At 40.4% G+C, this 234904-nt stretch overlaps 12 protein-coding genes and 2 long non-coding RNA genes across 29 annotated transcripts; 13 read left to right on the top strand and 1 right to left on the bottom strand.

Annotated features, from left to right (window-relative positions):
• The first annotated feature begins 2481 nt into the window (after positions 1 to 2481).
• On the top strand, positions 2482 to 14260 carry cbx6b (chromobox homolog 6b). The gene is made up of 7 exons (XM_031740166.2): positions 2482 to 2572; positions 3228 to 3301; positions 4438 to 5196; positions 9685 to 9967; positions 10399 to 10640; positions 11868 to 12047; positions 12556 to 14260. The coding sequence occupies exons 1-7, from the start codon at positions 2482 to 2484 to the stop codon at positions 12784 to 12786; spliced, it is 1860 nt and encodes a 619-aa protein (XP_031596026.1). The 3' UTR covers positions 12787 to 14260.
• Positions 14261 to 38046: 23786 nt separating this feature from the next.
• On the top strand, positions 38047 to 53675 carry LOC116320550 (extracellular serine/threonine protein kinase FAM20C-like). Of its 2 annotated transcripts, none has more exons than XM_031740171.2 (11): positions 38047 to 38141; positions 40779 to 41306; positions 42978 to 43156; positions 47158 to 47236; positions 47368 to 47460; positions 47994 to 48109; positions 48235 to 48415; positions 49726 to 49835; positions 50055 to 50136; positions 50268 to 50327; positions 51642 to 53675. In XM_031740171.2, exons 2-11 carry the CDS (start codon positions 40780 to 40782, stop codon positions 51883 to 51885), a joined length of 1671 nt encoding a protein of 556 aa, XP_031596031.1. In that variant the 5' UTR covers positions 38047 to 38141; position 40779; the 3' UTR covers positions 51886 to 53675. The 2 variants fall into 2 exon arrangements, with proteins under 2 accessions (XP_031596031.1, XP_039467059.1); XM_039611125.1 differs by lacking the exon at positions 38047 to 38141 and adding an exon at positions 40581 to 40646.
• A 238-nt stretch (positions 53676 to 53913) lies between these two features.
• On the top strand, positions 53914 to 68514 carry sp100.1 (SP110 nuclear antigen, tandem duplicate 1). Its single transcript, XM_031740177.2, has 15 exons — positions 53914 to 54364; positions 56461 to 56626; positions 57030 to 57248; positions 58266 to 58385; positions 58588 to 58721; positions 60462 to 60501; positions 61111 to 61173; positions 61267 to 61380; positions 61604 to 61740; positions 62365 to 62433; positions 63674 to 63810; positions 65545 to 65656; positions 65758 to 65832; positions 66939 to 67082; positions 67757 to 68514. The coding sequence occupies exons 1-15, from the start codon at positions 54221 to 54223 to the stop codon at positions 67844 to 67846; spliced, it is 1764 nt and encodes a 587-aa protein (XP_031596037.1). The 5' UTR covers positions 53914 to 54220; the 3' UTR covers positions 67847 to 68514.
• Positions 68515 to 68729: 215 nt separating this feature from the next.
• On the top strand, positions 68730 to 74178 carry LOC116320548. Of its 2 annotated transcripts, XM_039610584.1 has the most exons (5): positions 68730 to 69241; positions 69379 to 69447; positions 71763 to 72055; positions 73039 to 73348; positions 73427 to 74178. In XM_039610584.1, exons 1-5 carry the CDS (start codon positions 69019 to 69021, stop codon positions 73918 to 73920), a joined length of 1389 nt encoding a protein of 462 aa, XP_039466518.1. In that variant the 5' UTR covers positions 68730 to 69018; the 3' UTR covers positions 73921 to 74178. The 2 variants fall into 2 exon arrangements, with proteins under 2 accessions (XP_039466518.1, XP_039466517.1); XM_039610583.1 differs by having other exon boundaries at positions 68731 to 69241; positions 73039 to 74178.
• A 1379-nt stretch (positions 74179 to 75557) lies between these two features.
• LOC120439712 (GTPase IMAP family member 7-like) lies at positions 75558 to 80931 on the top strand. 2 transcript variants are annotated; one of them, XR_005612685.1, is made up of 3 exons: positions 75558 to 75788; positions 77411 to 78911; positions 80918 to 80931. XR_005612685.1 is itself a non-coding variant. In XM_039610585.1 (2 exons), exons 1-2 carry the CDS (start codon positions 75731 to 75733, stop codon positions 78364 to 78366), a joined length of 1014 nt encoding a protein of 337 aa, XP_039466519.1. In that variant the 5' UTR covers positions 75558 to 75730; the 3' UTR covers positions 78367 to 79113. The 2 variants fall into 2 exon arrangements, 1 of the variants encoding a protein (XP_039466519.1); XM_039610585.1 differs by lacking the exon at positions 80918 to 80931 and having other exon boundaries at positions 77411 to 79113.
• Positions 80932 to 81026: 95 nt separating this feature from the next.
• On the top strand, positions 81027 to 95062 carry LOC120440028 (A-agglutinin anchorage subunit-like). The gene is made up of 4 exons (XM_039611581.1): positions 81027 to 81179; positions 82422 to 82731; positions 82810 to 83359; positions 94534 to 95062. The coding sequence occupies exons 1-3, from the start codon at positions 81027 to 81029 to the stop codon at positions 83301 to 83303; spliced, it is 957 nt and encodes a 318-aa protein (XP_039467515.1). The 3' UTR covers positions 83304 to 83359; positions 94534 to 95062.
• On the top strand, positions 86000 to 94539 carry LOC120439928 (GTPase IMAP family member 7-like). Of its 3 annotated transcripts, none has more exons than XM_039611297.1 (4): positions 86000 to 86318; positions 88764 to 90305; positions 92311 to 92603; positions 93678 to 94539. In XM_039611297.1, exons 2-4 carry the CDS (start codon positions 90281 to 90283, stop codon positions 94284 to 94286), a joined length of 927 nt encoding a protein of 308 aa, XP_039467231.1. In that variant the 5' UTR covers positions 86000 to 86318; positions 88764 to 90280; the 3' UTR covers positions 94287 to 94539. The 3 variants fall into 3 exon arrangements, 2 of the variants coding, with proteins under 2 accessions (XP_039467231.1, XP_039467230.1); XR_005612841.1 differs by having other exon boundaries at positions 86016 to 86318; XM_039611296.1 differs by lacking the exons at positions 92311 to 92603; positions 93678 to 94539 and having other exon boundaries at positions 86016 to 86318; positions 88764 to 92294.
• A 2903-nt stretch (positions 95063 to 97965) lies between the features above and the next one.
• On the top strand, positions 97966 to 101862 carry LOC120439927 (GTPase IMAP family member 7-like). The gene is made up of 2 exons (XM_039611295.1): positions 97966 to 98353; positions 100800 to 101862. Exons 1-2 carry the CDS (start codon positions 98290 to 98292, stop codon positions 101771 to 101773), a joined length of 1038 nt encoding a protein of 345 aa, XP_039467229.1. The 5' UTR covers positions 97966 to 98289; the 3' UTR covers positions 101774 to 101862.
• A 7351-nt stretch (positions 101863 to 109213) lies between these two features.
• On the top strand, positions 109214 to 168897 carry LOC120439821 (glutamic acid-rich protein-like). Of its 4 annotated transcripts, XM_039611052.1 has the most exons (33): positions 109611 to 109626; positions 111772 to 111861; positions 111981 to 112143; positions 121506 to 121568; positions 121689 to 121822; positions 121904 to 121970; positions 122202 to 122393; positions 122481 to 122566; positions 122795 to 122912; positions 124043 to 124131; positions 124464 to 124581; positions 134070 to 134158; positions 134496 to 134613; positions 138856 to 138944; positions 139070 to 139096; positions 143578 to 143695; positions 144882 to 144970; positions 145301 to 145418; positions 145756 to 145947; positions 146035 to 146120; positions 146349 to 146466; positions 146804 to 146995; positions 147083 to 147168; positions 147394 to 147511; positions 148726 to 148814; positions 149145 to 149262; positions 149600 to 149791; positions 149879 to 149964; positions 150190 to 150307; positions 151388 to 151476; positions 151807 to 151924; positions 164180 to 164285; positions 164615 to 165528. In XM_039611052.1, the coding sequence occupies exons 3-33, from the start codon at positions 112023 to 112025 to the stop codon at positions 164775 to 164777; spliced, it is 3507 nt and encodes a 1168-aa protein (XP_039466986.1). In that variant the 5' UTR covers positions 109611 to 109626; positions 111772 to 111861; positions 111981 to 112022; the 3' UTR covers positions 164778 to 165528. The 4 variants fall into 4 exon arrangements, with proteins under 4 accessions (XP_039466989.1, XP_039466988.1, XP_039466986.1 ...); XM_039611055.1 differs by lacking the exons at positions 164180 to 164285; positions 164615 to 165528 and adding an exon at positions 167662 to 168897 and having other exon boundaries at positions 109214 to 109694; XM_039611054.1 differs by lacking the exon at positions 139070 to 139096 and having other exon boundaries at positions 109214 to 109694; positions 164615 to 165527.
• Positions 168898 to 172945: 4048 nt separating this feature from the next.
• On the top strand, positions 172946 to 193832 carry LOC116317935 (DNA ligase 1-like). Of its 8 annotated transcripts, none has more exons than XM_039611059.1 (22): positions 172946 to 173561; positions 174131 to 174262; positions 175236 to 175298; positions 175422 to 175555; positions 175643 to 175727; positions 177951 to 178226; positions 178374 to 178459; positions 178692 to 178809; positions 182610 to 182698; positions 183816 to 183933; positions 184278 to 184466; positions 184554 to 184639; positions 184873 to 184987; positions 185616 to 185704; positions 186042 to 186159; positions 186791 to 186879; positions 187929 to 188046; positions 188668 to 188756; positions 188884 to 188910; positions 189094 to 189184; positions 189875 to 189980; positions 193374 to 193832. In XM_039611059.1, exons 1-22 carry the CDS (start codon positions 173537 to 173539, stop codon positions 193534 to 193536), a joined length of 2406 nt encoding a protein of 801 aa, XP_039466993.1. In that variant the 5' UTR covers positions 172946 to 173536; the 3' UTR covers positions 193537 to 193832. The 8 variants fall into 8 exon arrangements, with proteins under 8 accessions (XP_039466993.1, XP_039466997.1, XP_039466994.1 ...); XM_039611056.1 differs by having other exon boundaries at positions 172951 to 173561; positions 177951 to 178286; XM_039611058.1 differs by having other exon boundaries at positions 172952 to 173561; positions 177951 to 178286; positions 184278 to 184406.
• A 10536-nt stretch (positions 193833 to 204368) lies between these two features.
• On the top strand, positions 204369 to 209651 carry LOC120440027 (nuclear body protein SP140-like protein). Its single transcript, XM_039611580.1, has 7 exons — positions 204369 to 204434; positions 207989 to 208163; positions 208313 to 208375; positions 208917 to 209050; positions 209131 to 209184; positions 209288 to 209336; positions 209590 to 209651. Exons 2-7 carry the CDS (start codon positions 208019 to 208021, stop codon positions 209649 to 209651), a joined length of 507 nt encoding a protein of 168 aa, XP_039467514.1. The 5' UTR covers positions 204369 to 204434; positions 207989 to 208018.
• A 2522-nt stretch (positions 209652 to 212173) lies between these two features.
• LOC120439732 lies at positions 212174 to 213448 on the top strand. Its single transcript, XR_005612705.1, has 3 exons — positions 212174 to 212438; positions 212531 to 212683; positions 213416 to 213448. It is a non-coding gene; the product is annotated as an uncharacterized LOC120439732 (long non-coding RNA).
• A 1935-nt stretch (positions 213449 to 215383) lies between these two features.
• Positions 215384 to 221415, bottom strand: LOC120440026 (coiled-coil domain-containing protein 97-like). The gene is made up of 7 exons (XM_039611579.1): positions 221300 to 221415; positions 220657 to 220774; positions 217306 to 217465; positions 216994 to 217111; positions 216749 to 216891; positions 216495 to 216618; positions 215384 to 215630 (listed from the first exon to the last, which is right to left on the bottom strand). Exons 1-7 carry the CDS (start codon positions 221413 to 221415, stop codon positions 215507 to 215509), a joined length of 903 nt encoding a protein of 300 aa, XP_039467513.1. The 3' UTR covers positions 215384 to 215506.
• Positions 221416 to 224895: 3480 nt separating this feature from the next.
• LOC120440090 lies at positions 224896 to 228707 on the top strand. Its single transcript, XR_005612956.1, has 3 exons — positions 224896 to 225021; positions 225176 to 225281; positions 228058 to 228707. It is a non-coding gene; the product is annotated as an uncharacterized LOC120440090 (long non-coding RNA).
• Positions 228708 to 234904: the final 6197 nt, after the last annotated feature.

Below are 234904 nucleotides of genomic sequence, written 5' to 3'. Positions count from 1 at the left end.
AAAATCAACCTGAGTTTTTTGCTCTTAGCTGGCAGTACTGGCACCTGATGTGATCTTCTGCTGATGCAGCCAATCTACTTTAAGGTTCAATGTGTGATACTCTTCTGCATCCCTCAGTCGTAACGAGTGGTTATTTGGCCGTTCTCCTCTGACTTCTGCCATTTTACCCAGATAACTGCTGCTCACTGGACATTTTCTGTTTTTCTGAACAGTCTCTGCAAATCCTAGAGATGATTGTGTAGGAAAATCCCAGCAGGTAAGATTAACCCATCTGGCACCAACAACCATGGTCAGTTTGAACTTCAGCAAGTCATCTTTACAATGACTACATGCCTAAACACAATGAGGTGCAGCCCTGTGATCAGCTGATTAGATATTTGCATTAATCAGCAGTTGATCAGGTATATCTAGTGAAACTGTATGGAAGAAATATATAAGTATAAAGTATATAAAACATAATGATTGCCTTTTCTTCCACAAATAGCCATAAGGAAGGAAAGAAACTTGAAAACCTTTTCACCTATTGTTCAGAAAGACAGGGGCAGAGTTGCCTTGCCATATTTGATCAACATCTCAAGTGTGTGGGAGGAAGGTTATCGACTCCTCTCTATACTTCAACTATCACATTTTGGTATGCGACCATCCTGCTGGCAAGCTGAAATACACACTGCATTCATCTCGCAGCTCAGATGGATGTATTATTGTCATCCTGTAGGTTGTTTTTTAAACATGTGAGTGTCAGTGAACTCCCCATGAACTCCCAGGAAAGAGGTGTGGGTGTTGCATGGACAATGATGTATCCTATTATTGAATTTTAGGGTATCGACTGTCTTCTATTTTTTATGCTGATGAAGAAGCCAGGCACAGAGACCAGAACCAGACCATCGTTCTAAAACCAGTGATTTTTTGGGGGGTATCACTGGTCTATCTATCTATCTATCTATCTATCTATCTATCTATCTATCTATCTATCTATCTATCTATCTATCTATACATATATATATATATATGTATGTATATATATATATATATATGTATGTATATATGTATATGTAGAGAGAGAGAGAGAGAGAGATAGCAAAGATCCTTGTATTAGAAGCAATACTTTTGGATATTTTACTGACGAAACTGAGAAGCTTTGAGGAAATCTCTTCGTAGATTTCAGATAAAAGTGCAAAAAGTGCAACAGCAAAATGAAACATTTCTATCACAGAAAAAAAACTTTAAAGCTCTAACAGCGCAGTAGCACACAACACAAAGGTCAAGGGTGACTGAGATAATAAACTGAGCTCAGACATGCTGGGCACAGAGTCTCACAAAAGCTTTTATAGACGTAATAGTTCAGCACTGCATTTCTATCATTAACTGGCCAGCAGCAGAGTCCAGCATGCTTTACCCAGACTGGCCTTCTTAATGCACTCACATCTTTTATAATACAGCTCAATGGACTAAAAACAGACCATGCTACAGGGCTGACCCTTTATTTTGTTTAAAAAAAAAAAAATAAACCAAAGAAAATATAATATCATATTCGTTTAAAACATTCACAGCCACAAGAATTACTGCAGGCAACATCATGCAGTTTTGTGTGCAATATATTGTGCATGCTTGTATGTTGAAGGCGCTGTTGTTAGTCTCACTTGCAAACTGCTCACGTACAAAGAAATGAAGAGTCTCTCATTTTTATGGCAGTTTAATTTAATGAAGAAAGACATATCAGCCAAAATTCTTGAAAAAACACACGTTACATAAAAGTTATAAATCGATTTACATGTCACTGAGTGAAATAACAGTTTGATCCACTACAAAACAGCCACAATTCTGGCTCCCACAGTTACTGATACTCCTGATCTCAACTCGATGTGTGTATAAAACGCATCCATCCATAGAATCACTTTCGTCCATTCCAACCTCCCCACCACCAAGGGCCGCACCAAAGAACTGTGAAAGGATGTGAGGGATGTGATTGCAGACCTGCATAAGGCTGGTATGGACTACAAGACCATCAACACGAAACTTGGTGAGAAGGTGAGATCTGCTGGTCTGATGATCCAGAAATGGAAGAAATATAAAACTAAAAAAAGTAAAAAAAAACACATGGGAGGAGCTTATTAATGAAATGAAGACAGTGGGACCCCAGTTATCAAGAACACCATTGGTAACCACATTGGTTTGAAAACTTACAGCACACACAAGTTCCCCCTGCTCAAGAAGGCCCATCTTAGGTTTTTCAGTGAACATCTGATTCGGAGAAGGTTTGGGATGAAGTGCTGTGGTCAGAAGAAACCAAAATCGAGCAGTTTGCCATGAACTCAACCCGCCATGGAGAAAGAGAAATGCTGAGCACCATCCCCACAGTCAAGCACGGAGGTGGAAACAGTATGCTTTGAAGCTATGTTTCTGGTTACAGGATATTCACCACGTTGACGGGACAATGAACATAAAATCTTAGATGATCTTTCCTGAACCAGAACACCGAAGATGGGTTGTGGATGGGTCTTCCAGCATGACAGTGACTCAAAGAAGTATCACATCAAGATCATGGAGGGGCCTAGCCAGTCTCCAGACCTCAGTACTATAGAATATCTCTGGAGGGAGCTAATGCTTCAAGTTGCTAAGCAACACCAAAGAAACCAAAAGGATTTAGTGAGTTTCTGTGAAGAGGAGTGGGCCAAAATCTCCCCTGAGATGTGTGCAAACCCAGTGACCAAGTAGAAGAAACATCTTACTGCTGTACTTGCCAAAAAGGGTTTGCTCCAAGTAATAAGTCATGTTTCCCTTCACGGTCAAATACTTATGTCACTAAATGTCATGCAAAAGAATTGATAGTTTTTATGTAATATTTATTCTTTTAATGATTTTTGATCGGTCCTGGGTTCAAATCTTTCATTTTTCGGCTTTTCTGTGTGGTGTTTCCATGTTGTCCTTGATTTTAAGTGTGAGTGGTTGTCTGTCTTTCTGTGTTGGCCATGCAACATTTTCTGCAGGGGATCAACTAATTATTCCCCCCACTGTATGTTGAAGTACTTGTACACTCACATGTTCTGGAAAGACAGCTACAGTAACACATGCTACTGCGGCAGTGCTCAGACACTTACTATGTGCTACTTAACGTGACTGCTTGCTATTTACATTTCTCAGTTACTTCTCTTCATATCTAAAGGACTCATTAATCTTTTTTTAATATTCTAGATCTAGTGATGCCCATGAGCTTGTTTCCACTGCAGACATGTTGGATGCCATCTCCCTCACCTATCTTAAGTTTGAGCCTTTAATACCTGTGACTTTGAGCAGTCTTAAGGTAAATCCCCTTGTTACAAGTGTGAGAATGCATGCTGCAACGCTCATTTTCATACCAGGAAGACAGACATCCCTCACAGAGAGATTGTTCCCACACCAGCCTATATGCTGGCTCCCATTTTCTATCTAAAGTGCATGCATAAATACATTTTTTTAATTAAGAGTGTGCATCACACGGTGTAATGAAACCTCTTATTAGTTCCGGGTCTTTGTCACACACACACACACACACACACACACACACACACACACACACACACACACACACACACACACACACACACACACTAGGGTCATCATTCTGTCATCTCTGCTGCTGTGGCGCTGTTCCACAGGGAGCCTCCGGGGTGAATTATGGCTCTGCACACATCACATTACAGTATAGCCGGTCTGTAATGTGTTGTTGAGCTGGAAAATATAGCTGTAGCCAAAGGGCCGAAAAACTAATTTTCTCATGTAATGGGAGTTTTTTTTATGTATGTATGCAGGACAAAGCTGGCTCAGAATTTGATGGAAGCTGAAGTGAAAACGGAAAGAACAAAAACCACCTCTCCTCCAAAATTTCTTTGCATGCAATCTGCAAAATAAAATTTATCTATGAAAACAGGGGAGAAAAGGGTCGCTAGTCCAAACCGCCATGCCCAAAGGTTAAAGTTGTGCTGTTAAACACAGTGCAGGTGGGGGACAGGTGTGTCCTGTATTTTTTTTTTTTTTTATACATTTAACTTCTCCTCTCTCTCCTCCATCTCTCTCCCCCGTCTCGGCATTAACAGGCTGGATTTTCTGCCAGAAAACCGAGGACATGCGCGCTGAACAGGAGGAGGAGGAGGTGAAACACACACGATCTGCTTCTGATATTTTCTGTTGACTCCGTGATCACTCAATTATGGTGCGGAACTCTCATTTTTCCATCGCCTGTGTTTTTTCCTCTTAAAGCGGGGAAGTGAGGAGTGATTTTTGTCCCGCTCTCTCTTTTATACAGACTATACTTCAGTCATTTCACACTTTATTTAGCTTTATTTGGGGGAAAGATTATTTTTTTTAAATTTCTTGCAGATAAGGAGTGTTATAATAATTATTATTATTATTATTATTAGATTTTTCTAATAATCGATCGCCCCCGCCGCCACCCTGAAGTTCATCGTTATTATCTTGGCCGCCGGGATGGTGGCCTTCATCGGAGCGGTTATCTGCATCATCGCGGCTGTCCACACCGGATCCTCCAAGGCTGCTGCGGCTCAACAGCAACCAGCAGTCGACAACCACTCGCTGTACCCGGACGCCGCGGCGCAGACACCCGCCGCTGCGGGCTCCGTGGCCCGGCCCGGCTCCTTGGGTGCTCTCCACGGTTCTGAAACGCCCGATTCAGAAGCGCCTACCTTCAACATCGGGCTCGGCGGGCTGGACGGGGTCACCGGACTCACCGGACATGACCCGACCGTCAGTCGGCTGATCTGCACTCCGATCCCAGCCGGGGAGTGCAACCCGAAAAACTTTCAGCAACAAGCGGACGACCCGTCGTTGTACGCAGGCGAAGACTGGGGCTACCTCCGCACCACCGCGGAGGAGCTCCGGCAGACCGTTCTGCAGCAGAAGGACCAAATCTTAACAGACCAGCGGACCATCAGGGAGCTGACGGGGAAGCTGTCCGAGTGTGAGAAGGGGCTGGACGGGAAAAGTGGTAGGAGTAGCGGAAGCAGCAGCGCGGGGAGACGTGGGAGCTCCGCGGCGCTGCGAGGAGGCAAAGGCGCGGCGCAAGAGGCGCACCTGGACCAGATCATGGTGCGGGACAGCCCGTCTGCGACCTCCGACGGTGTCCACCTGCTCACAGTGCGAGCTGTGGATGAACTGGAGCAGGCTATAACTCAGCTCAAAGACCGTATAGAGAAACTGGAGGTAGGTAGAGTGCCGAGAAAAGCACACAAACCACCCTCTGCATACAAATCAAGCAGCACTTGATCGAGATGTAATTAATCCCAGGGAGCAGTATTTAGTCACCACAGGGACCTGAGGGCACAAAGAAGAATCTCCACAGTGTAAGACTGATGGAGAGGGAGCTGTTTTAAATATTTATAACACACTCCTCCGTGCTGGCCACTGTGAAGACACCTAGCTGTTTATTTCTTCTTCACTCTAGAGCTCCCTTTAGGATTTATGGATATGACCCATGAAAGCAAGGGGTTTATTTTTTTTAGTGAACTATCTGCTGCAGTGTTTGTGTCAATTGTTAATAACACCTAATTTTCTCCATGTCATCACACCTGATAAATGTAATGAAGCCCACATGCACTGTTGCTAATTCCAGAACTGAAATGATAAAATAATGGAAAGACTGAAGAGTGAGGCGTGCAGGGAGAGCAGGAGGCAGTGAAGGAAAGAAGACAGTAGAGTGACATCAAACATGCTCTTACTTGACCAGATTCAGATGATGGATAACCTCATTTTGGGGCTAAAGAAATGACATGAATAATTCAGGAGGTTCCTGTTTGTTTGGTGCAAGCACAGGCTGATTGTGTTTCCCTGCAGTTCTGCTCCTCAGATGTAGTTTATGTAGGACATGCTTGTGTGGTGGGTCACTTCCTTTGTTCGGTCTGTTGTGTCTGCATTGCCACTGTCAGAGAAAACCTCTATAGGGTGCATGCATGTGATCTGTCACACATAACCTTATCACCCTACACTGCTGTCAGACGGCTTTCATCCCTGTTCTCACAGAACTTAAGTTGTGCCTGAGTTGAATTCCTGAGCTGTTGCTATTTTATCTCTAGTTTTTTCTTTCACCCACGTATCTCCCAAACTGTTTCTTCTATCATCCAAATCACGTTTCTACATACTGGAGCTACTTGCTTTGCTTCTGTGGCAGATTTGTTTTTGTTTTTTTCAGACCTTGTGAACTGGTGGAAAGCACTGTTCAGGTTAAATCCCCTGAACCTTCCTAGCTTTCTTCTTGCATGTGGTCTGCAGATGTTGTTTTGCATCATGTCTAGTCTGCTGCAGCTCCTAATACAGCCAGCTATGCCCAAATATTTGTACAACCAGAAAAAATAAACGAAAAAAGAAAAAAAAAACTGTCATGACGTCTCCTCACATATCAGGAGAGCAATTAATCTGAATTCAACATATCCCATTTGCATTAACACATTAGCTTCAATATATCACAGCAGAAGCACCACACTGTCCTTGTAAATTTAAATCAAAGAGCCCTGTCATTCTGGGTATTATTGTCTGTATTATACAGTAAGCATCAGTTTTTTTACTAATCATATAAAAGAAGACATTTCTTCTCTTAAACTAGTGTGCCAGGAGCATGAATAAAAATATTAATTACTGCAGAGGCTGACTTGACTTTTGCTCCAGTGCCACTGTGTGCGTTTTATTTTCTCAACCACTGCTGAATGTCCTGAAATTTGCAGGATGAGCTCTAATTTGGATGCACTGCTGATATTTCATCTGTGACCAACATTAGGTCAAAACCTCACATGTGAAACTCAGTCTGCATTTTGCTCAAAGCACTGTTGTGCTTTTAACTACAGACTCACACACCCACTCTCATGGAAATGCCAAGATAGCACACAAAGAAATATGGCAAACAATCTCAAACAAACTCTCCAAATCATCTCTGAGATCATGCCAACAACTCTGCTAGCAGTTACAGTTGGAGCTGCAGTACAGACTTATAAAGCAGAACTAATGTGAGCATCATTTTTTTAGGGTAGCTCAGGTGGTACAGCAGGTCTTCTACTAAAGGTGGTGGGAGGGGCAAATCACCAGGGAGGCAAGGGGAGCAACTGCCACCCTGACTAGATCTCTCGCTCCTTCTTTGGCCCCTCATGCAAAATCTTCTAGATCCATCAGTGGTTGGTAGTTTGATTTCTCGTTGTTCCAGCCTCTAGTCCGCAGGCCAAAGTATCCTTGGGCAAGATACTGAACCTGAAATTGTTCTCTAATATGTTCATTAGAATTATATCTAACATTCAGATTCTAATGAACATATTAGAATCTGAATGTTAGATATAAAACACTTAAGCATAGAGAAAAAAAAAGTGTTTTTGTAAGTGGGTGAATGTGACATGTTGAATACTGTTGGGTCCTTGAGTAAAGTAGAGCTGCACTATACAAGAACCAGACCAGTTACTATTTACCATCATATTAACAAATAAGTTTATTGGTTTATTTTGAACGTCTTTACACCTGCATGTGTACAAGCTTGCACTGGACTATTAAGGACGATGCCTTTAACAAAGATGAAGCATGACGACACATCTGTTTCAGAATCAGTGATTAAAGCTTTTTTTTTGTTTTAGCTTGACGATAATGGCATATTGCAACTTTCTGGAAAAAGCCTTGCTGACAGTTTAATTGCTGATTTTATCAGAAAATGCACCCAATCCTATAAAGTGGTGTTTGTATGGCTGGAGTGACTGCTAAAGTACATCTTAATATAATGCTGTGAGCATTTCATTGGAAATTCCATCTGTCATCTGTCTTTGCTCCATCAAAAACATAGAATATGCATTAAAGCTGCATATACATGTTCAGTGTGTCTCTCATGAGTATAGTATATTTCCCAGGCATCTCTGTATATTTAGACTGCATATACCATGTAATAATGTGCTCGGGGAACAGCCTGGACAAGCAGGTTTGAGGAAACTTGCTGAGTCTTTATTTACTTCACTGCTTCCTTTGTGGTTTGAGTGTTCAGTGAATCAAGTTAATATGCAATTGTGAGTTTCTGTTATTTGGTGTGCAATACCTAACTGAAAAGAAAAAATTCTCTTTAGACATGAGATGACTCACCTTATTTAGGAACTCGATAAACTTTTTTTTAGCCATTTTCTCTGGAGCAACAAGTGCTATTAAGTTTAGACTGCTTTATTCAAGCTTCAGTTTCTTTTTGTGGAAAGTGAAGACTTAAAACTGAGAATAGCAGCTGACAGGATAAATTATGGGCAATGAAGGAAAAACGTGTCAATGTTTAGCTGCGGTGAACTTAGAGATTCAATAAAGCTACTTTCAGATGCTCCCTTATTCGCAAGGTGTCACCACAGCAGGCAGGCTTTACTCTGGATGCCCTCTCTCACACAACCCCAGAGGGATTTGTGTCTCCTTCCGCATTTGAACTGAGGATCTTTTGCTTGCTAGGCAAATGTGTAAATTACTATACTGTGGTGCCTCTAAAACGCAGAGATCCAATATAAAAGAAACAGTTTAGAGGAATATTATATAGAAATAAATTTATTTAGAATTTTTGCCAAGAGCTGAGATAATAATTCCCTTATATCTGCCTGCTTTGTACTGACCTGGCTGTCTGGAGACTGAAAAATAGGGAGGCGTGCTCTGTTTGCAGGTAGACTGAACTGAAGCAGGTGTTTGGGGAACTGGAGACTAGCTCGCAGTTAGAGTTTAGTAGGGCGTGTGGCAGACAGAGAGTGGGCAGGGAGAGGTGATGAAAAAGTCGGGCAATCCAGGAAAAAAGCAGAATAAACTTTGATGCAAAATGAGTCTAGTCAGCTGGAGTAAACTTACAAAGAACTGAGACAATTTGCATGTTAATGATCAAGGAACTGACCTCACAGCCCATTGTTCATTCAAATGCACTGTTTATAAGGTTAGGGAAACCTGCAGTTATCTGAGACTAAAGAAGTCACTTGGATGAGTGACGAAATGTTTCTCCCACTGAAAACGCTACGTCAAGATGAACAGAATCAACCTTTTGGGAACTGAGAAAGTTGTACTTATCCAAAAAAAGGCATCTGGAAATACTGAAGCTGAGACACTGATGGCGAGGATAGTGACATATATATACATACACATATGAGTAAAGCAGGGACAGATGCAGAAGCCTTGATGGAAGCAGTGACATGGAGGATGTCCTCCCCCGTTAAGATTGATATACAGTATGTTACATATATGCAATAAAAAGCCAAAGTATAAAAATAAAACCTTTTCTTCTTATTGGAGTTTGTGCCAGACTATTTTCGCCTGCATGCTAACCAAGCAAACTGTGCAACAGGATAGAAATAGACTCACACACACTCATAAAACATGCTTCCCAAAATGCTGATGTGTCCTTTTAAGTAGAAAAAAGGTTAAACATATCCACAGCATATAAAGACTCCTTATTAAATCAGTCCTTTAAATTCTCCAGAAGTGTCTTTTTCCTTTTCCCCAAAACAAAGTTTTAGTGTTAGAGTTCAGAGCTAGGGTATACATGAAGTTTGGATGAAGAACTTGTTGCTGCTTCTTTTCTTTTCATACCCATACAGTATACCCATACTGCTAGAATTACTAAACAGCCCCTTCCATAGAGACTGTGCACTTTTATTTCATCCTTAGACTGTACAAACCACATTCTGACCAAGTTTTCTTCCACTGACTCCTCTGCAGTCAGATATTGGCCCATTTCCTCACAACCAGACAGACAGCAACACCTCCGGAGTGCCAGAGGAAGGTGGGATGTCTGGCGGCCCAGAAAGGTTGCCTGATCCTGGGCATAGAGCTGGTTCTGACAGCTCCTGGAGGATGGACGACTTAGAGGTCGAGCTGGAGAAGAAGGTGCAGCTTCTCGAGAAAGAGAGAAAAGCCTTGAGGCTGGAAACGGAGAAACACAATCAGGAAATCGAGCGGGGCATCAATAAACTACACCACCGAATCTCAGGGCTGGAGGAAGGTACGGCATCATTGCAAAGGGGGAAAAAAATGGAAGAAAAAAGCAGAACATTCGCGTTTGTGTGCAGGCACATTTTAATGTGCCTTAATGAAAAAGAATTTTAAAATGATGAGAGAAATGACGAGTGACTGATTAATCACTCACAAAATGAATTAAGTTACTAATGATGAGAAATAATCTGGCATAAAAAATAACCCTAGAGGTTCGACCTTCTTTTGCTTTTAATCAAATCAAGCCATGGGGTTTCATTATAATGAATAAATCATGTTCAACTTGTGTAAAAGAAAAAAAAGATGAGAAAGACTATAAAATTCATACCCAGCTTAAAAAACACATCAGATGCTGTGATGAAAATGCAGTTATATAATTAAAGCTGGGAAACTGTTTGATCTGCTTAACTGGTTTCTCTACACTCTCTGTCACTTCCCCAGGTTTCTCAGGGCATTCTTTCCCAGAGGGCTACAGACTGTCCTTCCCAACACGGACAAACTACATGTACGCTGTTGTGACGCACTCCATGCCAAAGCTGCGGGCCTTCACGATCTGCCTGTGGCTGCGCCCCGCAGAGAGAGGCATCGGGACCCCCGTGTCGTACGCTGTCCCCGAACAGCCGAATGAACTGGTGCTGCTGCAAGGCCTGCACGCTCCTGCTGAGCTGCTCATCAATGACAAGGTACTGAGAGTCTCTGACAGTGTGGGGAGAGAATATCTATTTCACAACTTCTCTGTAGTCCTCTGGATTTTCAAGGGAGCTTCTCAGCCATTTTTCAAATGATTTTTCAGTTCAATTCAGTTTTATTTATATAGTGTCAAATCAGACAACAGTCACCCAAATGCATTTATCTTGTAAAGACCCTACAGTAACAGAGAAAAAACCTCAACAATCAAACAACCACCTTTGAAAAGCAGTTGGTGATAGTGGGAAGGAAAAACTCCCTTTTAACAGGAAGAAAAGGGGAAGAGCAGCCATATTTTTTGACAGCTTGGGGTGATGGGAGGAAGACAAGATAAAAGACACACCGTGGAAGAGAGCCATGATCTATTTGATGATTAGAACCTTAAAGGCACTCAAAGCCAGCCCCTGCTTTCTGTACGGTCCATTCTCATGTACAGTTTTTGCCACGAGTGGGGTACATTAAAAATAAAAGCATGGTGGTTTGAATCCACTAGTCAGCTGGAGCCTTTCTGTGTGGAGTTTGCATGTTCTTCAGGGACTCTTCCAATCACCGTCCAAAGACATGTTTGTTAGGTTAACTGGTGGTTCAAAAACGGCTATAGGTGTGAATGGTTGCCTCTCTGTGTGTTAGCCCTGCTACAGACTAACGACCTGCCCAATGTGTACCCCACCTCTTGCCCTGTGACAGCTAGGAAGCTGTTAAGAATAGATGGATGGATAGATAAAAAATTATAGCCTAAATTTGAATTTCTACTGTCTGTTGAGGAAGAAAAACTGCTTTGAATTAGCATACAAATAAGCAGAACACATCAAACGAAACAGCCAATTTAGACAAGCTAAATAACCCCATTCATGTGTTTAAATGATAAACTGAGATACCACCTTGGGTGGCAGGGTAGTGTAGCGCAGTGCAGTGGCTTTAGGCACAATCCAATGAAGTCATTATGGTAATAGATGCCTGGAGAAAAAGTTGTGTGTCCTTGGAGGTAACAGAATGTCTTTGGTAGTAGTAAAAAGCTGTATAAGAGCCATCTTTAGAACTTTAGCATCAAAAGGTGTCTAAGGGCTGTCTTATAACTTTAGAGCTGCATTTCTTTCATGCAAATGCAATCTCAGCACAAGCTGTCTGATGACCCGTCTTACCTTCAAAACTGTGGCACTCACAAAACCTCTCACAATGACATCTGCTTCATCCAGACTGCCCTTTTGTTCCCCTCCTCTTAGGTGACTCAGTTGCCTCTGAACCTCTCCAGGGGCAGCTGGCAGCACATCTGTGTGAGCTGGACACAAAAGGGAGGAGTGTGGCAGGCCTACCAAGGGGGGAGGCTGAAGGGAGAAGGTCACGGACTAGCCGCTGGACATCACATTCGACCCGATGGAGTGCTCATTCTTGGGCAAGAGCAGGTGAACAAAATACATAATTAAGTAACTAAAGTTTTAGCTGGTTGAAAGCAGACAAGAAGCTTAGAGAAAAAAGTTCATTTGGTGAGTCCTCCTGAGTACAGCACTGCAGTCAAAGGTTTAGCCACTGCGGCTGTGGCTCTGCTCACCTATTGGCTTCTCTGTTAGCTGTAATTAAAACTAGAAAATGAAAGCATCAGTGACTTTGAGAAAGTAAGTAAATCCATGAATTATATTTTCTGCTTGCCTGCATTCAGATACTGCGCTAAGACGTGATGCTGTGAATGAGATGTGTATGCGTGATGGATACAGAGCTGGTAGTTAAAAGAGCCCGCCTCACATGTCTGCTTTTGTTTCTTGGCTTGTGTTCATACTGATCACCACACCTTTTTCATTTCCCAAATTCAAATCCACTCTCTTGCCAAAGGCAACAAAAACGCTAAAGCTGTGCTCATAGGCATCAGAAATAAAAGTGCCTTTATTTTAGGTATGTGTATTTTTTTTTCTCCAGGATTCCCTGGGTGGAGGTTTTGACTCATCCCAAGCCTTGGTTGGAGAGTTGTCCCAGGTGGGTCTTTGGGACCGGGTCCTGACGTCCAACCAGGTGGCCAGCTTAGCCCGCTGTGGCAAAATAACCCAGGGCAGTGTGGTACCCTGGGCTGAGAATGGAGTTGATGTGTATGGTGGAGCAACCAAAGACCCCGGGGAGCCTTGCAGTAAACACAGCAGGAGTTCTCAGTGAACTACAGAGGAAGGTTTTGAAGGGAAAGATTCCACATCTCCAGTATTACCACTAACAAGGGACGTTCTAAACAGTAAAAAACTTCTAAAACTGTGTGGCATTGGATAAAAGTTGTGTAACATGGAAAAAGAAACTAATGGCATACATTTATATGAAGTGAGAAGGGGCTTTACAGTTACTTCTGAAACACCTAACAGTCCAACAGATGCTCTTACCCTCTGGAGGGTTGTGCAATACAAGATAAATACAAATGTAGTATGCAAACAGATTGTATTTTTAAAGTACATATAGTCCATTTCTTAAATTAGAATATAAAATGTACATTACAGTGTAGATTTGCTCACTTAAAAACAGCAGCTAACAGTAACTAATAGCTACTGTTAGCAATAACAGTAGCTATTAGCTAATTAGAACTTGTAAAACTACTTAGCTAAAATGCTACACTGCCATCTTTAAATAAATAAATGACTCCTCATTTTACAAAACATACTTTCTTGTTGAGAGTTTTGAGTAGGGGTATTTGAATGTTGTAAAGCAGCCAGCTAACTTAGCTTACCAAACAATTTCTTTACTTAGATAAGCAGACATGAAAGTCCGCAATCACTTTGTTCAGTTCAGTTGAATTTCGTAGATCCTGAAGGCTGCAGAATTAAATGTATTACCACTGAAATACATTTTAGTGCCAATACATTCAATACTTACAGTTTTTAGTTTTACATATATTGTAGAAGTGCTAATAGCTGATGAGTATTATTTGAAACTGAGTTATCAGGTTCCAATAGCTTCTGTGGATTTCAGTGTTTTTATAAAATGCCTGTAGTGGCTTGTTGAGGTAGAGAAAGTTGTCCATCATTTGGAAGTTCAGGGTTGCAATCCAAGCTTCTTAAATTTTATTGGGAAAAATAATGAACTCCAAAATGTTCTGCTAGTATGTATATGGCATAGTAAAAGTGTTATAAGAACACAAAGAGTGAACGGGTGTATTGTAAAGTTTAATGAGAGTAGAATTGTGTTATATAAATGCAGACCATTTACCACATTAACAAGAAAAAAAGGAATTACAGCTGATGTGACGAGATTTGCAACAAACTCCTGATGATTATCCAGCATTGTGAAAGATCTTGGTTTCTCTGTAAGACAACTATTTGATGTGTAGTCACTCCCTAGATTTTGTACAAAATACAATACGAATGAGTTTAATGGCTCTGACAGGCAGATACTGTAACTTTTGAAGAGTGGCAGATGATGTATTTCGAACACTTTTGCTAAGTTAGCCAGCTGCTGCAGTAATGTTAATTATATACATTGTGTGAGACTGGCAATCGCCTTCTTACCAAAGTCTTAACAAGAAAGCAAATGAAGAAAATTCAAAACCATCAAACTTTTACTTAAATCAGCTAAAAATACAGGGAGTGCAGAATTATTAGGCAAGTTGTATTTTTGAGGAATAATTTTATTATTGAACAACAACCATGTTCTCAATGAACCCAAAAAACTCATTAATATCAAAGCTGAATATTTTTGGAAGTAGTTTTAGTTTGTTTTTAGTTTTAGCTATTTTAGGGGATATCTGTGTGTGCAGGTGACTATTACTGTGCATAATTATTAGGCAACTTAACAAAAACAAATATATACCCATTTCAATTATTTATTTTTACCAGTGAAACCAATATAACATCTCCACATTCACAAATATACATTTCTGACATTCAAAACAAAACAAAAACAAATCAGCGACCAATATAGCCACCTTTCTTTGCAAGGACACTCAAAAGCCTGCCATCCATGGATTCTGTCAGTGTTTTGATCTGTTCACCATCAACATTGCGTGCAGCAGCAACCACAGCCTCCCAGACACTGTTCAGAGAGGTGTACTGTTTTCCCTCCTTGTAAATCTCACATTTGATGATGGACCACAGGTTCTCAATGGGGTTCAGATCAGGTGAACAAGGAGGCCATGTCATTAGTTTTTCTTCTTTTATACCCTTTCTTGCCAGCCACGCTGTGGAGTACTTGGACGCGTGTGATGGAGCATTGTCCTGCATGAAAATCATGTTTTTTCTTGAAGGATGCAGACTTCTTCCTGTACCACTGCTTGAAGAAGGTGTCTTCCAGAAACTGGCAGTAGGACTGGGAGTTGAGCTTGACTCCATCCTCAACCCGAAAAAGGCCCCACAAGCTCATCTTTGATGATACCAGCCCAAACCAGTACTCCACCTCCACCTTGCTGGCGTCTGAGTCGGACTGGAGCTCTCTGCCCTTTACCAATCCAGCCACGGGCCCATCCATCTGGCCCATCAAGACTCACTCTCATTTCATCAGTCCATAAAACCTTAGAAAAATCAGTCTTGAGATATTTCTTGGCCCAGTCTTGACGTTTCAGCTTGTGTGTCTTGTTCAGTGGTGGTCGTCTTTCAGCCTTTCTTACCTTGGCCATGTCTCTGAGTATTGCACACCTTGTGCTTTTGGGCACTCCAGTGATGTTGCAGCTCTGAAATATGGCCAAACTGGTGGCAAGTGGCATCTTGGCAGCTGCACGCTTGACTTTTCTCAGTTCATGGGCAGTTATTTTGCACCTTGGTTTTCCACACGCTTCTTGCGACCCTGTTGACTATTTTGAATGAAACGCTTGATTGTTCGATGATCACGCTTCAGAAGCTTTGCAATTTTAAGACTGCTGCATCCCTCTGCAAGATATCTCACTATTTTTGACTTTTCTGAGCCTGTCAAGTCCTTCTTTTGACCTATTTTGCCAAAGGAAAGGAAGTTGCCTAATAATTATGCACACCTGATATAGGGTGTTGATGTCATTAGACCACACCCCTTCTCATTACAGAGATGCACATCACCTAATATGCTTAATTGGTAGTAGGCTTTCGAGCCTATACAGCTTGGAGTAAGACAACATGCATGAAGAGGATGATGTGGACAAAATACTTACTTGCCTAATAATTCTGCACTCCCTGTAGTGGTTATGATGTCATCTAGCAGTCAGAACTGTGCAAAAATTGAATTTTTCAATAGCACTTTATAATATGGCCTGTTACTAACAGTTTAATTCTCTACCATATGGTATTTTATCTAAAATTATAATGTAATTTTTTTAACCTATAAATACTTAGATTCACTAAAAAGGGTGGTTATAATCCAGTTCTTTTTTTTCTTTTTCTTGTTTAATAAGTAGGAATATGTACATCTATTATCAAAAATTCATCATGAGCACCAAAAAACTGACATGTATTTACAATTTAAGGTTGGAAGGTTAAACCACTCTATAATGTGGGCTGCATCCATAAACGTACTGCATACTCACAGAATAAACTAAAGAAATATCGTTTGTTTTGTACCGAAACACGTGGAAGTTTCCACCCACTAAAATGACTTACTTTATTCTTTACTTTATTACTTTATTCTTTTCTCTAAAAACTTTACCCCCTTACTGTCATTTGAAATGGAATACTGTTAGTCGTAGGCTGTATTATAAAGTGCTACTTTATAAGCAACTTTTCCATTTATTCATTTATTTTTAAGCTGCCACGTTGTATGAAAAATAATGAGTTGATCTCAGTCTCAGAGATCTGACCTCTACTATGAAAGCCAGAAGTTGTGTCAAGCCAGCAGAAACCCAGCAGGGTTGGGCAGGAGTTAATTAAGGGCTGTGACTGCTTTAGAGTTTAGAGTCAAGGTAAGGTGATGAAAAATGCTGGAGAAAGTGGTAGGAATATTAAGCTGTAGGTGGCAGCCAGGAGTAGATGATGAAAGAGAATGAAAAGAGAAGGTGGGGATTGAGATGGATCGGATACTTGTTATAAGTGATGCTACATTGTTTTCACCTCTGCATGATGTATTCATATGCTTTTATTGTCTTGCCACTGCAATGTGTTGCTCACAGATTTCACAGAAGAGGACAGAAGTGTTTGCATTCATGCAAAGGTGGCTGTCTTTGTGTCTGTCTTTAAAGGTCAGGGGGGTCTGTTTTAACCGTAATTACCTGAAATTACAGAAATATTTTTCCCTAAGGAAATCCTCAGCACAAACAGAATGTTTTTAATGTTTTTACTCATTTCTTGAAAAAAATTTTGCTCCATTTATTTAACCTGAGAAATTGAGAAATCAAGGTAAAAATACACCCAATCAATAAAATCTCAGATGATCAGATGATCATACTATACCTTATCTTCGTTAAATGGATAGGCACATAAAGCCCTGCACATCTACATTCTTAGATACTCTTTGATTTTAAACATGCAGCCACTCAGTAACACGGGTGATCTGATATCTCTGTGCTGGTGTTCTTCCTGCATCGTCATAATAACGTTGATCCAGTGATGCTGTCTGAGCATTCAGTTAGCAATTGAAATTTAAAGAAGTCAGGTTGCTTTCTTTCCAAGCTCTTTAACTAATGGCATACATTTATATGAAGTGAGAAGGGGCTTTACGGTTACTTCTGAAACTCTTAACGGTCCAGCAGATGCTCTTATCATCTAGAGAGTTGTGCAATATAAGATAAATATAAACGTAGTTTGCAAACAGATTGTGTTTTTAAGGTACATATAGTACATTTTTAAAATTAAAATATAAAATTAAAATTATTATACAGCTTATGTAACGTTAGCGGTTAGCTAACCAGAACTCTTATGATTAGCTAGCTTAAAGGCTATACTCTTACCTTTAAATGAAGGATTCTACATTAATACGGATGATGTCTCTGCCTTGGTGTTTTCCCTGCGTCGTCACAATAACATCAGTCCAGGATCAGCAGACCAGTGACGTTTTCTGAGGTCACTCTTAGCATTAGCCAAGAAGTTAGCTAATGCTTTTAAAAATTATCACAAAAAATCAACATGAGCAAGCTTTAGAAAATAGCAAACCTAACTTGATGATATATTTATTATACTTTATGACTTAATAAATAAAAAAACTTAAAATGAAAAGCCCCTCATTAAACAAAACTTTCTTTTCACCATATTGCAAAGCTATGACATCATAACATCCTGATGGGTCAGCTGCAGTGTTGATTCTGGACCAACATTATTATGAGGACGCAGCAAAGCTAACAACACGGGGATATGAGATACAGTCAGTAACTATTTCAGCTGAAATACATTCCATGCATGAGTAGTACTGTTGTTTGTAATATGCCTTAGTGAGTTTCAGAAAAATCCACCTCTAACCATTATTCTCAACTGGTGTATGAGACGTGCTGTTGGATGCAACATTCCTCTAACACTGGCTCTCCCTAGCATAAAAAAAAGATCCTTAGTGGAAAGTGCCTGCCAGGGTGTTTGTACCCATGTAAACAAATCATCAAATGAATTGTCCTGATGTAAAATTCTCATCGCAAGATATTTTGAACTAATTAAGCATCTGTGTTTCTGTGAATTCCCCGGGGCTTTTTTGAAGACGTAAGAGGTTTGAGTAAACATTCGAAAACGCCACCACTAATTGAAACGTCTGCACGGTGCCGCCAAACTGATGCTAAATCAGGTCAGAATCATCTTGCTGTGGCTAATAGTGTCTTTGATGATGCCTCTCAGTCTGCAGTGGCGATATTATATGTCATGCTTGGTGTCTGTTCATCTCCTACCTGAGCTTTGTTTGGGCTTTTTGATAGCAGTGTGGAATTATATTGTTTACAGCTACTGGAACTGATTCTTTTCCATTGTATGCATTGGTATCTGTCTGATTTAATGTTGTTGAAATACTGTATGTCCATGTCTTGTGTGGTGTTGTATTGTTCTGCACATGTGCCCTGTACAAAATTCAAATCTTTATTAAAGTAATAATTTTCAGATGCAGTTAATGTCATCATTTCATATCTAACACTTTCTACAAAAGTGTAGTAGTTAATGTCTATTGAAACTATGAGAAATATGAAGATTTTGTTCAAAGACACACACACAAGCCCACAAACACACCTGGACCTGAAAAGCAGCAGTAATACAACCTGCTGGGAGAGCAGACTATTCTATAGTAAGACAGGTTGGCAGAATGCAGAAGAAAAATGACTGTTTCTCCAGCCATAAAGAAGAAAAAAGAACCATCCTTCTTTGTTTGCGAGGTTAATTAATGCACAAAAAAGTCTTTTAAGCAAATTAAAGGAGAGAGTTCAAGGGAAAAAAAAACCCTGGAGTCTTTTGTCTCAAGTGTAGCAAGTGTATGTAGCTAGATGAGTAAACTGAGGAACTGCGAGACTCAGTGAGTCATTTGTTTTTGTAGTATTAAAATGAAAAGATTATATTTCTGTAGGAAAAAGACATAAAGGGTTTATGACCTCATTACAATGAAACACCAACAATAGCACTGCCTGAACATGAAAGTGTTTTGTATCTGTAAGAAGAAAAAAAACAAACATCTACCACTGACTTAGCACACTGGCTCCCGTGGTGCCGCTTCAACCAATGCTGTTAGAGGGCTCTCAGTGTTACATTGCGAAAATACCCCAGTGCTGCAATGTCACCATATATATTTACTAGGTACTATATTGACTTTTAATGTACTTATATTTTATGCTGGTTTCTAGTCTAGTGCTGACCAAAAGTAACAAATCTAACAAGAACAAGAGAACTCAAAGAGCACATCTCCCCCTGAAGGGCAACCTGCTGATGTCAGCCTGCTTTTCTTATAATACTACTAGGCTATTATGCTATTATGGCGTCATTGTGACGTCGCAGGTTGCCATATTGAAAAAATAAACTGTGTTGTACAGCTCTCTTCATGCCCTATCATATGATATATTACTCAATATGGTTTCTTGAAATTTTTTTTGAAGGTCAACTTTGACCTTGGGCACTAACAATGAAGGTCAAGGTCAAAGGCTCATTGTTGTGAAGTTTGAAAATGAAAGAATTGTGGGTAAGATGAAGTTTTACTGTCTTTGGTGTGACCTCGACCTGATTTTCACCAAAATTAAATCAGCTGGAGTTGTTTTTGGTATCTACTGTCACACAAAATGTAAAATATATCTTGAAAAATGTGGACGATCGACTGCTAACAAACAGGCAGAGAGAGAGATAAACAGACGGAACTGATTAAATCCTCTCTCACTTCAGGAGGAGAATAACAGCAGTCATTGTTCCCTCAGCTGTTAGACTGCAGAAGCTACTAGATAATCATTAAAATACAATCACTTTATTAAACTTTTAAAAACTGAGGCCAATGAGGCTTTGCCTTCAACCTCTGTTCTTTCTTCCTAACACTGAGCAACACATTGAACTGGAAAAATGTTTGATTTGAAGTGTGTGGTCTCAATAGCATAGAGGTAATTTTAATACAGAATAATGTTTATTTAGTAAATTGTGGTCTGAAAAAAAAATGCTACTTTGTTAAAATGCTGGGTTGTCGCATTTGTGAGATGAGGCTGTCACACTGAAGTAGTTGTTTTAACCAAGTAGTGACTAATACTAAACATACAGTTAGTTTTTTTTCAGTATCTCTAACAGAAAAAATGACTTTTGTGCTCATAAATAAACCTTGACTGTACATGTTTTATCATCTGAAAACGGGTCTCTTTGAAAGAAGCAAAAACATGAAGGAAATAAACTTTGCAAATGGCATCTAGATGAAACGTGCTCCTCTTCCTCCTCACCTCAAGCCTCATCTCCTGAACTGATGGGCTCTAAGACCAAATGAGTGTTCAAGAGGTGAATGAATGAATGCGATTCCAACCTGACGATCCAGAGAAGGCGGTGCGCAGGAGGACAGGCTGATTCCAGAGAGAAGAAAAGTGGAGTTGTTTGGAGATTCTTGCCAAGAGATCAGACCATAGATATTGACAGCAGCCGAGCAGCGATGGCACAGTGAGGAGAACTGTAGACACAGGAAAACGTGACAAGTACAACTGAAAGTAAAGACACAAGGAGCAAAGGGGCCTGGTTACCACCATAGGTAGCTGAAGGAGTGATGGCCCCGCTGGTCTTAAGTACAGCCGCTCACTCGGATCCTGACAGTAAGAGCAACTTCAATGACAGTCTCACTAACAGCAGCTAACAGCGGCGCTTATTGACAGAAAAGTTCAGGATATTCAAACAGCTCACCTCAGTGTCGCTGTCATCAGACAGAAGTGAGCATCACTGACTCACCAACCCATATCAGACTCCTTTCACAAAGTTCTACAGCCTCCTCCAGAGTAAATACACTTGGAAGCTTCACACCTGGCGTATTGACAGCTGAGGTAAACAGTGCACTGACAAGCCGACCCAGATAGCAAAAGACACCAAGTGGATCTGGTCTGTAGTCAGCGTGATCTCTGGGAACACTCACTGCAGATGAACAGTTTTTAAATGATTTGATTGACATAAATACATTTTGTGAGCTTTAATGAGACACAAACCCTTTAGACTTCAGTCTAAACTGATATGAAAGCAAATTATTCTCACGTAACTTTAAGCAAGAAAGCAGGTAAAATGTCAAGAAAATAAACACTGTAAACTTTCCCCAATAAAGTATTGATTCCACTGCAGCTCTCTTTTGCTGGATTGGATAAAACCCCACCCGTGTGCATCTTACTGTACGTGTGATGTAACTGTGCAATCCCAATGCCTATTTTTCTGTGTATTAGAATAGAATTTATATCTCACTCACTGTTCGCTCTTCCTCTGCTCTGCCATCCTCCACTCTCACCCTCCACTCATCTTCTCACTCCTCCTTCCCTCCTCTCACATTTCCTTTCTTTTACACTCCCTTCTTCTCCCCTTGTTTACTGTGACATGCTTTTTGCCCAAACCCCACATTCCCCGTGTCCCATTTGTCAGCCACTGCCTAAGCCAAGTCACCCTCAAGTTTACTGTAAAAAACACACCAAAAAAAAAACAGAGAGAGGGAGAGAGGAGCCTACACAGCATGAAGGCTCGAGTTTTCAAGATTGCTGTCAGAAAGCTGTCATTTTTACAGACTTGTTTGCAAACAATGAGGGAGGCATGTGTACAAGATTTGTAAAAACACAGCCATGAGAAGGGATTTAACAAAAAGTAACTCTATGTATGCTTCTTTGCCTCGAGGCATAAGTCATGGTATGACATTTCTGAGTCTTTCTCGGGCCTGCTTGTACCACCACTGTGACGGTTTGACAATCTGTCAAGAGACTACTAATAAAAACGCAACAATCATACCTGCAGGTGAAGGTAGCTTACGGCACTGAGAGGTACAGAGAAAAATCTGTAATCCCTAATTAGCACGACACAGCTGATCGCCGCTCTTTGACACAATCCTCCTTTTTCAGCGGTGGACTTACATCTAAAGGTTCTCCAGCTTGGGCCTGGCAGTCACAGTCAGCTGTCTGATGTCGCACAGTTAGATCTTAACTAAGTCAAAGCCCCTCTAACCTTGTTACTGTGTGGCTGCTGTGTGCAAGGAGCTGCTTATACTCAGTACTGGGTTGGAACATCATTTTAACACTGATGGTATCCATCAGTAGCCACTGCCACAGTCAGAATATTCCCAACACAAACCACTTTAATCCTGTCGCGTTTATATTCAATTAAATATTACTGAAAAAAGAAAGTAAAAACTCTTAGAGTACATCACTCTAAATATTCCTGCTGGGTCTGTAGCAGCTGAACAGGCTGTGCTGTGTTGCGTTACAGTGGTACAGCCAGTGACTAGACATAGCGAACCATATTATGCAATATGAAAATGTTCTCAGCTAATTTCTGTTGTTGCGACGTGTCTCACACCTGCTGTGGTGCTGTAGCTTTAACAGAATTGCCTGTCGCAGCCAGTTTCTAACTGCTTTTGGCAGGCTGCTTGGTGTTAATTTCTTTCTCTGCGCTCTCAACATTTCTCCGAGGCAGCAAACGGAAAAACACGTGGGCGGAGACACAATTTCAATGTGTGATTCTTTCACATTAATTCAAAATCTCTCTGTCACTTTTTTTCTGTTTTAGCACCTCAAACAAAGGCATCAATCTCGGAAAGTGGTGCTTTTGCACAGAGAGCACGGTGACGCCTGCAGCACGAGGCGGAGGTGAAAAGGCACTTTGACGGGAATGGATATTTTGGCTTTGGCGAGGACTTAACCCGTGACCTTGTGGTTGCTGTTAAACCTCTCACTCTGACCATCTTTAGAGTCCAACACATATTATCCACTGTCAGAAGTTATATTCCCCGGTGGATTACCCACCCCAACCCAATCCATAAAGTTCCACCTAGGATTGTAATCCAATCTAATCCATGGAATGGATGGAGAGTTGGTCTGGTACCAATTTTTGCCAGACATGCTACAAAGTGAACTAGCCCATTAGTTCACCCATTTAAGTTACTGCACAGGCTTTTCTAAGCTTGAGTTTCTAACCTCGAGACCAAACATGTTTCTTTTTCTTTTCAGCTGGGAGGACTGTGTCTCATTCACAGCTGTGTAAATGTGTTTCATTTACAGCCATGGAAAATCGTTATTGAGCTATTCCATTGAGAGGTAACTAACTTTGAATTTACATTAATTTGACAACCTATTTTGTAGTGGTGGGCGGATCGATCCAAATATCGATACCAAGTCGGCATCGGTATCGGATCGATACTAGCCTGGTGAGATCGAAGTTTAAGGTCCGTTCTTGTTTGCAGTGCTGTGGTTTCGGCAAAGACGAAACAGCCAGGGCGTCGGACTCGCCGCTCCGGTGTCAGCACAGAGAGGCACACTTTGCTCCCCCTCCCCCCTCTTGTGTTTAGATGTTGCGCTGTCACTGACTTAGACACTTTGGGGGTTGTTAAGTTATTTACATATTATTTATATTTTCATCAGTTGTTTTTGTTGTTGAGAATTTTATTGTAATGTTTTTATTATAGTTTCTCAACAGTACTCTTTTGTTTTGATTTGTTTACTGGTTTGTGTGCACTTTTTATGTAAGATTTTTCTAAAAAAACAAACAAAACTGTAACTGTAAACCACCACGGCAGACCCGATGGCATTTTCATGCTTTGCAGCATCATTTATTCTTACAATAATTACACGGTTGCTGTAACACATGGCTGCAGCTCTCCCGCTTCACATCATCACCAAAAACAACAACAACACAAGCTGCGCACATGCCGTGCAGGTGAGTCCATCTCACCTGCAGTGGCATTAGACCACACCCCGCCACAATAATAAAGCATTTTCTATTTAATTATAAACTTTGTCCTAATTATGTCCTGGGTTTTAACTATTTAATAATTAAAAAAAAGCAATTCAATGACGCATCCACCTTTTTTATTGAAAAGTATCGGTATCAGCGATACTGGCCAGTATTTACTTGGTATCGGATCGATACCAATATATGCAGTATCGCACACCACTACTTTTTTGCCATGCAGTGGACTAGTAACCTGTCCAGGATGTACACTGCCTATCACCCAATCACAGCTGTGGTCTGTCATTACAACAGAAAGCACCTTAAATGTGAAGACGAAATCCAAAAGTAAGTTTATAAAGTGCTGATCAAAATGAAGCTCAAACGATGGCGAATACTGTCAGCAGAACTGGGCAGTGATTCAAGCTATTGTTTACTCACTCCCCTGTGTTGGCAATGTGAGAGGAACCCACACATTGTCTCTGTAGACTCTACACAGAAAACACAAAGCTAAAGTTAGGCCTCTGTGTGCTGTTGAATACTTCACGGTAAAACACTCCCGAGATATAGCATGAAGGCAAACAGGAGCAAATAAACATACAAGACATCCATGGAATATTTTGTGTCTTTCTGCTAAGATACCCACAGAGACATAGAAACAACACAGTCTATAACAAAAACCAGGCAGCTGCCAAATCAGCATTTTAAATAAAGGGCCAAACTGGCGAGGTCACACTGGAAATACAAGCTGGATAAAGACTTGAAGGCTTACTCTTCAAGATCATTTGCTCGTCTACGTGCCTACATTATGTCCTGTCAGGAACATGAAAATGTGTCCATGAAAACCCATCATTTTGTTCACCTCAAATGACACTGAGTTTGCAGCTAACCTGAAGTGTAAATTGAAAATCGTCTTTCACAATCCTTTTGAATCACACTGAAGCCTCTTGAACACAGTGGAAATGATTAAATTAATGCAGGTCTTCCCGTGGCCATGGAAATAGGAGCTTTGACAGCAAGCACAGGAGGAAAGGCATATGTGACCAGATCAGGACACAGAGAAACCAGAATATCAAGAAATAAAAAATTATCAATGCACAATTTAACCCATTTCTTTTTTTATAAGAAGAGTGAAGGACCATTAAATTAAACTATCACCTCGCCTGTCATTCTTTTGGTAATATTGGTAAATTAGGACAAGGTTTTCCTCATGTGGAAATAGTCTGCATGAGGAGATGTTTTTATTCATTACATAATAAGCTGATATTTAGTTGAAGCAATAGACAGGCATATTCATTCAATTCAGATTCTTTATTTTTCTCAGTGTCCTTGAGGGTCTTTGGGGGAAAATAAAACCAAGTGGTAATTTCACATACAGAAAATTCAAGCTCTGTCCACAGTTTGTGTGCATCTGCAAGCCCCTTAGCAACCCATTTAATGATTCTGACTTAGTAAGCGTCATATTTGTCATACTGCCAAATATAACCTGATATAACCGGTGAAAATTGGGCTGGAACAATCTCGAACAACATAGGCAGCTTGATTTAAAAAAAATTTCTTTTTAATTCATTCACATCCATATTCATTTTGCTTTTGTTGCAGTTTGGTGTTTCTTCTAGCTGATGCCACAGATGCAGGTAAGTCATGAGCCACGAGTCCACCTGCACACACGATTTTGTCCATCTCATCCCTGCGACGTGTTCACGGTTCAGATGGGAGAAAGTTGTGTTCACTTCAGCGTCTAGCTGAAGAGGAGCATAAATAAAAGAGGAACTCTTTTGAAGTGGCAGGTAATTTCAAATTCAATGTTTCAAACAGCTCAACAAATATGACACACGAATAGCTTCTGTGCAGTTTGACACGCAATCTGTCTGCTAGCTAAAAGTACAGACAGATTGTGACTGTACTTTTTCAAGGGAAGAAAAAAAACGTTTATGTGTGATAATTTTACTCTCAGAGATGGAGAATGATTTAAGAAAGAACATGACAGAGTCTTCTCTAAGGTGTGGACTGCTCGGCAAGTGACATTTGATATATTATAAGTTTGAAGCTTATATGTAATGTCCTAATTGGCTTAAATTTGTCTTTAAGTGCTGAATGTGCTGCTTCAGTTATTTGGATATTTGGCAGTTAAGTTATTAAGTACATGTTGAAATGGATAATTTGCAGCATTATGATGTCGTTTAGTCTTGTAAAAAGAAAACGTCTAGGGGAAAAAGCCCTTAAAACATTACTTTTAGGCAATTTTTTCTTATCTGATTAAAATAATATTCTGTAAATTAAGTTTTTATGTCCCATTGGCCACTGAAATTAATTTAAAAAAATGCTGAAAGTGGTTAAATGTGTTTCAGTATGGCTGTTGAAGACAGTGATCAATCTGAATTTAAGCTTTTGAAGTAAGTATCAAATTCCACCAATTTACTGGAAAGACACCATACTGGCTCATTTAACATGGCCATTTATACTGTGGAATGTAGCTGGCTAAATTGACAAAGACCAGAACAAAGAAAGAAAATAAATTAAAATTTGTCTTTTTTTCTTCTTGCACACACACACACACACACACACACACACATACACAGACAAATATATATATATATATATAAATATTTCTTATTTTTTCTCTTCTACGAGAGGAAAAGCATGTAACTGTGATATGTAAACTGTGTCCATCATTATACTGCTAACACAACACTGAAACTTTACAAACACCTGCACAGGCTGCATGCTTATACAGAGCCCAGCACCTAGAGCCTGATCTTCAAAAGGTAACAAAGGCAGTGATGAGCAGTCAGGCTTGCAGCATTGTACCCTCAATACTGTGGCCATCGCTTTGGAGTCTCGCTGGTCAGGGGTGGATCTACTGTGGTGCATGGGGTGGCATGTGACACCCTAAAATAATCTCTTGCCAACGCTAGTTTGATTCGAACTAAAACATGTAATAGACATGCCGGTCCACCGTGTCCATTTCATGCTTTGCCTCTCCAAAATGTGAAATGTACACACATGCAGAAGTTGCAGTAATCTGCAGTAACAGCAGAGGAAGATATTTTATTTCAAGCATACATGAAAATAATCACGGGAAAGCATTTAAACAGACATTATTTACACATTTATAATTATATTTTAACCACCTAGCTTAATTTTTCTTTTCTGATAATTAAAGACCCTGTTATATACTTAATATGTTTTTTGCTTACTACCGACTTCGTGGCTTTAAATATATTATCTCCCCCTGCTGTTAATGCATTTTCTGGATGTCTGTACACTTCACGTTTTGGAGAGGCAAAGCGTGAAATGGACACGGTGGTATGTATTATTGTAGGGTCTACCTTGCAGTATAAATCACCTTGAGGTTGTTGTGATTTGACGCAGTATAAATAAAATTGAATTGACCGTGTCTATAACACATTTTGAAAATCTTCATTTCCTGTTGTCAGTAGCAACCAACACCTATGATTGCAACACAGTAAATTTTGAATCAACACCATGGGCATGTCAGATTCTAACACAGGTGGTTCATTGTTGCACTTTGTAAATGGAATGAAGGTGAGTTTTATTAACCCAGTAAATCATGAAGAGTTAGGTTTTAATCTTTGGTGAAAAATTTGTTCATATCAATGATTTCTGACAGATTTCTGACATTTTGTGTAAGTCTATGTAACAGTTAGATTATTTCTAATAAAAATAGTGTGAAACTTAAGGTAGACTTGTATTTCTCACTGATTCACCTCATGTTTTGTAGTTTTTCTGGATTTTGTAGGTATTGGGCTACACGCTTATTTATTATAAAGGCTATACAGTACCTAAAATCCAAATTCTAAATGTTTTGCATAACTAAAATGTTTAATTATTTTGACTAAAGCAGATAAAAAAGTTACAAACTATTTTTATATGAAACATGTGTATACTTACTGCATTTAATGTGTTTTAACCATATATAATACATATTACTGAAGGTAACACCTGGATATGTGTAAAGAGATGGTTTGGATTTTGCCACAAATTTCTGTATATCCGCCCCTGTCCCCTGTCTCGGGCTGGTCATCAACTTTGCTTTGTGGTTTAGACTTCGCATTTAAACGACAAAACTAAAAGTGTGTCCTCATCAGGATGGGGATCTGTGTCAGTGTGTGGGACTGTAGCCTCAGGCTTAGTTTGTTAACTAGTCATTTTTGACAACGTAATTTGAGACATGATAGTATTACTTTCTCTGGAGAATAATTATGCCTAGTAATCCATACTTTTAAAAAAAGTATTGAGTAATGTGTAATACATTACTTTTTTGAGTAATGATCCCAGCACTGGTTTTGTGAGATATAAAATAATAATCATATTTTTGATTAGAGGAAGCCCTCTGGTCACTTTAGTGGTCCTGAATGAATGAACACTTTTAGCAAAATATGACTTCATGAAAATTTTAAAGGTAATAATTGATAACTCGCTGATATTTAGAGTAAATGATATTTACTCACACTAAGCAGAAACATTTTTATACCCTATGTGCATTTCAATAATTACTTTCTATGGAAATCCTTATATCAGCGTACTCATCAGTTTCCCTTATTTAACTTAGTAGGTATTTCACCTACGCAGCCTCCACACACACACACACACACACACACACACACACACACACACACACACACACACACACACACACACACAGGCCAAACTCCCACAGAGGCTCCATCTGGACAGGAACAAGCATTTCCCCTCCTCCGTTTATGTCACCCATCTTCCTCCCTCGCCGATCCTTTACAGCTTTGTTAACGCAGCACTCTTTCACATACAGGCAACCGGCTTTGTATATAGCTGTAATACTGCCAAAGTTGTTGGTTTTGTTTCCTCTTTTAACGCACGTTAAAAATATATACAGGCATGACACCGTGTGGGAGGCACTTGGCACAAATCTACACACCAAATGGCTTATTTGATTCTAAATAGACGGCATTGGTTTGCTTTATGTTTCATTCATTTAGTTCAGGTTCTTGCTTTGAACACAGCATTAGGGCTGGATGTATTTGTTGGTTTCCCACCTGATTGTGTAACCCATGCTGTCTCAACCAATCAATATTTTTTAGCACTTTGGAAACAACTTACTTAACGGCTGCTTTCCCTTGTTTGAGAAAGTAGGAACAGGTTTCTCACAGTGGAACTTGAATTGGTCATTAAACCATGTACATATGGCATTCATTTAAAGAAGAAGAAGACAGAAGACCAGAGCTCCCTTTGGAGGCCACATTTTGGTGGAAGAGTGAGCAGATGGGTGATAGAAACCAAATATCCACAAGAAATACATTCTGTTTAGGTGCTGTGCCAGCTTTTGGTTCATGTGTCGACGATGAAAGATGCTTGTAATTGTAGCCTATTAGCGATCCCGACGCTCATAAACCATGCCTTTGTGTTTTCAAGCATCAGTGGAATAAATGCAGCGTGAATAAATCATGATAATCCCGTTTTCTGTTAATAAGTTGCACAAACAGCTCAAACCTTTAGATGGATCTCTCATGCTTTACGCAACCATAAATATTCAAAATAACTTGCTGAGAAATGTAGTAATTAAGACGGCATCCTTGAGCTGTACACATGTTGTAACTTATTTCTGTTATTATGCAAGCACAACAAAATTAGTGCAATACTTAATCATAGGATGAAAAAAACATAAATAACATAAATCTACAACCATATATATAAAATGTACTGATGTGTATTTTATATAGTAGTAATATAGATATGAGTTATATGATCTATGAGTGCAGTTGGGTTTTACGTCTTTATTAAGTAACTGCTCTGGATCTGAAGTGCTGTACAGATAAAAGTGTAAAATAACATAAAAAAAAGAAAAATTTAAAAAAGAAAACAAAACCAAAGAAAACAACATAAATAAAAAAAATGATCAGATGTCAGTCTGCTTTAAAAGTCAAAGAGTAAAAATAGGTTTTCAAAATGTCTAAGGTGAAGCAGCAGTTTGTGCCACAAATTAGGAGGAGCTACTGCAAAGTAAGAAACTCCTCTGTGTTTGAAACTGTACCTCAGTTAGGAGCATTTGCTCTGCAGACGTCAACGATCTAGCACGAGTGCAGGGTTAAAAGATCAGCGAGGAGATCAGAGAGTGTAAGAACGCCAATCAGGGTTTGCATGAGCCAGTTAAGAGCCGAGCCTTCTGGACCAGCAGTCGATCGAACAGTAACAGCGCAGCACCAGAATAAATAAATTGTAACTTTCAGAATCAAAACTGCTCCTCATGAGTCAGAATGTGTTTCCAGTACAGGTACAGTATGTCCACACTGATATAATCCCACTGTGATGTTTCCACTACATCTCTGCTTTTCTTTCTTCATCTTTTCGTCTTGTCGTTTTCTCTGTGATGCGGTGAGCAGACGCATCATAATTTTTTGAAGTAGGTAACTCGGGAGCCTTCATCTTTGTTGACAAGATTTGGTATGCACGAACGCACTTTCCTGTCTGTGACAATTCACTCTGTTCTATTTTTTTATTCATGAAATCCTAAATGATTTACTATCATTCCTTTCATTCATTCATTCCTTTTTAAATCTTCATTCGAAGTTGATCACGTGTGCCATACATCCACTTGTCTTTATTATCTGTGAAGAATCAGTTCCTTTGGTTCAAAATCTGTAACGCAAGTTCTCATAGCGTGCTGGTATACTTACTCATGGTCTACATGAAGCTTGGAGCGGATATGCTCTCATTAGTCTGTGCATAATCAACACCTGCATTTTTTATTAAATACAATTTTCTGGAAACTGCCTTGCACGCTCATTCCTAAAATGAGGTGTAAAGATAAATTACTATCAGAAGATGAGTGGAGAGCTGAGAAAATGAGTGGAATCTGAGTACAAGCACTGGTGAAGGGTGAGACATGCAAACTGGCAGGAGACACGTAATACTGAAGGGGGAGGGTTTGTACACTGTGGCACAAAACTAAACGCTAGAGTACCTCTTCCTCCAATGCCGTTCATTAGAATAATGATAATAAAAAAGGTGCATTTGTGTGTGTGTGTCTGAAGAGACCCATTTAAAAATGAATCCATCTCTGTGCTTTCTGCTTTGTCCTCTAAATATTTTCAGAGCGAGCATTCGTGTCCTCTGAGGGCTTTTCATGCCATCTGCTCCAAATCAATTATGTGCTGGGTAGAAGGATATACGCAATCATACAGTAGGTAGGCATGCACAAACACACAATTTGCAGCCTTGGCTTTTTCCTGACAAGAGTGCCCAGAGAAAATTAAAAATTACTCCCTCTTTTACCCTCTCTTTCTCTCCCTCTCTGTCTCTCCTTGTGAGTCCTCTCAGCTATCGTCTCCGTATTCAAAAATTCCAATCAAGGAAGTGGACACAAATAAGCCACTTCATTAGCAATGGATCCTCCAATAGCACTACACACTCACCTTCATGTAAACTCATTAATTAAGGATCACGAGCACGTATTGGTAGTATGGCACAGTTGGAGCATTCTGACTCATGAGCCATGTGGTCTGTTACGTGCTGTGCCCTGCAATTTTTTTTAACACTGTTTCTCCATCAGTAATGATTTTTATGTACAAGCTTCTGCCCACTTTGTTTCTGCATTGTAAGCTTAGCTTGCAGACCCCCAATGTTTGTATTTTAGTTTGGGAGGACAACATTTTTCTTGCATTACTTGAAGGCAGGATAGATGAGTTACAATGTGTTTTTTGGGGGGAAATTTATACACTGTAGAAAGAAACCATTGCCTCAGTGCAGTGAAGCCCACTCCAGGGTCACTGTCCTCATATTGAGTGTGCTACATTGCTGAAAGCCAGACACTTCAAAGACAGGCATATTGCTTTATCACGGACCACCTGAGGCTCTGTTTGCTCAGTGTGAAGATCTCAAACTTCTCTCATAGCTCTGTAGAAAGAATCCTGCCTTTAAATTTTTCTAGAGTTATGCGCTGGCTATCAAATCCTTGGGACAGGTAACAGTGTGAGCAGAGTGAAGGTAATGCAGCACTTTGAACAGCTGTAATCAGATTTTACTATTTATTATTTTGTTGAGCACGTCAAATTTAGCATGCTGTCTAGTTAGCTTAAACCCAAGGGTAGAGTGACAAGATTAAAAGAAACTAAACAAATAATACAGCAAATATGTGGAATAACTTTAAAAGATTTTAACTTAGCTTTGAATAAGTTGCCCAGTTTGGTTTAGTTTATGTTGTTTCTTTAATTATGGACAAATAGAAGAAGTTGTTGGCAGTTGTAGTGAACATAGTAAAAGAAAATCTCCCTTGGTATCACGTTAGCATGACCAGTTATGGAAGCCCCACGACAGACATGGTGGTGGTGGGGGTGTTATAACAGCTCCTAGTCCCACATCAGATATTCTTGCATTCTTCCCGGTGTAGATCATTAGAGCTTCTCAGTGTTCCAGTACCAGGATTAAATATTTAACTGTTAACAACTGCAGCTCTCAGGGGAGTCCCTGAATGTGTGCTTTTATTGTTTCAGGATTCATTGTTACAATGTTGTAATTATATTTTCCTCGGGAGAATATTTCTTTTCTTGTAAGCTGTTGTTGCACGCAAATATACAGTATCCCATGGCAACTCAAATAATGCACAGTACAAAACACAGAGTTTGGCAATTTAAAAATCAGATATATAATCAGAAATATCTGTTCTGTTTTTTCCAGACCCACAAAACATAAACAGATTTCCCTAAAATGTGTTTAGTGTAGTGTAGAAGAAAATATGACAATGCGGGCTAAAAAGATCTTGTTTAATTGTCATAAATCATGGATTTTTCTGCTCGGATCACCGGGTTATTGTGTTTATAGGATTCCAAATATGTGTTACCAAGAGCACAGTTGCAGAGTTTCTCTGGCAGACAAACTATACAACATCAACACATAACATGCTTGAAGGGGATTTTGTCCATCTTTTTATTTCTTTTCTCATTTATCAGCTGTTAAGAATGCAGATAAATCAGCAAATAGCTTATATCGGCTCAAAAAATAAGATGGTCACTGATGCCAGTGTTAGACTTAATTATTTTGTAAACATGTGATATGACTTGACACAAAGGGAGAAGAGTAACAAGGAACACAGATGATGATGAATTTTTACAAACAGCTCAGGTGTTTAAAGAAATGTAGAAAAGAAAATATTGAAACGCTATCTGTATCAGGAGATCACTACCCTAGAGCAATATTTTTACAGTTATAAATGAATCGTGTTGTTCAAATCATTAATTATTATTATTCTCTCACTCTCATCCACCGGATGTCTTTGTCCTGTCTTACTCTGGTTCTGCCAGAGGTTTCTTCCTGTTAAACGGGGTTTTTTCTTTCCCACTGTCGCCAAAGCACTCACTCATAAAGGGTCATATGATTATTAGGGTTTTCTCTGTTTTCTTTTTATTATATAAAGCACCTTGGGGGAACTGTTGCTGTGATTTGGCGCTACATAAATAAAATTGAATCAAACCCCTAAATTAAAAATCATGTTCCTGTGTAGTCAAATTCCCTTTGTCTTTTCCTTTTTTCTTCTTCTCACTTTCATCCACACTCAATAGCATGCACACAAATATTCAACACATATCTACATGCTTTGTTTGAGCCAGTGACAGATTGTCCCATGTGGAGAGATGCAAGATTAGATTATCCTACAAGCTGTCACCTTGAAATGGATGACGACAAGAGACGTGGAGCGAGAGAAAGAGAGACCGAAAGGAAGAAAGAGGAGTGAAGGAACGTAGACGAGGACAATGATGAGAGTTACTCGAGACAAATACAAAAATGACTCGATAGCAGAGGGACTCTGTGTTGTCTGTGTTTTTTCTGTGATATTGAACGTGTGCTTACAAAGGAACAAACAAACAGTGCGTATCAGTGCACCAAACACATTACTGCTCTAACACAAGTTGGTATTCCACATGTGTTTACTCCCCTCTCTCTCTGTTTTCAGCTTTTCATCTCGTCCACATTTGCATTTCTTCATCTTTGTAATCATTTGTACCTGCTGCACTCACCTGTCTTGCTCTATCACGTCTCCCCCCTCCCCCCTGCCCTTTCTCCTCCATCTTACACATCATTCACTCCTCGCCTCCGACCAACTCTGCCCCCCAACCACCTCTCACTCCCTTCTTTTACTCCAGAGATGAAATATTCATGCCCATCCATACTGGGAGTGTAGCAGCAGCAGCAGCAGCCAGAGCCACAGGAGTCAAAGCTTTCAAAGACTCCGGGCCTCTGAGCTTACGGGGGGGGGGGAGTGAGGTAGTGGGTGGAAGAGAGGGAAGCGGTGAAGGCAGAAAGAAAGCAGGTGGGAGAGAGAGCGGTGGAGAGATGAGCTGTGGCGGAGTGAGAAAGGAAGAGAGGGAGTAGAATGATGAGTGAAAGACTAAGGAGCTCCTACGCTACATCAAACACCGGGAAACACATGATGAAACGTACCATTCGCATTTGTCTCACACACACACACAGACACACACTCGTAAAACCAGATTGTGTAGGTTAAGCACAAAGACAAAGAAAACCACAGGGAGATATAGCGCCTCCAGCACTTCAGACATCGACCGACGTGATTAAACACATCACCCTCTTTGTATTCAGTACTCAAAAAAGCACAAACTCTTGCACCCTTGGGTGTTCATAAGGCCTGTCGAGCTGTTTTTGGAGCCAGTAGTGCCACAGAACACTAATTTACACACATGTGCTATCTCTAGTACACAAATAAGGACACAGGCAAATAAAATTGCAAGTACTCTTGTAAGTGCACGCAAGCATAGACAAAAAAACAGACCCATTAAATCTCTGAGGCCTTCAGCGGTCAACACTCCACATGATCCAACAGGCCCTCTGCTGCTTATTCTCCCTCCACTGTGCCAGATGTGATCTAGAATTCACTTTGTCTAATTATCCTGAGTTTGCACAACAGAGTCGCCAGCCGCCTGCCCGCTGAATGGAGCACACGCACGCTCCAATTAGGTGCCAAATTCTGGGTTGTTTCCAAGCAACCTACATTAAGCCGCAACTGCTGCGAGGGAAACGGGGCTTCAAAGCTTTGAAGGATGTTTTTCACTGTTTGAATGGGAGTGTTTGGGTGTGTTTTATGTGAGGGTGAGTGAGAGAAAAGCAATAAAAGAATGGTGGACGAGCTTTAAAGTAAGGGAACGCAACACAAATTTAAAATATGTTGTGTTAAAATGGATTTGCTGATGTCCTGTGATCAGAGCAGTGTTAGAACGAGTGTGCTGGATTTCATTGAATTGTGTCAGCTTTGAAAACATCAACAATCTTCCCTTAAAAGCAGCAGACCCTGCAACCTTTGATGGGGACGAGAGGGCACAGGGGCACAGGCATAATGTGCTGCACTCCACATATGTCTTTGGTGAAACAGCTCAACATCCAAACTTTAAAAGGTGCTCTTGCCGTTTGGAAAATCCTCTTCAGTGGTGGTTTGTAAGTTGTATGTTTTTCTTGTTTTGAAGTCTTAAAAGTCTTATAAAGCATCCTCTCCTCATTGTCTGCAGAGGAACAGGTGAGTCAGCAAGTTGCTACACAGGAGGCCCTTGTAAAAAGCTGGCATGACCAATAGAACCACACTAACTATATCAATGAGAAGTGCAGCATGATGAAATACACTGTAATTATCCTTTCAATACTTGCTAATGTATTAGCATCCATTCAGAAAATAATTTCAAACAAGTCATTTCAAACAAATGGTCTATTTAACATAATTTGGAGGATGACAACTAATGTCCAGTTACATGCTACTGCTAATACTGGGTTGGAAGTTTTCGACATAAGGTGCTGGAAGCAGTTCTTCACAGATTTTGCTCCATATTGACATGATAGCATCACACAGTTTCTGTAAAATCCAGCTGGGATGATTTGAGATTTGTGACATAGTGTGTTATCCTGCTGGAAGCAGATGAGTACACTGTGGTAATAAAGGAAGGGACTCGATCACCAAGAATACTCAGGTATACGGTGATACTTAAACAACGTTCAGTTGGTATTAAGGGGCCTAAAGTGTGCAAAGAAAGTATCCCCCACACCAGAGGTAGGGAACTCCAGGCCTCAAGAGAGGGCCAGTGTCCTGCAGGTTTTAGATCTCACCCTGGGTCAGCACACCTGAATCAAATGATTAGTTCATTACCAGGCCTCTGGAGAACTTCATGACATGTTGAGGAGATAATTTAGCCATTTGAAGCTGTATTGGATCAAGGATGCATCTAAAACCTGCAGGACACTGGCTCTCGAAGCCTGGAGTTCCCTTCCCGTACCCCACATCATTACAGCACCACCAGCAGCCTGAACCGTCGATACAAGGCTGGATGGTTTCAAGTTTTTATGTTGTTTCATGCTTTTATGGTTTCATGCTTTTATGTTGTTTCTTAAACCCACTATCTGATTGTTGCAGCAGAAAACAAGACTCATCACAGCAGGATTTTTCCAATCATCTAATGTCCAGATTTGGTGAAACCTATGTGAATGGTAGTCTCAGTCTCCTGTTCTTAGCGCACAGGAGTGGCAGGTGTGGTCTTCTGCTCCTGTAATCCATCTTCCTGGTTCTTCCGGAGCTTTCTTCCTGTTAAAAGGTGGTTTTTCCTTCCCACTGTTGCCAAGTGCTTGCTCACAGGGGGTCATTTGATTGTTGGAGTTTCCACTTTATTATTGTAGTGTCTTTACTTTACAATATAAAGCGTTCTGAGGTGACTGTTGTTGTGCTTTGGTGCTACATAAATAAAACTGACTTGAATTGAACTGAATGAGCAAACAAACCAGTTATCATGCAAGTTGCTGGTTTGTATTGTTGGGGTTATATATTGGCCTACAGGGCTATTTCATCTCAACAGTCATTGTACAGCACTACAAAAAAAGCTGTGAATTATAATAAGTAATGTTTCCCTCTGGATGAACTGGAAGAACTTTTAAGCTCAAAAAATAAAACAGATAGAGCATTTGCTTCCCTGCTAATCTGCAATACGTCATACAGTGTGCAGCACAAGCCTCCTCCAAACACTGAAAATGCATCCAAATAGATTCTGATGCACTCGTCACGCTTTTACTTTTATGCTTCATTGAAAATGCATTAAAACATCACAGCACTTTAGCACATCAGGCCATGAATCATTAAAGCTTTAATGGCTCCAGTCCACATTACATCCAAGTATTATTCCAGTTTATGACTGCAAAGACATTATCATCACGATGAGTAATTGGAATAAATTCGTCATGCATTTTAAAGTATGAGAACTGTAACTAGTCATCTGTTCTCTTTCTCTCCCTTCCTTCATGCTAGTGTTTATGTATGTGTGTTTTAACTGTAACCTGATTTGCGACATTTAAGAGTTGTTTGCAAGTAATGAAACAGCAGGAACCGTCTTATAATGCCACAGCATACTGCCGCAGGCTTGGAAAACATCAATCTGTTCTACTGGGACCTGCCTCAACATAAATAATACATTGTCTCTCAGAGCAAAGTGAGCTAATTAATAGGAACATTTCGTTAGCTAATTAGATTGCAGGAGAGAACAATTTTTCAATCCCCATAAGGGACCGAATATCGAAAGTCGGAGATTTTAAAGCCGTGGGATGAAATACAAGATGGATGGCTTATGATAAAGGACAGAGGCAGGTTGAAAGAAGACAAAAGAGACTGTGTTAAAGGGATGAATATTTGATTTAATCTGAGCTCCTTCAGAATACCAATTCATTATGTGGGTGTGTGCACCTGCGCTGCCAGAATCTAATCTAAAGTGGATCTAGCCTGCTGCATTTGACATCACTTGGAGTATATGTATATAAACACATATATATGTATCTCCTCAAACACAAACCACAAACTGCATCAAGTGTCCTCTTGAAAGTCAAATCCAGGGGCAAAAATGATTTTTTAATTTAAAGTCAGGGCCTATGAGAAGAGAAGAAAATATAAAGAGAAGCAAGGTGGGCTACAATGGAAGAACTAATGGATCCATAGTTTTGGAATACGTGGCGATACGTACCAATCACAAATAGTGACATCATGACTCAGAGCCACTTCTAACAGGACTTGTGTTTAGCATTGACTTAATTATGCAATCTACATTGATCCAAAGTAAAATATCGTAACTCTGGGTCACAGAGACACGGGTCACCTCAACACGCCAGTTTTCTGTTTGCGCTGCAGTGACCGCATGATAGCAAACAAACACACAAATCCAGTCTTACTGGGTAAGATCAGGACCAGAAAATTACTACTAAATTCTTTCTAGTCGACACATGCAGGGGAGTGGAACGGAGCGAGAGTGGGAAGAAAAAAGGTCTTGACAGGAAAGAGATGTAAGTCTTCAGTCTGCTGCTCCACATAAAGAATTTGGGAGCAGCAAATTGATCAATAATATATTGATTTTCTTAGTGAACTTTTCTTTCTTTGAGAATTTTATGCAAATGATTGCCTGGTAGTTTCATGCTTAACTACTGCAGTGTGAACGCATGCACGCATGTCTCTCTCAACCTGTTTTCCTTTCCAATCACACAATGCAGTACGTGCTCTGCATTAAGGACTGTTGGTGACAATAAGTAGGATGAATAGCTAGCCTCACAAAAGCTGTGTTTAGGGTTTGCTGGGATTTCTTTTTAAATTTACTGTGTGTAAAATGTGCTTCACACCTTTTTCCTTAAAATCACAATTATTTCAATTATGTTTAAACTTAGAAGACCCAAGCAGATGTTTAACAGCATCTTAAAAACGATGACTGTGCTCATGAATTTTTAAATGTTCAGTATTATTCTGGTAGTATCAACATGAAGAGAAAAAAAGAAGAAACTTAGTAAATACTTTTGGTTTCTCTTATATGACTTACAATCACTAACTGCTTTGTTAGGTACACCTGTTTCAGCTGCTTGGAAATGCAACCAATCACATGGCAGTACCTCAGCACATTTAGGCATGTAGACATGGTCAAGGCAACCTGCTGGAGTTCTGACTGAGCATCATAATGGGGGGGAAAGGTCATTTTTTAACTTTGAACATGGCATGTTTGTTGGTGTCAGACAAGAAGGTCTGAGTATTTCAGAAACTGCTGTGTACTGGGATTTTCCTACATGACCATCTGTCATGTAGGAAAAGTATGGTCCAAAAAACTGAAAATATTCATTGAATGGGAAAAAAGCTTTGTTTATGCCGAAGGGCAGAGGAGAATTACCAAATTGCTTTTAGGTGATAAGCAGCAGAAGACCACACGAGGGCCACCTGGGTGCTAAGAACAGGAAACCAAGGCTACAGTTCACACAGCGTCAACAAAATTGGACAATAAATATTGGACAGTGTTGCCTGGTCTGATGAGTCTCTATTTGTGCTGACGCATTTGGATGGTGGGGTCAGACTTTGGTATTAACAGCATGAAATCATGGATCCATCCTGCCTTCTACCAATGGTTCAGGGTGGTGGTGGCGTAATGGTTTTGGAAGACATTTTATTGGCGCACTTAGAGCTCCTTCACACCAGCTGAGCATAGTTTAAATCTCACAGCCTCCCTCAGTATTGTTGCTGACCATGTCCATCCTTTTATAACTACAGTTTACTCATCTTCTGATGGCTGCTTCCAGCAGAATAACACATCATATCTCATATCCTTTCAAACTGGTTTCTTGGCCATGGCACTGAGTTCACTGTACTCAAGTGGCCTCCACAGTCACCAGATCTCAATCTAACAGAGAACCTTTGGGATTCAGTGAAACTGGAGATTAATGTTTCCAGCATTTTGTTGAAATGAAGAGTTAAAGTAGTTCTGAGTGCAAAAGGGGACTCAACCCGTTACTAGAAAGGTGTACCTAATATAGTGTCCAGAGAGTGCATGTGTCTTAGTTGTGCTTTACTCTTATACTGCATAAATATATGAATCTACCATAAATGAAGGAAATATCATGTTTAATATTAATAAAGCTAATAAAGCGGGCAGCACGGTGGCACGGTGGTTAGCACTGTTGCCACACAGCAAGAAGGTCCTGAGTTCAATTCCACCATCAGGCCGGGGTCTTTCTGTGTGGAGTTTGCATGTTCTCCCCGTGTTTGCGTGGGTTCCCTCCGGGTACTCCGGCTTCCTCCCACCGTCCAAAGACATGCAGTTTGAGGGGATAGGTTAATTGGATAATCCAAATTGTCACTAGGTGTGAATGTGAGCGTGAATGGTTGTCTGTCCCTGTGTGTTGGCCCTGCGACAGACTGGCGACCTGTCCAGGGTGTACCCCGCCTCTCGCCCTATGACAGCTGGGATAGGCTCCAGCGCCCCCCGCGACCCTGGAAAGGATAAGCGGAAGCGAATGGATGGATGGATGGATATTAATAAAGCTAAAGCCATAAATAAATCATATTGTTACCTTTTACAATTACGAAATCCTTCTAACTCTTTTGTTTTCTTTTCATGTCCATGTGTATGGGATCATCATGATGTAAAAACATTTACTACACTTTGAATGGTGTCAGCTTGCCATATTTGGAAACAACCACGCAGACATTCATTGAGCTTAATGACTTTAACGCGGCTCTCATATTAAGCACTGACAACAGATGGTTAGAGGAACTATCATCACATTTTCCCAATTCCGCAGGGATTTCACCATCCTCGTGGCTCCAAAATGCCAGATTTTAATGAAGATGATGATCACCCAACTTTCCCTCTTGCGACACGGACCATGAGGCTGTCATTTTGTTTTGAGTTGTAAATCTCATACCTACCAAACAAAGCAGCACACTGATGTTGCAAGCACCAGCAGTTTGCCTAGTCCAGCTGCATTACAGCATGTTACCATGAAATCTGGTATATGGCAGGTCTGTTTTTACAAGTAAGCATAAAATACATGCTGCTGTTTATCTGGGTGTCTGTGTATTATGCAATATGTAGGAAATATTTTATCACGTGCAAGTCTGAAATGCTGACAGGCCTCCTTGGTCTGATTTATCTTTTTATCTTCCAGCATGGTTAGACGGAACCTGGGTCAGTCCACTCGCTCCATCTATCTGGGACTGGCTTGTCTGTCCCTCAGTCTCCATGTCCTTCTGGCATTTTTTTGCCTTTCAGTCCTCCAGACTGCCTGTGTTTTTCCCTCTTCTTCCTCCTCCATCCCCGGAACAGATACTCAGCATCACGAGTCTGTCTCCCAGTCTCCTGCTTCTGATGCTGCCTCCTCAAACAAACTGCAGAGGCGCCCCCACGATGAAGTGCGTCACAAACTGACTGCAAACATGTTACACCATAAAGTCCGAGGCTCATTAAATGAGGTCACTGAGAAGTCAAAGAAACTGATTGGAGTTGGAAAAATAATTCAGAAAGTCGATGGTCCTTCTAAGCTTGAGGCACTGTTCAAGCATCCGCTGTACAATCTGCCACAGCCAGAGCTGCAGCAAGATGATTGGCTGCTGAGGCTGAAAACAGAAGAAGATGCAAAGGATACGGAAAGTCAGGAAGAAGAGAAGGAAGACATCTTTCCTGATGATAGTGAGTGGTGAGTAAAAAAAGATGTCAAAAACACTTTAATAACTTCTGCATCATTGTGAAGCTCCCCTAGAATAATTAACACTGGTTTCTAAAAGATTAGCTCTTCTTGAAACTGCCCTAATTACAGCAGCCCGCTTTTCATTTGGTAACATTCAAAGGTTACTTTACTTTACTTTCTTTACTGATGTAGCTATGAAATATTGGTCCCATCCAGCAGACCTTTATGCTCATCAGCTAGTGACACCATGCATGTCTTTAGTGTAAAACCACGATTTGATTGTTATTAATTTTATAATAATAAATTAGATTTGTGTAGATCTGTAAATTTTGTAAACTAAATTAAAAACAATATTCTGTTTTTCTAGATAGATAGTCAGTACTAAACTGTTAATACAAACCGATTAGAAGTAAACATTTAATGTTTTAACCCTTAGAATTTTAAAATCATGTGAAATAGAAAGTACATTTTCTTTCAGTTCTAAAGTTTAACGCACAGGACACCATAAAAATAATCTGGTTCTCAGTGGGCTTAAAATGCAGTAAATACAACCCCAAACACCATGACACCATTATTTTTTTTATTTTTTTAATAAAAAAATTAATTTACACTTGCTGCTACTTTAAGAATTAAGAGGGCAAGTAGCAGCCCAGTGCTGCTAATCAAATGCATTTTATTAACTGGTCATCAGCAAGTTGAGGCGCCTCTATAAATACAGAGGTTTGCATGTCTGACCATCAATGTGGGAAGGGTTGTAATGCCAGTTCCAACCACTTTGCTGTCCATTCCTCTACAGTGAGAAAGATCATTCACAAGTGGAAAACATTCAAGACAATCTTGTTAAGTGACAAATGTCTCGACAACATAAGACTCTACAAGCATCAGTTAGCTATTAAATGTTAAAGGTCATGACGGTATGATGAGAAAAAGAGTGAACAAGAATATCTTCTTTGAAAGGATCACCATGCAGCACAGCTTAGGTTTGCAAAGTTATAGCTGAACTAACTGCAAGACTTCCTGAACAACATCCTTTGCACAGACCAAAGTGGAGATGTTTGGCCATAATGCACAACGCCATGTTTGGAGAAAACCAAACACAACATATCAGCATAAACTCTTCATACCAACTGTCAGGCACGGTGATGGCGATGGAGGGGTGATAATTCTGGGCTTGTTTTGCAGTCTGTTTTGATCGTGAACCCTTCTGTATACCAAAGTATTCTAGAGTCAAACATAAGGTTGTCTCTCCAACAGCTAAAGCTTGGCTAAAACTGGGTCAACAGGACAATGATCCCAAGCACAGCACAAATTACTTAAAGTTATTACAGCTGAAGGTGATTCTCGAGGTTACTGAATCATGGGATGTACTTGACTGTCTTTAAATTGGAATAAAGTATACAACAAATTACTTTTGAAACACACTTTCATAACTATTAAAGGAATGCAGCATCCCATTATTTCTTTGCCATGAGGCTTGTGTCACTTCATGCTGCCAAATGAATATTATGCAATGGAAGCTCTTTTTTTATATTACTGTGTTGCTCAACTTTCCACAGAGTTGGTTTAACTTATTTTCTTGATAAAATTTTACAACTGCAATTTGTTTCATATCTGAATTTCTGTTTGTGACTAAACAGTTCTGCCGGTGTTACAGTATTATGTGTATATACTATCCTGAAGGCAAAGCAACAGTCACGAGGAAGGCTATGACAAAGTCACATGGACAACTGATGTGGAGACCCACCCTCCCTGGCTGCGGTTCCACCTGGGCATCTCTCGCTGGGAGCTGTACAACAGGAAAGACCCCAACCTCGCTCAGCTGACTCACTATTTGGCAACACAGCGTATCCTTGGCGCAGGTGAGCACATAAGGGAGGTAGGCAGGTTAACAGGCCAAAGAGAGTGGAAGGAAAGGACAGGGCCTGGGAAATGTGCCAGACACAGAAAGATCAGAGGAAGGGGAACAGTTTTTTCTTAATGAACCTCCTTTTTTTCTTGCTACTCCCACAAACTACATCCTGAACTGAGACTTAGGTTGTTTTGCAATGCCATGATGAAGGGAGTCAATTAGGAAACCTGCTCAGGCCGTAGTCCTTCATGAATATTCTGCCAAAACATCAGTCTGTAATCTGTTCCTCTTTTAGGGTGAGCGAAAAGGGACTTCTGAGGACTGCATAGCTTGATACAGCAAGTTTTTTTACTTAAAAAATGACCTTGTCATTGCCTTGTGTGATAAAATTGTGGTAAATTCTTCTTTATGTACAGTTGGATTCCTCTTAGCAGTTACAAAGTCACAACCATGCTGCTTTCTCATTTTAACTGATCCGTTATTACAAACAAGCTAATCTGTAAGAGAGCCGTAGGCAAGACTGAGTATTCACTGAGTGAATATAATAAAGTGTGCCAAAGCTCATATTTACAGCAGTGAGCATTATCTTTGGGGAAACAAGACACATATATGGGATGATAAAGGCACAAACTGATGTATGCAAATAAAACAACAAAACACATTTACAGAGAATGAAAGAGCAAACCCAGGAGGATTAGGTATACTGTTATATAACTCACAATTCCTTGTGGACACAAAGTGAGAGGATGAGGAAGGTGGATGTGTGAAGGTATATAGATTTCTTAGAGGCCCAAGAAGAACTGCATACATGTGCTGGAACAAACAAAATATGGAATAACATGCAAGTAGAATTATAAACAGAAGGCCAGTGTATAGAAGTTATTCAGATATTCAGACATCTCAACCTGTCAGTTTAGTTTTCCTATACACCACAGATTATGGTCAAAAGTTTATACCCAATCAACATGACCCTAAACGTCATAGTAATTTGGGGGTTTTAATGACTTCTTTGAATTATTATTTTTCCAGGGTCTAATACTTGTACAGCATACTTCTTTAATAACTTTAAAAAACAAGAATTTGAATTTAATTAGGATTTTCTCGAATCCACACAAGGTCAAATATAAAATTATACATGCAGTACAGGCTCAGAGTTGTATATACACCCTCGCTGTTTGGTTAAATGTACTTACCGAGTTGCACCTCAACCAGAAGCTTTTGTCAGCGATCAACAAACTTCTGGCATAAATCTGGCTGGATATTTGAACACTTTTCTCAGCAGGAATGACAGAGGTGGCATTGTTTCGTTTAAATTGGTTGGTTTCCTGGCATGGACCAGGCTTTTAAGCATAGGCAAGGCAAGGCAAGGCAAGTTTATTTATATAGCACAATTCAACAACAAGGTGATTCAAAGTGCTTTACAGAGACATTAAAAACAAAAACAAATAAAAAGCATGATTTAAAATTGATTAAAACAAACAAACAAACAAACAAACAAACAAACAAACAGTATATAAAATCAAATATCATAGTCTACAAATTTTCAATAGAGTTGAGGTCAGGGCTTTAAGAAAGCCATTCCAGCCTTTTTCATTCCAAAACCAGTTTTCATGTGTGTTTGGGATCACTGTCATGTTGGAACACCCAACTGTGTCCAAGTTTCAACCATCAGATGTTGATTTAAGGTGAAGCTGAAGATTCTAGAGCAGGGGTGTCAAACTCAAATACACAGTGGGCCAAAATTCAAAACTGGAACAAAGTCGCGGGCCAACATTAATATTTATTGAAAAAAAATCTTCCTCCAGATATAAGAATGAATCTTTTCTTATGGACTCAAACAAGTTTTGCTGAAAAACTGAATATGGAACAAGCAAAGCTTAATACTAAACAATATATATATTAGCTGTATAATACCAGTAGGCCAGCATTAATAGTAATTTGGTATGGCTTCGCGGGCCAAATGTAATTAGGCTGCGGGCCAAATTTGGCCCGCGGGCCAGAGTTTGACACCTATGTTCTAGAGGTAGTCCTTCATGATTCTGTCCACTTTGTACCACTGGCAGCTAAAACGCCCCAAAGCTTGATGCTACCACCACCGTGCTTGATAATTGGTACAGTGGTCTTATGTTTGAAAGCCTCAAATTTACTCCTCCAAACACACCTCTTTTACAGCTAAGTAATCCACCATTTCTTCAGATGATAAAACTGGACAATTCCCACCAGCTTTGCCATTGTCTTAGTAAGGACTCATACATGACTACAAAAACAAATGTTAGGGAAATCTTTTTTCTGTTTTGTGTGTCTGAAAGAAAAATAAATCACTGAATATATCAGATTTTTAAACCACCACATACTGGTCTTAGTATCAGTCTTAAAAATCCTTTATCGATCTATCTGTGGTTCCCTGTTGATGCTTTCTGTATTTTCTTTTCAATTTCACTTGCTGTTGATTGGCTTTAGACATCAAACCCAAAACAGATAATGGATTAAAACTTTTTTCATATCATTAGCGGGGTATACACTGCATGCTGAAAAATGATGCTAAAAAGGGACTGGCATGTTCAAATATGAAACCAAGCATCAGATAACTTGGGAGTGACCAACCGGATCTTTTTGTGGTGTGGCTGTATGATGCACCGCCTCACATATAGCAAAATCCACTGTGGATTACTGTCTTAATTTTATTACAAACGAGAAGCAGAATTGAGATACAAAAGAGCCATTATGTAGATATTCAGACATTCATAAAAACAAAACAGCAAGCTGTGCAGCTCACACGTACATGAGAGACATAGACTGTTATATTCTCTTGCATGCTTCTCCATAAATGTAACTGCAGGCATTCAGACTTGTGCCACTTTAAAAGAGATGTTTTTAGATCCTACCTACTATTAATATCTGTTGAGAAACTCTTAGATAAATGGAAAGGGTGCATAAGTGAACAAGGCTATAAAATCACATGCAGCAGCCCCACCATTCTGCACAAGTGCCTACATACAGAGTGGATATACATGTACTATACATAAGCAAAAACTATAAGCATAAAATATTCATGCACCTTCCTTTGCATCAACGTATGCCTTTGTCTACATGTTCATTTTGTGCTTGGTTCTCTTAGACAGGCAAAGCCATCCTCAGCATGCTGCAGAGTGAATAATGCATTGAGATTTGTGTTATATGGTGCAGATTAAGCACTAATCTCGGCTACAGGCTAATTTTCTCACTGTGTCATCCCTTTTTCCCCACATTTAGCTCTCATTCCTTCATGTACCTATATCTTGTGTAAATTTGGGTACATATTCAGAATCAGAAACATGAATTATGGATCAAAATGTGGCACAGCTTGGTTTATATTAACAATTTCTTTCTATTCATTTATAGGATTTCCTCACAGAGCCGTGGTCTGCAGCAAATAAAAGCTGTTTTCTTTCTGAAACCTTGATTTGAACTAGTTCACTTGAAAGAGAATAAACACATGCTTCACATTGCCCAGTTGTCTGAACTGCGGATAAAGTGGGTCAGGTTTGATGGGATGAAAGAATGGGGGAGAAAAAAAATGGAAACCGTCCGATGCAGACCTCTGTGAAGGTAAAACGGGGTGACGTTACTGGCAAAGCATGTAAATGATACACTAATCTGCTTGTTTAGAAGCAGCAGGGAATGTTTTAAGGTATCATAAATATGCAAAGGCTTTACAAGAATAACATAAGCATTAGTATTGAAAATAATGATGCATAATATTGTGCCTCAGCACTAAGATAAATCGATTTTATACAGGTTTTGTTGGAGTAATGCTCAAAATGGAGGTGGCAGTTGGTGCTTTGACTATAAAACAGGCCACCATGTGGAGGAACTGATGTAATGCACTGCAGTGAATCTAAATTGTATGCATCTCTGTGACGCGTTTCTTATCAGTGGCTGATGAATATCATAAAGAGTGCTTGTGTAAGCAATGATCTGCCTTTGTATTATTGCTGTGCTCCCTATTTCCATCCTCTTTGTATCTTTTAGTTCAAAAGAAAGGAGGCACCCAACTGAAACTGCTCATATCGTTCCCAAATTATGGACAAGCTCTGCTCAAACCCATGAAGTAAGACACCGGTGCAATGCAACAGTCTGAGAAACATTCATCCTGATGCCGTGTTTTGTGATGCTGACTAGTAAATGACAACATGCGCTTATAGCAGCATGTTTATGTGCTCGCTTTTGTTTGTCGCACAGGCAATCCAGACATGCAGAGACTGATGTAAACCTCTTTTACTTCTCTGACTTTGAAAGACACAACGCAGAGATCGCTGCCTTTCACCTTGACAGGTACGCGTCGTTACACATCCGATCAGCAGGTAGCAGGCGTCCTTGAGGGTAGGCGCACAACAGGTGACACTTCAGGCACTTGAATATTTCGTTCACGAAGATGTCGCAGGGTGTAGAAGTGTAAAAAGGTTTTAATAGCACTCAGTGGTAGCTGAAAAATAAAACCTGACCAAGTGTTTCATTCTTGCACTTTCCTGGATAGTAAAGAGAAAAAGCAGCACTTGCTCTGTGCTTACTAACCCCACTGTCGTGCCCTTGAGCAAGGTCTTGATCCTGGTGTACGTGTGGAGTTGTAGAGTTTCCAGGAGGTCAGAGGGTCGTAGCGCTGGGCAGCTTTCTGGTGTGACAGTGTAATGCGTGAATGTGATGATGGTGTTCCAGTAAACAGGACGTTACTGCTCCACACAAATAAAGATTAAAAAAAGAAAAACACTTCCTGTGCTCTTGCTGACACTTTGTGTTCCCTTTTTAAATGTATTTTCTTTGTACTCGCTCCATCTCTTCATCTCGCTCTGTATCTTCCTCCTTCTCAGATTGCTGGGCTTTAACAGAATCCCTCCAGTGGTTGGACGGCTCATCAATGTTACCACAGAGATCAAAGAGATTACCACCGACCGCAGGCTGTCTAAGACCTTCTTCACTTCCCCTGGTATGTGTGCAGGTGGATGTGGGTAAGTGTTGGCTCAAGCCAGCACTCAGTTTATTTAACAAAAACTAACTATTGGACTGAATTCTGCTAAAATCTTTATTTTTAATATATGGCTGTCTCTCTAGCTGGGAACGTGTGTTTCTATGGGCAGTGTGAATACTACTGCTCAGTGGAGCACCCGGTGTGCGGTCAGCCACATATGCTGGAGGTTTCCCTGGCTACCATGCTGCCTGACCTCACCATTGCCCCTCGCAGGTCCTGGAGGTCCCCATGGAGGCGATCTTACAGCCGCACCAAGCTTGCACAGTGGGTTCACTGTTTATACCTCTGACTAACATACAGACTGTAGTTTAATACAACTGAACAGAGCACACGTTTAGAAACATCCTAACTGTGAGTGGGAAAATGCCTGAATGGAATTATATATTTAGTGATATTAGGTTAATTGGTGATTGTAAATTGTCCATAGCTGTGAATGTGAGAAAGGCTGTCTGTCTCTCTGTGGGTGTACACCACCTCTCACCTTATTGCAGCTGGGCTAGGATCCAGCCCCCCCACGACCCTGAATTGTGTAAGTGGGGATGGATGGTAGATGGATGACATTATATTGAGTGGCCTGTTTTGAAACAAGACTTTTAGGAGTCTAGGGGTTTCGTTGGATGTCGTCTGTTAATGGTTTTTCTTTTTAAAGGTAAAAATATTGGAATGATTTGTTAATGACTCACTTCTAATGATCACAGTGCCTTTCTTTTAAACAATCTGAACCCCTGCTCAATAGAAGGATGATTACTAACCTTGTAGTAATATTGCTTACAATCTAATACAGACAGTACAAGATAATAGAAACAGTTACTGCGTGTATTTTAGGTATTAGTAAAATACTGTATATACGTAGTTTGTTTTTTTTGTTTTTTTACAATGTAACCACATTAAAAAACATAAATAAATGTAAAAAATTGAAATTTCCTGTTAATTAACAAATCTGTCCACTTTATAATTACAGGGCAGTCTGGGCAATGAGTTACCAGAATGTTGTGGAATTTTACACATTTTTTTTTTTTTTTTTTTTTTTACAATTTATGCCCAAAGAGTTGTGCTGACTTGTTTCTTTCATTAACTGCAGCAACATTTCTTTATCACGTAGAAACACTGAGACATTGCACTTCTTTTTCTTATATTGAGATGTCTCAGGGATTAAATGCCCAGTTAAGCTACTTTGCACTGGGGAGTTTCACTGGTCCAGCTTACTTAAGATCAAAGTGGGCTGTATGTGGCCCATGATGTTAAACGAGTTTGACGTTCCTGGTCTGAAGCGTTTAGAGAATCGTGGGTGTTTGCTGCCCTCTAGTGGTATCTATGAAGACTTGCAAGATGTAAACAATCTTAAAATAAATAGGCACTATAGCCAGAACCTGCATTCTTTTTAATGATAAAGTTTTGAATTCAAACATCTGAGTTAACCTAAACTACAAAATGAGGTGACTGCAAAGGTGAACTGCACTAACTTGAACCCCCAAAGCAGAAAAATATAAAGGGAAACAATAAAAGCTGTTAACAGGAAGGCCATGATCTGTTTTCCTTTGTCTGTCTGAGTGTCTCTGTTCTTTTGTTCCCAGGTGGGAAAAAGACCCAGCCTACTGTGATACGGTGAAGCAGACACCTCCTTACAATCAAGGAACCAGACTGGTGGATCTCATAGATATGGCTGTCCTGGACTTCCTCATGAGTCAGTTTGCCCATTTGTTTGTTGGTTGATAGGAGTCACTCATCTGACGCCCCTTATTTTTTTTTTTCCTGAGGAATTTTAACAAACTATAAAATTAGTGAATCTGTAAAGTAGCAGTGTGATGTTCCCTACAGTTGCATTAAGAGCTTTTTAAAGAGTATTTATAACATTTCCAGTGTCACGAACCTTAAGTGATATTTGATTGTTTTCCATCTGAAGGCAACATGGACAGACATCACTATGAGACGTTTGAGCAATTTGGCAACAACACTTTTCTTCTGCACCTTGATAATGGACGGGCGTGAGTACCAAAACTTTGATCCTTCTTATCTGGTGTTACTCTTCATTTCCTCCTCAGGTGTCTGGTGTCTGGTTAGTTTTTCGTCATTAAATATTTTTGATCCTGGCTTTTTTTTTGTTTTTACTTTTTAGGTTTGGGCGTCACTCTCAAGATGAGCCGTCCATTCTAGCTCCATTGCAGCAGTGTTGCAGGTAAAACAAAACAAAAGATGTGTGCTTACTGATCTGTGCGCTGAAAAATGAAAGACAGGAGGACAGGTGTAAGAAAAGAGTCGGTGTCAAGTTTTCAAACGTGCATAAACCCACAAGGTGTTGTAGAAAATCTCAACTCTAGTGTAGAAGTGCATCAAATTAGTAACATTTCTGTAGTAAGACACCTAAAAACAACTAAGCTAATGCCACTTGTTGCCTGATGGACTTATATTATCCTCACATCACACCATTCTCATGATCTCGATACCTCAGAAACAGCTTGAGAGACTATTTTCAAATTTAAGATGACATGATTGGATTTTGGTCTCCAAAGGTTAAGTTACTATGGGTCAACCTCTCATATGTCAAATTCTCATCAATCTAATATCTCCTTTACGCCTCAGCTTAAGGAAATTTTTCAAGCCTGTAACCTCACAAAATGTGCCTCATGAATGTTTAATAGAAGAAGACGACAATGCAGAGGTCAAAGGTCACTGTGGCATGATGAGATTCTGCTAAAACGTATTTTCTGGCCATAACATATCACACAGTGGAAGAGTATTGTGTAATGAAACTATGGGCTGCTAATGTTGCATACCCACCTTGAAATGAAAGCAGGTGTACAGCACTCAGAGGCTGCTAGCTTAAAGCAGCTTCTGTATCTGAGGCTTTGTCTGCTGTTATGGCTGTGACTTTAGTTGCCAAACATACGTACACCCTATATTTGTATTAAATTCCTACAAAGCCTTTAAGATATGATATTCATGGTAAAATCTCATAGTTGTTTATGGCAATTCCCAAGCTGTTTTCTACAGAAATACTACAACAACATTCAAAAAACTCATAAAGGAATTTTTAATGTGATTGCTTCGGCCACAGTAATAATGTTAGCTGCTGTAGCTCTATGGGTATTCAAGTTATTAGCTGGTAAGTGGGCAATTAACATTACAATAGCTAGTGTTCATTTTATCTAGTTTGTTAGAATACATTTACATAATCTCAGTGTAACACGGCTAAAAGGTTAAAACAACATATTATTTGGGAACAGGGTTTGTACCTGAGTCAGCAGAGGTGTAGATAATATTACATGATCCCACAACATAGCATCAAACTACTTCTTTTATTAATAAATTATCAAAAGACAACCAAAGGTGGAAATGACATGGTGTAGGTTTGGGTGCAAACGGTTAAAAGATTTTAAAACTAGATGCTTTATAAAACTCCAGATGATGTGTTAGTTCAAATATCTTTCTTTCCCAGTTTCTTTTTTCCTTTTCCAAAATCTTCTCGATCTTGCACAACTTATCTCCACAGGATCCGTCGTTCCATCCTCCTGCGCTTGCGTCTGCTGTCTCTTCCTGATTTCCGACTGAGCGACATCATGCGGGAATCGCTGACTCAGGATCCTTTGTCACGAGTGGCCCCTCTCCTCTCAGAACCACATCTGTCCGCGTTGGACCGGCGCCTTGCAAAAGTTCTGCAAGTGGTGCAGGCGTGTCAGGAAAAGCATGATGATGTCATTTACAATGACATAGAGGGACATGATCAAGGACCATGATCAGCTGTTACTGCCTGACTGAATATAGAAAAACATTCAATTATACCTGACATATAGATTACATATTGCATTTGTCCCAGTGTTACCTTACCAATACTCTCTTTAATATTTTTGACAAACTCTAATAAAACATCAAACCAACAAACATATGCAAAAATACAAATACAGAAATCAAAATGTTCAAATTTACATGAAAAAAAACATGCAGCAAACTACACACTTAAAGTTTTTTTTTTTTATATATCTAGGTCTTTTACAAAATTTTAAATAAAGGAGTCCTCAAACCATCTCAGTGTAGACATTAATCATTCTTTTAGGTCTGACACCATTTTTCTTCTCCAGCGTACAACTTTCTATCCAATGGGGTGTTTTCCCCTCCCAAAACAATGATTAAATAATGAGGAATAAGAATGTTTGTTTATTTTTATTACAACAATTGCAATTAAGTTTTTCTGGATATAAGAACCAATAACTTTGGAGTTTTATGGAATTTCTTTTGAAATCATTTTCTAGCATTGCTGTGATCTCTTCCCAAAATCTTTTCATTGCTCTGTACTCTCAAACATGATGAAACTGCGCTCCTTTAGCCTCTGTGCATTTAGTGCATATTTCCTTTATATTTTTATTTTAACAGTTTGGTGTTAAAAGTGTTTGCATAACCAAATATTAATATTAGGCCTGTATTCTATGGTTGAGTGTACACTACAGCTGATCTCTAAATCTCTGTTTAGATGATTAATCTTATATTTTTCATCAAATTATTTATTTCAACTTTGTAGATGAGTTAGATCGAATATTACAGACACATTTGCAATGTCGCTCAAGAGGAACAGATGTATGTCTGCTTTGGGCGAACAAACAGACACAATAAGTGAGTCTGGGAAGGTACGTAGGATGTAGGACAGTCAGTTGGAGGGCAGTGGTTAACATTAGGTGTTTGTGAAAACAATGATAAAAGGTGACAACATGGAGAGGTGTGACAGAGAGTTTATCATGAGGCACAAGAGCAGATGGTCGACACTCTAGGGAACAAACACCAACCATCCCTAAAAAGCATCAGTATGAAAGAGGACGTGTATTCTTAATCAAAACGCCAACCACACCGTGAAAAAATAAAAACATTAATTCAATCAGTGCCTGCTATTCGTAAGCTGGCGTTTATCTTATTATGCAGAAATAATTACAAAAATAAAAGACTTGAATTACTTCATAAACAATTGGAGCTGAGTGCTGTGGTCATGCTGGTTAGGTTAGCTTTGTCCAAGCACTGTGAAAGCCTGTTCCTGTATCTCCAAAGGAATTCTCAACCAGCTTTTATTCGCTCTCTTGTGTTGAATCACTTGACTTTCTTTTAAGTTTGACAAAAAAACGAAACAAAAAAATGTTATTCTTTGCAGTGCTTGTGTATCAATAATCACAAAAACTACAGATATACATGCAGGATTTATTTTCATATACAAATACAAACCAACTTTGAAATTATTGATTTATTTTATGTTGTTGTTACTGGAAAAGAAAAAATCGGGGAAAAATGTGACATGTCCTCTTGCTGTTTTTGCACTAGATTAGTGAAGTATCTTCTGTGCAGATGACTTCACTGACCGGAGCCGTGCTAGTGAAATGCTGTCCTCTCTAAGAGGTTATGCTCATTTCTGTCTCCCTGCTGAAATAATGCCCCAAGCGGGAGCGCGCATAGCGCAGAAAGCACTGAAAATATTTGGGCCGAGCTGTTTACAACCACAACATGAATGCTCATTGTTTTATCAAAGAGGCTGTTGAATTTCGCATTGTTACTCACTGTGGGCGACCTTACTGAATCCCCCTTTTGTCTCTTCTTGCCAGACGCTCAGGAATGAGTTTGATTTGTTTCGCCCACTTTAAAAATAAGCATGGATATAATTTAAAGGGGGGATAATAAATCTCAGCAATGCGCGCGGTCTGCAGCGCATTGCTGAGAACAGAAGAGCTCTAGAAAAAGGTTTCACTTTCCAAACGTCACTGAGAGGAGGAACCGAGAAACCAGTAGTTGGCTTTCCCAGATCGGACGCTTTGACCCGTAGAGGGAAAACTTCCGCTTATGTCAACATCTACTCAATATTGTGATTTTTTTTTAACATAAACTTGGATTGAGTTTCCCTGTGTGCGCATGTAAACGGTGGAGCAGGGTGAGAAGACCTGTGAGGAGTTAATTGTTACCTGTTAAACGGCACAAGGTCTACGAATGCAGCGCTTTATTTCTGTGCTGCAGCTCTAATATCACATCTGGATGATAAGTGAGTGCGATCTCTTGGGAACTGGCACATTTTTGTAGAAAAGTGGGGAGAACTGACCATCGATGGATCCGCTGGATTTTCTGGAGTCCGAGGAATTACTGCGCTTTTTCCACTGCAATAAAACAGAAATTTCTTGCATGGAAAACCCGTTCATCTTCCTCTGCAAGCTCAAGGATTACAACCTGATCCCAGAAGACCGTTTCAAGGTGAGGAACTCAAGTGGACAGGTTACGCATTTGTTATCAACCTCGTTACAGTCATTTCAGGCAAGTGCTATTTGAATAGGACGTTAACGAGAGAGCGGGAAGTGAACAGCGGAAGTGATAAATGATTACATCAGAGTTGTTACACATAAAGCGTCGATTTCAAACAAGGGAAATACGGCGAACTGACCCCAAAAAGCTGATTCTGTTTATCTGGACGTAACAACTTCAGTCTCAGCTGACTGCGGGTTTCCTCAACCCTAGAAACATAGCCTACCCTTGCCTGACTGAAACTAGCACCGATGAATTAACAGAATCAATTTTTTTGGGATTTACTTACCGGATGATTGAGCATGCATCAAGACACTGCGAATGTCAATTCGCCTGTAACTCACACTGCTATTTACTAAAAAAATAAGACATTTTAACAACCAGAACCAATTATTGAAAACAGATTAAAATGAAATAAAATCTGTACTCTGGAAAAGTCTTAAGTCACGCGTCATTTTTCCAAATTTTGCTGGGAAAATGGGAAATAAGTTTGTAGATTTATTTGAATGTGCAAACATAAAAGGAAATACACTGAGTATAACTGTCAAGATGATCCCACACAGCTTCAATAATGTTGAGGTCCAGGGTCTGGGGAGGCCAATCCACGACTAATAGTGTTCCACTGTGTGTTTCTCTATCCAGGTACGCTTTTACTGCACTGACAGTGTGTTCGGGATCATTATCATCCTGAAAAATGACGCCACAGTAATTCCATCAATTTTGGCAAGATTGCAAACACCACTAACTGAAATGTTTTTTCCAAACTAGTTTTTCAGGCCTGTAATTCGGTCTACTTCAGTCTCTTTTCATTGTTTCCCTTCAACCCTAGAACACTATCGCCGGGTGATTTACACCCGGGAAAATACATTTACATGATTTCTCTCTCCTGCAGCTGTTTGCGTGTCGGGGAGCATGTGCCTTCACCAGGGAAGTCTCAAATTTCCCAGGAATGGGTGGACCAAAGACCAGCTTTCCAGAGTCATTATTTTGTTTTAGGAGGTTTTTTTTCATTTTGTTAGACATGGCACAGTTGAAAGTAAAAGAAGACCACTCTAATTTGTCATGTGTTGTCATATTTTGATATATTTGATTACTTTTTATTGGTTATATTATATCAGGTAAAAATCACCCGGCATTAGTGATTGTGTTACTATTTATAGCGATAGTGTTCTAGGGTTAAGAATGACTTTTTGATAGCCATCCTTGCAATGAGACCATTTATGATGAAGCTTCAGCTGAAAGGCCAGTTGCAGCTTTCAGGTTCTGTGTCAGGACTTTGCTGGATGTACTTGATTTTTTCCTATTTCTTCAGGACATGGCTTCTAGATACTGTTCATCAGGTTCATCTGCTGTAGATAGTTCTTTAGAGCTACCGCTTCCTTTATTTTCTTCCACTTGGTCAATCTTGTCAAATCTTTTAAGGACATATTGCACAGCACAATTTAAAATTAGTTCTTTGCTAAGTTTTCTGTTGTGTACAGAAATAGCACTGCTTCATCCCTTGAGTTAGGTGGATTTTTGTTATGCTTGAATGATTCATGGGTCAGTGTTAAGTGGCTTAACAAATAAAAAAAGCCTTCCTCTTAAAAAGGTCAGATGCAAGGACTAGAATGAAAATTAGCAAGAAAGCAGGCAATGTCCAAAGTAACAGTTTAGAATTTTTGAAACTATTGATCAAGGCCAGTTAAAAAACAAGAAAGGCCATCTCCTTGGAAATAAAATATAAAGTAATGACAGGTGAGTCACGATTTTTGCATAGTACTCCACCTTACGTAAATATAGTTCCCCAGTGTGACGCAAAAAAATACCAGCTTATTCAGAGAAGGAATCGCCCTCTCCTAAATAATCACATATAATCGATCCAATCACCATTATTGGAGTGGCAAACATAAACATCATACTTTTTTCATACCTTCTGTTTTAGAGGGGCAGTTTTTTCTAAATCTAATATTATAGACACTTTGTGAAAATGACAGTATGTTGGATTTTACTTACTGAATCGTAGGCCAAACAGCCCAGTAATAATTTTCTCAATATTGTGTGTGCAGAAGGTGACTCGTATGAAGAAAATGGAGAAGGGCCTTTATGATATCCTGGACTGGTTCGAGGATAAAAACTCAGAGCACATCAAACTGTTCTGGAAGTGTGCCTTCAAGGAAACTGTCCTGAACAACAACCCCACACTGCAAATGCTGCGCAAAAGCCTCATGGACGGTAAGATATTTCTATTTCATGAGGCTCTTAATGACTTTATAATAAATATGTTTGGGTCTCTGACAAGTTAATTGATAAAAAAAAAGAATTGGCAAAAGAAATCTGAACGGAATAATACCTCATCTACTTTAAGATGAGAGTTTTGTGGTGGCATTAATGCTTTTGCAGGACTCCATGTTCATCTTGACACTAAAAATAATTCGATAGGCTTGTAACCAGTCAAAGAGAACCTCTGTCTATGTGAAGACTCATCTTGTAACAGCTAATATGTTGTAATTTAGCCTATATAAAACCTTGTTAGCAAGTGGGCGTGCTGTGTACTGAGAATTTAAAATTGACTTGTAGAAGTTGTTTGGCCTCTATTAGATATTTATTATGTTCTTGGACTTCAATGTAATTTCAGGGTCTTACCATTTTGACACACAATTGCCTGAGAAAGTTGAAACGGAAGACAGCGATGAAAAGGAAAAAAATGAACATTCAGAAGAAGAAGCGAGGGACGAAAACTCAGTGAAAAAGAAGAGGAAATATAGCAAGAGCATATGTGATGAGGAGGATGAGCAGCCTGGTCCATCAGGCCTGTCTACCTCGGCTCAGAAGAAGTCCAAGAAAATATGTTTCAGTAAGTTACTCCTCACTTATGCTTTACCTTTCTCAGCGTGACTATATGCCAACAGGAGTTATACAGTTAAAAGGACATCTCTCATCCTATAACCTTTACCAGCTACCCTGGTTCTACCCCAGGCTAGACCCAACCAAAAACAAAGCCTGTTCTCTTGGAAAAGAGCATGACAGCATGACTTAGGTTTCTAAAGTTACAAATCACATGACTTATGGAACAATGTCATTTGGACAAATCAGACCAAATGGAAACGTTTGGCCATAATACACATTTAGGGAAAACCCAAACACAGCATATCAGCATAAAGACCACATACCAGCTGTCAATCACAGTTGGTATGTGGTGGAGGGATGATCATTCGGTGGACCTGGGCCTGGACTTTGCCATTATTGAGTCGACCATGAACTCCTCCGTATACTAACGTGTCCTAGAGTCAAATGTGAGACCATCTGTCTGACAGTTAAAGCTTGGCTGAAATTGGGTCATGCAAGTTATTCACAGGACTGCATAGAGTTGTGTGAAAACTTGCCGTATGTTCATTACTTTCTCTTTATGTTGGAAGTGGAATTGTCTCTTCTCTGATGTTTTGTACAAAGCTACACCATTACAGCTCCTCTACTCCATCTGAGTAAATAGTGTTATAGCAGGTGGAGAATGACACATTAGTCAAGCTCTACATTAACCTTCAGTGAACCAACTTTACCTGCAAAGAACTGAGGTCCCTTAAAAAGGCACTCTGCTTCTGCCAATCATTCTCCTGAATCAGTGGAAAGGTACCTCCCAAGTGGTCAGTATGAACCAGAACATGTTTGACTGCCTGCCAAGATGGATACAGGTCTCACTCAGTTCTATAAAACTCTGTGCATAGCCACAGCCCCTCTTGCTTCTACACCTGCAGCATTCACTGCAAGATGTCTGAGGGAATGTGGTCATAAGTCTTTTCCAAAGCCACAACATGTATATTGACTAGACTGCAGCATGTTTGAATTGGCATTTATAAAATTTTGTATTTCTCAGCTTCTCCCATGAAGAAGGGAGAGAAGGGTGAAATTTGGACCTGGCCTCTCTACAAGTCCCAGCTGCCTGTGACATGCGGACAGGTGACGGGAACGCTACAACGAGACAAACTGGCTAAAGGTCAGATAAGCAAAGTCTTTTCATTGTTGCATAGCAGTCTACTGTAGCTGCATGTTCTTTGTTCAACAGCTGTGAAATAATAGAAAAATGTACAAGCTACAAAAAGCGGCAGTTGGGAGATAACAAGAGATCATTTATGACTGAGATTTAAACTGTCTGTGTAAAACATTTCTTTGATTTCCTCCTCCTCTGCATCTCTTAGGAGAGAAGTGCATTCTGGCTAATAAGCAGTGGTTTGCTCCAGGTGAGTTTGAGAGGTTTGCAGGAAAGCAAAGCTACAAGAACTGGAAGCTGAGCATTCGATGTGGGGGGACGCCGCTGGGAAAACTTATAAAGGTTTGTCAAAAAGAAAATCTGAACTTATTTGATCAATGTCCCGGCAGTTTCCGGTGTGATTTTCACTTATTTTGTTTTTGTCATTTTTCACAGGAAGGTCACCTGAAAACAGTGGCCTACAAAGGGGGAAATAAAAAGTAAAACATATATATATATATATATATATATGTGTGTGTATATATATATATATATATATATATATATATATATATATACTACCACTCAAAAGTTTGAACACATGTTCTCATTTAATGTTTTTCTCTATTTTCATGACAATTTACATTGTAGATTTTCATTGAAGGCATCAAAACTATGAATGAACACATGAAATTATGTAGTAAACAAAAAAGTGTGAAATTACTCAAAGCATGTTTTATATTTTATTTTAATCTTTGATTACTGCTTTGCACACTCTTGGCATTCTCTCCATGAGCTTCATGAGGTCATCACCTGAAATGGTTTTCCAACAGTCTTGAAGGAGTTCCCAGAGATGCTGAGTGCTTGTTGACCCTTTTGATTTCACTCTGTGCTCCATCTCATTCCAAACCATCTGGATTGGGTTTAGGTCAGGTGACTGTGGAGACCAGGCCATCTGGTGCAGCACTCCATCACTCTCCTTCTTGGTCAAATGGCCCTTACACAGCCTGGAGGTGTGTTTGGGGTTAGGGTTGGACCATGAATTATGGTCCAACTAAACGCAAACCAGATGGGATGGCATGTCGCTGTATGATGCTGTGGTAGCCATGTTGGTTCAGTGAGCCTTCAATTCTGAGTAAATCCCCAACAATGTCACCAGCAAAGTCCCCCACACCATCACACCTCCTCCATGTTTCAAGGTGGGAAGCATGCATGTTGAGACCATCCATTCACCTTTTCTGCATCGCACAAAGACATGGCATGGTGGAATCAAAGATCTCAAATTTGGACTCATCTGACCAAAGCACAGATTTCCACTGGTCTAATGTCCACTCCTTGTGTTTCTTGGCCCAAACAATCTCTTCTGCTTGTTGATTTTCCTTAGTAGTGGTTTCTTAGCAGCTATTTGACCATAAAGGCCTGATTAATGCAGTCTCTGAACAGCTGATGTAGAGATGTCTCTGCTAGTGGCACTCTGTGTGGCATTTATCTGGGCTCTAATTTGTGATATTGGTGACTTGGATGAATTTATCCTCAGCAGCAGAGGTAACTTCTGGGCATCCTTTCCTGAAACAGTCCTCATGTGAGCAACTTTCATCATAGGACTTGATGGTTTTTGTGACTGCACTTGGGGACACTGCCATAATATCAATTCTAACAGTTGTCAAATAGGGCTGTCAGCTGTGTACCAACCTGACTTCTGCACAACACAACTGATCCACAAATGAACCCTGACAAGTCACACCTGTGAAATGAAAACCGTTTCAGGTCATGAAGCTCATTGAGAGAAGGCCAAAGGTTTGCAATGCTGTCAACAAAGCAAAGGGTGGCTACTTTGAGGAATCCAATATAGAAATCATAGTTAGAGTTATTTATAATTTTTCCTTGGCTACATAATCCCATTTATCTTGCTTCATATATTTGATGTCTTCAGTTTGTATCTATGATGTAGAAAGTAGTAAAAATAAAGAAAAACCATTAAATCACAAATGTATGTCCAGATTTTGACTGGTAGTGTATTTCTTACTCAACAGTGAATTAGTTTTTTTATTTTTTTTTATTTTTTTTCTAATCTAAGCCACATTCTTCTTTTTTTGCTGCTAGGCCAAGAAAAAATTGTTCCCACTTGAAGAAGCAACCACAGGTTTGTTCTGTTACTGCCATAACACAAAATTTATCAAACTCAAGTGTTCTTAACAGCATATAAGCCCACTTTCCCACTAGCTGTTACAAGAGCTTCTGTTATCTCACATTAAATATTAAAGCATTCAAAACTAATGGCATCAATTGAGGCAGACAGGCACTGCAGACATTTATAACCCCACCCACCCTTTACGCTCCATATAATAGAAGTAGAGCAGAACTGGAAAAGCCCAGCGAACTGAAGTCAAAACAATTTTATTTGTGTATCCTTATATCAGAAAACTGAAATTTGCCTCAAGGAGCTTCCAATCTGTACAGAAAACAACATTGTTTCTCCTTAGACCCTCAACTTAGATGAGGAACAGCTACCATTAAGATGCAAAATGAAAAACAAGAATATTAATGGGTGAAGGCATACAGCCACAAGGCAGTGATTCTAGTTTCTCTCTGAGCATAATGATTGTCACTAAAATCTTTTCTGGCGTTCTGTTAATACTGTGCACATATTTATTTTCATAAAACTCTGAATTTAAAATATGCATGTTTAAGACAAACGTTCAGGGCAAGCTTCTTTCCTGCTTGTTTTCATGAATAAAATCCTCTTTTTTAGAGTCGGAGAAAGAAGAAGACGACGAAGAAGACCAGGATTCATCAAGTGATGAACCCACCACAGGTGCTGGTTTCTACAGTGTAATATTTATGATGGAAGCTCTTTTAGTTATGCATGGTTGTGTTACGTATTATCTTCATAACGTGTCTGTTTTAGATGAAGAAGAGCAGACAGTGCAGCAGCCAGAGGCCGGTCTATCCAACACCAAAGTGTTCAAAGTTACATGTGGTGGTTTAGCTGGGACGTTACACAAGAGACGTTTTGCATCAGGTATCGTAAAAAAAGAAAGTACTGTGCTTAGTGCCTGATACAGTCATTTGAAAAAGTTTAAACAGTTCTTTAAAAAAACAAAGTACAGTCTGATTACTTCCATTGTAATTAAGAGGATAAGTAGCATCCAGGTGCTGCTAATTGCTACTTTGAATTGAATTAAATGGAAAGATTTTAGTTAAGCTGAGGGAACTTTCTTCTCAAACTGTTTTTCCCCCACCAGGGACACTTGGGAAGAGTATTCGTACTGAGACAAGCTGGATGACCCCAGTGGACTTTTGTAAGGAATCAGGTCTGACAAATTTTAATTGGAAGAAAGACATCATATGGGATGGAAAACCTCTGAGTGCTCTCATGGAGGTGTGTTTACACTGCAGGTTCCTAGTTCACCGCAACTTATTTCTACGCCTTTGGGTATTTTTGTGAGGTACTCTGTGAGAGTGAGGGGGGAAAATTACACTCCAAGATTACAATCTTTACATTTTCGCTTGTGGCTTATTTGCGGTCATCAATCTTCAAGCAGCTAATATGGTAAAAAAAGTATATCCAAATGCAGAAAGCTAACATGTGGTGACATTTTGATGAACAACCATAGTTAGCCCTAAGCACACATCAAATGCACATCAATGTTTCAGCACCGTACAGCAGAACCAAAGACTCTTCTGTTACTATTAATACCAGCTATAGAGAATGAACAAATAATATAGAATACAAAGACAATTAGGGGCTATTTCAGGAAAAATGAATTGGGTCAGTCCCAGTTTGGTTTTGTAAGATCTTTTTGAATTATAATTTTGAAGTTGCCACTTGTGCCCCCCAAAATTACATGACTTAACAATTTAGACTTTTGCATGAAACTGTGTCTCACCTGTAAACCCAAGAGCAGCTTTAGTTTGGAGGCAAAATGAGCGTTACAGGCTTTGTTAAACCAAAAGTGAGAACTTATGATTGAAAAATGAATACGTGTTACTTTGTCTCTTTCAGGCAGAGATCTTGAAGATCCATTCACTTCTGTGTGGTTGCCATCTGTGTAAACCAGATCCTGAAGACCTGGTAAGTTTCAGACAAGTGGCATTTCCTCATGCTACACTGGTTTGAAAAATAGTTTCTTACACAGTGCTGTTTTTTTAAATAGTACAAAATGTGTCTCTCTAAACCTGTAGTATAATTCCACAAACAAGAAACTGTTATCCTCTCTTAGTTGTCTTGTTCTGGTGCAGAAATATGTGATTCCAAGTCCCTTTTAGAGTTTAGTTGTATTTGTAGCCTAACATCACAAACAGGAGTGGGACTCCTTCTCTTTCTGACAGCAACTTAATGGATCACGGTCTTCTCTGCCCTCGGTCACTTTACTGTACATTCTGTGCCGTTAGACTAAGTGGGTCAGACCAGACATTTACTTGTTGCTTTTAACAGACCACAACTTTGAAAAAAAAATTATGCACACAGATTAAAGTCTGAAAATTAAGACTTTTCTCCAAAATACCTTTGGGTTTTTCATTATTCACTCTGCTGTGCAATTTCACATCCATCAGAGACTGAAGGGCCTAAAAACGGACTTTACGTGGCAAAGCCTTTACCACATCGAACGAAAACTCTGTGACAGGTCAGATTAATGAGTCTGACCAATAATGGATTCAGCTTAATCCTGGTTTTGACAAAACTTTAATAGGAGCTGAAGCTTGATGCAGCTGATTGCAGTAGTCCCTTCCTCTGAGTTTTCTTTGTATACCTACAGATCAATGCATGAGTGCTTCCAAAGAAAGAGAGCTCATTTACCAACAAGGCACAGCTATAGTGGATTAAATTCTACAGGATCAATAAAAAAGTAAATGACCATGAGTCTTATCTTCACTTCAGACAGATCTGCAGTTACACTATCACTACGCAGATGAAAAATAATTTGTTATGAAGCCATCACTCTCCATTACAATACTTAAGATATTTCATTTAGCTGTTTGTAAAAGTCTGATCTGGCCCACTGACTGAAATCTACTAAAGTGTTTATGATTATGCATAAACCACACATTAACCACATTAACCTAATTAATCACATTAATCACACGTGAGATGTGGCCTCTCGAAAGTAACAGTAATAACATGGCCTCATGCATGGCCCGATTACCCATGGCCCATGTGTGCTGTGGCTGTGCTGTGTTCTTAATTTATAGATGGCAGTTGTAAGTTACCGTTTGATGAAGTCAGCAATTTTACATCTCCTGGGTCTGAAAGGCGCTTTGGAGCAGTTTTGTGTCCAAACAGATTTTCTGTGATTTCTTGTCTATGTTGCCAGGAGAATGAGAAAAATGATGATGAGTGTTGCATCTGTAAAAACGAAGAAGAAGACCAAGAGCTGGTAGTGTGTGAGGACTGCCCACGATCCTTCCACCAGAAATGCCACCTGCCACATGTGGACGACATCATTTTGAAGTGAGCCTTACTGGGAGCCATTTAAAAAATATTTTTTAAATCAGCTGTTTCTCTTTTGTCCTTTTGTATGTTTTGGTTGAGTCTCTTATATTTTAAACCTGCATGAATTGGAAGTATTAATACAGAATGCATTGTCAGGAATGAAACCTAATCAGCTTTAACAGGGTGAAAGAAATGATCCCATTATACAGTCCTGCAACTGAATGGTCAGCATTTTAAAGCAGCACTAATGAATATCCCTACAGTTCTGTGCAAAAGTCTTCTTCTCATTTCTGTATGATTTGCTTTCAATGAACCAGACTTTCTTGTAATATTTTAAATTGGCCTGGAGCAACAGTTTTCCAGGCTTACTGAAGAATCCACACTAAACAAAGGGAAAATGGGAGAAAAGGCTGAAGTATACCAGTTTACACAAGAACTGGACTGAAATTTAGTGTCAAAAGGTCTTATATAATAATGTAATTGATATTTTTGGTCCAAATCGTTGTCATACATATGGAGGAGAATGAGAGAGGGACAACACTGAACATCTGCAGCTAAATGTAAAACATGATGGAGGCTCTGGGGATGCAGTTCATCCAGTGGTGCTGGGAATCTTGTGAAAATCAGGAATAATAAACGCAAAAAAGTACGGTCAGATGGAATCTGGAAAGCATCTCATCAGGAGCAGAATCATTTTTCAGTATGACAGTGATCCCAAACACAATGCCAATGCAATAAAAGCATACCTGAATAAAAAAACAAAACAAAACCCACACACAGTGGAACGCTATCTGTCATGGACTGGCCTCCCCAGAGCTCGGACGTCAACGTAAGTGAAGCAGTGATCAGCTTGACAGAAAACCGAATAAAAGACAGTCAAGCCTAAGAGAGTTTAATCTGTGTTGAAGAATAAAGGTGGTCATACCAAATATTGACTTTCAAGCTTCTTAGAATTATATAAGCAGTTTGTTTGTTTGTTTGTTTGTTTGTTTGTTTTATGCCTGTTTTTAACTCCGTTAAAAATTATTCTCCAAATCTCTGCATCTATTTCCCTTTTTTCTTAGAAAAATACTTTGTTTTAAATGAGGGGTGGCTGAAGACTTTTGCACAGTGCTGTCTGTGAACTTCTTAACAATTAAGCAAGTGTAAAATGGCACACTTGCTTAATTGTTTTTCCCTCGTTTAAGTAGAAGTACTTTTTCCCGAACAAACTGACAATTTAATAATGAAAAGACAAACTTAGGTGCCAGGTGGCAAAGAGAGTGAAGGAGCTAAGGATATTTCCTTCTGGACCTGGTAGATAACAAAACAGGACATTTGCAAATTGACCTGTACCATGAGTCCAAATAAATGGAGTGTTACTCCACATCTTCTAGTTCTGTAAACTAAATTCTAGCTCAGCGTTAAATTTTAACATCATTTCATTTGATTTTTGTTTTAATATTTTTCACCTTCACATTAAAACTGGTTCTAGCTGAAGTCAGGTGGACATCGTTTTCAGTGTAGTTTCTACTAAAACAACATTTGTGCTGCTATTATCCACGTATATTGTATTGAATTACACACTACTGTATATGATCCTGGCATACGTTCTGCTTTTTTAAAATGTACCTGTTTTATGTGATAACAGGAAGCTAAGACATTCAGCTGTCAGTATGATAAGAATAAAAAGGATGTAGCTTATTGAAACAACAATCAAAAGGGTTTATATTTTTAAGACTGATATATATCTGTGTATGTATGTGTGTGCAGCGACGACAGTCCCTGGTTGTGCACATTCTGCGTTTTTAGAGCCAATCACGTTTGCCTTGACCAGCTGGAAGTGAACGTAGTGATGTCTCAGCAAATATCTCAACACATGATGGTGAGAATTTTCTCTGTCTACAAGTTTGTCCATGTAACCACCTAACTACCCATCTCCCTGTGACATTGCTGTGACCTGCCCCTCTGTTGTTTCATCAACAGCAATGCCAGTATCTCCTCCTGTGTCTGCGCAGTGCTGACGAGTACCAAATGTTTTCTCCAGACCCAATGGATTATGTAAGTATTTTTTTAAGCAAGCAATTTTTATTCATTAGAATCAAGTTTTAAAACATTGATAGAAAATAAAGTACAGTGCACTGAAAATGTGAGCTGTCTTAGACTTTGCATATTGGTCACACTACAGATCATCAGTTAAAGTTTCATATTAGACAACAATAACCTCAGTAAATGCAAAATGCAGATTTTAAATGATGATTTCATTTATTAAGGCAAAAAAGAAATCCAAACTTACCTGGCCCTTTGTGAAAAGTAACCGCTCTCCCTTGTTAAATCAGTAACTAACCAGTTCGGTTTCATTGGCTGCACCAAGGACTGATTGCTGGTAGACCTGTTGAATCAAGAAATCACTTACAAAGAAACTGTCTGACAGAGAAAAGTAGGAAAAATGATCTCAACAAGCAAAACAGATGAGAAACAAAGTCATAGACATCTATCAGTCTGGGTTACAAAGCCATTTCTAAAGCTTTGGGACTCCAGCAAACCATTGTGAGAATCATTATCCACAAATTGGAGAAAATTTGGAACAGTAGTAAACCTTCCCAGGAGTGGCCAGTGTACCAAAATTACTCCAAGAGTGCACTTAGCAGGACAATGATCCGAAACGTACCAGCAAGTCAACCTCTGAATGGCTCAAAAAAACAAGGTTTTGAAGTGACCTAGTCAAAGTCTGGACTTAAATCAGAATAAGATGCTTTGGCATGATCTTATACAGACCATTCATACTTTAAAACACCTCCACTGTAGCTGAATAAAAACAATTCTGCAAAAAAGAGAGAGACAAATTCCCCAAATACCACCAAGCTTGAGTGCAGTTCTTGCTCCCAAGAGTGGCAAAACCAGTTATTAGGTTTAGGGGGCAATTACTTTTTCCAACAGTACCAGGTAGGCTTGTTTTCTTAATAAATGGATTCCACATTTAAAAACAGCATTTTGTATTATCTTTGCCTAATATTAAAATTAGCTCTGATGTAAAACATGTAAGTGTGCCAAGTTTGCAAAAAGCTAAAAAGTCAGGAAGGGGGCGAATACTTTTTCACAGCACTGTATGTGTAAAACTCTGACTAGAATACTCTGGTTTTCTGGATGTCTGCTTTCACCCACAGCTGGAAAACTACAGCACTTCTATCAAGAGTCCGATGTGGCTGGGCAAAGTAACAGAGAAACTCCAGCAGAAACAGTATCAAACTGTCGGCGAGTTTGTTTCTGATGTCCAGCTTATTTTTGCCAACTGTGCAACATTCAACCGGGTAAGAAACTCTCAGTGAAAATGTGATAATGGCACGGCATTCAGTGCTCTAAATAGTCCATAAAGTGCTTGTTTTTATTTTATATATGGTTTTAAAGGGTTTTCATCTGCATGTAAAAAATAAGAATTAGATTACATTCACTGAAAGTTTTGGAAACTTTAATTACACCTTATCCTGACAAAAATCTGATTCTGTGTCTTCTTTAGGACTTATATTAGTGTGTTGTGTTGTTAAATGTTTGCAGGACTTTAAGCTTTCACTTTCTTCTGACTGTCATTCAATGTTTAGTCAAATTGCCTTGTTCAGCTTTTACAAGGCATAGTCAAAACAACTACCATCCATTTCACCTTTGCCTCCATGCAGTGCTTCTTCTACATTTGGGTCCCTGGGGGTCCTGCTCTGACCAGTTTAATGGGTACCTGCAATTTCACAGTGGATTTCAAATAGAAAACTTTTGTCTTACTGTCTCAGTTCTGCTGGAGGTCTCTTCCTGTTAAAAGGGAGTTCTTCCTTCCCACCGTCGCCAAGTGTTTGCTCGTTGTTTTTTTTTTCCTCAATTACTGTAGGTTCTTAAAAGTGCATTGACACATCTGTTGGACTAAAAACACAACTTTTTTAAACAGAATGGAAGTTTTGAAAATAACATAATGACAAGGACTGTTTTTCTTTTTCAGAGAAATCCAAAAATCCTTGCCATCGGCAACCAACTGAGGGAGTTATTTGACAGCGAGTTTAAGAAGGCTTTCAACATCCAAGATCAGTGACTTCAAACCAGTGCGACAGTTTTTAACTCTTCAAAGCTGAGAAAACAATCAAAAACGGGTGTTACAGTGATGGCACTGTAGCAAAATGTAACTAGATATCAGTGTTTGCACACAGTATGAAAGTCAAATACAGTGTACTCTGTGTTCATGTGCTGGCAACTAATGGAAAAGCTATTAATGGATAATCCTCATCATATTACAACCCATTACAGTATAATATTAAATAGAGTAGTTCCATAGTGTACGTTGTTTACATACAAAAGACACACTGAAAACAAAGACAAATGTCTAAAGGTGAATTGTAATAATGTTTTTCTCCAGTTTTGTGCACTGAAACCAAAAACAGCTTTAGTCCTATTTAAAAGTCAAGTTAAAATGATCATTATATATATATATATATATATATATATATATATATATATATATATATATATATATATATATGTATGTATATAATGCTCCCAGTTTCATTTGTTTGCCCTAACTTTGTTTCACATATAACTGATGTTGTATATACCATTAAAATCTGTTAGTCCAAAGAGGACTACTGTGCCACTACAGTTCAATTAATTTTTACTGTTATCTGTAACATGTGGGGTTTTTTTTAAATAAAATGTTTGTTGTGTACGCCACAAATAAGAAAAGAATAAATTGCATTTTTTCTGATACCTCGTTTAGTATTATTTATTTTTAATTTATTAATATTTATTATTATTAATGGAATAAAACGTGCAGAATTTTCCCCTTCGTATGGCACGTTGACAGCTAAATCCGGATTATTTTCTTATTTTGAAAATTATTTTTTTGTTTTTTGTTACTAAACAAGTGCCAAACGTGCGGTCAGCTGACGTCACCGTCACGGTTGCCAGCAGCAAATCCTTGCTGAGAGCTGCGCAGCCGCCCTGCGCATCCGTCGGCTGAGCTGAGGTGGTCAGCGCAGCCATTTCCGTGCCCCTCACGGAAAAACATGCAGGGGGTGGCATTTGTCCATCACGCGCACAGCTAAATCAGTCATGACTTTGGCTGCACGACTTCACGCTGAAGTCTGCATCATCGATTAACAGCCGAGATCTCCAAACTTTCTCCTCAATTCAACGCCTGCGCAGACAATACAAGCTCTCTCTCTTCAGCTCCTGCTCCTTTTTCCTTTTTTTTTTGATTCCGTGTCAGCCATGGAGGGAGATCTGCAAGGAGGCAGCAACCACGTCGCAGCGCTGCATGTGAAAACTGAAGCGGTGGATGAAAATGCATCTGCGCTGGTTTTGGGCAGGCAGGAGTCGCCTGCGCCCTGCGGAGATACCGCATGCAGAGGAGGAGGAGGAGGGGAACAGACTGCAGAGGAGCTGGCTGACACAGAGCTGCAAGCTGCCACGACAACTACTCCTGTACTACTGTGTGAGTGCACACCTGAGATGATTTATGGCCATTCGGCCTCGTTTATTTGCTTCCTTTTTCGTTTTGTTTTTTTAACGGCCACTCAAAATCTGTTGTTTTTCAGTAGATTATGTAGCTTTTATCTGCTCTGTCATCAGACCCTGTTAGCACAGAGCGGTTCTTCACCACATCTGGGGATGGAAAAACATACCTGAAGATAGCTCCAGGTAAGTAAGATTCAAAGTGAGAGAGAGCACCAGTAAGAATGTAACAAAACACATAACTGACTGAAGTCTTTCTGGCAGAAGTAATAACTGTCAACACTTGTGTACATTAACCTCTTTTACTAATCCATATAAAATGATGATATGGTATGATGTATCCGCACATATACACATTAAATCCCGTGACTGTTAAAAGGAATTTGAATAACCTCCCTGAAAAATTCAAACATGTCATTTTTTTAATCATTTCCATAGAAATGCTATTATACAAGGTGCATTGAAAAGAAAAGGTTATACTTTTATGCAAGTAATGGCTGAATATAAACTTACAGCGTACGCAAGTGCTTAATAAGTCCCCCTGTGGATACACAGCATATGTCAAACTCATCCCATACCTTTTTGAGCATGTCTGGAGTCACTGCAGCGAGTACGTGTTTCTTTAGGTGAACGACTGTGGAATTAAAGCATTTTGAAATTGGATGCGTCGGTCTGGAGGTGGGCATATTAAGCACTGGTCAACATTGTAAATTTTGTGTGTATGACTTTACATTCACTTATGCATTTTAAAATTTAATGCAAGCTTCTATGTCTATTAGTTAAAAAAAAATATAGCCTTCTGAAATCAGATGATTCTTTTTGATACACTTTTTTTTTTTTTGCCTATTTCATGCCCCTGAAAAAGTCCCCGAAAACTTGGGTTCAAGTCTTAGCCATTCAGTTCTTATCCTTCACAATTAAAAACCTTCTGCATCACTGGGATTGTGTGTGTTTTGGTCAGATTTGATGGGGAACTATCAAACACCCCAACAGATGTTGGGGTGTTTGATAGCTCATCAAATGTTGCTAAATTCTGACTCTGGCTGTTGAAACTAACCCCCGCACATGTCAAACCAATGACAAGAGGGAAAACAGAAATGTCGAAAATCTCTCATTAGAAATTACAGATACAGAAAATGCAGTTTTCAGGGTCTGTAAATACAGTTGTGGTCATAAGTTTACATCCACTCATCAACCTACACAGGATCAAACATTACATACGGGCTCAAATATTTACACACACCCCCACTAATGTCCCTTTTTCTGACATAATTCTGGCTGAATATTTGACCAGTCTTCTTGGCAGAATTGGTAGAATTCATTTAAATTGGTTGGTTTCGTGGCCCAGACTCAGCTTCTAAGTGTAGTCCACAGATATTCAGAAGGGTTCAGGTCGGGGCTTTGGGAAGGTCATTCCAGAAGCTTAATGTTTGTCTACTCTATCTATTCCAAAACCAGTTTATCTGTGTGTCTGGGATCATTGTCCAGTTGGAACATCCAACTGGGCCCAAGTTTCAACTGTATGTTCAAACTTGGACAGAACTGGACATTCTATTTTCAAGTTTTACCTCAAATCCTGATTTACCCCTGGTAGCAAAACAGCCCCAGAGCATGAATCTACCAGCACTATGCTTGACAGCTAGCACAGTGCTCTTAGATTTCAAAGCCTCACCTTTACTCCTCCAAACATACCTGATTGTGACTCAATCTTTGTCTCGTCTGGGAACAAAACTTTTCTCCAGAAGACATTTGGCGTGTCGATGTGGGCAGCTGCAAATTTCAGATAAGCTTGAAGGTGCTGATTTTTGACCAGATGCTTTTATCTTGGTCAGCACCCTCTCAGTCCATGGCAATGTAAAACTCACTTCACTGTGGACAGTGATGCCGGTTTTCCACCGGATTCCATGGCACGTGTGAGCACTGGTTGTTCCTGGGTTGTTCCTAAACATCCTGACCACTCGTCTCTCATTTGAGGGTGAGAGTTTGGGTCTTTTTCAAGACCTTAGCAAAGTGCTGACACATCCAAATAACTTTCACTTATGTACAGTATTTGGTATCTGTACATAACTGTCTTGTATTGTTCAAACCAGTGAGTGCTATTAAACAAATCCTTTTTATGATGGCAAAGGGAAACTACCAGTTATAGTCAATCACTAATAGCCTTGTCAAGTTTAAGGGCTTTATAGAATTTTCACTTATTAAAATAATTAATTGAGTATATTTATATATTTGCACCTGTATGTTTACTACTGACTGTGTGTTTTAGATGTTTTAGATAAAATCCAAAATAAATTCAAACTTGCTGCCGTACAGTAAATCTACCCTGGAAAAAGAGCAGTTCAAAGAAATCATTAAAATTCCAGAATTACCAGGATATTCACGCCCATGATGAGTGGATCTAAACGTTTGATAACAACTGTATGTATATAAGATTTTTCCCAGTTTAACCCATTTATCTTACATATGAAGTGACACCACAAGTCGCTTTCTTTCTCTCCCAGCTTCAGTAATGCCCCCTGCTCCTTCCGAGAAGACGCTTTGCTCTGGCTCGGATTTCTCTTCCAAAGCCGTTCTGTGTCTGATTGAGGCCGTCGGGCGTCGCTGGGGTCTCTATGAGACTCGGGAACGCTCGCAGCTCTTCCAGAGTGTCCAAGAGGAGATGGCCTCCAAGGGGCACATACTGCCTGTTGAGAAAATCCGTCGCAAGTGGAACAACCTCATTGTGACATACAAGAGGGTTAAAGACCGCAGCCGGGAGACGGGACATGCTAAGACGTCTTGGGAGTTCTTTGATGTGAGTCTAACGGGAAGACAAACCTGGGGACAAAAAATAGTTGCTGACATTTTGTACTGATTTAAGTAAACCTCACAGTTGGACATAGTTGCTATGAATTTTTTCTAGCCCTCTTTCTTTTATCCGTATACACACACATATATATATATATATATATACACACACACACACACACACACACACATATATATATATATATATATATATATATATATATATATATATATATATATATATATATATATATATATAGATATATATATATATATCTATATAGATATATAGATATATATATCTATATATAGATATTAAAAAAAGGTGCAGAAAGAAGAAATGGCTGCTTTATATATTTTGGAAGGTGTGGTCGATGGAGAGTACAGGCCTAGTCTAAGCATGGGCTCCACTAGACCTCTCAGACTAGGACACCTTCTGGTCTGTAGCCATGCAGCCTCATATGCAACAAACTGTGATGCACTGTGTATTCTGACACCTTTCTATCAGAATTAGTATTAACTTTTTTTTGCAATTTGAGCTACAGTAGCTCATCTGTTGGATCAGACCACATGGGCCCAGCTTTCATTCCCCACCTGATCAGTGCCCCTTGGCTGCCCATGACCCTGTCACTCCCAAATCCTTACTCTTGCCCATTTGAAAAACTGTATCATAAAGAGTGGTACTGAATTTATACAGTTTTTAATACCATAAGAGAACTGAGTCAATATAGAGATGGAAAGACTTTAAGGACCTCACAGGGTTAAATGACGAATAGTTCTTGTACAGGGATGTTTAATCTGAACAACTGTGAGGAAGTACAGCAGAAATAACTAGGATTATAACATAAAGTAACAAGGTTTAATGTCAGCCTAAGACAGCATATGGTTACATTGTTAACTGGTATTTGTAAGTCATGGATTACAATGCTGTTTGATGTATTCATTGATGTACTTTCTCCATATCTTTGTGTGTGTCTTGTTCCACTCTAGTTGATGGACGCCACCCTCTGCGACACCATTGGCACTCAGATCGTCAACAACAAACGAAACAAAGGCGGCAGCACGGTTTCTACACTGCCTGCTCCTTTGGCTAAGATCGCTGCAAAGCCCCTGCAGCTTCCACAGCCGACATCCACCATCATCCGTCCTAGCAGTGACTTCGCTGCTGTTGCTGGTGGTGGTGGTGTGGACTCAGTAGGTCTGGGCTCCAGTGCTGGCAGCGCTGCCAGTACGTCGGTGACTGCAGCGACCATTAGCTCAACTAATGCTCCAGACCTCAAGCCCCTGATCGTCCTCAATGGTGACATTGTTACTACTAGTATTCACCCAGCCACCATTGTGCCAGCTCCTTCTTTTATTTCCTCGCCTTGTTTTACAGAAACAGCCACCACATCCCCTTCCCTCATCTCCGCCAGTAACACAGACCTCAACACACTGGGCTACACGAGCCGCAAAGCTCCATCCATCTCATCAGGTGTCATCCCTTTTCGCCTGAGTACAACATCGCTCACCCAAAGCCAGAATCTCCTCGGCCTCTCCTCTTCATTCCCCCTCACGTCCTCCTGCCTCACTTCCTCTGCTGCCACCTCTTTGTCTACAACAACTGTGTCTGGAACTGAAGGACAGAACCAGAAGGCGAAAGCGGAGCAAGGCGGCTCCACTTTGTTCCAAGAGATTCTGAAGCGACAGGAGGAGCAGGCCTACCTCGATCGAGTGGCTCGCCGCAGGGTTGAAGCCAGAGAGAAGAGGCGGGAGAGGAGGGAGGTGCGAATGTCCGAGTCCCTAGGAAGGATAGCCACGGCCCTGGAGCTGCTCTCCTCCAAACAGGACACAGTCATCGCCCTCCTACAGAGGCTGGCTGATCGGAAATAATCTACGGTGAAAGCCTGGAAAGTAGAATCTCCTGACCTTGTTTTTTTTTTTCCCACCTGAGATCCTCCTTATGAAGCTCTCATGCACTATAATGCTACTTTAATGAGCATAATTTAATATAAATGCGAATTTGACGAACTCCTAAGTAAATAACAGATAAACACAAAGGTAAGTCATTGTTCCGTGCTTTTAAATTGTTGTGCATTGTAAATATGTTAGTTTGCTTCACTAACATCAAATAAAAAGATTCTTTGGATATGTACCATAAAGCTGTGGTCTTTTGAACACTTTGTCCCCAGATTGCAAGAATAGAATAGCAATTAACTACTAAAAAGTTACAATAAACTTTACATGCAATCAAATCAACCATTAAAATATTATCAAGGCCTAGAAAATCCCCAAACATTCATTTAATAAAGAATCTTAAATGACAACAAGGTTTTAGCTTCATAAGCAGGGCTCTGAATCATCCCTGTTATTTTTCATTTTTAGGTTTTAACAGGAAATCCTCATAAGCGACCTAACAGATAATCTCAGGTTCCATGTAGGCTTGTAGGATGTTAACTGTATGTGTCTTAAAAGCAAATGTTGTGATCACAGAGTCAACCCTAAAATAAACTAAAAGCCAGTAAGATTAGTTGCATCCTGTTAAACATGGCAATGAGTCTGTGTGAGTCTGAATCAGCTGATGTTTCTTGAGGATTTGGAGACAAGATTCATTTATTCAATTCAATTCAATTCAATTTTATTATATAATGCTAAATCACAACAACAGTCGCCTCAAGGTGCTTTATTTATTCATTAATGAATGAAAAAATGACTGCCACCAAGGCATCATTTGATCTTTGGATAATGATTATACCTTTCAGACAAATGTTGCAGTTAAAAATACAATATCTCATTGAAATGTAGCTGAAAAATGAACCATTTACCTGATGTACTCTCAAAATACTACATAGGTCCGGTGTAAGTGTAGTTGATTACTTTTCATTGCTGAAAGTAAATACGCACATTTTAATATTTTCATTTTACATTTTGTTAAAGGGGTGAATCTATCGAAGTTTTATCCCTGATCAGGACGTTTTATGAAGCATTAAAGTATACTGACCACTAGATGGCGCGCTGAGACCGTTCATTGTATTTCTTCTTAAACCTTTAAAGCGCAATTGTCTTAACACACTTTAGGCTGTTCGTGTGTTTTAGTGATATAAAAATCGCAGTATCATTAAATGTAATACTTTAATTGTTTCCTCGTTTCATTGCTTCTCAGCTTCACTATAAAATACCAACGAATCAAAGTCTACTTCTCAGTCAAAATGAAAGTAATGATATTCTATTTGAAATCATAACTTTATTCCACATTAAGCTGTTATGCAAGAAGTCATCAGATCTTTGATCCCTTGCACAATAAAGGTTTGTCCCATCAGTGACTCTCTATAAGATGCAGGTAGAGTGCCAAGTTCAGAGGTTTATATAAAACAGGTTGGGTGGAAATAGTCTTGGCTCGAAACAGGTAGAAAAATAACACCTATGGACATAGGACTGCGGCCGATTGTTGCTGCTGACCTAATTATTCAGCGTATGTGGACTGGACTGTAACTTGGTGGATGCGGTATTCTCCCGGAGCTCCCAGTAGGTGACGTGACTGTAGAGCCCCACCCTCAGTTTAAAACAGAAAGCACTGAGGAAGCTGTGGTGAAAAAAGTTTCACCTAACAGACTCGCTTTGAGATTCAATCAGGACTGTCAGGCCAGCGAGGACAAGTTAGCCGACGTCTACAGTTTTGGTGATACCTCTGTCTTCGTCCACCATGAGCACTCAGGCCGCTGATAGCATACCTGGTCCAGCAGAAAGTGAGCAGGAGAAGGGTCAGTATGAAATATGGAAATGCTGTTGAGTTAGAAGTTTTTAGTTTAATGTTTTTATTCTATTTTTTGTATGTCTGTATGTATTTTTTCCCCTGTGGGTGTAGTTGGTGTAGTTAGTAACGCAGCATGTTCTTAATCACGTGTCTACCCTTGTTCAACTGACACATGTAGAAAGAGAAAGAGAGCAGTGTGAGTCATACTGGTGCTTTAGCTGAGCTGTTGACTACTGCAGTTTATAGAGCTTGTTTCAGATGTTTGAAGATTGAAGCCAATATATACAATATGAGATTCCAATGGGGAGAAAACAAAACCAGATGATATAACTAATAATAATATAATTGTTAATTTTTTTACAGTACTTTAATAAAAATAAAATTCCAAAATGGCAGTGACTCTTTTTTATCTGCTTTCTTCCTGTAAGTGTGTGTGAGTGTGTTTAATTAACACACCTACACCAAGTTAGCCAACAGTGATTTTGAGAAGTGCAATTAAGCTATAGTACTGTTAGCCTCTAATGTTCATTTAATGTCTCCATCTCATTCTCGTGCTCCTTATTCCCACTTTTGTAGAGGTCACCTAAGGTCATCCAGCCCCTTTCTTTACTGGTGGTCTAACCTGTGAAAAGGTTGCGAAACATAATATCAGTATTGGATATTGTTTATCATTATCACACTCTTAAAAGTAAAAAACTAGGTTAACATATATTAGTTAAAATAAAGTATGCGTTCTGTCAGAGAAAAAGATTATTTGCTGGAGTAATATAATGTTATGAAGCATGATAGTGATCCGCAGCCTTTTCATTTTAGCTAAAAACACTTCATTATAGGCTATTTATAAACAGAATACCTTTAACCCACAAGATGATGCAACAGACCGTAAGACCTTCATTAAGGGCCTGTATGGAAACATTTCCAATGTTTTGGAAATTTTCATCACATGAATGTTTGACGTCTGATGACCTCTAGAAACTTTTATTAATATACTTAAAATGATAGTGGCACAAACGGAAATTTTTGCAGCACAAAAGTTTGACACCATTCTTGTTGCATTTGAAGAAGGTGGGATGGGGGTTTTTGAGCAAGTTGCACCTCAATCATAGACTTTCAGTAGCCAACAACAAGACTAAGCTTAAAACCCGGTTCTTTGCCAACAAACCAAATAATTTTGATAAACTGTACCAGTTCTGCAAAGAAGAGCGGTTAAACATTATGCCACACACTTGATGACTACCAAAAGTTTCTGGTTGAGGTGCAACTTGTTAACAAAAGATTAGTAGGCATCGGTTTTCTGAAAAAGTGAGATAAGAAAAAATATTTCAACAGGCATATAAAAACAAAACAAGCCACATACTGTAACATGAGACGACATACAGTGTATTAATCTTTACTTTTTATTATATTCATCAACAAATGCCAAAATGCTTTGTATTTGCCACAATGTAACAACATAATAAAAAAGTTCATACTGTTTGTGCCCTGGGATGCAACAGTCTGGGCTAATATGTGAAAGCCACGAATTTCTACAAATAAACACGGCTAATATCAGAAGTCAGAATGAAGAGCATAACAACTTTCATGAACTCTGAATAGTGTTTAAAAATGCTTGTTCTGTTGGGTTGACAGAGCCGTTGAGGATCATGCTTCTTGGAAAATGTGGTGCAGGCAAGAGCTCGAGTGGGAACACCATCCTCAATAAAATGGTGTTCAGGTCAGAGATGAAGCTGGGCAGCGTCACTGTTCACTGTGAAAAAGAGTCCAGGGTGGTTGGAGATATACCTGTCGATGTGATTGACACACCTGGGCTTTTCGAAAAGGGAAGCAACAAGGAGGACATCATCCGAGAGATTCTTCAACGCCTGAAACTCCAGGAACCAGGACCCCACGTCTTTGCATATGTTGTTCCTTTAGGAAGGCTGACTCAGGAAGACCAAGACACCCACACGCTGATCGAAGCAAAGTTTGGCCCAAGAGTGTGGGACTACACCATCGTGCTGTTCACCCACGGCGATCGCCTGGAAAACAAAACAATAAACGACATCATTACTGAGAGTGACGAGAACCTCCGCAACTTCATACGCAAGTGTAGCGGTGGCTTCCACGTCTTCAACAACAAAACCCCGGAGGACCAGAAGCAGGTCACAACTTTTATGGAGAAGATCGAGACCCTGGTGGCCCTGAATGGAGGTAGTTACTACAAGACAGAGCTGTATCCTGAGAAGGAGAGGAAAATCAGAGAAAGACAGGAAAGCATCCTTACAGAGAGACAAGAAGAAATCAGCAAAAAGGAGGAAAATCTGAGGGAGCATCACAAGGATGAAGACCTAAAGAAGAAAAAGACAAAGCTGTGGAGACAAGAGGAGGAAAGGGCAAGAAAAGACGCAGAGGGGGAGTTGTGCAGCAAGTCCTACATCATGAAAAGCATCCTGTTACTGGCTGTATTGTGTCTACTGTTATGGTGGGATCTTGGGGTAGCAGCTAAATGGCTTTGTGGAATAGGAATCATTTTAATTGTGGTGTCTTTTAAGATATTTCCAATTATTAGAAGAAAAATACCAGGTCTTACTAAGAAAAAGAAATAGATGAGCTTTTACTGTGTTAGTGATTTATCATTCAAATGTGTGACAGATGATATATCTAACTGATTTAATTAATAAAAATCATTTTCATACAAATTTGTCTGTCCATAATTAGAAAATATAGTCATCTGATATCATCTCATTAATCTCATATTTAATCAGATAACAGAACTGTAAAAATGCTAATGAAAACAATATTTAAAGTACTACACAAAAGTCTCGGCCCACCACTTTTTCTTTATATTTTACTAGGAAAAAAAGTAGATGCAAGGATTTGTGGAAATATACCTGGAAATACAATACAGAGTTTTAAAATGCTAATGAGTTTGAAAATTAATATTTGGTACGACCACCTTTATTCTTCGACACAGTCTGAACTCTCTTGTGCAGCTTTGTTCTCATTTCTTTAAGTAGTCTTCAGGAATAGTTCTGCAGGCTTCTTGAAGAATATTTAAAGCTGTCTTTGGATGCTGACTGCTTTTTGTTCTGCTCTCTGTGAAGATGATCTCACACTGCTTCAGTGATGTTGAGGTCCAGACTCTGGGGAGGTGAGTCCATGACTGATAGTGTTTTATTGAGTTTTTCTATCCGGGTATGCTTTTTCTGGCTATACTTTTATGCAAGTAATGGCTGAATATAAACTTACAGTGTGCACAAGTGCTCAATAAGTCGCCCCGTGGATACACAGCATATGTCAAACTCATCCCATGAGCATGTCTGGAGTCACTGCAGCAAGTACGTGTTTCTTTAGGTGAATGATTATGGAATTAAAGCATTTTGAAATTGGATGCTGGTCTGGAGGTGGGCATATTAAGCACTTGTCAACATTGTAAATTTTGTGTGTATAACTTTACATTCGCTGATGCATTTTAAAATTTACTGCAAGTTTCTAAGTATCTATTAGCTAAAAGAATATATAGCCTTCTGAAATCAGATGATTCTTTTTGATACACCATGGGCTTTTTTGCCTGTGAGTTGATCAGATTTGATGGGCAGCTATCAAACACCCCAACAGATGTTGGGGTGTTTGATAGCTCATCAAATGTTGCTAAATTCTGACTCTGGCTGTTGAAACTAACCCCCGCACATGTCAAACCAATGACAAGAGGGAAAACAGAAATGTCGAAAATCTCTCATTAGAAATTACAGATACAGAAAATGCAGTTTTCAGGGTCTGTAAATACAGTTGTGGTCATAGGTTTACATCCACTCATCAACCTACACAGGATCAAACATTACATACGGGCTCAAATATTTACACACACACCCACTAATGTCTTTTTGCAACTTGCACCTCGACCAGCCATCAACAAGCTTCTGACATAATTCTGGCTGAATATTTGACCAGTCTTCTTGGCAGAATTGGTAGAATGCATTTAAATTGGTTGGTTTCGTGGCGCAGACTCAGCTTCTAAGTGTAGTCCACAGATGTTCAGCAGGGTTGAGGTCGGGGCTCTGGGAAGGTCATTCCAGAAGCTTAATGTTTGTCTACTCTATCTATTCCAAAACCAGTTTATCTGTGTGTCTGGGATCATTGTCCAGTTGGAACACCCAACTGGGCCCAAGTTTCAACTGTATGTTCAAACTTGGACAGAACTGGACATTCTATTTTCAAGTTTTACCTCAAATCCTGATTTACCCCTGGTAGCAAAACAGCCCCAGAGCATGAATCTACCAGCACTATGCTTGACAGCTAGCACAGTGTTCTTAGATTTCAAAGCCTCACCTTTACTCCTCCAAACATACCTGATTGTGGCTCAATCTTCGTCTCGTCTGGCAACAAAACATTTCTCCAGAAGACATTTGGCTTGTCCATGTGGGCAGCTGCAAATTTCAGATAAGCTTGAAGGTCCTGATTTTTCACCAGAAGCTTTTATCTTGGTCAGCACCCTCTCAGTCCATGGCAATGTAAAACTCATTTCACTGTGGACAGTGATGCCGGTGTTCCACCGGATTCCATGGCACGTGTGAGCACTGGTTGTTCCTGGGTTGTTCCTAAACATCCTGACCACTCGTCTCTCATTTGAGGGTGACAGTTTGGGTCTTTTTCAAGACCTTAGCAAAGTGCTGACACATCCAAATAACTTTCACTTATGTACAGTATTTGGTATCTGTACATAACTGTCTTGTATTGTTCAAACCAGTGAGTGCTATCAAACAAATCCTTTTTATGATGGCAAAGGGAAACTACCAGTTATAGTCAATCACTAATAGCCTTGTCAAGTTTAAGGGCTTTATAGAATATTCACTTATTAAAATAATTAATTGAGTATATTTATATATTTGCACCTGTATGTTTACTACTGACTGTGTGTTTTAGATATTTTAGATAAAATCCAAAATAAATTCAAACTTGCTGCCGTACAGTAAATCTACCCTGGAAAAAGAGCAGTTCAAAGAAATCATTAAAATTCCAGAATTACCAGGATATTCACGCCCATGATGAGTGGATCTAAACGTTTGATAACAACTGTATGTATATAAGATTTTTCCCAGTTTAACCCATTTATCTTACATATGAAGTGACACCACAAGTCACTTTCTTTCTCTCCAGCTTCAGTAATGCCCCTGCTCCTTCCGAGAAGACGCTTTGCTCTGGCTCGGTTTCTCTTCAAAAGCCGTTCTGTGTCTGATTGAGGCCGTCGGGCGTCGCTGGGGTCTCTATGAGACTCGGGAACGCTCGCAGCTCTTCCAGAGTGTTCAAGAGGAGATGGCCTCCAAGGGGCACATACTGCCTGTTGAGAAAATCCATCGCAAGTGGAACAACCCGCAGCCGGGAGACGGGACATGCTAAGACGTCTTGGGAGTTCTTTGATGTGAGTCTAACGGGAAGACAAACCTGGGGACAAAAAATAGTTGCTGACGTTTTGTAGTGATTTAAGTAAACCTCACAGCTGGACATAGTTGCTATGAATTTTTTCTAGCCCTCTTTCTTTTCTCCTTTTCCTTTTTCAAGTGCGTTAGAATAGTCTGCCTGTGTACACTACACAGTCTACTATAGAGTGAGACGCTTGAAATTTCCAGCTGTAGAAATGTGAATTTCCCCTCAGGACAAATGTAACTGGCCTCGAACCCGGCCACCAATAATCATTATCCAGTCAGAGTTTAACAGCTATTACAAACAGAGCTGCACTCTGCATCTGTGGATAATGTGTGTGTGTGTGTGTGTGTGTGTGTGTATATATATATATATATATATATATATATATATATATATATATACATATATATATATATTAAAAAATGGTGCAGAAAGAAGAAACGGCTGCTTTATATATTTTGGAAGGTGTGGTCGATGGAGAGTACAGGCCTAGTCTATTATACAAAATTCAAAACTCAGGGTTACTAACTAGACATCAGAAGCATTCTTCTGCTGTTGGCGATATACCACCAGCCATAACATTATAACCACTTGCCTAATATTGTGTTTTTCCCCTTTTGCTGCCAAAACAGCCCTGACCCATCGAAGCATGGGCTCCACTAGACCTCTCAGACTAGGACACCTTCTGGTCTGTAGCCATGCAGCCTCATATGCAACAAACTGTGATGCCCTGTGTATTCTGACACCTTTCTATCAGAATTAGTATTAACTTTTTTTTGCAATTTGAGCTACAGTAGCTCATCTGTTGGATCAGACCACATGGGCCCAGCTTTCATTCCCCACCTGATCAGTGCCCCTTGGCTGCCCATGACCCTGTCACTCCCAAATCCTTACTCTTGCCCATTTGAAAAACTGTATCATAAAGAGTGGTACTGAATTTATACAGTTTTTAATACCATAAGAGAACTGAGTCAATATAGAGATGGAAAGACTTTAAGGACCTCACAGGGTTAAATGACGAATAGTTGTTGTACAGGGATGTTTAATCTGAACAACTGTGAGGAAGTACAGCAGAAATAACTAGGATTATAACATAAAGTAACAAGGTTTAATGTCAGCCTAAGATAGCATACGGTTACATTGTTAACTGGTATTTGTAAGTCATGGATTACAATGCTGTTTGATGTATTCATTGATGTACTTTCTCCATATCTTTGTGTGTCTTGTTCCACTCTAGTTGATGGACGCCACCCTCTGCGACACCATTGGCACTCAGATCGTCAACAACAAACGAAACAAAGGCGGCAGCACGGTTTCTACACTGCCTGCTCCTTTGGCTAAGATCGCTGCAAAGCCCCTGCAGCTTCCACAGCCGACATCCACCATCATCCGTCCTAGCAGTGACTTCGCTGCTGTTGCTGGTGGTGGTGGTGTGGACTCAGTAGGTCTGGGCTCCAGTGCCGGCACCGCTGCCAGTACGTCGGTGACTGCAGCGACCATTAGCTCAACTAATGCTCCAGACCTCAAGCCCCTGATCGTCCTCAATGGTGACATTGTTACTACTAGTATTCACCCAGCCACCATTGTGCCGGCTCCTTCTTTTATTTCCTCGCCTTGTTTTACAGAAACAGCCACCACATCCCCTTCCCTCATCTCCGCCAGTAACACAGACCTCAACACACTGGGCTACACGAGCCGCAAAGCTCCATCCATCTCATCAGGTGTCATCCCTTTTTGCCTGAGTACAACATCACTCACCCAAAGCCAGAATCTCCTCGGCCTCTCCTCTTCATTTCCCCTCACGTCCTCCTGCCTCACTTCCTCTGCTGCCACCTCTTTGTCTACAACAACTGTGTCTGGAACTGAAGGACAGAACCAGAAGGCGAAAGCGGAGCAAGGCGGCTCCACTTTGTTCCAGGAGATTCTGAAGCGACAGGAGGAGCAGGCCTACCTCGATCGAGTGGCTCGCCGCAGGGTTGAAGCCAGAGAGAAGAGGCGCGAGAGGAGGGAGGTGCGAATGTCCGAGTCCCTAGGAAGGATAGCCACGGCCCTGGAGCTGCTCTCCTCCAAACAGGACACAGTCATCGCCCTCCTACAGAGGCTGGCTGATCGGAAATAATCTACAGTGAAGGGCTGGAAAGTAGAATCTCCTGACCTTGTTACAATAAACTTTACATGCAATCAAATCAACCATTAAAATATTATCAAGGCCTAGAAAATCCCCCAAAATTAATTTAATAAAGAATCTTAAATGACAACAAAGTTTTAGCTTCATAAGCAGGGCTCTGAATCATCCCTGTTACTTTTCATTTTTATGTTTTAACAGGAAATCCTCATGAGCGACCTAACAGATAATCTCAGGTTCAATGTACACTGTTAAAAAAAACATCTTAAAAAAACGGTAATATTCCGGTAGCTGGGGCGCCAAAATACTACCGTAAAATAACAGAAAATAACTTTCTCATAAAAATACAGTTATTTTCAGTAATGAAAATAGAATTCGTTGCGCTAATTTTACATGGGATTCTGCCTTTTCCAAGTGCTTTTAGACATTAAATTAGGAACATTTTAACGTGACCAAACAATGAAAGTACCTATAAACAAGGTCAATGAATGTGGCAATATGAATCATAATACTTAAATGTACAGAAATATACAGTTAACAGTTGGTTTAAATAATAATAGATTGCATGCCCTGGGACAGAGGCCAGGCTGCCATATCGCACCATATCTGACCATCATCAGTAGGCGGTAGGTTAAGAGTCTTGACCACGGACACAACGACCGAGAGTGTCTGAGCCGGGGCTCGAACTGCCAACTCTTGAGCCACGATCGCCCTAAATAGCAATGATAATAATACTTATGTGATGTAACACAAGCTTATAGGAATCATGTTATATACTTTTCCATAGCATTACATTTGAATTCAACAGTTCAATCTTTCAAATAATGGACAGATATTTGTGAAATCATGATACATTTGTCCATGTATTTTAACCATCTAAATATGCATATGTACAGACAGATACATTTAAAAAACATGAAAATTATGTTTTATTACATTACAGTGATTTAATGTTAATTGACATTTGAAATGTGAAGTCACAGTCTATTTACGTAACTTTAATGATATTCTAGAAGAACAGAACAAAACTGTAAAATGCACAGTAAAATACTTTTATATTAGGATTTTTTCCTACAGTGCAGCCATACCCGCGACCTTGTGGTTGTTAGTTCACATTCATTGGCCGATGCTTAGCGTCATGTTATTATGTGTCCCAACATCCAATGGCATGTCACATTGTTTTCATGGCCACACCCTCACCCCAGGTGCAGAGGCCTATTTCTGTTCAGGAATGTTGTGAATACTTTGAGATTTATATTAATTGCATTTCCTACCTCTACATTTATTTTTTAAAATATATAATTAGCACAGCGTGGCCGTGCAATGTTTTATATGTTTTTTTCAGTTTTTATTCCTATTAATTATATTTTCACTTGTTACCTCTGAATTATTGAATCAGACCTAGATGACATGAAATTTTCAGCAAAATTATAATTCAAATACTCCTTTAATTATTGATTATTCTCGTTAATTTTCGATCATTTTATATATTTTTCCATAGTATTACATTTGAATTTAACAGATCATTCTCTCAAATGACAGACAAATATTTGTGAAATTATGATACATTTCTGAATGTATTTTTACAATCTAAATATGCATATGTACAAAAAAAATATATTTAAAAAACAAGTAAATTGTGTTTTACTATATTTACAGTGATGTTATGTTATTTTACATTTGACATGTAAAATCACAGTCTACTTGTGTAAATTTAATGATATTCTAGAAAAACAGTACAAAACTGTAAAATATACAGTAAGATACTTTGACATTACTATTTTTTGGAACAGTGTAGGCTTGTAGGATGTTAACTGTATGTGTCTTAAAAGCAAATGTTGTGATCACAGAGTCAACCCTAAAATAAAGTACAAGCCAGTAAGATTAGTTGCATCCTGTTAAAACCGGCAATGAGTCTGTGTGAGTCTGAATCAGCTGATGTTTGTTGAGGATTTGTTCTAAGATTGAAGACAAGATTCATTTATTCATGAATGAATAACTGACTGCCAGCCAGCCTTTGGTTTATTTTTGGATAATGAGTATAATTTTCAGATAAGTATTACCGTTAAAACTACAATATTTCATTGAAATGTAGCTGAAAAATGAACCATTTACCCGACGTACTCTCAAAATACTACATAGGTCCGGTGCTTGAGTAGCTGATTACTTTTCATTGCTGAAAGTAAATACTCACATTTTAAAATATTTTCATTTTACATTTTGTCAATCCAGGGTGAATTTATTGAAACTTTATCCCTGATCAGGACGTTTTATGAAGCATTAAAGTATACTGACCACTAGATGGCGCGCTGAGACCGTTCATTGTATTTCTTCTTAAACCTTTAAAGCGCAATTGTCTTAGCACACTTTAGGCGGTTCGTGTGTTTTGTAAATGGATCAGTGATATAAAGAATCGCAGTATCATTAAATGTAATACTTTAATTGCTTCCTCGTTTCATTGCTTCTCAGCCTCACCATAAAATAACGAATCAAAGTCTACTTCTCAGTCAAAATGAAAGTAATGATATTCTATTTGAAATCATAACTTTATTCCACATTAAGCTGTTATGCAAGAAATCATCAGATCTTTGACCCCTTACACCATAAAGGTTTGTCCCATCAGTGACTCTCTATAAGATGCAGGTAGAGTGCCAAGTTTATTGGTTTAAAACATTTGGGTGGAAATAGTCTTGGCTCGAAACAGGTAGAAAAATAACGCCTATGTCCTGCAGAGCGGCCGATTGTCGCTGCTGACCTAATTATTCAGCGTATGTGGACTTGACTGTAACTTGGTGGATGTGGTATTCTCGTAGGGCAGCCAGTATGTGACTTGACTGTAGAGCCCCACCCTCAGTTTAAAACAGAAAGCACCGAGGAAGCTGTGGTGAAAGAAGCTCCACCTAACAGACTTAGAGATTTGAGTTTTGGTGATACCTCTGTCTTTGTCCACCATGAGCACTCCGGCCGCTGACAGCAAACCTGGTCCAGCAGAAAGTGAGCAGAAGAAGGGTCAGTATGAAATATGGAAATGCTGCTGAGTTAAAAGTTTTTAGTTTAATTTTTTTATTTAGTTTTTTGTATGTTTTTTTCCCCTGTGGGTGTCGTTGGACGGCGTTTCCTTCTTACTGTCACAGCATGTTCTTAATCACGTGTCTTCCTTTGTTCAACTGATACATGTAGAAAGAAAAAGAGAGCAGTGTGCGTCATACTGGTGCTTTAGCTGAGCTGTTGGCTATTGCAGTTTATAGGGCTTGTTTCAGATGTTTGAAGATTGAAGCCATTATCTAAAATATAAGCTTCCAATGGGGGGAAAACAAAACCACATAAGTTTTATAATGTTTTTTACAGTACTTTCATAAAAAGAAAAAAAAATCCAAAATGGCAGTGACTATTTTTATCTGCCTTCTTCCTGTAAGTGTGTGTGTGAGTGTGTGTGTGTGTTTAACTAACACACAAACAAACACTAGTTAGCAAACAGTGATTTTGAAAAGTGCACATTTAGCCTCTATGTTTGATGTAATGTTCATTTAATGTTTGCATCTCGTTTCTCGTGTTCCTTATTCCCACTTATCTGCTCTTTAGAGTCTTTGTATCTGTATAATAAAGGCTTCTTTTTACTTTTATCTGCGTTGTCTGCCTCTGTGTCCTGCTTTTATTGCTTTTAGCTCATCTCACTCTACATCACAGCTAAACCATCACTGATTGCAAATCTAACTGTGTATCACAAAACCAAGAGACTCTTTAAGCTGTACACCAGCATTATAAATGTGTGATTAAACTTTACAAATATAAATACTTTAGGTAGTTACAAAGTTACGAAGCTTAGATTAGTAGCTTAGTTATTTAATAAGTTACTTAGCTAAGTAATTAAGGTTTGTAGGATCAATAAGTATTAAGAAATGCAATGGGGTTTTTGTGTAAGTGAGCCCAGGACCATAGATAGAGTTGTGGTCAAGTTTACATCTACTGAATGCCTTCATAATTTTGGGCTTTCAGTGATTTCTTTGGACTCTTCATTTCCAAGGGTGGAATGATTGTACATCTTTAATGACCTAAAAACAAACAAAGAATTAGGTGTACAAGTCTGATTTTCTTTGGGATTTTCTCCAATCCACACAGGGTGAAAAGTGTACATATCTTTGGAATTAAGGCTTCTTTTTACTTTTGTCTACTTTGCCTGCCTCTGTGTCCTGCTTATATACCTAAATATTTGACCCTGTGTGAAAAGTATACATAGAAACTGAAATATATACATACACTCCCAGTGATATTTGGTTAAATGACTCTGAGCAAGTTGCACCTCAATCAGAGACTTTCAGTCGCCAACAACAAGACTGTGCTTAAAACCCGGTTCTTTGCCAACAAACCAAATAAATTTAATAACCAACTCTGAAAAGAAGAGCGGTCAAACATTCAGCCGGAATTATGCCACACGCTTGGTGATGACTACCAAAAGTTTCTGGTTGAGGTGCAACTTGTTAACAAAAGATTAGTAGGCATATACCTACATATACCTATATATTTGACACTGTATGTAAACTTTTGACCCTGTGTAGATTCAAGAAAATCCAAAAGAAATTCAACTTTAAATATGTATGCTGTACAATCATTTCACCTTGGAGAAAGAACAATTAAAAAATAAAAAAAAAACTTGTTAAATGCCCCCAAATTACCATGATATTCATGCCCACGATGAGTGAATATAAACTTCTAATCACAGCTGTAAATAAGAGTTCCCTTTATGCCTTTTATCTGAGAGGATAAGGCACAAACGTACAGCTGGTTGTTTTATATAACTGAAATTTATCAAGCTCTCAAATTTTGCAACATATTTACCTTCATAGTTTGAGGTCACTTTTTGAGTCTCTTTTCGATTCTCTAAATGAACTTTGACTTTCGCCTTACACGTCTCGGCTTGGCCACCTGGAGCCTGTTGTCTCTTGGATCTCTGCTCGGTAGCGAATCCGTTGGCAAAAAGCTACCAAGTTATGGAAAATAACCAGAATAATATCAGTATAACATGACTGAAATTAGTAGTTACATTTAGTAATAGCAATTTCTGCAGTAAAAGAATCATTAATGCCTGGATCATTTTGGTTAATCATACAAAATTCTATTTTTTGAAAAAGTAAGATAAGAAAAAATATTTCAACAGGCATATAAAAACAAAACAAACCACAAAGGTAACATGAGACGACATACAGTGTATTAAACTTTACTTTTTATTATATTCATCAACAAATGCAAAAATGCTTTGTATTTGCCACAATGTAACAACATAATAAAAAAGTTCATACTGTTTGTGCCCTGGGATGCAACAGTCTGGGCTAATATGTGAAAGCCATGAATTTCTACAAATAAACACGGCTAATATCAGAAGTCAGAATGAAGAGCACAGCAACTTCCATGAACTCTGAATAGTGTTTAAAAATTGTTGTTCTGTTGGGTTGACAGAGCCGTTGAGGATCATGCTTCTTGGAAAATGTGGTGCAGGCAAGAGCTCGAGTGGGAACACCATCCTCAATAAAATGGTGTTCAGGTCAGAGATGAAGCTGGTCAGCGTCACTGTTCACTGTGAAAAAGAGTCCGGGGTGGTTGGAGATATACCTGTCGATGTGATTGACACACCTGGGCTTTTCGAGAAGGGAAGCAACAACGAGGACATCATCCGAGAGATTCTTCAACGTCTGAAACTCCAGGAACCAGGACCCCACGTCTTTGCATATGTTGTTCCTTTAGGAAGGCTGACTCAGGAAGACCAAGACACCCACACGCTGATCGAAGCAAAGTTTGGCCCAAGAGTGTGGGACTACACCATCGTGCTGTTCACCCACGGCGATCGCCTGGAAGACAACAAAATAAACATCATTAATGAGAGTGACGAGAACCTCCGCAACTTCATACGCAAGTGTAGCGGTGGCTTCCACGTCTTCAACAACAAAACCCCGGAGGACCAGAAGCAGGTCACAACTTTTATGGAGAAGATCAAGACTCTGGTGACCCTGAATGGAGGTAGTTACTACAAGACAGAGCTGTATCCTGAGAAGGAGAGGAAAATCAGAAAAAGACAGGAAAGCATCCTTAAAGAGAGACAAGAAGAAATCAGCAAAAAGGAGGAAAATCTGAGGGAGCATTACAAGGATGAAGACCTAAAGAAGAAAAAGACAAACCTGTGGAGACAAGAGGAGGAAAGGGCAAGAAAAGACGCAGAGGGGGAGTTGTGCAGCAAGTCCTACATCATGAAGAGCATCCTGTTACTGGCTGTATTGTGTCTACTGTTATGTTGGGATCTTGGGGTAGCAGCTAAATGGCTTTGTGGAATAGGAATCATTTTAATTGTGCTGTCTTTTAAGATATTTCCAATTATTCCAGGAAAAATACCAGGTCTTACTAAGAAAAAGAAATAGATGAGCTTTTACTTTGTTAGTGATTTATCATTCAAATGTGTGACAGATGATATATCTAACTGATTTAATTACTTTTTCAATCACTTTTTCTTCCCAACTTTCTCATACAATTACAACTTTTATAATTTTCATACAAATTTGTCTGTCCATAATTAGAAAATATTGTCATCTGATATCACGTCATTAATCTCATATTTAATCAGATAACAGAACTGTAAAAATGCTAATGAAAACAATATTTAAAGTACTACACAAAAGTCTCGGCCTGCAACTTTTTCTTTATATTTTACTAGGAAAAAAAGTAGATGCAAGGATTTGTGGAAATATACCTGGAAATACATTACAGAGTTTGAAAATGCTAACGAGTTTGAAAATTAATATTTGGTACGACCACCTTTATTCTTCGACACAGTCTGAACTCTCTTGTGCAGCTTTGTTCTCATTTCTTTAAGTAGTCTTCAGGAATAGTTCTGCAGGCTTCTTGAAGAATATTTAAAGCTGTCTTTGGATGCTGACTGCTTTTTGTTCTGCCCTCTGTGAAGATGATCTCACACTGCTTCAGTGATGTTGAGGTCCAGACTCTGGGGAGGTGAGTCCATGACTGATAGTGTTTTATTGAGTTTTTCTATCCGGGTATGCTTTTTCTGGCTATACTTTTATGCAAGTAGTGGCTGAATATAAACTTACAGTGTGCACAAGTGCTCAATAAGTCGCCCCGTGGATACACAGCATATGTCAAACTCATCCCATGAGCATGTCTGGAGTCACTGCAGCAAGTATGTGTTTCTTTAGGTGAATGATTGTGGAATTAAAGCATTTTGAAATTGGATGCTGGTCTGGAGGTGGGCATATTAAGCACTTGTCAACATTGTAAATTTTGTGTATATAACTTTACATTCGCCGATGCATTTTAAAATTTACTGCAAGTTTCTATATCTATTAGCTAAAAGAATATATAGCCTTCTGAAATGAGATGATTCTTTTTGATACACCATGGGCTTTTTTGCCTGTGATTTGATCAGATTTCATGGGCAGCTATCAAACACCCCAACATCTGTTGGGGTGTTTGATAGCTCATCAAATGTTGCTAAATTCTGACTCTGGCTGTTGAAACTAACCCCCGCATACATCAAACCAATGACAAGAGGGAAAACAGAAATGTCGAAAATCTCTCATTAGAAATTACAGATACAGAAAATGCAGTTTTCAGGGTCTGTAAATACAGTTGTGGTCATAAGTTTACATCCACTCATCAACCTACACAGGATCAAACATTACATACGGGCTCAAATATTTACACACACCCCCACTAATGTCCCTTTGCAACTTGCACCTCGACCAGCCATCAACAAGCTTCTGACATAATTCTGGCTGAATATTTGACCAGTCTTCTTGGCAGAATTGGTAGAATTCATTTAAAGTGGTTGGTTTTGTGGCCCAGACTCAGCTTCTAAGTGTTGTCCACAGATGTTCAGCAGGGTTGAGGTCGGGGCTTTGGGAAGGTCATTCCAGAAGCTTAATGTTTGTCTACTCTATCTATTCCAAAACCAGTTTATCCGTGTGTCTGGGATCATTGTCCAGTTGGAACACCCAACTGGGCCCAAGTTTCAACTGTATGTTCAAACTTGGACAGAACTGGACATTCTATTTTCAAGTTTTACCTCAAATCCTGATTTACCCCTGGTAGCAAAACAGCCCCAGAGCATGAATCTACCAGCACTATGCTTGACAGCTAGCACAGTGTTCTTAGATTTCAAAGCCTCACCTTTACTCCTCCAAACATACCTGATTGTGGCTCAATCTTTGTCTCGTCTGGCAACAAAACTTTTCTCCAGAAGACATTTGGCTTGTCCATGTGGGCAGCTGCAAATTTCAGATAAGCTTGAAGGTGCTGATTTTTGACCAGATGCTTTTATCTTGGTCAGCACCCTCTCAGTCCATGGCAATGTAAAACTTGTTTCACTGTGGACAGTGATGCCGGTTTTCCACCGGATTCCATGGCACGTGTGAGCACTGGTTGTTCCTGGGTTGTTCCTAAACATCCTGACCACTCGTCTCTCATTTGAGGGTGAGAGTTTGGGTCTTTTTCAAGACCTTAGCAAAGTGCTGACACATCCAAATAACTTTCACTTATGTACAGTATTTGGTATCTGTACATAACTGTCTTGTATTGTTCAAACCAGTGAGTGCTATCAAACAAATCCTTTTTATGATGGCAAAGGGAAACTACCAGTTATAGTCAATCACTAATAGCCTTGTCAAGTTTAAGGGCTTTATAGAATTTTCACTTATTAAAATAATTAATTGAGTATATTTATATATTTGCACCTGTATGTTTACTACTGACTGTGTGTTTTAGATGTTTTAGATAAAATCCAAAATAAATTCAAACTTGCTGCCGTACAGTAAATCTACCCTGGAAAAAGAGCAGTTTAAAGAAATCATTAAAATTCCAGAATTACCAGGATATTCACGCCCATGATGAGTGGATCTAAACGTTTTACAACAACTGTATGTATATAAGATTTATCCCAGTTTAACCCATTTATCTTACATATGAAGTGACACCACAAGTCGCTTTCTTTCTCTCCCAGCTTCAGTAATGCCCCCTGCTCCTTCCGAGAAGACGCTTTGCTCTGGCTCGGATTTCTCTTCCAAAGCCGTTCTGTGTCTGATTGAGGCCGTCGGGCGTCGCTGGGGTCTCTATGAGACTCGGGAAAACTCGCAGCTCTTCCAGAGTGTTCAAGAGGAGATGGCCTCCAAGGGGCACATACTGCCTGTTGAGAAAATCCGTCGCAAGTGGAACAACCTCATTGTGACATACAAGAGGGTTAAAGACCGCAGCCGGGAGACGGGACATGCTAAGACGTCTTGGGAGTTCTTTGATGTGAGTCTAACGGGAAGACAAACCTGGGGACAAAAAATAGTTGCTGACATTTTGTACTGATTTAAGTAAACCTCACAGTTGGACATAGTTGCTATGAATTTTTTCTAGCCCTCTTTCTTTTCTCCTTTTCTTTTTTCAAGTGCTTTAGAATAGTCTGCCTGTGTACACTACACAGTCTACTATAGAGTGAGACGCTTGAAATTTCCAGCTGCTAGAAATGTGAATTTCCCATCAGGACAAATGTAACTGACCTCAAACCCGGCCACCAATAATCATTATCCAGTCAGAGTTTAACAGCTATTACAAATATAGCCGCACTGCATCTGTGGATAATGTGTGTGTGTGTGTATATATATATATATATATATATATATATATATATATATATATATATATATTTATTAAAAAATTGTGCAGAAAGAAGAAATGGCTGCTTTATATATTTTGGAAGGTGTGGTCGATGGAGAGTACAGGCCTAGTCTAAGCATGGGCTCCACTAGACCTCTCAGACTAGGACACCTTCTGGTCTGTAGCCATGCAGCCTCATATGCAACAAACTGTGATGCACTGTGTATTCTGACACCTTTCTATCAGAATTAGTATTAACTTTTTTTGCAATTTGAGCTACAGTAGCTCATCTGTTGGATCAGACCACATGGGCCCAGCTTTCATTCCCCACCTGATCAGTGCCCTTGGCTGCCCATGACCCTGTCACTCCCAAATCCTTACTCTTGCCCATTTGAAAAACTGTATCATAAAGAGTGGTACTGAATTTATACAGTTTTTAATACCATAAGAGAACTGAGTCAATATAGAGATGGAAAGACTTTAAGGACCTCACAGGGTTAAATGATGAATAGTTCTTGTACAGGGATGTTTAATCTGAACAACTGTGAGGAAGTACAGCAGAAATAACTAGGATTATAACATAAAGTAACAAGGTTTAATGTCAGCCTAAGACAGCATACGGTTACATTGTTAACTGGTATTTGTAAGTCATGGATTACAATGCTGTTTGATGTATTCATTGATGTACTTTCTCCATATCTTTGTGTGTGTCTTGTTCCACTCTAGTTGATGGATGCCACCCTCTGCGACACCATTGGCACTCAGATCGTCAACAACAAACGAAACAAAGGCGGCAGCACGTTTTCTACACTGCCTGCTCCTTTGGCTAAGATCGCTGCAAAGCCCCTGCAGCTTCCACAGCCAACGTCCACCATCATCCGTCCTAGCGGTGACTTCGCTGCTGTTGCTGGTGGTGGTGGTGTGGACTCAGTAGGTCTGGGCTCCAGTGCTGGCAGCGCTGCCAGTACGTCGGTGACTGCAGCGACCATTAGCTCAACTAATGCTCCAGACCTCAAGCCCCTGATCGTCTTCAATGATGACATTGTTACTACTACTATTCACCCAGCCACCATTGTGCCAGCTCCTTCTTTTATTTCCTCGCCTTGTTTTACAGAAACAGCCACCACATCCCCTTCCCTCATCTCCGCCAGCAACACAGACCTCAACACACTGGGCTACACGAGCCGCAAAGCTCCATCCATCTCATCACGTCCTCCTGCCTCACTTCCTCTGCTGCCACCTCTTTGTCTACAACAACTGTGTCTGGAACTGAAGGACAGAACCAGAAGGCGAAAGTGGAGCAAGGCGGCTCCACTTTGTTCCAGGAGATTCTGAAGCGACAGGAGGAGCAGGCCTACCTCGATCGAGTGGCTCGCCGCAGGGTTGAAGCCAGAGAGAAGAGGCGCGAGAGGACGGAGGTGCGAATGTCCGAGTCCCTAGGAAGGATAGCCACGGCCCTGGAGCTGCTCTCCTCCAAACAGGACACAGTCATCGCCCTCCTACAGAGGCTGGCTGATCGGAAATAATCTACAGTGAAGGGCTGGAAAGTAGAATCTCCTGACCTTGTTACAATAAACTTTACATGCAATTGTTTTTTTTCCCACCTGAGATCCTCCTTATGAAGCTCTCATGCACTATAATGCTACTTTAATGAGCATAATTTAATATAAATGTGAATTTGATGAACTCTTAAGTAAATAACAGATAAGCGCAAAGGTGAGTCATTGTTCCGTGCTTTTAAATTGTTGTGCATTGTAAATATGTTAGTTTGCTTCACTAACATCACATAAAAAGATTCTTTGGATATGCACCATAAAGTGTATCATAAAGACTCGTAAACTACCTCAAAGCACACTGTGCGCTGTCGATCTTACGTGCTGCACAATAATGTTTAATATTTAGTATTTACTGTTATATTCCCATAGATCATCGTGATGTTGTTTATTACATTGCTCTTTTTTTCTTCTGCTTGTTTTCTCTTTTTTTGTTTCTCAACAGGTGATCCAGGTGATTGATATATGTATTTTTTGTCTGCTTATTTTGTTGATTTTTGTTGTTTACCCTTTATCACCTTTCCTCTTCCGTGCTGTTTTTCTTTCCCTCTTTCTTTCTCCCCTTTCTTTTCCGCAGTCAAGTCTGTCCCATATTTAGCAAGTGAAAATAAAACAAAATAAACAATAAAAGGTGAATCAAATAGACCATTACGGCAAAGCTGGGATGGTCCGTTTGGTAAAGTAAATCCGTTGGGCATCTTTCTTTGCCTTTAGACAATAATTCTGATGGCAAAAGAGCCAAACGGGACAGGCAAAAAAAAAAAAGGAAAAAAAAAGGATATGCACCATAAAGCTGTGGTCTTTTGAACACTTTGTCCCCAGATTGCAAGAATAAAATAGCAATTAACTACTAAAAAGTTACAATAAACTTTACAGGGAGTGCAGAATTATTAGGCAAATGAGTATTTTGTCCACATCATCCTCTTCATGCATGTTGTCTTACTCCAAGCTGTATAGGCTCGAAAGCCTACTACCAATTAAGCATATTAGGTGATGTGCATCTCTGTAATGAGAAGGGGTGTGGTCTAATGACATCAACACCCTATATCAGGTGTGCGTAATTATTAGGCAACTTCCTTTCCTTTGGCAAAATGGGTCAAAAGAAGGACTTGACAGGCTCAGAAAAGTCAAAAATAGTGAGATATCTTGCAGAGGGATGCAGCAGTCTTAAAATTGCAAAGCTTCTGAAGCGTGACCATCGAACAATCAAGCGTTTCATTCAAAATAGTCAACAGGGTCGCAAGAAGCGTGTGGAAAAACCAAGGCGCAAAATAACTGCCCATGAACTGAGAAAAGTCAAGCGTGCAGCTGCCAAGATGCCACTTGCCACCAGTTTGGCCATATTTCAGAGCTGCAACATCACTGGAGTGCCCAAAAGCACAAGGTGTGCAATACTCAGAGACATGGCCAAGGTAAGAAAGGCTGAAAGACGACCACCACTGAACAAGACACACAAGCTGAAACGTCAAGACTGGGCCAAGAAATATCTCAAGACTGATTTTTCTAAGGTTTTATGGACTGATGAAATGAGAGTGAGTCTTGATGGGCCAGATGGATGGGCCCGTGGCTGGATTGGTAAAGGGCAGAGAGCTCCAGTCCCGACTCAGACGCCAGCAAGGTGGAGGTGGAGTACTGGTTTGGGCTGGTATCATCAAAGATGAGCTTGTGGGGCCTTTTCGGGTTGAGGATGGAGTCAAGCTCAACTCCCAGTCCTACTGCCAGTTTCTGGAAGACACCTTCTTCAAGCAGTGGTACAGGAAGAAGTCTGCATCCTTCAAGAAAAACATGATTTTCATGCAGGACAATGCTCCATCACACGCAGCGTCCAAGTACTCCACAGCGTGGCTGGCAAGAAAGGGTATAAAAGAAGAAAAACTAATGACATGGCCTCCTTGTTCACCTGATCTGAACCCCATTGAGAACCTGTGGTCCATCATCAAATGTGAGATTTACAAGGAGGGAAAACAGTACACCTCTCTGAACAGTGTCTGGGAGGCTGTGGTTGCTGCTGCACGCAATGTTGATGGTGAACAGATCAAAACACTGACAGAATCCATGGATGGCAGGCTTTTGAGTGTCCTTGCAAAGAAAGGTGGCTATATTGGTCGCTGATTTGTTTTTGTTTTGTTTTGAATGTCAGAAATGTATATTTGTGAATGTGGAGATGTTATATTGGTTTCACTGGTAAAATAAATAATTGAAATGGGTATATATTTGTTTTTTGTTATGTTGCCTAATAATTATGCACAGTAATAGTCACCTGCACACACAGATATCCCCCTAAAATAGCTAAAACTAAAAACTACTTCCAAAAACATTCAGCTTTGATATTAATGAGTTTTTTGGGTTCATTGAGAACATGGTTGTTGTTCAATACTAAAATTATTCCTCAAAAATACAACTTGCCTAATAATTCTGCACTCCCTGTACATGCAATCAAATCAACCATTAAATATTGTCAAGGCCTAGAAAATCCCCAAAAATTAATTTAATAAAGAATCTGAAATGACAACAAGGCTTTAGCTTCATAAGCAGGGCTCTGAATCATCCCTGTTACTTTTCATTTTTAGGTTTTAACAGGAAATCCTCATAAGCGACCTAACAGATAATCTCAGGTTCCATGTAGGCTTGTAGGATGTTAACTGTATGTGTCTTAAAAGCAAATGTTGTGATCACAGAGTCAACCCTAAAATAAACTAAAAGCCAGTAAGATTAGTTGCATCCTGTTAAAACCGGCAATGAGTCTGTGTGAGTCTGAATCAGCTGATGTTTGTTGAGGATTTGTTCTAAGATTGAAGACAAGATTCATTTATTCATGAATGAATAACTGACTGCCAGCCAGCCTTTGGTTTATTTTTGGATAATGAGTATAATTTTCAGATAAGTATTAGGGTTAAAACTACAATATTTCATTGAAATGTAGCTGAAAAATGAACCATTTACCCGACGTACTCTCAAAATACTACATAGGTCCGGTGCTTGAGTAAGTGTAGTTGATTACTTTTCATTGCTGAAAGTAAGTACTCACATTTTAAAATATTTTCATTTTACATTTTGTCAATCCAGGGTGAATTTATTGAAACTTTATCCCTGATCAGGACGTTTTATGAAGCATTAAAGTATACTGACCACTAGATGGCGCGCTGAGACCGTTCATTGTATTTCTTCTTAAACCTTTAAAGCGCAATTGTCTTAACACACTTTAGGCGGTTCGTGTGTTTTGTAAATGGATCAGTGATATAAAGAATCGCAGTATCATTAAATGTAATAGTTTAATTGCTTCCTCGTTGCATTGCTTCTCAGCCTCACCATAAAATAACGAATCAAAGTCTACTTCTCAGTCAAAATGAAAGTAATGATATTCTATTTGAAATCATAACTTTATTCCACATTAAGCTGTTATGCAAGAAATCATCAGATCTTTGACCCCTTACACCATAAAGGTTTCTCCCATCAGTGACTCTCTATAAGATGCAGGTAGAGTGCCAAGTTTATTGGTTTAAAACATTTGGGTGGAAATAGTCTTGGCTCGAAACAGGTAGAAAAATAACGCCTATGTCCTGCAGAGCGGCCGATTGTCGCTGCTGACCTAATTATTCAGCGTATGTGGACTTGACTTTAACTTGGTGGACGTGATATTCTCGTAGGGCAGCCAGTAGGTGACTTGACTGTAGAGCCCCACCCTCAGTTTAAAACAGAAAGCACCGAGGAAGCTGTGGTGAAAGAAGCTTCACCTAACAGACTTAGAGATTTGAGTTTTGGTGATACCTCTGTCTTCGTCCACCATGAGCACTCCAGCCGCTGACAGCAAACCTGGTCCAGCAGAAAGTGAGCAGAAGAAGAAGAAGGGTCAGTATGAAATATGGAAATGCTGCTGAGTTAAAAGTTTTTAGTTTATTGTTTTTATTTAGTTTTTTGTACGTTTTTTTGCCCCCCTGGGTGTCGTTGGACGGCGTTTCCTTCTTACTGTCACAGCATGTTCTTAATCACGTGTCTTCCTTTGTTCAACTGATACATGTAGAAAGAAAAAGAGAGCAGTGTGCGTCATACTGGTGCTTTAGCTGAGCTGTTGGCTATTGCAGTTTATAGGGCTTGTTTCAGATGTTTGAAGATTGAAGCCATTATCTAAAATATAAGCTTCCAATGGGGGGGAAACAAAACCACATAAGTTTTATAATGTTTTTTACAGTACTTTCATAAAAGAAAAAAAAATCCAAAATGGCAGTGACTATTTTTATCTGCCTTCTTCCTGTAAGTGTGTGTGTGAGTGAGTGTGTGTGTGTGTGTGTTTAACTAACACACAAACAAACACTAGTTAGCAAACAGTGATTTTGAGAAGTGCACGTTTAGCCTCTAATGTTGATGTAATGTTCATTTAATGTTTGCATCTCGTTTCTCGTGTTCCTTATTCCCACTTATCTGCTCTTTAGAGTCTTTGTATCTTTATAATAAAGGCTTCTTTTTACTTTTATCTGCATTGTCTGCCTCTGTGTCCTGCTTTTACTGCTTTTAGCTCATCTCACTCTACATCACAGCTAAACCATCACTGATTGCAAATCTAACTGTGTATCACAAAACCAAGAGACTCTTTAAGCTGTACACCAGCATTATAAATGTGTGATTAAACTTTACAAATATAAATACTTTAGGTAGTTACAAAGTTACGAAGCTTAGATTAGTAGCTTAGTTATTTAATAAGTTACTTGGCTAAGTAATTAAGGTTTGTAGGATCAATAAGTATTAAGAAATGCAATGGGGTTTTTGTGTAAGTGAGCCCAGGACCATAGATAGAGTTGTGGTCAAGTTTACATCTACTGAATGCCTTCATAATTTTGGGCTTTCAGTGATTTCTTTGGACTCTTCATTTCCAAGGGTGGAATGATTGTACATCTTTAATGACCTAAAAACAAACAAAGAATTAGGTGTACAAGTCTGATTTTCTTTGGGATTTTCTCCAATCCACACAGGGTGAAAAGTGTACATATCTTTGGAATTAAGGCTTCTTTTTACTTTTGTCTACTTTGCCTGCCTCTGTGTCCTGCTTATATACCTAAATATTTGACCCTGTGTGAAAAGTATACATAGAAACTGAAATATATACATACACTCCCAGTGATATTTGGTTAAATGACTCTGAGCAAGTTGCACCTCAATCAGAGACTTTCAGTCGCCAACAACAAGACTGTGCTTAAAACCCGGTTCTTTGCCAACAAACCAAATAAATTTAATAACCAACTCTGAAAAGAAGAGCGGTCAAACATTCAGCCAGAATTATGCCACACGCTTGGTGATGACTACCGAAAGTTTCTGGTTGAGGTGCAACTTGTTAACAAAAGATTAGTAGGCATATACCTACATATACCTATATATTTGACACTGTATGTAAACTTTTGACCCTGTGTAGATTCAAGAAAATCCAAAAGAAATTCAACTTTAAATATGTATGCTGTACAATCATTTCACCTTGGAGAAAGAACAATTAAAAAAAAATTGTTAAATGCCCCCAAATTACCATGATATTCATGTCCACGATGAGTGAATATAAACTTCTAACCACAGCTGTAAATAAGAGTTCCCTTTATGTCTTTTATATGAGAGGATAAGGCACGAACGTACAGCTGGTTGTTTTATATAACTGAAATTTATCAAGCTCTCAAATTTTGCAACATATTTACCTTCATAGTTTGAGGTCACTTTTTGAGTCTCTTTTCGATTCTCTAAATGAACTTTGACTTTCGCCTTACACGTCTCAGCTTGGCCACCTGGAGCCTGTTGTCTCTTGGATCTCTGCTCAGTAGCGAATCCGTTGGCAAAAAGCTACCAAGTTATGGAAAATAACCAGAATAATATCAGTATAACATGACTGAAATTAGTAGTTACATTTAGTAATAGCAATTTCTGCAGTAAAAGAATCATTAATGCCTGGATCATTTTGGTTAATCATACAAAATTCTATTTTTGAAAAATAAGATAAGAAAAAATATTTTAACAGGCATATAAAAACAAAACAAACCACAAAGGTAACATGAGACGACATACAGTGTATTAAACTTTACTTTTTATTATATTCATCAACAAATGCTATCCAAAATGCTTTGTATTTGCCACAATGTAACAACATAATAAAAAAGTTCATACTGTTTGTGCCCTGGGATGCAACAGTCTGGGCTAATATGTGAAAGCCACGAATTTCTACAAATAAACACGGCTAATATCAGAAGTCAGAATGAAGAGCATAACAACTTTCATGAACTCTGAATAGTGTTTAAAAATGCTTGTTCTGTTGGGTTGACAGAGCCGCTGAGGATCATGCTTCTTGGAAAATGTGGTGCAGGCAAGAGCTCGAGTGGGAACACCATCCTCAATAAAATGGTGTTCAGGTCAGAGATGAAGCTGGGCAGCGTCACTGTTCACTGTGAAAAAGAGTCCGGGGTGGTTGGAGATATACCTGTCGATGTGATTGACACACCTGGGCTTTTCGAGAAGGGAAGCAAAAAGGAGGACATCATCCGAGAGATTCTTCAACGCCTGAAACTCCAGGAACCAGGACCCCACGTCTTTGCAAATGTTCTTCCTTTAGGAAGGCTGACTCAGGAAGACCAAGACACCCACACGCTGATTGAAGCAAAGTTTGGCCCAAGAGTGTGGGACTACACCATCGTGCTGTTCACCCACGGGGATTGCCTGGAAGACAAAACAAAAAACAAGATCATTAAAATAAACGACATCATTAGTGAGAGTGACGAGAACCTCCGCAACTTCATACGCAAGTGTAGCGGTGGCTTCCACGTCTTCAACAACAAAACCCCGGAGGACCAGAAGCAGGTCACAACTTTTATGGAAAAGATCAAGACCCTGGTGGCCCTGAATGGAGGTAGTTACTACAAGAGAGAGCTGTATCCTGAGAAGGAGAGGAAAATCAGAGAAAGACAGGAAAGCATCTTTGCAGAGAGAGATGAAGAAATCAGGAAAAAGGAGGAAAATCTGAGGGAGCGTTACAAGGATGAAGACCTAAAGAAGATGAAGACAAAGCTGTGGAGACAAGAGGAGGAAAGGGCAAGAAAAGACGCAGAGGGGGAGTTGTGCAGCAAGTCCTACATCATGAAGAGCATCCTGTTACTGGCTGTATTGTGTCTACTGTTATGTTGGGATCTTGGGGTAGCAGCTAAATGGCTTTGTGGAATAGGAATCATTTTAATTGTGCTGTCTTTTAAGATTTTTCCAATTATTAGAAGAAAAATACCAGGTCTTACTAAGAAAAAGAAATAGATGAGCTTTTACTTTGTTAGTGATTTATCATTCAAATGTGTGACAGATGATATATCTAACTGATTTAATTAACAAAAATAATTTTCATACACATTTGTCTGTCCATAATTAGAAAATATAGTCATCTGATATCTCGGCTTACAACTTTTTCTTTATATTTTACCAGGGAAAAAGTAGATGCAAGGATTTGTGAAAATATACATGGAAATACAATCCAGAGTTTTAAAATGCTAACGAGTTTGAAAGTCAGTATTTGGTACGACCACCTTTATTCTTCGACACAGTCTGAACTCGCTTATGTAGCTTTGTTCTCATTTCTTTAATTAGTCTTCAGGAATAGTTCTGCAGGCTTCTTGAAGAATATTTAAAGCTGTCTTTGGATGTTGACTGCTTTTTGTTCTGCCCTCTGTGAAGATGATCTCACACTGCTTCAGTGATGTTGAGGTCCAGACTCTGGGGAGGTGAGTCCATGACTGATAGTGTTTTATTGAGTTTTTCTATCCGGGTATGCTTTTTCTGGATCGGCAGTGTGTTTGGGATCATTGTGATGCCATAAAATGAAGCACTGATTGACACATTATGGATTAAATGTGATGGTACTTTTCTTTTTTCAGATTCAATTATTTTTGACAAATGGTATATGGTCTGTATTTGTTTAGCACTTTACTTAGTCCCTATGGACCCCAAAGCGCTTTACACTACATTCAGTCATCCAACCATTCACACACTTTGTTGTGTGAATCACACACTGGTGATGGCAAGCTACATTGTAGCCACAGTTGCCCTGGTTGTCCTGGGGCGCACTGACAGAGGCAAGGCTGCCGGACACTGGCACCACCGGGCCCTCTGACCACCACCAGTAGGCAACGGGTGAAGTGTCTTGCCCAAGGACACAACGACCGAGACTGTCAGAGCCAGGGCTCGAACCAGCAACCTTCCGATTACAAGACGAACTACCAACTCTTGAGCCACGATCACCCAAGATCCTGACAAGATCCTCAATATCAATGCCTGAAATGCAGCTCCAAACCATGACAGAGCCTCTACCATGTCTGAGATCTGGGTGCAGCCACCCACTGTTGTACCTCACTCCTGACCTCCTTCCTTTATCTGCAAATGATGTAACTCAGGAGTTTCACTTTTGGATTCATCACTTCATATGACCAGTTGCTACTGATTTTCCATTTATCCAGTTCTTGTGTAATTTGACATACCTCAGTCTTTTTTAGATTTTTTCTTGACATCTTGACAGCCATCTTTTCACCGAGACCATTTCTGATGTGGCTTCAGTGAACAGTAGATCTCTCAGGTCTTGTGTCAGGTCTTTGCTTTTTTCTTGTTCCTTAAGGAGATGACTTTCAGATGCTGCTCATCTGGAGTAGATAGTGTTTTTCGGGCTTGAAACAACTTATTCTTTCCTCTTCTAGTCCAGTTTTTCCTAAAATTTTTCAACTACAAACTGCACACCATTGATATTTTCATAGAGTCAACTAAAAAAGTAGGAACAGGCTCTGTGCTTTTGACTGGTAGTAACAAAGCGCCTAAAGACAGTTGTTTGTTGTTGTCGATACAATACTGGCTCATCACTTATGTTAGGTATCTTTTTTATGTTTAAATAATTCATAGGTCAGTTCTATGTGGCTTAACAAATAAAAAAGCATTCCTCTGAAAATGGTCAGGTAACAGGAGTGAAAATGAGAGAAAAGCATCTTCAGAAAGCTGGAGAGCTATTGCTCAAAACCACTTTAAAAATGTCTGGAAGCAAAATATAAAGAAAAATATAAATTTATGAATAAATTGAAGTTTTTTTGGTCCATTGTGGTTTCATTTGACACTAGCATAACAATGGAAATGACTTGTGTGAATAAAAGAAAGAATGACAAAAATAAAAATTTGAAAGACAAAATGATTTTTGAGGATTATTTATTTGAACTTCATCAGAAAGCAGCTGCTATTAAATGCCAGGCCTTGCTTACCTTTCTCATGTGACAAGTGGTCTGACCATAGTCAGTATTTCCTCAGTGAACTGAAGGTGTACACTACTGAGACCTCTGGTGGTTGTTTAAGTCTAAGCTCTGACTTGGGAGTCTTGAAAATCAGGTCTTAAGGTGCCTCAATGAGCTAGTGGGAGTTACCAGAACGGAGTTAAGTGCCTTTTCTTTCTTTCTTTCTTTCTTTCTTTCTTTCTTTCTTTCTTTCTTTCTTTCTTTTTAACTGAAGGAAAGCTATTGTGCACATGGATATAGTTATCATACATTTAAGCAATCAACAATGGATAACGTCTGTTGAGAAATGTGGGATTGAGAGAGAGAGATTGAAGTCCCCCTGGCATCACTCCTGGCCTATTATGTTGTGCGTCAAATTGACCTATTTTGAAGTTAAAAATTATATAAAATGTAAAGAATTATAAGAAAAAAATGTTTAAAAAAAAACCCTAAAAGCATTTTTTAATATAAAGCTTGCTTGGGTTGATACAGATACTGTTCATGTCAATTTGAAATGGTAGTCAAAGTGTAGAATAGCAGGTAAACAGCTGACACTCCTGGAGGCTCAATTTGATCACAGAGGAGGAGGATGACGATGAGGTCAATTCAGAATCTTATGATTCTGATTATGAACCGAACTAGTATTCATATCCCTGCAAGCAAGACACTCACATCAAAGAATAGTACCAAATCCAATGTATATTACAAAAGGTTTTAATATACTTTTTTTTTTTAATGAAAACTGTTAGATTTATCTGAATCATGATCTGTAAGAGGTACATATATATATATATATATATATATATATATATACATTTACAAAGTCAACCACATGGTTCTTTGTTAAAATGCTTCTTTTTCCCAGAATATATGATGGGCTTTTTCCTGGTTCAGTAACTAAGACTATATACCAGAGGCGCAAAACACCAGCTACTGGTAGACAGAACAGTCAGCCAAGACTGCAAGACCAGACTGACCAACCTGTGCACAGCCTGGATTGATTACAAGAAGGCCTATGACTCAATGCCCCACAGCTGGATACTGGAATGCCTAGAACTGTACAAGATCAACAGGACCCTAAGAGCCTTCATCAGGAACTCAATGGGGATGTGGCGTACAACACTAGAGGCCAACTCCAAGCCCATAGCACAAGTCACCATCAAGTGCGGGATCTACCAAGGAGATGCTCTGTCCCCACTGCTGTTCTGCATAGGCCTGAATCCCCTCAGTGAGATCATTGACAAGACTGGCTACGGATACCGACTACGGAACGGAGTGGTTGTCAGCCACCTCCTGTACATGGATGACATCAAGCTGTATGCCAAGAGTGAACGAGACATCGATTCACTGATACACACTACCAGGCTATACAGCAATGACATTGGAATGTCATTCGGACTGGAGAAGTGTAGTCGGATGGTAACAAAGAGAGGGAAGGTAGTCAGAACTGAGGGGATTGAACTACCAGAAGGCAACATTGCAGATATAGAGGACAGTTACAAGTACCTGGGGATCCCACAGGCGAATGGGAACCATGAAGAGGCATAGAAAAGCTGCAACCACCAAGTACCTGCAGAGGGTCAGGCAAGACCTGAGGAGTCAGCTGAATGGTAAGAACAAGATCCGGGCCATCAACACCCACGCCCTGCCCGTGATCAGGTACCCTGCTGGGGTAATAGGCTGGCCAAAGGAGGAGATAGAAGCCACTGACATCAAGACAAGAAAGCTCCTTACCATGCATGGAGGGTTTCACCCCAAGTCCAGCACCCTGAGGCTGTACGCTAAGCGGAAGGAAGGGGCCGGGGACTGGTGAGTGTCAGCACCACAGTCCAGGATGAGACAAGAAACATCCACGAATACATCACGAAGATGGCCCCAACTGACAGCGTGCTCAGTGAATACCTCAGGCAGCAGAAACCCAAGAAAGAGGAGGAAGGCGAGGAACCATCATGGAAGGACAGGCCCCTGCACGGTATGTACCACCGGCAGATAGAGGAGGTGGCTGATATCCAGAAATCCTACCAGTGGCTGGACAAAGCTGGACTGAAAGACAGCACAGAGGCACTAATCATGGCAGCACAAGAACAAGCTCTGAGTACAAGATCCATAGAGGCTGGGGTCTATCACACCAGGCAAGACCCCAGGTGCAGGCTGTGTAAAGATGCCCCAGAGACAATCCAGCACATAACAGCAGGGTGCAAGATGCTAGCAGGCAAGGCATACATGGAACGCCATAACCAAGTGGCCGGCATAGTGTACAGGAACATCTGTGCCGAGTATAACCTGAAAGTCCCAAGGTCAAAATGGGAGATGCCCCAAGGGTGATGGAGAATGACCGAGCTAAGATCCTGTGGGACTTCCAGATGCAGACAGACAAAATGGTTGTGGCTAACCAACCGGACATAGTGGTGGTAGACAAACAGAAGAAACAAACAGAAGAAGACGGCTGTAGTGATCGATGTAGCGGTTCCGAATGACAGCAATATCAGGAAGAAGGAACACGAGAAGCTGGAGAAATACCAAGGGCTCAGAGAAGAGCTCGAGAGGATGTGGAGGGTGAAGGTAACGGTGGTCCCGTGGTAATCGGAGCACTAGGTGCGGTGACTCCCAAGCTAGGCGAGTGACTCCAGCGATCTCCGGGAACAACATCAGAGATCTCTGTCCAGAAGAGCGCAGTCCTGGGAACAGCTAAGATACTGCGCAGGACCCTCAAGCTCCCAGGCCTCTGGTAGAGGACCCGAGCTTGAAGGATAAACCGCCCGCAGGGGCGTGCTGGGTGTTTTATATATATATATATATATGTATATGGTCCTGTGCAGTATCTTAGCTGTTCCTAGGACTGTGCTCTTCTGGACACAGATCGCTGATGTTTTTCCTGGGATCTGCTGGAGCTACTCGCCTAGTTTGGGAGTCACCGCACCAAGTGCTCCGATTACCACTAGGACCACTCTTACCTTCACCCTCCACATCTTCTCCAGCTCTTCTCTGAGCCCTTGGTATTTCTCAAGCTTCTCATGTTCCGTCTTCCTGATGTTGCTGTCATTCGGTTTTGCTACATCACTACAGCTGTCTTGTTCTGCTTGTCTACCAAGACTATGTCCAGTTGGTTAGCCACCACCATTTTGTCCGTCTGTCTTGGCCTAGCTCGGCCATTCTCCACCACCCTAGGGGGCGTCTCCCATTTTGACCTCGGGACTTCCCGGTCATATTCGGCACAGACGTTATAGAATAAATAAATAATTTTTCATGACATTGATTATTATTTTTTGTTTTATAAAAGTGTTCTTTTCCACTTTTATGTGAACTGTCTTAAGTCATGTGGACACTTGGTATAGGTGAGGTATGTATTGAGCATAAAGTCTACTGGTGAAGTTCACCTGAGTTTGAGAAACTTGCAAATAAAGACTCACATAAAAAAAGGAAATCAACTATTTGCTTCAATTAGAAACCTCTGCAGTTTTGGGTTTTACTTCTTTAAAAATATTTCTATGAATCAATGAAAATCAGATTTCACAAAGTAAACTGTTGAACAAACTTATCACAGAAAGGTTACCTAACCACTGGGAAATATAGAAAAGAAGGAACCTTGACTGCAAAGGGTAACTGAGCATCAGAATATTCTAATAGTGATTTGGAAAGTAAATTCATGCAACACTGAAATTGATAATGAAACTTTCTCTGTCTTAATCTTGCACCAAAAGAAGAGAAAGCGAAAATCATCAGACTCTGAGTCTGATGAACTCTCAGCAGGGTCACCGGCGCTTTCTTCTCTCTGTGCCTCAAAACCACAGTTTTAAAATATAAATGCAAACATTGTATTATTATTATTTTAATTAAACAAAACATTTTTTAAAAAAATTATTAGCTTAGATCTAAATCTACAAATCTCAAAGTGTACATGCTCATATTTTAAACGTTTATATCTCTTCTGCACAAGAAAGTGAGGAAGATCATCATGAGATGAGGATGGAGAAGAGGAAAATGCATGACTATGAAGAAAATGAAGATGAGGATGAAGACTACGCAATGCCTGCTGTTGCCTCCAACCATACAGTGGTGTCACAAAGGTGATATTTCCTCTCTATGTCAGGATAATAAAAACCTTCTTTGTGTATGAAAATAACTCTTCTTTTTTCAGAGATGACAGCAACAATTTGAACACCTGGGAAACATGCACTAAAGATGAAAGCAGTAAAGGGTATTTTTCATATACTTCCTGTCTTCTTTAAAATATTTTACTGCACTTTACAGTAGTTTTGGTCCTCATGACAATATTAATGATTTAAGATTACTATCATCTTTTAATATAGATCTGTCAGCAAGTCAAAATTTTAAGTTTAATTTGGAAAATACTACTGTTCAGTATGAACAAAAAACAAAAAGTCAAAAACAGAACAAATAAGCAGTGTTGGAAAGATTTGCTTTCTAATATAAAACATATTACTGGTAACAGATTACCAGTTACCCCATAACTCAAGTAGCTATTTTAATCATATCATCAAAGGATCCTTTCCTGATTGGCTATCATTTTAACTTTTAACTTTTATTTAATTAAGAATCCAATAATGACTAAAGACAATATTTTAAATGCTATTTGAAATTAAAATGCATAAAATTTGGAGTGTTTTGCAAAAATCTTGAACCACAGCTCATTTCTTTATAGGAAAATTCACTGAAACATGTGCAAACAGATATGTGTTATTACCTTACAGTATAAAGTGCAATTGTATTTGTGATTTTGCACTTTATAAATAAATTTTAATTGAACTATGTAAGACATAGAGCTTGAATGTCATTATTTTTTTTTATCATCGCTGATAGATGAATCTTGGCCCAGATGTAGACTCGGTAGCCCAGAGGAGGAATGTGTTGAAAGTTTGACGTCAGCTATCAAGGATGATTTTTAATGGATTTTTGAATATGATGCAACCAGGCTGTTCCAATGCAATGTGTGTGCGCGCGTGTATGTGTGAATGCGCACACGTCTACGTGTGAGAGCGCGGGTCAATAAGTTAGCGATCAGGAATGAGAGAGAACAGGAGCTACCGTAAAGGCTAATGTAGAAACGCAAGAAAATGTATGCGGCGTATAATGCTGGGCATACACTGTGCGATTTTGGCCCATTTTGAGCCCATTTTTCAGTCAGTCAGACCGTTTTGGTGATCGGCCCGAGTTTCGCCTTCATCGTGTGTCGTGCAACGTGTAGTATACATCGGGTAACGAGAAGCGATTAACAAACCAGCTCCCGATCATCAATCGTTTGGTCGTAAGAAAATCAAACCTGTTTGAAATGAAGTCGGCCGTCATGAGGGTGTCAACGCAGCCTCCCACACTGAAATGAAAGTGAAAAGATGGAGCAGCACGGCAGTGCAGCGTGTGATCTGGACACAAGCGATGGAGGCACAACATGTAGAACTTTGGCAAGCTCATCTGAGCCTTTTCGATGTGGCCTCACAAAATTATCACGACACAACAACCGTGAAAATAGTTGGATTGTCACTGCTGCTCAATCACAGCTGCCTGGTCAATGTTTTTCATTAGCAATTTAGCAAAGTTGATGGTGGTGGTGTGCGTGTCAGTTAAAGACGGAGAAGGAGAGCGAGAGACAGATTTTGTGTTATAACCTTCATGTTAGGGATGCACAGTGTGAGCACTCAGGTCGCAGACCCTGCATCGTGACCTACGAACTTCTAACCCCTGCGAGTCAATCGTACAGTTTGAGCAGGAGCTGAAAAACGCGACTGAAAAAATCGCACAGTGTATGCCCAGCTTAAGAGGCGGCTGACTTGACCACGGTGTAAAAACTGCCGTCCTTACCGGAAGTCACTGTCTGAGTAAACACCATAACAGCCGGGAGTTTCTGTTATAGTAAGTGAAAAGTTAAGTTTCATATTCATTTTCCGGGACATCAACTGCTGTCTATGGCGGCAAAAGAGGTAAGTCGCTATACTCAAAAAAAGAAAATTGGGTGGTTGTTACATTTACAAAAGTCTAACTTGTAATTTGAACAAAATAATTTCATGTTTCTGTGGTGAACATAATTAAATCACGTAGGATCTGTATAAAATTCAACTTAATTTGTTCTTGTTGAGATGACATGAGACAATCTAATAAGAGTGGTTAGTTGCCTGGACTCACAAAATTCACAAGATGACTCAAGATTTCAAACCACAGGAAAATCACTGGGGTTATAAGAGGCAGACAACTATGCACACACCACGTGTATGCTATTGCTATTTATTGTGGTTTAACCTGTTAAGGACAAAAATTTAAAGAAAATTCTGCATCAAGCCTTGTAATCATAGCTGTCCTATACTTCTGTTAAGTCTGGATTGACAGCTTGGTGACGCATTGGTTACCACTTCTCCTTCAAATCCACAATCCAGCTAGTTTGAAGTGGGTTCTCTCTGGGTACACTGGTTTCCTCCCACAGTTAAAAGTCATGCAGTTATTGGGGTTAGGTTAATTGGTGAAATTTCTCTCTGTGTTACCCCTGCAATAGACTGGTGACGTCTTGGATGTACCCCGGCTCTTGCCCTATCACATCTGGTAAAGATGATAAAGATAAGATGGATTGATGGAGTGGAAGTTGTTATAAATCCATTAAACTTTTATGTTAACCAGACTCTAGACTTTGTTGAACATTATAATATTATGTAATATGAAGAGAACATGTAGTTTTTAAGTGACCAAGTAGTGTTGTGGTAAAAGTTATTGAATAGTGTTGGAATAAAGTGAGAAAATTGTGAAGGATTAAAATATTCCAAGAGCTCAAATTACTTCATCTAAACATGTTTCAATGAAATTTTATCAACACAAAATGCACAGGTTTATTGAATATGAATAACTTGTGTTGATTTAACTCAGTTGTTTAAGGTGCTGCCAAAGCAAAACATCTGTGTGCAACCAATGTCCACTATTGAATTAAGTAAATCCAAAATATCCTTTTTTACAGTGTATTCTGGTGTTTCGTGTCTCTGCTTTGTAAAACAAAAGTTGTGTTTTTATACATGGATAATGGATGTATGATTGCTAGAACTGATGGACAGATGTCTGTCTATTTGCTCTCCTGTGTTTTTGCTGATAGACCTTATTGTCACTGTGATCATAAAATGTAACTTTGCTCGGTCTACACACACACACACACACACACACACACATTTATGGGGGTATTTATGTATACAGTGGATTTGTTGATTTGGATAGTGAAAGGTGCAGTCTAAATGGCTAACTATACGGATAATATGGACAAAAGTACAGTCTTCATTTTTGAATTCAGTCTCATTGCCTAGCCAGGCAGTTTTTCTTCACAAACGTCTGTGAAACAATTACTCAATCTCAAGAGCTCACTGAGCATGGTACTGTAATAGGATGCCACCGTAGCTCCAAGTCACTTTGTGAAATTTCTCCCCTCAGCCACAAAGAGTCGCTGAGGTGCGCAGTGCATAAAAATGTTGCTTATCAATAATAGTCCTAAGAATCCTTCTGGTATTAACATCTTCATAAAAGCTGTTGACATGTGTTTCTGTGTCATAAGCAGCTCCTGTAGAAATAATGTGTAGGTGGACCAGAACCTTTGTCCCTGTAGTGTATTTCACTTTTCAGTTTTATTCTAAGTTTTCATTCTTGGATGTAAAGTGCTAAGTGTGTTAGCAGCAGGTCAAAGAAGGGAGAGGATGTGTGTAAATGAGACTACAGGTTTGGGTAAGAAGTTGTTTGTCAGTCTGTTGTGGCCAGTTCAGTGTTCTAAGTCTGTCACCAACAGAGGAACAATAGAATTATTTACAATTAGATTAAAACTTGCTGCAAGATTTATCTCATATAAAAAATGGCACACATGTGCGGTACATATTTCTGAAAAAAAGGCTTTTTAAAATTTATCTGTGATGATAGATTTAAAATTACAAAATTCAAAGTGCAAAAGAAGGCTAAAAATCTGAAATAAAAAAATGAAAATTGTGTTATTAGACCACAAAGGCATAACTTCAAAATGCTAATGCTGTTTTTCTCCAGACCATACTATCAGGACCAGTGTCATAAACTAAACCTGAACTGAATCTGCGTAGTCGTGGGCAAATATTTTTCTTCCCTTGTGCTGACCAGGTAAACAACAATTCAACATTCACTCTTGTCACTCCTTTTTTAAAATGATTGTGACTCTAATTCATTTAAGTGATTTGAGAATGTTATTTTAGCTGAAAGTAACTCCCCCCCCCCCCCAGAGTTTGTTTAGGAAGGAGATATCTAATTTTGAAAAATAAAAAATGGAGAGAAAAAGTCTGCTTCCAGGATTTCCACTGGAAAATTATGAGAAAGACAAAAAGGAAGAAAAAAGAATTAGCCTGAAGAAAAGAAAGAGAGTCACGGATGATGAAGATGAGAACAGTAAGTCCTTTGTGTCATTTTATCCTTAAGATCTATTTATTTAAAATATATTTCTAAAAATATATTTCTAAAAATATATTTCTGCGTATTTCTAAGTAAGCTGTTGAAGTTGCCGGCTATAATGACACATGACAATTTTGAGGGTATTTCCTATACTTTACTGTCCTATTTGTGTAAATGCAAATATATATAGTGTTGGGAAGGTTGCTTTTAAAATGTATTCCACTACAGATTACAGAATACATGCCCCAAAATGTAGTTTGTAACATATTCAATTACTTTGGATTACTTAATATATTGTCATGCTTTTTACGACTACAAACCGGATTCCAAAAAAGTTGGGACACTAAACAAATTGTGAATAAAAACTGAATGCAATGATGTGGAGATGGCAAATGTCAACATTTTATTCAGAATAGAACATAAATCACGGAACAAAAGTTGAAACAGAAAATTTATCATCTGAAGGGAAAAATATGGTGATTCAAAATGTCATGGTGTCAACAAATCCCCAAAAAGTTGGGACAAGGCCATTTTCACCACTGTGTGGCATCTCCCCTTCTTCTTACAACACTCAACAAACGTCTGGGGACCGAGGAGACCAGTTTCTCAAGTTTAGCAATAGGAATGCTCTCCCATTCGTGTCTAATACAGGCCTCTGACTGTTCAATCGTCTTGGGCCTTCTTTATCGCACCTTCCTCTTTATGATGCGCCAAATGTTCTCTATAGGTGAAAGATCTGGACTGCAGACTGGCCATTTCAGTACCCGGATCCTTCTCCTACACAGCCATGATGTTGTGATTGATGCAGAATGTGGTCTGGCATTATCTTGTTGAAAAATGCAGGGTCTTCCCTGAAAGATGACATCTGGATGGGAGCATATGTTGTTCTAGAACCTGAATATATTTTTCTGCATTGATGGTGCCTTTCCAGACATGCAAGCTGCCCATGCCACACGCACTCATGCAACCCCATACCATCAGAGACGCAGGCTTCTGAACTGAGCGTTGATAACAACTTGGGTTGTCCTTGTCCTCTTTGGTCCGGATGACATGGCGTCCCACATTTCCAAAAAGAACTTCGAATCGTGACTCGTCTGACCACAGAACAGTTTTCCATTTTGCCACACTCCATTTTACATGATCCCTGGCCCAGTGAAAACGCCTGAGCTTGTGGATCTTGCTTAGAAATGGCTTTTTCTTTGCACTGTAGAGTTTCAGCTGGCAACGGCGGATGGCACGGTGATTGTGTTCACTGACAATGGTTTCTGGAAGTATTCCTGAGCCCATTCTGTGATTTCCTTTACAGTAGCATTCTTGTTTGTGGTGCAGTGTCATTTAAGGGCCCGGAGATCACGGGCGTCCAGTATGGGTTTACGCCCTTGACCCTTACGCACAGAGATTGTTCCAGATTCTCTGAATCTTCGGATGATGTTATGCACAGTTGATGATGATAACTGCAAAGTCTTTGCAATTTTTCGCTGGGTAACACCTTTCTGATATTGCTCCACTATCTTTCTGCGCAACATTGTGGGAATTGGCGATCCTCTACCCATCTTGGCTTCTGAGAGACACTGCCACTCTGAGAAGCTCTTTTTATACCCAATCATGTTGCCAATTAACCTAATTAGTGTTAATTGGTCTTCCAGCTCTTCGTTATGCTCAAATTTACTTTTTCCAGCCTCTTGTTGCTACTTGTCCCAACTGTTTTGGGATTTGTTGACACCGTGAAATTTTGAATCAACATATTTTTCCTTTAAAATGATACATTTTTTCGGATTAAACTTTTGATCTGTCACCTACGTTCTATTCTGAATGGAATATTGACATTTGCCATCTCCACATCATTGCATTCAGTTTTTATTCACAATTTGTTTAGTGTCCCAAAATTTTTGGAATCCGGTTTGTACATGAGTGTACTATTGCTGTGTGATTTATTGCTATTATTGAAGGCTACTCGCCACCAAGCTAACATTGTTAGCAGGTGTTAGCTGAGGTTAGTTCATAGACATCTTTCAGAACTGTACATGATTATTTGCAGCGAGCAGGTTGTTAATGCTACCCATTCAGTCAAACAGTCTGCGGTCCATGATCTAACCTCAGCTACCGCCAGCTAACAATGTTAGCTTGGTGGCGAGTAGCCTTTAGTAATAGTATAATAGTGTAATAGCAGTATAGTATACTAAATGGTAAATGGCCTGTATTTATATAGCGCTTTACATACTGATGTAGCACCTAACCCAGGGAGCTACCACAACTAAAACAAGGTAGTTGCAGTAGGCTAGCATTAGTTTAAAAAAAACAAGCTTAATTCCAGATGTTTATTTAGGTTGGAGTCTTTTGACGTGGAGAGCAGCTTGGTTGCTGGCAAACATAGTTTGCATTGCACGGTCAGATTTTGCTCATCCCTTTCTTCTTTAAATATGAAGTGGTGTCAGAATTTCCAAATAAGAAATGCATTCCTGCCTGTACACTGCTGGCGCTTTTGTGCTGGCTCAGTGTCCATTGTGTAATTGATGCCACCAACATTAACAAGACGCTTACATTAGAGCCTCTTGCGTGTTTTGTTTGGGTTTCCAGCAATGTGTGGAATTATCAAAATTAGAGAGGGGATAGAGAGGGGATAGCCTAACATATGAAACAGGAAAAGACCGCTGTGTAATCCATTTATTTCAACAAAGTAACTGTATTCTAATTAGCACCTTTTTTCTCTGGCGTGAACACACTGTGTGTTCATGCCAGAGAAAGTCCTGGAAAGGAGGCTGAGAGTAGCAGTATGAACAGTCAGGACCCCTGCCTGTCGGCCGCTACTGCTATGAGTGATATCCGTCATCCGCGAGCCTCCACAAACTGGGCGGGGATGATGGAAGAAGAGTCCTCGCTCATGCCCCCATCGTTTGAGCACCTCCTTGATCAAAATGCCGACGAGCCGGGTGGCGAGGATGCATGGATGATGAGGAGGAGGATGACTCTACCTTCCCTCCCCAGCAGTCCAGGCTACTGAGTGGGGCTGAAGTTGCACCCCCTGGTGGACAGCAATTTGTACGAGGTCTGCAAACAGGCTGCTACCAAGCTAGGCATCCCATGGCCAGCCACCCAGGATGCTGAAGAGGCAGAACGCAATCTGTATGGCAGCAAGAGGCTCCCACCAGCCTTGCCGCCATCGAAGCAGCTTCTGCCAGCAGTCCCGGACTGCATGAGAGAAATGAGTCGCTATTGGTCAATCCCTTTTAAAAGCAAGCTTCCGACCAAGGGCTGCTCTAAGCTTGAGATCCAGGGGATGGGTGAACTGGGGCTGACCAAACCCCCTTCAGTGGAGCCTTCAGTGGCGTATCACCTTCACCCTAACCGCAGGGAAGTCTCAGCTTCTTCTAGCATTTCTTTGCCCTGTAAGATGGATCGCCTCAGGGCATGTATTTATCAAAGGACGTACAAATACGCTGCACAGTCAGTATGCTTGCTTAATGCAGTCACACTGCTATCAGCATATCAGGGAGAAATTCTGGAAGACATGGGCCGTCAGCTGGACTCGGGTTCCCCAAAACCAACCCTCTGGGATGAAATCTGCATGGTTAATGATCTCATTCTCATTCTTCGCTCCTCCAGGGAAGTAGTCCAAGGGTGTGGCCATATAATGGGCCTTGCAGTCTCGGGTGAGGAGCCTTGTGGCTAAACCTGTCAGGTTTAGGTGATGCTCAGAAGGCTGAGCTCATGGATGGCAGCTTATGACCCAACCAAGGGTCTCTTTGGCCCAGCCCTGGAGAGAATGAGAGAGACAAGCAATCGCACAAAGCAGGAGGGAGAAGCATTCAATCTCTGCTTACCCAGAAAACCTAACCCTCAGCCCCAGCTGGTGCCAAGAGCTGGCTTTGTGGCAGCAGCAGCAGCTGTGAGAGGGAGACAAAGTGGGACCAGAATGCAGAGAGGAGCAGGAGGCCCTCAGTCTGCCCACCAGGTCAAACCTGAGAATCCAAGACCTTGGGGCAAGCATTCCTTTGCAGCAGCTGCTGCAAAGAACAGGCCGCCACACCCCAGAGAGGGGAAAAAGAAATGGTCAGCCTAGCACATCTGCAACATTCTGCGTCACCCCTCTCTTCTCCCCCAAAGAGAAGAAAGGTGTTAGAAAAGGTAACCAAATCACTCCAAGGTTCAGGGTGTCCATGAGTTTCCGGTTCATCAGGAGCACCCTCTCAGTTTCCTCCTCAGGTTCAGGGAGGACAGACTTGTGGACAAATGGCACAGTGTCACCAAGCACTCCTAAGCACTCTGTCAGTGTCACCAAGCACTGCCCAGAGTCACCTAACACTTCATTGTGTTCTGGGGGTAACAAAAGAAATAAAATGTGCATTTCTGCAGCCAGGCAGTTTGCCAGGGGAAGAAAAAAAAAAGAAGGAAATCACTGCTATTTCTTTGTCCACAGCGGGGGGAGCTCACGCTTATCCCAAGGGGGACGGCCCCAACACCTTCCGGGAGACAGGGGTGATGTCACACTACCGTGTCTTCAGGGGCCCTCTCGCAGCGCAGCTGAAGCAGTGGCATGCATGCGCAGTTCATCCCTGGGTCTTGTCAACCATTTCCCATGGTTACAGACTACAGTTTGCGGTAAAACCACCGAGATTCGGTGAAGTGTTAACTTCCGTGGCCAGTGGCGATTCAGCAAATGTGCTGGAGGCCGAAATATCCTCCCTGTTACACAAACAGGCGATCAGAGTGGTTCCAAGCTAAGAAGCTCAGCAGGGCTTTTACTCCCACTGTTTCCTCATCCCGAAAAAGGATGGAACATTGCTCCGTCCTATTCTGGATCTACGTGTATTAAACAAGCCCCCAAGGGCCTTGGGGGCCTTTCCCTGGCGGGTTGCAGAGTATGGGGGTGCCTACTGGGGTCAGCGGGGGAGCTGGCCCCAGGGAGGGGTCACTTGACCCTCCCTTCCTTCCCTCCCCATCTCCAGCTGCCCCCCTCTTCCCGCTCCACCACAATCACCCACACATGCAGGGCCTTGGGGTAAAGGTGTGTCACCAGGGTGCAGGGGAGGCATCCCCCCCTCTGTCCCCTTCTGGCTGCCTTTGCCTCAATTTTATCCCACAACTTAGACATTCACATTACTCACACTCTCATTACACATACATATAGGATCTTGGGGGTGGGACGCTACACGGTTTCCAAAAGACCATCAGGGTGTACAACCTCCCCCCTGGCATCGTTGCCCACCTCTCAATTTTAAATACATGTAGACATTGAGGGCTATCAGGAGGGGCTATGCGCTTACCTGCTGCTCTCTGGCAGGTAGCTTCATGCCCTCCTGGGTTTTAAATGCACCTTAGAACACACATGCATCAACACTACATATGAGCGGGTGGAGGGAGGTTTGGAGTCTTCACACACCCCCGTTCCCTGCGGCCCGCTGGAGCAGGAGGGCTGGGAGGAGGAGTTGGCTGTCCGATTGGGGTCTGGAATGTGGGGCCTCCCTGCTGCTGCCGAGCCGGGGCAGTCTGCTTCTCTCCACCCCAGGGAAAAGGGTAACACTACCTGGGTCTGGGTGCAGTTTCCCCCTCCGGGGGCAAGGGTACCTAGACCTGTGGCTTAGAGTACACTTGAGGAGTGTGATTGTGTGTACAGTGTGTGTACAGTGTCTCTTTATGTCTGTCTCCACGTTGGGTGAGTGTTGAGTAATTGCATACAAGAGTGTGAGGGTGGGAATAGATGTTTGTATCTGTGTGTGCCTGTATGTCTGTGTCTGTATGTCAGGTCGGGTATCAGACGCCACCCCTCTAGGGACATCTCAGGCCCTCCAAGGTATGTAGGCTTATCTCCCCCCACCACTTCCCCTGCCAGTGGCAGACGCCCTCAGACATCGGTGCGTTGGTGGTTCTTTGTGTCTGGGGATGGGCGTCCGGGTACCCACCGGCTCACTCCTTGGTGGCTGCTTGTCGGGGCCTGGAGCCTGGGGCTCGCCGGGCCACTTCGGGATGGGGTGCCTCGGCTTCGGCGGCCGGGGCTCGGTCACTCTGGCACAGCTGGCTGCCGGCGGAGCTCACGGGCACATCACTGGAACCCCCCCTGGCTTCTGCTCCACAGCTACTGAGTGACCCCTCGTCTGGGACTTTCCTCAGCTCTTTCTGGGATGGTGGCGCAGCTGCCCCTCTGTTGGTCTTCCTTGGTCTCTTGTGTTCTGGGGGCCTCTGGATGTCTGGAGTCTTGATCTCCTCCATACCTGCTTCATGCCCTGGAGGACGGGGCTGTGGCTCCCCACACCCTCTAGCAGATCATTACATGAAGGAACCTTTTAAATACAAGCGCGCTTATGCTCACAGGTGTACACACGGGTGATCACACACACAAACTACACCCTTTTTGCCTCCTACCTCAAAGCACACTGTGCGCTGTTGATCTTACGTGCTGCACAATAATGTTTAATACTTAGTTTTTACTGTTACATTCCCATAGATCATCGTGATGTTGTTTATTATGTTGCTCTTTTTTTTTGCTTGTTTTCTCTTTTTTCTTTCTCAACAGGTGATCCAGGTGATTGATATATGTATTTTTTGTCTGCTTATTTTGTTGTTTTTTGCCCTTTATCCCCGTCCCTCTTCCCCGCTGTTTTTCTTTCCTTTTCTTTCTCCCCTTTCTTTTCCCCAGTCAAGTCTGTCCCGTATTTAACAAGTGAAAATAAAACTAAATAAACAATAAAACGTGAATCAAACAGACCATTACGGCAAGGCTGGGATGGTCCATATGGTAAAGTAAAAAAATAAATAAAAATAAAAATAAAAAAATAAATAAAATAAACAAGCATTTGAGAAAATCTAAGAAGTAGAATTTGAAGGCAGCAGGCATGCCTCCAAAGGTTATTGAAACATTCAGAATGCCAGAAGCCATTCCATTTACAGCAGTAAATGGCGGGTTTTTGAAGAGTAGTGCCATGAAAAGCAGATAATCCCTTTTCAGTGTTCAGTGGTGGAGCTGTTGTGTTTTCTTCAGGACTTGCTGGACAAAAGGAGAACTTTTTCCACTATAAAGGTCTATTTGGCAGCCATTTCAGCCTGTCACATGGGGTTTGGTGATAAACCTGCCGGTCAGCACCCTCTTGCGTGCCGCTTTATGAGGGGGGCGTGTTGAACGCTCCCAGTCTCTAGACCACTGGTCCCTTTATGAGATCTGTCAGTCATTCTTGACGCCATCTTTGAGCCTATGGGGGCATTGGGGTTGAAGTTTCTCTCTCTTAAGACCGCTCTGCTGTTGGATCTAACCACAGCCAAGAGAGTTAGTGAATTACAGGCTCTGTCTCTTCACCCCTCTTGACTACAGCTCACTCAGGGACTCACTAAAGCACATCTGAGGCCTAACCCAGCCTTTGTCCCTAAGGTGTTGGAAAGCTCATACAGGTGCTCTACAGTAGAGCTCCTGGCTTGTCACCCCCCTCCATTTTCCTCGGAGACGGAGCAGAGGCTAAACACTTTGTGCCTAGTGTGGGCCTTGGGGACTTATGTTGACAGAACAGCTGGATTCAGGAAGTCGGATCAGCTGTTTGTTTCCTGGGCCTCCCCTCACAAGGCCAGGCCCTTATCACGCCAGAGGCTAGCTCATTGGATTGTAGAGGGCATAGCTCTGGCTTATAGCTGTGAGGGCTCGCAGGCCTCCGAGTGCACTCCACTAGGGGTGTGGCCACATCCTGGGCTTTGTTCAGAGGTGTATCAGTCGAGGATATTTGTGCGGCAGCAAGCTGACCTACGCCAGACATGTTTGTCCGGTTTTATCGGCTGGATGTTGCACAGTCATCCCTGGCTCAGGCAGTGCTGGATTCTGGAGCCTCAGGTTCGACCTGAGATCCTGGAGCTGTACTGGAGCGTAGCTTCGGGAGCTGGCGCGATCCGGGAGTGGGCCATATCCCCCATAGTGAAACACCGAGCGAAGTTAGAAAAAGAACTTTGGGTTACTTAGCATAATCCATGGTTCTTTGATAACAGAGTGAGGTGTATGACCAACACTTCCCTCCTTGCTTAGGCACAGAAAGAAATCTGCTTGGAATGAGTTAGGAGGGGCTGGTCAGCCCTGTTAGAATGAGGGGGCGGAGCCCTGAGCACTGCTCAACAGGTCTGCCATAGACAGACGTGGTGTCATTGGAGCTTCCATAGTTGGTCACGCCGAGGCGATTCCCATAGTGAAAAACTTCACTCTGTTATCAAAGAACCAGGGATTACGTTAAGTAACCCAATGATTTAAAGTCTTCATCCAAAGTGACAGTAAGCACCTAAGATCAGAAATCTTTCACAGCATGCATTTTTAATTTCTCTTTGCTCTTTGGGCTGATTGGGACGGGATGAATGTAAAAACAAAGAATTACCTGATTTTTTCGTTCCTGAGAAAAATGAGATCCATACATGAGGACATTCGCTTTAAATTTTGATAGAACAGTGGCAGTATAATGTCCTCATAGGTGGATATCAGGCCTACGTAGAGCAAAATTTAGTATTTTTGTCTAGACAACCCAAAATGTGATGTCTACATATGTGGACGCCAAGTCCTAGGAGATTAAAGGCCAGAGGATACAAGTTTCATTTTAGGGGTGAACTGTCATTTTGAGGCCAAATAATTAAATACATAAATAAATAAATACAGAAATAAATAAACTTAGGAAAAATTGTTTTTAATCTTATTTAGGCAGCATCAACTATTGAAGAACCAACTCCACAGCATGTCTTTTGTCCTGTCTCCCTCCCTCACCCCAACCGGTCGTGACAGAATGGTTGCTCCTCCCTGTGCCTAGTTATTCCTGTTCAAAGGGTTTTCCTTCTGACTGTCACCAAAGTGCTTGCTTATAGGGGCCCTGATTGTTGGGGTTTTCTCTGTATTATTGCAGGGTCTGTACCTTCCAATATAATTAATATAATGCCTCGAGGTGACTGTTGTTGTGATTTGGTGCTATATAAATGAAAATTAATTGATTTGTAAATATTTGCATTATCACAATGTGAAGAATGGCCACAAGTGGATACACAGTTTGGGTTTATTTCCCCCTTTTTTTGCTGACAGTCTCTTTGTCTGTTTCCCCGACTCGGCACCCACATGTGCAGATTCCAGCTGCACTCTGACACACCTCTCCACTCTCTGCTCCAGCTTCACTAAAAATTACACATCGAGAGAGAGAGCTCATTTACTAAAACATCACACACCTGTCCCACCAACCTCCACCACACACAACTATTACAATGAAAGTTGGAAATAGCCCCACAACTGGGATCTCTCTTTATATAACTTCAACATTTGCAAATGAATGATACATTGTACATTGACCATGAAAATATATTCACCATATTTTTTTTTATAGAGAAATTACTTCTTTTTTTGTTGTTGCAAAAAACAGACTTGTGGCGTGTAAAATGTGGAACCAAAAGGGGCATCCTAGATGTAGAGAAGTTGAAAAAAGGCAAGTACATACAGCCCTGTAAAATATATAAAAAATAAATACATAAATAATTTTTCATGAAAATGATAAATTTTTTCTTTATAAATATGTTCTTTTTTGTGATGTCGATGCTTGGCGTAGGTGAGGCATGTATTGAGTATAAAGGCTGCTTGTACAGTCCACCTGAGTTTGAGAAGCTTGCAGGAAAAGAGCCATGTAGAAAATGGAAGTCAACTATTTTCTACAATGAACTACCTCTGCAGTTTTGGTTTGAGGTACTTTTCTTTTTTGTCCATTTCTATGAATCTACGAAAATCAGATTTCACTAAATAAACTGTTCAACTAACTTATTACAGGAAGGCTATCTAACCACTACAGGATATAGACCAAAGAAAAAAAAACGAAAATCATGCGACTCAACAGGTTTGTCTGCAGTTTCTTTATCTGTACCACAAAACCAGAGAAGTTTTGAGAATATGAATCAAAAGCATGCAAAGATTATTTTATTATTTTTAATGAGCTGTTTCAAAACTTCAGTAGTTTTCACAAATACTGTGCAGAAGTTGAGAAGGAATATTCGTTAACTTAGAACTACTTATAAAATTCTCAGTGTACTTGGTAATATTTTAAACAGTTATATCTGTTATTCTGAAGAAGAAAGTGAGGAAGATCATGTTGACGATGAAGATGAGGATGAAGAACGGGAAGATGAGCATATGGATGAAGAGGATGTTGGTGGTGATGAGTCTAGCAGTGAGGATGATGAGGATGAAGAAAGTGATAATGATGAAGACGAGACTGCGCCTGCTGTTGCCTCTAACCATACTGACAGCAGTGATATCAAAGGTGACATTTCCAATATATTTCCTATTGTTATGTTAAGATAACAAAAACCTTGTTTGTGTATGAAAATAACGCTTCTTCTTTTTTCAGAGAGAGTAACAGCTACAATTCCAACACCTGGAAAACATGCATTACAGATGAAAGAAGTAAAGGGTATCATTAACATCCTTCCTGAGGCAAGACAGATTATTTTCTTTGAATGTTTTACTGCACTTTTTATTGCTGGTAGTTTTGAGTATGTTAATCATCTTAGATTACTCTACTTTACACCAGCACCATCATCAAGATAGAAATTTGGCAAATATTATGGTTCAGCATGACAAATTACAAATGTACGCTTTTACCCCATCCAGTCCAACTATTTAAAATAAATACTAATATAATCTATATTGTTTTTTAAACAGAAGACTAGACATCATCCTGACATGCCAAGATCTGAAGTCACTGAAAATCCCAGAGATGTGGCAAAAAACACAGCAATCAAACAGCAAAATGTTAACAAAGAACCTGAAAAGAAACGGAGTGAGTTGTTCAAACACTAAAAGCACTTGAATGATGTGTTGGTCTTCTATTTTGTGTACTTTTTGTTAAAGTAGAAGAAAACAAATCCAGTTTCAATCTATTTTCTACCAAGTTTACAGGGTCGTCCTCTGAACCTCTGATTATGTGAGATGAGTGTGGGTGTATGTGGTCCCTCACTATAACATGGTTCACCTTTCGCGGTCTCGCTGTTTCGTGGATTTTCTTTGTGTGCAATTTTGCTTTTTGTTTTGTTTTGTTTTTTACAGCGCATTGTGTTCTTCCTCCTGATTGGCTGTAGACCATTGTCAAATCAATCTCGTGCCGTGTCTCCTATACAGTACAGAATGCGTTCAGCTTGTCAAATTTACATAACACAACAATATTGATGAAACGTTTTGCACCGTGGGTGCCTTTGGTTTCATTCTATAATACTGAAGTTATTTTTCTACCAAGGTTTGAACTTTGAGAGAGTTTAAACAAGAGAGAAAAGTGTGAAAATGTTCATGGCTGTCTGAGAAAATTGTATGAAGTGTGTAGTGAGGGGTTTTACAACCTTAAAACATCTATAAGAATTGTAAAAAATAAAGTTGGGTATTTCGCGGATTTCACCTATCGCGGGTTATTTTTAGAACATAACTCCCGCGATTAACGAGGGACCACTGTACAGTTAATTTGGCTCAGTTCTGAAATGATAATTGAAGTTCTCCAAACAATGAGTGAAATTCTTCACAACACTGGTTTGATTGTGCAAATTTTAGGAGCTTTTTTTATTTTATGTCAGCATTTACAAATGTTTTAGCACACGTGCACACAGCTAACTACTGTAATAGTTATGTTTGCAGTTCAAATAAAATATTGTTTCTGTATGTCTTTGTGATCAAAACAGATCAGGTGTGTTCTCTAATGAATAGTTTTACTTTCCCAAAGTCACTAAACGGGCATAGGTATACCTGTCTAACTGCTCATTAATGCAAAAATCTAATCAGCCAATCACATGACAGCAACTCAGTGCAGACATGGAGACATGGTCAAGATGATCTGCTGAAGATCAGACTGAACATCAACATCAGTCTAATTCTAATAATCCCAAAGTGTGTATGCTCATATTTTAATCATCTTTCTTTTTTCAGAGAAGACAACAAGCAGCACAATTTCGACACCTGTGAAACCTGCACTAAAGATCAAAGAAGAAAAGGGTGTCGTTAATAGCCTTCCTGAGGTAAGACTGTTTTATTTTATTAAAAACTTACCATTCAAAATAAAGATGAATTAAAACACCACTGTCACTAAAGCACTTGCTCATAGGCGGTTGTCTAATTGTTGGTGTTTTCTCTGTATTATTGGGTCTTTACAATATAAAGCACAATGAGGTGACTGTCTTTATAGTTTGGTGTTATATAAAAAAAACTGGATTAAACTGAATCTTGCTCAAAATGATTTTCATAATAAGACTATATTATTTTCTTGGTCTGCTTTTCTCCATCCAAGCTTACCATTCAAAAGAAATAACAAATAAGGATACAAATATATTCTTGGTTGTCTTTGAAACAGAGAGCAAGAGATCATCCTGACATGACAAGATCTGAGGTCACTGAAAATCCCAGAGATGTGGCAAAAAACACAGCAATCAAACAGCAAAATGTTAAGAAACAACCTGAAAAGAAACTGAGTGAGTTGTTCAAACACTAAAAGCACTTGAATGATGTGTTGGTCTTCTATTTTGTGTACTTTCTGTTGAAGTAGAAGAAAACAAAATCCAGTTTCAATCTATTTTCTACCAAGTTTACAGGCAAGTCAAGTTTATTTATATAGCACAGTTCAACAGCATGGTGATTCAAAGTGCTTTACAGAGACATTAAAAAACAAAAACAAATAAAAAGCATGATTTAAAATGGAAAAAAGGAAAGGAAGGAACAGTAGATAGAATCAGTAGTTAAAATGTAAGTTTTGAAATGTAAGCTTAAAAGTACAGCAGTGCGGATTTGGTGCTTTATTGAAATGCAGCTGAGAATAGGTGAGTCTTCAACCTGGATTTAAATAAACTGAGTGTCTCAGCTGATCTGAGGCTTTCTGGGAGTTTGTTCCAGATATATGGAGATTAAAAGCTGAATGCAGCTTTTCCATGTCTGGTTGTGACTCTGGGAACTGATAAAAAACAGGATCCAGGTGACCTGAGGGATCTGGAAGGTTCATACTGGGTCAGGAGGTCACTGATGTATTTTGGTCCTAAACCATTCAGAGCTTTATAGACCAGCATCAGAACTTTAAAGTCTATCCTCTGACGGACAGGCAGCCAGTGTAAAGACCTCAGAGCTGGACTGATGTGGTCCACTTTTTTGGTCATAGTGAGGACTCTAGCAGCAGAGTTCTGAATGAGCTGTAGTTGTCTGACTGAGTTTTTTAGGTAGACCTGTAAAGATCCTGTTACAGTAATCAAGACTAAAGATGAATGCATGGGGACTAGTTTTTCCAGGTCCTGTTGAGACATCAGATCTTTTATCCTTGAAATATTCTTCTTTTTTTAAAACAATGTCTTTTTATTAAGAAGTTTTCCTTTTATACACATAAACATCAACATATATATTATACATATAAACAGAAAGAAAAGAAAAGGGTTACAGATGATCTGTACATTCAGGTTAAGTATTACATTTAGGCTGTGAAATGAGTTCAGAAATGTATCTTCAGCTATGAAATAAAAGGAAAAAAAGAAAAAAGGGAAAGAAAGAGAAGAAAGAAAGAGAAATATAAACATATGTATGATATATCCCAAAGTAACATAATCCCTGCAAAATAATCCCATTCATTCCCACCCAGGCCACTGCCCTAAACCTGCACACTGTATTTCCACACCTGGCATAAGAGAGTTTGCTGGAAAATTCTTATAGATTTTGAAAAGCATCAAGGAAGGGTCCCCACATGCTTTGAAATTTCCCAGTGGAGTTCTGAAGTGAGTGTCTTATCTTTTCCAGTTTTAGACACCCCATGAGGTCATATAACCACTGTTTGTGAGTGGGAGGGGCAGCATCCCGCCACCTCAGTAGGATTGCCCTCCTGGCCAACAGGGAACAGAATGATAATGCCTGTTTTTTAGAGGCCGGTAGAAGCACCTCATTCCCACTGATGCCAAACAGAGCAAAAAGGGGGCCAGGGGCCAGGGTCTCACTGAGAATCCTGGACAGGGTATGAAAAATGTCTGACCAGGGGGCCTGTTCTTCGTACCTCGCTAAGTAAGTTAGCCGGATTTGAATGTTGACGATTTCGCGTGATCCTGGATTGTTCGGTTCTCCGAAGCTCATCTGGCACTTGCTGTCATAGCAACAGATCCGTAAGCGTAAACCTGCTCGGGAGCAGGTTTACTTTATGTAAATAGGATTAGATCGCGGCCACTCAGGTATGTCCGCTGCAGTTATATGAAAGCAAGAGCGATATTTCGCCACTGTTTTACCATAAATAAATATTATCAATGTAACTAAAGATAATGTATTTGATTCTTTTATTGATTTCATACAGATACATACAGGTCATTTCCGAAAAAAAGGGAAATGTACCATTAATCATTCTATTACATGTAGTAGATCATGTCAGATGTAATTCATATTTTAGAGTAGTAATAGTAAATTACTACGTGCAATCAAGATGACAGACCACGGCTAAAAAGCGAAGGTGGATTTGGGAAGTCTGTCGCAGCCATGTCCTGTCCGTTTGTACGCGAGCAAGGAAGGTGCAAGATTGATAAGGAGAGTTTACAGAATTTAGCGTATATTGCGGGATAGACGGGATCCTTTAGCTCAGCGACGGTGTGCTCATAGAGAGATATCGATTCTCCGTGAGGGTATTATTTACTCTCTCTCTCTCTCTCTCTCTCTCTCTCTCTCTCTATATATATATATATATATATATATATATATATATATATATATATACTTACTTACTCCCGACTTACTGTGCATGCTTCAGTCACCCCTTGCATGGGAACAGGTAAAAGTGATGGAGTGTTATGTCAAACCACACACAAAAACCCACAATGTCAATAAATGTCACAGTACAAAAGGGGTGTGACGAGGGGTGCAGGACCACCACCTGTCTTTATTTGCTCTGCCCTTTTCTTGGTTGCTGTTATAAACAAACAAACAGATTATTCCAGGGTCTCTTGTCATAGACTAAAAGCAATATAAGTGATAAATATTACCATTCTGTGGAATATTCTTATATTTCACTTTTACTTTTTGCCATGTTCTAGTGGGTCCTGTTGTGGCTCTAATGTGGAAGAGGATATGATGTAATATAATATAATGTGGAATAAAATAATATCACATGATATAATGTAATATCATGGATCACTTACGAGTTTAATTTGTCAGCAACTTTCTGCCAGCCCTCTCTCCTTGCTTTTGCAGCCTTTACAGTGTTCCCCTGCGTTTTAATTAAACTCTGAAACTCCTGATATCCCTCAATCAAGAGTTCTTGGTCTGCTGCCGTGAAATACTGAGCGCGCTCCTTCGACATCTTCGCCGACCAATCACAGGGTTGGGGATCAATGTTTCTACTATCGATGCGTAGCCCCTTTTAAGCCACCCAGTGATCTCAGATTACTTCATCCAGCTATACTAATCGTCAACAACAGGTGTGTTCGGAGAACCGGATTAGCGAGCTCAAAGTTAGCGCGATGATTTGATCTTGGATGTGTCATTTGATCTTGGATGTAGTAAGCGAGGTACGAAGAACAGGCCCCAGGACTGAACAAGATTGGGACAAGACCAGTACATGTGGATCAGTGAGGCTTCAGCGGTTTCATCTGTCACAATATGGTCCTATGGATTTCAGGATAGATACGGGATAGTCTGGATTTTGAGAAATGTGCTCTATGCACCACTTTGAACTGGATTAAACAGTGGCAAGCAGGTGAAGTCTAACATACTTGGTTTGCTACTTAGCGGGAAGAGCTCACTTTTATTAAGGTTCAGTTTATACCCTGAAATCTGACCAAATTGACTAAGCAGATTCAATGCAGATGGTAGTGAGGCTAAGGGCTTAGAAATAAAAAGCAGGAGATCATCTGCATAGATCGCTACCTTGTGTTCTGTATTGTTTCTCCAAATGCCGTGTACCTCTTTGCAACTGCGGAACACAAAGGGAAGGGGTTCTATGGCCAGATCAAAAAGCAGGGGGCTGAGAGGACATCCCTGGCGTGTGCCTCTGTGAAGTTTGAAAGGTTTTGATAATTGGAGGTTAGTTCGTATTGTAGCAGATGGTTGAGAATAGAGTAATTTAATCCATGAAGTAAATTTTGCTCCAAAGCCAAATCTATCAAGGACTGCAAAGAGATAATCGAACTCAACTCGATCAAAGGCCTTTTCAGCGTCAAGCGAGACTACACATTCATCAGAGTCTGTAGGGCTGGAGTAAACTATGTTAAATAGCCTCCTTATGTTAAAATATGAATGACGACCTTTAATGAAGCCTGTCTGGTCTTTTGAAATAATTTTTGGAAGAGCTATTTCTAGTCTACGGGCAAGTATCTTGGCTAATATTTTAGCGTCTGCGTTCAATAGAGAAATGGGTCTATAGGAGGCACATTCCAACGGATCTTTTCCTTTCTTTGTAATAAGTGTAATCCAGGCTTCATAGAATGACTGAGGAAGAGATCCTTGTTTGATGCAGTCCGTGAGGGTTGCACTAAGCTGTGTGGACAGTAATGAAGAGAAGTGTTTGAAAAATTCTGACGGAAAGCCATCTGGGCCTGGACACTTGCCAGATTGCATTGAAGCTATAGCCAAGGAAACTTCTAACTGAGAGATGGGTTCATCCAGCCTTGTTTTAAGTTCCGGTGGAATTTCAGGAATGTCAAGTTTAGCTAAGAACTCATTAAGTGCAATGCAGTCAGTTTGGGACTCTGAGGTGTAAAGCTGTGAGTAAAAATCTCTGAACACTTCATTGATTTTTTCGTGATCTGTGACTATGTTGCCATCTTGTTGTCGAATTTTAAGAATACTTTGCCTTGCCCTAGAACCTTTTAGAAGGCTCGCCAGTAATTTATCAGGTTTGTCACCATGCATATAAAATTTGGATTTGTCATGTAAGAGTAAACGTTCAGTCGAGTACGTTGTGAGTAGGTCAAGTCTTGTTTTAAGTTCTACACGCTTTTTAAATATTTCATGACTCTGTTTGAGAGCATACTGTTCATCGGTCTCCTTAATTTGTTGCATTAACTTATTTCTTTCATGGGTGGACTGTTTTTTAATTCTTGCTGAATAAGCAATAATCTGGCCTCTGATATAAGCCTTAAAGGCATCCCATACGACAAGGCTGGAAGTCTCTGGGAAAGAGTTGGTGGCAAAGTAAAAACGTATCTCATCCTGGATAAACTTTACAAAATTTTCATCTGACAGAAGGGTCGAGTTGAAACGCCATTGTGCAGCTTTAACAGGAGGATGTGGAAGAGACAGAGACAGAGTAAGAGGGGCGTGATCTGAAATAACTATGCTATGGTAGGCACAGGAGTGGACCTGCTGGAGACAATTAATGTCAATGATAAAGTAATCAATTCTTGAATATGTATGGTTAGGGATGGGTACCGGTATCCAGTGCCATTATGGCACCGGTTCTGATATAAACGGTAGTAACCAGACCGAAAAGCAGCGCACATTTCAGTGCTTTATTTCGGTCCTTTTTTTCCTGAGATGTCATACACTTTGGATTCTAGCCAATCATTTTACCTTTCCGAGGATAGTAGGCGGGCCCAGGTACGTACGTTCTTTTAGAGCAGAGCTACAGCTACAGATTAAAAATGATTAAAAGCAGTCAAAGTCTGGCTGTACTTCACAGCAAAAGATGCAAACTCAGCAGCCTGCAACAAGTGCTTTAAGCTGATACTGTGATACTGTCAAAGGAGGGAACACCTCGAATCTGATGAAACACCTGGCGACGTATAGCATTTTGTTAAAAGCCGAGAAATGCACCGTATTTGATAGCTTGCTGCGAGACCTCACACCGTGCACACCTACTGTGGGTGGGTTGCCTGTTATCGGACCCGGAGTTAGCAACATTCCCCAAAAACCCGAAGAGTAGAGTCCTGGCCCCTAGCCCTCCCAGTGTAGCAGAAATGATGACGGATGATGATGGCAGCAGCAGCCGTTCTTCTCTGCGTGAGTAGCTTAATGTTGTTTGTGTGTAATTTACGTTGAGTAGGCTAACCACGTTATTAAATTAATGCATGAAAGGTGAACTAGCAAACACCTTCGTAGTTACATGCGGCTGTCTTCTTGTTTGATGGCAGATACTCCCTTAACCCTGGCCAAAAAGGCTAAAATGACCAAAGAAAAAGTGGAAAACAGCTAAACATGAGAGGTTTTTGGACAAAGTTTGTGTTTTTTCCATTGATTAAGCACTGCTTCCAGCCAAGAGTGATGCCATAAATCCCCTATAGCTGCAGAAAAGGCTAACATTGTTATCTTTTTACAAAAAAACAACTGAACATGAGAGGTTTTTGGACCAATTTTGTGTTCTCCATTCTTTAAGCACCGGTTCGAGCACCGTTTAAGCGCCGGCACCGTTTCAAAAGTACCGGTTTGGTACTGGTATTGGATAAAACCTAAACGATACCCATCCCTATGTATGGTGCACATGTGAAAAATAGGAGTAATCTCTTTTATGAGGATTTAGGGCACGCCAAACATCACACATTCCATATTCTGATAGAAAGGCATGAATGACAGATGCAGATTACTCTTAGTGGATGAGCGATCCAGGGCTGGGTCTAACCAGCAGTTAAAATCACCCCCCAGAAAAAGAGAGTAGATACTTAAGTCGGGTAGAGAGGAGAATAGTTGTTTAAAGAAATTCTCGTCATCTGTATTAGGAGCATACACATTTACTAGGGCAACAAGACTGTTATACAGTTTCCCACTGACTATGACATATCTGCCATATTTGTCTGCTACGACATTGTGGGCCTCAAAGGGAATGTTCTGCCTGACCAATATAGAGACCCCACGTGCCCTAGCTTGGAAAAGTGAGTGAAAACACTGGCCCCTCCAACGTGAGAAAAGACGGACATTATCAGAAGCCCTGACGTGGGTCTCCTGCAGGAAAGCCACGTCAGTGTTATGGTGTTTAACATGTGAGAAAACCTTCCTTCTCTTGACTGGATGATTTAGGCCTTTAACATTCCAGCTTAGAAAGTTTAACTGGAGACTCATCTGATTTATAGAGCAAAGACAATATGCACACTGGCCTTAGATGAAAAGAAAAGAATAACTTTACAGTGGGTGGAAATTAGTTCAGAACAGGTTGGAAAAAAAGAACAGTGTATGAGGTTCATAGCAGTGACCCTTACCCTCCCCAAACCCTCCCCACAACAGAAAATGGCTGCCAAAAAAAAGAACAAGAACAAGCAGCGAGCTCTTCAAACTTAACATATTTAAAGTGTTACTCCTCCTGTCTATTATAGCAACAACCTAGGTGCTGAAGCAATCGAACCACTGCTCCGGTGGCCATAGCATATTAAGCTGAAACCCCGTATTTTACTGTTAAGTTTTGAAACTGTGTATTAGCCACCAAGTCCAAATGTAATTGCTGGAGTGTTTCAAAGCAGAGTCAAGTATGTAAACAAACAAACAACCAAACACAAAAAAGAAGATGTAGTTCAATAAGTACTACTGGTATAAATGAATTATTGAATGAGAACTGACGGAAGGCTACGAATAGATAACAAAACTCCCCGTCTCCGTGCAACAGGTATTACGTCATTAGTCAACGGGTAGAGGTCAATGAGGTTGCCTCCTTATTTATCAAAGAAAGAAAAACAATAAAATTATGGAGTTAAATGAAAGTAATAATCAGCATTTCAGTACTATAACATTCAGACTATATCGCTGCACTCGGAGGGGAAAAGCAACATCTTACGTGGATCTCGACTGCGCCTCTATACATGTATGGAATGTTTGGTACCTGCATTTGGTGTCACTGTTTTATTAGTAATAATTCTTCATGGGGCTTCCAGAGCCTTTGGGAGCCTCTCAATGTACTGTTGAGCCTCGTCCACAGAGCTAAAAAACTTTCTGGCGCCGCTGGCCTGCGTTATGCGAAGCCGTGCTGGGACGAGGAGAGCCGGCCTCAGGCCTCACCCGTAGACCTCCGACATAATGTCCTTGTACTGCGCCCACTGATTGAGGACCTCGGGACTGTAGTCCTCCACAGTTCGGATAGGCACGCCTTGGTAGTCGAATTTCCCTCTCCTCCTAGCTTCTGGGATGATGAGGTCCTTGATCTGGTATCGGTGCAGGTGGATGATCACCGGGCAAGGTGGGCGTCCCGCGGGTGGCTTCGCTGCGAGGGAACGGTGCGCTCTATCAAGCTCCGGTGGAGACTGAAGTATTTCTTTGCCCAATAACTCACAGAGAAGGTTGGAAAAGAAGTGAGTGGGGCGCCCACTTTCAGTGTCCTCAGGCAGTCCAAGGACGTGGATGTTCTGACGCCTGCTACGGCTCTCCAGATCAGTGACTTTGCTCTTTAGCTGGCTGTTGTCTTCGCGAAGAGCGGCACACGTGCTTTCAAGGTCAGCGATTCGTTGGCTCAGGTCTTCACTTGCAAGCTCCAAGGGCGAAACTTTCTCGGCCTGTTCCTCTTGGGCTTACCGTACCTGGTCCAGTTTTGAATCGAGGGCGTTAAATGAGGTCTTAAATTCAGACGCCAACTTATCTCGGTGCTGCTGGAGCAGCGTGGTGATAGCCTCCAGTGTTAAGCTAGCGTCCTCCTTTTTGTTCGCTTTTGCACTCTTAGAAGCCATTGGAAAGCGTCAAAAGTGTTCAAAACACCAGAAAAGTAGTTACGAGTGTAAGCGACTCTAGGTGGCAATTGGAGGGGTGAAACTGGTCAAAGCGGAGTTAAATTCACCGGAGCAGTTCGTTCCTGCGTCTACTCGGGTCGCATGCTGACCGGAAGTCCATCCTTGAAATATTCTTGAGGTGATAGTAAGCTGACTTTGTTGTTGTCTTAATGTGTTTTTCTAAGTTTAGGTCTGCGTCCATCACTACACCCAAATTTCGTGCCTGGTTGGTGGTTTTTAGGTGTATAGATTGAAGTTCTCTGGTGACCTGTAATCCTTTTTCTTTGACTCCAAAGACTATTCAGCTTTGTTTTTGTTTAGCTGGAGAAAATTGTGGCACAACCAGTCATTAATTTCCTCAATGCATTTACCAAGAGCCTGTACAGGGCCTCGGTCTCCTGGTGACATGGTAATATATATTTGTGTGTCATCTGCATAGTTGTGATTGTTTATTTTGTTGTTCTTTATATACAGGGTCATTCTCTGAACCTCTGATTATGTGAGATGAGTGTGGGTGTACAGTGGTCCCTCGCTATAACGCGGTTCACCTTTTGGGGTCTTGCAGTTTCGCGGATTTTTTTTTGTGTGCAATTTTGCACGTATTTTTTTTTGTTGTTTTTTGGGGTTTTTTTACAGCACATTGTGTTCTGCGTCTTGATTGGCTGTAGACCATTGTCAAATCAATCTCATGCCGTGTCTCATGTACAGTACAGAATGCATTCAGGTTGTCAAATTTATATAAATCTTGGATCGCTAGCAGTGTGACTCTGAAGTGCTGTACTGTATGTTTGTAATTTTTCTCCACAACAAACACAACAATATTGATGAAACATTTTGCAGCATCAAAGGCAACCGCGGGTGCCTTTGGTTTCATTCTATAATACTGAAGTTATTTTTCTACGAAGGTTTGAACTTTGAGAGTGTTTGAACAAGAGAGAAAAGTGTGAAAATGTTCATGGCTGTTTGAGAAAAGTGTATAAAGTGTGTAGTGAGGGGTTTTACAGCCTTAAAACATCTATAATTGTTGTAAAACATAAACATAAAATATTGTTTCAGTATTTCTTTGCAATCAAAACAGATCAGGTGTGTTCTCTAATAAATAGTTTTACTTTCCCAAAGTCACTAAACGGCCGTTTTATTTCGTATACCTGTCCAACTGCTCATTAATGCAAAAATCTAATCAGCCAATCACATGACAGCAACTCAGTGCAGACATGGAGACATGGTCAAGATGATCTGCTGAAGATCAGACTGAACATCAACATCAGTCTAATTCTAATAATCCCAAAGTGTGTATGCTCATATTTTAATCATCCTTCTTTTTTCAGAGAAGACAACAAGCAGCACAATTTCGACACCTGTGAAACCTGCACTAAAGATCAAAGAAGTAAAGGGCGTCGTTAATAGCCTTCCTGAGGTAAGACCGTTTTATTTTATTAAAAACTTACCATTCAAAATAAAGATAACTTAAAACACCACTGTCACTAAATCACTTGCTCATAGGCAGTCGTCTAATTGTTGGTGTTTTCTATGTGTTATTGTAGGGTCTTTACAATATCAAGCAGAATGAGTTGACTGTCTTTATAGTTTGGTGTTATATAAATAAAACTGGATTAAACTGAATCTTGCTCAAAATGATTTTCATAATAAAACTGCATATTATTTTCCTGTTTCGCTTTTCTCCATCCAAATTTACCATTCAAAAGAAATAATAAATAAGGCTACTAATATATTCTTGGTTGTCTTTGAAACAGAAGGCTAGACATCATCCTGACACGACAAGATCTGAAGTCACTGAAAATCCCAGAGATGTGGCAAAAAACACAGCAATCAAACAGCAAAATGTTAAGAAACAACCTGAAGAGGAACTGAGTGAGTTGTTCAAACACTAATAGCACTTGAATGATGTGTTGGTCTTCTAGTTTGTGTAGTTTTTGTTGAAGTAGAAGAAAACATAATCCAGTTTCAATCTATTTTTTACCAAGTTTACAGGGTCGTCCTCTGAACCTCTGATTATGTGAGATGAGTGTGTGTGTACAGTGGTCCCTCGCTATAACGCGGTTCACCTTTCGCGGTCTTGGTGTTTCGTGGATTTTTTTTTGTGTGCAATTTTGCATGTCTTTTAAATTTTTTTCAGCACATTGTGTTTTGCGTCCGGATTGGCTGTAGACCATTGTCAAATCAATCTCATGCCGTGTCTCCTGTACAGTACAGAATGCGTTCAGCTTGTCAAATTTACATTAATCTTGGATCGCTGGCTGTGTGACTCTGAAGTGCTGTACTGTATGTTTGTAATTTTTCTCCACAACAAACACAACAATATTGATGAAACATTTTGCAGCATCAAAGGCAACCGCGGGTGCCTTTGGTTTCATTCTATAATACTGAAGTAATTTTTCTACCAAGGTTTGAACTTTGAGAGTGTTTAAACAAGAGAGAAAAGTGTGAAAATGTTCATGGCTGTTTGAGAAAATTGTATGAAGTCTGTAGGGAGGGGTTTTACAACCTTAAAACATCTATGATATTTGTAAAAAACAAAATTGGGTACTTTGCAGATTTCACCTATCACTAGTTTTTTTTAGAACATAACTCCCACGATGAACGAGGGACCACCGTACCTTTTATTTGGTCAGTTCTGAAATGATAATTGAAATTTCCAAAAATAAGTGAAATCTATGGTGGCCCTGAGAGGCCAAACGGACTGCAACTTCAGAAAACACTTGCAAAAAGAAAAACGCTGCAAAAAGAAAAACGCTGCACTGCAACTTCAAGAAAAACGCTGCACTGCAACTTCAGAAAACACCTGCAAAAAGAAAAATGCTGCAAAACGAAAACACCTGCAAAAAGAAAACACCTGCAAAAAGAAAAATGCTGCAAAAGCACACAAAACACAACGGAAATGATTCTGGGGAGACAACCCGATGGACCAGTTGCACGAACCAAAACATGTATGTATGGCTGTATCCCAATTCAGGGTCTGCAGCCTTAAAGTACGCAGCCTTAACGGTCCTCAAGGGCCGCGTACTCAAAGACCGCTAAGGCCGGAAGTGCGAGGCTTGTAGGCTTGTGAAATGGGATGGTCTAGCCTCCGTCGCGCTGCCCAGGTTGCCTAGCAACCATGATACTAACAGCTGGGAACGTTTCATACAGCTTTGTTTGACAGAAACGAAGGAGAACATATTTTGTACATTTGTTTCCACATGAGCTTTGTGTGATTTGATAAGTATCTGAGGCTGAGACCACAGGACTAGAACATGATTGTTGGGCTTCATTTCTGTACTGAACAGTCATTTTAAGATTAGTTAGTAAATAACAATTAGCTAATGTTGTTCATGAGACTAAAATCATCTCACTATTGTAATGTAAATATAATAGGGCCAATATTATGTGTATTGTCAGATTATTATGATATGATATGATATGATATGATATATATATATATATATATATATATATATATATATATATATGTATATTTATTACGGGATATATTACAGCAGTGAGCTTGAACTCTGCGTCAAAGATTCAAGTTGCAGTTATTTATATTGCCTATCACCTTAAATCTTCACTCAAAGACAAGTATCTCTGACAGTGTATCTATAGATGTATTATGTATAAGAGACAAATATTGTTCGTTTAATATGTTGGCATTATTACATTTGGCTCAATGCTTACATACATGTGTAAAAAGGAAAATGTACGAGCTGTGATAACTGTTTCTGATAGAATGAAGAGTAGACTGATATATTAAATATTCCTTTATTGGGTGAGAAAATCAGACCATGTCATAACTGCTTTAAGTCATACAGAATAGATATCAGAGCCTTAAACAGGCTGACTTCTGCTAAATGGGTCAAACTGGGCAGAAAGTACACAAACACATAACATCCTTATAAAATATGATGTAACACTATAGATCAACTTACCTCAGAATATATAAAGCATATAAACAATTACAGCAATATGATGCAACAAACACAGTAGTGCTACTAATCCAGAATACTCAAAGCTTCATAGAACTGAAACAAACATTTATTTTTAGCTCCATTCTGCTGCTGATACATACTTTAGGTTTCTGAATATTAAACTTGTTGCTGCCTTTCATAGTGTGTAACTTGAAGGCCCTGAGTACTTTCTCCCACACTGAAAACACTGGGATGATAACATTATTTGAACATTACCTAATAAGACTGATTCAGGAACCACAATTAGTTATTTTAAACTGTTCTAGCAGTCCTTCACAAACAGAGAACAGTCTGTCTATTCTCTCCATCTGTCAGCTGCTGCTGGCTCTTCCTCCTCCTCTTCCTCACACACTGCTGAGTTTGTCCTGGTGGATCATCAGGGGTGCAAAGCCTCACAGATGATGTGCAGCAGTGGGTCCCTCAGTCTGTCCTCACTCTGGACACTTGCAGTTGTCACACATGGACATCAAATGTGTGCTAAGCTGCAGGATACAAAGACAAGTGTAACTTATAAATACATGTTCATACTTTTATTCCACATAGAGAGAAAGAGAGAGAGTGCAGGACAGACAGACAGGTGACAGTCTCAGGTGTATACACTGCTACAAAACAGCACAAGAGAAGGAGGATTTAGTGTTTGTGTTATTACGAGTGCTAAACAAGAAGAGTTCCCAGATGGTCCAGTGGACACATGTGTGACTCCTGTGATTAAAGCATCTTTCTTTCAGCTTAACGAGTGAACCGTCAGCTTGTTCAAACACACGTTAAAGTCCGTTTGGCTCGACACCACCAAACAGAGGCAGCAATATAACATAGCTAACATTAACAGTGCAGTGAATCCTGCTTGTGCCGTCATATTCAGGACTGCAAACCGAGCAGCATCACTGACTTTCAGCTTGTTGTGTTTGTGGATATATGACTGACTTTAATTATCCACAAAATCATCAGATTCTCTGTAAGATTAAGGTCGACTATATATATATTTTGAAGTAGAGGCTTTAAAATCAAGTTACTGCTCAAAGTGCAGACATCACTAATGTTGCACAACTTTGCCGACATGTGGCCAACAGTAATGATTTAATGTTCTTCATTATTAAAAATTCGCACATAAATAAGTGACATAATATTCAGTACTTACTTTTGACATTTCACTCTTCGGCTGCTCCCTTCTGCCGTATTTTGCGGCAAAATTATCCACACCCACCGCTGCGCTATGAATTGTGGGATATATGGGACCACTGGCGCACCACGGACCACGCTTGATATTTGGGGAAATCGACGGCGCATTTGGAGTATGCATTTGAAGTACACTTCGAATTGGGACAGCCGTCGTCGCGTGGCGGTGACGTAATCGCACTCAAAATGTGTACTTCAAGCGTGCAGTCTCTTAATTGGGACACAGCCCCAGTCCCAGTGCACTTGTTAGCATGTTTTGGTTCATGCAACTGGTCCGTCGGGTTATTGTCTCCCCAGAAACATTTCCGTTGTGTTTTGTGTGCTTTTGCAGCGTTTTTCTTTTTGCAGCGTTTTTCTTTTTGCAGCGTTTTTCTTTTTGCAGGTGTTTTTGTTTTTGCAGCGTTTTTCTTTTTGCAGGTGTTTTTCTTTTTGCAGGTGTTTTTCTTTTTGCAGCGTTTTTCTTTTTGCAGGTGTTTTTCTTTTTGCAGCGTTTTTCTTTTTGCAAGGGTTTTCTGAAGTTGCAGTCCGTTTGGCCTCTCAGGGCCACCGTAGAAATCCTTCACAACACTGGTTTGCTTCTGCAAAATTTAACAGCTTTTCTTATTTTATGTAAGCATTTACAAATGTTTTAGCCCATATGTGCACACTGTTAACTACTTTAATAGTTTCTTTTGCAGTTTGAATAAAATATTGTTTCTGTATGTCTTTGTGATCAAAACAGATCAGGTGTGTTCTCTAATGAATAGTTTTACTTTCCCAAAGTCACTAAACGGCCATTTTATTTGCTATACCTGTCCAACTGCTCATTAATGCAAAAAATCTAATCAGCCAATCACATGACAGCAACACAGTGCTGACATGGAGACATGGTCAAGATGATCTGCTGAAGATCAGACTGAACATCAAAACATCAATCTAATTCTAATAATCCCGAAGTGTGCATGCTCATATTTTAATCATCTTTCTTTTTCAGAGAAGACAACAAGCAGCACAATTTCGACACTTGTGAAACCTGCACTAAAGATCAAAGAAGTAAAGGGTGTGATTAAATTCCTTCCTGAGGTAAGACTGTTTTATTTAAATAAAAAATTCTCATTCAAAATAAAGATAATTAAAACACCACTGTCGCTAAAGGACTTGCTCATAGGGGTCGTCTAATTGTTCGTGTTTTCTCTGTATTATTGTAGGGTCTTTACAATGTCAAGCACAATGAGGTGACTGTTTTTATAGTTTGGTGTTACATAAATAAAACTGGATTAAACTGAATCTTGCTCAAAATGATTTTCATAATAGAACTGCATATTATTTTCCTGGTCTGCTTTTCTCCATCCAAGCTTACCATTCAAAAGAAATAATAAATAAGTCCATCCATCCATCCATTTTCTTCCACTTATCTGGGGTCTGGTCGCGGGGGCAGCACCCCAAGCAGAGAAGCCCAGACCTCCACCTCTTTCCCCCCTACACCTCCTCCACCTTGTCCGGGGGATCGCCAAGGCATTCCCAGGCCGGCCGAGAGTGTCACGGGTTGCCGGGGCAAGCCGAGTGAATTATTAAAGGACCCGAAATGCAGATGGTTTCTGAGGTGAGCGAGCTTTTATTGTGACGATGATGTACAACACAAAAGAAAGGGTGGCGAGGAACAGAACTGAAAACACTCTAAACTGGGAAAACTAAAACTTAAACAACAAAACCAGAACACGAATGAGAGGAAAATACACAGAAAGACGGAGGGGAGTAACACAGACGAACCAGCAACGAGGACGGGTGAACACACACTATAAATACACACATCAGTAATCAGGGGATGGGTAACAGGAGGGAAACACACCTGGGAGACATAACAGCTGACAAGGCGGGGGAAACGTAAACAGAACACACTGACATAAGACAGAGACCTTCAAAGTAAAACAGGAAACACATACACGTAATGACACAGACTCAGAGACGCGGACTAAACACAGAGACCTACTACACTAAGGGGATACACAAGCAGGGAAGACACCAAACAGAGGGAACACAACTAAACCCTAGGAAACCCAAAACAACAGTCATAATACAAAAACTATCAAAAGTAAAAGTACACAACCAAAAACACTGGGTCACCGACCCAAGACCATGGCCTCAGATTTGGATGTGCTGATTCTCATTCCCACCGCCTCACATTCGGCTGCGAACCGTTCCAAGGCGAGCTGGAGGCCATCACCCAATGAAGCCAACAGAACCACATCATCTGCAAAAAGCAGCGATGAGATCCTGAGACCACCGAAGTGAAAGCCTTCCGCCACTTGGCTACGCTTAGAAATTCTGTCCATAAAAATTATGAACAGAATCTGTGACAAAGGGGACCCCTGGCAGAGCCCATCACCCACCAGGAACGAGTCCGACTTATTGCCGGCTATGCAGACCAAGCTCTTGCAATGGTCGTATAAGGACTGAATGGCCCGTAGCAATGGGCCAGACACCCCATACTCCCAGAGTACCCCCCACAGGACACCCCGAGGGACACTGTCAAATGCTTTCTCCAAGTCCACAAAAGACATGTAGACTGGTTGGGCAAACTCCCATGCACCCTCAAGTATCCTCTAGAGTATGAAGAGCTGGTCCAGTGTTCCACGACCAGGACAAAAACCACATTGTTCCTCCTGTATCCAAGGTTCTACTAACGGACGGACTCTCCTGGCATAGACTTTCCCAGTGAGGCTGAGGAGTGTGATTCCCCTGTAGTTGGAACACACCCTCTGTCCCCTTTCTTAAAGATGGGTACCACCACCCTGGTCTGCGAGTCCAGAGGTACTGCCCCTGATCTCCACACAACATTGTAAAGACGTGTCAACCAAGATAGCCCTACAACATCCAGAGCCTTCAGGACCTCGGGGCGGACCTCGTCCAACCCAGGGGCCCTGCCACCAAGGAGTTGTTTAACTGCCTCAGTGACCTCGCCCCCAGAGATTGGCCGGTCATCCCCTTTGTCCCCAGACTCTGCTTCCGCCACGGAAGACATGCCAGTGGGATTGAGATCCTCGAAATATTCCTTCCACCGTCCGACAATTTTCTTAGTCGAAGTCAGTAGCACTCCACCCGCACTATACACAGTGCAGGTAGAACTCCGCTTTCCCCTCCTGAGTCACCTGACGGTTTGCCAGAATCTCTTCGAGGTGGTCCGAAAGTCTTTTTCCATGGCCTCTCCGAACTCCTCCTACACCCGAGTTGTTGCTTTAGCCACCGCCCGCACCGCATTCCGCTTGGCCGGTCGGTACCTATCAGCTGCCTCCGGAGTAGGGATGGGTATCGAAACCCGGTTCTTGTTGCGAACCAGTTCCCACTGTTTCAATTCCTTGGAATTGTTTGCCATTTTTGCAAACGATTCCCTTATCAATTCCAGTTGTCTCGAATGACGTCACCACGTTGCGGCGCTTCATTTACCTGGCAGGAAACATGGCGCCTAAGCGGCTCAAACGCTCAAAAGTTTGGTTATACTTTACAAGAACGGATGACAACAGGGCAACTTGCAATACTTGCAAAGTAGATATTTCATTTAAGGGAGGAAACACTACGGATATGCAAAAGCATTTGCTCACAAAACAAGTGATAGCCTTAAATGAATGTTGTGTTTTTAATTCCGCTCCGGACTCGTGAATCTCAACCCAGCAGCAGCAGTAACATTTGCACGTCCTCTCCTGTTAATGCGGCAGGTAAATAATCAACTAACAGTGCATATTATGTTAGCGCGATCTGCCTTATTACAAAACCTGCCATTACTGTGCGCTGCATTTAGGTGACCATGATGAGAGAGACAGACAGAGTCTGGCTGGCTCAGATGCTGGCAGTTCTCGTTGCAGTCTACTGTTAGCGTCTCCTTTCAGGCAAGGATAGACGAATGTCACCGAGCAGTGACTAAGTTTCTGGTAAAAGGCTTGCACCCATTTGCCACAGCAGATGGTAAGTGAATGTGTTTAATTGTAGGCATGGACATTACTGGATATTCTTGTGTAATTGCTACAGAATAATTTATGTTATACTTTGTTATTGCTACAGAAGAATATTTATTTTATTATTTTACATTTAGAATTTTTTTCCTGGGGACCCTGTGACACCCCATTGAAGAGCCATAGGCTGTGGATCTCTTAAGAGCTCACTGTTGGGTTTGTAAGGCCATGTTACTCCTAAATTTCTATCTTGTTCAAAGAGAAGATATAAAACAAAGTTCTAAGCTAATCAACCTGTGTGTTCTCCTTTTTTAAAAAGAATCGTTAAAGAATCGAATCGTTAAACAGAATCGAAAATGGAATCGGAATCGTGAAAATCTTATCAATACCCATCCCTACTCTGGAGTCCCACAGGCTAACGAAGCCCAGTAGGACTCCTTCTTCAGCTTGGTGCTCCCCTCACCTCTGGTGTTCACCATTTGGTTCGGGGATTACCACCACGACAGGCACCAACAACTACCTTGTGGCCGCAACTCGGTGCAGCGGCAATGGAGGTGCTGAACATGGTCCATTCTGACTCATGACTCATGTCCCCAGTCTCCCTTGGAATTCTGTTGAAGCTCTGCCGGAAGTGTGAGTTGAAGATTTTGCGGACCAGGGCCTCTGCTAGACGTTCCCACCCTCACTGTACGTTTAGGCGTGCCAGGTCTGTCCAGCGTCCTCCCTCGCCACCTGATCCAACTCACCACCAGGTGGTGATCAGTTGACAGCTCAGCCCCTCTCATTACCCGAGTGTCTAAAACATATGGCCTCACGTCTGGTGATACAATTACAAAATCGATCATCGACCTGTGGCCTAGCGTGTCCTGGTGCCACGTGCACTTATGAACAATCTTATGTTCGAAAATGGTGTTTGTTATGGCCAAACTGTGGTTTGCAAAGAAGTCCAATAACAAAACACCACTCGGGTTCAGATCCAGTTGGCCGTTCCTCCCAATCACGCCCTTCCAGGTCTCGCTGTCATTGGCCAAGTGAGCATTGAAGTCTCCCAGTAGGACAACAGAGTCCCCAGGAGTAGCATCCTCCAGTACCCCACCCAGGGACTCTAAGAAGGCTGGGTACTCTGAACTGCCGCTCGGCGCATAAGCGCAGACGACGGTCGGGACCCATTCACTGACCCGAAGGCGAAGGAAACAAACCCTGTCGTCCACTGGGAGAAACCCCAACATACCAACAGCAACCTGAGGGGATACCAAGATACCCACCCCAGCCCGCCGCCGCTCACCAGGGGCAACTCCAGACTGAGACAGAGCTCAGCCCCTCTCCAGGTCGCTGGTTCCAGAGCCCAGGCCATGCGTTGAGGTGAGCCCGACTATATCTAGCCGGTACCTCTCAACCTCACGCACGAGCTCAGGCTCCTTCAACACCAGAGAGGTGACATTCCATGTACCAATTGCCAGTCTAGGTAGCCAAGGATCGGTCCGCCAGGACCTCCGCTCCTGGCCGCTGCACGGCTCACATTGCACCCGACCCCTACGGTGCCTCCTGCAGGTGGTGGGCCTGCAGGAAGATGGGCCCATGTCCCTTTTTTGGGCTATGCCCAGCCGGGCCCCATGGACTAAGGCCCGGCCACCAGACGCTTACCTTCGGGCACCCTCTCGGCTCCAGGGCAGGGCCCCGGTAACCCTATCCCGGGAAGGGTGAACTGTACCATTCAAAATAAGTAATAAATAAGGATACAAATATTTTCTTTGTTGTCTTTGAAACAGAAGACTAGAGATCATCCTGACACGACAAGATCTGAGGTCACTGAAAATCCCAGAGATGTGGCAAAAAACACAGCAATCAAACAGCAAAATGTTAAGAAACAACCTGAAGAGGAACCGAGTGAGTTGTTCAAACACTAAAAGCACTTGAATGATGTGTTGGCCTTCTATTTTTTTTTTTTTTTTTTTGTTACAGAATATTGTGTTCTGCGTCCTGATTGGCTGTAGACCATTGTCAAATCAATCTCGTGCCGTGTCTCATGTACAGTACAGAATGCATTCAGCATGTCAAATTTATATAAATCTTGGATCGCTGGCTGTGTGACTCTGAAGTGCTGTACTGTATGTTTGTAATTTTTCTCCACAACAAACACAACAATATTGATGAAACGTTTTGCAGCGTCAAAGGCAACCGCGGGTGCCTTTGGTTTCATTCTATAATACTGAACAGTGTTGGTCAAGTTACTTGAAAAAAGTAATCAGTTACTAATTACTGATTACTTCCCCCAAAAAGTATTCCGGAAACTTTACTGATTACTTATTTTCAAAAGTAATTAATTACTTTTATACGCGTTAATTGTAACGCGTTACTGCCCATCTCTGATACTGAAGTTATTTTTCTACCAAGGTTTGAACTTTGAGAGTGTTTAAACAAGAGAGAAAAGTGTGAAAATGTTCATGGTTGTTTGAGAAAAGTGTATAAAGTGTGTAGCAATGGATGTTACAGCCTTAAAACATCTATAAGAATTCAAAAAAATAAAGTTGTGTATTTCGCGGATTTCACCTATTGCGGGTTATTTTTAGAACGTAACTCCCGCAATAAACGAGGGACCACTGTACAGTTAATTTGGCTCAGTTCTGAAATGATAATTGAAGTTCTCCAAACAATGAGTGAAATCCTTCACAACACTGGTTTACTTCCGCAAAATTTAGGAGCTTTTCTTATTTTATGTAAGCATTTACAAATGTTTTAGCCCATATGTGCACACAGCTAACTACTGTAATAGTTATGTTTGCAGTTTGAATAAAATATTGTTTCTGTATGTCTTTGTGATCAAAACAGATCAGGTGTGTTCTCTAATGAATAGTTTTACTTTCCCAAAGTCACTAAACGGGCATAGGTATACCTGTCTAACTGCTCATTAATGCAAAAATCTAATCAGCCAATCACATGACAGCAACTCAGTGCAGACATGGAGACATGGTCAAGATGATCTGCTGAAGATCAGACTGAACATCAACATCAATCTAATTCTAATAATCCCAAAGTGTGTATGCTCATATTTTAATCATCTTTTTTTTTTCAGAGAAGACAACAAGCAGCACAATTTCAACACCTGTGAAACCTGCACTAAAGATCAAAGAAGTAAAGGGCGTCGTTAATAGCCTTCCTGAGGTAAGACTGTTTTATTTTATTAAAAACTTACCATTCAAAATAAAGATAACTTAAAACACCACTGTCACTAAAACACTTGCTCATAGGGGGTCGTCTAATTGTTGGTGTTTTCTCTGTATTATTGTAGGGTCTTTAAAGCACCATGAGGTGACTGTCTTTATAGTTTGGTGCTATATAAATAAAACTGGATTAAACTGAATCTTGCTCAAAATGATTTTTATAATAAAACTGCATATTATTTTCCTGGTCTGCTTTTCTCCATCCAAGCTTACCATTCAAAAGAAATAATAAATAAGGATACAAATATATTCTTGGTTGTCTTTGATACAGAGAGCAAGAGATCATCCTGACATGACAAGATCTGAGGTCACTGAAAATCCCAGAGATGTGGCAAAAAACACACCAATCAAACAGCAAAATGTTAAGAAACAACCTGAAGAGGAACTGCGTGAGTTGTTCAAACACTAAAAGCACTTGAATGATGTGTTGGTCTTCTATTTTGTGTACTTTTTGTTGAAGCAGAAGAAAACAAAATCCAGTTTCAATCTATTTTCTATTGTCTGCAGATTTTTTCTATCTGTGCCTCAAAACCAGAGAATATTTGAAAATATGACTCAAAAGCATGCAAACATTATTTCATTATTTTTCATCAGTTGTTTCAAAGCTTCAGTAGTTTTCACAAACACTACAGAAGTTCAGAAAAAGAAGTATTTGTTAGCTTAGAGCTACTTATAAAACTCTCAGTGTACATAGTTTTATTTTAAACAGTTATATCTGTTTTGCAGAAGAACGCAAGGAAGATCATGTTGAACATGAAGATGAGGATGAAGAACAGGAAGATGAGCATATAGATGAAGATGATGTTGGTGAAGATGAGCCTAGAGCTGAGAGAGATGAGGATGAAGAAGGTGATATTGATGAAGTCGAGACTGCGCCTGCTGTTGCCTCTAACCATACTGACAGCAGTGATATCAAAGGTGACATTTCTGATATATTTCCTATTGGTATGTTAAGATAACAAAGACCTTCTTTGTGTATGAAAATAACGCTTCTTCTTTTTTCAGAGAGAGTAACAGATACAATTCCAACACCTGGAAAACATGCATTAGAGATGAAAGAAGTAAAGGGTATCATTAACATCCTTCCTGAGGCAAGATAGATTATTTTCCTTGAATGTTTTACTGCACTTTTTATTGCTGGTAGTTTTGAGTATGTTAATCATCTTAGATTACTCTACTTTACACCAGCACCGTCATCAAGATAGAAATTTGGCAAATATTATGGTTCAGCATGACAAATTACAAATGTACGCTTTTACACCATCCAGTCCGACTATTTAAAATAAATATGAATATATTCTTGGTTGTCTTTAAAACAGAAAGCTATAGATCATCCTGGCATGCCAAGATCTGAATTCTCTGGAAATAACAGAGATGTTGCAACAAACACAGCAATCAAACAGCTGAATGTCAAGAAAGAACCTGAAGAGGAACTGAGTGAGTTGTTCAAACACTAAAAGCACTTGAATGATGTGTTGGTCTTCTATTTTGTGTACTTTTTGTTGAAGTAGAAGAAAACAAAATCCAGTTTCAGTCTATTTTCTATTGTCTGCAGTTTTTTTTCTATCTATGCCTCAAAACTAGAGAATGTTTTTACATATGAATCAAAAGCATGCAAACATTATTTCATTGTTTTTTTCAGTTGTTTCAAAGCTTCAGTAGTTTTCACAAACACTACAGAAGTTCAGAAAAAGAAGTATTCGTTAGCTTAGAGCTACTTATAAAACTCTCAGTGTACATAGTTTTATTTTAAACAGTTATATCTGTTTTGCAGAAGAACGCAAGGAAGATCATGTTGAACATGAAGATGAGGATGAGGAACAGGAAGATGAGCATATAGATGAAGATGATGTTGGTGAAGATGAGCCTAGAGCTGAGAAAGATAAGGATGAAGAAGGTGATATTGATGAAGTCGAGACTGCGCCTGCTGTTGCCTCTAACCATACTGACAGCAGTGATATCAAAGGTGACATTTCTGATATATTTCCTATTGGTATGTTAAGATAACAAAAACCTTCTTTGTGTATGAAAATAACACTTCTTCTTTTTTCAGAGAGAGTAACAGCTACAATTCCAACACCTGGAAAACATGCATTAGAGATGAAAGAAGTAAAGGGTATCATTAACATCCTTCCTGAGGCAAGACAGATTATTTTCTTTGAATGTTTTACTGCACTTTTTATTGCTGGTAGTTTTGAGTATGTTAATCATCTTAGATTACTCTACTTTACACCAGCACCGTCATCAAGATAGAAATTTGGCAAATATTATGGTTCAGCATGACAAATTACAAATGTATGCTTTTACGCCATCCAGTCCGACTATTTAAAATAAATATGAATATATTCTTGGTTGTCTTTAAAGCAGAAGACTAGACATCATCCTGACATGCCAAGATCTGAAGTCAGTGGAAATAACAAAGATGTGGCAAAAAACACAGCAATCAAACAGCAAAATGTTAAACAACCTGAAGAGGAACTGAGTGAGTTGTTCAAACACTAAAAGCACTTGAATGATGTGTTGGTCTTCTATTTTGTGTACTTTTTGTTGAAGTAGAAGAAAACAAAATCCAGTTTCAATCTATTTTTTACCAAGTTTACAGGGTCGTCCTCTGAACCTCTGATTATCTGAGATGAGTGTGGGTGTATGTGGTCCCTCGCTATAACATGGTTCACCTTTTGCGGTCTTGCAGTTCCGCGGATTTTTTTTGTGTGCAATTTTGCATTTTTTTTTTTTTTTTTGTTACAGCATATTGTGTTCTGCGTCCTGATTGGCTGTAGACCATTGTCAAATCAATCTCGTGCCGTGTCTCATGTACAGTACAGAATGCGTTCAGCTTGTCAAATTTATATAAATCTTGGATCGCTAGCAGTGTGACTCTGAAGTGCTGTACTGTATGTTTGTAATTTTTCTCCACAACAAACACAACAATATTGATGAAACGTTTTGCAGCATCAAAGGCAACCGCGGGTGCCTTTGGTTTCATTCTATAATACTGAAATTATTTTTCTATGAAGCTTTCAACTTTGAGAGTGTTTAAACAAGAGAGAAAAGTGTGAAAATGTTCATGGCTGTTTGAGAAAAGTGTATAAAGTCTGTAGGGAGGGGTTTTACAGCCTTAAAACATCTATAAGAATTCAAAAAAATAAAGTTGTGTATTTCGCGGATTTCACCTATTGCGGGTTATTTTTAGAACATAACTCCCACGATTAACGAGGGACCACTGTACAGTTAATTTGGCTCAGTTCTGAAATGATAATTGAAGTTCTCCAAACAATGAGTGAAATCCTTCACAACACTGGTTTACTTCCGCAAAATTTAGGAGCTTTTCTTATTTTATGTCAGCATTTACAAATGTTTTAGCCCATATGTGCACACAGCTAACTACTGTAATAGTTATGTTTGCAGTTTGAATAAAATATTGTTTCTGTATGTCTTTGTGATCAAAACAGATCAGGTGTGTTCTCTAATGAATAGTTTTACTTTCCCAAAGTCACTAAACGGGCATAGGTATACCTGTCTAACTGCTCATTAATGCAAAAATCTAATCAGCCAATCACATGACAGCAACTCAGTGCAGACATGGAGACATGGTCAAGATGATCTGCTGAAGTTCAGACTGAACATCAACATCAGTCTAATTCTAATAATCCCAAAGTGTGTATGCTCATATTTTAATCATCCTTCTTTTTTCAGAGAAGACAACAAGCAGCACAATTTCAACACCTGTGAAACCTGCACTAAAGATCAAAGAAGAAAAGGGTGTCGTTAATAGCCTTCCTGAGGTAAGACTGTTTTATTTTATTAAAAACTTACCATTCAAAATAAAGATAACTTAAAACACCACTGTCACTAAAGCACTTGCTCATAGGAGGTTGTCTAATTGTTGGTGTTTTCTATGTATTATTGTAGGGTCTTTAAAGCACCATGAGGTGACTGTCTTTATAGTTTGGTGCTATATAAATAAAACTGGATTAAACTGAATCTTGCTCAAAATGATTTTTATAATAAAACTGCATATTATTTTCCTGGTCTGCTTTTCTCCATCCAAGCTTACCATTCAAAAGAAATAATAAATAAGGATACAAATATATTCTTGGTTGTCTTTGACACAGAGAGCAAGAGATCATCCTGACATGACAAGATCTGAGGTCACTGAAAATCCCAGAGATGTGGCAAAAAACACACCAATCAAACAGCAAAATGTTAAGAAACAACCTGAAGAGGAACTGCGTGAGTTGTTCAAACACTAAAAGCACTTGAATGATGTGTTTGTCTTCTATTTTGTGTACTTTTTGTTGAAGTAGAAGAAAACATAATCCAGTTTCAATCTATTTTCTATTGTCTGCAGATTTTTTCCATCTGTGCCTCAAAACCAGAGAATATTTGAAAATATGACTCAAAAGCATGCAAACATTATTTCATTATTTTTCATCAGTTGTTTCAAAGCTTCAGTAGTTTTCACAAACACTACAGAAGTTCAGAAAAAGAAGTATTTGTTAGCTTAGAGCTACTTATAAAACTCTCAGTGTACATAGTTTTATTTTAAACAGTTATATCTGTTTTGCAGAAGAACGCAAGGAAGATCATGTTGAACATGAAGATGAGGATGAGGAACAGGAAGATGAGCATATAGATGAAGATGATGTTGGTGAAGATGAGCCTAGAGCTGAGAAAGATGAGGATGAAGAAGGTGATAATGATGAAGACAAGAGTGTGCCTTCTGTTGCCTCTAACCATACTGACAGCAGTGATATCAAAGGTGACATTTCCAATATATTTCCTATTGGTATGTTAAGATAACAAAGACCTTCTTTGTGTATGAAAATAACGCTTCTTCTTTTTTCAGAGAGAGTAACAGCTACAATTCCAACACCTGGACAACATGCATTAGAGATGAAAGAAGTAAAGGGTATCATTAACATCCTTCCTGAGGCAAGATAGATTATTTTCCTTGAATGTTTTACTGCACTTTTTATTGCTGGTAGTTTTGAGTATGTTAATCATCTTAGATTACTCTACTTTACACCAGCACCGTCATCAAGATAGAAATTTGGCAAATATTATGGTTCAGCATGACAAATTACAAATGTACGCTTTTACACCATCCAGTCCGACTATTTAAAATAAATACTAATATATCCTTGGTTGTCTTTAAAGCAGAAGACTAGACATCATCCTGACATGCCAAGATCTGAAGTCAGTGGAAATAACAAAGATGTGGCAAAAAACACAGCAATCAAACAGCAAAATGTTAAACAACCTGAAAAGAAACGGAGTGAGTTGTTCAAACACTAAAAGCACTTGAATGATGTGTTGGTCTTCTATTTTGTGTACTTTTTGTTGAAGTAGAAGAAAACAAAATCCAGTTTCAATCTATTTTCTACCAAGTTTACAGGGTCGTCCTTTGAACTTCTGATTATCTGAGATGAGTGTGGGTGTATAGTTAATTTGGTCTGTTCTGAAAAAATTTGCAAAATTAGGTCTGTGAAGGTTCTCAGTCATCCAGGTCATCGTAGTGTAAAGAGTTTGTAAAGAAAAGCGTCTGGACTTCTTTAAGTTGCTTGAAGACGTTTCACCTCTCTTCCGAGAAGCTTCTTCAGTTCTAAGGAAAGAAGCCATTTATGTCCACTGTGAATGATCATCTTTGAACAGAGGCGGTGGTTTACGACACCAACTGTCTGCCATCTATAATCCAGTTTTGAGATCCCTTCCCAGACACCTTAATGGCCACTCACATCCTGAACCATCTGACCTCAGGAAATCACATGATAGGGTGGGGCCAGGTTTCACATTGAGCTCACCCGAAACCCTGACTGATTGTGACCCACACCCGTTTTCACAACTTGGCTCATGTGATTAGGTAGAGGATCATCAGGGTGTCCTTTGTCCCTCTTTGGGGGGAAACTCCCACTGGGTTTAAATCTGGAACTCTCCACCATTTGACCCTTAGAACTGAAGAAGCTTCTCGGATGAGAGGTGAAACGTCTTCAAGCAACTTAAAGAAGTCCAGACGCTTTTCTTTCCAAGCTCTTTAGACTTTGCAAATTTAGGAGCTTTTCTTATTTTATGTAAGCATTTACAAATGTTTTAGCACATATGTGCACAAAACAGATCAGGTGTGTTCCCTAATGAATAGTTTCCCAAAGACACTAAACGGCCATTTTATTTGGTATACCTGTCCAACTGCTCATTGATTCAAAAATCTAATCAGCCAATCACATGACAGCAACTCAGTGCAGACATGGAGACATGGTCAAGATGATCTGCTGAAGATCAGACTGAACATCAACATCAGTCTAATTCTAATAATCCCAAAGTGTGTATGCTCATATTTTAATCATCCTTCTTTTTTCAGAGAAGACAACAAGCAGCACAATTTCAACACCTGTGAAACCTGCACTAAAGATCAAAGAAGTAAAGGGTGTCGTTAATAGCCTTCCTGAGGTAAGACTGTTTTATTTTATTAAAAACTTACCATTTAAAATAAAGATAACTTAAAACACCACTGTCACTAAAGCACTTGCTCATAGGCAGTCGTCTAATTGTTGGTGTTTTCTCTGTATTATTGTAGGGTCTTTAAAGCACCATGAGGTGACTGTCTTTATAGTTTGGTGTTATATAAATAAAACTGGATAAACCTGAATCTTGGTCAGAATGATTTTTATAATAAATTTGCATATTATTTTCCTGGTCTGCTTTTCTCCATCCAATCTTACCATTCAAAAGAAATAATAAATAAGGGTACAAATATATTCTTGGTTGTCTTTGAAACAGAAAGCTGGAGATCATCCTGACATGACAAGATCTGAGGTCACTGAAAATCCCAGAGATGTGGCAAAAAACACAGCAATCAAACAGCAAAATGTTAAGAAACAACCTGAAGAGAAACTGCGTGAGTTGTTCAAACACTAAAATTACTGCATTCTTGTGTTGTTTTTGTACATATATATATATATATATATATATATATATATATATATATATATATATATATATATATATATATATATATATATATATATATATATATATATATATATATATATATATATATATATATATATATATGTATATATATATATATGTATATGTATATATATATATATATATATATATATATATATATATATATATATATATATATATATATATATATATATATATATATATATATATATATATATATATATATATATATATATATATATATATATATACATATATATATATATGCATACATATATATATATATATATATATATATATATATATATATATACATGTGTGTGTGTGTGTGTGTGTGTGTGTGTGTGTATATATATATATATTTACATACACTGCTCAAAAACAAAGAAATAAAGAGAACACAAACACATTCCAGATCTAAAGGAACGAAACATTGTTTTTTAATACTTAGTAAATACACAGTTGAATGTGCTGACAACAAAATCCCACAAAAATTATCAATGGAAATCAAGTTAAATCAACCCATGGAAGTCTGGATTTGGAGTCACACTCAAAATTAAAGTGGAAAAACACTACAGGTTGATCTAGCTTTGATGTAATGTCCTTAAAACAAGTCAGAATGAGGCTCAGTGTGGCCTCCCTGTGCCTGTATGACCTCCCTACAACACCTGGGCATGCTTCTGATGAAGTGGCGGTAGTGCCCTGTGGGATCCCCTCTTAGACTTGGACTAAAGCATCCGCCAACTCCTGGACAGTGTGGTGCAACTACTAACACTACTAGCACTAGACTAGCATTGTCGTGAATTAGGAGGAACTCAGGGCCAACCACACCAGCATATGGTCTCACAAGGGGTATGAGGATCTCATCCTGGTACCTAATAGCAGTCAGGCTACCTCTGGCGTGCACATGGAGGGCTGTGCGGCCCCCCAGAGAAATGCCACCCATACCATTACTGACCCACTGCCAAACCGGTTATGCTGGAGGATGTTGCAGGCAGCAGAACATTCTCCACAGCATCTCCAGACTCTGTCACGTCTGTGCTCAGTGTGAACCTGCTTTCATCTGTGAAGAGCACAGGGCGCCAGTCGCGAAGTTGCCAGTCGTGGTGTTCTCTGGCAAATGCCAAACGTCCTGCACGGTGCTGGGCTGTAAGCACAACCCCCACCTGTGGACAACGGGCCCTCATGACACCCTCATGGAGTCTGTTTCTGACTGTTTGAGCAGACACATGCACATTTGTGGCCCGCTGGAGGTCATTTTGCAGGGCTATGTCGGTGCTCCTCCTGGTCCTCCTTGCACAAAAGCAGAGGTAATGGTCCTGCTGCTGGGTTGTTGCCCTCCTGCGGCCTTCTCCACCTCTCCTGATGTACTGGCCTGTCTCCTGATAGCACCTCCGTGCTCTGGACACAATGACAGACACAGCAAACTTTCATGCCACAGCTCGCGTTGATGTGCCATCCTGGATGAGCTGCAGTACCTGAGCCACTTGTGTGGATTGTAGACTCCGTCTACGGCTAGAGTGAAATCACCTCCAACATTCAAGTGACCAAAACATCAGCCAGAAAGCATAGGGTACTGAGAAATGGCCTGTGGTCACCATCTGCAGAACCACTCCTTTACTGGGGATGTCTAATTGCTAATTGCTTATAATTTCCGGTTGTTGTCTATTCCATTTGCACAACAGCATGTGAAATTGATTGTCAATTAGTGTTGCTTCCTAAGTGGACAGTTTGATTTCACAGAAGTGTGATTGACTTGGAGTTACATTGCGCTGTTTAAGTGTTACCTTTATTATTGTGAGCAGTGTGTATATCTCTGTCCAGAAGAGCGCAGTCCTAGGAACAGCCAAGCTCCTGCACAGGACCCTCAAGCTCCTGCACAGTATATGCTTTAAGTTTACAGGACGTTAGTTTTAACCTCTTACTACGTTAGAGAAGTGTGGCCGTACAGTTGCTTTGCCTCAGTTCTACAATTGTCTCCATTTAAAAAAAAATTTGAGTACATGTCTATGTGATCAAAATAGATATTGTTTTAAATGAATAGTTTTCCTTTCCAAAAAACATTAACCAGACACTTTATTAGGTATACCCATTTTTCTGCTCATTAACACAAATGACGATGAAGATGACGAATTGGATCTAAATGAGGAACTGGCATTGGAAACAGAGCAGAGAGATGAAGAGATGGCAAAGCCTGAAAATGAAAGAGAGGTTGTTGTAATGTTTGCATGCCTCAAACATTAAATGAGGACACCTTCAGTATTTATCAGTTACATTCTTTAATTCTCAGGCTTGCAGCGGTAACACAGTCTGCAGCGCTAACTTGTTTATTTCCACAGTTTTTCCGTTGTCCTTTTTCTATATCCTTCCGCCTTACATTCGACCTTTCAAAATAAAATATCACAATCACCTCGTTTTTTTTTTCTTTAACAAACTCAGGTACTCAGCGAGATGACTTACTAATCCAAACCTATGACAACGACACCTAATGAAATTACTGAACCTTCTTATTACTTGAGTTTCTCCACACCTAAACATCAATTAAACAGCACTGCATTTGCGCAGATCTCTGACTAAACACTATCAACATTCAACACTAGAATACAGGTTACAGTGTTAGATTCAGGAACATCAAACATGTTACACACAGCGTAACCTTTAACTGGTCACTCAGATATTCAAGTCTTAGATCCGATGTAATCAGACAGATGCATAGGTACGCGTCTGTTTGATCTGACTGGGTATCTAGGCTTGTCTGATAAGGCGGGGTCGACATGCCGTACAGGTGGGGCATCTTCAAGTCCATGTCTGATTTTCTTGAAGAATGATGCATTCCTGACAATCGAGTGTCCATCCCTTGTAGCTGTAATTTCAGAACCCTTAACCTTGGTCACTTTGTAGGGTTTTGCATTGTACGGTGTGGATAATTTGTTGTGCTTGGGTTGGCGATGCAGCACTGTGTCACGCAGACTTAGTGAGTGTGGTCTGGCGCGACGGGTTGCATCTGCGATCACCTTCATCTTGATCTTTGCACTATCATCCCTTGCTCTCACTTCAGCATCTGAACACTTCTGTGGAGTGGTGTTAAAGAAACGGAGCTTGGTGTATAGCTGGCGTTGAAACAGTATTTCAGCTGGTGAGCTCGCCGTTGTGCTATGAGGTGTAGATCTGTACTCACGAAGAAAGATGTTTAGTTGCTGTTTCCATGGTGTGCCCTGTGTCTCGGCAACTCTCAGTGCTTTGCCTAGGGTTCTCATAAACCTCTCAGCAATAGCATTCGCCTGAGGCCAACAAGGTGTGATTTTGCGATGATGAAATCCCAGGTAGTCTGCAAACTGTGAGAAAGCCTCGCTGTTGAAAGGAGGACCATTGTCAGTTTTTACTGTCCTTGGGATTTCCAAACATGGAGAACACTTTGTCAATGACTGGGATAACAGAAGATGCTGATGTTGAGCGTACACTTTCAACGACTGGATAGCGAGAATACTCGTCTGTGATAACGAGCAGGTATTCCCCCGTAGGGAGCGGTCCATAAAAATCTGCACTGACACTGTGCCAGGGCGTTTCGGGTAATGGTGACATCTGCAGAGGATCAGTGTGCGTGACAGGTGTGCTAGCTTGGCATGGCAGACAGTTTTGAACTGCAGATTCCGCTTTCCGATCGATCTCTGGGAACCATACTTTGGTACGTAGCAGCGCTTTGGTCTTGACGATACCCTGGTGCCCTTCGTGTGCCAGTTGTATTGCTCTTTCTTGCAGGACAGTTGGAATAACTATCCTTGTGCCTCTGAGTATGAAGTCAGATGAGTCAGCTACTGTTAGTTCACTTTGAACATGTTTGAATGATTTCAAAATGTCAGCATGCTGGGATTTATCTGTTAGATGCCACGTGTTGTTCCTGATGTGACCAATGACTTCCTGCAAAACCTGGTCTTTCAGAGTCTCTGTTTTTATCTCCTGAAGTGTCATGGCTTTTGGGGTGGAGTGATAAGAGAAGAAATTAACATACTCTTCTGCAACCTTACATGCATGAGCACTTTCATTCTCCTGTGTTGGCACTGGATGACGTGACATAAAGTCAGCTGGATTATCAGCACCTTTTCTGTATTCCACTCTGAAGTTATATGGCTGAAGTCTCAGTCCCCATCTTTCTATTCTGGCAGGTGGTTTTGATCTTGGGTTATTCCAGATGATTTCAAGTGCCTTGTGATCGGTCACCAGTGTGAATGGATGTCCATAAACATACAAATGAAAATGTTCGCAACTCCACACAATGGCGAGTGCTTCTTTCTCAGTTTGCGAGTATCTCGTTTCCACATCACTCAGTGCTCTGCTTGCATATGCAATAATGTGCTTCATCCCCTTTTCATCTTTTTGACAGAGAATGGCACCCAGTCCTACTGGACTAGCATCAACAATTAGTTCAGTCTGTCTGCTGGGATAGAAGTAGGACATCTTCGTGTCGCTTGTGAGACTGACCTTGAGTGCCTGCAATGCAGTTACTTGGTCCTGACCCCATGTCCAAGGGGTGTCCTTGTGTGTGAGCCTGCGCAGTGGCTCAGAGATCGATGAGAAGTCCCTGATGAACCTCGAGCAGTAATTGGCCATGCCAAGGAGACTTTTGATGTCAGCAGGTGTTTTCGGGTTGGGAGCGTGTTGAACTGCTGCAACCTTTTTAGGATCTGCTGAAACGCCACCTGCAGAGAAGATGAAACCAAAAAACTCAAGTTTTGTTTTATTAAATTCACACTTCTCTCGATTCAGAGTAAGACCTGACTCTGATAGTCGCTTAAAGAGAGCTGTAAGATTGTTGTCATGGTCAGCCTGGTCCCTGCCAAAGACTATAATGTCATCACTGAGATTTTTGACTCCGTTCAGTCCTTGCAGCGTCTGATGAACAGCATTTTGGAACACTTCAGCTGCAGAAGAGACTCCGAAGCTCAGTCTTTTATATCTCCGAAGTCCCAGATGAGTAGTGAACGTCGTAATGTAGCGGCTGTCAGTGTGCAGTTCAAGTTGGTGGTATCCTGCCCTGAGATCAAGTTTTGAGAACACCGTAGATCCATTCAGCTCATGGATTACATCATCAATCGTGGGTGTGACATGTCGTTCACGTTCGATTGCAGTGTTTGCTTGTCTCATGTCCACACATATCCGTACTTCCTCTGGATTCTTTGGTTTTGGCAGTGTTAAAATGGGTGAAACCCACGGTGTTGGTCCCGTAACTTTTTCAATAATGTCATCAGCTTCCAATTTCTGAAGTTCGTCCTCCACTTTTTGACGTAAATGAAAAGCAACACGTCTGTGTGGTTGACAGGTTGATTTTACATCTGTGTTTATGTGCAGTTTCACTTGAAAATCTTTGAGTTTTCCAATTCCCTGGAAAAGTTCTGGGTGTTGTTCCACTAGCTCGTCTGCAACGGAACGTTGAGACTGAGAAGAGACCGCAGTGACAATATGAAGGAGTCCCAAGTCTTTTGAGGTTTCAAAACTCAAAATATTGAAACCTCCTCCTTTAATGACAAAGAAGGAACACCTAACTGTTTTGTCTTGTTTTTCCACACTGCACCTGAACGCACCACATACAGGGAGAGACGTAGATGAGTGGTATGGGTAAATCTTGATGTCTGTAGAAGTTAACATAGGACGTGGTGTCAGTTTGTTGTAGGTGGCTTCAGTTAAGCAGTTAGCAGTGGCCCCAGAGTCGATTAGCACCGGTATCTGGGTGCCCATTACTCTGACTTCAGTGTGTGGGAGTTTAGGATGTTGAGCTGTGTTCACCACATATACATAAGCGTCATCACCGCTGGATGTGCGCCCTGTCTCCACATGTGCAGTGCTATCTGTGACTTGATGAACAGTTTGCAGTGGCAGGTTTGTCTTATACTTCTTTCCACAATGTGTCTCTTTTCTCTTTGAGCGACATTGCTTTACAAAATGATTGAATTTGCCACAAGCATTACAGATTTTGTCTTTGGCTGGGCAGCCTTGCTCATGAGGATATCTGCCTCCACAGTTTCGACAGCGGTTATTCGGCTGCCATGAGGGTGTCCATTTGTTTCTAGCCGTGGTGTCACGTCCTGTTTTGTGCTGTACTTTATTAACTGCAGCTGTCTTGTCAGCTTACATCCCTGTAGCTTGCAATTCAGACAACTCACATGCACGGCCATGATTTAATTGATCATCCAATGTTAAATCAGGTTCTCTGAGTGCTTTTCTACACAGCTGTGATGATGTACAGCTTTGGATAATTGGTGTTTTAATCTCTGCAGCCATGTCTGCAAACTCACAGTTTTTGGCTAAAATCCTCAGCCTGGTGTGATAGTTGTCCAACGTTTCACCTGATTCCTGCACCGCTTTCCTGAACAGATAAATCTGATACTGCACACTTTTTTTTTGGGCGCAAAGACATTTTCTGTTTTGTATCTGCGTACTTGTCGCCATCCATTGCTAACGTGTCGTAAACGTCATGCACTTTTTCACCAGCCACATGCAGCAATAATGCTCTTAATCTCGCATCTCCAGTAATATTCATCGCTGTGGTGTAGTTTTCAAACCTCTGAAGCCATTTCGTCCAGCGAGGTCCGACGGAACCGAGGTCGGTCTCCGTGTCGAAGGGTGGAAGTGGAGTAGCGTGTACAGCCATGTTCTTGTCTCCTAAGCTGCGGGTAGGGAAACTTCCTTCGTCTTGCTTTGGTTGTAGCCTTTACTCTCGTCGCCAATGTAATGTTTGCATGCCTCAAACATTAAATGAGGACACCTTCAGTACTTCTCAGTTACATTCTTTAATTCTCAGGCTTGCAGCGGTAACACAGTTTGCAGCGCTAATTTGTTTACTTCCACAGTTTTTCCGTTGTCCTTTTTCTATATCCTTCCGCCTTACATTCGACCTTTCAAAATAAAATCTCTGTAAACATCACAGTTGTAAATTCAGGATCTGATGTCAGTGGAAACCTCAGCGATGTGACCTCAAACACAGCAATCAAAGAGCAAGACGGTGAGAAAGAAAAAGAAAAAAAAAAGCTCTGTGTGTGTTTCTTTTTTTTCAATATTGTGGCGAGCTCAGGAAACGGAGGCGACAGAGGTTTCTTTGGTCTTGCTTTCGGCGAGCTAGCCAGAAAGCACAGCCGTTTATTTTCCTTTTCTGGAGAACACTGCCGCTAGCAACTGCTCAGCGCGGCAGCCAAAACAACAACAACAAAAAAAGACGCTCTCTCACCGGAAAACACACACAGAGGGAGCGTCACCTGTTACCATGACAACATAACAACAAACGTAACTGCAAAACAGAACATAAATGTCCATAACATCCCCGAACAGCCCTGGCCCGCTACATAGCCCCCACCTAAGGGGTCAGTCGTCCCCGACAACCCCATTACCCCACACAAAGTCTTGCAAACGTCCCGGTGCCTTCTTCTGGCACACCGGCCGGTCCCGACAGGCGGGGGAAAAGTCACTCGGGTCAGAACATGGGGCGCTGCCAGCATCCCCTGCCCCGGCATCTGCCGGAGCGAGCGGTCGATACGGCGAGAGTCTGTCCTGGTGGAACACCACCAGGCGCCCCGGGCCCGGCATGCGAACACGGTACACCACTTCTGTTAGCCGCCCACGACCTCCGCCGCCCTTTGCCAGTGACTGCAGAGCTTGGGGACACTCCTCTCTTGCGCGAAACGGGCAGTACACCCAAACCTTGTCGCCAGGCACGAAAGCCCCCGGCACTTAGTGTCGAGGGCTCTTTCTGTCGCACTCCGCGCTGGCTTGGGCCTGGCGGGTGTAGTCATGAACCACCTGCAGCCGCCTCCTCAGCCTCCTGTAATAGTCCATCTCCGCCCGCCGTCAATCTCCGGCTCAGGGGGACCCGAACACCAGATCCACGGGCGTCCGGAGCTCCCATCCAAACATCAAAGCAGCAGGTGTGCACTGGCTGGACTCCTGAACCGCAGTCCGATACGACCAAAGGACCAGGGGCAGATGTCGGTCCCAATCCGCTGGTGGCGGCTGGTGAGAATGGCGAGCTGGGTGGCCAGCGTGCGGTTAAAGCACTCGACCAAGCCGCCGCTTATGGTGAAGCGGTGTGGTTCTCGCCTTCTCCACCCCAGCCGCTGACAGATCTCCCGAAGACCTTCGATTCGGGTTACGCCCCTGGTCACTGTGGAGCTCAGCCGGGACCCCAAAACGGGTGAACATCTCCTCCACCAGCTTCTCCGCCGTCGTCAACGCACTCTGGTCCGGCACAGCGTAGGCCTCCGGCCACTTTGTGAAATAATCCATGGCCACCAACACGTACCGGTTCCCTGCCTCCGTAACAGGGAAAGGCCCTAGGACGTCCACTCCCACTCGCTCCATCGGGGCCCCCACCAGGTACTGTTGAAGGGGGGCAGTGGAGCGTTGAGTTGGGCCCTTCTGTGCTGTGCAGGTGTCACAGCAGTGCACATGAAGTTCCACATCCCGTCCGACAGCCCGGCCAGTAGAACCGTCCTCTGAGACGGCGGATAGTTTTGGCATTCCCATAGTGGCCGGCCCCACCGAGCCGTGGGACGAGCTCGAGCACCTGCGACCGCAGCGACCGAGGCACCAACAGCTGCAGGAGATCTCTGCCCTGCCCGGGGCCCGCCATCTCCGGTACAGGAGGCCGTCGTGGGTCTCCAGATTGTTGTACTGGGAGTAGTAGGCCTTCACTTCGGGCTCCTGTCCCGACACCCCGTCCCAGTCGGGCGCGCGCCACCTCCAGCCAGGCCCCCACCTGAACCAACGTTGCATCGGCCTCCTGCTCCCGCTTCAGCTGCTGCGGGGTCAATGGGAGCCATCCCCTCCGCTGGCCGTGGCCTGAGCAGCAGCCACCCCAGCGCCTCCTGGGCCCGCTCCTCCTGTCGCAGACAGTAGCGACACTCGACGGCCATGCAGGGCCTTCTGGAGAGGGCATCAGCGTTGCCATGCTGTCGACCTGCCCGATGCTGGATCTCAAAGTCGTAACCCTGAAGGACCTCCAGCCAGCGGGCCACCTGACCCTCCGGGTGTTTGAAGTTCAGGAGCCAAGTCAGAGATGCATGGTCGGTGCGCAGGAGGAACCGGCAGCCGTGCAGATATGGCCGGAAGTGCCGCACCGCTAGCACCACAAAGCCAGCAGCTCCCGCCGGGTCACACAGTAGTTCCTCTCGGCTCGCCCCCAGAGCTCGGCTGAAGTATGCCACCACTCGCTCTCCAGCATCGCCCTGCTGGGAAAGGACCGCCCAACTCCTACATTGCTAGCGTCGGTGTCCACAATGAAGGGTTGCCGGGCGCCGGGTAGGCCAGGACTGGGGCTCTGGTAAGGGCCTCAACAACTGTGCGGCGGCACAGCGCGCAGGCATCACCCCAGCCAAACGGCTGGCCCTTGTCGGTTAAGCGGTGGAGGGGCTGGCTGTCGTCGCGAACCCCTTAATGAACCGACGGTAGTAGGAGGCTAGGCCCAGGAAGCTCCGCAGTTCTTTGACGTTCGAGGGAGTCGGCCAATCCCGGACCGCAGCCACCTTTGCGGGATCGGTGGCGATACCCTGACCGCTGATCACATGGCCTAAGAACGTAGTCTCTCTTGTCAACAGCCGGCACTTCGCAGGGTTGAGCCGCAGCCCAACTTGACGGATGGCACCGAAGACCTCGCTCAGGTGGGACAGTGCACTGTCGAAGTCGCCACCGTGTACCAACAGGTCATCCAGGTACACAACACAGCGGCTACGAGGGATGTTCACCTGCACCCTCTCCATCAGCCTCTCAAACGTCGCTGGCGCATTGCAGAGCCCAAAGGGCATGACCCTGAACTGCCACAGCCCCTGTCCAATGGTGAACGCAGTCTTAGGCCTTGCTTCGGGGGCTAGCTCCACCTGCCAGTAACCACTGCGTAGGTCGAGGGAGCTGAACCAGCTAGAGCCGCTGACGTAGTCTAGGGCCCCGTCGATCCGTGGAAGCGGGTACGAGTCCTTCTTGGTGACTGCGTTGAGACGGCGAAAGTCCACGCAGAACCTCGGGCTGCCATCCTTCTTCCCCACCAGGACCACGGGTGCCGCCCATGGGCTGTTGGACGGCTCGATCACCCCAGCCGCAGCCATCTCACGGATCTTTTCCTCCGCCACCTGCCGTTTTGAGAGGGGCAGCCGATGTGGGCGCAGACGGATGGGTTGGGCAGAGCCGGTGTCGATGGTGTGCTGGACCAGCCCTGTCGCTGGCGGCGAAGATGTCCGCATTCTTGTCCAGGAGGCACCTCAACCGCTGGCGCTGATCACCGTTGAGACCTACGCTGCTGCGCTGCCACAGGTCACCAACAGCCTCGGTTGTCTCGGTCGAGGGAGATTTGTTGGGCTGAGGGGCCGGGGCTGAGGTAAGTAGAGATGACCCGGAGCCACCGGCGCCCGAAATCTGCTGAGCGGCAGCTGCCTGACGCCTGTCTCGTCTGGCTCTGGCCCCCTCCGCTCCCTGCTTTTGACCGCACTGGAGGGCGAGAGTCTCCGTGCCAAGAGTGATAGCCCGCTTTGCGGTGTCGACGCAGGCCCCCCAGCGGGTCAGCAGATCAAGGCCGATGATGCACTGGTCTTGGATGTACGCAAGCCAGAAGTCGTGAATCAGCTCCAGATCCTTCACCGGATCTGCAACGGTTTCTTCCCCGCATATCAGCTCTCTCCCCGTCACTGTCATCAGCTGGGTGTCGGTGGGCGACCAACCCTCGACCAACGACCGGACGTTCCAGGAAGCACGCCAGGTCGTATCAGGGAGATGGTAGACCCCGTGTCCACCAGGGCCCGGCATGGCTGGCCCTCAACGCAGCAGCTCAGGTAGAGTCCCTTGAGGTGCCCAACCCGCCCACCACCGTGCATCGCCCTTGGAGGGGGCAGGAAACTGGGGCGGTGGTCCCTCGCTACACCGCCTCCCACCCCGCTTCCTGTGGCTTCGTAGTTCTGGCCGCCGGGCAGGTGCTGGGCAGTCACGCGCCACGTGGCCAGGCTCATCGCACCGGTAACAGTGGTCGGTGGGACGACGACGACGCCTCCGAGGCACCGAGGGCTGCAGCTGGCATATCTCCGCGACCGCCTCCCGCCGCAGTCTGCGGCTCTGATTTGAGGGTAGTTTGGGGGGCGCGCCTGCTGGTTAGGTGGCGAGGTGAGCACCAGCTCGGCCCTTTCAGCCTGAAGGAGCGCCTCACTGAGAGTCTGAGGCATGGCCAGGCAGACGTGTTGGCGCAGTCGCTCTGGAAAAAGTCCACGCAGGAAAGCATGCAGGCTAAGCTCCTCACGGGCTGCTGCTGGGAACTCTGGGTAGCCACGACGAGCATACAGCAACACATCCGCTGCAAAGGTGCCCAGGCTCTCCCCTGGCTCGGCTCCGCTGGTCAGCTGCTCCCTGCTCTGATCAGTGGAGTGCCGCTGCCCAAATCGCCTCTCGAGTGCTATGGTGAGGGCCTGGAGCTCATGCTGCTCTGACGCGGCTAGGTCAAGGAGTACCTGCAATGCATCTCCTTCCAATGTTAGCGCTAAGTGTGTAGCAGCCTCGCCGTCACTCCAGCCATTATGTCTCGCGGCTAGCCGTACTTGTGAGAGGTAGGGCTCTAGCGGGGTTAGCCCGTTATATTTCGGTACCTTAGCTGGCGTTGCAGGCGTCACTGCTCGCCGTCGGGGGCCCGGTGTGTCAGCCGACAGAGGCAGCCCATCAAGCATTGCCCTAGCATCGGCCCGCCGCGGTACACTCGCGCCGTCGGGACCCGTCGGGGGGACTTACATGGCCGCTAGCTTCCTCTCTCCTCAATCGCCAGCTTCCCAGGCGGGTAATGTTCTCCTCGATAGCTTGCTCTAGCCTCCGGATGTCTCTCTCCATTCTGGCGAGGGTGAGCTATCCCACTTCTGACACCAAGGTGGCGAGCTCAGGAAACGGAGGAGACAGAGGTTTCTTTGGTCTTGCTTTCGGCGAGCTAGCCAGAAAGCACAGCCGTTTATTATCCTTTTCTGGAGAACACTGCCGCTAGCAACTGCTCAGCGCGGCAGCCAAAACAACAACAACAAAAAAAGACGCTCTCTCACCGGAAAACACACACAGAGGGAGCGTCACCTGTTACCATGACAACATAACAACAAACGTAACTGCAAAACAGAACATAAATGTCCATAACATCCCCGAACAGCCCTGGCCCGCTACAATATGTTTTCTAAATGTACAGGTCCTTCCTGTGAAGCTCTGCCCGTGTCAGATGAGTGTGAACATAAAGATGTCCCCTGCTCTGGCCACAGTGTAGCTGAAGTACAATCCATGATGCCAGAGATGAGGTAAGAAGTAGCTGTCATATCATTTAGGCAAAGATTTTTGATTTATCACAGTATTAAAAGTTTTTTCCACAGCTCATCTAAATCACGTCAAACCTCTGATTGCATTTATTTGTAAGAAAATTTTAAGTAGAGCTGTTTTTGCAGTGTACCCTGTAACTGGTAAATAAAGCTCACGATGAGCTGAAATATATTATTAAGAAAAAGTTAGAGATATCTTCCTTGAGTGAGCTTAATTTTCTTGTGCAAAACTTGCTTGTTAAGAGCATGTTTTCTTTCTAGACAAAATATATGAAAACTAATTCCATAAACAAGCGTTTTTTGACTTGCAGTGTGGACATGTCAGAGGCCCGGTTGCCTGGGCCCTCAGCCAGCTCTGGCTTGAATACAATGGATCTTGATCAACTGAAGAGGAAAAAAATAAAAATGCAACTGAAGGTTTTAAAATTACAAGAAGAGTATTACACTTTGAAAATAAAAGAACTGAAAAAATGAGGATTAATGTAAAGCTGACATTGCAGACAATAAATTAAAAGATCGCTGTTTACATCCACAAACTGACACACGTTATCTGGAGGTTTCTTGGGTGGAATGTTACTTTTGACAAAAGCTACAAAATCAAGTGTGCTGCATTTATACACCGTACTTTGTCGTTGCTGTACTCAGGTTTCCTTTAGTATTGTTGATTACCATGTTTTACTTTGTTATTAGAATTAAACAAATAGCTGATATTTCCTTCCTGTAAAATGTGAATAAACAATATTGATGCTTTTTATCTGTAAATTTTGCAAGTGTTATGAAACTGTGTTTCCTTTGGACTTTGCCCAACCTGTAGTAATAGTTGTAAGAAGTAGCCTTTAAACAGCATCGTGCAATGTCTTGAGCCACAGCTCATTTCTTTATGTTTTGCTTCCAAGGAGCAAGAACTTTTAGAAATTTGCAAGAAAATAACAATATGTGCTCTTTTACTTTGAAGCATTGTTAGTAATACATCAATCATATCTGTGACAGATGAGCATAACTGTTTAAATTCCAAAGAAATTAGACCCCCCCAAAAAATTCATGTAAATTTGTCCAACCATAATGAGAAAATATGAAATGAATAAAGGAGAGTTACAGTGATGTGCAAAAGTCTTGAGCCAGGACACGTCATGCAGAGATATGTTAAGTGTCCAGCTAATAGATCTTTGGGCATCAGTTGGTTCCACAATAAAAAAAATTCTGCCTATCAAACTGTGTTATCTTTGGAATTTTTCATAGATTAATCTAAAGAAATTGGAAGAAATTGTATGTTTTTGTGACAGGCTGCTAGTACCAAAGTACCTAAAGATACAATTTAATACTGGTTCTTTGCTAAGTTATTTGTTATATGTACACAACACTGAAGTGATGTGTTTGTTTTTTTCTTTCTTTTAAACATGTGATATTAGGTTTGTCCCAATTCAGGGCCTGCATTCTTCAAAGCTCCCAGCCTTCACAGTCTACATAGGCCGGGTCCTTTGAAGGCCAAAAGTGCAAGGCTGTTAAATGGGACAGTCTAGTCTTATTTCCTTCCTCTTCTGAGGCTGAGACCACAGGACTGTAAAATATATATGCAACAAACACAGCAGTGCTATTAATCCAAGATACACCATGTTTTATATAACCGAAGAAAAAAAATACTGACATTTACTTTCAGCTGTATTCTGGTGTTGATTAAGTTTCTGAATATAGAACTTTTTACTGCTGTGCACAGTTTTTACTTGGAACTGCCTGAGCACATTCTCCTAAAGTTAAAATATTTAATGATAAAATTATTTTAACATTACCCAATAAGATTGATTCAGGACAGTTAGTTAGTTATTTTAAACTTTTCCAGCAGTCTTTCACAAAGAAGGAACAGTCTGTCTCTTCTCTCCATCTCTCAGCTGGCGCTGGCTCTTCTGCCTCCTCCTCTTCCTCACACACTGCTGAGTTTGTGCTGCTGAGTTTGTGCTGCTGTATCATCAGGGGTGGAAAGCCTCATTCCCATCAGCTCTCCCTCAAAAACACCACAGATGGATTTTTTCAGTCTGTCCTTACTCTGGACGCTTGTCAGACATGGAAACCGAATAAGCTGCAGGATTAAACCACAAGTTTAACTTATAAATACATCCACATATTTTATATTTTACAATCAGAGAGAATATCAGAAGTCTGGACAAACGTTACACAAACGCTTGACACCACTCTTGTTACATTTGAAGAAGGTGGGATGGGGTATGGGGGGGGGCTCTTTGGAGTCTTTGTATCTTTTGAATAAAGGCTCCTTTTTACTTTTGTCTGCTTTGCCTGCTTCTACCTCTACCTGCCTTTACCTCTTTTCATCTCCACTCTACATCACAGCTAAACCAATCACTGATTGGAAATATATCTGTATATCCAAAAAACTAAGAGACTCTGTACATCAGTATTATAAATGTGTGATTAAACTTTGCAAATATGAATAGTTTAGGTAGTTACAAAGTTACGAAGCTTAAGTTAGTAGCTTAGTTATTTAACAAGTTACCCAGCGAAGTAATTTAGTTTTTTGGATCTATTAGTATGACCACAGATATAGCTGTGGTCAAGTTTATGTCCACTGAATGTCATGATAATTTTGGGCTTTCAGTGATTTCTTTGGACTCTTCATTTCCCAGGGTGGAGTGATTGTACATCTTTAATAACTTCAAAACAAACAAACAAACAAAGAATTAGCTGTACAAGTTTGAATTTCTTTAGGATTTTCGCTAATCCACACAGGGTGAACAGTATACATAGAGACTGAAATATATACACACACTCCCAGTGATATTTGTTTAAATGACTCTGAGCAAGTTGCACCTCAATCAGAGACCTTCGGTCGCCAACAACAAGACTGTGCTTAAAACCCAGTTCTTTGCCAACAAACCAAATAATTTTAATAAATTGTAGCCGGAATTATGCCACACACTTGTTGAAATTAGTGGTTAAATTTAGTAATAGCAATTTCTGCAGTAACAGAATCATATATGCCTGGATCAATTTGGTTAATAATACAAAATTTAATTTTCTGAAAAAGTAAGATATGAAAAATATTTCAACAGGCATATAAAAACAAAACAAACCACATATTGTATCATAACACCACATACAACATATTAATCTTTACTCTTTATTATATTCATCAACAAATGCCAAAATGCTATGTATTTACCACAATGTAACAACATAATAAAAAAGTTGGTTTGTGCCCTCAAATGTAACAGTCTGGGCTAATATGTGAAAGCCATGAAGTTCTAAGAATTAAACACGGCTAATATCAGAAGTCAGAATGAAGAGCACAACAACTTTCATGAACTCTGAATAGTGTTTAAAAATGCTTGTTCTGTTGGGTTGACAGAGCCGCTGAGGATCATGCTTCTTGGAAAATGTGGTGCAGGCAAGAGCTTGAGTGGGAACACCATCCTCAATAAAACGGTGTTCAGGTCAGAGATGAAGCTGGGCAGCGTCACTGTTCACTGTGAAAAAGAGTCCCGCGTGGTTGGAGATATACCCGTCGATGTGATTGACACACCTGGGCTTTTCAAGAAGGGAAGCAACAAGGAGGACATCATCCGAGAGAATTTTTTCAGATTCTTCTGAAACTCCAGGAACCAGGACCCCACGTCTTTGCATATGTTGTTCCTTTAGGAAGGCTGACTCAGGAAGACCAAGACACCCACATGCTGATTGAAGCAAAGTTTGGCCCAACAGTGTGGGACTACACCATCATGCTGTTCACCCACGGCGATCGCCTGGAAAACAAAACAATAAATGACATCATTACTGAGAGTGACGAGAACCTCCGCAACTTCATACGCAAGTGTAGCGGTGGCTTCCACGTCTTCAACAACAAAACCCCGGAGGGCCAGAAGCAGGTCACAACTTTTACTGAGAAGATCAAGACTCTGGTGGCCCTGAATGGAGGTAGTTACTACAAGACAGAGCTGTATCCTGAGAAGGAGAGGAAAATCAGAAAAAGACAGGAAAGCATCCTTGCAGAGAGACAAGAAGAAATCAGCAAAAAGGAGGAAAATCTGAGGGAGCATTACAAGGATGAAGACCTAAAGAAGATGAAGAGAAAGCTGTGGAGACAAGAGGAGGAAAGGGCAAGAAAAGACGCAGAGGGGGAATTATGCAGCAGGTCTTACCTCATGAAGAGCATCCTGTTACTGGCTGTATTGTGTCTACTGTTATGTTGGGATCTTGGGGTAGCAGCTGAATGGCTTTGTGGAATAGGAATCATTTTAATTGTGGTGTCTTTTAAGATATTTCCAATTATTCCAGGAAAAATACCAGGTCTTACTAAGAAAAAGAAATAGATGAGCTTTTACTGTGTTAGTGATTTATCATTCAAATGTGTGACAGATGATATATCTAACTGATTTAATTAATAAAAATCATTTTCATACAAATTTGTCTGTCCATAATTAGAAAATATTGTCATCTGACATCATCTCATTAATCTCATATTTAATCAGATAACAGAACTGTAAAAATGCTAATGAAAACAATATTTAAAGTACTACACAAAAGTCTCGGCCCACCACTTTTTCTTTATATTTTACTAGGAAAAAAGTAGATGCAAGGATTTGTGGCCATATACATGGAAATACATTACAGAGTTTTAAAATGCTAACGAGTTTGAAAGTCAATATTTGGTACGACCACCTTTATTCTTCGACACAGTCTGAACTCGCTTATGCAGCTTTGTTCTCATTTCTTTAAGTAGTCTTCAGGAATAGTTCTGCAGGCTTCTTGAAGAATATTTAAAGCTGTCTTTGGATGCTGACTGCTTTTTGTTCTGCTCTCTGTGAAGATGATCTCACACTGCTTCAGTGATGTTGATGTCCGGACTCTGGGGAGGTGAGTCCATGACTGATAATGTTTTATTGAGTTTTTCTATCTGAGTATGCTTTTTCTGGATTGGCAATGTGTTTGGGATCATTGTCATGCCATAAAATGACGCATGGATCAAATCTGATGGTACTTTTCTGTGTTCAGATTCCAAATGATTTAACTCAGGAGTTTCACTTTTGGATTCATCACTTCATATGAGCAGTTGCCACTGATTTTCTATTTTTCCAGTTCTTGTGTAATTTGACATACCTCAGTCTTTTTTAGATTTTTTCTTGACATCTTGACAGCCATCTTTTCCACCGAGACCATTTCTGATGTGGCTTCAGTGAACAGTAGATCTCTCAGGTCCTGTGTCAGGTCTTTGCTTTTTTCTTGTTCTTTAAGGAGTTGACTTTCAGATGCTGCTCATCTGGTGTAGATAGTGTTTTTCGGGCTTGAAACAACGTATTCTTTCCTCTACTAGTCCAATTTTTCATCACATTTTTCAACGCAAACTGCATGACATGCCAAGATATACCAAATTGTAATTTAATAGCTCTTTGGGAATCACCCTGTTGGTGCATAAATATTTTTTATGCCTGTTAAACTTTGTTATTGTTGACATTTTTCATAGAGTCAACTAAATAAATAGGAACAGGCTCTGTGCTTTTGACTGGTAGTAACAAAGTGCCTAAAGACAGTTGTTTGTTTTTGTCAATACAATACTGGCTCATCACTTATGTTAAGTATCTTTTTTATGTTTAAATAATTCATAGGTCAGTTTTATGTGGCTTAACAAATAAAAAAGTATTCCTCTGAAAATGGTCAGGTAACAGGAGTGGACTGAAAATAAATGAAAGTCTGAAGGCAAAATATACATAAAAATATAAATTTATGAATAAATTGAATGTTTTTGGTCCATTGTGGTTTCACTTGACACTAATATAACAATGGAAATGGCTTGTGTGAATAAAAGAAAGAATGACAAGACTAAAAATACAAAAGACAAATTAATTTTGGAGAAATAATCATTTGAACTTCATCAGAAAGCAGCTGTTTTTAAATGCCAGGCCTTGCTTACCTTTCTAATGTGACAAGTAGTCTGATCATAGTCAGTATATCCTCAGTGAACTGAAGTTGGACACTACAGAGACCTCTGGTGGTTGTTTAACTCTAAGCTCTGACTTGGGAGTCTTTAAAATCAGGTCTTAAGGTGCCTTTGCAAGGAGGTAAGTGCCTTTCTTTCTTTCTTTCTTTCTTTTTTTCTTTTAACTGAAGGAAAGCTATTGTGTACATTGATATATGATAAACATTATACATTTAAGCAATTAGCAATGGATAAAGTCTATCGAGACAGGTGGGATTGAGAGTCCCCCTGGCATTTTGTCTTGGCCTATTATGTTGTGGGTCAAATTGACCTATTTTGAAATGTTAAAAAAATGTAAAATAAATAATAGCTAAAAGCATTTTTTTAATATGAATCTTGCTTGGCTTGTTTATGTTACATAGATACTTATCATGTCAATTTGAACTTGTAGTCAAAGTGGGGGAAAAGGGTTTGAAGTGTCAAATACTATTTGTTTCTTTGCAGCTGGGAGACATACTTCACCACAAAACACACACACCTTATTGACCTTATATAAAGTGTGAGAATGCAGGTGTTATTATGACTTTTGATGGGAACCTTTTCTGTTCCCAAAGACAAAAACTCCACCCACTGCAGCTACATATGATATACTCACCTGTTTTACAAAATGAGCAGCAGGAGTAAACAGCTGACACTCCTGGAGGCTCAATTTGATCACAGAGGAGGATGAAGATGAGGTCAATTCAGAATCTTATGATTCTGATTATGAACCAAACTGGTATTCATATCCCTGCAAGCAAGACACTCACATCAAAGAATAGTGAAATATAGTGGTCTTCAGCCTCAAATGTACATCAAGCAAAACTATCAGCACAAAACATAATTAAAAATATATATATTTTCAGCTTTTTCATTAAAAATGTGATTCAAATGTATCATCCAATAATTAGAAAGTGTTACCATAGCATTAAAGATTCTCCTCAGGTAACTAGGTAAAGTAACTGTAAAAATGCTAAGAAAAAAATAGTGGCAGGATTAAAGTGCTATTGCAAGCTATGAGATGATATGGTCCATTGTTAAATTACTTCACAGCAATATGTAGTCATGTCTCGCTTATCAGTAACTGCAGAGTACCGAGCATCCTCTGGTATTAACGTCAACATAAAAATTGTGTTCCAGGAGCTTCATGACATGGGTTTCTGTGTTAAGCAGGAAAAAAACATTGAATTCAACATTTACTGTGTTACTCCTTTTTTTAATGATTGTGACTGTAATTGATCAAGAAAGTTATTTTAGTTAAAAAAAAAAAACAATATGTTAAATGTAAAACTTATAAATTGTATCAATTAAATGCATAAAAAATAGGGTGTTTTGTGGTTCAAGCACAGCTCATTTCTTTATAGGAATATTCACTGAAATATGTGCAAACAGACAGTATGCTTATTATTACCTTACAATATAAAGTGCCTTGAGGCAATTGTTGTTGTTGTGATAATGCACTTAAATAAATAAAAATGAATTGAATTGAAATATATAACCAATCCATGTTTGATAGCGTTCCGTACTGTAAAAGTGAAAACGTACAGGCTCTGAAATGTACTCAAAGTATGAAAGTAAAAATAAGCTCCTTAGAGCACAATTCAACTAATCGTATTTGTACAAAGGTAACTGAACCTTGGTATATTATATTAATATAAGAATAAAATACTATTAGTACATGATAATAAAAAAATTTCACATTTAATTCTAATGAATGTACTTTGACTGAATATGTTACATAGGACACCTGCAGTGAAAAGGGAGTTTAAAAAATAACTGTTTTCTGTTGCCTAGATTGTGGGTGAAAGTAAAATGAGTATACTCGGGGGTTAAAGTGAAACTCAGTAGGTGAGGGATCTTAAAGTCTGTGTACTGGCTCAGCATAGGTGAAAAAACCACAACAAAATCATTTCTAATGTGAGCTCCAGTAGATTTTCTTAGTGCATGCTGTGATCAGCACACTGTACTGCCACAGTTTTTTTTTTAATACAGTTCTTCTACCATAAGACTTGTAAAAATCAGCTACTCTTTGTTTTCTTAGAAGAGTTTTTAAGTGTTTTTGTGGCTATTTTGTTGACTCCATTTACATTTAGGAGAATTTCACCTACTTCACTGAAGAGGTGTGCCACCCTGCCTAGACATCTTGGCTTTCCTTTACTATTACTATTAAATAAGTTAATAAATTCACGTCTAAATAACTAAAAGGCAAGATTTATAAAGTTATCATAGGCCAATTCTGACCGGTCACAACAGTTCATTTTACATAAAAAATTAAATCGGAGTAACCACATTATGGTTCAGAGGTTGCTCAGATGAAGAAACTTTCGCTCAGTTTGCAGCCTTTACATGCTCCTTTAATGTGGATGTATCTTGTTACATGGATATGGAGAGAAATATGCATAGGCTACTGGGTAGTTGAGGCACAAACGTGACGTTCAGCCCCAGTGTAAAACTGAGACATATAATTTTCCACTGTATTTCTCAAATAAATTAGACGGGGTTTTTTTTCTAAATAAACAGATCAGGTCTTGGCCACTTTACTGGAAAACATAGATTTACCAATTACAGACACTACACAGTAGCCTGCTACACGCTCAAATGTCCTTGGTTATTTATTATGCTAACATTAATGTTAGCCTGCTTTAATTAGAGAAAGGACAATTAGCATCAGTGTTATTCCACATTTCTTGGGTTATATTTATATTCAAAAATATAAAGAGATTAGTTAGCATATGTTTGGTCCAGAGGATGATCCACAGTGATGTTGTGTTCTGCAGCCGAGCACTGAATGACTTTTCCCACCAGAAGATCGTCCAGCATGTAGCAGCAGATTATTATATAGGCAACTGTGTACTGTCTGTAATTGGTAAATCACATTTTCTGCTGTATTTAGAAAAAGGAACCATCACTTTATTTGAATAAATGAATAAACAAAATGCAGGTATATGGAGGAAACTCAGATGTCCCAGTTTTACACTGGGACATGAACACAGCATAAGTTTGCGGATCTCGGCGAAGCTGGCAGTGTGAAATTTGTCTCAAAATTATACATATTATACACATTTGTAAATCATACCGTACGTGCACTTGCAACCGTTTTGAGGTTTCTCTCCATATATAAATAGCGACTGTAAATGTCAGTTTAAATCGTCTTACCTGTAAAACTTGCCGTCTTTACCGGAAGTCAATGTACACACCTTAACGGGTGGGAGTGTTTATTTTTTCCAGTGTAACTGAAAAGTTAAGTTTCATTTTCCTGTTCTGGAAAATCATGTGTTATTTAGTCGGCGACAGAGGTAAGTCCCTACTCCGGTGTTTCACCTCTCTGTTCTTTTTAAAACAAGTTGTGTTTTTATACATGGATAATGGATGTATGATTACTAGAACTGATGCATAGATGTCTGACTATTTGCTCTCCTGTGGTTGCTGCTGTTTTTGACCTCATTGTTATTGTAATTACAGAATGTAACTTTGTTTACACACACACACACACACACACACACACACACACACACACACACACACTCTATATATAGGGGGGATTTATGTATACAGTGGATTTGTTGATTTGGATAGTGATAGCAGTTAAGTCTAAACGGCTAAACTATATGGATAATATGGATAAAAGTACCGAGACTTCATCTTTGTATTCAGATGTTTTCAGTCTCATTGCCTACACAGGCAGTTTTTCCTTCCTTCCTTAGTCTGTCACCCGCAGAGGAACAACAGAATTATTTACAATTAGACTAAAATGTTAAAAGCTAATAGAAAATGCAAGATTTATCTCATATAAAAAATGCCACATAGTGTGGTGCATTTTTTATAAACAATAACAACAACTTTTTTTATTTATCTGTGTTGATAGATTACAATTACAAAATGGAGAGCAGTCTGTTCCCAGAACTTTTTTGGAAAAAAGACAAGGACAACGAAAAGGAAGAAGGAAGAACTAGCCATAAGAAAAGAAAGAGAGTCACGGATGATAAAGATGAAAAGAGTAAGTCCTTCGGGTCATTTTACCCTGAAGATCTATTTATTAAAATATATTTCTGTGTAAGCAGTAGAATTTTTCTGAAGCTGTTGAAGTTGCAGGCTATAATGAGACATGACAGTTTTGAGGGTTTCCTATTCTTTATTGTCCTCCTAGTTGTTTAAATGCATATGTATATATATATGCATGCGTGAATTCTTCACAAGTCAAGACTACCTAAATGAAACTGCCTTTCTTTTGTTCCTTCAGATAAAGACATGCATAATTACATTAAAATGATTTTACGTGATTGCATGATTTTGGCAGATATAGATTTAGGAAACTCTCCAGGGATCTTAGCATCGCATCATACCTTCACTGGAGAATATTTTTGGCTTTATTAAAATAAAAATTTAAGGGAAAAAAACCCCCAAAAGATTGTTGGAAAATGGAGCAAACTGATGTATTTCAAGTTTTCATCCAAAGTGACAATAAGACAGGCAACATTTTCACTTCAATTAGGCAGCATCATCTAATGAAGAACCAGCTCCACAGCATGTCTTTTGTCCTGTCTCCCTCCCTCACCCCAACTGGTCGTGACAGAATGGCTGACCCTCTCTGTGCCTGGTTCTGCCCGAGTCTTCTTGTTAAAAAGTTTTTCCTTGCCACTGTCACCAAAGTGCCTGCTCATAGGGGGTTATCTGATTGTTGGGGTTTTCTCTGTATTATTGCAGGGTCTGTATCTTCCAATATAATGCATTGAAGTGACTGTTGTTGTGATTTGGTGCTATATAAATAAAAATGAATTGAATTATAAATATTTGCATTATCACAACTATTACAATGAAAGTAGGAAATACTCCCACAACTGGCATCTCTCTTTATACAACTTCTAGAATTGCAAATTAATAGTACATTGTACATTGACCATGAAAATATATGCACAATATTTTTTAAATGGAGAAATTACTTCTTCTTTTATTGGTGTTGCAAAAAACAGACCTCTGGCGTGTAAAATGTGGAACCAAAAAGGGTTGGATGGATGTAGAGAAGTTGAGAAAAGGTACGTGCATACAGTCTTACCAGTCTTTCCTTTTCTATGTTGTACATACAGTGAAATATATAAATAAATAAATCAATAAATAATTTTTCATGAAAATGATTAATTTTTTCTTTATAACTATAGGTAAGGATTGTATTGAGTTTGAAGGCTCCTTTTACAGTCCACCTGAGTTTGAGAAGCTTGCAGGAAAAGACTCATGTAGAAAATGGAAGTCATCTATTTACCACAAGAAAGCTCCTCTGCACTTTTGGTTCAAGGTACTTTTTTTTTTTTTTTTTTTGCTTTTCTATGAATCTACAAAAATCAGATTTCACTAAATAAACTGCTGAATTAACTTATCACAGAAAGGTTACCTAACCACTACAGGATATAGACAAAAGAAAAGAAAAAGACAATCATCAGACCTTGAGTCCCAGGAACTCTTCACAGGTTTGTCTGCTCTTTCTTCGATCTGTGCCTCAAAACCAGAGAATGTTTGAGAATATGAACCAAAAGCATGCAAACATTATTATATTATTTTTAATAACCTCTTTCAAAACTTCAGTAGTTTTGACAAATACCCTACAGGAGTTGAGAAAAAACAGAGTGTTTGCATAGAAAAAAAACTCTATTCTATTCTATTTGCATAGAAAAACACTCTGTTGCAATTCTCTGTATCTAGGCCTTCAACTTTCCCTCATCCAACGCCTGCAACTTGTCCAAAATTACACGTCTTTTAAGCGGCACCAGAAGACATAATCATATTACATCTGTCTTAGCCAACCTTCACTGGCTCCCTGTCAAATACCGTATCGTTTTTAAAATCCTTTTGTACACTTTTAAAATTTTACTTGGCGCCCAGCTACTTAACCCTAGAACACTATCGCTATAAATAGTAACACAATCACTAATGCCGGGTGATTTTTACCCGATATAATATAACCAATAAAAAGTAATCAAATATATCAAAATATGACAACACATGACAAATTAGAGTGGTCTTCTTTTACTTTCAACTGTGCCATGTCTAACAAAATGAAAAAAAAACCCCTCCTAAAACAAAATAATGACTCTGGAAAGCTGGTCTTTGGTCCACCCATTCCTGGGACATTTGAGACTTCCCTGGTGAAGGCACAGGCTCCTTGACATGCAAACAGCTGCAGGAGAGAGAAATCATGTAAATGTATTTGCTCGGGTGTAAATCACCCGGTGATAGTGTTCTAGGGTTAATCGATCTCCTTGACCTATATATCCCCCAAGAGAGCACTTAGATCCTCTAACCAATGGCTCTTAGTGCAACCAATTTCCAGATGGAAGACTAGGGGGGGGGGTTGCTTTTGCTATTGCTGCACCTAAACTTTGGAATAGCCTGCCGATTGATGTCCGTGCATCGGAATCCATTCAATATTTCAAGTCACGTTTAAAAATCCAGCTGTTTAAACTAGCCTTCGAAACAAATTAGATTTTAACTTCTACCTGGTTCGCGCTTGTGCCACGCCACTTACCTGTAATTATTCTGTAATGATAACTGTATTTTCTTTGTTCTTCTATTGTTGTAATCCCGCAATGCGGCACTTGTGTGGAAATTGAATTGAAGCTGAGAAAAAGTAACAAAAATCTCAGTGTACATTGTCTGTGAAGGTTCTCAGTCATCCAGGTCATCGTAGTCAAAGGAGTTTGCAAAGAAAAGCGTCTGGACTTCTTTAAGTTGCTTGAAGACGTTTCACCTCTCATCCGAAGCTTCTTCAGTTCTAAGGTCAAATGGCCGAGAGTCCCAGATTTAAACCCAGTGGGAGTATCCCCAAGGAGGACAAAGGACCCCCTGGTGATCCTCTAATCACATGCGCCAAGGTGTGAAAGCGGGTGTGGGACCTAATCAGCCAGGGTTTGGGTGAGCTCATTGTGAAACCTGGCCCCACCTTGTCATGTGATTCCTGAGGTCAGATGGCCCAGGATGTGAGTGGGCGTTAAGGCGTCTGGGAGGAACTCAAAACTGGATTATAGATGGCAGACAGTTGGTGTCGTAAACCACCGCCTCTGTTCAAAGATGGTCGCTCACAGTGGACATAGATGGCCTCTTTCACTCCTCTTTCAAACCATCTGTCCTCTGTCCAAAATGTGAACATTGGCATCCTCGGAATAAAGGTCACTCTTCCGAGGATGCCAATGTTCACATTTTGGACAGAGAGGACAGATGGTTTGAAAGAGGAGTGAAAGAGGCCATCTATGTCCACTGTGAGCGACCATCTTTGAACAGAGGCGGTGGTTTACGACACCAACTGTCTGCCATCTATAATCCAGTTTTGAGTTCCTCCCAGACGCCTTAACGCCCACTCACATCCTGGGCCATCTGACCTCAGGAATTCACATGACAAGGTGGGGCCAGGTTTCACATGAGCTCACCCGAAACCCTGGCTGATTAGGTCCCACACCCGCCACACACCTTGGCGCATGTGATTAGAGGATCACCAGGGGGTCCTTGTCCTCCTTGGGGGGATACTCCCACTGGGTTTAAATCTGGGACTCGCCATTTGACCTTAGAATTGAAGAAGCTTCTCGGATGAGAGGTGAAACGTCTTCAAGCAACTTAAAGAAGTCCAGACGCTTTTCTTTGCAAACTCCTTTGACCTCAGTGTACGTTGTAATATTTTAAATATTTCTATCTCTTGAAAGAACGCAAGGAAGATCATGATGAAGATGAGGATGGAGAAGAGGATGATGAGGATATGGATGAAGATTATGTATGGGACAATGAGCAGGGCACTAAGAAAAATGAAGATAAAAAAGCTACACAGATTTATATCTCTTCTGAAGAAGAAGAAAGCGAGGAAGATCCTGTTGAAGATGAAGATGAGGATGGAGAACAAGAAGATGAGCATATGGATGAAGATGATGTAGGTAACGATGAGCGTAGCACTGAGGATGATGAGGATGAAGAAAGTGATAATGGTGAGGATGAGACTGTGCCTGCTGTTGCCTCTAACCATACTGACAGCAGTGGTATCAAAGGTGACATTTCTGATATATTTCCTATTGGTATGTTAGGATGACAAAGACCTTGTTTGTGTATGAAAATAACTCTACTTCTTTTTTCAGAGAGAGTAACACCTACAATTCCAACACCTGGAAAACATGCATTAGAGATGAAAGAAGTAAAGGGTATCGTTAACATCCTTCCTGAGGCAAGATAGATTATTTTATTTAAATGTTTCACTGTACTTTACATTGCTGGAAGTTTTGAATATGTCACTGATTTGAGATTACTCTATACCAGCACCGTCATCAAGCTAGAAATGTGGCAAATACTATTGTTCAACATGACATACAAAACATATTACAAATGTACGCTTTTACCCAATACAGTCCAGTTATTCACAATAAATTCTAATATAGTCATCATTGTGTTTAAAACAGAAGACTAGACATCATTCTGACATGCCAAGATCTGAAGTCAGTGGAAATAACAAAGATGTGGCAAAAAACACAGCAATCAAACAGCAAAATGTTAAGAAACAACCTGAAGAGAAACTGAGTGAGTTGTTCAAACACTAAAAGCACTTGAATGTTGTGTCGAACTTCTATTTTGTGTGTTTTTTGTTGAAGTAGAAGAAAAACAGTTTCAATCTATTTTCTACCAAGTTTACAGGGTCGTCCTTCTTTAAAATTCGGATTATGTGAGATGATGTGGGTGTACCTTTAATTTGGCTCAGTTCTGAAATGATAATTGATCTTCTCCAAACAATGAGTGAAATCCTTCAAAACACTGGTTTGATTGTGCAAAAATTAGGAGCTTTTCTTATTTTATGCACTTTCGAAGTGAAGGAGCAGCGATTCTACTGTTAGCCCCTCCCGGATGGCTGAACTTCTCACCCTATCTCTAAGTGAGAGGCCAGACAACCTTTGGAGGAAGCCCATTTCTGCCACGAGATACTTAAACTCTTCCACTTGGGGCAGGAACTCGTCCCTGACCCGGAGTGGACACTCCACCCTTTTCCGGCTGAGGACCATGGCCTCAGAATTGGAGGTGCTGATTATCATTTCCACCTCTTTACGCTCGGCTGCGAACCGTTCCAAAGCGAGCTGGAGGCCATCACCTGATGAAGCCAACAGAACCACATTATCCACGAAAAGCAAAGATGAGACTCTGAGACCGCCCAAGTGAAAGCCTTCTGCCACTTGGCTGCGCCTAGAAATTGTGTCCATAAAAATTACAAACAGACTCGGTGACATCACCCACCAGGAACGAGTCCGACTTATTCCCGGCTATGCGACCCAAGCTCTTGCAATGGTTTTATCAGGATCGAATGGTGGGTAGCAATGGGCCAGACACCCCATACTCCCGGAGCACCCCCACAGGACACACAGAGTGGCATGGTCGCATGCCTTCTCCAAGTCCACAAAACACATGTAGACTGGTTGGGAAAACTCCCATGCACCCTCAAGTATCCTTGAGAGGATAAAGAGCTGATCCAGTGTTCCACGACCAGAACGAAAATCGCATTGTTCCTCCTGTATCCAAGGTTCGACTAACGGACAGACTCTCCTTTCCAGCAGCATGGCATAGACTTTCCCAGGGAAGCTGAGGAGTGTGATTCCCCTATAGTTGGAGCACACCTTCCAGTCCCCTTTCTTAAAGATGGGAACCACCACCCCGGTCTGCCAGTCCAGGGGTACTGCCCCTGATCTCCACACAGGTCCTCGAAGTATTCCTTCCACCGCCCGACAGTTTTCTCAGTTGAAGTCAGCAGTGCTCCACCTGCACTATACATAGTGCGAGTAGAACTCCGCTTTCCCCTCCTGAGTCACCTGATGGTTTGCCAGAATCTCTTGGAGGCAGTCTGAAAGTCTTTTTCCATGGCCTCTCCGAACTCCTCCCACACCCGAGTTTTTGCTTCAACTACTGCCTGCACCGTGTTCCGCTTGGCCCGTCGGTGCCTATCAGCTGCCTCCGAAGCCCCCCAGGCTAACCAAGCCCGATAGGACTCCTTCTTCAGCTTGGTGGCTCCCTTCACCTCTGTTGTCCACCATTTGGTTCGGGGATTACCACCACAACAGGCACCAACCACCTTGTGGCCACAGCTCAGTGCAGCAGCTTTGGCTATGGAGATGCTGAACATGGTTCATTCGGACTCAATGTCCCCAGCAATGTTCCCTCTAAGCTGCGCACGTGCGCAATTGCGCACTGCTGGCACGGTCTCTGCGCACAGAAAATCTGTGTTGCGCACAAAAAAAATTAGACTGAATTGAAATTAAAATTAATACTTTAACAATTCTGTTTTGCAGTGTTGGTCAGTGAGTGACTGGCTGCTCCCATATTGTATTAGAACGATGCTACCTTATCCTATAGTCCAGCCAATAGTGCGATTTACATTTGTATATACGCAGCTAATCAACGTGGCTGACAGGCTATGACAGCGTCCTTATGTGCCGACACCGGTGTTTTAGCTGGCAAAGCGGCGTGGCTGACGTGGAGTGAAGCCACGTTAATGACAACATTTACAACCATTGGAGATGTGAGCAGGACAGATGGAACAATTGACGGAAAAAGTGTGGACTTTATACCAGTTTTTAAATTGTGTTGATAGGCCACGTAAAACCAGAGTTATGATTAAAAAAAAATATGCAGTGTTTGGTTTTCTTCATGAATACTGTCGTTGTTTATATTTACTGCGGGAAGAAACGGTAAAAAAGGCGTTTTATAAGAAAAAAGGCTCGAAAGCACTCTCCGCCTGTGAGCAAAAACAAAACCAAAAACCCCCCACCCTTTCCCATTGGTCGAAAAAAGTACCGTGTCAACCAATCAAAAAATGATATGGCAACGTGGCATCTAGTTGTTAAGAAACGGGGGGAAGTTTTAGGAGTGACGGCGGTGTTCTGAGATGTGAGAGATTTGAGACGTTTAGCGCAAATCTTGTGTAGCTAGTGTGTAGTTAGTGTGTAGTGTAGTTTTGCTGTGTGTGTCAGAACAATGACGCGACTGCTGAATGTTACAGGTGTTACAGGAGTGATACATCTCCTGTTGTCAGGCCTGCAGGTATCAGGCTGTTGTTCTCCTTTATCTCATAGGGGACAGAAATAATTTTTTGGAGTGGCACAAATGATTTGTGTGGCATCAGATTTGATGCAGAACAACTGAATGTTCTGTAAATAGTTTGAAATGTTTATTTAAAAATGCCTTGGCTGCATTTAAAAAAAAATAGCTGCAAAAAACTTTGTTTGCCAAACTGAGTTACTTTTTTGAAGAAGTAACTATATAATTAATTGCCCAGCATTGGTCATTATATACTGTATTTGGCAGACAGAGTTACAGGACTCTCTCCCAGACCACAGACTCATAATACAAGTCAGAGCTTTTTTTAAAAAGAAAGAAAGTTGTGTTTTCAAAATTGGAGTTCAAGTTATTTTTACTTCCAATAGTGTTAACATACTACACAGGTCATGAACAGGATGTTTTTTAAATTTTCATTGTAAGTGGGCTAAAGCAGTTAATTAAAAGTAGTCTAACATAAATGTAAATGTTGTAATTTGATTATTTTAATAAACCATGTAACTTGGATGGATTAGATGCTGGCGTGACCACAGTGCACACGTCTGATGTCGCTCACAGTGGTCCAAGGGATCACTCAGAGAGTTTGTGTGTTCGCTCAGACACGTGAAAAATTAGAGGGAACATTGGTCCCCAATCTCTCTTGGAATGCTGTTGAAGCTCTGCGGGGGTGTGCGTTGAAGATCTCGCAGACCCAGGCCTCTGCTAGGCATTCTGAGCACACCCTCACTATACGTTTAGGTGTGCCAGGTCTGTCCAGCATCCTCCCCTGCCACCTGATCCAACTCACCACCAGGTGGTGATCAGTTGTCAGCTCAGCCCTCTCTTTACCCGAGTGTCCAGAATATATGGCCTTAGGTCTGATGATACGATTACAAAATCGATCATCGACCTGCGGCCTAGAGCATCCTGGTGCCATACGCACTTATGGACACTCTTATGTTCGAACATGGTGTTTGTTATGGCCAAACTGTGGTTTGCACAGAAGTCCAACAACAAAACAGCGCTCGGGTTCAGATCCAGTAGGCTGTTCCTGCCAGTCACACCCCTCCAGGTCTTGCTGTCGTTGCCCACGTGAGCATTGAAGCCTCCCAGTAGGACAACAGCTGTCCAACTGCTCATTAATGAAAAAGTCTAATCAGCCAATCCCATGACAGCAACTCAATACGGACACGGAGACATGGACAAGATGATCTGCTGAAGATCAGACTGAACATCAACATGAAACTAATTCTAATAATCCCAAAGTGCACATGCTCATATTTTAATCACTTTTCCTTTTTCAGAAAAGACAACAACAAGCACAATTTCAATACCTGGGAAACCTGCACTAAAGATGAAAGAAGCTAATGGTATCGTTAAAAGCCTTCCTGAGGTAAGATGGAGGAATTTTCTTTAAAATCTTTTACAGCACGTTACAGTGCTGGTAGTTTCCACCCTCATGAAAATACAGCTGATTCAAGATTACTTTTATCTTTTAATCCAGCATTGTCATCAGGTCGAAAATGTAATTTTAATTTAGCTAATACTATGGTTCCACATAAAAAACAATTTACCAAATGTTTAAGTTTTTACCTTTATAATGTTAAACATAGTACTGGTTACAAATCACTGATTACCCTTAAACGAAATTAACAATTTTAATAATTTCATCAAAGTATTCTTTCCTGTTTGGCCATCATTGGAAATCTATATTTAATTAATAATATGATAATCAATAAAGACAATATGTTAAATGCTGGAATGTAGAAATGATATTCATTTAAATGGATGAAATACACAGTATTGCTCAAAGGTATTGTAACATATAAGTCAATATTTTTTATGATTCCTTTTATTCTTCAGCACAGTCTGATCTTTCTTTGTCACCTTTCTTGACATTTCTTGAAGTAGTCTTCAGGAATAGTTCTCCAGGCTTTTTGAAGGACATTCAAAGCTCTTCTTTGGATGTTGGCTGCCTTTTGTTTTGTTTTCTGACAAGATGATCCCACACTGCTTCACTAATGTTGAGGTCCAAGCTGTGGGGCGGCCGATCCATGACTCACAGTGTTCCATTGTGTGTTTCTCCTTCATTTTCAACCAGTGTCACACACTTGAACATGTGTTTCAAACTGATCTTGTTTAAAATTCCTTTCAAAATAAAACTGTCTGTTATTTTCCCAGTCAGCTTTTACTCCATCCAAACTTACCTCAAAATAAAGATTAGTGATAGTAGTGTTTTAACTTAAGCGCTTGCTCATAGGGTCGTCTAATTGTTGGTGTTTTCTCTGTATTATTGTAGGGTCTTTACAATATAAAGCAACTTGAGGTGACTGTTTTTATGATTTGGTGCTATATAAATAGAAATGGATTAAACTTCATTTTGCTCAAAATGATTTTCATAATAAAACTGCATATTATTTTCCTGGTCTACTTTTACTCTATCAAAACTTACCATTCAAAAGAAATAATAAATAAGGATACTAATATATAATTGGCTATCTTTGCAACAGAAGGCTAGACATCATCCTGACACGACAAGACCTGAAGTCATTGGAAATATCAGAGATGTGGCAACAAACACAGCAATCAAACAGCTGAATGTTAAGAAAGAACCCAAAGAGGAACTGAGTAAGTTGTTCAAACACTAAAAGCACTTGAATGTTGTGTTGAACTTCTATTTTGTGCATTTTTGTTGAAGTAGAAGAAATCCAGTTTCAATCTATTTTCTTTTCTCTCTTTCTATTGTCTGCTGTTCCTTCTATCTGTACCTCAAAACCAGAGAACTTTTGAAAATATGAATCAAAAGCATGCAAACATTGTAGTATTATTTTTAATCAGTTGTTTCAAAACTTTAGTTTAAAAAAATACACCAATGAAGTTCAGAAAAAGGAGTATGCATTAGCTTAGAAGTAGTTATGAAAATCTCAGTGTACATGGTAATATTTTAAAAATTTATATTTCTTTTGGATAAGAACACAAGGAAGATCGTGTTAAAGATCAAGATGAAGATGAAGAACAAGAAGATGAGCATATGGATGAAGATGATGTTGGTGATGATGAGCTTAGCACTGAGGAAGATGAGGATGAAGAAAGTGATCATGGTGAGGATGAGACTGTGCCTGCTGTTGCCTCTAACCATACTGGCAGCAGTGGTATCAAAGGTGACATTTTCAATATATTTCCTATTGGTATGTTATGATAACAAAGACTTTGGTTGTGTATGAAAAAAACACTTCTTCTTTTTTCAGAGAGAGTAACAAGTACAATTCCAACACCTGGAAAACATGCATTAGAGATGAAGGAAGTAAAGGGTATCGTTAACATCCTTCCTGAGGCAAGACAGATTATTTTTATTTAAATGTTTCACTGTACTTTACATTGCTGGAAGTTTTGAGCATGTCACTGATTTGAGATTACTCTATACCAGCACCGTCATCAAGCTAGAAATGTGGCAAATACTATTGTTCAACATTACATACAAAACAAATTACAAATGTACGCTTTTACCCAATACAGTCCAGTTATTCACAATAAATACTAAAATATTCCTCATTGTTTTTAAAACAGAAGACCAGACATCATCCTGACATGCCAAGATCTGAAGTCAGTGGAAATAACAGAGATGTTGCAACAAACACAGCAATCAAACAGCAAAATGTTAAACAACCTGAAGAGAAACTGAGTGAGTTGTTCAAACACTAAAAGCACTTGAATGTTGTGTCGAACTTCTATTTTGTGTATTTTTTGTTGAAGTAGAAGAAAAACTGTTTCAGTCTATTTTCTACCAAGTTTCAGGGTCGTCCTCTGAACCTCTGATTATGTGAGATGAGTGTGGGTGTACCTTTAATTTGGCTCAGTTCTGAAATGATAATTGAAGTTCTCCAAACAATGACTGAAATTCTTCACAACACTGGTTTGATTGTGCAAAAATTAAGAGCTTTTGTTACTTTATGTCAGCATTTACAATTGTTTTAGCACACGTGCACACACATCTACTATAGTAGTTTTGTTTGCAGTTTGAATAAATATTATTTCCCCATGTCTTTGTATTCAAAACAGATCAGGTGTGTTCTGTGACGAATAGTTTTACTTTCCCAAAGACACTAACTAGCCATTTGATTTGGTATTGCTGTCCAACTGCTCATTAATGCAAAAAATCTAATCAGCCAATCACATGACAGCAACTCGGTGCAGACATGGAGACATGGTCAAGATGATCTGCTGAAGATCAGACTGAACATCAACATCAATCTAATTGTAAAAATCCCAAAGTGTGTATGCTCATATTTTAATCGTCTTTCTTTTTTCAGAGAAGACAACAACCGACACAATTTCAACACCCTTGAAACCTGCACTAAAGATCAAAGAAGTAAAGGGTGTCGTTAATAGCCTTCCTGAGGTAAGACTGTTTTATTTTGTTAAAAACTTACCATTCAAAATAAAGATGAATTAAAACACCACTGTCACTAAAGCGTTTGCTCATAGGGGGTCATGTAATTGTTGGTGTTTTCTCTGTATTATTGTAGGCTTTTTACAATATAAAGAACAATGAGGTGACTGTCTTTATAGTTTGGTGTTATATAAATAAAACTGGATTAAACTGAATCTTCCTTAAAATTATTTTGATAATAAAACCGAAAAGTTTTCCCTGATCTACTTTTACTCCATCCAAACTTACCATTCAAAATAAATAATAAATAACGATAATAATATATTCTTGGTTGTCTTTGAAACAGAAGGCTAGACATCATCCTGACATGACAAGATCTGAAGTCAGTGGAAATAACAGAGATGTTGCAACAAACACAGCAATCAAACAGCAAAATGTTAAGAAACAACCTGAAGAGAAACTGAGTGAGTTGTTCAAACACTAAAAGCAATTGAATGTTGTGTCGAACTTCTATTTTGTGTATTTTTTGTTGAAGTAGAAGAAAAACTGTTTCAGTCTATTTTCTACCAAGTTTCAGGTTCGTCCTCTGAACCTCTGATTATGTGAGATGATGTGGGTGTACCTTTAATTTGGCTCAGTTCTGAAATGATAATTGAAGTTCTCCAAACAATGACTGAAATTCTTCACAACACTGGTTTGATTGTGAAAAAATTAAGAGCTTTTCTTACTTCATGTCAGCATTTACAAATGCTTTAGCACATATGTGCATACAGCTAACTACTATAGTAGTTTTGTTTGCAGTTTGAATAAATATTATTTCCCCATGTCTTTGTATTCAAAACAGATCAGGTGTGTTCTGTGACGAATAGTTTTACTTTCCCAAAGACACTAACTAGCCATTTGATTTGGTATTGCTGTCCAACTGCTCATTAATGCAAAAAATCTAATCAGCCAATCACATGACAGCAACTCGGTGCAGACATGGAGACATGGTCAAGATGATCTGCTGAAGTTCAGACTGAACAGCAACATCAGTCTAATTCTAATAATCCCAAAGTGTGAATGCTCATATTTTAATCGTCTTTCTTTTTTCAGATAAGACAATAAGTAGCACAATTTCAATACCTGGGAAACCTGCACAAAATATCAAAGAAGTAAAGGGTGTCTTTAATAGCCTTCCTGAGGTAAGATGGAGGATTTTTCTTCAAAACATTTTACAGCACAGTGCTGGTAGTTTCCACCCTCATGAAAATACAACTGATTTAAGATTATTTTCATCTTTTAATCCAGTATTTTCATCAAGTCGAAAGTGTAATTTTAATATGGCAAATACTAAGGTTCCAAATGAACCCCAGCAGTGGAATGTTTACCTTTACAATGTTAAAAATATTACTGGTCTGCTGCTCTTCTTTGGATGTTGGCTGCCTTTTGATCTGTTCTCTGACAAGATGATCCCACACTGCTTCACTAAAGTTGAGATCTGAGCTGTGGGGCCACCGATACATGAATGATAGTCCCAAAAGGTTGATTCTGTTCATCTGGACGTAGCGTTTTCAGTGGGAGAAATGTTTCATCACTCATCCAAGTGACTTCTTCCAGATTTACTTACCTGGAAGATGAGAATGCATTAAGACATGAGTGACAGTGTTTCATTGTGTGTTTAGAAGCTTTCCAGATGTAGAAGCTAAGTCAGTTGTTTGCCATTGTCATTTTGAAATAAGCAAAGCCTTGCTATCTGGGCAGCAGCATATTTTGTTCCATATTATATTTTTGAAATCAGAAATGTTGTCACATTAAAGATATTTCTAATGTATTTTCAGTCTATGTCACACATCTGAACATGTTTCAAACTGATCTTGTTCAAAATTGCTTTCAAAATAAAACTGCATATTATTTTCCCAGTCAGATTTTACTCCATCCAAACTTACCTTTCAAAATAAGATTAGTGATAGTGGTGTTTTAACTTAAGCGCTTGCTCATAGGGGGTCATCTAATTGGTGGTGTTTTCTCTGTATTATTGTAGGGTCTTTACAATATAAAGCACCATGAGGTGACTGTCTTTATAGTTTGATGTTATATAAATAAAATTGGATTAAACTGAATCTTGCTCAAAATGATTTTCATAATAAAACTGCATATTATTTTCCTGTTTCGCTTTTCTCCATCCAAATTTACCATTCAAAAGAAATAATAAATAAGGCTACTAATATATTCTTGGTTGTCTTTGAAACAGAAGGCTAGACATCATCCTGACACGACAAGATCTGAAGTCACTGAAAATCCCAGAGATGTGGCAAAAAACACAGCAATCAAACAGCTGAATGTTAAGAAACAACCTGAAGAGGAACTGAGTGAGTTGTTCAAACACTAAAAGCACTTGAATGATGTGTTGGTCTTCTATTTTGTGTATTTTTTGTTGAAGTAAAAGAAAACTAAATCCAGTTTTAATCTATTTTCTACCAAGTTTACAGGGTCATCCTATGAACCTCTGATTATGTGAGATGATGTGGGTGTACAGTTAATTTGGCTCAGTTCTGAAATGATAATTGAAGTTCTCCAAACAATGAGTGAAATTCTTCACAACACTGGTTTGATTGTGCAAAAATTAAGAGCTTTTCTTTAATTTATGTCAGCATTTACAATTGTTTTAGCACACATATGCACACACATCTACTATAGTAGTTTTGTTTGCAGTTTGAATAAATATTATTTCCCCACAGATCAGGTGTGTTCTCTAATGAATAGTTTTACTTTCCCAAAGACACTAAACTGCCATTTTATTTGGTATACCTGTCCAGCTGCACATTAATGCCAAAGTCTAATCAGCCAATCACATGACAGCAACTCAATGCAGACATGGAGACATGGTCAAGATGATCTGCTGAAGTTCAGACTGAACATCAAAACATCAAACTAATTCTAATAATCCCAAAGTGTGTATGCTCATATTTTAATCATCCTTCTTTTGTCAGAGAAGACAACAACCGACACAATTTCAACACCTGTGAAACCTGCACTAAAGATCAAAGAAGTAAAGGGTGTCATTAATAGCCTTCCTGAGGTAAGACTGTTTTATTTTGTTAAAAACTTACCATTCAAAATAAAGATGAATTAAAACACCACTGTCACTAAAGCACTTGCTCATAGGGGGTCATCTAATTGGTGGTGTTTTCTCTGTATTATTGTAGGCTTTTTACAATATAAAGAACAATGAGGTGACTGTCTTTATAGTTTGATGTTATATAAATAAAACTGGATTAATCTGAATCTTCCTTAATATTATTTTGATAATAAAACTGAAAAATTTTCCCTGATCTACTTTTACTCCATCCAATCTTACCATTCAAAATAAATAATAAATAACGATAATAAGATATTCTTGGTTGTCTTTGAAACAGAAGGCTAGACATCATCCTGACACGACAAGATCTGAAGTCAATAGAAATTCCAGAGATGTGGCAAAAAACACAGCAATCAAACAGCTGAAAGTTAAGAAAGAACCTGAAGAGGAACTGAGTTGTTCAAACACTAAAAGTTCTGCATTCCTGTTTTGTTGTTGTTGTTGTTATTTTGTGCCTATTATTTTTATCAAGTTTTTTGTAGTCGAGAAAATAAAAATCCAATTAAAAATTGAAAATCTGTAAATTGAAAATCTGTAAATCTGAAATTTAATATGGTGGTGGGGACCAAAATCCTGGTCCCCACAGGGTTGAAGGCATTTTTACACTCAAAATTTTAGTGTCAGTTTTAGTGTCAGGGTTACAATTGGGTTATGGTTAGGTTTAGGGTTAGCCATTCATTTTTGATGGTTAGGGTAAGCAGCTAGGGAAAGCATTATGTCAATGGGATGTCCCCACAAGGATAGCAAACTAGACGTGTGTGTGTGTGTGTGTGTGTGTGTGTGTGTGTGTGTGTGTGTGTGTGTGTGTGTGTGTGTGTGTGTGTGTGTACACAAATGACGATCAAGATGGGGAACTGGCAGTGGAAACAGAGCATATAGATGAAGAGATGACAGGGCCTGAAAATGAAAGAGAGTTTGTAAATTCAGGATCTGATGTCAGTGGAAACCAGTGGTGACCTCAAACACACTAATCAAAAAGCAAGATGGTGAGAAAGGAAAAGAAAAAAAACTGTGTGTGTTTCTTTTGTTTTTTCTCAATATGTTTTCTAAATGTACAGGTCCTTTCTGTGAACCTCTGGCTGTGTCAGATGACCATCAACATAAAGAGGTCCCCTGCTCTGGCCACAGTGTAGCTGAAGTACAATCCATGAGGCCAGAGATGAGGTAAGATGTAGCTGTCATATCATTTAGGCAAAGATTTATAATTTATTCACAGTAGTGAAAGTTTTTTTAACCTCATTTATTTATGCAAAAACAGCTCTACTTGAAATAAGCCCAATATTCCTAAATGTGACAAAAATGTCTTGTTTTGAGAAAAAAAAAAATCTGCCAATAGGGTAAGTAAAAGTTGCTTGGCTATAATCCTTAAAACTAGCAAATGCATCTAACTGATTTATACATTTTAATTAGACAAAACTGTCTAAAGTTTACGATTAACTTAAAAAAATTTGACTTATTACAAGGAAAGACATCCTGATTATTAAAAAAAATCTTTACCTATAATGAGTATTATTCTTTCTTGAACAAGCTGTTTTCAAAAGTTATTTTCTTACTTTAGTGTTTAATTGTGTTTAATTTATTACAGGCCATTACAGGCCTTACTCTTGAACTAGAGTAAGGCCTTTCCATACTCTTGAAATAAGAAAGATAATGTTATTCTTCCAGAATAAGAACAATTATTTTTCTTATTTCAAGAACCACAATCAGAATTGAACCACATAGCAAAATTGTTATGGCCCAGATCTGGCCCACACAATGTGCTTACACATGGCCCACCTACCGCGAAGAATGACGGCCCTTTGGTGGCCCAGATCTGGTTTGCCAGAGGTGGCCCACACATTGGCCAGCACAAGGCCAGTTGCAGACACACCGGTTGTCCTGTGCTGGCCCAGAACAGTTTCAGCTCTGGTTCCAGATGTCAGCCTAATGTGCACCTTAATCAAGCCATGTAATAACAACGTGCCGGAACATAATAGTGCAAAAGTAACATGACAAAACTCTTCAGACTGTGAAGGCCTGATTGATTCTTATATAGCACTTCTCTACTCTCCCAGATTACTCAAAGTGCTCTATACAACATGCCACATTCACACACTTTTTCTAAACTGAATGCTTCGTAACTACATTTGAAGTCTTCACACGCAGACTGGAGGAGGCAGGGATCAAACTACTAACCTGCCGATCAGTAGATGACCTGCTCTACCTCCTGAGCTACAGCCACCCAGTGGTAAACATGAGTAAACCCTCAGGAGGTTTTGGATATAGTGTACACTTACAAACCGGCATTTGAAACGTTGGCTACCATAGCTGTATAGTATTGCAACGTGGCATTTGGGTCTTCTAACTAAAATAGGAAAATAGGAACATAAATAGTGCCATCATTGCCAGACCTGGCCCACATCTGGTTAACATACACTCTGCCATGACACCAGTCAGTCAGAAGTGCCAGCTTGATGCCGGATCCAGGGAAGACCTGTTTTCTATGAGTCTGGGCAACATAAACCAAACCACAATCGAGCCAGATATGGCATGCCATCACATAAAGAGTGGCATCTATGCCAGGCCTGGCCCATATCTGGATGACATACGTCTTATCATGCCAGAAGTCAGCCAGCAGTGCTGGCTTGATACCAGATCCGGGCCAGACCTGCTTGCTTTGTGGGAAGCAGTGTTGGGCAAGTTACTTTGAAAAAGTAATTAATTATAGTTACTAGTTACTTCTTCAAAAAAGTAACTGAGTTAGTAACTGAGTTACAAGATTCTAAAAGTAATTAATTACTTGAAAAGTAACTATTGCATTACTTTAAAAAAAATGTTTAACCCTCTGGGGTGCAGGGTATGATTGGCCCTTTTTGACTACTTTTGATTTGACCTCTACATTTCACCTTTAAAAACTATTTACTTTGTCTTGTTTGGTATCATTCTTTTCAGCACAACCTCGCATGTCTGAATTTACAGTTGTGTTTTCATTTTGACATACTGTATTAGCACAATTGATCTAAAATCAGACAAAAAACATAAAATCTGAGTAGAAAAAGTTATATTTTTTACTGTAACAACCACAAACACGTTTATTGAATCATATTTCATAACTTTAAATGCAAATATAAATTGTCAATTTTAAAATCCTATGTACAAGTTTTGCAAACAACAAAGTTATTTGCAGCCATTTACCTTTTACCCTTTTTTAAAATAACCATTTCAAACTATTTATATAACAATCAGCTGTTCTGCATTAAATAAGATGCCACACAAATTATTTGTGCCACTCCAAAAAAATTATTTCTGTCCACTATAAATGAGAACATCACAGCCCTATACCTGCAGGTCTGACAGCAGCAGGTGTATCACTCCTGTTTTTTACCTGGAGATGCCTCATTGTTCTGACACACAACACAAAACACTAACTACACAAGACAACACACTAACTACACACTCCAAACATGCTAAACGTCACAAATCTCTCACATCTCAAAACTCTCTCTCTCTCTTTTTCTGCTGTCTTTCTTTCTCTCTCTCCCTCTCTCGCCGACACTCCTAAAACTTCCCCCTCTTCCTAAACAACCAAATGTCATGTTCCCATATCATTTTTTGATTGGTCAACATGGTGCATTTTTCCACCAACACGAACGGGCAGTTTTTTGTTTTGTTTTTTTATTTTTTGGTTATAAGCAGAGAGTGCTTGTTAGCGCTGTCCTTAGACAGTAAACGTGACGAAACTATTGGGGAAAAAATGCCGCGTATATATTGTTTATCATGACTCTTGTTTTACTTGGCCTATCAACACAATTTGAAAACTGGTATATATCACCTTTTTGAAGTGGTCATGTGATTGGCTTACCATGACTACTTTATTCTTCCTCAGTCAAACAGCAGCACTCATGCGCTGCTTTGCCCCCCTGAGCTCCAGGTGTTGTGCCAAAAAGTGATTTGTCTGCCAGAAAGTGATTGCCGTCCGCGGGAGCGCGCAGCTGCTTAAAGCTGTAGCACCCAGATTACTTACAGCTACTTCCGTGCAACTGATATAAGAGGCGGTAAGCTGAACACAGCTTCAACCGTGTGTTTGTTGAAAAATAGTAACACGACCGCACCGCATTTTCTTGTTAGTAACGGTAACAGCGTTGTAACGATAGGAATAGTAATTAGTTAGATTACTCGTTACTGAGAAAAGTAACGCCGTTAGTAACTCCATTACTTGTAACACCGTTATTCCCATCACTGGTGGGGAGTAAGGTTAGATTAACTTGCTAGTTTTAATGACCTTAGCCAAACAACTTTTACTTACGCCATTGGCAGATTTTTTTCTCAAAACAACACAATTTTGTCAGATTTAAGAAAATCTGGGTTATTTTAAGTAGAGCTGTTTTTGCTTTGTACCCTGTAACTGGTAAATAAAGCTCAAGATGAGCTGAAATATTTTATTAAGAAAAAGTTAGACATATTTTCCTAGAATGAGCTTAATTTTCTTGTGCAAAACTTGCTTGTTAAGAATATGTTTTCTTTCTAGACAAAATATATGAAAACTAATTCCATAAACAAGCGTTTTTTGACTTGCAGTGTGAACATGTCAGAGGCCCGGTTGCCTGGGCCCTCAGCCAGCTCTGGTTTGAATACAATGGATCTTGATCAACTGAAGAGGGAAAAAATAAAAATGGAAGTAAAGGTTTTAAAATTAAAAGAAGAGTATTACACTTTGAAAATAAAAGAACTTAAAAAATGAGGATTAATGCTTCTGTAAAGCTGACATTGCAGACAATAAATTAAAAGATCGCTGTTTACATTCACAAGCTGACACACGTTATCTGGAGGTTTCTTGAGTAGAATGTTACTTTTGAGAAAAGCTGCAAAATCAAGTGTGCTGCATTTATACACTGTACTTTTTCTTTGCTATGCTCAGGTTTCCTTTAGTATTGTTGATTACCATGTTTTACTTTGTTTGTTTTACATGTTTTTATAATGAAACAGATAGATGGTATTTTCTTCTGTAAAATGTGAATAAACGATATTGATGCTTTTTATCTGTAAATTGTGCAAATGTTATGAAACTGTGTTTCCTTTAGACTTTGCCCAAGCTGTAGTAATAGTTGTAAGAAGTAGCCTTTAAACAGCATCGTGCAATGTCTTGAGCCACAGCTCATTTCTTTATGTTTTGCTTCCAAGGAGCAAGAGCTTTTATAAAATTTGTAAGACAAAAACAATAGATTAGACAATTAGACAAAAAGTTTTTCATGGAAATTTGTCCAACCATAATGAGAAAACACAAAATGAAAAAAAGGAGAGTTACAGTGCTGTGCAAAAGTCTTGAGCCAGGACACGTCATGCAGAGATATGTTAAGTGCCCAGCTAATAGATCTTTGGGTATCATTTGGTTACACAATTAAAAAAACCAAACTTCTGTGTTATCTTTGGCATTTTTCTTTTCTTTTCTTTTTTTTATTCAAAACCTAAATATAGTTATGTTAGGTATATATAGACTAGATTAAACTGATTTACTTTGAAATAACTCAAGAAGACAAAGTTATCAGGCTATATTTAATTATCCTATAGGCTCTAATTCTTAAGTGACAATCAGGTCAACACTCTATGCCAGTTGGTGGCGGTAATGAACCAACTAGCTTTTTGACAACCACGAACAAGCACCAAGAAGATTTTTTTTTTCTTGGGGGAAAAAAGTAAACTTAAAAAAATATGTCCTGTCTTTTGAAAAGTAAACTTTAAAAGTAAGTACTGAGTTTTATCTCATTTATTTATGTAGTGATACAAATGTTCCAATATCTTTTCTTTCTTTTTTTTGCCTGTCCCGTCTGTTTCTTTAGCCATCAGAATTATTGTCTGAAGGCCAAGAAAGATGCCCAATGGATTTACTTTACCAAGTGGATCATCACAGCCTTGCTGTATTGGTCCATTCGATTGACCTTTGTTATTATTATTATTTTATTTTATTTTATTTTATTCTCAGTTGTTACAGATGGGACAGACATGACTGGAAGATAGGAAAGGGAGAAGGAAAGAAAGAGAGGGAGGGAAAAACAGAGGGGAAGAGGGACAGTGAGAAAGGGCACTTAAAAAAATCACCTGGATCACCTGTTGAGAGAAGAAAAACGAAAAAAAGAGGAAACAAGCAAAAAAGAGTGCACCATCAACACCATCACAATAATCTAGCTAAGTGTAAATAACAGTAAATACTAAATATTGAATGTTATTGTGCAGCACGCAAGACTGACAGCGCACAATGTGCTTTGAGGTAGCAGTCAAGAAAGGTGCAGTTTGTGTCTGTGAACAGTAAACACCCATGTGTACACCTGTGTGCACACCTGTGTTGATGAGCGCGCTTGTGTTCAAAAGGTTTCTCCATGTAACGATCTGCTAGAGGGTGTGGGGAGCCATAGCCCTGTCCCCCAGGGCATGAAGCAGGCATGGAGGAGATCCAGGCTCCAGACATCCAGAAGCCCCCAGAGTGCAAGAGCCCAAGGAGGACCACCGGAGGGGCATCCATGCCACCCTCTGGGGAGAGCTGAGGAGAGCCCCAGACAAGGGGTCACCCAGCAGCCACAGAGCAGAAGCCAGAGAGGGCTGCAGTGACATGTCCGCGGGCTGTGCTGGCAGCCAGCTGCGCCAGAGTGGACCGAGCCGCAGGCCCAGAGACCAGAGGTCCGAGGTCCGAGGGCTCCACACCCCCCCGGAAGGGGCCCGCCCAAACCACGGGCGCCAGGTCCTGCCAAGTAGCCTCTGCAAGTGAGCCAGTACATACCTGAGTGCCCAGCCCCGGACACCAAGAACCACCAACGCACCGACATCTGAGGGCATCAGCCACCGGCAGGGAGTGTGGTTAGGGGAGATAGGCCTCCACACTTTGGAGGGCCTGAGATATTCCCAGAGAGGTGGAGTCTGAGATCCGACCTGACATATAGACACAGACGAACAGGCACACACAGACACAAACATGCATTCCCACCCTCAGGCACACATATACAAGTACTCGGCACTCACCCAATGCGGGGACAGAAACAAATGAACACTGTGCACACAATCACACTCCCCAAACATACTCTATACCCCAGGTCCAGGTACCCTCGCCCACACCTAGACCCAGGAGATGTTACCCTTTTCCCTGGGGTGGAGACAAGCAGACCGTCCCTGGATCCGCACCAGGGAGGCCCCGCATCCCAGACCCCAACAGGATGGCCAACTCCTCCTCCCAGCCCCTCCGTCCCGATGGCTAACAGAGAATGGGGGTGTGTGAAGACCCCATACCTCCCTCCGCCCGCTGATATGTAGTGTTGTTGCGTGCTGTTCTAAAGTGCATTTAAAACATGGGAGGGCATGGTGCTTCCTGCCAGAGAGCAGCAGGTGTCAGCACGGCCCTTCCCAAGAACCCTCAATGTCTACATGTATTTAAAATTGAGAGGTGGGCACCGGCTCCAGAGGTGAGGTTAAATACACAGACCGTCCTCTGGACGCCGTATAATGTGCCCACCCCCAAGGCGCTATATGTATGTGTTCTGAGAGTGTGAGTAAGGTGGATGTCTAGGTTGTGGTATAAAATTGAGGCACAGGTGGCCAGAAGGGGACAGAGAGGAATGAAACAATGGCGTGATGTATTTTTTCTTTCTTTCTTTTGCTTGAATGATTCATAGGTCAGTGTTAAGTGGCCTAATAATCTAAAAAAATGAAAATATTCAGGTATAAGGATGGTACTGAAAACAAGTGTAAAAGCAGCCAAAAAGAGACTTCGAAAGACCTTAAGGAATCCCAGAGAAAAAAAGACATGCAACTCTAAACTTTTGCATAGTACTGTATGGTCAGCCACAGAAGGACTGGGCTGATAAGAGCGAAATCATGGAGAACAGGCTCAAGGTTAGATTTAAAAGAAAAAAAAAAAGAAAATCCGTCTCCTTGGAACCAAAACGTGAAAAATGACACATTTGTGCACATTTGTACACACATGTGCAATTTTAAAATTAACTGTAGATTTATTAGGTTCTTAGTAGTATGACTTCACAATAACATGTATAAATGTCAGTGGCTGTAATGTAAATAAATTTTGAGAATAATTTATTTAAACTTAATCAGAACTCATCCCCCCTCCCCCTCCAAACGCCTTCGACGCTTATTCCCTTCCGATGCTGACGGTGGATCATGGAGACCAGCGCATAGGCTGCAGGCCCGGATGTACTGTCTACATTGGGTGTCTCTCACCCTTTACCCACCCCTGTTGCTTGTCATGTGTTTCTTTGGTGTCTTAGAGTTTTTTTCATGTGCTATGTGCAGAGGTGTTTTTTTTTTCTGTTCTCAAACTGATCTCCCTCTTGGAGCTCAGTCTGGGGGGAGTTATTTTTTTCTCCTTATCTTTCCTCATGTGGTGCTTTTCCATGTATACCCCTCTGACCTGTCTTCCCCATGTGATGTTTGTGTAATGTATGTATGGTCGGATGGGTAAGACGGCGCTGGCACGGCTGGCAGCCTTAACCCAATTTCCCTCGGGATGAATAAAGTATGATCAATCAATCAATCAATTAGGTGTACAAGTTTGAATTTCTTCAGGATTTTCTCTAATCCACACAGGGTGAAAAGTGTACATATCTTTTGAATAAAGGCTTCTTTTTACTTTTATCTCCTTTGCCTGCCTCTGTGTCCTGCGTATATACCTCAATATTTGTCCCTGTGTGAAAAGTATACACAGATACACTCCCAGTGATATTTGGTTAAATGCCTCTGAGCAAGTTGCACCTCAATCAGAGACTTTCAGTCACCAACAACAAGACTGTGCTTAAAACCCGGTTCTTTGCCAACAAACCAAATAATATAAATAAACTGTACGAGCTCTGCAAAGAAGAGCGGTCAAATATTCAGCCGGAATTATGTCAGCCCCGCTGCAGCAGCCACAGTCGCAGCATCGGACTCCTTCCTCCCTCACGTCTGGTTCTGACCACCCTTCACCTACCTCATGCCTGGCAGGAATGTGGTCGGAGGATGAGGGTCTGGTCACCGTTACTCCGACACCTTCCGTTTCCTCTGCCGCTCCCGTTTCCAAGAGAAAGCGGCGTTCTCGTCGTCGCCATCCCTCACCGCAACCCGAGTCCAGTTCCTGCTCTGAACTGCTGGACATGGTGAGTGAACAGAACAATTCCCACCCAGCTCCTTCCACGCTGGGAATTTTAGGCCCAGAGCCAGTAAAACATGAGTTTGTTAACTCTGAGGCTGTTTCCTCTGAGTCTGTTGAATTAGAAACTGATGGTCCTAAGATGGCTGACTCTGAGGATGCCTTTCAGGACTCTGAACATTCTAATGATTTTCCTTTTGTTTCTTCCAAGTTTGAGAAAGTTCCAGTGTCAGATGACCTTATTTCATTAGAGTCGAACGGAGCTTTGTGTTCAGTAACTGAGAAAGGTGTGTCTGAGTTTCATTCTGAAAAGACTGGAGTTTCTGTTTTTACTTCTCCGCCAAGTTATGTCGATCGTGAGCCACCTGTTTCTGGATCACTTAATAGTACAAGGATGGCTTCGGGAGCACTAGTTAATACTGAGCTTTCAGATGTCATGTGTGGATCTGTTATGGAGATTTGTGACCTTGACAATAATAATCTCACTCAGAATATTAAAAGTCCTGTCCAGAAGACTGTTTGCTGCTCCACACAAAAGACAATCTTTCCAACCACTGAACTAAACATGGACCGCTTAATCTTCCAGCTAAATCCTTTCAACACTGTTCAGGCTACGCCTCTTGAAACTATTGTTGATGTTGCTTCACCCAAGTGCTGTGCGGCTTTCCAGCCAGTTCATTCTGTGACTAGCCCAGAGAATGCGAATTCAAAGTCTGTTTGTGTAACTCACTGTGAACTCTTTAACACTATGCGTTCTGTGACTGTCCAGGTTAAGAGCAACAAGGTGTCATCTGCTGTTAACAAGCTGGCAAAAATACTTGGTTTGAACACTGCAGAGTTGGTTGCTCAAGTTAAAGTTTCGGTTCCACGATCATGTCTGTACAACTCTGTGCGCCATGCTTTTCAGCCAGTAGCCCTGGACACTGTGTGTGCAACTTCCCAGGCTGCGTTTTGTAAGACTGTGTTTAATGTTGCTTCACACCCAGTTTCTTCAGATACTGCTTGTATGATTTCTCCAGCACCTGTGACTGCCCCTGAACTCATCTTTTCTAAGACTGCTAACGTAAGAATAGCAGTTTTACCAAGGTCAGCCTGCCATAAGTCTCGGTTTTCTAGAACCATGTCTGGTACCATAAACCTGGTTTTCCCTGTGACTGTTACAGCTCCTCTGCTCTGCTCTCCGCATCCAGTTCCAGTTCCCAGGCAGACTATGGCTCCGTTCATCCCTGCACCCGTATCTGCTCCTCAGGTGGGGATGGCGGGTGCCCGGTCATTGCCTGTGCCTGTTCTGGTTCCCTGGGTGGGGGCAACTGAGACCCCGCTGACTCCTGCACCCGTTTCAGCTCCTCGGGTGGGAGCAGCGGCAGTCCAGCTAGCTCCTCCACCCACACCGGCCCCCAGGGGTAAGGCAGCCAGAACACAGCTCTTCCCTGGACCTGTATCTGTTCTTCAGGTGGGGATGGCTGAGGTTCGGCCAGGCCCAGTACCCGTTCCTGTTCCACGGAGAAGAGTTGCTGAGAGTCGGTTACCCGCTCTGTTGCAAGTTCAACAACCATCACTACACCCAGCACGACCATCATCACGACGACCACTACAACTTCTGTTTCAGTCAACCGCCCAGCCGGTAACTCAGCAATTAGCGCAAGCACCAATTCAGCTACCTATGCAGCCAGGGGTCCCAATTGCCTCTGGCCCTGCATCTGCTCCGGCTGGAGGGCTCAAGGAGTCCGTCCAGCCTCAAATCTCGTCAGCTGGGGGGCTCGAGGAGCCCGTCCAGCCTCAGGTTTCGTCAGCTGGAGGGCTCGAGGAGCCCGTCCAGCCTCAGGTTTCGTCAGCTGGAGGGCCCGAGGAGCCCGTCCAGCCTCAGGTTTCGTCAGCTGGAGGGCCCGAGGAGCCCGTCCAGCCTGAAGTTTTGTCAGCTGGGGGTTCGGGAGAACCCAGCCAGCTTCAAGTGTTGTCAGCTGGGGGTTCGGGAGAACCCAGCCAGCTTCAAGTGTTGTCAGCTGGGGGTTCAGGTGAACCCAGCCAGCTTCCTGCTACGTCGGCTGGAGGGCCCGAGGAGCCCGTCCAGCGCCACGCCTCGTCTGCTGGGGGTTCAGGTGAACCCAGCCAGCATCCTGCCTCGTCGGCTGGAGGCTCCGAGGAGCCCACCCAGCACCACGCCTCGTTAGCTGAGGGTCCTGAAGGACCCAGCCAGCACATCCTCACATCTGCTGACGGTTCTGGGAAGACCGTTCAGCCACTACCTGTTCCACCGCCTGCAGCATCACCGCCTGCAGCATCACCGCCTGCAGCATCGCTGCCGTCAGGTTCCGCAGCCGTCCCGCTGCCGTCAGGTTCCGCAGCCGTCCCGCTGCCGTCAGGTTCGGCCTCTGTGTCTTCAGCCTCGTCTGGTCCGGCCTCTGTGTCTTCAGCCTCGTCTGGTCCAGCGGTTGCCACACCGTCTTCAGTTCCAGCTCGTCCTTTTCCACCTCGCCTCTGCCGGCCGCTTTCCAGGTCTCCAGCTGGACGTCATCGCCGGAGGGGGCAGCCCCCTGAGCGGGTTCTTCGTCGCCGCCGTCTGCGCGGCCGGCCACCTGAACTGCTGTGTGATGGGCTTTTGTGCCGTCGGCCTCCGGGCCGGCCTCCTGAACTGTTGAGTGATGGGCTTTTGTGCCGTCGGCCTCCGGGCCGGCCTCCTGAACTGTTGAGTGATGGGCTTTTGTGTCGTCGGCCTCCGGGCCGGCTTCCGGATCTAGGTGTTTTGATGTCTTGACACCTATTCTGTTTGGGACTGTTCTGTGCTCCTGTGCCCTTTTTGTTTTGGACTTGGTCCCTCCGTCCTGGACCCCCGCCGCCCGCCCTGGTTGGGTTGTTTTTGGTTTTCCGTGTCTCTGGTTTTTGGGTTTGGGCTGTCTGGAGCCAGCCCTTAGAGGGGGGGTACTGTTACGGTCCTGAGTCTGTGGACTCAGTGTTTTTCTGTTTGTATTAGTTTTCCTTGATTTCATGATGTGTTTTGATTTCTGTCGCTAGTATCCCTAGTTCCTTGGCATTTCTTGTGTTCTAGTTCTTAGGTTGTGGTTCTGTTACTTCTGTTCAGTTTCCTGTTTTACTTTGAAAGTCTGTGTACTATGTCAGTGTGTTGAGTTTTGTCTCCCCTTGTCTTGTCATGTCCGATGAGTCCCAGCTGTGCTCTCCTCCTGTTTCACATTCCCTAATTACCTCAGTATGTATTTAAGCCCTGTGTTTTTCCCTGCCAGTTGTTGCGTCCTCCACGTTTGTTGTGTGCGTATTCATTGTTGTTTACCTTCCGGTTAGAGTCATTAGCATCTCCTGTCTAGTGAGTTTAAGTTATCGTTTATGTATCGCCAAGTGTGCCTCACCAGCAAATAAAGCTGCCGTTTAAGTTAATGTTTTGTCTCCGAGTCCTGCACGTGGGTCCAGCCACTGACAGCCACACAGCTCATCGTGACAATTCTGGAGGGGCTCAGAGTAGAGCCGCTGCTCGTCCACATCGAAAGGAGCCAGTTGAGATGGTTCGGGCATCTGACAAGGATGCCCCCTGGTCACCTCCTGGGCGAGGTTTTCCACTCATGTCCCACCGGGAGGAGGCCTCGGGGCAGACCCAGGACACGCTGGAGAGATTATATCTCTCGGCTGGCCTGGGAATGCCTTGGTGTTCCCTCAGATAAGCTGGAGGAGGTAGCTGGGGAGAGGGAGGTCTGGGCTTCTCTGCTTGGGCTGCTGCCCCCGCGACTCGGCCCCGGATAAGCCGAAGAAAATGGATGGATGGATGGATGGATGGAGATACTGTTCATGTCAGTTTGAACTGGTAGTCAAAGTGGAGAAAAAGGGTTAGAAATGTCAAATACTATTTGTTTCTTTGCAGCTGGGAGACATACTTCAAAACACACACACCTTACTGACCTTATATAAAGATTGAGAATGCAGGTGTTGTTATGACTTTTGATGGGAACTTTTTCTGTTCCCAAAGACAAAAACTCCACCCACTGCAGCTACATATGATATACTCACCTGTTTTATAAAATGAGCAGCAGAAGTAAACAGTTGACAGCCCTGGAGGCTCAATTTGATCACAGAGGAGGAGGATGTGTCTGAAGATGAGGTCAATTCAGAATCTTATTATGACTCTGATTATGAAACAAACTAGCATGCATTACGTGATTCTTTTTTCAGAGATGACAGCAACAAGTACAATTTCAACACCTGGGAAACATACACCTGGTCATCATGAGTATATTAATGATTTAAGATGACTCTCACCTTTAATCTAGCACTGTCAACAAGTCAAAATTTTACTTTTAATTTGGCAAATACTGTGGTTCAGTGTGAACAAAAAAGAAAAAGAAAACCAAAAAATCCCAAAACAAAACAATAAGCAGTGTTGAAAGGTTACCTTTCCAATGTAAAACCTATTACTGGTTACCCTATAACTAAAATAGCTGTTTTAATGACTTCATTAAAGGATCCTTTCCTGATTGGATATCATTTTACTCTATATTTAATTAATAATACAATAAGGAATAAAGACAAAGACATGATAAATTGTAAAACTTATAATATTAATATTGTATCTATTAAATGCATAAAACTAGAGTGTTTTGCAAAAGTCTTGAACCACAGCTCATTTCTTAATAGGGATATTCACTGAAATATGTGCAAACAGACAGTATACGTATTATAACCTTACAATACAAAGTGCCTTGAGGCAAGACAAAATAGAGCTTGAAGGTCATTATTTTTTAGCATCGCCTTTATTCTTTAGCACAGTCTGGACTCTCATCGTCGACTCTTTTGTCATTTCTTTAAGTAGTCTTCAGGAATAGTTCTCAAGACTTCTTGAAAAACATTCAAAGTTCAGTGTCGGCTGCCTTTTGTTCTGCTCTCTGTCTAGATGATCCCACACTGCTTCAATATTATTGAGGTCTGGGCTCAGGTGGGCCAATCCGTGATTGAGAAGTGAAAAAGTACAGGCTCTGAAATGTACTCAAAGTAAAAAAGTAAAAGAAGCTCCTTGAACCTTAAGGTCTGTGTAGTGGCTCGGCACAGGCAAAAGAATCACAACTCACAGTAATTTCAGTAGATTTTTTTAGCCTACATGCTGTGATCAACACACTATACTGTTTATACTGTCTTTACACTAAGTTTTTCTACTTTAAAACTTGTAAAAAAAAAATCACCTTGTCTTTGTTTTCTTAGAAGAGACAATGATACAATAAATAGTTTTAAAGTGTTTTTGTGGATGTGACTCCATTTAAACAGGGGAATTTCACTTCACTGAAGATGTATGTGCCACCCTGCCTAGACAACTTGCCCCTCCTTTGTAACCCAAATTTTGTAGATCTGCCATTGTTCGAAAATCACAATGATTTTTCCAAATTAAGTTGTTTCAATTACTTCAAAAATAATTATTTTGATAACTAACTAACTAAATGTGTTTCCCTTCTAAAAACAAAAAAACTAAAAGGTAACATTTGTGAAGTTATCATAGGACATTCACATCAGTTCATTTCACATTAAAATTTAAATCGTAGTAAACTACTATGGTTCAGCGGTTGCTCAGATGAAAAAACGTTCCCTCAGTTTATTTGAAACCTATACATACTCCTTTAATGTGGATGTATCTTGTTACATGGATATGGAGAGAAATATGCATAGGCTACTGTGTAGTAAGCTGCATTAAGATCCAGCGTAAAACTGGGACATCACATCATCACACTCCTTGCATTTTCTATTTGTATTTCTCTTGACATCACCGGCTTTGTTGCTTTTTGTTTTGTTTTTCTCAAATAAATTGGAAGTTTTTTTCTAAATAATTCTTGACCACTTTACTAGAAAACGTCGACTTACCAGTTAGAGAATGGTCAATTGCAGATTACCTGGATTATATTTATATTAAAAAATATACAGAGATTAGTTAGCATACGTTTACTCCAGAAGATGAGCCACAGTGATGTACAGCCATTGTGTTCCCCATATGCGGCTGAGCACTGACTGACTTTTCCCAGCAAAAGATCATCCAGCATGTAGCATCAGATTATTTAAACCACATATTAACCTTTATGAGCTACTGTGTACTGTCTCTAATTGGTAAATCACATTTTCTGCTATATTTAGAAAAAGCGACCACTTTATTTGAATAAATTTATAGATAAAATGCAGGTATACCGAGGAAAGTCAGATATCCCAGTTTAACACTGGGACATGAACGCATCTTAAGTTTGCGGATGTCGGTGAAGCTGGCAGTGTGAAATGTGTCTCAAAATTATACACATTTGTAAATCATATCGTACGTGCACTTGCAACTGTTTTGAGGTTTTTCTCCATATATAAATAGCGACTGTAAATGTAAGTTTAAATCGTCTTACCTGTAAAACCTGCCGTCATTGCCGGAAGTCAGTGTTTGGGCGCACACTTTAATAACTGGGGGTGGGCGGGGGGGTTTCAGTGTAACTGAAAAGTAAAGTTTTACTTTCCTGTGTGGGACATCATCTGCTGTCTAGTCGGCAACAGAGGTAAGTCCCTATTCTGGAGTTTCACATCTCTGTTTTTTTCTTTAAAAAAACAAGTTGTGTTTTTATGCATGGATAATGGATGCATTGCTAGAACTGATGCACGGATGTGCTGTCTATTTGCTCTCCTGTGGTTGCTGATGTGTTTGCTGATAGACCTCATTGTGATTATAGAATGCCACTTTGTTCGGTCTACACACACATTCACATACCGCTGTGTGTGTGTGTGTGTGTGTGTGTGTGTATGTATATATATGTACGTACATATATATATATATATATATATATATATATAAAATTCTCGCCTTCGCCACAAGGTGTCGCACGGAGTGGAGTCGCCGAGGTGCATAGTGCGAAAAAGTGGACAAATTTTGCTTTTTTTTTTTTTTTTTAATTTTCAGTAATAGAGTCCTAAGCAAGGGCGTAGATTTGGCATGGACGGAAGGGACATGTCCCCACCAATATCCAGCGATTATTGAATTGTCCCCACCAATAATTTGATCTCTTCGAGTAAAGAAAAACAAACCCGATAGAAAGAGGAAAAAAACCGATCTGTCAACGTCTCATTCGCCCAGCGGTGCAGAAAGATTTAAATTACGTTCTCTACTGGAGTCCTACCTCATGTGATAAATATGGCCAGTGTGATTGGCTGTGCCTTTCAGGGAGCTCTGTTTAGTTTTAGCAGCGGCAAGCCTGCGCTGCGAGGAGGAGAGGAGGATGGCAGCAAAAAGGAAGAACCTGGATATAAGAAAGTATTTTTCAAAGAAACCTGTAAGTCACTTAAAGTTAAGCTCACTCATAAAATGTGTCCGTCATAATAACGTTACAGGCTATTCTAGGCTTTGGCCCACATGAGTCTAAAATTGTATGTAACCATGAATAACGTGTTTTGGAAACTAACTGCACAACAGTCAGCACTATTAGTTATCTCAGTCTCAGAGCAGCATTTCTAATTTTGATTGAAAGTGTCAGAGAAAACAGCAGCCTCGAGCAAGCCAGGATATTAGTTTACAGAGGCTGTTAAAATTATATGTCTAACGTTAAAATGTTGGTGACACAATAATTTCATCCTAATGGCACTGACATATTCATAGGGTTAATTTTTGAGACAATACATCATGAGGTAGTCATGATTTTGCAAATATTCCACCTTGTAGTGCAGTTTGCACAAATTGTTTTAAAAATGCACTCACCCTTCAAACATTACTAATGAGTCAAGATCTGCACAAATTGACAGAAACACTGAAGCAGCTCCCCATTTTATTCTTATTGTCATGTATGTGCTATTTGTCAGGTGACAGAAGAACCAACACAAAGCTCAGAGAGCAATGGTGACACAAGATCACAGGTGAAATTGGATGATGACTTGTTGGTTCATTACTGTATTTGAAGCACATGTGTGACTGCATGTGTTTGGAATGTCTCACTGTTATTTATCAGGTGACAGAGGCAGCTCTGCCATGTTGTAGCTCAGACAGAGGTGAAGAGGCGAGGTCACAGGTGACTGACTGATGATTTGGTGCTATAGATTAACTAGTATTTATTATCATGACAATTGTTAGGCTGCTGATGTAAATTGATTCATTAGTGTACATTTGACAAAGAATCTGAATTGACAAGTCTCACTTTTTACATGGCACGAATCAATGTGTTATTTTATCAAGTGGCAATATGTCCTAGTGCAGTCAGAGGGGAAGAGCCAGGGCCAAAGGTGAGGCACATCAAGCACATAATAATAATTTTGTGGTAATCTTAGATGAGTAGTTTTATGGACAAAAACCACCAGGTCATTCAGTGTTCCCTTAGTGCTAATGTGTAAGAGATGTTGGTGTACTATAACTGAAGTAATGTTCTTAAGTCCTTAAGGTCATATTCTTTTATTGTCATGACTCTATTTGAAGCTATTTTTATTTTTGTAAGATACCTGATTTATATGGAATATGGCTGAAGTAAACTAAAGTCTAAAATACTTAGTCATTTGTTTAATAGTAATTTAACATTATATAATTCACATATAAAACTATGAATTGTAATTTTAAATGGTTTAAAAGCATGTAGAATAGCTTATGTAGACAAGTATATTTCTCCTTTTTATCAAGAAGCAAAGACAAAAAGTGTGTGGGGAGAAACAGGGCAGGGTTCGGTGGTTGAATCATCCGTGCCCACCAATGCCAAAACCAAATCTACGCCCTTGGTCCTAAGCATCCTCTGGTATTAACATCTTGATTAAAACTGTTGACGTGGGTTTCTATGTCATGAGCAGCTCCTGTAGGAATAATGAGTAGGTGGACCATAACTTTTGTCCCTATAGTGTATTTCACTTTTTACTTTTATTGTATTTACATTAAAGTAGATGTAAAGTGTTTAGTGTGTTGACAGCAGTTCGTGTCAGGTCTTCAGATTTAAATTTGCAAGAGAAAAACAAGAGGTGTGCTTTTACTTTGAAGCATTGCGAGTAATATATCAATGATGTCTGTGACAGATGAATATAACTGTTCTAAAGAAGTTAGACAAAACAAAAACAACATTTTCATACAAATTTGTCCAGCCATATTGACAAAATATGAAATAAATAAAGGAGAGTTACAGTGTTGTGCAAAAGTCTTGAGCCAAGACACGTCATGCGGAGATATGTCAAGTTTTCAGCTAATAGCTCTTTGTACATCAGTTGGTTTACAATTAAAAAAATGAAAATTCCTGTCAAACTGTGTTATCTTTGGCATTTTTCAGAGATTCAACTAAAGAAATTGGAAGAAATTGTATGTTTTTGTGACAGGCTACAAGTAACAAAGTACCTAAAGATACAATTTAATACTGATTCTTCGCTAAGTTATTTGTTATATACAGTGTTATTTAGACAACACTGTATATATAAGTCCCTCGAGTTAGGTGTGTTTTTAATGCTTGAATGATTCATAGGTCAGTGTTAAGGGGCCTAACAATCTAAAAAAAACATTCCTCTGAAATATTCAGGTACAAGGATGGCACTGAAAACAACTGAAAAAGCAGCTAATCCAAGCTGATGTGTTCTTTAAGTTAATTCGCAATTATATTGCACTAAGGAATTCAAATATAGTTGGATATGTTAAAAAGTAATGGAAGATTACATTTTAATATATATAAAATTTACAATATATTTTAAAAGTCAATGGTGTTGTGCATCTTTTGAAAAACACAAGACATATCTATCTGTCATCTATCTGATTAATTGACTGATTTGAAAGTTACAATGAGTTTTGTCAAATGAAGGCTAAACTGAAATAAAACAAAACATGAAAACTTTGTTGTCAGACCACAATGACAAAACCTCAAAATGTTAATACTGAGAACTGTTTTCAGGACCAAACTATTAGTATCGGTATGAGCTGAACTTGAGATCTGTGCGGTGGTCAGCAAACATTTTTCTTCTCTCGCACAACAAAAGACTTAACAAAGAATTCAACATTCAGTTGTGCTATTTCTTTTATGATCATATCGCTTGGGTAAGGGCTCACAAATGTTGTTTCGGTGGAAAGACCTTTTGACACAAATCAATGATTACCCTGAAATCTGTTTAGGAAGAGTATATTTTCAGTTTTGAAAAATAAATGGAGAGGAAAAGATCTGCGGAAGGGGAAGACCAAGAAGGCTGTGGATTAAGGAAAAGATGGAAGGCTGAATATAATGAACCTTCTGATGATGAAGACGAGAAGGAGGAGGAGGATCAAAAAACTTGGAGGACAGAAGGAAAACGTAAGTCCTTAGTCACGCAGCACTGAACATCTTTTTAGATTTTTGAATATGTTTCTCTAATTTTATGGCATGAAAATACATTCATATTATTTTATCATAGGGAAATTATTATTATTGTTGTTGTTGTTGTTGTTGTTGTTGTAATTTAGAGCTTTTGCCTGTAATCTGTGGAACCACAGAGGGCATCCTTGATTGTGAGAAGCTGGAACAAGGTAAGCAAATACAATTATCTGAGAAGCATAAGCACATTTCATGGAAACCATTAAACAAGAAAACACTTTATACTCTTTGAAACTGTGCCCACAAATAAAAATCATGTATATAAAAAAATGGAACTTGACTTCAATGATCTGTAGTCATCAGTTTCTCTCCAGCTGAATCAATGCATGATAGATTATGCATTGGTGATTCTGAATTGCCTTCCCCCCATCTCATGAAAGCTGGGAAACCTTATAGCAATAAGGTTTCCCATCAGTCATTTGGGAAAAGTAAATACAAACCTACATTAAAAAAAAAAAAATCTAAACCTTGGATTGGATTGCAGATCAGGTGCGAATGTTTTTGACATCTTTAAGAATTGAGAAAAAAAATAAAGAGAAAGCATTTTCCTTTTGTTGTTCAAATCTACAATTTAAACAATGTGCACTGTTTTAAAGAGGATCAAATGTTAACTTGTCAGAAGTTAACTTTATTTTTAAGTGTTCTTTTCTACTGTCATTTCAATTTTCCTGTGTGTTTGGATGATCAATTTAGGTAAGGCGTGTATTGTGTATGAAGGCAAATGGTGTAAGCCCTCTAGGTTTGAGAAACTTGCAGGGAAAAGATTGTGTAAAAAATGGAAAGCAACTATTTTCTATGATGATCAACCTCTGGAGTATTGGATTAAGGTACTTTTTTTTCTTTGCATTTCTATTAATCAAAGAAAATCAGATTTCACTAAATAAACTGTCAAACTAACTTTTCACAGAAACGTTACCTAAAAACTAAGGGATACAGAAAAGGAAGATCCAAGACTAGAACGGTAACTGAGCATGAGAGTACTGTAATTCTGATTTTCAAAAATGAATTAAAACAACACTGAGAATGATAATTAAAGGTCATTTTTCTTGAACCTTGAATCAAAGGAAATACAATCATCCAACTCTGAAGAAACTGAAGATGATAATGCTGAAGGTAAAGACCAGCTTTCAAACAGTGAGGAAATGCTAGTGGAAACAGAGCAGAGAGAGAGAGGAAGCTGAAAATGCTGGGAGTGAAGAAGATGAAGAGAAACAGGCAGAGGGAGAAATAGAAGATAAGACTGTGTCTGCTGTTGCCCCTAAACATACTGACAAGAGTGTTATTTATTAAATGATGTTATTTCCTCTTGACATGTAACCATCCTAACAAAAAGTGTCTGTGTATGAAAATCACTCTTCTTTTTCAGAGAGGACAACAAAACATACAATTTCAACAGCAATGAAACATCTATTCAGGGGAAAGAACTAAGAATTATTCTCAAGAGATGTTTTGATGGAAGACAGGTAAATATATATATCTTTTTTTTTATTTTATTTTATTTTAATACACTTTACTGTCTGGTATTTTTGGTCCTCATGTGAATGTTAATGACATAAGATTACCCTTATTTTTCAATCAGGCCATATCATCAGGTCAGAATTTCAATGTAAAAACGTAATACTACAAATCACTGGTTACTCTACTAGTAACTATTTTAATTCCATCAAAGTTTCATTTCCTTTTTCCTATCATTTAAACTTGATATCACCAATACAACCATAAAAAATAATGCATTAATTGCTGAAACTTGGAAATTTTATTTATCTAAAATTACGGCTGTCAGTGTTAACGTGGATCATCACGATTAACGACACACAAAGTATATATATATATATATATATATATATATATATATATATATATATATATATATATATATATATATATATATATATATATTTTTGGTATGGCCCACCTTTATCCTTCAACACAATTCAACTCTTAGGCAGCTTTCTTGTCATTTCTTTAAGTCGTCTTCAGGAATAGTTCTCCAGGCTTCTTGAAGGACAGTCAAAGCTTTTCTTTGGATGATGGCTGCTTTTGTTCAGTTCTCTCTCAAGATGTACTTGCTTCAATAATGTTGATGTCCGGGGTGTGTTGAGGCCAATCCATCCATTTCTATTCAGGCCTGCTTTTACTGCCCTGGCAGTGTGTTTGGGATCATTGTCATGCTGGAAAATGATCCCTTTGCCAAACAGATCCTTTTCAAACTGGTTTGGATTTCTTTAAAACAGAAGAGTAATATATAACTTGGGACCAGTGCCACTCTATACCACTCAAAATTCTAGTTTTCAGTATTTCACAGTCTTTTACCATCATACAAGATCATACAGCAATTAAAAGAAACACTGAAAACAGCAAATGCGAGTTTTCCATTGTTTAATCTTAAACACTGGTGTGTTTTTTAGGGTGCTGAATCCAAAATGATCTCAATTTTCCTCCATCACATACAGTTTTTTTACAAAACATAAAGAGTCTTGACCCAACAATTCGGCTCCATCTTTGGAAGGGCCTAAATCTCTGACTAGATCAATAAGCTCGCTGTGAAAAAATGGCTGGGGTCCCTCATCAACAGAAAAAACTGAGCTAGATTCGTCCTGGTGAGGTAATGTGTCTCTGTCCTCAGAATCACTCCGGATATCATCTAACTTGAAGGTGGGTGTAGAACTGGTATTTCTGAGGTATGAGGCACTGGACAAATAGCTGAACTAAAATTTGAGTAAGATATGTTCTTTTTATTTTTAGTATTAAAGCCTCTTAAATCTACCGAAAAGAAATAGCAATCAGTAGTGTGGTTTTGCAGTTCACACCACATCATAGGAATGCCAAAAGGAAATGAGTTTTTCTTACTCTTAAACCACCAAAAAAGATCTTCCCTACATCTTCTACACACCCTGTGAGGAGCCCATGGTTTGTCTTGATTCCCAAGTTTCAACTTGAAGTAAGCAAAATAAACTTTCTTCACAAAATCACTTGTGTTCCTTTGTTAATAGTTTATTCACCACAAATAAAACAAAAGTTGTCTGGAGAAATTACACAACCTCTTGGAGCCATAATACAGAACTAAAACATGTGCATGGTCCAGATTGAATGCAGGATGTAAACTGAGTGTGGCTTATACAGCAAAGAAAATTCTGAACTTATTTAGCATGGTGAAAAATGAACAAATCTGATAGCAGGCTTGCTTACTCATTCCTAATACCAGAGAGCAAAACAAAACAAAACATGCTTATACCAGCCAGTGAGATTCCTTACGTTTCGTTATGAACAAAATAAACCTGTTGGGACATGATCATCCTATTCCTTCTGTTTTCCTTCTCTCACCCCAACTGGTCGCAGCAGATGGCCGCCTCCTCCTGAGCCTGGTTCTGCCGGAGGTTTCTTCCTGTTAAAAGGGAGTTTTTCCTTCCCATTGTCGCCAAAGTGCTTGCTCATAGGGGTCATATGATTGTTGGGTTTTTCTCTGTACTATGAAGCGCCTTGAGGTGACTTTTGTTGTGATTTGGCGCTATATAAATAAAATTGAACTGAAATGAATCATCCGAGCTCCTCACACCGCCAAACCCACTGTATCCCCCTTCCCCACTGACCACCCTCAACTCCTCGCATTTTCTATTTGTATTTCTCTTGAGTCTCGCTCTTAGAAATTTTAAATTACTGTAAGAAATCATTATTAGATATGGGTTTTTTTTACTCAAGTATAGAATACCAGATTTCAGTTTAAAAAGAGAAAATGTATGCTTAATTAAACTAAAAACATGAGTTTTGCAAGAAAACTGGACTTGATGGAATTTTTAAAATATTTTTCCAGATTTCAGTGAGTAAAAATCTATAAGAAACAGTCAAAAATCTTATGCAGTTTTTGGTTGTAGACCCGTGTCCTTTTAAAATGAATATCTGGTGTTGTAAATGTAAATCTAATTTAAATGTTTAATTTTGCTTCAGGAACAGGTGCTCGTCACTCCAAGTGGATGGATCTTCCAGAAGAGTGCAGCAGCTCAGCAAAAGTTAACACAGCCACTGCAGCAATGACGCTCATTGCTCCCTCACACATACATGACCTATCCATCAATGGGAGTGATGGGGAAGGCAGTGAAGACCAGTTACCACAAAGCAGTGAAAGAAAAGAACAGGAAGCTTCCACATCTTTGGGAATAGTGAATAAAACTGAATCCAGTGTCTTCAGTTTGATTGAATCCAGTGCCTTAAACTCTGGTATTAAGAGAGTTTAACATTAAATAAACATTTAATAGCCACTGTGCATTTTTTCATATATTTGATTAATTGACATGTTGACTTTTGCAAAGATGCAAGGATGGAGGACAGAGAAGACGGGCATTTAACGCACTGTGGGAATGAGAAAGAACAAAACAGAGAAGATCCTCTTAATATGTCGAGATCTGAAGTTAATGGAAATACCAGAGATGTACCAATACAAACTGTGCTGAAAGTGCTACTGAGTGAGTTCTTCAAAAACAAAAGCAGTTGTATGTGTTTTGGCTTTCTTATTTTGTCAGTGTTTTTCTAGAAGAGATTTCTACTATCTCTTCTGAGAAAAAAGTCAGAATTCTGGGATTTAACTCAGAATTCTGAGAAAAAACTCAGAATTCTGAGATTAAAGTCAGAATTCTGACCTTTTTTCTCAGAATTCTGGAAAAGAAGAAAAAAAGACGTGCCCACTTTTTTTTTTTTTTCCTCCGGTGGTCCTAATCCTCTTCCGTACATTCATGGCCATAATCAGTGCATGACCACAACTGGAAGTGACTTTGAACATGGCATGGCTGTGGGTGCCAGTTACACCGGTTTGAATATTTCAGAAACTGCTGATATACTTGGATTTTCCCAAACAATCATCTGTAGAGTTTACAGGGAATGGTCCTAAAAGAGAAAATATCAAGTGAGCAGCAGTTCTCTGGTGTAAATGAGGTCAAAGAAAAATGACCAGATTGCTTTGTGCTGATAGAAACACAGTAACAGTAACTCAAATAATGACTAACTGCAACCAGGGTACACAAGAGCATCTCTGAACACCAAACAGTGAAACAGATGAACTACAATAGCAGAAGACCACACAGTTTGAGTGCTGCTAACTTGAAAACTATTTTGAGAAATTATTTGATTCTACTAATAGTAATTACAAATAATTATAAAGTGTATATACATAAATCTAATGCATTGTTATCCCTATCAAGAAGCAGAATTACAGCCTGCAGAAGAAACTGAGGAGATATTGTTGAAGATAAGGACCAGTTTCTAAGCAGAGGGGAGCTGGCAGTAAAAAAAAGAGCAGAGAGCTGAAGAGAAGGTCGGGTCTGGACATGAAAGCAAAGTTGTAAACTCAGAAGATACTGGGAATGAAGAAGAGGAAGATGAAATGGAAATGGGAGGGATGGAATCTGAAGCTGTACCCACTGTTGCCTCTAACCACACTGACCAGTGTGTTATTAAAGGTGATATTTCCCACAATTCTCCTAATGGAAAATAGTAAATACTTTATTTGTGTGTGTATTAATTTCACTTTTTGGTAACATTTTGTCTTTTGTAAAGAAGGCTCAGCAGACAGAGGAGATGGACAGTCAGCAAACTGTGAGAATGAGAAAGAACCAAAAGGAGAAGATCCTCCTAACATGCCAAAATCTGAAGTCACTGTAAAAATCAGAGATTTGGAAAGAAACACCCCAATCAAACAGCAGAATGTGGAGGAAAAACCAGAAGAGGAAATGAGTGAGTTGTTCAAAACCCGAATCACTAGCATGATTTTTTTCTGCGTTTTTTTTTTAAGAGAAAAAAATCCAAGTTCAAGTATTTATTTATTTTCTATTATTATTTTTAATCTTTTCATGGTCCTTTTCCCCCCCAATGTTTTCTAAATGTACAGGTCCTTCCTGTGAACCTCTGGCTGCATCAGATGAGTGTGAACATAAATATGTCCCCTGCTCTGGCCACAGTGTAGCTGAATTACAATCCATGAGGCCAGAGAGGAGGTAAGATGTAGCGGTCATATCATTTAGGCAAAGATTTTTAATTTATTCACAGTCTTAAAAGTTTTTTTTTAACCGCATTTATTTTTGCAAAACAGCTCTACTTGAAATAAGCCCAATATTCCTAATATTCCTCTTAAAAGTTTAATTTTTTCCACAGCTCATCTCAAGCAACTCAAACCTCTGTCGGCATTAATTTCTCGCACGTGTCAGAGGCTTTGTCGCCTGGGCCCTCAGCCAGCTGTGGTTTGAATACAACGGACCTTGATCAACTGAAGAGGGAAAAACTAAAATTGCAACTAAAGGTTTTAAAATTACAAGAAGAGTTTTACACTTTGATAATAAAAGAACTTAAAAATGAAGATTAATTCTTCTGTAAAGCTGACGTTGAAAAATTGCTGCGGTATGTCCACAAATGACAGGTGTTATTTGGAGGTTTCTTTGGTTAATTGTTACTTTTGAGAAAAGCAACAAAATCATAAAACTGTACTTTTTCTTTGCTATACTGAGTTTTCCTTTCACACTGCTGATTACCGTGTTTTACTTTGTTTTAATAATTCCACATACATCTGATATTTTCTTCTTGAAATTCTGAATAAACAACATTGATGCTTTTTATCTGTAAAATGTGCAGATGTTACAAACTGTGTTTTCTTTGGACTTTGCCCAACCTGTAATAATCATTGTAAGGAACAGCATTGTAATTAGAAGAAAAAATACATTCCTTGAATTATTTGAAGTGGCCTTGAGCAAAAGTTCTCCAGGCTTTCTTAAAGTCAGCCAACATTGGCTGCTTTTTCACTCATTTTCAGTCCAGATTTATAAATGTGTACGATGACTTGTAACTTTTGAAGACTCACTCATGTTTCAATCCACACTTAAATACAAAGCAATCTGACACGCGTACATCTAAACCTAAATAAATACTGATTATTTACGCACAATTTATTCGGTTCAGCTTCACGACTACGTGTGCAAATGTCTAAAGCTACATGTACCATCGCTCTCGCTCACTCACAAAGCCTAAAACACATGTGGACAAATCACCTGATACGCACAGATCACGTCTCGTGTGTTTTGAGACAAATTTAATGCTGAAATGTATCATAATTAGTAACACAGCAAAATGCCTCGTTTGTTTCTGTTGAGTTTTGAACAAGAAAGTCATATTTAGACAAATTTTCAAAAGACCCAAAAACATGTTTATTACATCTTTTGTTTGTGTTCATGTGTCAAACTAAAATGGAAACTCTTTTTGTACATTTATATTTACAGTTCATTCAGTTATTAATAACACAGGTGCTATTCTGTCATATTTTCTTCCTCCTCTTCCTCTTCTTCGTCATCATCGTCATCAAAATATTTATCCTCTGCATCTCTGTTGACAATGTCCAAGTTGTCATAGTCTGGATTCTCATCCACCTCCCTGTAACACAAACACATAAACACCTTAAGTCACTTTCAAAGCCCCCAGTGTAGGATTTTTCTCATTTTCCACTTAACTTCAGAGTTTGTAACTTTTTCCCCTCCTCTGGAGTCTCTTTACTAACTTGTGTTAACATGTGTAATTTCACAACAGCTTGTACAGCACAGTCTCAATATGAAACAGAAAACAGTTGTGAAAAAGTTCAGTTGTTAGTACTGTATTTTCAGTATGGAGCACACTTTGAGCATGTGTCACACAACATGCCCAGACAAAGTGGCAAACCACAACCACAAAACTACAGATTCAAAAGAACTAGTGAGCGTTGAATTTTAGGCCAAACCGTGATCGTTTTCTAAACTTAACCCTGCAGCTTTTAATTCCTAACACCAACCAAGTTGTTTTTAGTGCCTGCACATATCCATGTAATGCATTTGGTATTGATAAAATGATTTTACATGTGGAAAGTACTGTGGAAAGAAAAATCTGTATATATGTGTCTGGACAGATGAAAAATCGTGATCCAGGACACAAATGAATAAAATACAGGTAGTCTGTACCTCATGAACTGCCTTTAAACTGCGCTGAGCTGTAGCAAAATAACTTTGGTAGATTACTGAGTTCTGTTATTCTGTGAACTGATTAATCTATGAGGAATGATCATCTCAAAGCTTTAATAACAAAACTAGTTATTTTTTTCAGCAACATTCTCAAAAAGCCTGCTTACTAATTTGAAAATCTTATATTACAAACACCTACAAACATAAACTAATAGTCTGAGGAACTTGATCTGTCAAAGGCAGCTTTAGGTTGGCTACAACGCAATGAAGAAGCCTTTGAACTGCTCCTGTGTGCTGTGTGACTGACCTATAGTTGAAATCCTTGTCTTTGCCATCTAGAAAACGCTGGTGCATCTGACTGATGAACTCCTCTCTGAGAAGAGCCTTCTCCTCCGGGGTCGGCTCCCATTCCTTCTGCTGGTCTCTGTCATCTACAGTATGAAACACAGAGCAGAATAAGAAAAGATGAAGGGAAAAGAAGAAGAAAAGAAAAAAGCCTAAATTTTCTCTTTTGCTTAACTTCAGTGTGAAGTTTTTTCTTCAACCCGAACTCTGACTGACCGTAGTCGTCGTCCTCCTCTTCTTCCTCCAGTGCGCCGTCTTCCTTCTCCTGCTCCTCCTGCAGACGATTTTGGATGAGTCGTTCCTGGTAGGAGTTGAGGAGCAGATTGGCAAGTCCTCCTGTACCTTGCCCCGGCTCCCCCCTGTGCACTATCCAGCATGGCCTCCTGGGAGCGTTGTAGCACCTGCAGCATTCATGAAGGTAATTAGATAAATACTCTGAAATATACAAAAATTGTAATCACATATAAAACACAAGATAAACAGGACTCACCTCTTCATCTGTCAGGTACTGGCCAATATACTGTTCGTACAGCAGCGGCTCCCTCATTCGCATCTGTTCTTCACTGAAGTACTGGCCGTCTAGAAGAGGAGGCATGGCACAAAAAGAAACACAAAACAAAACCAGGCCGATGGCGAGTTAGAGAGAAAAGTACCTCAGTTGGCTGCAAGTACCTCAGTTGACATTATCAAAGACTAAAGCTTTTTTGCCCAATTGCTGCATGGTGGCATAATTTAAAAGGCTGTATTGCATCATTAACTGCTGCTGCCCCTACCCTTCTGCAGAGCCCTGAGGGCAGCATAGCGCTGATTCCTGACTCTGGTCCTGTCGGTGCGTCCTGCAGCCCGTCTCTGTATCACCTTGCTGTAGTGCTGTGCTCGTGGGTCTGAGCTGACATGTGCAAATGCTGACAGATGCTGAGGCTTCAGGCAAGCCTAGAAATTGTAAGATTAAAAACAAAATATAATAATGGAATTCTTCACTTCTTTACCAACAGTACAATATTTAGTTAACAATGTATTTTGAAACTGGCTTTTTTGGAGATCTGTAATGTAAATGTTCCTGTCTATAAAGAACTTTTTGGTCAGCTCAGCCTACTGCCGACTTCCCCTGTTTATTTCTTTTAAACGACCAATTAGTTTTTACAATTTAATGTAAAACCTCTTTGATGAGAAACTCTCTTTAATGGAAACCTCGCGTGTTATTTTACCTTTCACTTGTTTTGTATAACGTTTCGTCGCCATAACGGTCCGTCATTTTTGTGTGTCCCCCTTTCTCTGTGCAACCGAAAGAATTGTTCCTCCCCCACAGCCTTTTCTTTGATATGTCTTTGTCGCCACCTTGTGACAGACTTTAATGCTTATATTTTTTTCCAACAGAGAAATATTTTAGAAATAAATATTAAACATAAATTGCACATGGGTCACCTCAGCTTTCTTTTTTATTCTTTTATCAATTATTGCTGACATATCATACTGTGGTGTTTAAGCGCTGTATAGTCTATTACTTGAAATCTGTGATTTCAAATAATATGTTAGGTGATATGACCAGTATTTTCAAATATTATCAAAGGTCAGGTTGAATTGTTTTCACCTTGAGGCTCTGTGCATGGCTTCTTCTTGGCTGAAGTGCTCTTCAGCAAGACAATGAACCCTAAACTGCTTCTGTGTGCACATAAAGGACTGTTCAGCTTCAGGGAGATAAGTGACAGGTCACAGCTGTCCTCTGCCTGAGAGCCACTCTGGAGAGTAACAGCCTCTTCTTACTCTCCAGACTTTCAGGTGTGACTGTGAAGCATGAAAATCAAAGAGGGAAGAAAAAGATGAGGAGGTACGGCAGGATTTGGCATTCAAGGCCAGTCTTTGAAAACAAACAAACAAAGCTGCTCTTGTAATGGAAATGATGTGTCTTGTGGTCAGGGTTGGAATTACTACTGTTGTATTTTTGCATAAATGCATTTTACTATTAAGAGCTGTTGGATGGATTCATGGTTTCACCTTTGCTGCAACTTCTTAGGGCTGGTAGATGTACATCTTGTTGTGGTAGAACTGAGGAACAGAATATTAATTTACCTTAACACTAAATGTGTATTATGCCATTTCTCCAACTAGTAATACTAAGAAAAAATAATAAAAATAAATAAAATCAAGGTCGATTGCTGCTGCTGTTTGGGTTAAGAATGAACATTCGTTTTTTTATTGGTGAACACTATGAGATAATGCTTGCAGAGTTTTTCTCTCTATTCTTACACTATAGCACACACTATACATGCGCCTATATCTCTCATTGGTGTTAAAGCAGGGAAAATTTAACAGAGTTTTTGTTATCAAATGCTGAATTTATCCACTGCTGACATTTAACTCTCCAGCTTGCAGGACAATAGGTGAAACGTTTGTGAAAACAAAGAAAAAATAAAGACAGAGAGAGAGTCTGGTATGACCAAGCAGTAATCAGACAATAAATTTAGTTGGTAATACAATAAATTGTGAGATGCTTTCTGCTTGATTGATGCAGCACAAGTAATTTACTGTATGAAGGAAATTTCTTTTTTGTGATAATATTTTCAACGTGCATTTCTGTTGACCTGTCAACTTAGCGCATTATGAGCTGATATGTAAATTAGTTGATTGATACTAGATTTGGAAAAATGACTGGATTATAAAATAAGTAAATAAGATGTAACAGAGGGTTGAAATTAGTTTCTTATTTCTAGTGTATGGAGAAAGGTTTTATCATGGCACACATCTGTTTACATGGGAGGAAACTTCTTATGTGATACGACATTTAGCAATTTGCAAATGTTCAGCACATCAGAAGGATGACTCTGAAATTACAAAGGGAAGCAATTTTGCTGACAAAGCTGCAAAAGCAGCAGCCATAGCATCCACAGTCTTATTAACAGCACATGAAAACCACACCATTCCACCATGTGTACTGCAGGACGAACAAAAAGCAGCACCACCTAAAGAACAAAAACAATGGCTGAAACACGGAGCAGCACTAGACACTGATGACATAATGAAAATAGCAGGAAAACCCATTCTTCCCAAATCATTACACAAAACAGCCACTCTAGTGAGCCATGGTTTGAGCCATGCCTCATCAGGAGGGATGGTCTCTATGATAAACTGACAATTTTACACTATAAATTTTGAAACTTCAGCAAAAGAATATGTGAGAACATGTATGACCTGCCAAAAACACAATACGCAAGGTAACTTAAGACCAAAAAGAGGACATTTTCCCACACCACCTCACCCATTTCATACAATTCACATGGACTTCATTGAATTGGATGAGTGTCAGGGCTCAAAATACACTCTAGTAATCATGGATGTTTTTTCAAAATGGCCAGAAATCTACCCAGTGAAAAAAGCAGACGCAATCTCAGTTGCAAAGTGTCTATGCAACCATTTCATTCCAACATATGATTAGATCAGATAATGGAACCCATTTTGTAAATGACATGATCAGCAAAGTATATGAAGCACTAGGTTTCAGTTTAAAACACCATTGTGCCTACCATCCACAGAGTGCAGGATTAGTGGAGAGAACAAATGGCACTATAAAACAAAGGCTCAGGAAAACAATGGAAGAAACTGGCAGACCATGGCCAGAATGTGTAGGCCTAGTCAAAACGTGGATGAGAATAACACAAGGAAATAACAAACTGTCCCCATTTGAAATAATACATCGGCGACCTTTTCCACTACCAGTTATTAGTGAGCCACTAGATAAATCAATCCGTGAAACCACTCTGGCAGATTGGATGACTCAACTGTTGACAAACAGAGAAGTTGTTTTGAACAATAAACTGCCGCAATACTCTTCTTCACCTATTTCTTGCAGGTTGAAGCCAGGTGATTGGATCCTTTTCCGAGTCCTGTGGTCCATACCAAGTGCTTCTGACTACTCCAACTGCCTGCAAAATAGCGGAGAGACCCTCCTGGATACATCAGAGCCACTGCAAAAAGGTTGAGGTCCCAGAGGATTCCACTTCCTTCACAGAAATCAACTAGTAAGGGAAAGTTTCACCCTCACTTGGTTGCTTCAGTGGTGGGGGTGAAGTGCTGATTGAGCATTGCTCGCACTTCCACCTCCAGTCATTGGCCAACTCTAGGGTAACCAAGCAGTAGGGTGTGACGGACCTGTACACAGCCATGGGAAGGTGGACCTTCTTGGTTACCTTGACTACGATGCTTACCCTTACAGGCCCCCAGCTGATGCCGGAAACAGCTGAACCACTAGGCAGACAGAAAAGATGGACACATGATAACTCCCACCTAAGAGACATGACACAAGACAACATCCACCCTTGGATGAATAATGCCTGGTACCGCTACATCCACGACAGGACCAGGGCAGAACCGGAAAATACAGACTGTTATGTCTGTTCTCATATGCCCAGCACATCGACACACCCCACACTATATGGTAAATACATGAACAACACTCAAGCCAAGTGTGCTGCTAGCTTCGCTTGCATTGGATTCCAACACAGCCAAATCCCATCGACGAGACAAACCCATCTATTATTTACACGCTTCATGTCAACCTTCTAGGAGGGTTACAATGCAAGAAAATCACCATTGAAGACGTTGGACTTGATAAAGGAGCATGTGATCAACTTTTCTGGATCAACATCAATGTGACAAACCGGAATACATCCATCCATTTCCCAGTGTTCTTGAACAAAAACCCCAGGGAAGAACCACTCCATGTGCTATAAACAAAACAAAGGTAACAGGCCGCTTGGAAACACCACTAACTGCAACCGGACCACTGGAGGAGGAGAAGGTGCCCCTGTGAACACGACTGGACCATCTAATGGCACGTACTGGGTGCAAGGAATGGCCTGGCTATGTGGACAACGGGCGTATTTCATACTGCCCCCAGGCTGGACAGGAACATGTGCTCCCATTTTCCTGTCAGACCACACTTTCAGGATGACCGCAGTAAACACCACTTCTACAGTACGCCAGAAAAGAAGATCAACGTTACCCAAAATTCAGCCACATGACCCAATATGGGGAAGCGACATACCCAAGGAATTCAAAATGTGGACTACCGGACAGAAAGTACTCCATTCATTGTTCCCCTGGGTGGGAACCGGAAAAAACATGCTGAGGATTGAAACTCTGGACTACCGTTTTGGACTTTTCCTGAACGCTTCGTGCAAAATCAATGAACAGCAGAACCAGGAAATCAATGCATTACGGATCACAGTGATGCAACATCGAGTAGCTCTGGACATGATACTAGCAGAGAAAGGGGACTTTATGTCCTCTTCAACAACACCTGCTGCACTTACATACCAGACAATGTACACTCATCAAACATGACTGACGCCTGAACGCTTTGAGACAGATCCAGCAGGCCCAAAATCAGGACTATGTAAGCGATACAAGTGACTGGTTTTCTTGGCTTTACACTGGCTCCTGGCTACAGGTACTAAAAAGACTATTGGAGTTGGAGTATTTTTACTTTTATTTTGTGTTTTTGTAACATGTATACTGCCATGTCTAAAACTCATGATTAACCGCATAATTGTTTCCACTGTTGCTGCATACATAGCCGTGACAAATGATGATGATGATGACCCCGACCTGTTGGAACATGAGGACTTTGTGTGATTAATGATGATGTGACAGAAAATGTACAACAAGATGTTACATACTGATATCTCACTCAAAAGTTATACGTGACAAACAGGAGGGAATGTCAATGGAGAATTGTACTTAGTAGTCAGTATAAACTTTTAATGATATAAGTTTACATATGATAGAATACTGCATGATGACCTTTTGATGACTTAGACTGTTGTTCACTACAAGACTTGTTCTGTTCTCTTTATCAATTTCTTCCCCAAGCAATAATAAGAGCTGAACAAGCAGTTTCACTCCCTACCAGGAAGAGGGGCCGCTTCCCCGCTCACACACACACCCACATACGCACAACATTCCAGAGGTGGGACCAAGTCATTGTTTTGCAAGTCTCAAGTAAGTCTCAAGTCTTTATCCTCAAGTCACAAGTCAAGTCTCAAGTAAAGTCAAGCAAGTCAGAGTCAAGTCGTAAGTCAAGACAGACAACCTTCAAGTCAAGTCCCAAGTCCGAAACTTTGAATTTCAAGTCCTTTCAAGTCTTTTTTTTAACCCTCTGGGGTCCCGGGTATAATTGGCCGTTCTTGACTACTTTTGATTTTAGCTCTATATTTCACCTTTAAAATATGTTTTTCTTGCCTTGTTTGGTATCATTATTTTCAGCACAACCTCAAATATCTGAAATTTGAGTTATTTTTTTCATTTTGGTATACTATATTAGCACAGTTGATCTAAATTCAGACAAAAATTCAGAATCCGAGTAGAAAAAGTTATATTTTTTTATGTTTAAAGAATCATTTTCATAACTTGAAATGCAAATAGAAATTGTACATTTCTAAAAATTATGAACAAGTTTTGCAAACAACAAAGTTATATGGTACTATTTACCTAAAAATGCAGCCAAGGCCTCAGGCGTTTTTTATATAACCATTTAAATCTATTTACAGAACAATCAGGTGTGCTGCATCAAATAAGAAGGCACACAAATTATTTGTGCCAGTCCAAAAAATGTAGTTTGTGTTCAGTATAAGACGGAGGAGAACAGCACAGGCCTAAACCCTGCAGGTCTGACAACTGGAGGTGCAACAGTCCAGTTTTCTATGTGGAGACAGCGTTTACACTGGAATCTGCCTTTGACAGCTTTTTAGATCAAATATGAAATTCAGCAGTCTAACCGACACACAATACAAAACAATAACTACACAACAAACTAACTACAGCCTCCAAACACGCTAAACGTCACTAATGTCTCACATATGAAAACTCTCTCTCTCTTTTCTTTCGCTTGCCGCTTTCCGTCATGGGTGTCACTTCTAAAACTTCCCTTCTCCTAAACAACCAAATGTCACATGTTGCCTTATCATTTTTTTTGATTGGCTGACATGGTAAACTCTAACACCAATAGGGAAGGGGTGTTTTTCTTTTTCACTGCAAGTGGAGAGCGTATGCTAGGCTGTCTGTAGAAAACGCCGTTTTTGTCTAGCATCCCTGTTGAGAATAACCTTTGCAAATAAACAACAGCTAATAACATAAAATCAAAGTATTTTATTTGATGTATTGACATAAATGACAGAAGAAAAAGGCCATGTATAGCAGGACTACTCAATTACACACTAAGGTGGGCCAGATTTTCTAACCAAAAAAAAAATTTTCCCTGGCTCAGACATGCAAAAGTTAAACACGACCATACACTAATTGCAAATTAAACACAGTGATTTTGAATTGTGATGTGATGGTAAAATAAATATTTGTCAGTCTAAACTGGGTTAAATCTACGGGGTTAATGATGGGGAGGAGACAGAGAGAGACTGAGTACAGCTACAGAACCCACTTTCTGAAACGGACCCTGCTCACCATTCACCGACAATTCTGAGCTAACAAGTTGCATGTTATTCTTGGATGCGCTTGCAGGACCGGATTTAAAATAGCATGACAAACATATCATACCTGTTAAAGCCAAGCAGTATCATCAACGTAGCCCGGAGAACATTTGCTAATAAGATGAAGTTAGCTAAGTCAGCTGTCTCATCGTAGCAAAAAAAAAAAAGAAAAAAAAAAGCAATTTCAAATGTCGGACAAAGTTGGAAGTTGTTCCATCTCCGTGTGTGATTCTCTTCTTGCATGTTTTGCATATTGCATTTCGTTTTTTGTTGACTACTTCGTAGTTTATGTACCCGAAAGAAATTACTCTTGGGAGCATTTTTGGCTCGAGCGTTTTTGTTCTTGTTTTTTTCAAATCTGGTTAATTTGATTGGCTGTGCTACAGCTCACGCTCACATACATACGGAGTGTGGTAAGAATGAATGAATGAATAAAGTGAATTAATGGTCCGCACTTTTTATATAATATGTATGTTAAATTTTAGATTTGGGTAAAATATCAAGTCTTTTCAAGTAAACAGGTTCAAGTCCAATTCAAGTCCCAAGTCACTGGTGTAAAAGTCCAAGTCAAGTCACAAGTCTTACAACCTTTTTTCAAGTCAAGTCTAAAGTCATAAAATTAATGACTCGAGTCTGACTCGAGTCCAAGTCATGTGACTCGAGTCCACACCTCTGCAACATTCCTACAAGCGTATTCACTGTATGCACTGTTGTATTACCTTTGCATATAAATAAAGACCAGAGCAGTGACCTAGCGCGAGTTCTTGAGCCACACTCTGAGGTGCGAGCGCTCTGTGACTGCCCTTGCAAGTAAAAACTGCAGCGTGCGTGTTTCCATTCTCTGACTCTCAGCTGAAGAAGTGACTTTAGAATACATCGCTTGACAGAAACAGAAGACTAGACATCATCCTGAGATGCCAAGATCTGAAGTCAGTGGAAATAAGAGAGATGTGGCAAAGAACACAGCAATCAAACTGCAAAATGTTAAGAAAGAACCTCAAGACAAACCGAGTGAGTTGTTCAAAAACCAAAATCACTAACATGATTTTTTTCTGCTTTTATTTAGAAGAGAAAAAAAATCCAATTTCATGCATTTGTTGTATTTTTTATTATTTCTTTTGATCTTTTCTGGTCTTCTTTTCCCCAATATGTTTTCTAATCACAGGTCCTTCCTGTGAACCTCTGGCTGTGTCAGATCAGCAAGAGCATAAAGCTGTTCACTGCTCTGGCCACAAAGTAGCTGATTTACAATCCATGAGGCCAGAAGGGGGGTAAGATAAAGCTGTCATATCGTTTAGGCAAATATTTTGAATTTATTCACACAGTCTTAAAAGGTTTTGTTTCTATGGCATTTATTTCTCACACTGCAAAATCAACTCTACTTGAAATTAGCCAAATATTCTTAAATCTGACCAAACTGTCTAGTTTTGAGAGAGAAAAAATCTGCCAATAGGGTAAGTAAACGTTGTTTTGGTAGAATTCTTAAAACTAGCAAATTGTTGTCTAAAATATACAGAACACTTACTAAAATAGATGAATCAATATCCCTTCCTTTTGCAAAGTGGGAAGCAGATTTATCAGTCAGCTTAGACCAAAACTTCTGGTCTCAGGTATGCTTAAAAACCTTCAAATTGAATAGAAATCTCAGTCTGCAATTAATACAATACACAGAGTGCACTAAACAGGTCATCGGATGTTCCAGATGGGCTTTACATCTTTCAACAACTGCTCACACTGTCAAGGCAATACACCAAACACTTACATCCACGCTCTTTGGTTCTGTCCACCAGTTCAGAAGTTTTGGCACGGGATATGTGAAGACTTCTCAAAGTGTCTGAAATGTAAAATTCCAACCTCCCCTTTAGTGTGCTTGTTGGGCAAATTGGATGATGTCACTACAGAAACTAATACAGTCCACATGGTTTTTACTGCTCTATGCATTGCCAAGAAAACGGTCCTCATGAACTGGAAAAATAAAAATAATCTTAATTCTAGCCAATACAGAAACCATCTAATAGATCATATTAGTCTCGATACAGCCTCTGCCACCACATTAGATCAATCCCTCTGGGCTCCTTTGATCGGTTCCATCACCTAGTGGGGGTAGGGGGTCATGGTTTGGTCCTGCCTTCGCTATTATGGTTGATGTGGAGGTTGGGACGGCTTAGGGCGTTTGGAGAATCCCTAGGGACGTTATCCCTGGAGGGCTTAACCCGGGGGTTGTGGTCATAACCTGGTTAGTGGCTCTGATTGCTCTTAGAGGGTGTTTTCCTCGTGGCTGCGTACAGCAGGGCTGGGGGAGGTAGGTAGGTTACTGGCCTGGTAGCCTGGCTGCCCCTGAGTGGATCCGAGGCAGGTGTGGGGGCTTGGGCCCCTACCTTCTTTTCCTCCCCACCCCCGACTGCCTCCCTCTTCCCGCTCCACCACACCCACCCACACAAGTAGGGCCTTGGGGTGCAGTTGTGTCACCAGGGTGCAGGTGCCCCCCCGCCCTGTCCCCTTCTGGCCACCTGTGTCTCAATTTTTTAATTTTATTCCACAACTTAGACATCCACATTACTCACACTCTCATTACACATACATATAGGGCTGTGAGGGTGGGCACGTTAACGGCGTCCAGAGGACGCTCTGTGTATTCAAGCCCACCTCTGGCGCCGGTGCCCACCTCTCAATTTTAAATCCATGTAGACACTGAGGGTTCTAGGGAGGGGTCGTGCTAACACCGGATGCTCTCCGGCAGCAGCACTGTGTCTATATGTCAGGTTGGGTCTTGGACACCACCTCTCTGGGAACTCCCAGGCCCTCCAAAGTATGGAGGACTAGCTCCCCTCACCACACTCCCTGCTGGTGGCTGATGCCCTCAGGGGTCGGTGCGTTGGTGGTATGCCAGTTATGTACCAGCTCACTGGTACATACCTGGCATACCTGGCTACTTAGCGGGGCCTGGCACCTGTTGCTCGGTCAGGCTTCTTCCGGGGCGCAGGGGGCCCTTGGGCCTCCGGCCTCTGGGCCTGCGGCTCGGTTCACTCTGGCACAGCTGGCTGCCGGCAGAGCCGGCGGGCACGCCAGTGCAGTCCCCTATGGCTTCTGCTCCGTGGCTGCTGGGTGACCCCTCGTCTGGGGCTCTCCTCAGCTCTTCCCAGGAGGGTGGCACGGATGCCCCTCCGGTGGTCCTCCTTGGGCTCTCGCACTCTGGGGCCTCTGGATGTCTGGAGCCTGGATGTCCTCCATGTCTGCTTCATGCCCTGGGGGACGGGGCTTCGGCTCCGTACATCCTCTAGCAGACTGTTACATGGGGAAACCTTTTGAATACAAGCGCGCTGATCAACACAGGTGTGCACACGGGTGTTCACTGTTCATAGACATAAACTACACCTTTCTTGGCTGCTACTTCAAAGCACATTGTGCGCTGTCGGTCCTACGTGCTGCACAACAACATTCAATATTTAGTACTTACTGCTGTTTACACTTAGCTAGATTATTGCGATGGTGTTGTGTTTATTATGTTGCTCTCTTTTTTTGCTTGTTTTCTCTTCTTTTTCTCTCAACAGGTGATCCAGGTGATTTTTTTTCTTCTTTCTCTTTTTAAGTGCCCTTTCTCACTGTCCCTCTTCTCATCTGTTTTTCTTTTCCTTCATCTTTCTTGCTCCCTTTCCTATCCCCCAGTCATGTCTGTCCTTAAAAACAAAACAAAAAAACAAAACTGAAAAGTCAATCACAACGGAACTTTTTTTTGAAAAAAAAAAAAAAACTAGCAAATTTGACTGTTGTATGCCTTTAATTAGACAAAACTGTCTAAAATGTCTAATTAATTAAAAATCTTAACCTATGATGAATATTATGCTTTCTTGAACAAGCTATTTTCAAAAATAAATTTGTTGTTTTAGTGTTTAATTTAGATTTTCACATAAAGGTTAGATTCATTTGCTAGTTTTAAAGATCTTACCCAAACAACTTTTGCTTACACTATTTAGATTTCTTTTCTCAAAACAAGATAGTTTTGTTAAATTTAACAAAATCTGGCTCATTTCATTTTTTAACTTGCAGTGCGGACATGATGGAGGCCCTGTCACCTAAGCCCTCGGCCAGCTCTGGTTTGAATACAGTGGATCTTGATGAACTAAAGAGGGAAGAAATAAAAATGCAACTAACGGTTTTAAAATTAAAAGAAGAGTATTACACTTTGAAAATAAAGGAACTTAAAAAATGAGCATTAATGCTTCTGTGGGGCTGACATTGCAGACAATAAATTAAAAGATTGCTGAGTTTACATCCACAAACTGACACACGTTAGTTGGAGGTTTGTTGGCAGGAATGTTACTTTTGACAAAAGCTACATAGTCATAGAAGTGTGCTGCATTAATACATTGTACTTTTTCTTTGCTATACTCAGTTTCCCTTTAGTATTGTTGATTACCACGTTTGACTTTGTTTTTATAATTAAACAAATATCTGATATTTTCTTCTGTAAAATGTGAATAAACAATATTGGTGCTTTTTATCTGTAAACCATGCAAATGTTGTGAAACAGTGTTTCCTTTGGACTTTGCCCAACCTGTAGTAATTGTTGTAAGAAGTAGCCTTTTAACAGCATCGTCCAGGTAATGTACTTACCTGTTTTGTATATGGATAGATTATAAACACTATGTACGTAAGCAACATAGTGGGTTGGAGAGTACTTGTATCTTGCAATAAAGGCTTCTTTTTGTGTCTGCTTTGTCTACCTCTGCGTCCTGCTTTAAACTCTTCTCATCTCCATCCTACACCACAGCTAAACCAATCACTGATTGCAAGTCTAACTGTATACCCAAAAAACCAAGAGACTCTTCAGCTGTACATCGGCATTTTAAATGTGTGATAAAACTTACAAATATCAATAGTTGAGGTAGTTTCAAAGTTACAAAGCTTAGGTTAGTGAGTTAGTTATTTAATGAGTTACTTAGCTAAGTAATTGAGGTTTGTGGGGTTGATAAGTATCAAGACATGGAATGGGTCTTTGAGTAAGTCAGCCCAGGACAACGGTCATTTTGGGTTTTCAGGGTGGAATGACTGTATATCTTTAATGACTTACAAACAAACAAAGAATTAGGTGTACAAGTTTGAATTTCTTCAGGAGTTTCTCTAATCCAAACAGGGTGAAAAGTATACACACTGAATCAAATATATACATACACTCCCAGTGATATTTGGTTAAATTACTCTGAGCAAGTTGCACCTCAATCAGAGACTTTCAGTGGCCAACAACAAGACCATGCTTAAAGCCTGGTCCTTTGCCAACAAACCAAATAATTTTAATAAACTGCACCAGTTCTGCAAAGAAGAGCGGTCAAACATTCCGCCGGAATTTTGACACACCTTTCTTGAAATTAGTAAATTAGTTAAATTTACTAATAGCAATTTCTGCAGTAAAAGAATTATATATATGACTGGATATATTTTGGAGGTCTCCAGTTCATTGGGATGTGATATTGGTCTGATTTCTCTGGACCAAGGAAAGGCTTTTGATAGAGTTGAGTACCGTTACCTCTGGAGTGTGTTGGAAAGGTTTGGTCTCAGCACTGACTTAATTGCCAAGATTATGGTGTTGCACAAAGACATTGAAAGTGTACTGAAAATAAACGGTTGTTTGTGCAAACCTTTTAAAGCAACCAGAGGTATCAGGCAAAGTTGTTTGATGTCTGGTATGTTATATGCTCTGTCTATTGAACCAATGTTAAATAATGTTAGGTGTTCTATTGCTGGGATTATTTTAGTAGGTTTTAACATGCCTTTTAACCTACTTGCATATGCTGATGATAATACTGTTTTTGCTAGTGTTAGGGTTCAAATATTAAGGAGGGATATAGGAGGAAATCCAAATAACAACGCTGGTCCGGCGGAGTCAAACGATGATTTTTAATGAACACGCGTGGGGAGATGTACACTGCCAAACATCAGCTGTAGATCTCCGCCCAATTATACACAAGACAATCATTTTATAGCATCAGGGTATGTTTACTGACTCCCCCTCTTGCGTCATCCGATACAATACATGCATAAGTTAAAACCACAAATGTTCTGTTGACAACTTGTGACACAATTAAAAAGAACATTGTCTCCATCTCGACGGCAGGGGCTTCCTGTCGCTCGTCCTGCCCGCTTATCGTCTGGAGCATCAGCAGCAGTTCTGCAACAAATTGCAAGCTTTGCAAAGCTATGGTTTGAACTCTTACCTAAACATGAGCCTCACTATGGTGTGTGTGTGCGTGTGTGTGTGTCTGTGTCTTAACCTCAAATGCACTCTGCCTCACCTCGCCGACTAGCTCCTGACCTCTCACCAGACAGAGAGACAGAATCCACTCTCATATGTGTAATAACCTAACTGAAACTATGTATATGTAATCTATTGAATAAATGTTTTAATCAAGAACCTCTACTAAAAGCTTAATCAAAAAATATAAATGAATAAGAAGTAATACTGAATACCCTGGTTATTCAAATAGCATCATCCAAACAGCTCCTCAAAGTAACTTACACTTAGATTCTGCTTTAGTTTCACTTTCACAAGCACGCTCAAAAGCCTGCACTTCCTGTCTACTTTCGCACAGAGTGTACTCAGAGTTTGGCCTTTCTTTTATAAGTAATGTAATCTGCATATAAACATTTAAGATTATAAAAAGCATTCAAAAGCATTTAAGATTATAAATTCAACTCAACAGTTTAAAGTGGTTATGACTGCACCTGTAATAAAGGTTAACATGATACCAGTATGTTTAAACATCTGAATGCAATATCAATATTAATTATTAATGCAATGGTAATGATGATGATTATAAACAATAGCAGCAAAATATCTCCCCGATCCCCACACTAGAAGTCAAAAAGATGTCAATAAGTCAGGAATGATTGTTGAAAACTTTTGCTGGTTTTCAGCTGCACAAGTAAATTTGGCTAAGAGTGAGGCTCTTGCAGTAGGAGATTGGCGTGCTGGACTCCCGCAACGTCCAGGTGGTTTGAAGTATCTGGGTGTGCACTTGGGAGATACGGTAAACAAGAACTGGGAAGGGGTGTCAGGGAAAGTTGAGGGGAAATTAGGGAAGTGGAGATGGTTATTACCCCAGATGTTATATAGAGCGAGGGTGCTGATTATAAATACATTAGTTGCTTCTGTATTGTGGCATCAATTAGCTTGTCTGGAGCCACCCCCTGGCTTATTGTGTAAACTTCAATCTTTGTTGACCAATTTTTGGGGGGATAACTTACACTGGATACCCCAGGCTGTGCTTTTTTTGCCCAAAGAGGAAGGTGGACAAGGGCTGGTTCACCTTGAGAGCAGCTGCTTTCAGGTTGCAGTTTATTCAGAAGATGGGAAGGGTAGAAGATGTTGTCTGGAAACCAGTAACTAGTGTTATTTTAAGAAGAATAGGAGAGTTGGGCATGGGTGCCTCAATGTTTTTATTAGACTGTAATATGATATGTTCTTATGGCATACCCAGGTTTTATAAAGGCCTTTTTAAAGCTTGGACCATTTTCACATGGAAAATGGAACCTATGTTTGGAACCTATGTTTTCATTGTTTTGGCTTCTAGAGGAACCATTACTGTTTGGGGCCCGGCTGGATGCACATGATGGAACAGGACTTGCTTTTGCGAAAAGAGTCCTTGAGAAAGAGGTTCTCAAACTAGGACAAAATGTGGAGGTGGCTTGATCAGACCTTCAGAACACAAAAGCAGCAGCATCTTTGGTTGGATTGAAATCAAGCCGCATCCCGAGGTGTATTCTGGACTCGTGGTTTAGAAGGTTAACCTCATTTAAAAAAGGAAATGCTGTTGGATTATTCCAGTGGATTGGAGATTCCTGATGAAGCAGATCCTCTTCCAGGATTGGGATTGAATATTAATTTTACAGGCATGACAGGACCACTGCTTGTGAAGCAAAAAGACTGATTTTCACATGAGTGGAAAACTGTTATATAGAATGTCTGTTCAAGGGTCAAATAAAAGGCAATTTAGTGGAAGAACAGATACTATATAAAGAGACAAGTTGTCTTTTATAAACCCCCTTTAAATAAGAGGTCAGGTGATCTACAATGGAAGATTTTGCACGGGGCCATTGCTGCTAATAGTTTTGTGTGTAAGATTTTAAAAGATGCAAGGGAATTATAGCCAGAAACAGTTTTTCACGTTTCTTGAATGTAAATGCCTTGGACCATTGTTTTTTATGTTAAAGCATGTCGTTGAAAAATGTGGAGTGGTTTGGTCTCCATTGGCATTTCTGTTTTGTGCTGGCTATACAAAAAAGAAAGAGGTTTCAAAATGGAAGCAACTAAATTAACTAAAACTAGCAGCTAAATTGTGTGGTGGGTCAAGCAAAATTCTCTATATAAAAGTAGAAAAGATAAGATTGATAATATTGCAGAGAAAAGGGTTGATACTACTTTCATTTTGCTGGTTAAATATCGAGTTAAAGCCAAGTTTCAGTTTTACTCATTGGTGCATAATCTAACAGACTTCTCAGTGATTACCCCTTCTCCCTGGAGCCATGGACCCCCTCTTATCTCACTGTACATATATAGTCCTGAGGTGTTCCATATTGTAAATAAACTGTGTTTTGTGTGCAAAGAACTTTGTCTGCACTTGAGTCCGTGCAGTAGCCATGACAGACATACTTCACCACAAAACACACACGCACCTTATTGAAGTGAGAATGCAGGTGTTATGACTTTGATGAGAACCTTTTCTGTTCCCAAGGACCACTCACTCCACCCACTGCAGCTGCATATGATATACTCACCTGTTTTACAAAATGAGCAGCAGAAGTAAACAGTTGACACGCCTGGACGCTCAATTTTGATCACAGAGGAGGAGGACGGAGATGAGGTCAATTCAGAATCTTATGATTCTGATTATGAATCGGACAAAATGGTGGTGGCTAACCAACCAGACATAGTGGTGGTAGACAAACAGAAGAAGACGGCCGTAGTGATTGATGTAGCGGTTCCGAATGACAGCAACATCAGAAAGAAGGAACGAGAAGCTGGAGAAATACCAAGGGCTCAGAGAAGAGCTCGAGAGGATGTGGAGGGTGAAGGTAACGGTGGTCCCCGTGGTAATCGGAGCACTAGGTGCGATGACTCCCAAGCTAGGCGAGTGGCTCCAGCAGATCCCGGGAACAACATCGGAGATCTCTGTCCAGAAGAGCGCAGTCCTGGGAACAGCTAAGATACTGCGCAGGACCCTCAAGCTCCCAGGCCTCTGGTAGAGGACCCGAGCTTGAAGGATAAAACCGCCCGCAGGGGCGAGCTGGGTGGTTTTTTTTGTAAATGTATATAGGGGGGCATTTTTGTATACAGCGGATTTGTTAGTTTGGATAGTGATAGCAGTTCAGTCTAAATGGCTAAACTATATGGATAAAAGTACAGAGTCTTCATCTTTGTGTTCAGGTGTTTTCATTACTTGGCCAGGCAGTTTTTCCTTCACATGGTTCAATCTTAAGAGCTCACTGAGCATGGTACTGTAATAGGATGCCACGGTTGCTCCAAGTTACTTTGTGAAATTTCTTCCCTGCGCCACAAAGTGCCAGACAGAGTGGAGTCGCCAAAGTGCATAGAGTGTAAAAGTCACCAAATTTTGCTTATCAATAATAACCCTTAATAATCATAAGAATTCTTCTTTTATTAACATCTTCATGAAAACTGTTGAGGTGGGTTTCTGTGTCATAAGCAGTTCCTGTAGGAATAATGTTTAGGTGGAGCAGAACGTTTGTCCCTATAGTGTATTTCACTTTTCAGTTTTATCCCTGGAACTTTGCATACAGGAATGCAAAGTCCATTCCTGGATGGACATTGCATTTCTTCCCTTGTGCTGACTGAAGCGAGATCGATCAACTGTAGACCAGACAACAAACGACGGAGGCCCAGAAAAGTACAATCAAACGATGAGTTTATTGACAACGGAGAACAACCGTCAGCATATGGCTTATTTGCTCTGACAAAAATACACTGAGTTCTGGTTTTATAGCATAGAGGATCACACCCCCACATACACGTCAATACAGGTCAAAAATACATTATGTCCAGTCATTGTTTACAGACAAGGGTACATCTTGTACATCTCTAATAACTATGAACAGACATATAACTTCTCTTTTTGATAACACCTTCCTTTTAAGGTAATAACTTCAAGCTTCAGGGCCTCTAAGGGCTAATAATGGACCCTCGTCCTCAATCACTAAGTAGACTGAATCGGCGCAGGTCTCAAATAAGAAGCAGAAGACACTTGGGCCTTCGCTCAGGCCTGCTACTAGATTTATGTGTATTGTAAGCATGCATGCAATTAACCTGCTATGTTCTCATCTTCCCTCAACATGTATCACCTGGACACTCTCACCAGTGAAGCTTAAAACCCTCTTGGATAGAACATCAACTCTAAACAAGCACAGATATGCAATGTGTATAAAATGAACTCTACCTGTGAATAGAATGAATGTGATGACAAACATATTCAATGCAATATGAACCCTGTGACCAATATTACTGTTAAAATAATGCTGTAAAACATGTTATTAATACATTTATCATAAGGCAGATTATATGGCAGCAATAAAAGAATCTCTAAATCCCAACATGACCAAGTGAACAAAGAATTCAATATTCACTCTTGTCACTCCTTTTTTAATGATTGTGACTGTAATTGATCAAGAACATTACTTTAGTTAAAAAAATAACAATATGGTAAATGTAAAACTAACTAAATAAATTGTATTAATTTAAACCTGCCTAGACATCTTGAACCTCCTTTACTATTACTATTAAACAAGTTAATAAGTTAACTTATAAATAACTAAAAGGCAAGATTATGAAGTTATCATAGGCCAGTTCTGACTGGTCACAACAGTTCATTTTACATAAAAAATT

The sequence above is a fragment of the Oreochromis aureus genome, linkage group 4, assembly GCF_013358895.1.
Source record: "Oreochromis aureus strain Israel breed Guangdong linkage group 4, ZZ_aureus, whole genome shotgun sequence".
Classification (NCBI taxonomy): domain Eukaryota; kingdom Metazoa; phylum Chordata; class Actinopteri; order Cichliformes; family Cichlidae; genus Oreochromis; species Oreochromis aureus.
Note: the sequence above shows the minus strand (reverse complement) of the source record. Positions and strands in the feature narration are given on the sequence as shown.

Bases quoted from the DNA above. Each gene is read 5' to 3' on its own strand.
- LOC116320550 (XM_039611125.1), top strand. From the start codon at position 40,612: ATGAAATCTGGTATATGGCAGGTCTGTTTTTACAA. The intron at 48,416-49,725 runs GTGGGTTCACTG...TTTTGTTCCCAG, and splicing joins AGCCGCACCAAGCTTGCACA to GTGGGAAAAAGACCCAGCCT. The intron at 49,836-50,054 runs GTCAGTTTGCCC...TTCCATCTGAAG, and splicing joins TGTCCTGGACTTCCTCATGA to GCAACATGGACAGACATCAC.
- LOC120440028 (XM_039611581.1), top strand. From the start codon at position 81,027: ATGAGACTCGGGAACGCTCGCAGCTCTTCCAGAGTGTTCAAGAGGAGA. The intron at 81,180-82,421 runs GTGAGTCTAACG...GTTCCACTCTAG, and splicing joins CGTCTTGGGAGTTCTTTGAT to TTGATGGACGCCACCCTCTG. The intron at 82,732-82,809 runs GTGACATTGTTA...CTTGTTTTACAG, and splicing joins GCCCCTGATCGTCCTCAATG to AAACAGCCACCACATCCCCT.
- LOC120439821 (XM_039611052.1), top strand. From the start codon at position 112,023: ATGGAGAGAAAAAGTCTGCTTCCAGGATTTCCACTGGAAAATTATGAG. The intron at 149,263-149,599 runs GTGAGTTGTTCA...TCTGTTTTGCAG, and splicing joins ACAACCTGAAGAGGAACTGC to AAGAACGCAAGGAAGATCAT. The intron at 149,965-150,189 runs GCAAGATAGATT...TTGTCTTTAAAG, and splicing joins TCATTAACATCCTTCCTGAG to CAGAAGACTAGACATCATCC.
- cbx6b (XM_031740166.2), top strand. From the start codon at position 2,482: ATGGGTTGTGGATGGGTCTTCCAGCATGACAGTGACTCAAAGAAGTAT. The intron at 3,302-4,437 runs GTAAATCCCCTT...GCCACCCTGAAG, and splicing joins TGACTTTGAGCAGTCTTAAG to TTCATCGTTATTATCTTGGC. The intron at 10,641-11,867 runs GTACTGAGAGTC...CCCTCCTCTTAG, and splicing joins AGCTGCTCATCAATGACAAG to GTGACTCAGTTGCCTCTGAA.
- LOC120439928 (XM_039611296.1), top strand. From the start codon at position 86,261: ATGAGCACTCCGGCCGCTGACAGCAAACCTGGTCCAGCAGAAAGTGAG. The intron at 86,319-88,763 runs GTCAGTATGAAA...TTGGGTTGACAG, and splicing joins AGAAAGTGAGCAGAAGAAGG to AGCCGTTGAGGATCATGCTT.
- LOC116320548 (XM_039610583.1), top strand. From the start codon at position 69,019: ATGGAGGGAGATCTGCAAGGAGGCAGCAACCACGTCGCAGCGCTGCAT. The intron at 69,242-69,378 runs GTGAGTGCACAC...CTCTGTCATCAG, and splicing joins AACTACTCCTGTACTACTGT to ACCCTGTTAGCACAGAGCGG. The intron at 72,056-73,038 runs GTGAGTCTAACG...GTTCCACTCTAG, and splicing joins CGTCTTGGGAGTTCTTTGAT to TTGATGGACGCCACCCTCTG.
- LOC116317935 (XM_039611056.1), top strand. From the start codon at position 173,537: ATGTGTTATTTAGTCGGCGACAGAG. The intron at 173,562-174,130 runs GTAAGTCCCTAC...CTGTGTTGATAG, and splicing joins TTATTTAGTCGGCGACAGAG to ATTACAATTACAAAATGGAG. The intron at 188,047-188,667 runs GTGAGTTGTTCA...TTCTTTTGTCAG, and splicing joins ACAACCTGAAGAGGAACTGA to AGAAGACAACAACCGACACA.
- LOC120440026 (XM_039611579.1), bottom strand. From the start codon at position 221,415: ATGAAATACGCCCGTTGTCCACATAGCCAGGCCATTCCTTGCACCCAG. The intron at 217,466-220,656 runs GTTACCCTAGAG...TACAATTTCTAG, and splicing joins CCGTCACACCCTACTGCTTG to GCTTGCCTGAAGCCTCAGCA. The intron at 216,619-216,748 runs GTCAGTCAGAGT...TTCATACTGTAG, and splicing joins AGAGGAGGACGACGACTACG to ATGACAGAGACCAGCAGAAG.
- sp100.1 (XM_031740177.2), top strand. From the start codon at position 54,221: ATGGATCCGCTGGATTTTCTGGAGTCCGAGGAATTACTGCGCTTTTTC. The intron at 57,249-58,265 runs GTAAGTTACTCC...TGTATTTCTCAG, and splicing joins GTCCAAGAAAATATGTTTCA to CTTCTCCCATGAAGAAGGGA. The intron at 67,083-67,756 runs GTAAGAAACTCT...TTTCTTTTTCAG, and splicing joins ACTGTGCAACATTCAACCGG to AGAAATCCAAAAATCCTTGC.
- LOC120439927 (XM_039611295.1), top strand. From the start codon at position 98,290: ATGAGCACTCCAGCCGCTGACAGCAAACCTGGTCCAGCAGAAAGTGAG. The intron at 98,354-100,799 runs GTCAGTATGAAA...TTGGGTTGACAG, and splicing joins TGAGCAGAAGAAGAAGAAGG to AGCCGCTGAGGATCATGCTT.
- LOC120440027 (XM_039611580.1), top strand. From the start codon at position 208,019: ATGGAGAGGAAAAGATCTGCGGAAGGGGAAGACCAAGAAGGCTGTGGA. The intron at 208,376-208,916 runs GTAAGCAAATAC...TGATCAATTTAG, and splicing joins TTGTGAGAAGCTGGAACAAG to GTAAGGCGTGTATTGTGTAT. The intron at 209,337-209,589 runs GTAAAGACCAGC...CTTCTTTTTCAG, and splicing joins TGAAGATGATAATGCTGAAG to AGAGGACAACAAAACATACA.
- LOC120439712 (XM_039610585.1), top strand. From the start codon at position 75,731: ATGAGCACTCAGGCCGCTGATAGCATACCTGGTCCAGCAGAAAGTGAG. The intron at 75,789-77,410 runs GTCAGTATGAAA...TTGGGTTGACAG, and splicing joins AGAAAGTGAGCAGGAGAAGG to AGCCGTTGAGGATCATGCTT.